This window comes from Anarhichas minor, unplaced genomic scaffold (assembly GCF_050575085.1).
Source record: "Anarhichas minor isolate MPS153535 unplaced genomic scaffold, ASM5057508v1 ptg000002l, whole genome shotgun sequence".
NCBI classification, from domain to species: domain Eukaryota; kingdom Metazoa; phylum Chordata; class Actinopteri; order Perciformes; family Anarhichadidae; genus Anarhichas; species Anarhichas minor.
This window is the reverse complement of record NW_027466448.1, coordinates 4,761,344-5,047,401: the sequence shown is the minus strand read 5'-3', so window position 1 is coordinate 5,047,401 and position 286,058 is coordinate 4,761,344. Positions and strand designations below refer to the sequence as shown.

Sequence of the window (286,058 nt, the reverse complement as noted above, 5' to 3'; positions counted from 1 at the left end):
TGCCTTCGTCATCGAGTTCATGCGTGTGTTTTTGATCATAACTGTGAGAGATAACGAGAAACTACGTGTACGTGTGTTAATTTTAGTTTTGCTGCCAAATGGGCTAATGTTCAAAGTAAAGTTAGGCAAATGCAACAGCTGACTAATCTATTAAAAACCCACCTTTATGTTTTCTCTTGGCATTGTTGTTATAGATATAAACTATCATTCATGAAAAAAAAATAGATTTAAAAGACAGCGAGCACATTGCAACAACTAGAAGTGTTAGGCAATCCTCTATGCCTGATCTCATTAGTCGGTTTTAGAGCCACATGGCGAGTATTAAAATGCCTTAGAGAAACATTATACTTTAAGAGACAACAAAGTTGTCTTTTTTCATTTAATATCAAAGTGTTTTAGTTGCACCCCCTGTTGCTTGATTGCAGCAACAGATAATAGGATTGCTTTTATTTGCATTTCAAATTCTTGAGCGCCAAAGCTGTTTACATGCTCGGCGTTGAAGCTTTGCAGCACAATATTTTGTTATGACTATATCTGTGAAAGCCTGTGTGAATAGAGGCATTGAAAACATACAGATTTATAGACTAAATCAAGTTGCACCGTTCATAAGCTAAGTGTCAGCGTGATTAGCGGTGCAACAATCCAACAACAACACGAAACCAACCTTGAGGACAGCGAAAGTAAAGCAGGTCACTTTAAATCACCATTTTCACGCATTTGTTCCACGACATTAATCCAGAACATGCAGCTGCAACAGGCTGGGGGAAAAAGTGTATCATCCTACATTTCCTCTCGTGTTTTTGTATGTATAGGCCTATCTTTATTTTGCTTTTGGTAGCCTAAATGTTGTGATGTTATAGTACACAGAAGTATATTGTTGTTGCTCACACTCATGCTTCTCCGTTTCTCCACAGGGCCTCGCCATGTCTCCGTTTGGCAGTTTGTTCCCCTATCCGTACACGTACATGGCCGCTGCAGCGGCAGCCTCCTCCGCTGCCTCCTCCGCGGTGCACCGGCACCCGTTCCTGAACGCAGTGCGCCCCCGACTCAGGTACAACCCTTACTCCATCCCCATGACGGTACCGGACAGCACCTTGCTCACCACCGCGATGCCCCCCATGGCCGGCAGCGGAATCGAGCTGAAGGGAGACGGCATTGTTCCGGCCAGCCCCGTGTCTGGTGTCACCCTGGATTCCACATCGGAGGTGACCAGTCACTCGTCCACCATGTCCCCAAAAACTTGCACGGAGAAAGACGCCGCCAACGAGCTGCAGAGCATCCAGCGGCTGGTCAGCGGGCTCGACTCGAATCAGGACAGGCCAAGGAGCGGGTCCCCCTAGGTTCTCTTTTTTTTCTTTTTTTTCTTTTTTTTTTTTAAACACACCACCTGCTTCTCGTCTCATTGTTGTCATGAAAGGTGAAAAAGTGTTGACGGTGATGAAGACATTAACAGTAGGAGGACACTCGTAGATTCATGCAGGTTTAAAAAAAAAAAAAAACGGGGAAAAAACACGAACTGTTGGACGTTTTAGTTTCTGAAATGCACTTTGGTTAATACGCATCTGATATGTATATTTTTTCTTCTTTTGTTTTTTGTTAAATTAAACAACACTTTTATCCTGTCATTTGAATACCGTACAAGTATTGAAACTGAAAAGTTGGCATGGGTGTGACTTGCAGATTTAGGAGAAGTTGCTGCTGTGTCCGGTCTCTGAACTTTATTGTACACGAGGAGAAATGTGTTTTAATATGCACTCTGAATTGATTACTTATTTGAATTCACTACCGTTTAACCTACCTTATAAAGACTGCTGTATTTTGTTGTACACTATTAATTGATTGATTGGCCAAATGTTGCATGCCCCCTAAAACCCCAATGAATGTTATTTTAACACTAAAAATGGAAAGGTTTTGAATAGAATTAACACTATAATTAACACACTCTTTTTGCTTCATTTTTATTCTTAATGAGGTAACCAATTTCAATACAATTTATTTTTCTTCATGCCTTTTTTAAAATCAGAACTGGCCTATTGACATGACTGGTGCTCCGGGATAAGCTATGGCCCAAGCATGCGGAATTTAGCCCAAATGTCCAACAGGCAAAGGGAAGCAGAAATTTAAATATAAAAAAATAAAAGGTAGCATTGATTAAAAAGGTGTACATAGGAATATATAAAATATTTATGTAATTATTTCATATTGTTATTGCGTGTAAATACAACGGAGTAGTTTGTTTCTAGGGATCTGTTCTTAATTTATTGTCGATATACCTGTGTAAAGATAGTTTGTGGGCTATTATCCCTTTGTTGCCATCTGCATTTATACCCCTCTTAAAATATGGACTTTACTCCTCCCCAAATATCCATTGAGGTAGTTATTCACACTAATGTGCCATTGTATTTTCATTTGTTGTCCCCGTGTGTGAAGTGCTACTGTTTTAAAACGGATTGAAAAGCGACAACGCACTGCACCAATGGCTTGGGAAAAAATATATCTATTATTTTCTTGAGAAGAGCAAAAGAAGCGCCGTTGAAGTGTGATAAACGTGGACTATTTTTTCTGTTATTAAAATACTTTGCGAACCTGATCGTACAAGTGCCGCATAATCGAAAATATGAAGGTTTCTTTTGTGTTTCTCAATGGGTTATGTTGTATTAGAGTTATGTCTAGTTTACAACATCGACATCGTGTTCTTGAAAGTTTCAATAAAATATTGAAATGCCCTTTATGTGTGTCCCTCGCTTTAACCCATCACAGATGAGAATTACACAAATGGTCACCTTTGCAAATCTAAAATCAGCTGATAAAGGCCGACACCGTACGAGACATCTTGTCCAACATTATTTTTTTCTGTCACCATGTTTCCACTCGGTTTTGGGAGGCCCGCTTACTCCACTTCAGCTTACTCCATGTTCAAAAAGTCCAGATGTTCAAAAAAGATAAGATAAGAAGCAAAGACCCTCTCAACTCCAGAGACCATACCTGGGATTCCTACCTGGACAAGGGGCCGCGCACTATAATTTAATGTATTTTAATGGTGTCCTTGCAGGGCATTTCAGTTACAGTACATGTATCGTGGTAATAGACAGGAATATATTTAAAAAAAATAAAGAAATACAGAAAGGTAGGCATATTTTGAATGTATTCCTAAAAAGAAATTACATACAAAAAGCAATTTGGCCAAGGTGAGTTGTATGGTGAATTGCAATTTGAGCTCAACCAAAAGCGCCCCTCAGTCCCTGCATGTGTCAGTCATGCGGGTTTAAATGTTTTGCAGTGTGACAGCACGAGAGGACTCAAATTAATCTGACAATTCTAATGCATCGACGTGTTGCTTTGGGCCGGAGTGAGAGACTATGAAATCCCTTGATGGCCCTCTCTATTGCACCTCGTGTCATGAGTTTATCAACACCATATCTTTATTTGTATATTGTCTGGTTAATGTGTAGCGAGCCTGGCGCTGTTGGATGGGTGCGAACGTGACACAAGCCGTCTCAATTGGTCTGTCTTATTGCTCACCTGGCGCCCCCGATGAGCATATCTTCCCTTTTATTGCAAGGAAGGCGACAATGCGTCTGTAATCAAACCAAGACACGACGCCCCCAAGCGGCTACAACGCTGGTTTATTTAACCGCACAGCACAACAAACCAAAGTCAGATCCTGGGTGAGAACTCGCTGAGAGTTCAGTGATAAAGACGATCTAACCTGGTCACACAGCAAATTGCAAATTCGTTTAATGTGAGGTGAAAAAAAATATATATATATAATCTGTTCCATACAACTTGAGTCTCTAAACGTATTAAGTAAAATGAGTGTGGCTGGTCAACATCCCTGTGCCTGATCACACAGATATTAGAAGTTATGGCATAAGGGAATTAAATTATTTGAAAGACGAGACTTATTCAGTCATTCAAAACCAAATAGCCTTCAGGCTAGTGTGTGCCAAACATGTCCATTGAATGTCGTTTAATTGTGGCAGCCATACACTGTTAAAAGGTCAACCTGAAGGCCTTTACATAGTTTGATCGCACCTTGTGTTTATTTGGCCTGCGCTTGTTGATTTCAGATATTTTGTTGAATATTTGCTGCTTCACAGTTTTGACCCTGTTCACCCTCCAGCTGTGTCCAACTAAATACGATATTAAACTTCAAAAAGTCCAGCGTCAAAAGCCTCGATTTATGGCAAGTGTGTCTGCTTGGTGCTAGAAGAAAGTGTCTCAGCGTCGGCCTTTACTGAAGAGGTTCGATTTTTAATGTTGGACCAACAGGTTGCTTTGACTCACATCACGGGCCCGTAGCGCCATCTAGCGGCAGTAAGCCATGGACGACTGGAAGAACTGCAACGTTTCTCTTCTAAACTTCACTGTCCTCAATGTGACTGGTTCAGTTATTGGCTGATGATATTTTTAAAGGGATCACTACATTTGTTTATCATGAAAATTGATAAACTCTGGTGATTTAATAAATCTATAATTTTGAAATTGTTGTGTGGAAATAAAGGGTATTTCACCCACCACAAATACTCGTGTCCAAATGCAGGGTCACTGGTTCTCCAAAAGGATGCAGTGTTTTGTATCAAAAATAGGAAGCTGCCGAATGCAGATATTCAAATCATTGGTTAAATCTATAAACCAATATAATCAAACACATGAGGAGGAAAGAAAAAATGGCAATATGACGCTTAAAAAAGGACCAAAAAAAAAAGATCTATACAACTTTGAGAATAAACCCCAAATTATAAACCCCTGTTTAAAATCTAAATCAAATTTTAAAAGCGTTTATACATTTTTTAACATGGACACAACTTGTATTGACTTTACCCAGCCCTGTAGTCAATAACCCTGATTAAGTTATTAACTCCATCTCTGACAACCTTTTTAGAAGAGAGCAGACGTGACGATCTTTTATAGGTCTATTCCTAAATAACTATTTCATGTACAAACAGGATGTTTGATTGAGTGAAGCCGACTAATGTCTCGTGGTAAAATGTGCATCTTGTTAATAGATGTTTTCTGCACCATCAAGTTGCATACCAAGAATGTGTTTCAACATGATCTCTGATTTCAGATGCTGCCGAGTGGATCATAAATTACATACGGGGTGGGGTCGTAGGTGTGTCTGTATACGTTGGAATGGGAGATGTTCGTAGCTCTTTGCTTTTGATATTGTAAAGGAACATATTGATTTTTGCCATAAGTTGATCAGTTTTTGTTCATATATCAGATCTGACATCAGATCTCTTCATTGTGTCTCAGCTTGAGGTTCTCCATTTACAGTAACTTTTACCAGACTGTTATTGTAACCATTTCTAATACTCAGTACGATGAATTTGTACCATAAAAGTTTTCAACTGCACCAACAGTAAACACCTATAAATAAAGAAAGGTGGTAAACTGAAGGTAAGTGCCTTAAGCAAAGGTTTTATTCAAAGCAGTTGAAGAGTGAGTGAATCTGTTATGAACCGACATAACAAAGGAGCAGTGTAACTGCTGGCTAAGACTCTGTACTGAGAACAATAACAGCTTAGCTTTTAAATCTTTCCATTGTTTAATGGCAATTACAGTATTAAGGTTTTTAGTATAATGCTCTGTAGGTGCAGTCAGTGTCGTGTTAAGAGCAACAGCAGTCTGTTAGCAACGTATTGTTCTCAACATAATCCGTCTGTTGGCCAGCAAGAAAGGGCATGTTTATGATATTGCCACTAGATTATTTATAACACAGTAAATACAACCTTGAACATGCATTTATGTGCTCATCATTGAAAGTGACTGAAAGCAGTTATTTGAATTTAGAAAAATGGCTGACAGAATTTGATGTTCTCTCATCCCACAGAATATTTTAATTGGTCCCAGTGAACATTTTCTGAGATGATTATGGTGTACTGTAAACAATCAGCATAGGATGCACTGAGGGATACTTTGACTGTGCTGTGGCAAAGAAACAGTCCAAAATCAGCAATCCAATGCCATGCCACAGGGGGGGAAGGAAATACGTTAGTTTTCCTGCGATATCATGATGAACAAAAATCTTGCAGGTGATAATCACCAGAAAAGTAAGAAGAAAAAAAGACAGAGTTTTCATTTATATGTAATCATCCATGGATTTTCTATTTCAGAGTGTCTCTGTTGGTTGAGGGTAATGTGAATTCCTTTTAGTGCCATAGCTGCTCACTGTTATCTGAAGTGACAGCGCACTCTAGTGTCCAAAGAACTTTACTACAGAAACAAGTTGTTGGTAGTGTTCCAATATGCAACTGATAGACGCTTAGTAAGAGTTGATGTTATAGAAAATAATAAAATTACTACATCAAACTCAATAATGACTATTGTATGCATGCATGCCAATCTCAAGATATTCTATAATAAACAGCAAAGGTGTTATTATTATGGAAAGAAAATCTCTATGCAAATGTGCAAACCCATTTACTGACATCAAATTAAGTTAACAATTCTGCTACTGTTCTAATGTAATCAATTTCTGTTAAATAGCTATTTTTGTAATAATCAGATTATTATTATGATGCTTATTATTGTGATTGTTGTCAATGTCTCTGAACTTTGATTTCACTGAATTTGAAAAGTATCATAGTTTAACTATCGCGTAACGATTATTTACAAATTTAGAGATGCGTTGTATTTCTGGAATGCGCAAAACATGAAAAAGTGGAAAATAACATCTAATATGCAAAAGTACAACTGAAGCATCTAAGATATACAGGATGTGTTCATGCCTATATGTTATGCAAGGTGCCGCCTGAAGAAGAAAAAAGAGAAGCCTGTGTGTCAGGACTAAAACATCAAACAGAAAGGTAACAATGAGGCTTAAGGGTTTCAAAGACGTTGTGGAATGAAACTGTGCTTTCTGCCTGTGTGATTGTTTGTTTTACAGCAACAAGCCCAGGAGGAGGAAACCATACCTTTGTGTAGTGAGAAGGTGCAGCTCAGGATATCACTTCCGAGGATAAAGTTACATTGTTCTGATGCATTTGCAGCTCACCGACATGCCTACCTGTCAGTCAATGAAATTCTCCATTTCTGGTGCTGTCAGCTCTAATTGGACTCAGTCATAAAGCCCAACCCCGGAGCTGTCGAGGTGTGTTATGGCTTGCTGAAGGACCTGATAGCGCAAGAATCTGTTGTTGAATCTGCTGTTCACATCACATTACAAAATGTAGTGGGAACATTGTCTTGTCTTTGTCGAAACCAGCAGCTGTGCCATGTCAAAAAACATCTAAATTGGAAAGATGCAGAATTATTTGTTTATAGTCTGTCCACTGATTCACTTCGGCTAAATGGCTTTGAGCCTTTCATGAGGGCACCTCATGGGTTTCGTGCAGCTCTCTTTGGCGGATTCACGCCATCTTTTCTTGGAATAATTATCCCTCAGTCTTCGATCCAAGTTAGTCTTACTTATTTACCGTCAGTGGTGGAGGAGGGAGTCAGATCCCTAAAGTACTCAAGTAAAAGTACTAATACACACTGTGAAAATTCAACTGAAGAAGTATAACTCCTCTATTCAAAACCTTAAAAAGGCTGTAGGCCTATGTATGATAAATATTATCGGTAAAATGTATTTTAAGTGTGAGAAGTAAAAGTACACATTGTGAAGTAAAACGATCCCCGTCAGTGTTTTACTATTATAAATTACATTTAGATTCACACTACTGGTGAATTAACGTACTTAGCTTTTTACTGCTGTAGTTCAGTCTACAGCAAAGCATCATATTCTATAAGATCAAACGTATGTAGCGCGCTATCCTGTGAGAACCACAAGCTTAGACATACAGCCCTGTTTTTAGTTTGCTGATGTTGCATTTTCCAGCAATCAAAGTTCATTTAGATTCTAAATTAAGAACACTTAAGCCTTCAGTTATCAGAAAAAATTAAATAAAAATAAAAACAAATCACCAAATTTGGATATGCATGTTTTTTGCAGGACATAGAATGTATGAAAAACTGTAATTAACAAGTAACTAAAGAAGTGAGAAAAAATGTAGAGTAAAAAGTACGCAACTTTGCCTCAAGGATCTAGCGGAGTAGATGTATAAAGTTGCATACAATGGAAATAGTGAAGTAACTCAAATTTGTACTTGAGTAGAGTACTTGAGTAAATGTACAACCACTGCTTAAATAGTGAAAAACTCTAAGGCCTCTCAAGAAGTACTGCTTCAGAATAAGACTTATAATTACATGAAATTAATGAATGTTTTAATTGTTGACGTCTTTTCTTCATTTACAGAGAGTGTGTGCAATAACAGCACTGAACCGATGGAGATCAAAGCACCTTAAACTACCAGAACAGCCAGTTATCATATTAAGAGGGTCTTTCCAGAATTCTTCCAATAAAATGACAAAATTAAAGAAATTGTTCAAAAATAATATTAAAAGGTTCACTATACCATCTTTAGAACATAAATATAGCAGCAAAAAAACGATTTGCTACGTAAAAACCGAGTGGAGTAATGTCCACCTGAGCAGAGAATAAAGTCACTCTCTGTGTGTTTTGTAATCTGAGCTTCTCTGTGGTTTCTTTCATTAGCCGGACCGGACATGCATGCAGATCAGCCCCTGTGCGTTTGTGTCCAACCGGCTAGCTAATTGCTGTCGCTCTGCACTGCGCTCACACGCTGTATACTGCTGACAACGCCCTCTTGACCCTTGCCCTCAGATTAACACTGTTAGCTCTGTCAGCACTGTTAGCACATTCGCTGCTAACCAACGGCTGAACCGTCTACATGCTGTGTGCAGGCAATTGCAGCTCAGACGCTGAATCAAAGACATGCTCTGAATGCCAAATTCTCCTTATTCATTTCAATAACCTTTTGAACAATGTAGTATATAGCGTACCTGACATTTGCAAACCCTAAAAGATAACCAGATGTATAAGAAAAGCAGGCCACATGTGTGGTATATCGTGTGAGTCATGATGCATTGTTTGCACATGCAAACCCACTGCTTCTCCGTTGTCTTCCACTAAATGGGTTCTTTACATGCTCTTCACTCATTCAAGTTTCTTAAATAGCAGCCCAAGTCTAGCCGCAGGATCCCTCCTTCTAAGAGAGGACGTTTAATCTCTACCATCAGCTGGAAGTTTAAATGAGCTGTGGGGAATAGGAGAAGACAGCCATCTTTCTCTTCACGGACCTAATAGTCTCCACCATCAGCAGCACTTCATACACAACCACTGGCTGGCAGATTAGAAGGAAGGCTCACCACAAACACAGACGGACTCACGCACCAGCACGCTAGTGAATTCAAGTCACATGCATGTGCTTTTATTTAAAGTATATTTGTGGAAATGCACAAATTGTAATATATACAAATGCATTCACACATGATGACCTTTCTTGGGCAATGCAGCAATCCACCCACACGCACGCAAACACATTTCTTTTGAGCTGGGATATATGACAGCAGCTTTGGTCGCACCACAGCCACCCTCTTTGTAACTCGACATCACTTTTCCAGGTTCCCCTTTTTCATCAAAGAGCTTTCTGGTTGCTTTATACACATCCGTCATCCACGAACAGCACAAAGTCGAGGGCATGGTAACAGTCCACATCCTCTTCAAGCAGCAAAATCAAAACTTATGCGGAGTAACACTTGTTAGAACACAGGTGGAGCCCTCTATAGGGACTCTTGAGAGACAATCCTGGACTCACACACTCACTGGTTATGTGTACGTGCAAAGCCCTGACAAACGGGGAGCCAAATCCAAACATCCATGGAGGCACAGTGGCCCATTAGTCATACAACCATGGGCTCCTCAAACATGATGGGCCAAACTTTTGCTAGGCATGACCAGGAAGAGGTTTCTGATCATCCCCCTGAAAGAAAAATCATCCTTACACGCACTATTACCGCTTGGTCTACAAATCTCTTCAACTATAATGGATGCGGAATGGAAAGAGCAGAACCGTAACACTCAGTAATCAAAGCCAGAGAGACATACAGTTGTCTACATAGATTACCATTTAAAAACGACTACAGTCAATATTTTTAATAATCAATCCCATGGCTGCTTGTAGGAATCGCTCACATTGATAATATATTCCTTAGGAGTTGTTAAAGACCAAAAACAGAGCGAAAAGATAGTGAATATTAAAGTTAAATTTACCAGGTGGCAACAAAAAACGACACCAAATAAAATGATAATATTTCTATGTTGCTGGATGTGTAGATAAGGACTCAAAACGACAACAAAGAGACGGAAATGACCACAAAGACTCTCAAAATGACCACAAAGAGATGCAAAATGACCACAAAGAGTTGCAAAATGACCACAAAGAGATGACAACAGACGCAATGAAATGACAACAGACGCAGTACGACCACAAAGACAGAAAAAAGGAGGCACAAAACAACAAAAAGAGGCTAACAACTCTAACATCTGTGTGTCTTGCTCCTATGCAGGAGAGGTAGTGGGGGCCTTTGCACGTCTGTACCCAGGGTCCCATTGTCTCATAATCTGCCCAGGAGTGCTTTGGTGGGTTTGAGAACCACCAGTCTCACCCCATGCCAGTAAGAGATGAAGTGTAAACTACTGTCACCTCACACTCTGTCTCAGTCTTCACAAGTATACACTCAAGTTCTGCTGACTAAAAGATGGCCCTTGTGAACACTTTAAGCCTCATTTGGTCGGAAGGACTCCGTTCTTCAAGAAATGCCCATTACCATTACCAACATGAAGTTAATGTTGGTTTCAAGTAAATACTGATTATGTTCTCTGTGTTCAACCTATGTGATATTTTCCAACAGATTACCTGCAGCAGTGTATGGTTGGTCAGGCGGTGAATTTACTGTAGTCTTTCAAAAAACAACAACTCTTGGCGTTACCCTTTTAAGTCTGTGTTCACTGCATGTGACAACTCCGGCTTGCCTCGATCAGCACGATACAGTCCATATACTCAAAAAAGGCTCCAAACTATTTTTCTGACCAATAGCTGCAGTTATTGTGTCTGAAAGTGGAGATGAGCTCGTACAAACTGAATAAATAAATATATTTAAGTCCAAACCTCTGTCATATTTTCTGAATAGGAAGCAAACTGTGTGTGTGATGTTTTGTTGACAATACCTGATCAACTCTACCTTGCCCCAAAGTATCAGTCAATGTGTATTACCACAGAAAAGACTCTGGAATGTTGCCTGGTGTGTATTTGTACATCTTACTTTAGTGTAGCGGGAACAGGGTTTTCCACTCCAGACCTCTGTTCAAGGAAGCAGGTTTCTTGGGAAGTTGTGGGTTTCCATCTTGTATACTGCATTTTGAATTTCTTCTTCTCTGAGGTTTAATGGCAGCTGCTTCCTTTCAGTTGCATTACTGCCTCTTGTGGTGACATTCCCCTTCAGCATTCTGCCCTGCCCACTACCTCCAACTACCTCTCATTCTTACAGTCACAATGAATCTGTCCAATTCATTGTGTCATCACGTTCTGTTTCACTGCTGACTTTTACCTGCAGGTTTAAGCACATGCACTATGGTTTCAATATCGTGACATTGTTCACGATAAATACTTGCTTCCCCAGTAGTGAAATGCACTCTTTATATTGGTTGTTGAATCAGATGCTTAACACATTCAGAAAGAGGAGAAGTTCCTTCCCGTCAAATGACATTTATTGTATATTACTGTTGGATTGTTTACTTGTATTTCAGAATGTCGTGTAGAAGAGACTGGGGTCATTCTTTTGTGTGTAAGGCAACGTCCGGCTCAACATCAGACTAAACAGTGGTTCTTAACAATGTAAAATAAAATGTACTAAATAAATACATACATATAAATGTACTGAATTGTTATTTATTAAAATAATGGTATCGACATACCAGATCCGATGCAGCTATTTCAGTCGGTATCAGACCAATATTCAATATCAGTATCAGTATCGGTGCATCTCTCTTAGGTTTTATGTGTCTTCAGTGTAACCTGGTTACAAACTAAATCACCTATAAGGGACATTAAAGACACATGAAACTATTACATGCATTTAATTATCATACAGTATCGTATTTGGGGGCCAGGTTAGTTCTCCACCCAGTTTCCCCCTCAGTGTAAGATTTCTGATTTTATTCTTCTCAAAGTTAAGCAGCACTTGGCTTTTATCTTCAGTGTGTTTCATCACCTTTATGAACCTGAAAGTAACTGTCTGGGATTCAGGGCTGTTCCTGGACATACCAAAGACTCAAATGAGGTAAAGGAAATACCTAATTCATAATTTCTGGATTTGACAGAGCCATAATTTGTGCATTTCGAACATGTCAGAGTTGAAGGAGCTTTGACCTCACTGAAGTGAGACATGATGGCCCGCAGGCCCCCGGGGTCTGTGAATGTGGCCATGGCTGGAGCGGACCACACCACATGATTCCCAAGCTTATTACCTCAGCTTGGTAGGTGGCTGGCTGTCTGCGTCTGTGCTGCAGTCAGTGTCAGCGTGTCTGTGTATGTTTTTGCTCCGAGGGATGGTGGTATTCTTTCGCTTTTATGGCTATACCATCAAACATGGTGGTGTCTTCTTTGATTGCATGATATGTTGGATTAATGCAGTAAATTACCCATCACGTTTGAGGATTTAGTTACACCTACAGCCACTTCACAAGATCTGCATGCCTTTGTACTTTTTTATTCATTTATTTGGATTGCCATTAGATATTAGCCAACATTCCTGGGGCACACATGGAAAAATATACAATACTAGTCTGTAATACAATCAGCACTTCTGCAGCATAAACATAGTACACAAATACAACACCATGTATCAGCATGTATCAACACTTCAAACCATTTTTGCAAGGAAGTCTCAAAATTCTAAACTCACTAAACAGCTGAAGTAAAATACGCATATGAAATATCAAGTCAACTTTAATTTATGCTCGTGCAAATCCATGCATTTGTTAATTGTTGTACTAATAGTGAACATCTTTGATGGGACCCATCGTGTCATTAGTGATTTAATTAAAAGTATCACTAGAGGGCAGCAGAGGACATGATATGCAGTACAATACACAGCCTCACATACATGAGCTTCATTTCACCAACTCACCAATATGTCAAGATGAACTAGATCCAGATGTGCTAGAAGTGTATTAATTATAACAGCTTTATTCCACAATATTCCAAAATATAAACTAGTGGTAGATCACTCCTGACCTAGTTAAGAGTTGACATATTTCTGTGATATTACTGTCATTTTGTATTTCTGTAAACATGAATAATGAATCATGAAACCGCTGTTCCGCTAAACCCAGTATACTGACCCATGCCTGCACAGTTCCACCAAGACCTGTTGGGGGAGGAGGAGGACTGTGAGGTAGGAAACAGGGGGGGGGGGGGGGGGGGGGGGTTCATCAGGAAGTTGGAATGTGGGTCCCTGTGTGATGTGATTGTTAGCAGAAACGTGTCAGACCCAAGCCCACCGCCACCAACCCACCACCACCACCACCACCACCAACCCTGAGCCCGCAGCCTTGCTCAGGTTGTGAAAGTAGAGCTCTGTACGTCTACATGCATGCGTGCGTGCGTGTGTGCGTGTGTGCGTGCGTGTGTGTGTGTGTGTGTGTGTGTGTGTGTGTGTGTACACACGATATAGCCCTGCACTGCTGTGGAGGCCCAGATACCTTATCATTGCCTTTTCTAGTGGAACAAGGGTAAACTCACTCACGAGGTCGAGGGTGAGGGAGGTGGGGAGTGAAAAGACTCAGGGGGCAGACCACAGGCCCATGTGTGGCCATGCAGGGTGAAACCATACTGGATTAGGAGCGAGTTTATAACTCTCCATCTTTTATGCTGGTGGTGTGGGAGTGTTCATGCTCCTCACCAACAAGTGACGCATCAATCAGGATACATCCCGTTCCAGTCATTACAATAATCTAACCTGCAGTTTTACCATTGTTTCTTTACTTTTTGTCACAATGCTCAGTTTTGTGTTAATTTGCTAGCGGTTTGGATACATTTTAGATCATGGGGTTGGACTTTCAAGATGCAATCCATAGAGCTGAGAATTCATAAGCAGCAGAACTTTATCCACACAGGACTGACTCACAATATTCCTTTGTTTATGTTTTAGAAATAAAATCAACTCTGTTTAACCCATTAATACTGTAAGGTGTGAATGAAAACACATTAGAAGCAGGAATGAATGTATTTATACATATTTTAAATGAAGGAATATCAAATTCATACTTATTCTGTCAAATTAGGGTACTCCTTAGTGCCACCTGGAAAAGATCTACCCTGAAAAATGCAATCTCTGCAACTTTTGTTTTCCTTCTCTCCCTCTTTCCTCTTCTCTGGCTCAGCTCCTGAGAGCCAAACTGTGGATGGGTTTTCAGCCACAAACCTCACAGCTGGTCTTTGGTGCAGAGCATCTGGGCAGGCTCCCTCTCCCTGATCCAGGATCCTGGCTGGACTGGTGGTTAGCCACACCAGCGCTTTCACCTGCCTGTCTGCTGAAGCCTCACCAGACTTTAAGCTGCTCTAAACAAGCGGTAACATCAGACCACACACTCAATAGTACTGGACAGCCAGGAGGTAGGGAGTATTATGTATTTAACCCCTGTGTGTGTGTGCTTGTGTTTGAGTGTTGCATATTGCAAACAATTTTTCCAGCATAAAATCCACAAGAAAACTGCTCCCATGGTTGTTTTCTTGTAATCCTGCGTTCAGCTTTTATTCACTCCTCACCTGATGCTTCAACCTAACACAACACCCCATTTCACACTATTTTCTGGCACCTTGTCATTTGCAACCTGGATGAGTGGGATTTGTAGTTCTTCAAGAGGAACTTTTTTGTGCCACACAGTGTGCTTTTAAGATATGACTTTTAATGGGCTTTAGACACTGTTTGCATCCAGTGGTTTGCTTTTTAATGCTGCAGAATTACAGCAAGAGTAGCGGTGAGACTTAGATGCCACCGGTCAGCAGACTGTTGCTTTCTGACTTCTGTGGTTGATGCATTGTATGTCTTCCAGGCTACAGTTAGATTTTATGATTCAGAGTAAATACTAATTAGCAAGCATGGTCACGCAACATTTTATTTTTTCTAAGTGAGGATAGGTTTTATGTACTTTACAGTGTACATAAACAGGTTATTTGAGAGGCTAACTATATTCTATAGAAATTATAGAGGTTTCCTCTGTCCGTCGTTTTCATCAGTTTCATAATTTTGCTGTCCAACGCAGTTAAAGTTCTTTTCACATAATATATATTTTTTATTTTTTGCTGAACTTAAGCTGCAATAGATTTTTGCCGCCACTCAGCTGCTCCGTCATGCAGACTAAGTGATAAAAACAGTACAATTACATTCTCAGTGAGTGTAATTTTTTTAAATTCTCACTGTTTGTGAGGGGGCTGCAAATGGGAAATTATTTGTCTTATTTGCCGTAAAAGAGGATATAATGCTGGGATGATTTAATATGTAGTGTGTATTTAAATGATGTATGTCGATAGCATTTTATTTCCCATATGACGCATAGACCTAGTGGAGCATTAGTGTTCATTTTGAATTGTATTTTACTTTGGTGTAATTCTATCGACACGTATTGTATTAGGTAGCGTTACAGCTCATTTGTTTAGTTATTTAAAAAGTCTAAAACTTTTTCACCTTTTATCAATTCATTTCGATTGTAACTGCATATACGGATAATCGATGTTTGTACGTGTTTTAAAGCGAATAATATCAAAAAGCTATTTAGTTTCAAACTATTTTTGTATTATTTTAACATTTTAGTTGCACAGCTTATTAAATAAATACATGTTTATTGTGTTAAATGTGCCTTTCTTTTGTAAGAAAGTGTGCATGTCGTGACTGAACAGAGCAGAACAGCTGAACTTAAACCCATTATAAAGAAGGCCGATTTTTTTCAGACCGATGGTGTAATTTAACATGCATATTTCTTGATCTTTCTATTTTATATTTTGTCGCTATAGAGGATGCAACAATGTGTTATTACACTTCCAAATGAAGCCATTTCACGTTTTTTTAAACGCAATACAATAATTGACACAATACAACATGTTTATGGCCAGAAATAGTTTTTACCAAACATTTCATAAATTGACCAAGACACTATTACACCTCTCTAAATGTGTCCCCTTGTTTTCTTTAGTAGACACAATTATGATATGAATTTCCTTTTTTGCTTATATTTTCTTTTGTCCAGCTGTTCTGTTTTTTTGTGTGTTTTATTTAGATTTTATTTGTGTGACGCACCGTGAACGTCTCCTGTTAGAGGCTGTAAGTTAATTATAGTGTGACGCTTTCATGCTGCACCTCTACGTCCACGTCATCTGTTTGTGAGGGTTGCCTTTAACTCTTTAAAATGATCAAAACGTTGCGTTTTGGGTTGTTGAACCTTTTACTTGCTCATTAGGCCTTCAATCAATTCCCGTAGTCCTTTTCTCTTCAATTATGAGTTTCTAATTGTATTATAATTATATTTTTTATTCTCCTCAGTTTCTTTTATGAAAGCCAGTGAGCAGGACTTTTTTGTATTTGGCACTTCCAACTAAACCTCGTGCAGTTTTCATGCCAATTAGAGTACATGGCTAAAACGGAACCATGAAAACATCTGTAGCTTTACAGCGTATCGATGTTCAACCTCTGTACTATATAGACTTATAATAAAAACGTATTATTGAAAATCAATTTGGATTCATCGTAAAATGTTATAAACTTTTTAGAAAATATTTCAACTTTTATATTGACTTTTCAGCGCCAGACAAAGGTTTTAGCTCGTGACACGTGAGCTTAATTTCTCGTTATAACTCTATTGACAAAAACTGTATGCCCTTTTTTAATTGATGGTGTGACAGCTAATTTTTTCTTTCGCTCCTTTTTTGTCTCTTTCATCTTTGCAGTTTTTCCATTGCTCTATCTGTACTGAATAAATTACCAAAACATGAGGTTTATCTTGGCAATTATCATACAATGACGCTGAAATGTAACATACATTGTTGGTCTAATCTTGGGTCAATTTGTTGGCTTATTCTCGTCACTCTCAAAACGTAGTTAGTGCAATAGGAGCAGTTTTGCAAAGCCCACGTTAATTGTGTTGATACAGTAATAGAGAAGCATGCCATTAGGAAGTCATTCAGTTGCTAGTGCGCAGCTGCGTGTGAGTGTGTGCATAAAAGAGAGAAAAGGAAAGTTTCCCTATACCTTACAAACTCAGCAAAACATTTAAAACTTTGTAAAACGTTACATGAGACTGATATCAGGGCCTCTAACTTCATTTTCATTCAGCCCCTTCAGTTAATGTGTTTTTGACAAGAGGTTTCAACATATGTCATAGATTAAAACTTCAGAGGGAATTGTCCAGATATCCAAATTTGAGAAACTGTATGCAGTATTTCTAATTGTTGTGTTAAAATGTTCTTATACCTTTTCCAAGAGCATGTTGTTGGACAAAAGCTACGACACATTCATAGGTTGCAGCCTCAGTATCTTAAAGATACTCAATAATACATTTAAATGTCTTCAAATAATATTTAAACAAAAAAATGCTTTACCCCTGCTTTCAACACCAGGCTCACTTATGCAACTGATCTATCATTAATCTGCGTTTCAGTCCTAAAAGTCTCAAGAAGTGTGTTGCTATTGACAGCCCGCTGATGGACAAACATCCACCTCATGCGGAGTCTCTACATCAGACGGAATCATTGGGAAATTGACTCTTTGGACGCGTGCGTAATGAGTTAACCTAAATGCAAATGACACATTTTACGCGCACACTGCAAGAAATGTCAACTTCAGCAAGTCGTATGTTGTCATACTGCTCCTGTCTTTCTCTAAAATCAAATATGCTGCTTATTGGCTGTGGTGTTGTTTCCAGAGAGACATAGGCTCCATACATTCAAATTACAGTTCAAGAACAACACAAATAAATTTGGGAAGGTAAAGTGTCTACCAAGGCTGATGTCCTGTTCTACTTTTTGTTGAAATGTGACTATTTTTTGCAGAGCATGGTTTAGTATCTCTTGGCACATGTCATCATAACGTCAGCTAAATACATATCTGATGGCGTGTCATGACTGTCAATGTAAACATGGCTCCATATGTTTTGTTGTGATCTTTGCATGTTGGAACTCCCGTGAAACGGTCTGCGGTGTGCAGACTAAACCTATGTGAAGCCACAGGCCTAAACATAACACCGACTACCCATGCGTGTGTGTATTTTTTCCTGTAGAGACAAATATATCCAATTCCAATCTGCGTCTTCACTTTCTCTCGTGGAGGCTTTTCTGTGCGGGGAAATGCCACAAGTGTTATTCATAACATTCAGAGACAAACTACTTGAGTTGATTGGTATTGTCAGTTACACACACCGATAGAATTACAGGGGAAACATATGGCTGATTAATTAATTAATCGTAATTATTAATTCGGCCATAAACGGCGACAACTTGTTGACCTACAATACCTAATGATGCATCTGTCAAATTTAGATATGCTTAATAAACCACATCGTCTGGAGGCATTGACTGAAGAAGAGGAGGTTGCGCGTAATGGCGCATGAGGAGCAAATACCAAATGGATTCCTATACCAGACTGGGATTATGTAGAGGTTTAGTAGAGAGACTGGGGTGAGGGCCCGGGAGGAATTATAATTTGGTGCATAAACCAATGCTATTCCTGCGCAGACGGCTCCCCCATCAGCGTCCACCCCCCTTGAACTACGTCTCGGACTCCGCTTCCGCTTCGCACGGTTGGTCAGTGATGCGAAGTGGAGGGTTGGAGAGGGAGCGCGCACGAGAGAGAAAGAGAGAGAGAGAGAGGGGGGGGGGGGGGGGGGGGGGGACGTAGAATTGACAAGGCAGAGACTGGGAGAGAGAGAGAAGGGGAGAAGGAGGTGACGGACCTGCTCCTCTGGGACTCGGCTACAGCTTTACTGCTAGGTGCTACCACCGGGCTCGACTCACTAAACGGTCCTCAGCTGTAAAATGAAAATGCACAATTAGGCGCCGAGCAGCCGCCTTGTTAGCTGTCACAGAGCGCCGCGAGGATCTCCACGGTCACGGCTCCACTTGTCGGAAATCTGGACTAACTGTGAGAGGAGGGGGAGAAAAAAAAGGATTCATGAAGATTCTGTGCAGCTTTATCGAGCAGAACGCCTGGATTATCTGATTTGGGACGGAGCGTTGAAACATTGCAAAGACGAAGACTGTTTCTCTGTTGTGCCACCACCGTGTCCAACCGTAGCCTGCGACGTGTTTTGTTTTTTAGGTAAGCTGATCCCGCTCCGATCCGGCTACGTGTGTGCACTGTTGTTGCGTAGAATATTCTGCTCTGCGTTGCAGGAATCGCGTCTCTCTGCATAAGTGACACCGTCTGAGTGTATAGAGGATTGTTTTTGGGGAGGCTCGGTTGTGTTCCGGACACCGCTATGTCGCGATACGACAATAACGCGCACGTCTTTCGTTTGAGGAACATGAATAAGAAATAGTGTTTCCTAAAAGAGAGGGGGGTCCTGGGGCTACTTCAATGTGCAGCCTTATTCTCCCAAAATAAGTCAGCCATCACACGTTTAATGTAAGGAATAATATTGATTGTGGACTTTCCTTTTATTCAAATTATATCTTTAATTGCCCAAATGATTTGTGACAAGCATCTTGACTTGAACTTCCGAACCTGAAGCTTATTTAAAAATGCAATAAAGGTTCAATTACCTTGCTTTTACTCTGAGTTATCTTCAGTTCAGCTTTAAGTCAAGTTGATATGTTAATGTGTTGTGTTGTCCTTTCTTTTAACTCTATGTTGGTTTTTAATGCTGTAGTTATTAGCTGTGTAGCACACGGCACTTTCGAAAATTACTAACTTTGTGGTCACATACAGAGAAAAAAAATCCAGTTTATAAGTGTCTGTCTGTGAATATAAACGTATTTATATCACTCTAACAATGTCAACAATGAGATCCAGTCCCACACACTGACAGCTCTGTTTGGGTCTTACAGCTGGGACAGCAGTTTTCGGAGGTCCGGTCATGGCGGACCAAGAAGAGACTTTTGCCCTTGAAAACTCTCCTAGTGGTTCGGATTCAAGGGAAGTACAGTCCGATAATAAATCTGAGAAACAGAACGGGACCTCAAGCAAAACCTCATCATCTCAGACTTACATTCAGCAGGTCAGTATCAGTCAGTCTGCAGGCCTCACTTCTCACCGCTTCCACTCACCTGTGGGGGTCACGTTCACTGTAAAGAAAAGATAAATAAATAAATGTATGTACATAGTCGTCCGAACTAGTACTATAAATGTAGTTTTGGATGTTAAAATATACGAAATGTTAAACAAACTGTCTGTCATTGGGATGGATTCATTTGACATATTCTATATAGAGAAATGTAACTTTTTTGGATCCTACATTTGGTCTGTCTTATACTTGTTGTCTCACTGTGTTGCTCAGAGAAACTGATTTTAGAACATTTATTTGAGGAGTGAAACATCAGAAAAATTTTAAAAACAATTTAGTTTGTATTTTAGACGACATTTTATGATTAAAATGAGACTATACTAATACATTCTGCAGGAAAATACGTTAATCGTCAGGCACTAACTCTGGCCTTATTATACTGTGTATTTTAAATGTGTATGCTAAAGTTCCACTAGGTTTAAGACTACAGAATGTCTGAATGTTAAACTACTAACAAGTTACACAAGGGTTATATTGTCACTACTACATTATGTATTGTATTATACTTAAATGCACAACAAATGCAGTTTGTGCACGTTTCTTGAAATGCAAAATGTGTATTTTACTGACATTAATCATTTCCTCGTTGGCAGCTGAAAACAGACGTTTTTGAAAACATGCTATTTGACCAACTCAGAAGGCCACAAACCATGTTAGACACCTCGGCGTGAAATTGAAGTAGGCCTGTTACAGCAATCCCGTGAGCACTTAGGACAGTAAAATGCTTTATTTTGAAGGGAATGGAGGGAATAAAAGTCTACCTGCACGAGAGGGAACTCTGGGTAAAGTTTGACGAGGTGGGGACGGAGATGATCATCACCAAAGCTGGAAGGTAAGACGACAATATAAAAAAAACATGTATCATTATTATGACACACTAACCATGGCAAGGGGGGTTATTGACTGTATCACTGTTTGCTGATAATTCTACCCACCGAAGTATTTTGTATGAATTGTATGTACGCCTGGAATTAACCTCCTATAGCCTATATAGGCCCGGCTGGAATTTTTTCTTGCGTGGGGAGATTGGAAATATACACTGTGAGGAACCACAGAGAAAACACAGAGCATCTGGTGGACGCTTTAGCGCTCTGCGACACCACCATATATTTTAGTCTGGGTGGCCCTGCTGGGGAATTGCAATACTATCGAAAATGGACGAAACTGTCCTCCAAATAAATTCCTGCCGAGTCTGATAAATCCAGTCAAATAAACTCATTCGGAGCACATTTTGCCGTTTGCAACACTTTCCCTGTAGTTGTGTGCGCGCGTGTGATTGTACGCACACACTTGTGCAGCAACATCTGTCTCGCTTTGAGCTTCGCAGTTGCCCTCAGACTGCATCCAGTCAAAATAGCGCTCGTCTGCGTGAGTGTGAACTTGCATATATGTATGATGCCCGCTGGTGTCTGCTCCTGTCAAAGTGCCCGCTGGCTCACATGGGTGTAGCTATTATAAATGATGAATATTTATAGTGAAACACAGCTACATTTCATTGTGCTCTCCGGGTCGGGCAGAAGAGAGTTGTTTTCACACAGCTGCATAAAGTCTCCATTATATTCCCGTCAGTCATTTCTCTCGTGTTTTTGGCGTGAAATGATATTACGCAGCAGCTCCCCTTCGTCGCCAGCCCTTCCCTTTGACTCTTGAGACTGCCCAGGCTTACTCACATTATGTGTTTTTCTACAATATGACAGCTACCAAATATCCAGATGATTTACTAAACGGATCTTGCAAAAAAATTGTGGCCCACAGTGAAAAAGTTTTTTATATCGGGCAGGTCCCTCTCAGACCCAACGCCCTGAAAAGAGTCGTTACCTCTCCAAACCAAATGTAGGCATTTCATTGACCTTTATAACCATCTCACGTGAGCTGACTGTTATTATAATTTAGTTTGCAAATTGTACTAATAAAAAAGTGAAAGTCATAACCTTTATTCTGAAAACACATTTGTTTTCCTTCACAATGTTTGAAAATGTCTGGAAATGTTTTCCTCTAGAGAGCAGAAATCGTGAAAACACAGCACTGTCTATTTTTGAATGCATGTCGCCTTCTTTTTCCACTGTTTGGCAGAAACAGCCTTCCATATACTGTAGCGCCATAAACCGTGTTTTGTCCTTTACAGGCGAATGTTCCCCAGCTTCAAAGTGAAGGTCGCAGGATTAAACCCCAAAACTAAATATATTCTCCTGATGGATGTTGTTCCTGCGGACGACCATCGATACAAATTCGCCGACAACAAATGGTAGGTAAAATGTAACAGAAATAAACGAATTTTTGACAACAATAATGGGGGTCGTTCTTTTGGGGGGGTCGCAGCTACTCTCTCTGCAGTTTATTCCAACAGGAAATGTTGTATTGTTGTCCTGATGGATGAGAATCGGAAGTGAACATATTCATTCCCTGACAATTATGAATTGTGTATTTTCGAATGCTTGCCAGAAAATGTTGTCAGCAGGGAGACATTTTTCTGCCGGAGCTGTTGAATGAATGTTGATTTTTTTTTTGTGCTGTACCTGCCTATATGTGCACTGCAGCACGGCTGTATTTCACAGTGGGGCATACACATTGTTATTTGTTTAGATTCATGTCGATCTCTCCAACCTTGGTCAGGAATGCCTTGTTTGGGTCAGCGCCTTTCAGTGAGGGGATCCTTATAATCACATGCCAATACTGCCGATAATGACCTGTCCAAACCGTGTCCTGGAACTAAATGCTCCTCTTGATCTAACGATGTTTTAAAACAATGTGTGCCAGCTCTAATGTGACCTCTGACCATCCAGAACTAACTCATCAAAGTATGATATTCCATTATAATTTAATTTATTTCACTTAAATAAGCCATATAGGCTGTAATGCAATGTTTTGACCAGGAGGAAAACATCCTGGTGCGTAAATGTCCTGGATGTGAAGCAAATGTCAACAGCCTTAGAGGTTATATATAGCAACAATGCCCGACTAATTAGTCTTTTTTTGTTTCGTATTTTTTGTTTTGATTCTATTAAAACTAAATTCGGATATCCTTCGGCATAATTTCAACATTTTGATAATGAAATAATGGCATGACAATGATGGGGAGATTAACATTTTACACTAAAGACCACTTCCACCTACTTTAGCACCTGCATAGTTGAAAGCTGGCATGTGGCTGCCAGTCCGAGGTGTTACAGTGTGACTGCGTTGCTTTGATTCAGGTCTGTGACCGGGAAGGCAGAGCCCGCCATGCCCGGCAGGCTCTACGTTCACCCGGACTCTCCTGCCACGGGGGCGCACTGGATGAGGCAGCTCGTCTCCTTCCAGAAGCTGAAACTGACCAACAACCACCTGGACCCATTCGGACACGTAGGTGCCTATCATACATACTATTTAACCACAGGTCTGTGAACGGTGTAATCTCTCGGTGCTGCGCTGATCAAAGTGCGGACATGTTTTGGTTTTTTTGCTTGTTGTGTTGCCCAGTGGCACTTCAGCAGGAAGGAGTGTCACTAAAACGTCCGAGTCGTCTTTTTCTACTCGTCTTTATCACCTTTTACTTTTACATCAGGTGCTGGTTTCCACAGCTGAACTTTGAGTTATTGTTGTTTTCCTTGTTTCATTTAAAAACTTCGCTCTGCGTTTATAAAGATCTGAAGAGTTGAATCTGAAAAAGGCAAAATGTTACTTTAATAATTCAATTATTATTATTATTAATATCAATACTATTACTATTATTACTATTATTACTATTACTACCATTACTATAACAATAGTAATAATAATAATATTATTATTGTTATTATTATAGATAATTATTTGAAGTTGAAAGTTTTACACTTTTAAGTTTAGTTTTTAGGTTTAAAGTGTTCAGGTGTTTTTGTTGAGACTCTTTGCCCATATATTTGAATTATATGTCCACATTAGATTAGATTGTAAAATTAGATTAAAGGTAATTCTCATTGCACATAGACTACAGCAGACAACAAAATAAAAATTAGAGTTTAAAGGTCATGATTTGAAGACAATGAAAGATACAACGGCCCCCCTCCCACTTGCTTGTAAAACAGTGATTTACAGGTGCCATTGCAAGGCTAAATGTTTTTAGATACACTTTAAAAATCTAACAGACCAAAATGTCAGTCACTCCAGCACCAGGCTACATAAAGTCACTGACGTGAAGTTTTGGTTTTCCCTACTTGGCTTTCTTTAACTTTCTTTCTTAATTTTTTGCTCGTCAAATGTTCATTTTTCAACCACAGAAGAATTTGCTTGTGGAGTTTCTTTGAAACCATATTTATTACTGTTGCAAAGTTTAAAAAAAATGACTGTCAGGCAAAGAGATCAATTTTTAAATGGCAGAAAAACTATTGACGGACAGTCTATATATTTCATAAATAATTCTTCATTGAAAACACTATTAAACCCGGGAGGTTGAGATAAAAGAACAAGACATTAGATTAGCTGCAAGAACAATGTACAACTGTTTGATTACATTTAAAAACTATAAATATATAATTGTATCCTTTTAAAGTAATGCACTGGCATAATGAAAACTATGAGTCTCTGTGATGTTAAGAAATAAACAGGATTTTCTGATTTTGATTCTCAACTTATGCTCCCAACACAGAAAATCATTTCACTTCAGACTCTTTGCTATTGTTGATAACATATTTGGTCCTCTTTAGTACTTTTCATTGCCCAGGTTTATTATAGCACCCCCTATATGCATTAAAGTTATAGACCTCCTGGCAGTCATCTTAGAAGGGAGCAGTTGGGCATTTTTTTAGGGAAAGGGAAAGAGGCAATGGCACCCCCACCCCCCGCCTCCCTCACCCCCTCCTGTTAGGAACTGTATGGTACCCATTTCCGAACTTAAACGCCTCATTATTCTGCACTCACTGTCTAGCCCCAGGCTTTTGAGATTCTGTCTTGAACAAACATCACTGACTTCTTCAACAAATGGGCATGTTGGCGTCAGGTTTTCATAAAATACTAGATGGGCACACTGAGGCCAAGTTAGATGTCTTGTTGTAGAAACGGAAAAGTTACACAATTATCTCTCTTGCTAATAGGCCCAGTCATTACGGGGGAAACGCACTTATGAGGTTGGCAAAAGGTACATCAATAGCTATTCTGGTTTTAAGGAGGTTGGTAAATTGTGTGGAAAAACACGAGAAATTGAATTAAGTTAGAAATTATTCGAAGTGTTAATCTTGATTAGAGTTGTTAAGCTGAACATGTTTCAAATCTGTAGGGAGGAGGCAAAGGTGCATTAATCAAGGCAATCAAGACATTAAGAGGCAATTCTAAAACATGCAGTCTTATGTTGGATTGACAACGTTTAATTTATTCCAATCACCAGTCCCGCTAAATGCAGATTGACACTTATTTACATATAGCTACAGGTACTATCATACTGCACATGTATTTCTACACACACAAGCTACTATCTATCCACATGGCACCTAAAGTGGTTGTTGCCTTGCCAAAGCCCAGCTGGTGAAATGAAATTGGAGCTCGGCTGGAATGTAAGCAGTGTTGTGCATTTTGGGTTAAAGTGCATTTTTGATTGGCTGCAGTGGTTCCTGGCTCACCCTCTTTCGTGGTGGGAGACAGCACCCTGGGATTCATAAATGAAACGCATGGTGGCTGGCCAGAAATATATTCCGTTGGCTTGTTGGTCCAGCTGGTTGAAATATCTTGCAGATGACTTATAATTACTAGCAGTGAGACATGGGACCAAAACATCGCTGAAGTAGAATTGACCAATTTAGGATGGCCAGAAGCAGTCGGGTTTTATTTCCCTCTGTCTGGTAATTAGACACACCTCAGCTGACTGAGCTCACTGTTGTGAAGGAGTCTCATAGGAAACAAGGGAAACCAGAGTGTTTGTATACAGTTCATGGTGTAGCTTTATTTCTTATTCAAATGTTACATATGTCAACTTGTCCCCGAATTTCTTTCAACTAACTTGCAACTGTAAATATATCTATTTCTAAGAAAGGATTACTTTTTTTTAAATGAGGTAATCATATAGTTTTGAGTAGGATGGTGTTTGTTTTTTGCAGCTTTGTATTTATTGACATGTTGAGGCAGAAACAGTGCTTGACGTGGGCATCACTGCAGTATCTCTTGTTTCGAGGACATATGTCATGGGTTACATTGACACAAGTTGACATTGATATGCGTGTACATTTTTGAAGTATTTTAGATATTGATCATATCTAAGTCTCAAGATAAAGGTCAATTTCTCTGTACAGTTTATTTCATTGACAATTGCAGTCGAAGATAATGCATTTTGAATATGGTGTGAAAAATAGTTTTATTTACCATTGAAACTGTTAATAAAACACTACTACAGTTTTGGAGAGTACAATTTAGAGCTATTGGTGTTTAGGGTTTAAGCCACTTTATTACACCATTACATAAGGAAATGTGTGTTTTTATGCACTACATTTATTTGACAGCTACAGCATATTAATAGTGACTTCAGCAGCGCAACAAGTAGTTAAAATGAGCTTCACCATGACCATCTGCAACAAAATAATCCATTGGTAATATACTGTATACAACAATACAACACCCTAAGGGGCCATTCTGCATAAGAAGTACATTTTCTGTTACTTATGTACTTTTACTTAAGTAAAACTTTAAATGCAGTACTTTTACTTGTAATAAAGTATCCTCATAAATGTTGTATATCGGTCTTAAAGCACTGTACTACAGTGCTATCATTTTTTCTATATTTGAATTCCTAAAAATCATTTATTTTTGTCTCAGGTTTCATACCAAGCTGCAGTTTTTGCTTTGATCTCCCTGTCGACTCCTGGAATATTTCTCAGTGTTATTCATCTCCCTCCTCAATTTGCTCCTGCACTCGTCTCCCTGTCTTCCCACACATGTTTTGGCCGGGAGGGTGGAGTGTGAGGATCGCACTGTTTATATTTGAATGGCAGTGTGCGTTGAGCAATAGATGATGGTGTACAAAGCCTGCTGATCCCAAGGCTCGGGGAAACTCTCTGATGTGGTGGAACTTGAAAGCAAAGGGCAGCGGCTCGAGACCCGAAGTGATCCCTCACTATCATTAAATACTATCATCCAGAGGCGGGGGGAACAGAGATACAGGGACCCAGGCAGGGCAGCGGCTGGGCCAAGGAGACGGGCGTGTGCTGGGGCCCCGGTGGGTGGTCCGCAGCTACCCCCCATACCACCACAACCCCCCGTACTAACACACATACTGGACTTTGGGAACCCACATTCAGCGGCCCATGCAATGTCCCAGGGTTAAATGTGCATTGAGATATTTCCATGCAACTTCTAATGTGTCACAGTGGCAGACATTTTAGCTCCTAAAACTGTGCAGTGTGGTGAATGGCATGTTTGCATTGATTGTTGTGGTTTTGTCCAATCTTGGACTCATCTCTGCAGACCTCAAGTAAGCACTTAATGAATGCATGCATGGGAAAATGTCTTGTTTAACATACTTTTTTTTTTTGAAAAGCTCTTTTCACGGAACGTTATGGCCTCATTTACAAATCCAATAGTGTGGCTTGATAGCCACACTATTGGCTATCAATAGTTATTTTTTATTGTTTTTATTGTTTTCATTTGCACAGTGCCATAACTTCACAATGCAGGAATCAATGCAATCCAACACTTGAATATGGAAACCAAAACAGAGCTACAAATACAGCAGGCAGATTTCGTTTCTCTCAGCCTGAGACTCAGTTCTGGTGAAACTATTCTCACCTCAGAGCAGAGTATGCGGCCCTCAAACCCCTTTCCTGCAAATAGTTTATTTATGGCAGATTGTAAAATTTGCAAACACTTAGTTTCCATCTGCAAGTCATCCATCCAGTCTTCAACAGCCTGCTTATCCAACCAAAGTGATACAATCAGCCAATATTGTCATGCAAAGGGTCAGTAACTTCCATTAAATCATCTTGCATCTGCATGGTGCATTGCAGGCAGTTTCTGCCCATTACAAAAACCTATTGCATCATGAAATGAGATCAAGTTCAGCTCGAAATTGATAATGGACTGTTGTAACGTCTATGTCAGTGTCTATGGTTCACTTGGCTCTGAGAAAGGACTTGGGACTTGTGTCTGTTTAATGCTATAGGATGCACCCACAGGTACTGGAGGTCAGGGCGATCCCTTGTTTCCTCTCATGTTGGCAGTGAAAGGCAGGTACAAAAACAACCTTTAAGATAGCAGATAGGAGAAAAGCCCCTTTTTTCAATCTTGAAATATAAAGTGGATCTGAAGAAAATATAAAAAAACATTAGATTTCCTCGAGGCTGAAGACCATGACTCCCTGGTCTGTCAAAACAATTAGACTTAAGTCCCACGGATGAGAGGGCCTCAAAAGAGAAGTTCAAGGCTCAAGTTCAGCTGTGCGGACTGCGTCTTAATGTCGCCAAGCTAGCCACGGGTAGTAGTCATCACTTAGCATAAACTAGGTTAGTCAGGTTAGAGGGCAACAGGAGAGAGGACATCACTGTCTATCGCTCTCCTGGAACCGGTCATCTACTGACAGTTACTAAATGAAATATAGTGAATATTATCCGTAAACATACAGTCATGAGTTTAGAGTTAGAACTTTTGGCTGGGATAGAACTTGTCAGAAGAAAAGTTCAAACAGGCCATCTACAAAAACAAAATAAGAGTGCACGTGGCCCAATTTCATTTGAAACATTTATGAAAGCAATAAAACTTGCATTAAAAAAGTTTGACCTTTTAGTCAAACAAGTAATTTGTCCAAAAAAGTTAAGTTGTGCAGTTTTTGACTGAGAAACTTCATCTTAATTGAATCTATTGGGCATCTGTGAGATTGATGTTGCCTTGACCGAAGTAGCTGCCAAGTCTTTTTCTTATTTTTTTCCCTCTAATGTCTGAATTCATGCACAAATTATGCCAATAAAAGTTCTCACTTTTCTGCATTGAATGACCCCTTCCCCCTCTTTTATCTTTGTTATTAAGCTCACCCATATCTGTTCATACCTGTATGTGTTTGCGTTTCCTTTACATGTTATAAAGTGCTGAAACTGAGCCCTGAAATGTATTGCAACACTGGTAGAATTTTTAGGCTTTGTACCAAATGTAGAAAAAGTGGGAACACATGCGCAGCAAAAACCTTAACCTCAAAAGTAACAAAAATAAAGTTGTAATGCCTGCAGCACAAAAAAAGGGGATGTAAGGGGAACTTTAAGTTGTTAAGCTTCACGAGCTGCTCCAAAACGTTGCCACTTCAAGCAGCCTCGAAGCAAGTCTAATGTTAGACTCCGTCTCTCCTGCGAGGTTTATTTTTAGAAAGGGCGTCTTGCTGTGATGACACGTAATCAATAATCTAACACTATAGGCTCCACTTTTTCTTTTTTATAGATCATCCTAAATTCGATGCACAAGTATCAGCCGAGGATCCACATAGTGAAGGCAGATGAAAATAACGGCTTTGGCTCCAAAAACACGGCCTTCTGCACGCACGTCTTCCCCGAGACAGCCTTCATCGCGGTTACGTCCTATCAGAACCATAAGGTAAGTCCTTCAAGGGCAACTATTGGATTTAGTTTTGTGTTTTTATTGCAGTCTGCGACAGAGTAACTAGCGACTTTAACCACGGTGTATTTCATGAGGTGATTTAATTGTAACAATGTTTTTAACATGAAAAACAAACGAACAGAACGATATATTGTTTATTACAAAATTGGACAAACTGCAGACTTATAAAGTCCAAATTTCCCTTTCACACTACTACTACTACTACTACTATTAATAATAATAATAATACATATTATTATAAATGTATTGATTTCAGACATACAAGTGTTCAATTTAGTTTTGCCCATTTTTACGGAATTTTGACGGCAAACTGGATCTGCTGATTGCAGGAGAGAAAATGAAAGGCGCTGTTAAAGTGAAGCCCTGTCACTGTCAGCTGAAAATCTCTGATATCACATCGAGTCACTGACAGACGAGAGAAAACTTCAGATACCCGACTAGACGACGTCTGACATCAAGAGACTTTTTCCCCCCGAACAGGCTTTGTAGAGCGAGACAAGCTGCAGATAAACAGCGTAAACCTCAAGAGAAACTGCACTGACGCAACAATAATAACAATAATAACAATAAGTTTAGCTCGTTATTTGTGATATATGATGAATAATTGTTCGAATTGCAACCAAGCATATTTGCGAACCTCTTTATGAACACTTTGAAATAGTTTGTGGAAGCTATTTGTTTAAAATTGGATTTGTTTGTTTTGAGTCCATTTTACAGTTACAGAAAAACACAGCGGGTATTAACTTGTTTACTAGATTATCTCTGGTTTATTATCTACATACTACATCTATTTATTCAAATACCCTTTGCGTGTTGGTGACATTTGGGCAACATAAAGTTTTCAAAAAAGTTTACGAAAAACGGATATGTTGGTTTGTAAATTCTTTAAAATAATATAATACATTATATTATAATATAATATATTGAATATAAGTAATATACTGTTTAAATGTCAATATATATATATATATATATTTATTTATTTAGTTTTGCTCTGCAGTGAGTTGACGGTGCAATAACGTTGATATAGAGTAAATTACAATACAGCACTAAGGCTACGTAAGCGCGTAAAAGCTGATCATCTGGAAGATTTCCTTTTAATACAGCCATTTAGAAAAAGGCTTTTAATAACGTTCAATTAAAGTTGGATGAATGTGTGACTTATTGAGGCCAGGCAACCGCACAGTTGTTTATTATTTAGACTTGCTGGAAAGAAGCAGAAATAAAACTCAATATTTACTCTGCAGACATTTCTTGGGGGAAATACTTGGGAACTCAGATATGTGTAAACAGCGTCTGTTTGACATCATTTAACCAGGTCGTCCTGTATGTTCTTAGTTTGGGGAATATGGGAGTGAGGGGCGAAAACTCCCCGCAGCCAATCAGACGTCTCCGTGCTTCTGGGAACAGGAAGCGCAAATTAATGACACGCTGTAGAAACCATTCGTTATTTTTCAAACATGTTATTGGGGGCTGAGATCGTAACCCCGGGCTAATTATTGGGGCTTTCCAGACCTGCAGAAAAACAAGCATTTGTGATTTGCAGGCACTTCACCACAACTGTCCAATCAAACAGTCTAACATCTGCCAAAGCAATAGGTGCTGCAGGCATGTGTCCACTTCACCTGTTAGACTCTCAGCTAATGAAACTGGCCAAAGTCTCTTGTGTCAAGTCTTTCCTGTCACTAATTAAAACATTTTTTCCAAACTGTGTTTTCTGAAATATGTTTTCTTGAGGAATAAAAGGTGAAAAACGAATGGCCAGCAACTCCATAGCTTATATTTAAGTTATATTTAACGCATTTTATTTTAAGTATTTAAAAGTTATTCTATAGGCTAAAATAGCCAAAAGCATCTGGAAATATGTTCATATGCCTCCATTATTTTAATGAGCATCTTTGGACTCTGTCTTTGAAGCTGTGAATGAATTGTGTCTGATTGTCTTGAGTACTCCCAAATTATTTTTTAACAGTAATCATATTCTTTGCTCTGAGTCTTTCCATGCTCTGAGTCCAGTCAGTAGGAGAACTCGCATGTGTTTTGCAAAATACATTATTTTCTTTTTCTGTAAACTGAACTCTGGCTATCACTTTGGAATGAGTAATTATTTGTCTAGCTGTATTTCTTCTTGGAACGCCCACAGAGGGTAAAAAGAGTGCAACAGGACTCTGAACTTTTTTTACTCCTAACTTAAAAAAAAAAAAAGATGAAACGAATGTAAATGCTCTGCCAGGCTGCGTGCATTAACAAGAAGCTAGCAAAGTGTCACACAAGAGATTTTACAAGGTTTGGTGAGAGTGTCAGCCAGCGTGCAGACAAACCTCCGGTCTTGTCAGAGAGCTGGAAGCGCACACACAGGCTGACAACTAATTACCTGCCAGAAACCACTGCTCATGAGAGGGATATCCCTGGATTGTGTTTAACCTCTCTGGGATTAACTTGCTATTTCGGGGTGTTTCTCTGCACATTTGATATTTACAAAGACATTTTTACAAAAACATAAAAGTAGTATGATGAATCGCAGTATTTGCATCTTTCAAGCATGCGCCAACTATCTGTTAAGGCAGAGATCGTTTCTGTGTAACATTATAAATTATGCAATGAAAATATATCTTATTGAGACGAGATTTATCCAATTGTTTAGTTTAGGATCCCTAAAAGCATCTTAGGTTTCTGGAAATGTGATCTATTATTTCATTCTCCTGGGTAACTTGTGAGTAGTTAAATGCATCCAAGAACACTTCAAAACTCAGCTCTACAAAATCACGTTATGATACTGTCATCATATGAGCCTCACGCTAAAGAGGACTTGTCTCTTGTGAGAGCATAGCAGATACGGAAATGTTGCATTTTCTTGGTTGAAATTGCTCCTTATTTATGCACAAAAATATTGATTCATGTGTTAGTTTTAATTTGGCCCTTTCAACTTGTAGAACAATACTTTAAGATCTTGTAAGTGACACGGACACAACAAATGGCTTTCATTGTCCAATAATATTTTACCAAGTGTTATTGCTTTTTTTTAGATAACCCAGTTGAAGATTGAGAACAATCCGTTTGCAAAAGGCTTTCGTGGAAGTGATGACATGGAGTTACACCGGATGTCCAGAATGCAAAGGTGACTATATAAAACGTTATAAAGTATGATATGTATAATCTATTTCTTTAATTGATCCTGGGCTCTGATACCTGGAAACTCTGACAAAAAAACTCCAAACGATGTTTAATGAGTATGTTTCAAGGATTACTGAAATCTTTGTCACACTGTCACTTAACAAGCCCAACTTGACAGTAATCCTTCAAACACCCAAATGTAAGCCAGTTATGAGTGTTATTTTCAGTGAGTGTTATTTTCAGTGACGTAAGTGTAGTTCTTGATCCTCGGCCAGTTTTGATGCTGAAGACTTTTATGGCTGATCTGGCAGAACCTCTGAAACACGACTGCAACATCTCCCTTCCAGACAGCTCTTTCTACCAGGATGTTCCAACTGCTTGTGTGTGTGTGTGTGTCTGTGTGTTGAACTGGTTCTATGGCTTGGTCCTGCAGCCAAGGCAATACACGACCACATTGCTCTCTCACTATGATTCAGTCCAGATGAGGGATGGAGCATGCGTCCGCACTGCGTGGAAAACACATTTTCAAAGGAGAATATCTGGTTTTGAAACTCACGGCCCTCGCCTCCCCCCTTTCGGGCAGCCGATACAAACGTGTGGATTCAAGAAATCCCAAATCATGGGGGCGGGGGGGGGGGGGGGGGACTGGAAAAGCTGTTTGGCTTTCCACAAGGTGCTAAAATCCAGCCTCTTTGCCATGACCTTTATTCTTAGCCACAGAATCAAGGTCTTTGTAAGCAAGTATTTCAGATTAATGTCACGGTTTATGCTGTGGAGAAAAATCCCTGGATATCCGGGAAGAGATTTCTGCCCTTTCAAGTGCTTTTTAAAAAATAACACGCTTGATTGTGTCAGACACACGTTAAGTTACTTTAAGTAGATGCATGCCATGATTTAATACGACGTTTTGAGTGAAATCCATTTCACCTATCAAAACTCTCAAATGTATCGAGCATGGTGAGAGTCCAAACCACGCTATCAATCTTACATGCCATTGTCCAATCCTGCCGGGTACAGTAAGCTGCGCACGTCTGCTCTTGGTTACAACGTTGAAGGGAGGGCTTATTGCAAAACCAGTTCACTGTTTCAACTGAGGAGATCCCTGGAATCAAAGAACCCAAAGCAGCAAAAATGATCTATTGACGGATCCTGTGGATTAATAGGAGTGAAATACATGCTGGCGCTTTCACTGGGAAGTGTTTCCCTCTCTCTCTGTGGGTGTCCTAAGTGGGTGTGATTCACTGATGAGGAATGTTGTTGGTCCTCTTTGAAGCACGATGTATCGAACTGTACAGAAATAAACTATTTATTTATTGTTGTTTTTTAACAAACTGTTTTACGACAATGTTTCAGAGTCAACAGAATTACTAACAAATGTATTTGTGTGGTTCTTCGTGTGTGTCTGCACATAGTACCAAGGAGTATCCAGTAGTGCCTCGCAGTACAGTGCGCCAGAGAGTGGGCTCCAGCCAGAGCCCGTTCAGTGGGGAGGTCCAGGGCATGGCCACCCCGAGCGCACTGAGCTCCCAGTACTCCCAGTGTGAGAACGGGGTCACAAGCACCTCACAGGACGTGCTGCCTCAGTCGGGCTCCTACCCCCTGCCACATGAGCAGGGCCAGGAGTACCACTGCATCAAGAGGAAAGGTAGGAGACACATATAGGAGACTCTAGTTCTATTGCAGTAGTAGCTGCCTTTGCAAGCTGAGCCTTATTAATTAATTGGGTAAATACTCTCAGGCCATAAACCACCAGCATATACAATAAAGGATGTAAAAGGGACAATAATCATCAAAAGATATCAAACATTGTGTGTTTATTTACAAAGCAAGTTTTACATGATTATCATTAAATTAATAGCAGAATAGTAATTATTTGTTTTAAAGAGTTAAAGACAATATTTCATCATTCCAAAAAAGTTTGTGAGCTGATGATGGAGTGACTGCACAATTGTATTTACTTCATACAACTTAAAGAAAACCCTTGAGTAACACTGTTCTGTAACTCTGTAATTCTACCTGTAGTGGAGGATGACTGCCACTCAGGTGAGCAGAGCTATAAGAAAGCCTATCTGGAGAGCTCGTCCAGTGAGGAGGACCATTACTACCGTCCGGTTGGCTATGCCCAGAGCCTCGGCCTGGCCGGCGGGCCCTACCGCAGTGAATCCAGCCAGCGGCAGGCCTGTATGTACGCCAGTGCCTCGCAGGGTGCTGAGCCAGTTCCTAGTTTGGAGGACATCAGCTGCAACACTTGGGCCAGCGTTTCACCCTATGGGAGTTGCTCCGTCACCACCATGCAGCCAATGGACCGGCTGCCCTACCAGCACTTCTCCGCTCACTTCACCTCAGGGTCTCTGGTGTCCAGACTTGGCGGGGTCGGGGGCCACGCCTCTCCGCAGCTGGGCGATGGCCACCACGCTGCCATGTACCAGAGCTCCATGACCCACCAGACTCTGGGCCGCCAGTGCAGTCCTGGGGCTGGGATCCAGTCGCCAGCAGCTGGCCTCCAGGGAAACGAGTACCTCTATACACACGGCATACCACGTACACTGTCGCCACACCAGTACCACACAGTACATAGCGTGAGCATCATGCCAGAGTGGAACGAGAACAGCTAGAGCTTCTTTTTTTTCACACTCAACAGATAAAAATATTAAAATGAAAAACAAAAAGGACCAAAACAAGGCAGGGTTTAGATGAATTTATATTTATATTTTTAGAGGATGTGTTGCTGATCATCTTATTGAGATCAGTGGATATTGGTAAGATTTTGTTAAATTAGGAAAGCAAGCATCTTATCACTTAATTTGTGACAGCATCTGCACTTATAAGCAAATAACACAAACATGAACAAAGAGGAGACGGACCAGAACATGTGCAAAGACTGCTCAAGTGCAGAGAAAGCGAACACAGTGGAAATTCAGACGCTGCACCGAAGAACACAAAAAAAGGTTCAGTTGCTTTGCCAGCGGTCCCCAAGTTCATGGTGTTCTTGTGCGATGGTGTTTTTTGGATGTCAAAGTAAAAAAATTCTTATTTTGTATTCATGTCCAGTGTTTGTGTAGAAAAAAGATTTTTGTCTTCTTTGTCACATTATCCAGAGTTCTCATTGTCTTTCCTTTTTTTGTAGTTAACCTACTTTATAGTCAAATTGCAATAAGTTCAGAATGAATGAGCAGATGGGAGCTTTTGTTGTGGCTCTTGGGAGAATTAGCTTGCTCTTAAATCAGTCCTGTAGCTGGGTACATTTAATCTTAATGCCATTATGAGAAACAAGACAGTAAAGCTCACAAGTAGGACAGAACTTAAAATGAATAGTTTATTCATGCACGGACATTTGGAGCACACACCCTCAGTGTTCAAACTGGAAACTGTTACAACAAAGCAGTGGTGAGCTAAGAGGAAGCACAACAATGTAGTAACAATGACATTTCGGTGACATTAAAGAATACAGTAACAACCTGGACCTTATTTCCCCTGTTTTTGCCATCACATCCAAAATTTAATCAATTGAAATGTAATCCACTCAATCTGTGAAAACATCACTCAAACCCTGAGGAACTGATTTTCTTTTCACACCGTTACTTGACCTGCCTACATCCAGCTCTCCTATTCACTGTCAGATATTCATACTAACACAATGACGCCCATTTACAGATTTTCGGTTGATTTGAGATTGATACAGATTCATAACAAGCAACAAAAGAATATATAATACAACACCAAACATATTGTCTTGATCTTCTAGTATGGAAGAATTTTAGACTTCAAGTCATCATATGTCCAGAAAAAACAAATAAATGTGAAGGTTTTCTCTGTGTCTGTAAGGCGATGGGTTGCTAACACATTACTACGTCATAAAGGTGATAATATGTCAGGGTTGAGTGGTTGTTGCCTTGTTGTGGTGTTCTTCTGACTTCAAGTGGCCAAAATAATAAATATGAATGCAGCTTTAAGGGGTTGCAATTATTGGATCACATCTACATAAAGACTAGTATTTGGAATGAGACTGTCATTAAGTTGAAAAAGCCATGTGTTGATCAGTGTTTAAGTTTGAGATAGTGTTGAGAAATTCAGATGAGAATACCAGATTTTTGAACATTGAACCCAGATTTAAAACATGTTTTTTGAAAAAATTAGCAAACACTTTAAACTGTTACTTTGATTTGGGTTAACATCATAAATACTGCAATTCCAAAAAATGCTCCGTTTTAACAAATTGCCACAGTTGCCGAAACACATTTCAGATTTTATTTACAGCTTTCGGTACATTGAGCAGTACAGTACCGCGAGAATGGAGGAACAACTGACATTAGTTATAATCCATCGTGTAGTGCAGAGGGCTCATGATGTGCCATCAAAAAACAACTTGCAAAACTGCTATTTTATTTTTTTGTTCCAAATTCTACAAAAAAAGCTTAACTACGCTAAACAAATCATAAGATAAGGCAATCATATGAAGTGGAACTATGGCACCATGCAAATATTTTAACATTTTCAAGAAAATCTGGTCTGAAAAAAAGTCAGTGTACAGCCATAAAGTGTTTAAAATGTTACCCCGCTGCCCATTCTGACCCCATCCCGCTTTGTGATGTTGACATACCGGTATATTGGTTGGCAAGAATACATTAATGGATGCTAACATGCTACCTGGCATTCAAAGATGGCACTTCCACCACAGTCTGTGTTGTGCATACATGTAGCTTGTTACATCGGAAGAAGTCTAAATCTAAATATTAGTAATTATTTGGATTGTTATTATTTGGACCATCCATTGGGGAAATAGGTGTGCCAAACTACAGCGGTGCAGTATTTACTGTAATTTCAGATAGTTCGACAGTAAATGTTTTTGCCCTCTTTTCTTGACATACGGTAACAACCCTGCAAAGTTTGAAGGAGATTTCTTATCTTTTTGTATAAGCTCTACTTGTGTGTTTCATGCAGTTTCATGCTTTACTCAGTGAACGTGTATGCTTCCAAATATTTTGTATTAATCCCCAAAATGGCACTTCTCTGACAATCAAGCTAAATCGACACGTACCACACAGATTGTAAATTTGAAAATGTCAACAAAATTTACTTGATACACATTGTGAAGCAGTTTCACCATACACATGAGTGTATGTTAGAGGTATGTTTTACATGTGGACAAAGGCAACTTTTTAAATGTGTATAGTTGATAGAATACTATTTGTCAATAGTATTTATTTTTCAACTATGTAACTTAGCTTGCTCCTGCATGTGTCAAAGATAGAATGTCTCATTTCTTTTTTCATAGCCTGTTTTTTTTTATGATTGTTTATAGGATTTTCTAATCATACGTATATAGAAATCAGGACATTACTATACAGCTGTCAAAAAGCTATCAAAATAAGATTGAAACACATGGATAACTTTGTAAATACACATGTACATAACAGAATACCTGCAATAAATTTAAAAAAAAATTAAGTGGTGTTCTTTTGTCTGTTCGTGCTAAATTTGGTTTTCTATTTTTTCCACAAGTGAAATTAACTACTTTGGCTGACTTCACCTCCTCTCTTATGTCGGCATGTATTGCTGAGTTTGACTGACTCTGCTGTTTGCCTTGCTGCATCTGTCAGGGTGGGACAAATCACATCTTTATCTTTGTTGTTCTTATCTGGAATCTGGGGATCTCACAACCTGAGCAGAGGTCTACTCAGAAAGTCTAAAAACACCTGAGTGGGTGTGCAGGGCATTTAAACTACTGGAATTTGTGTCTGTGAAGCAAACATTTTTCCTGGGACCCGTGCAGGACACGAGTTATAGCATCAGATAAATGCAGTAGTTGGCGGCAAGCAATTACGCTTCAATGTTCCGAGCATCCCTTAACCCTGTAGATAATCCAAGGGATTACATGTCTGCTGTCTGGACAAAGTTGGTTGCTAGTTCAAGCTTTTTCACTCAGTTGCATACAAAACTAGGCCTAAACAAGCACTGTTTATAAGGTTAATAGCTCTGTAGCCAACTATTTGTGACAGTTATCACATCATGACTGTGGCTTTCGTGGTCTTTTAATAAGCTTTTAACAAGAAAGTAACATACGGCTGAGTGGACAAGGGCGCTCTCCGTCACCAGTGAGGGGAACACTTCTGCTAAAAGCTACTGATTAGGTAAGTGACAATGATAATTCAGTAGAGTGAGTTTAGGTTAAAGACTCTGAATAAAGATTTGTTCATACATTTACTGAACACCTCCACTGGCCACAAGGGCAACACGCTAAAATAACCAAACCCACAAAGAGCAGCAGTTTTCTGCCTAAAGGTGCAGTCACACAAGATTTTGCCAGCTGAACTGTGGCGTGTGGCAAAAACCAAGCAGGACAGGAAATAGCATTGATAGTGCTGTATGCATAAAACAGCAGGGGCTACTATGACGGGCAAACAACTGCAGCCTACAAAATTAGAAATGTAACACTTTATCAAATTCTTAATGTTCATTTACCTCAATCAGTGTCCTGTCTCCCTGAAGCCAAGCTGTATCACTCTTTTTCTGCTGCTTGTGTTATTTTGATGTGCATTTATAAATGTTTTAGCAAGAGAAGCTTCTATTTACTCTGTACTGTGCCATTTACTCCCCCTGCCTATTTGTTCATGGTATTGTACACCATTTCATTCAGTGAACAGTATTATTGAAAAGGGAAAAAAAAAGCTCTGAGAGCTACAATCAAGCTAACTGGACAAAAAGTTCATTAAAAAGTATATTTGTACCATCAACTCGGGTCTCAAAGCCGTTTTAAACCATCCCTCTTTTGTAGAGCAGTTTAAAGACATTTTAAATCCTCGCGAAACATTTGTACATATTTAATTTACCCCAGCGAGAGAAAATCTAGCGATTCCATTGTGATTTTACGGTGCAAATTTACCACAAAGTTGACCAGGCCTGAACAATAGTATTCTGTACAACATCATAAATCAAAACTGCATGAAATGTTTCATAGTATCGTTTCTTGCAATTTCACTCACACACAATTGAAACGTTCACGGTAAATTAGAAAATGACAAACCTTGCACTGTCCATCCCCCCTCCCCCAACCCTTGACCCTCGCAGTCTCTTGGTTTCTCTCTTATTTATCTTTTACTGTCTCTACCCATCCCTCTACCTCTTCATCTCCTTTACTCCCTGTGATCCTGTTCCCAATCCTTCTAACCACCCCTCAACTCTCCCCACCACCCAATGGCCAAACACAGTGACCTAGACTCCCAGCCTCCTTTGATGTGAGTGATGTGACCCCTGCGCTCCAGATGCCCCAACACCGCCAGTCTTATCCTCTCCGAGAGCCGGCACAGCCCACAGAGAGGGCCAGTCATTAACCCTGCACAACCTGAGCCTCCCTTCCACTGCTTAAACACATGATGTATCACAACACCCCCCCCCCCCCCCCCCCCAGATTCACCCAAACATGCATGTGTGGGCGAGGACCGGTGATGCAATAGGCTCTTTAAACATTTAAAGAACGGGTCAGCTTTTCAAAGCGAGGAGCTGGAACCTTTGGCCACTGCTCCAGTTATCATGGTCAGCGGTTGAAAGTCTGGTGATATGTCAGAAGGACAACAAATGAATGTCTAATGAATGGAAAGCCTAGATGATGAATGAAACTTCACACTGGTACATTGCTAGTTTATTTGGATTATGAGTGTATATCTTTGACATACTTTTGCTGATAGGATGAAAAGAAACAACCCTTTTATCCACTAAAAAAAGTAGGAACAATATTAGGAGAAATGTGTATTATATTATGTTGATGCTTAAATAAGTACAAGCACATTGGAACAGCACTGAATTCCTTGTAACTACATCAAGTATCTTTCAGTAAACCCCACATATTTTTGTTACTTCAGCAGAGAGAAAATTAAAACAAGTCATTTCTGAGTAATGATGAGTCATGGCCTCAGTCAACCTTAAATCTGAAACCTAAACAAATCATAGTCTGGGTGCCCCGCATGACAAAGGAGAAGAGCGCAAGAACAAGAGCATTCCAAAGGGTAGAAAAACGAGGGAGGGGGATTACTTTATTAAGATGTACTGAAACACAGATCACCACAGATGGATGAGCGCCTCGCACAAAAAGGGTTTTCAGAGAGAATCAAATCCATCTCGTGCAGGAGTCGCAAACATCTGTTTGAAAAGTCAAACTGCTGCAACTCTAGGTCTTTCGTTTGAAACTTTTTTTAAACCGCTGGACAACATGCTAAGACATCAATGTCAGAGGGCTCTGTCTAAGCTTAAAAAGACAAAGAGAAAAGGACAAAGAAGTGAGATATGCTAATAACCAAAGGGTTGTGCTTCTCCATACAATTCTAACAAAGAGGCTCCAACCCGGGCCTCCATCAACAGAGCATCTGGGCCATCCACATAAGGAGGTAAATGCTAATATTGCTCTAACTGGCAGATAAAATAAAGTCTAGCACACTTTTCCTGGCGCATTTCCAGGGCAGATGTTTGGCCTTGAGGCTTCTGGTGAGATGGCAGTCGGGGTCAGTCTGGAATTAGGAGAGCCCTCCATCAGATAACACGTTTTCTGGTTCATGTAAAGACGTCCAGCATATCAACGGAGACATGCATCACTGTGATGTGAAATCTGCATCTGTGCACGGCGGCCGTTTTTTTGCCTCCGCAGCAAGTCCTGGGATGGGAGCAGTGAAATGAGAGCACGGACCCTTCCGTCTCCGACAATTCAGTCTTTCAGCACCACTCCTGGCCAGAGTCCTGGGGGCGAGAGTGGGAGGAGAAGGGGGAGGGCAGGGAGCATCCTCTGAGAAAGGCAGACCGAGATGGTGTAGTGTTGATAGGGTGACGACCAGAGAGTATCTCAGAGCTAGAAAGCAGTGTGAAAGCTGTTTAGCCATACCCATTCGGTAGCAGGGAACTTTAAACTGGAACTGCTGGCTGTGCGATTTTGCATACAAGTACACTTGTGACTCAAACAACCATTTACTTACATCTAAGATGGCAACATTGTGCTGCAATATTTTGTAGGTTGAGATGCTGTTGATTTTGGTAAATAAACTGCTGTCCATGGGTTCTGATAAGCTTACAGCTGGTTCATAAGGTGTTCAGACTGATTTTACCAATGGTTTCAAATCAAGTCCTCAGATGTGCGATAAAGGTGTCCCACAGGGATCAATATCAGGCCCCTGTTCCTTGCTAAAAATATTTTTTTAAATGTTGTATTTAGTACAAAAATGTATATGTAGTTATTATTTAAATATACGGTATTTACATTACTGTAAACCTGGCCTTATCCAGGTTATAGTCTGCTTTTGATAACCGCCCCACACCCCTCTTATAATTTAAAGCCTGTTATAACCATCAAATAGACTAAATATATCAAGTTCATAAGAGCAGAACCACTTATTTTCCTACTCTGATCCACGCTCTCATGGAGATCTAGTCGATACATTATAAATGTTATAAATCTTAAGTATCCTGTATGCTCATGCTGTTGTTATTACACTTAAACCACTGGAAACCATTTATTGTAATGCCATTTAATTAAATACACATGATAACTCAAGATAACCCTGTGAGTTATATGAAAAGGTTGGATGGTCAGCACTGAGGCATCAGCATTCCTGTGTTTCTATTGCCTAAATATATTACATCTTTAGTGATTAGCCATGATCTGGTGTCTCAAAATCATATAGCAAAGGCTGGCGTTCAAAGTTCCTCATATCAACTCTGACCTGGGAAGACTGGTGTCCGGTACTATGCACTTTAATAATAATAATAATAATAATAATAATACATTTTATTTATATAGCGCTTTAAAAGGCACTCAAAGACACTTTACATGTTAAAAACAGAAACAATAGAAGCATTTATAATAAGAACAAAATATACGACATAACAGTAAGAAAAAAATAAATAAAATAAAATAAACATGAAAAGAAAGAAAGAAAACATACATGACTGACTTTAGAGGTTAAAAGCAGATTTGAATAGGTGAGTTTTAAGTGCAGTTTTGAAAGTGGCAAGTGACGAAGAATGCCTGAGGTGTTGGGGCAGGGAGTTCCAGAGGGAGGGGGCAGCAACGGAGAAGGCCCTGTCCCCCCAGGTCCGATGCTTGGACAGAGTAGGGGGGGTAAGGAGGTTGGCGTCAGCAGATCTGAGGTTGCGGTTGGGAATGTGATGGTACAGGAGGTCCGAAAGGTATGAAGGGGCAAGGTTGTGGAGTGCTTTGTAGGTGATGAGGAGGAGCTTGAACTGGATTCTTTGCTGTATGGGGAGCCAGTGGAGGTTTTGAAGGACTGGGGTGATGTGGTCTCTGGTGCGGGAGTGGGTGAGCAGACGGGCAGCTGAGTTCTGGATGTATTGTAGTTTATTGATGATTTTGGTGGGTGAGCCATACAGGATGCTGTTGCAGTAGTCCAGTCGAGAGGTGATGAAGGCGTGGATGAGTGTTTCAGCGGCTGCGGAGGAGAGGGAGGGACGGAGACGGGCGATGTTTTTGAGATGAAAGAAGGCGGTTTTTGTGATGTGATTGACGTGGCGTTCATATGAGAGAGTTTGATCGAAGATGACCCCGAGGTTACGGACATGTGTGGAGGCAGGAACAGTGATGCCATCGATGCAGAGGGAGAAGTCGTGGTGGGAATTGTTTAATGATTTGGGGCCGATGATGAGGACTTCAGATTTGTCGGTGTTGAGTTTGAGGAAGTTTGCTTGCATCCAGGTTTTTATATCTGTGAGGCAGTTGGTGATGGTGGAGTGGATGGTGGGGGTGATGGATTTGGTGGAGATGTAGAGCTGGGTGTCGTTTACTACTGGATTGAACTGCAAAAGAAATAGAAATCAGATACATTCATTCCTCTGAGGTACAGTTCTTGGCTTCTTGGCCATTATCTATAATATTTGCATTGTTTTAATAAGTGAATAAATATAGCATAGTTAACAAAATACATGGCAGCGTTTTGAGACTAAGACAGAAAGGAAGAAGAGGGGAAAGAGTCTCAATGCACTTTCGCCTGACAAGAAACAGATCATGGTACTGGTGAGAAAAATTGTTTTTATCACGTTGAAGAATATTGAGAAGCCCTTTGTGATTCTGGGCCAAATCGATTTATAGTAACTGATGAGAGGTCTTTCTATGACAGGTAAATTATGACTGTGCAACATTTCTTAACCCAAAAGCCACTTTAGTTGGGTGAAAAATTGTGCTTTACCAACCATGCTATCCAGTTCAGTGCAAAGAACACAGATCTGCTCATCAATAACACAATGACATCTTGGTGGAGACTCTTTTTAATTACAGACCGCATTAATCAGGATTTAACTTTGTTGTCATCAAACAAGCAGGGTTCACTGTCCTGCAATGACAGACCATTTTTTAACCAAAGGCTGCTCTCAACTTCAGCTCTGGAAGATAACCAAGAGCGAGTGAAATTATAGCATTTGCTCAGTAAAGCCATCATATCAGATTTGAATGATTGGTTAACATTGCAGGAGTCTCATCCATCCTTGTCATGGGGAGACCGGGGCAGGGTAGACCATAAGTGTTTCAATGTCAAAGCTGGGCCCAACTGGAAAATGGCATCCAGCTGTCTCATCATTAGAGCTGATAAGGCACCGTGGCCAGACGTTCTCCATTCCTCACTCAGTCTGTGGGGATTACAGGTACAGGCGAGTAGAAAACAAGCCTCTCTCTCTCTCTCTCTCTCATCCACCTGGGTAGTAGTTTCAATCCTTCGAGATCTTCAGCATGCTTGTTTGTTTTAATCTAAGCAGCTCTATCTGCTTGGTTCTGTGAAGATTGTAATGTGCTGGATTTGTTTGCACATTTAACAGTAATGGGAAGAACCATAATGTGATGAAGTAATCGTCTGAGAGCTGTTATTCTTTTTAAATGACCAGATGAATTGCCTTAAAGTATCATTCTGGTTTATTACAACCTAGGGCATATCTTTCTAGGTTCCGCCTTCATTTCTTTTAATAATAACAACACTGTGCTGAAGTCAGGCTTTAAACAAACCTTCAAATTAGCCAAACGTTTTGTCAAAGAAAACAAAGGCAAAGGATACAATGATTGCCAAAACTACCCATTGTACACATCCATCACTGGTCTTCAAACCCTGCTGATTCAACCCAATGTCTTTGCCGTCATTTTGGACGTACAAATATTTTGTGTGCAATGAAGGATTATTATTATCTTTTGGTTTTACCTTGGAATAAAGTGGTTCCGATAATCCAACTAAACTCTTACTTTATTTAGAATCTGTCTGATGGGCCGATCGCTTGTGTTTCTTGCCTCATCAGAGTTAGTTTGCGGTGCAATATCGTTTTCTTCTCAGATCTCAGCAATTACTTTGGTGATTGCAATGTTGTGATAACCAAAACTGCAAAAAATAACATCCAAGGTTCAATAAAATGGAATTATCCTTAAGTTTAATTGACCTAAACCGATTGTCCGAATCCGCTCCAACTCATGTTCTGTTTGGAAATCTTGGTTAAACAAGGTCGCGTGAACACTGATCACACCTAATCCAATACCAGCATGACACAGAGGGCGTAAATAATATGGTCATGTAAAGCTGTTGATTGAGCGGCATTGTGACAAGAGCGTACCACGCCCTCGTGGAAAAAAACCCTGCTACATATTACGAACCAGCCATGGGATACTTCAGCTGTGACCACAGCCATGGCTCTGTAGGAACACTCAACAGGGAGCTCTGTAACTGCTGGGGGGATCAATACCATGCCTACAGAGTAACTGAACCCGAGAGAAGTGAGGCAACAACCATGCCTGACCCCTCTGTGCCTTTAGAGACAGTGTGCCAAACCAGCAAGTCAATATGTCTAGAAGCAACAGTATGGGGCCATCACATTTTGGGACAGTAAGTTGACTTATCATGCGTGTCACAGCCAGACTTGTGAACATGGTTAATTCAAATGATGTTGAATCTGTTAAAAGGTAAATGTTTTATCAACGTTTTCAAATTGCTGGATTTAATACATTAGTTGTCAAGACGTTTAATCTTTTGTTATAACTACATTTTCTAGAATTTTTACAAAAAAATTGATCTGAATGCATCAAGTCAATTATATTGTCTTTCATACTGTTAACAGTGTAACTATTACATTACAAGGTGACAGGAATGGGTGAGCCTCTTATGGGATTACTGCTTTGGAAACAAAAAGAGCAGACTTGAAGTGGAGATATCGGCTCCTTCTATTAACACCAGTTCCAGATCAATGAATGCTATGCTCCAGAGGCACTCTGAGTTGTTTGTGGCACGGTATTGATTTCCCTAAATGCAGGTGTCTGCATGTTGCTCTTGTAGAGACACTGTGGCCTCTCTGTGTGCCAGTTTACCCCCAAACCCCTCTCCCCCACCCCCTTTGCCCTTTGCTTCCATTCCCCATCTCTCTCTCCCGCCATCCGGACTAAGCAGCCAGTGTAGCACCTCCGCAGAGGCCGATGTGTGACTTGATGCCATCAATAAAACCCTCATCCGAGATGGACTTCCATCGCGCTCCGCACAGTTAGTCAAGCCCACCGCGATGAATCACCTTGATAGAGCCAGGCCCTCCAGGAGACAAACACTCAATATCTCACCAGTAGGTCTTCTCAAATCCATACCGGTTCATGTTTCTGCTTTTTCTGTTTTTCTTTCGGATATGTGCTCTAGGTCTTTAGGGTTGTGGGTTTGTCAGCAACAGTACTCAAGAGATCAAGGCGTAGTGGGTTTGAAAAGTGTATGCGTGACAATGAGTCAAGCAGAGGGGACAGCTAAGACTCCCTCTAAATTGGACGAAAACTGCACAGAAGAGCAGTTGTGAAATTAGTATTTAGAGACTGAAACAGCTGATCAAGGCTGTTGATTTTGTGTGTTGATGAGTTTCAAGGCAAGTTGTTGTAAAGCTGAGGGTAAAGGTGGATCGCAGGATAAACGAGGTCGGGGGATAACCACGTTTTTTGTGTCTGTGAATCAGCTGTTCTGGTTTTATCTTATCCCTGACAGGTTGTTTGGTTTTTGTAACAGCTTATTATCTCCGCATGTGAAAAAGGTCACACTTTTGTAAATGTGTGTGTGTGTGTGTGTGTGTGTGTGTGTGTGTGTGTGTGTGTGTGTGTGTGTGTGTGTGTGTGTGTGTGTGTGTGTGTGACAGAATCTGGGAGAGGCTGTGATATCATGCTGGTGGTCTTTTTCTTTCTCACACTTGAAAAAAAAACTGGCCATTTGGCAAGATAAATCTTTTATCTGTGGAAGACTAATTTCCTCCAAGATCAAGACTCCTCATAAGCAGATTCTGTAACCTATGTTCTTCTGTGAGAGGATGTAGTATTTGTTGCACGAGCCTGAAAAAGATGTATATGGCATGTGAGGCTGAAAGCATATACGTTAATGTAAGCTAACACTTGACAGCTGACAGTAACAGTATGGAAGACACCCCATGGTCCCATATCTTAACTGAGCGCCCTATCAGGATGGATGGGTCTGCAAGAGGACTAAATGGTTAAACTGACTGATAGGACAACAGACAGACACCAGTCATGATAGCCAAGTCTTTTAAATGCTGACACACAACGAAAATGTGTACTTTAGATTATACTAGTCTACTCTTGGTAGCCACTAGCCACTAGTTTTTGCATCGCAAGTGAAGTATTTTGGAGTCATTTTGAAAAATGAGACACTGCATATATAGAATCTTCTGATTTATGAAGTCAGTTACTGCCATTCAAGTGTGTACAAAAGGTATAAAGTTACAGAAATTCCCATCATAGTCACTGCTATGTCTATGTATACCTTTTCTGGTGTAGTTTATACAATCTTTTTTCTCTCTCTTTCAAAGATCCAGACGGTAGGTAACCTACTTCTGCAGAGTCTCAGGGAAAGAGACGCTTCGCCCGGCGTTGGTCCAGAATGTAGCTGAGATGGATGAGTGTATGACAGCACTCTCCCTTTGCTCTTTCTATGGGAGGCTCTGAGCCACGCACTGTGTGTGTGTGTGTGTGTGTGTGTGTGTGTGTGTGTGTGTGTGTGTGTGTGTGTGTGTGTGTGTGTGTGTGTGTGTGTATGTGTGTGTGTGTGTGTGTGTGTGTACTGGCTGTATAAACTCACCCAGAGGGACCCCAGGGCTGTGGGAGATAAAGACCTCCTCTAAAATGTAAACACTCTGTGAAGTGGCGAGCGGGGCAGCTGTAGTTGCACACACACACATTTAGAGAAATGCAATCCCAAGGTCAAGGTTAAGCGGTACACTCTTTCAAGGCTCACTTTCCCTCTTGACCCTCCGTTTTTGCTGTTGGATCTGCTCTTGAGTTTGGGTGCTGAAACATGGGCCGTTCTGACATAGAAAAAGAGGGCTAGTGCTACAGAATGGTGGTACTGCTGGTGCTTGTTTGACCCCAAAACAAGTTGTTTTAGTTAAGTTTCATTTTAAGATTAATGATATTAATTGACAGGACATCTTCAAGAGTAGGTATTGGAAAACAAACCATTTATGCACTTTATATACTGTAGTTAGCATTCGTACTGTAGACCATTAAGTGGGCAACAATGTCAGAGAACAGCAACCACAGATTTGGGCTTTAAGTCCAACTGGACAATTGAGCAGTTTTGGACATAATCATTCCTCTAAGCCTTTCTTAAACACCGCAAACCAAACATTTGTCCGTGCGCTCAAAGATTGAGGGGAGTAGTTCCTGAGAACATAAGAAAATAAACAGATCAGGATTTGACTAAATGACCGCAGATTAAAGGCAAATTCTAAAAGCATAGGCAGGAAAATAAATAACACTGGCTATCAGTAATAGCCATAATCTCTTTCCCTTACTCTCATGTGTGATCAAATCAGAAATGTTCACCTGAATGCATGTTTTGTTACCGTGGACACATCCAACATACTGTAACACTAATCCATCCTGTACTCCTACTGTGATCATGTTAGGCCCAACATTTGACATTCAAGTGCATGTATAATAGTACTAAACATGAATAAAAGACCAAATCATGGAAATGATTTAAATGTTATGAAAGCCCAAATTGGTTTAGTAAAATATATGAAAGTAAACCAAAGCATGGTGTTTTCCCTCAGCTTTCCTCTGAAATAACGTAGCATGGAAACATTTAGTACAATGTCTGAATACAAAAGCCAAGTACAAATATAAACAACAACTCACTCAAGTGCTGCGTATGCGCTATTACCAGGGTGATGTTTGTGTACAGCGAATAACACACTTAACAAGTACTTAACAAAGTACCTTCTGCTCAGTGAGAGTGCTGTGAAAATGAGAGGGGCTGGCAGGAATTGCTGGTAATCTGTGCTCGAGTCCATCTTTATTATCTTGGTCAATGGACAGAAGTGGATCCTGAGGTAAAAATACCCAAGCCTGCTTCCCATCAATGTGATGCTCTTATCTGACATTTGAAATATATTCAGCAGGATGAACGAGCACATGATGTATGGAGCCATGGCAGGGGGGTTTTCTTCCTCATTTATATACAACATTAATATGTCCTATGAAAGATACGATATCATCGCTTAAAGTTCACGTATACAATATATTTATGTTCTGCCTTGTACAGGAATTTCTGACTCTTAATAAGGAAATCCAATGATAAAAACACACAATTGGTTGACGTTTTTGACTACCATGTACAATAAGAACTATGACAGAAACAGATACGTACTTAAAGTTAAATTTTTGTGACAAAGAGATAAAGGGCTGATGAGGAAAACCATCTCCAACTTTGAAGCAACAGATATCAATCCAGGACTGGGAGGAGGGCAGGGGGAAACATTAGCTGTGTTTCAGAACAACAAGGTGAGAATGTGCAGTTCACGGTCTACAATAGTTCCACTCTAGTGAGCTATTGATTTGTCCCCAGTTTTTCTCTGGCTCTGGACACTCAGAAGCCTTTGGTGGCACTCTTTCATTCTCCTCTGGGATGTGGAATGAAAGGATGCCGCCACTGAACAAGTAACTCAAATGTGTTGCGAATCATTCAGGGAAACACCTCCAGAGACGCCTGCCCTTTTTTTAAACTGAGACAATAGTCCTCTTTGTTTGCTGCCGCATCCCTAAGCTGCTCAGGGATGCAAACACTTGCTCTGAGTCGGTTAAGTGCAAAGAGGAAGAGACAAGAACCAGAAAACAAATAGGATTGGGATGGGGAAGATTAAAAATGCAATAAGTGCACCTTGTACATCCACACACACACACCAAGAGGAGTGTGTCAGTGGCATGCAAAGAGAAGTAAGCATGGAGCACAGAGGACAAAGATCAGCTACCTCACACAGAGAAGCAACCAACATGTCACAACACACACAACAGCCAGGCACTTCAACTGCCTGAATGTTAAAGTACAAAGTTTTAGAAATGTATAGAAGTTAGCCGTCTATATACAGTACATGGTTGTAAAATTGTTTTGTCTTCAATTACATGCGCAGCAATGCAGTTGGTGCAGGTAATTGAAAGGGGCTGAGTTACCAGCAGTTACGAGGAATAAACTGGGAAAAGTTCCGGATGTTGCAGATAAAAATGTCAAAACTGACCTCGTATTAGAGATAGTGGGAATTTACTTTTTTCTATTAATTTTCTTATTTCATGTTATATTTCAGTAAAATTACAAACTGATATTCAGCACAGCAGTAGTACACCAGCAAATGTTTTAATCAAAATGAAATAAAAATTGACTTTTTTCACCTTTGCAACCACTTCCACCTAATTACAATAGATGTTAAGATGCAGGTCTTATTTAATATTTGAAACCAACAGAGAGATGTCAGTTAGACAGTTTGTGACCACTGTTCTCCAATTTGGGTTGTCTTTGTTTGGCATCATCATTTTAAAGTTCAATCCCTTTAAAATATCGTAAACTATCTGTTGGCTCCCTTATCTACCATGAAAACTCGCTTGATTACAGCTAAACCTGTTTTATGGCAGACACAATGAAATTCAATCAAGCTTGTAACTCTGATTTAGTTTCCTCGGAGCTAAATTAATTTCCCCCTGAGGTGTTTATTCTAATGAGTCTCTGTACGTTTAAGTTGTCAGGGATAGCTTACATGTAAATAAATCCCAAGTAACAGATCGGATCATCATGTTTTCAGTGCTACACAGACACAAGCAGCAGATTGTCAGCAGCGGTGAGGGCAATAAGGCAGCAGGCAGGCAGACGGGCGGGCGGCAGATAAAGAGGACTCTATTAGTCTTGGCTCATTGTGCCACTCTGATTTCTGTCTATTTCCTAATTGGCTGGCTTCTGTAAGCTTGGTGGCCATATTTCAGTTTAAAGGGGAAGGCTCCATGGGTCACGGGAATAAAGAGGCCCATTTGACAGGTCAGCAGGCTGATGTCTACAGCATAGTCTTGGGTCAAAGGTCAAACTAACATCAAGATAGGCTGTGGCAGTGTGGGTCAGCTCCTACACCGGAGAGCCCAATAAGTAAGTCGGCAGACTGACTGGAATGTTGCATCTTAGCAAGAATATCTTTGCAAAGACAATGAGGTGATTCATTTTTAATCTAATACATTATTTTTTGTTTTACTATTTGTAGCATTTGATTTTTGGAGAAAGATTGAGGCCATACCCAGTTTTAGAGGTGGTGCAGCTGCCAGATTAAAAACATTACGTAATTTAACTTTAACATTTTAGAAAAGTCAAGCTCATTTCAAATAATGTTCATTATATTCAATTATTGAATTAGTGGACTGCAACCTCACTATATAATATGAACTCTCCTGTTGGTCTTAAAAAATATGACACAAAACATGAAGTTTGACAAGTTAGCCTTCAGTCTTCCTTAGTTTTATGCATTTCAATTGATAAAAAACAATAGTGAGACTTCAGGGTCAACTCAGAGACGAAATAAATTGTTGATTTCACTCGTTATTTTATACATTACGGGAGCAAAGGAAGACACAAATAACTAAAGTAATCCAATTAGGAGTAATCCATGAATTGCAGTAGTCAGAGGGCTTAAGTAACTGACAACAGTCTTTAGGAGGGATTTGGTTTGTACAACAGATCACATTGGAATCAGCACCCTCCTAACTCGATTAGCATTAACGTTCACCTCTAGGAAATGAGTAGCCCGAAAACATGAAATTCACCATGCACATTTGCACACACACACATACACATGAATACGTGTGCACACACACACACAAACGCAGGACAGTCTGCCTGGCACCAGACAGCAGTGCACGGCCAAATGAGATGTGTGAGAGCCCCCTGCTGCAAAGAGGCGGACAGGAAGAAGGAACAAACCCTCTCTAATGGAGACATGACATGCTCGCTGGGGCGGAAACTCAAACAAACGATTAATGGGCCATGGAGCCTTCAGTACAGCAGCAAAATACCCACCACTGCTCCCCCTCGATGTACTCACTCACTCTCGTCCTGTCCCATGTTGGCCGAGGGGGTTCGACATTTCAAGACCCAGGCCTCTGCCCCGAGGCGACTTATTTCTGCCACCCCATCACCCCAATTCTACCAAGAGACCTGAATCGAATTAAGTGGACAACACAGCATCAATATTACCAATGTCTCAGAAGAACCCTAATGCCCTAAAAGGAGAGTGATTCAACAGTAGGAAAGACGGATGTTTATTAACTGTCCTTTACATATTGCTAGGTCTGTATTTAAACTTGACAAGAGGGTTTTTGAGTTTTTGTACACCTGTGTTACGCAAATATCCAACTTATCTGTGCTTGGATGCAAGGCTGTTTCAAGGAGCAAGAAGTTCTGTCACTATCTGACGAGACAAGAGCCCTGGGATCATGTCTTCTGGTAAAGAGCAGCTCAGCCTGTGGAGGCGGTGACCTACCAATCGTGACGCGGCACCAAATAAGACAACAGGGCCTGGGAAAAGATAGAGATTCACACGGAAGTATTCTCCGGCCACAAGCATGGTGAAAGGTATTGATAATGTGGTGAAGACTCTTGTTTAAACTTCAACTTTTAGAAACAATTTAGACAGAAATTCCAGCAGGGTTTTGTATCACGTTAGTTTGCGGCTGGTGATGGCTGCAGGAAGAGCTGAGGCGCCTGAATGAGTCCAGGAAGTGATGGGGTGGGGGTCTTCCATTCTCATGGGGCCATGGAGGTCCATCCAGTCCAGTAGCTGGTGCAGTCTCCTCCTTTGTCTTCCCTTCTTTCTCCTCCAAAGACTTGGCTTGGAGAAGAGTAGCGAAAGAGAGAGTGGAAGAAGGGAAGCCCCTTACGTTCATGTGTTTTGATTAGCAGGTAATGATCTTTGATCTAATGCGCTGACTGGGAAAGTGCGGCTCCCATTGAAATCCGGTGGATGCTTGGCCGACCTGGAGCCAGTGTCACTTCTCGTTAGGGCCTGCAGCTCCGTGACCTCCCCGTTGCCAGTCCCAGCCCCCTCCTCGCAGCATGTGCACCCCGCGTAATGATATCAATAGCAGCAGGGGTGCAATGAATACAAATCCGCGTGCAGAATGTTTGGACAAGAATCCGCTCCCAGCCCTCCCTCCTCCTGCTGCCCCACTCACCACCGCTCAACCTCTATCCCCCACACAAAGGGCTAGGTTAGGCTGTAATCTGGATGGTTGATTTCACACAAAATAGTTGGCTACTGCAAAGAACAAATGCCCCCTGCTGGTAAGCTATAACTGTATATGTTCCATAAAGTACTAGGCAGTCTGTTTGTAAATCCCCTCCATCACGGTGAGTCATACTGGGCTTAAAAAATCAGCGTGTGAAAATGTGTGTGATTGCACCGAATTGTTTAAATGTATTCATGCATGCAACTAAAATCATTCAAGCTGCAAAGTATATAATAATGCCTGTTACATGCTTAATTGAAAGGATACAAAACTCAGTTGTCCATTTGTATTATTAAATAGGGCAGCTCACAAAAATCTTCAATTAGACATATTGTTTGTTTCACATTGTCTCAAATAAGGCACATTTTCCCTATAATGTAGAGTGAAATATTTATTTTCTACACACCAGAGGACCTGCATGTTGTTCTTATGGCCTCACTGCAGCAAAACTGGCCGTTGGAAAAGGAAACTATACTCCACAGGTCCGTGACCAGGCACACAACCATCCCTATCGAACACTCTGTCTACTGTTGAACCCGACATGGCGGCAACCTGATTTCCGTCTCTGGTATTGACACAGCCGTTTAAAGCTGCCTGGCAGCCAGTGCCCATAACAAAGGTATGTTCATGGAACCAACCAAAAAAATACGGAAGGAAAGAACCAATGCATTTCTTTTCTGAATTAACAAGACTGGAAAAGCTATAAAACCCCAGCAATGAGACCTGTTTATTATCAATTACTGCAGCGCAATGCAGCCACACTGTGAACATACGTACATGTGCTGCAGCCATGCGCCTCTCTGCAAGGATTGCATGCCATGTGCACATGCCCGGCGCACACAAACTTCACTCTTCTTTACTCGCCCGGTTTATTGCTTTCGTTTTAATTATCAGTTTGGAAGAAGCCCCAAATGGCAAACTTCAGTGGCAGTCGAACAGCACAGAATTATAAAAGTGCTAAAAGGATTCAGTCAAATTTAGGTGGTTTTAAAATTTGGTGTAAATTATAAGTGAAGGGTGACTGTCTGAACCATTTAACTTACTTGATTTGTCAATACTTTCAATCTATTTTGGCACTTGTGAGTCCTATACCAAAAGAGTCTGCAATAAATACTGCAGCAGCATAACAACAGTGACTGTCATGAGCTAACTCGTTAGTTGACTAGCCTCAAAGAAGATTGTTGTCTGAGATGGGTCACTTTGATAAATGAGCATTGTACCTTCCGACCAGCCGGTAGGAATGGAGAGGAGAACACGTGTTCAGAGATGACACTGCTCACACTGGACGCTCCTTCACCACTCTCGAATCAAAGCGCGGTTTATATCATCTTGGGCATGGGCCATATCCGAGACGTGATCCTTCCCACAGACGGACGTTTCTGAGCATGTGGTCTTTCATCACCGAGGATGACATTGTTCAAATCTATTAATTGTAAACACCCAAGTGGTGCACACTGTCAATCTGTGGCCCGAAAGGCTAATTTATGACTTCTTGCAGGAAGTGTCTGTCTTCTTTAATGCCCTCTGTGAAAACACTGTACTCTTCATCTACATTTTTTATTAATTTTTCTCTTATTAACAGAAATGCATTCATTTTTGATGAGGTTTATCAGATGCATCAAAACGTTCGGATTTCAGATATATTAAAGGAAGGAGAAGCCCACAGATCAGTCAAATGTGGACTGTGTTGAATATTTTATTGTGTAATGTATAGTCACTTATTAAAAAACAGCATGACATTTACACCAGTGTGAGAAGTCCCATCTCCTGTGCCTCAACACTCAGGGAGTCTTTGTCTCTAAAGCTTTTTATTCCAGTACATCTCAAATGCATTAGCATTAATATGACGACAGGAAATTAAATCTTTATGTGTACATGAAGAAGCTTCCTCGGGTCTTCTTCATGTCATACATACTTGTCATACAGCTATTACAGCCCAAATTGTTCTATTATCTTTGTTATTTTATATATACGGTGGCGACAATATAGTCAACACATCCATATTATAAGATGTTCTTCTAAATGTTCAATAACTAAATGAAAAGTGAAATGGCCTCCAACTCCATCGAGACTAAATGAGAGGAAAGATTAAGATGAATAGCTACATCTGGCTCTCACTTGAAACTCTAAAGGAAGTCGAGATAACCAAGGAGGGTCTGGTTATTCATCACCATCCAGACATGTGCCCGTACACAACTGTAACGGCTTAGAAAAACAGACATGGACAGACGGAAACTAGGCAGCCATGCATACTCTAAAACAGCACCTGACTTAGGGCTAAAAAATATTCAGAGTTATACTGTGGAGGAGCAGAAAGGAAAACGATGGATTGACAGCTGGGCCAAGAGGGAACCTGGTTAATTTCACCTATCATCCAGACCCTTAGTGCCCCACACATCCCCTTGCATCTCGCTCTCTGTTTCTCTCCACTCTTTTTCTCCAGGGAGCAACTTTTCCTCCAGATCCTGACTGACATAAACCCCAGAGCCTCAGACCCCAAACTTGTCTTCGGCCTGCTTCATCTATCTCTTTCTTCCACGATTTCCATCCCCTTAACCATCGCTCCCTTTGTTCTCGCAGACGATCGATGCAACATAACTCAACTGGCCTCCCGTGTTTGATGTCTGAGCTCTGGATATCATTTCAACCCTTTTCGTTGAACCAGTGAACCACACTGATAATACCATGTCTCACGAACACAGGCGTGCAAATCAGGTGTACACACACACCCATACACACACAAAATATACTATATACGCTTAGTAATGAAAAGAAAAAGATACTGAGACAGGGGATAACATGAGGGGAAAAGGGACTGCCGTAAGTCTTTATACGCAAGCCTGAAATCATGCGATATGTCATAAGACTTACCATTCTGTACAGCTGAACAGTTAAGAAATATATATATTAAGTAGCCTAAGGGCTAAACCACTTGATGATAAAGTGCTAATAGCATAGAACATTCCCTCAACAACAAAGAAAGGAAGATGATCAATTGCTTATGGTTCAACTCAGTGAATTCCATATGAACATAATTTGCCAGTTATCCATGCCAAGTTTGAATCAGACCTGGTAAATGGATTAAGCCAAGTCTTTATTCTAACTTCAATCAAATTGCCTTTTTTGGATTTGAGCATGATCTCACAAAAAGGGGTTTTAGATTAGCATGAACCTACACGTCTTTAAACTTTATCCATATTAGGTTTGCTGTGTGATGAAGCAACATCTCGCTTCATTCTCATGCAGACACATACTGTACAATGCAGCTCAACCGTAAACTGTAGCTGTTAGTCAGTTGTGCGTTCATGTGCCTTGCTCAAGAGCACCTCAGCACTGCTGATTCACCTCCCCACAAGATTTAACTTTTGAGTTCTCAAACCAAAATCTCCTGTGGCCATTTCCCATTAATAGTTGCCTGCCTCACAGGACGAATAGGTAAAATGGCGAGTCTAATTCATGCTGATGGAGGACATACTCACAAATGGTCACAAGAACACAGCACAATTAACCTGCATTACTTTAATGCTAATCACTTTGGAAAATACTGACATTCTTGTCATTTAATTGGGAAGCAAAACTTTCAAGTTTCCCTCTGCCGCAGGTCAAATTTCATTAATTGTGTTCTTATTTTTGGGGTGTCAAAAAAAAAGGAAGTTTTTTTGCATTTTAAAACTTCACAGCCTTATGTGCCTGCTATGCATGTGCTGCTTACATTAAAATATAAAACTACTCTTAGATTTTTTTATATTAAAAACAATTTACAACACAGCGCACAACCAGCGGGTATGTTAGTTGGTACAACAGTTCACTTTGCTTGAATTAACAGTTACAATCACATTTGTTCTGTGTGGAAAACTATATAACCAAACACAGCAAAGAAAGAGATTTGAGTAGGCTAATACACAATTATATGTACAAGGTGTAATTTGATATAATAATCGACACAACTCCTACCTCTGCCCCCTTGAAACAGGCTGACTTACCAAACCGTATAGCCGTGAGAGATCTGATCTGACCTATCATGTCATGAGATAGAGGAGTGTGTTCAGGTGCAATGAGCTGGGAGGGAGTGCAGTTGTCATGTTCCCTAACGTGTAGCAGGATGTATTGTTGGCAGTAGCAGCAGGGGAGCTCCAGAGTCTCTCCTGAACACTCACAGCTTCATGAAAGAATGATGGTTGATTACCTGCAGGAGATGAACTACGCAGACCTTCCACAGTCACAGGATTGCACTTCAGCGCTGCAAAGCTCCACTGCTAAAGATGACTGAAAGAGAGAGAAAAATCATCTGAGTCCATAGATTGAAGGTTTTTTTTTTCTAAAATTGTCCAGAAAATAAGACCCCACACATGAAATGATTTAAAAGCACAATCTCACATTTTCTTATTCATCTGTGCACATTTGACCCCAAAAATGTTTTGTTATAGATGTGAGACTGAAAATAAAATGACACAAAAATGTAAAGTAGGTTCTGAAAAAATATTTTTTTAGTCAGCAAATTCTGGTGTTTTTTCATGAATCCATACACAAACATGCATGAAACTGTTAATGCCACCAAAATCTTTCCTTTACCAAACGTTATTACCCGTTTACCTCCGAGACCTGTCGACACTGTAACCCGACAATTGTTTTCTTGGTTTGAAAACAAAATCAGGTGACATTTTCTGAATATATTTGGCATACTTTACTGTCGATAGGCTTTTTGTGCCACAGCCCTGCTCTCTGGGAGAACAAGGTCCAGATGGCTTGGGGGCCTCATCAGTTTCCCTCCACCAGCCACTCGGCTTATCGGCAAGTTCACTTCACTTCAAGGAACCACTGACAGCTCTGTTAATTAGCACCTTTGGCACTTTTTTCCCCAGACACTGAGACGTTCATATGTCTATTAACTGCTGTCCTCTTCCCCAATATTTAGCCTGTTAGGCCAGTGAGCTTTTCACTGATATCCTCTTGTGCAAAAATACCAAATGAGTGTGGATGAAGAGTGTTTTTCATATATATATATATATATATATATATATATATATATATATATATATATATATATATATATATATATATATATATATATATATTTATGTATAACAGCCTATTTCTCTGTTTAAAGACAGAATTAAATGGGCAGGTAGTTAAAAGGAGGTCAGGATATAAATAAAAATCATATGTGCAACAAAAGTGTAATTACAATAAGTAAACTGGTTATTTGCTCTACTTTAGGGTACCATTTTTTTTCTTCCACAGCAACACGTGCAAATTAGTGTTGTAGCAAACTTGGAATGAACTTTCCATTACCTCCAGATGTTTGTTGTTATTGCCTCAATAGAGGAAAAACTGACCCACCCATGGCAACTTTTTGCAGCATAGTCTTGATTCTGACACCGTTATTGTCAACTTTATCAAAGATATGATTATCACAGCATTGGTTACTGACAATGCAGACAATAAACACTCGAGTCATTATAAGTCCATCGTCTCATCGTTATCACCAAAGCAACCACCTCTACACCGCCAAGGAACAAAAGATCTACTTTGTCTCAAACTGAAAGACACATAAGACACAGTTCACAGTGGCATCGGTGTCGGGTCAGTCCCGGGCCCTTGGCCTCTACCCTCAGCGGAACTGAGTTCCTGACCTGTCGGCTATTTGTCCGAAGTGCAGGTTCGACCCCGGACAGCATGCAGAGGAGGAGAATCAACCTGGAGCTTTGATCTGCTGTTACCATGGATTGGGAGTAATGAAAGTGGCCCTGCTAAATTACAGTGGGGTCCAAAAGACTAATAAATAATCACGTCCGGCAATTACAAGTGACTGGTACAGATCTAGGTCACATTCTGTAATTAAACAGCAACGGTAATTGCTGGTAGATCGATAGATTTCTGAATTTATCACAGCAACCCAGCAAAAATACTCATTTTCTGCAACAAATCAAACATATTTTATCCAACGTGAAAAACGAACTGTCACGGTTTTCTATCAGTGAAAGAATAATGAAAATACTGAGTTGCTTATCGGTACAATTCTTTGCTTCCGTTCATTCATACTCGATCGGTAGTGTTCTTGACCATGAGTGATGTGATTATAATTTGCTAATTTATATAAAAGATCAATAAAAAGAGCTGGCCATGGGTCTAATCCTCCTGTGCGTTTGAAGTGGTCGGTTGGGGGCGGGACAAAGGGTGTTGATTGATAGCTACTTGGCCTATAGGGCCTGCTGAGCTTCCTCCAGGAGGTCACATCCTGTCTGGCCCCTGTCCACTGCACACTTCCACAACATATCCGGGGTCTCGGCCCTCCAAAAAGGGGCTGACGCACACAACATGCACACACATACACACACACAAACTCTGTACCCCCTCGGCGCCATGCTGCGGCGGTGGTCAGGGCCTTGCGTGCCATCCAGGGTCTGGTGGGAGGGGGTGGGAGAGGAAGCATGAGGGAGAAAGAGAGATGGGAAAATAGTCGTCAACCAATCACAAACCCTCAATTCTCCTTATGGAAAAGGTTACAGCACTCCTCCTCCCCTTCCCAAGTCAATGTAACTATATATATATATATTATATATATATATTAGGCTTTAAGGGACTCCTCCACTCAACCCTACAATATTACTGAAATACTGCTGCATAGTGTTAACTTTGAGTGACCACTGATGAATGGCTCCCAACACAAACTTTTCCACACTGTCCAGTTTGACGACCCTGACACCACGATCACTTCAAGCCCGCTCACATACATCCAGAACTCAGACCTCGCTGAGAGGCCCAGGAAAGCCCACCGGTTTCCAGTCTTCTCGGTCTGACCTTGGACAATGGCTGTAGCGCCATCTTTTGGTAGGTAAGTTAAGTGCAGCGTTAAATGGCTTTTCTCTGGGTTGACGCTATAGTAAGATTTTCAAGAAAAGTAATTTAAAGAGAAATGATATAATATAAGAATATAGACAGAGCACACGTAAAACCTTACATGACTGTAAAGCAAAGCACAGCAATAGTTGTATTTAATATTAAACAGATAATATTGGATTGTGTGGCCACAGTTATGCATCAAACGCTTTTATCAGCTGGAGGAAATAAGATGATTAAAGCTATTTTCATATATAGGCTCGTATAATGGAATATATAGACTCCTTTTGTTTTAACTTTTTAGTACCTTTGACAAGTTGATTATAATATGCAATATCAAAGCAATGGAAATGTTCATGATTCAGGCATTTTACTTATGTTATTAAATTTTGTTTGTCACTGTCAATACAATAAAAATGAACCACATACAGCCAACAAATGAATAATTGAAACGTTCTAAAGCTTTACAATGTCAAAGAAAAATATTGATATGAAAGAAATATTAAAATGAGCTTCAGTTTTTAAAAGTATCCTGAAATATTGGTTAAATATGACTAATGGCGAATAAAATATTTCGTTAGAGTGGCCAGCTTCTCCAGAGCTCTGTCTTAACAAGTTTTGTCATGTTGTTATCCACGGTTTGTCTTAAGCGTTCTGCTACTTCAGTGTCCAGTGATTATTTAGATTTTTGGTGTTTCTCTGATCCTGGTGAAGACAAATGAAGTGTGTAACCACAGAGAGACAGAGCGCTCACAGAGGGTGAAAAGAAAGTCTGGGAAAACATTCCTTTGACAAGGAAAGGAGAGACGGGTAGAGAAGGAAGAACGGAAAAATGTGGTAATAACATTTTTCAATATGCTAGTCTTGTACAATATCAGACAAAATGTTACAAACCAGATTAGGACGCACTGGCATTGCTTAAATTAATCTAACTATGAAGGATAAATACATACAGGAGGTTGTTTTGGTATGACACTGTCCCTGCTGTATAGTGCAAATGTATGAACGAACACTGATTGCTGTTGTGTTTTATCAGACGTTTGACAGTCTACAAAATCACACTTGCACTGGATGTGCATATCTTTTTAAGTACAGTGATTTTAGCTCAGCTTTACACTGAAATCCCATTAACCCCAAGGTACTGTCACAACATGGTTAAAGCAGAACACACCTCTGCTCTTCCCGTTCATCAATAATGTAAAACAGATGAGAAAGGGGCGATAGATATAGGGCTTGGAAAGGGTTGAAAAGAGAGTATTGTGGATAAATAAAAGCATTTAGTGTGAAATAGAATTGATTGGTTTAAGAGGGGGTGGAGTGTAAGAGGAAATGTGGAGGAAGGAGATGTATTCAAAGTGCTCGGTAAGGCCACGGGGTCGCTTTAGGATCAGAGCCAGAGAGGGGCGGAAGGTGTTGACTAGATGCAAACGAGTCGGCCCCATCGAGGAGCGACACTGAAGCTGATAACCCACTTTCCACCCACCCGGAGAGGACCTCTTTATATGGGCTTTCTGACGGGGCCCCAGGCACCTGAGCATCCCCAAAAATAACCCTCTGCTGATCCAATGTGGCTCCATGCCAACATGTTTCCCCCCCCCCTAACAGCAAAACACACAGTCGTCTCTCTTGTAATGTCATTCAAAAACAAATCCTCACATTGAATGTTAGCTTTCTTAATTGTGCATTAATTGTATTGATTAGAGAAAGGTTGGCAATATTTTTGGTAGACCTGCAGAATCAAAACGTTAAACTTTCATGAGACTTATTTTAACTCTGCCCTTCGGTTGTACATTTAACCAACTTCACCACATATACGTTCATGTGCCATTTTTCCACTTTAGAATACACACAATAAACCCAGCAACCGTTATTTTCAGGGTTTGTGGTCCCAATGACAAAGTATGGAAAATGTGGGAAGATGCTGAGGGCAATAAAAAAAAGAAAAAGAGGTGCAAAACAGAAAAAAAGAGGCCTTTGCGTGCTGACTCTATTTCATTTTCATGGCACAAAGGCAAGCAGCGGAAACACCGTCTCGCAGCTTGCTTTAGACGTAATAGTCCCCGCTGAAAAGCCTTTCCTTTCTCGGAGGGTGCATCCAGATTTACAGCTTGACAGCAGCAACAGATCATAACAGAGACACAGCTCTCTGGCATTGAAAGATGTTCTTTACATTTAAAATTGGCAGGTGGTGGGGGTTTGGTTTTTTTTTCCGGCTTAATCAGAAAGATTGGATACTTGAAACATTTAGGAAGGGGGATTATAATGAGACAGCTGAATATTTATGTGGTACATCTGTACATCTTAAATGATCTTAAATTGTCCGTGACACAGGAAGTCACGGACATATTAAAAGTATTGTGACTTAACATCCCCAAATAATGATTACAAATGAGAAAGGTCACTAAAAGTCAAGCACATGTGGCTTGTTTGTTAACCGGGTTAGGTGAACGCTGCAGGTCGGGAGGTTCCCAGTTACCAGCAATCATTGAAAAGTACCAGGAAGGTTTTTAACAAGAGAGAGGTTTGGTAAATACACAGTTTGGTGTACTGCAAGAGTAACTAAATATTAGAAAAAAGATAACTAGTAGATCATGTCTCAAAAAGTGTATTTTTATTCACCGTGTTAACGGCTAGTGCCATTTCTGAACTTCAGCTTGTCACACTTCATCATAGAAATGTTTAGGGTTTTCAAAGGGATTCAGATCTGTGTGATCATTTTCCCAATGTGGTTCTGATTCAACGTACTGTAAATGGCCTGCAGCCAACGCAACCCCAACAGACGTTTCTATCTCTAATTAGGGACGTTTCTGGCCCCGAGAAAGAGTTCTAGTGACAACAGCTTTCCCCTTACGATCAAGCTAATTTAAGGTTCCCTTAAAGCGTCTGCATGTTAGGTTGTTCCAAACATCTTCATGAGCTGCCTGTTGTCCAAAACAAAGCCACAGCACTCTAATTATAATTTCACAATAAACCGAGCTAACCAGCAGTTGAGACTAACAACATCTCAGCTCCGCCCAGTCTGAGAGGGCAGCAATGGATGCCCTTCTTTGAAAAAAAAAAAAAAAAAAAAGAAAGTCCCATTAAAGACATTCGTTAATGAGTTGTCAGCCGTTTTCCACACAGGAGAATGAAATTGCAATTGAGGCGAGAGCGGCTAATGTCAGTCATGTTGGCCCTGTCATTCCTCAAGTGGCCTTTTGCCTCGTAAGCGATAGCCTGAGAAAAGGGCAGCAATCTTATCATTGGAGGAGAGAGCCAGACTGCAGGGACGGCCGCTCGGGACAGAAAAAAACAGACACAGCACACTCACATATCTGCAAACAGATAATTGCTTTGATGGTGGATTAAGATTAATGAGATAATTATGGGAAAAAAATTCTCAACACGCTGTTCATATATATCTAGAAGGCAACACAAAGTTACTGGGTAAGGAGGGTTTTTTGAGTCAGAGTAGATCACTACTACTAGAGTGATGATGATCTTTGTTAGAAACATTGTTCCGTTAAATTAAACTCACTGAAAGCTCTCAGTGCAGTGTGCAGATCTTTTGTCTGACATTTGCCTTTTTTTTTTCCAGGCAGCTACAAGTTATGATTAATTAAACATGCAGAGACCTGAATGTTATTGATGCAGTTGCAAGCAGAGGCCGTTTCTTGTTAGTGCACTTAAAGACAAGCAGCCAAGTTTTAAGAGTCGGCTCACGAGCCATGTTCAAACATGGACAATTAAGGAGCATAATAAAATCTGTTTTGTTTTTTTCCTTGTATTAAAAAGTCAGCTGAGCCATGTAAGAATACCAACAAGTAGAGAAGTGCTTTTCAATAAGACACGGAGATAAACTGAAACCAATGGGTCAATCATTGGGACATGGTATGAGTTGATTGACAAAACCATGACCAGCAGTCATGCAAAGTTGACACAGATAATTAATTAACTAAAAAGTGTGGTGTTCCCATATATAAAAAAAAAATTCTGTCCTGTCAAATTGTGGACAATGGTCAGACAATGTCAGCTACACACAGCTGTAACTACTGCCTAGCATTTATATCCCACTGTTCTGAGAGCAGCAGTACTCTAAAGCGCAGGCTCTTCAGCATATCTCAAGTGGATGCTGTGTCAGTCCTGGGAACCCTAAACAAAGATAAAGCTGCTGTTCCTGATGACTGGAGAGCTGCTGTAGCACCATACAGCGCTGGGCGGGGAGAGGGGCCATCAGATAGACGAGGAGGGGTAAAGGACTGGTTTCACAGAGGACAGGATATGAGGTAAAGGCAGGCTGGAGCTCAGTATCTCTGCGTGAGGATTAACTGATATCGTATAGGCAACATAATTTGTTCTGGTCCCAGATAGTTAGAGGACAGACAGTACAAATGCCCATTCTGGATGCTGCTCTCCACAAAGAACTTTTTATAGCCAGCCCATGGTTTGCTCAGGTGTGAGTTTCATCAGTCAGTTGAAACGAATGCCTGTTCAGAACGGGCCGAATGCTTGGCCTCTGTCGTTTTCTCAAGAACTGCTCATACAAACAGCTTTACACTGCGCTTCTTTGGGTCCTCAGCAATACAGCTGTCTTGATATATTTGTGTTACAAACCCAATCGCTGCTACTCATAAACACCAGTGAAATACACTCTGGCTCGCAGGGAAAAAAACAGCAGGGTCAGACTTCATAGTTTTACTATTTAATGAACTATAAACTGAATTCAGAGCATAGCTTTGAGTCAGTCTTAGGCCGGGATTGTCTCCACACACACAAGGTGCTCAACACAGCAAGCTGCCATTTGCAGTTATTTTGCCAGCCTCAACATTATTAGTATTATAAATGAATAAGGCAAAAACTTACATCATTTGGGTTGCAATGGCAGAGTGCCGCTGTTCCTGTAGGCCTCCTGCTCTTGACTCTGGGGAAGTGAAGAAGGTTGGGTTGCATCCATGTAGCTTGCAGGCTACATCCGACAAAAGTGAACTGCAGTCAACGAGCCTCGGTCTGCAGACGACATGCTCGACTGAGATTCAAACTGCTTTCCAAACTGCAAACCTTTTCTCTTTACTCATGTTACAAAGTGCATATTGTTGCATGCAGAATGCATTCAATTGGGACATACTACTTCCTCATAACATGGCATCTTGAACTTTAACCTTTTTGCTCATATATATATATATATCTGCTGACCAAAGGATTGTGGGTCAGAATAGGGAGGAAAGCATGCTGGCTTGCACACTGTAAAATGCGACCGGATAGACAGAACATCCTGGTATTTTTCGTAAACTGCATTTGACATACTATGTATTGGGACATTCTTTTTTTGTGGCATACTAAATAGTATGGTAGTGTGAGTATTGGAACGCAGTCTGCAGAGCCCTGAACCTCCGCCCCTCCAGCTGAGCAGAACCGTAGACTGTATGGAATATGGAACAGAACGCTTTCTGAGCCAGAATTCGTCACTACACGTCCTTGATTCCACAGCAACACACCCACCAAGTGTGAAGTAGATCGGATGAACGGTTCTCGAGTTATGCAAAGGACGTATGCACATACCCACAGACCGACATCTTCCTTGTTTTATAACATATTTTGACGATTGACTTGTTTGCATGTGTGAATGCTCTCTATTCCACATGAAATCTATTAATGTACAGTATGCTCATTAAATGTTTAGATGTCAAAATGTCAGCGAATGTGAATAATATATACTGAGAAGCTATTTCAAAAGTGAAGCAGGTACAACATCAAAAAACAATTCATCGATAATCTCTAGGAATAAGATTCTAGTGCAAAGTATTATATTAATATATTTTGCATGTAATATATTGACAATTCTATTGTTTTTTATAATATGTAGCTTTATTTCCTCTATATTTATGAATATAATGTATAACATTACTATTAGTCCCAGAAAGTTGTTTAAATATATGAATAATCTCACTTTATATTTCCTTCATACAATATTGATACAGTTGAGGCTTCATAAACTGCATAGCAACCTGAAACTTGCTTTTATCCCCGAGACAGAGCAACTGGTGTATTTTATTAACGTATTTTAAGATCACCCCGCTGTGAAACATGACGGTGTTCTGGTGTGTGTCCTGTGACAATCTCCATGACTACCCTGCTGTGTTGGGAACCAAATACATTATCCACCTACCACCCACTTTCCTCCATCTTTAGCAGCATTCACACAGATGACTGGAAGGCACAAATCTCAGCCGTTGATTCAGTGCAGCCATGAATAACCTATGATGGCATGTACGCATATCATCCAAAAACACAGCGAGCACTGTAACCACATCCAGATGGAGCGAGCTACTCGTCTCCCTCGCTTTCATTGGTACAGTGCTGCTCTTTAGTCCGAGGCTGCTGCGCATGTGGTCATGTTTTTCACCTTCCCAGCAGCTGAAGAAATGAGAGAATACTCCTTCGCCGGATGATCGACTGTTGCATCTTCTGCAGGAAATAAATTACATGATCATTTGACATGTGGCCAGAAAAAAAAAAACAGTCGGATGTGATGCTTATCAGATGTGAAGCTACCAGGCCAATATTAACAGATCAAACTCTAGTTTACTATATCGTTGAACACAATCCCAAAGATTATCATTTTAAATAAAGTTTAACTAGTACTCGTCTTAATGCAAATTAAATCAACAGTACAACTTGTTTCATTTGGTTTGGTGGAAATTTAAACACGTCAAGCCTTGATATTCAGGGAAAGATCCCTAAAAGACTAAAACGTAATAATGTCAAAAGCAAGATAAATCGGTGGTTATTTGTACTAGAAGTAATCCATTAGTCATTTTAGAACCGTAATACTTAATAAATACCACTATAATACAAGACATTAGATATTTATCCATCAATATTCCAGTTAAATATTGTTATAATTCTAATCGTCAGTTATAATCGACACCTGTGTTGTATTGATTAAGCATCCAAACTATCTTCTGGGACGCTCCGATACACTTGCAGTGCTAGTTTTCCACCAAAAGAGTGCAGCATCGTACCGTATGAAGATGCTGTGCTATTTCCAACTACTCATTAGCAAAAAACTAAAACGTAGAAAATAACAGAACCAGTGGTTTCAGCTCTTTCACTGAACACATCATTTGGTGGATAACAACATCAAAGGAGATGGATTATGAGAAGCTGAATTTTTTGGACCGTAGCGCTCAGTTTTAAAGGTTCGTACAAACCAGTGCCTCATTTTTCATTCACATCATCCACCGAGGCAGAAACTGGGAGCAATCCAGACTTTACACCAGCGGGAAGGAACGACACACCAACAAATACGAAGGCCGACGGCAGGGAACAAAGTCACATCAAACATCCTTTCACAGCCTGTGGTTTCCCCGACTGGGCTTTCATTTAAACGGCAACTAAACGCACAAAAGAACCGCAGATAGAGAAAGTCAGACCACGGTTCCCCTGGTACTAGAATCCTGTTTAATGGAGCCATATTGTCATACCATATGTAGCCAGAGCCACACTTCTTAAAGACATTCCCCGCTTTTTTTAAAAGTTATGGACCAGAACCAATATCTAATGCAGATATGCACATCAGGGACACTTACCAGTCCCTCAGCTTCAAGACTAAAAATGTATATATTTGGGTAATTCACATTAAAAAACACTTTTGTTTGTTGTATCAACATGCAACTGACTGCAATTGAAGAAGACACAGAATATTATCTTAATCACATCTATATTTTGCCAACAGTTCATTACGTGTATAGAAATATCTGAGTACTCAAAAACAATCTGCCGACACAGATAAAAGAGGAAACTCCAGTTCACTGGATCATTCTTATACATACTCTGTGTCAAATCTAGAGCTCAGCAGTTCATCTCTACAGTGTAGAAATGCTTTCCTCAACTCTTCTTTTATCCATAATCACTATTTATTGAAGGTGGTGTGGGAGGATAATGGTATCTATCATCCAGTCCCCTCACGGCGCCCTCCGTCCCGCCATCGTCCCGCCATCGTCCCGCTGCGATAGTTCTCCCTCTGTGTCCTCCTCAGAGTTTCTTCCTCATCTTGCCCTTCTTTGAATCACCCCGTCCAAAACCGGACTTCTTAACTTCTCCGAGCCACTTTTTGTTTTTGGTTCGGAGGTTCCTCATGCCTCCGCCCTGCAGGAACTGGTGCTTCTCCTCTTTCTTGCGCCCCTTCAGGATTTGCTCCCTCGACTTCAGCTCTGAGCGCACTTTGAGGCCACCGGGCGCCTGCTGCTGTCCTACAGGGCTCTGGAAGTTGGGATTACTGCCACGACCACGACCACGGCCCCGACCACGACCGCGACCTGGGAGACGGATAATACAGAGACATGGATTAAATATCATATTTCAGGGATGCATCAGATCATTTTACCTATGAGTAAACAATCATTACTTTTTTCGGTCCCTCAGATGTAAGGGATTCGTTCTAAACTGTTCAAGTTAAGACTACAGTTGCTCTCCTACCTCCTCCTGGCCTCCCCCCTCCTCGTACTCCTCGTCCTCTTCCTCCTCCTTCTCCATCAGAGCCAGATCCTCCATCATCGACCCTGTATTTTTTCTTCCACTCATCGTAACTGACGTGTGGTTAAGGGATACAACATCTCAACAACACAGATAAATACTGTCAGAGTGAGAGGGAACCGTAATAGTAAACAAGTACACAAAGAGGATACAAGTTCTTCTTGTTCTTCTTGTTATCGATGACCTGTCCACCATCTAGTCTGAGCCTCTTCTTCTGGTCCTCCTTTCCTGCATCTCTCACAAAGCGTTTCTTTTTACGATCCCTACAAATGACAGAGAGACACTGAATTATGCTCATAAATGGCAGAATCGGAGGCATGAGGTGTCGGAAAGAGGAGGAGAGAAGTAGATTTAGATTGAATTTTCACCATTTCATGATGCTCTTGTACTGGTTTAACTTGTTTCCCTCATCTCCCATCAGGTCCAGGACAGCTGAGGAGGCCTGCTGTTCAAAGGCACTGCCCTCTCCGCCGAGACTTAACCTAAAGCCACACGGACGTGTCGCAGGTTATCACACACAGGTAATACATTGTAAATCAAGGTTGATGTCTTTTTTTTTTTTCACCTTGAAAAAAATCTCAATGTTTAACGTCTTACCCTCTCTCAGAGTCAAAGTCTTTGGGTCTGTAGGGGATGTAAAACTCCTCATCTTTGCCTGACGGTCTGCTTCTCTTGTTCTGTTGTCCTTCTTCCCCATATTCCTGCAGGCTTCTCTTTTTTCCACCTCCTACGACAGTGAACACCCCCTGGTGGACACATGACGAATTACACGTTCAACATTGACATTTAGGCTGTCATTTTCAGTGCCGTATACAAAATGAGGATTTGCCACAATAATTAACACATAGTAGAGATGCTGCTCCATCATTAAAATGTTTAAAAATATATATATATTAGCGCTGTATTGATTACTCGATTTAATGAGGAGTTGATCAGCAGCAAATGGTTTTGAATGGTTAATGTGTTTGCTGCTTCTCTTTATGATAATAGACGATAATCTGAATATCATTGGGCTCAAGAGACGGGTTGTAGCTGCTTGGTTTCAAATCATAACACCGCAGAGGCACGAGTGTTTCTTGCCTTCATATCATCATCCTCGTTTTCGCCCGTGTTGTGTGTATAATCGTCAGCGGTGGTGGTGGGTTTGACGGGCTGGTGCAGCCGGCTTTCTGCAGCCAGGTTGGCTCTCTGTTTACTGAATTTGTCCACCAGCCGCTTGTCCTTGGAGCGCTTGGCCCGCATGACCTCACCGGCCTGCGTCTTACTGCTGGAGTTGATTTCAAAGATGGTCTACGTGAAGACAAAAAGGAGAACAATTTAATGTGCAGTCACGGGTCAGCAGGACATTTCTGCGCTATGAGATGTCTACATTATCATCTACTGGAACGCACCGCTTTGGATTTGTAGCCTTTGATGGCATCGACTATGTGAAGGCGCTCCAGTTCCAGTTTCTCCAAACCAGACCCTGAAACAAGATCAATCAAAAGGTTGTTACAAACTACTGCCTGAGCACCATCATCACCGTTCTCTTCATCAGACATCCTCCTCCAAAATCACCTAGTAGTGGATGGACGGCCATGCTGGACAGATCTGTGTTTTTGACCCGTCTGAAGGACTCGGGTGAGGGGCTTGGTCGAGACTTGAGATACTGCTTGTAGGCGTTCTCGGAGACGTGGTGCATGTTTTGCAGGTCCAGGGAGTTCTCGTGAACCGTGAACAAATGAGAACTTTCGTCATCCAGGATACTCTGAGGGACCCGACCGAACACACCCTCTAAATCTGGGAGGAGGGGACGAGCAGCAGAGAGCCAAAGATTATGACAACTAATCAATCCAAGAGTATACTCATCAGTTGAAGTCCTGGCAGGCGATTCCGCAAAGCCTACCTGGTGTGTGTTCAGGTGTGGCAAACTGAACCGGCCTTCCAAGGAAGAGGTGAAGGTCATAGACAAAAGGCATCTCATCTGGACAAATCAGACTGTAGGTTTTGCCACTGCGTCCAGCACGTCCCACACGGCCTGATGGGAAAAGACAGGTGATGACAATGGCCAAAATAAAATGGATCACATCATGCTCATCACTTCTTCCCCTGATCGAGATCACGATTCATCGTGCAAGCCGCTTACCAACTCTGTGCAAGAAGAGCTTGGGCTTGGAGGGGAAGTTGTAGTTGATGACGTTGTCCAGCATGGGGATGTCTATACCACGAGCAGCAACATCCGTCACAATTAGCACCATGGCTTTCCGATGCACAAATTTCCCTATGTTGATCTTTCTGGCAGTCTGATCGAGGGCGCTGTAGATGTAGGCACACTCGATTCCTTCTAAAGTCAGCAGCTGGACATGAAAACAAAAGAAATCAAAAAGGTGATATTTTCTTAAATATGAGGAAACCTTCACATGGGCTTAGTGAGAATGTGTGTGGGGTCACTGAGGTTTGTATCTTACCTCCTTGACGTACTCTACGTGGTGTTTAGTGGCTACAAACACCACCGTCTGCTCCTGAGGCTTCACTATGTTCCTCAGCAGATGAAGCAGCAGCGCCTGCTTGTCATCCATGCGCAGATGGAAAAATGACAGCTGAGGGAAGACGGGAGAAATTAAAATTTTGTACAGGATAGACAGATACAACATACACCTTTATCCGTCATATTTATTTAAATTATTTAATATTTTATCACACGGTCTGGGATGGAAGTTACATCCCATTTCAGCAGTAACATGTCCTATATAAATTATTGAGCACATCATTAATTTGTAAAACTTTGCATGTTTCCCCTCTTTAATCCGTGGTTTCAACGAGAGGACCAAGTCTACCAACCCTTTAGTATTTAATAAACTCTTTACCTTAATCTGGTCGCTGAGTTTAGAATCCACATCTAAACGAATCAACACTGGTTCAGTCAGCCCTGGAAACATAAAAAGATGGTTACGTGATGATCTTCAAAAGCATCTTCAATCTTGATGCATGCATGTAAAACAGAAGTGATTAGTGATCTCACCAGCTCTGGCAAACTCCACCAGCAGCTTGGGCAGAGTGGCAGAGAACAGCAGAGTCTGTCTGCTGTCTGGAAGCCTCCGGATGATCTCCTGAAGCTGCTCGGCGAAACCCATTTCAAACAACCTGAGAGGAGGAGGAAGAAAAAAAAAACAGACCCGTTCACACATTCATGCGTGCAAGTGTGAATCCAAGCTGCGAATTGAAAACATGACACCTTTAAACAATTCCACTTCTCACCTGTCGGCCTCATCAAACACCACGTATTCCACACCATGCAGCTTCAGGTTCATCTCCTTGATAACGTGCATGAGACGACCGGGCGTACCGATGATTCTAAGGGGGAAAGAGCAGAGATCAGGGTTAAAATGTACAGTACATGGATGGGGAGAGTCGACATTATGAGTTAGCGGTACAACAAGACACTCACATGTCGGGGTTTTCATGAAGAGCGGCAAACTGATCATCCATTCTGGAAAAAGAATTAGACATTTACATTCATTGCAGAGTTAAAAAGGACAATTGCACAGATCTGAGTACAACAGAAAACGAATATCGAGAGAACACCAACCTGTCTCCACCAAGGATCAAGGCAATCCTGAGGCCGGTGAATCTTCCCAACTACAATACCAAAATAAAGTGACAGAGAGAAGTCAGGGACACTACTAAATCACAGGGACTGTATAAACAACAGTAAACAATCAGTCTGTTCATCTGACCTCTTTTGTGAACTTCATGGTCTGCAGGGCCAACTCTCTGGTGGGGGTCAGGATTAGGGCCCTGGCTCCCGTTTGGGCTTGAGGCACTTTTAACTTCTCAAACATGGGCACCAGGAAGGCAGCCGTCTTGCCACTGCCAGTCCTGGCCATGGCTACCATATCCTTGCCATCCAAAATCACTGGGATAGTCTGAAGTGGTGAAGAGAAGAATTTTGAATGAAATATCGTGCTGTCCCAGATGTTTGATTAAGGGATTCTTTACTGGCACTGACTTACCCTTCTTTGGATCGGAGTAGGGACTTTGTAACCCTTCTTCATGACGCCTTTATACACAGGGTAACTGAGACCTGAAATCATACACATTGTAGATAAATATGATTGCCTCTGGGGAAACAAATCAAACGTTACTTAAAGTAGATATTCAACCAGTGGACAAGCAGGGGTATCTGTACACTCCTCACGAGGTCTTACCCATGGACTGAAAGCCGCCAGACTTCTTTTTCTTCTTGTTCTGGGCTCTGACCAGCAGCCGGGTGTCGGGCTCCACGTCTGACAGGCAGTCGGATGTGGCCGGGAACCGCATGAGTTTCTTCCCTGGCTGTGGAAACCAATAACAAAACACAGCAAAGGCGTCTTAACAACATGACAGAGGTACCCCAAAAAAATAGTTATTTTATCAAGGCATTTTGCTGAATTCTGCGATTGAAACATGTTTCTTCAAATAGAAGGAGTACACATGTTCCCCTGGATAATTCTGACAAGATAGGATAATTGAATTGTAAAACACAAACGTTGTTCACATAAAAAGTTTTAACTGCTGGCCACGTGATGTCTCCTTCACTGAACAGTTTATGCCCAAATGCATCATGGGGTAAGAAAACAATTAGTATGAAAATCAATGGTATGTTTACATAACATCAAAGTAGTGTTCAATACGTTTGATGACGTATGTGTGGATGGGTATATACACGCTATTTAGGTGTCACGAGCTGCTCAAAACAACATGTCATTTCATCAAATGCTTCAGCGGTCAACTGCTTCGCGAGTTATCTTAAAATATTGTTCCTTACGGATTCATCGTCCTTAATTTCAGCAGCCAGCTGAACGTCTCCGCTGTCAGAGTCGACCTCGTGGTCTCTGTTGCCCGTGTATCTCCTCTTCTTCGTCAGCTTCTTCTTCCTCTGCGCCATCCTGAGGCTTTAGTGCTCTCTTCGGTAACTTTTACTGTACGGTCTGCGGAACAAAGCGGCGTCAAAGTAGCAAATACTAGCCAACACAGCTCATAGCATCTCAACACGGTAGGCAGACATGTTGGATACACGTGCAAGCTTCTTCTTCGTCTTCTGTTTTTCTGCTCCTTCTTCCGTTCTGTGTGATGTCGTTTGAAACTCCACATCGCCATCTACTGCTCCGGAGCGTGTGAATCCAGATAGAGGTCCAATCAGTAGCCTGTATCACATCGATAATCATGCATATTTTACTCACTTACTTACTTTATCTCCACGCACTCTGCGGCCAATATATTGTAAGTTGTTTGAAATCTATAAGCGCTGGTGAACATGAAGCAGAGGAGCACTATCTCGATTCCTGATTTGCAGATATACTGGATTTTTAATCCGGTATATAGTCATTTTTCTTTTTTTCTTTTTTTTTTGCAAGAGTGGAGTGACCATCTCTAAATTTCCGAATCCATTGTTTATCTATTTATTGCACACATGCCAAAGAGAAGTGTTTTCATGACTATTCTAATTCTAGTTCATTCTAGTTCAGAGTTTGGGCTTTTCACTTGATTTATGAGAGGAAACAGAGCCAACATACAGCATCCTCGCCCTGTTTCCTCCTATAATGTGTTAGCAATTCTGTGCATGCACTTGAGGATGGCACAGATGTCTTGTAGTCTGAATCTCGATTACACCTTAATTTCCTCAGCAACATCCCTGCTGCTGAGATGTATTATACACAGTCCAATGCTGATATAATCACAGGGGGAGTTTTGTCTCTCCTTCTCAGTCAGTATACAAATATTCAAAATCTTTAAACCACGATCATTTTCTCTCTGTTTCCTGAACCAACTGAACACTCTGGAATTGTAGAACTGAAGAAAACACAATCAAGTCATCTAAGCTAAGACAATAAGCACAATGTGTAATTCACGTGCATGATTTGATAGAGGAGCTGGCACTTAGGTCTTGCAGTACCAGTGTAATACTATCCACTGTGCATTTTGCAAAAGTAATTATATTTAATTGTATCTGTCTGAGAAAAATGATCAAAGCTGTTTTTTGACCTGTAGTCAGATATATCTTATGTTTATTTTCCTTAGGTATATAGGCTACATAGAAAAGGAGAAAAAGTCAGAGCATTGCCCTAATATGGCTCTACTGTGACTATACATTTATAAAATTCATGGGGAATCAGACCTTTTCTTTTTGTTGCTTAACTTTTTATAAAGTGACTGTATAGGACATTTCGCCAGGCATACCCATCCATGCAACAACTCACATTTATGCTGCAGGAAACCTAAAATATGCTACAAGATTTCTACCAAAAAACTGATTTTATTCCACTGCACAAGCATAAGCTTCAAGACAGAATCTCTAGGCATTCACTTCTAAGCAGATTGATTATTCATGTACTGTAAATGTCAGTGACATTCCTGCATATGGTTGCATTCAAATGTGAGTCCAGCTGTTGCTCAAGAAAACAGCTGCCCAAGACATCAACAATCCAAATGAACTCAGAGATGTATGTTATTCATAAGGAGCCCAAATTAGAAAAAGATCCCAACTGTGTTTTTCATCCCATTTTTAATAAACATCATAACTGGTCTGATCTCATTGGAATTCTTATGCTTTTTTATTGGATGTGTTAATAATGAAACCCAATAAATATTTTATATTAGGTTTATTCTATTATAATAATGCACATTTTCTATTGGTCTCTTAAGCTTACAGGACTTTTTTGCATTTGCTCATAACTTCTTTGTTGTTTCTAAGCAGCCACAGTATACATTTTTAAATCACCCAGTGGAAATGTGTCCTTTGGATGACAACACTGACACTAATATGGCAGCCAAAACGTGTACTGTGCTGTTTGAAGTCAGTGGGCTGATGCACAGTAAATAAGTCAACACCATGGCAACAGCCCGGAGCTAATGCCATTCATATTCTCTCACAGAGCCTGAGTGCGGTGGCCCGGAGCCAAATCTGTGCAGGGAGCAGAGAGGGATGGCACGCAGGCAATAGGTGCAGCAAGCCACCTAAAGGATCCGCTTTTGTTCTCGAAGGTGATTTAGGTGATAAAGCCTGAGGAGGATTAAGATATGAAGCTGGCAAAGATGGGAAGGTTGTGGTGTTTTCAATTTGGCATTCAAATAAAGCGGGTGTTGGCATCAGTATACTCTCAGGTCAGCATCCAACGCTCCTGGCAGTCTTAACTCTCAGTTTTTCACTATGTCAAGCCCTCATGTTGAAACATGCTCCTGAATCACGCTTCATCTCCACATGAGTTTATTTCTCTGATTATTCATGAGGCGGTGCTTTTAATCTTTCTCTCTATGCGTATCATAGGCAATGAAAGAAAACATAGGGAAGCGTGTTTGGATTTGTCTCTTGGGAGCATGCTACATCACGCCCCACCTTTTACAAATCCCCTGACAGCCCTGCCATTGATCTCACAAAGTATAACGATCTATAAGATCTATAAATGACAAACATACATAGATTTATGAGGACTTAATGTGGGCCGAGCTAAGCTGAATCCTGAGCTATATGGGACTTATGGTGGAGTATCCGACCTTTCAGAAAACCTGTGGTGTAAATTGTGTCAGCGATAACACGGATTTGAATAGTGCACAAATAGGCTGGTTCACTATGCAGTCAGTGACTGAATGGGCACTGAATGAAAGTCATTAGGGAAACAGATGTCAACATGTCTCAGGTTGGATTTCAATAAAGATGTTCTCCAGCAGAGTGTGTATGCTGCCTCTAAGCCTTGGAGATTGGGTGGGGGGGGTTAAATTAAGAGATTATGAAGTTGATGGTTTGTAAAGCTAAGACTTTAAATGGGGGTAGCAGTTAAATATTCTTCAACTCTATCTGTGTCGATTTAATTATTTATCAACCGCTCTTTAAAAGGCTGGCCGTGGGTTCAGGGGACCTTTTAAAAATAGTCCAAACATCCAATTAGCATTGCGAGTGATGTGCTGCAGCATATCAGGCATGTCCCTCCAGCAAGCCTTCAAATGCTGGTTTGATTTTTCATGCCAGACGCCGTACATCCAAGGGGCAAATTAATCTCTGAAATCTGATAACAGCTCTTCAAAAAAGTTTGAATTGGCTGCATAAGAAGAATCATCAGCTTTGGAGTTTGGAGCATCCCATGAAATGATCGTATCCTAATTGTGAAATGTGAGATTTACTGAATGTTGAAACTGTGAAAACTGCTGTCGTAGTCTAAACTCAAACATTTTGTGGCCAATGCTAGCCGGTAAAGAACATGCTTCTGGATCAGCAACCAGTGTGCATCATGCAGATGTGATTAACCTTTGGGAGACAGCAGGTCTAAGGGCAGTTGAAGAGAGGGTGAAAGCCTGTTCCTGCGCTCATTGGGCTGGCATGGCACTGTAAACGTGATAGTGCCACCCCCAGTGACAGTAGCAGATGGTGAGTGGCCCCCGGGCTTCACCCTTAGGAGTGCTGGGCAGGCAGACAGAGCAGCCATGCACAAAATGCGAGGCCACTGATTGGACCGTGCGTCGATGCCACAGGCTGATAAGATGCTGAGAGGAGCAGCGCTTGCTTGAGAAGATGTATAATTATGTGAACCCGGTAGTTTCTCTGGACCCTCCACTCACCCATCCCAGGAGGTTGTAGCTTGTTAGGTCAGTAAATTGGCATTGGCTGGATTACAATCCTTATAAAAAACTGTAGGTGTCAGGGAGAATAATTTTAGGATTTCTGATGTAGAAGATAATATGCACAAAAGATATACTAGAGCATACTGGAATAATCTGAATTATAAAATATATTTAACTCGTATCAAAATGCTGGGGACCATCATTTAAAGGGTAATAAAGCAAAATTCAGAAGTGCTTACATTTCCACAACTGGAGCTTAGCCTTTTGCTGAGACGTCTCCTCTGCTTTATAAGGAGAATCCGGCTTTGCACTCTCTTTAGTGTAAAACTGCAGAGGCACATACATCCGGTCAAACTTCCAATAACTTGATATTCTGGGTGCAAAAAGGCAGTTTCCCTTCAAGGCTTCAGCAGTTAATCTTACTGAAAGTGCCAGCATTAAGGCTATAATCAGGGGACAAGTGACAAGAGCACAAGAACTCTCCAGAAAGGGCAGTGGAGGAGACCCTTGAGGATTTCTCCAGCCAAACTGGTGGGACATCAAAGTCCCTGAAAGTGAAGACTCAAACCTCGATGCAGTTTCCAAGCTTTTGTTTTGCTTTAGCTGCATATGGCCTGCAGAATATCTTTCCACGTTGTGGAGTATTGTGGCCAAACACTAGTGGATTACTGCTCATTAAAGCTGCAGAGAACCCGCTGGGCTGTGGTTAATACATGAGACTTAATGGGCATTTTCAGTTTCATCTCATCTACACTTTTAAGGGAGGGTTATATATGATGACAGACCACCAGAATTAAAGCCCACGGAGCAGAATTAACTTTTCATGTATTTCCTCCTCATCCTTGTTGTTTCTTTTTGGTCGTTGCTTGCACAGCCTCGGGCTCAGTTCTTCTTCTGGTGTCTTAATTGCAATTTCATCAAGAATTTAAAACCATGTAGCCTTCCCTATTCTTGTCACTGTCACTCCAAACTAGCCACCGCAGGGGACTTCAAGGGTATTTAAAGCAGCTATTGTGTGTCATAAGATAAGTCAGGAGCAGCTTGGGGAAGACTCACTTTCATCATTGGAGTACCGCCGGACCTCCTCTTCCCCCTCCGAATCCATCCTTCTCTCAGTCTCTCTTTCATGGCTTTATCACTCAAAGGCTCAAGCAGCTCAGCAGAATATAAATGAACAAGGGCTGTAAGAAGGGGAAAGAGGGAAAAGGTCGAGACAGAAGTTGCATGTGCACATCAGCATTGGAACTTTTACAAGGACGGCTCTTTTGCGCTTCACACCACTCAGTTCGGTTGTGTTGATGCAATATGAAAATTTCATATTATAGATTTATCACCCATGTCCATGACGAATGGGAATCTTGAGATGTTGAGCTGTGTGGGGGTGCGTGGGCGTGTGTTTTCGTGAGTGTGCATGCCAAATGTAATGTCACTTTTATAATTAGTACAAGATAAGGCTTTTATTTTGGAAAGAGTTCATGTTCAAGCAAAAGTTTGAAATCTTGGGAATTATGATAATTTTTCGCTTTCTGGCAGAGAGTTAGAAGAAAAGATTGATACCACGCTCAAACATGACAGTGGTATAAATTGTTTCCTTTAATTCAATCTTCTCATTTAACTCTCAGCAAGAAAGCAAATTAGCGTATTGGACAAAATGTAAAACTAGTCCTTTAAGGTTGTAGTTTACACACACACACACACACACACACACAGGAATATTGATTAAAGCTAAGCTTAACACAGCATCTTTTCCTCCCTCACCTCCTCATGCAGACATACATGTCCACATGACTACTTCTACCTACCATATGCTTCAGCCAGATTGTACACACTGCTGACATTTCTCTTCCCCCAGCCTGTTTTTCTTTACACACACTCACACACAAACAATGACTCATGAATAAAAGCACAGCGAGAAGAGACAGCTGCACACACTTACAAATAAAAGGAGGCACTGCATGCGTCTGCAGAAACAAAACAACTGCAGAACATGATTAGGCGCTGTTTGTTTTGTCAATGAGCGCTAATGAAAAAGAGCTTGTCTGCGTTCCACTGTGATCAAAATGTAGAAAAATCTGCTCTAAATATGTCTTAATATGAATGACAGCGATCATTGGCAGCCATCTATCAGGCAGGACCATATGTTGCTTTGGGTGGGGAGGGAAAGAGGGCTTACGGCAAAGCCTGCCTTATCCTCTGGCATTACATTCTCTAAGAAAGGATTTACTCTTTAATTCTTGATTAGATAGAATTTTCTCCCCAGTGTGCAAACACAGGGATACACCGACCAGAGATAACCTGTCCTATTGGGAAAGTGTGCGTGTATGTGAGTGTGTTTGTCCTTTGGCAACGCTCCTGAGACACACACATGCAAACACTCGAGCACACACCAACCTGGCCCCCTTGGTGCACCATCCCATTTAGCGCCTGGGCTTTTAACACATTGTGATAGGGCTATTATTAGAAGCGATGAATTATCAATCAGGAATTAATCCTGATTGATGTGGTTTCCACCTGGAAAACAGGGGAAAGGACCACGCTCACTTTCTACAATTGTTTATTTTCATCTCTGTGATGAGACGAGGTGGTTCTAATTTGTTTTTTGACATGAGAGAAGAGATGGATTCATTTTCCCTTGACTAATCAAACAACGAGTTCAACCAGCTTCTCCTGCTCAGGACACGAGGAGACCGCTGAGGAAGACATTCATTTATTTAGTTCCCTCACTCATTTATCTTCCTCCCCCACGTCTCTTTGCCTGACTGGCTGCTGAGCTGACTGACTGCCTGGATGGTTGGCTCCCCCTCTCACTGGACACAAACTGGCAGTTAACTCACGCAATGCGTGAGCTTCGCTGAGGCTGGGGTGGAGAGAGACACTCGGGCTGCTCAGGCTTTGGAAAGTGGGATCGCCGCTTGGTTTCTGTCTCTGTCTTTTTTGGTGGACTGTTAGATGAGACCAGAGGACATCTCTGCCTCTGTCTCCTCCAGCACTGACCACCGACCATCACTATTGTGCTGCATCCATGACTTTACATACCTGGCTGGTGTATGGGCTTGGATTTATCTTGGTCTGGGCACTCTTCTTGAAACAGGGTGAGCAGTATTTTGGTTTTCAAATTTGTAGTTCTGCAGAGACATGTGAGTTTGATTACTGTGTGTGTGTGCGTGTGTGTGAGTTTCATTACTGTGTGTGTGTGTGTGCGTGTGTGTGTGTGTGATTGTGTGTGCATGTGTGTGTGTGTGTGTGTGTGTGGGTGGGTGTGTTTGTGTGTGTGTACGATCTATGACACCACCAATACAATAATCCTCACTTAAAACAGCCTTTTACAGGCCAATTAATCAATAAGATAATGTACAGCCATATAGGGAATATGTTGTATATACTCAGGTATACAAACACAAATAATGATACAGAATAAATAATATATAAATACAGGGAAAGTACTGCAAACTTTTAACATTTGCAAAATATAAAAAAACAGAGCAGTGGAAATATAAAAATAAGCCGGTGAATGTTTCAGACCAAGACCACCTGAAACGACCACATAAATATAATGAACGACCATCATGCAATTGACCTGGGAGTTCAGATATATACCTCCAAACAATAGATAATATTCATAGGTGGCAAATTTCCCCATAGAGCTATAACGATTGACCTGATTCGGCTTCGCTGTAACCTTTGTTTTACTCGGGGGCCAAACAAGAGGAAACTGGGGTGATGTTGTGCGCTGAGATGTTGCTTTGCTTGATTCGTATCTCTGTGTTTCGTCTGAGTCAGATCACCTCTGATCCCAACTGCAGACCAGAGGGTGAAGTGAGGTCCTGGACAGACTAATGAGGAGGCAACAAATAGCCGAACTTAGGTATAATTGCAGTGCATTATAAATGGTATCCAATTTACAAATTAATTTCTGTTGAAAATCCAACAGAAATTCTAAAAAGGTGATAGTGATAGTATTAAGTGTTCATTAATTAAGTTAACTATCAAACAATATTGAGTTTAATACCATAAAAGCAGACAATTTGATAGTCTTAATACTTGATTATAGCAGTCATCTTGCATTCATAATTAGGTTCTAATATGTTTATGGTGCCCTGGAAGCTCATTTTAAGCACAACTTAATTTTAAGTCCTATTCAAAGAGCTAAACTAAATGTAATGAGACAGGCAAGCAGTATAACCTTTCCTGAATTAAATTCAAATGTTCTTATGGTAATCCGTAAAAATCCTTTTTGTTTGTCTGCTTATGCTGCCTACTTTTCTTTCCAGCTGTCTTCCTCTTAAAATGTTTCTGATAAAAAATGCATTATGCATAATATAATAGTGTAATGGATGCTCAGTGTTGAAATTCAAATGAGCTTTAGCACATTTGAATTTCAAATGCACAATGTACTCAATACCAATAATTGAGAAGATTAGATTTAGGTCACAATAGATTTGAGAGTTAATCAACATTTGCAATGCATATACTGGGAGAGGGAGAGGATGGGGTTACAATAAATTGCACTTTGCCATAAACGCTGAATGTCTTTCCAATATTCCCTCATTATGTTGACAAATGCTCATACCGGGCAGCTTTTCAATGTTTCATGTGGTGTGTAACAACAAAACATCACGGTGAATTGATTATTCAGGTTGTTTGCCAGATATAAATGGCCGTTCCATTGGTTTGTACTTCCACAACCATTACCCAGCTCTAATGACACACTCCAATATTTATATGAGCTCTGACTGCATGGTGTATCACCACCAGGGGAGTATGACACATCCCCTAAATGCTGGCATCTGCTCTCTGTCCCTGTGAGGCTTTACATTGATTCCAGCAGATTTCTAAAGTGATTTTTTTAAGAGCATTTGCCTGGGATTAGTTTGCTCCTGAAAGCTCCATCAGAGCTTTTGGTGGGCTATTTAACAGAGCAGAGACGGTGAGAGGCCTCGAATCCGCTCTCTGTCCACAGCGCTGCACAGATAAATAGGGAGGATTGGTTTCAGCCAAAGCTGATCTTCCATCTTGTGTGTGGGATTTTGGAGGTCAGGTACAGGTGTGTGAGGAGTCTGAGTCCACGGACAATCCATTTAAGCTCTGGTGGATTTGTTCTGTTCAGGCTTAGGGTTACTTTTCTTGAGGGAGTTATACTGTGAGACAATGACACGGTAGTAGAGGGGACTAAAGATGAAAGAAGACTTTAGGAGCATTTTATTTCTGAATATGTGCTTTAAATTCCCTATTCAACAATAATTCAGTGTCTGCTTGCTCCTCTTTTATAAATAGGGACCAAACCTATTTTGGCAAATGATCATGTTAACTGATGATTTTCAGGCATCAGTTGAGAGGGAAAAGTAAACAGCATTGCATGTTTATTTAGCTCCTCTCGCGTCCCTCTCCGTGCTGTAGTTTCCACCACAACACTTATGGGTGCTGCTGAGTGGTAGAGACACGGCTGTGAGATCACAAGCTGGAGCTGGCAGGCAGACAGCTTGGGATGGGGTGTACTACTGAGGGTGAGTCACCCCTAAGCACAGACTCGGAGAGGAGAGGAGAAAAGAAAAGAAAAGAGAGTCGAAGGGAAGGGAAGAGTAACGTCAGGATGAGAACAAATATCAACCTCATAAAAGCAATGGTCCTCGTTTGAACCGTGAAATGTTTCAGAGAAATGAACCGAGATGAACTTCTCTTGAAAGGCTCTGCAAGATACTGCTTTCAGTTGAACAGAAGGATGGCTTTGGAATTAGCTCATTTGCTCTGTTTATGTGCTGTTGTAGCTTCAGGAAATAAAAACACTACAATGCCGCAATTTCAGTCTGCATCCGCAGTTGTTATAAAGATCATTTGAATTTGAATCAGAGCCATTGCAGATGCTTCTGACATAGGTTTCATAGGAGTCATGGCTATATCAAAGTCAATTGGCTGTTTGGGTGCAACTTGGAAAACTTAAGCTCTGAAGCAACAATATCACTATTACATCGGTGGATTTAATTAGGTTGGATGTCTTACAGTCAGTTTTATTTAATGTGACGACAAATATTTTGATTCATAAGCCCCCCATCCAACAAGAAGACACCTTTGTTGCAGTTTTTGTGGTCTTTATGTTGTTTTTTCCACAACCCACATATCCAAATACCCTTTCCCCCATTGAGGGGGTTTTAACTGGATGTAGAATAAATCTGTGCCAGACAAGTCATAGGCTAATCTCTTCAATTTCTGAATGTTTCTTCTTGTTATGTGAAAATGAAATCTTATATTGATAATCATAATGGTGGCGTGAGGAGCTCCCAGGCATCACCATAGGCCCTGTGTGGATCTCCTGCCTGTAGTGCATAAAGTATCTGCGTATGCTATTTCTTCCATTGCCCAAAAGTAGCAGCAAAGGTTCCATTGCTTCTGCACCCCAGTGGCTTTACGCGAACAAGCTGGCTCATCATCTTAAACGGCACCCTAACAATGTACCGTTCTGTGTGTCCCCTGCAGTCCAGGGGCTGCAATGCTATGGCTGCAACATCCTCCAGGGCCAGAGGTACGTGGACGTGGGTTGCTCCAACCCAGAGGTCATCACCTGCACCCACTCACACAGAGGCTTCAAACATCGCTTCTGCATCAAGACAGAGAGCAGTGAGTAAACCTCCATGACCAATATGTAATGACTAATACAATGAAATCACAATTTTCTAGTCTATTCGTCCTCCAAGTCAGTGAGCCACTGCGTCTGATACTCATGCAAAGAATTTCTATGGTGGAGAGCACGATTATTAAATCATGATGAATTCACTCTGGCGTGCCACTGGACATTGGCAAAATCCTTTTTAATCATACTTTCATGTATGAAAAATGTTCTTTGTCTGCTGATGTGAATATATTGCTCCCTGCACTGAGCATTACATAACCCTACTTTGGTGTGCTTTGATAAGTCATTCCTTCTTTGATGTTAAGTCAAATGGTGGATGTGGACACCCAGGACAGGAGAGTGATGGTCAGATGAGTTCTGCTGTATCCATGGAAGCGTGGACAATCCAGCTGTTCCTTCGCTCGATGTCTAAAGGCTCCACTCATGTTGAAAGGGCTGATGATGCACCTTTTCCATGTGCTCAGAGAAAGAGCAAGCTCAGAAAAGGACTGACAACAGCCCATCAGAAACAGTATGACAAGCACTTGTCGGTCAAAATCTGAAAGCAGTGTCTTGGCAGTAATCTGTGGCCAGTCAGCCTGTTAATCTTCATGTGACCCCGCCAAACTCAACTCTAACAGATGCTGGTGAAGATCTATGAGAGTCTTAGTTATAGTCCCCTTTGTTCTCAGATACAAGACATCTGTCCTTAATCCATAACTACTCCAGTGCCCTTCTCTCCTGAGCAATATCCTCTCACTTCTCAGCTGCCTCTTACATTATAACCGTGTCGATAGATTCTTGACAGGATCTGCTGTGCACCTAGAAGACATGATCACTCTTGATTTTCATCACTAGGGGACTATAAATGGCAGAGCAGAGGTGTTGTTAGGTGCTAATTGAGTGCAATAAGGTGCACAGTAAAATCTCATTTTAGAAACTACTTTAACTGACAAACAGAGTGGAGAAGAAGAAGTATGGCTCCCTTTTATTTAGAATTTGCTCATGCCAAGTATTGCTGCTCAAAGATTCGAATTATGCATTTTAGTTTCATTGGTTGTAAGGTTAAAGGACTCAGACCAATGTAAATACCCCACAAATGATATTGCAGTAATGATTGGAGGTCAGTTTTTAGCCACATGCCTTTCTCCAAAACTATACGACAGCCAGAGTCTAGAGAGAATCTCCACAGAATGTGCAGCTTTCTCTATCCATGTACCATTTGTCAGAGAGAGAGAGCTTGTTTTGTCAGCCGTGAAGACACATCCTGAGTGTGCCTTTAAGATCTCATGTCTCATTACACACTTTGCGCTTACTTATGCTGTTTTTTTCTTGCTGAGCCAAACACCAGCTCGTCACTCTTCTCTGACTGACTGTCTCCCCCTTCTGTCCCTCCAGCGGCCCTGGGTATCGTCCTGACCAGTGGTTGTGCCACATCCAGACACTGCCAGCAACATGAGCTGCCGGGGGTGCGCATCCACTGCTGTGACTCAGACCTATGTAACAGCGCCCCCTCCTGGCACCCGGGCACGCTCCACTACGTCTGTGCACTGTTCAGCCTCTTGCTGATGAGGATGTGGTTGTGATATGGAGACAATCTGGAGAGGGACATAACACCAGTGGACTATGGGGGTGGGAAACAACAGCTGTCATCTCTTCTCTTAGCTGCTCATGTTTAGAGCTGAATGAGAGTTTTGCACCTTGAAATAGTAAGCTTTTGTCACATTGTTAGCTTGGATTTACAGTCAGAGTGATGGCAAAATAACCCTGTGAATATGTTTGATCAAAAATAACTATGAAGCAGCTTGCAGTCATCAGTGAATTTATTGTGCAGATCCACTCACTTACATAGCTTGAAGTACAGTACATGGGATATTATGGGCCATTTGTTGCCATGAAAGAAAGATCTTAGAGTCATAATGTAGGTTTATTTAGATTTTTTTAGTAAAGACACCTTGTATCAGCGATACAGATACACACAGACTTGAGACTTATAATGGCTTACGTCCAATTGTACTGTAAGACATGAATTCATTTTCCTCATCATCTTTCTCAAGATCAAATCTTTGTTGTGCAGTATTTTATTTTAAATACACAGGCTATTTACTTTGCTAAATTGAAGATATTTTTTCTAGTTTGCTGTCCAGTTCTCACGGTTAATCTTGGGAAAGCACACTGCATGTTGTATGTGGGACTGTAAGAAAAATTGTACAGTGAAAGCATGTAATGTTGTGAATTACTATATTAAAATGTTTCATATTTTTCAAAAGTGCTTGAAATGGAAATTTGTATCACACCAAGACACACCATGAATGTCACATACTACACGTAATCAGAGCAAATTAAAATGACTTGGGGTTCACATGATTTAATTTAAACCGTAGGCCAGCTGACCAGAAAGGGATTTTATGTGCATATGAAAATGTGTAACGCTGACATGAAATAAATAGAAATGAAAAAAATGTTGTACAGACATTTCATCGAGGGTTTTGTTAAGTACCATATACAGTATAGGCTTTGTATATCATAAAGCTGTCATATACAAAACTAGTCTGGGTATCAAACCTTACCAGCCTTTAAAATCTGAGTAAACGTTGCAGCACTGCTGGAGCTAAAAACTTTACACGGCGACATTTTGGCAGAATGGATAGTGTCCAAATATTAAATAAATAGCTCATAGTCCCACTTCCTTATGCTGATTGTTTGCATGTAACACATTTGTAATTCTCTCACATTTTGTTCCCAATTAACACATTAACAAATTTGAACCTGGCTTCAGTTGATTTGCACAAACACATGGGAAAGATACCGACTAAGGACCATTGCAATGAACATAACATTAACAGGGCCAATAGAGCTATATATCACTGGAACAGTTTTACATGTTTTATATCTCAAGAATCTCTGAAAAAATGTTTAAGAGACTGCTAAAGATGTTATTCTTGAATAAGACAGGCCTGCAAAATAGTTGTTCTAAATTATTAAACAGTATGGATGTTCACATAAATTTAGATAATTGTTTTTATTCAGGCTACAACTCATTTAAATTGTTCTCGTTGAATGTTTGGTAAAGCCCATGTCTTGAGGCATTTCTTAAGTTGCAATGGTGATGCTCATTAATTACTGTAACATATGTACGCAATGTAAACATTTGTTATTTTTTGCATTATATTTGAATGTGGACAACTGATGGGGATCCAAATAAACAATACAAATATACTTTTAGGCATACAATGGGTTCGATTGACCGGTCTAAACCTCACATATCTGAATCAGTCTGATATCTTCAAGGTCTTCTAAGTGCACATTATCTTCTGAACCCAGGTTCAGTCAGGTGCAATAAAATCTCTGAACACTCAATCTTGTTGGTTATCACATGGTTTCATAATCATCATCATTAAAACTGTATCCGTATTAAGAGGTGTGCCAGTACAGTATGCATGAATACACCTGTGCAGGTGAGGTTGCTCTCCACCAAACAGTGCACACACCTCAAATCGCCGCATATGATGCTCTTTGTCCCAGAAGCCCATTGTATACAGCGGAGGAAACCCTGTGCCGCGAGCAGCCATCTTGGATAGACAGATCATACTTGAGCCAGGATAACCTGCATTCCTCTTCTGGACAGCTCAAGAACACAAAGCTCAAAATACGTAATTTCTGGTAAGGACAGAGACGAGCACATACTTGGAACATGCTCACACGTACACCCCGATCAACGTGAAGACACTGGTGTTCCAATCACGAGACGGTCGGAACAGTTAAACTAGCTTGTGTTTGCCAGGAGTCAGCTAATTGGCAAGCTAACGAGGCTAGCTAACAGATGGCTAATGCTAGGTTGTTTTTTATCGTTAGCTTCAAAGAATAGTATATATTACACATTAAACTGCTAGAGATTACTATTGTAGGCGATAAATCTCTTGATCGGCAATGACTCTAAATGGGTTGACAAGCTAACCAAACAGCGTATTTACCATAATCCAACCCTCGCAGCTAACTAGCATGCTACAGATATAGCTGGCTTTCGTTAGTTTGGTTTTTGGTGGCTTTTGTGAAATTGTGCAGAGGCCAAGTTGATTTTCTAACGTAGTTACACTAATCAGGTGACACTGCCTCGATTGTCTTTGTGCTAATATTGGCAAACGTCTTACGCTATTTGTTGTCAAGACATATCCGTTGATCTCAGCGAGCAGGTAAACCAGCTAACGCATACTTGGCTGTCAAAACAGCTCATTTAGGGCCGTGATTGTTATCGGTCACGATCAAGTCGTTGGGTTTTAGCCAGTAAATATCAGGTTTCATTTCCTCTTTTGCTTAGTAACATTGTTAACTTTTTGTGAGCTGACTAACAGCATAAAATTAACCAAACCGATGCTGTCAAATTGCCGGTTGTTAAACTAAGCTAGGAACAGCTATGGCGTTACAGTGTCGAATAAAAGTGATAACATGGACTACAACAGTCGGGTCTGTTTGGATTTGTGTCTGCAGATTGTCCCTTTTTTTTAAAATTCTGGTTACTCGTATAGAAGTGATACTGTAGTCAGCTGTAGTGCACATAACATCAGGTCTGATAACTCCTTAGCCAACAGGGTGTTAGCCTCCTCGCTGGCTTTACTTTTCCTAACAACAGATGTGTGATTTGAAAAGAAGACCCCGAATGTCTTAAATGGGTAATAATGTGGATAGATCTGCCCTTATATGTGTATAAAATGTTTCATAATTTATATTTATTGTGCCAATGCACTCTGTGTATTAGTAGGCTTGATCTGAAACTTGAATAACATTACTTATTGTTTTGATTTTCTTTAATCATGTAAATATTGTAAAACATCAAATTTGATTTGTATGTATTGTAAAAGCCTGTGAACGATGGTGATGATGTCATAATATTGTTTTATGGCTTTTAAGACATGATTTGAATCAGCGGGCCTGAACATAATGAAAGCACTCTGACTATCTATCTATCTATATCTATCTATCTATCTATCTATCTATCTATCTATATATATATATATATATCTCATGATTTCCTAATAGAATTGAGTCACGCATCGTCCCCTTTATGTGGGAAGTGGCTGTTGAGAGAAGGAAAGTCAATGACAGTGTTTCTCTGGAGGAAGATTCAGTGGGTTGGGGAGTAATGGAGAAATGCTGAGGCTGCATTCTGGTCACATGATCGTGACTCCTTGACGGATACTCCATGGGGTTTATTTCTACTTAATGAGCACAAAAAGCTGGGGGGAAAAAGGTTTGGTATCGAAATTGAATTGCATCTTGTTTTTCCTCAGTTCTAACATACTGGGTAACCTACTGTAAATGCTTACTTTCCATCACACTGGAAACCATCACACTTGGGTGTAAATATGCCACATGAGGGTCATGTGACAGGAGGAAGACTGGAGAAAGGCCCTCAAATATATATATATATGATTTTAAAGAATTGCGATGGTGTGATTGCGTGATTTGTTCACAACATCTGTTTCCCTTCGAAACCCGCATGGTACAACTTCATTAACTGCCCTCACATTATGTAGAAGTTATGCTGTCACCCACACAGTTGATATAGAATTAATACATTAAGTGATAATCAGCAGATGTAGCATTGCAGCGTAAACAAGCTTGTGATAGCGAGTGTACTGTGGTCGTTAATGTAGCATTAAAGTTAGCCATGTTTTTTTAACAAAGTAGGAAAAGGGTAGATCCTACAATAATCACATGGGAAGTTCATAAAGACTACATTTTGCCTGAGTTAGCTAGTTGGTGTTAGCCTGAGTAATTATCCACATGTCAGGTCAAGTTGCAGAGTTTGTGGCGGACTGTCACTGTGAGCCAAGTCTTTTCTAAGGCCTCCAGTAAACAACACTGTCACAGCCTGCTTTTGTAAGTTGTTTACATAGATGGAAACACTAAGTAGCTTCTCCTGAAGTCCTATTCTTCTTCAGGAAATTAGAAATACGGAAACATGCTTTTGAGTCGTCTTAGATATCAAATGTTATTGTCTGTTGTTTTCACATATTTTATCTCTGAACATAAGTGTTCTCTACTTTTGATGTTTATAGATTTCCTCAGGCATAGGATTAGTATGACTGTCAGTATCATGAGGGTATCTGACCCTATACCATTTTTATTGAAGCAACATTTCGACCTGAATTAACCTTCCCTGTCTCTGATCCTCTGTGTTCACCCACTTCACTCCATTTGCGAATACTACTGAAAGTCTACACCTTTCATTTATCTTTTTAATCCCTGTAAAGTAATTTCATCTTTACTCGTTTTGCTTTATTTTTTTAATTTCTCCTCTCTTAGATTCTCAAATCCCAGCCGTCTACGTTTTGTCTGTTTGTGTCACTGTCAGCATTAATCTGGCCAGTCCCAACATGGCCACTGTGCTGCAGATACAGGAGTGTGAGCACTACACCAGCACTCGGCTGTGATGTGGCAGTGATTTCAGCACAGTTTTCACTGAGGTGCGGATCACAGAATGGCACTGGCAGACTTTATCTTTGCCAGGGACGTAGAAACCATCGCGCCGCTGCATGATTATGCACCTGATTGTTAAGCCTTGAATTATTTACCTCTCTACTGCAGTTACACCGTACGGCAGCACCTTGACAGAATTACAAAGCGGCCTTTATTCAGCACAAATACAACATGGCCTTGATGGCATCGCAAAGTGAATTTAATGGAGAAATTGTTCGTGAGAGAGACACGGCCAGCTTTCTGAAGCTGCTTTATGGATGCCATACATGACCCGATCATTTATTTATGAACAAATCTGTGCATGTTCAAAAAGGAGCATCTCCCATTGGCTGTTTTGTGAATGTGTTTTTTGATATAGTCATGGTGATATTGTGTGGTAATCCTGAAGGCTGTGTGCTGTGTATGGAGTGTGAACAATGAAGCGTCGCCGGGTCTCGGATAGGTGTCGGGGCTATTTTTAGCTTATGTGAAAAGGTTGCCCGAGCTTTGCGCTCTGAAATGTTTTTAATACTCTAATGTGATCCGTGCTAACTTCAGCTTTAGTGATAGTTCAAACAATGCGGCACAAAGACGTGTTTCATTCCTTTTGTGGTAGTAATATAAGTAAATAACATAAGGGGCACGGGATTGTTAAGGATCATTAGCTTAAGCAGTTCGTCGGTGGACACGAAGCTGTTAAAAGTAAATGGCTACGTCTGTTTGTTCTCTGGCTTTATTTCTGTAAGCTGAGCAGAAATATGAAGCGTGTGGGAAGTGCAGTCAGAGCTCCTCCGAGCTGACCAACCAAATGAAAAAGTGTCTGTTTTAGGTATTTGTACAGTCTCAGCTGTTGCATCTTGGGCATTTAAGAGAAAGTTATTTACGGCCTAATCAAGGGGCATACTTGCTGATATTGATGTGCACCATATTTATAATAATCGGGTAATTTAAAATTGCATAAGGGTCATTATTAAAATGGTTTAACTGGACTCTTCACACAATGTATATGTTTGGATGTGTAATTCCAACACAAGTCCAGGCTACTGTTTGTTTTGCTGTGCTTTAGCGTGCATCGATGAAGCATCTGGTCTTGCCTGGGCTCTGGACCTATTGCTCTGATTGGATTATAGCGTCGTTGAATAACACCGGCTCTTATGTGACCATTTTATATGCAGACGTGCACAGTACTTAATGTAATTATATTTGCACTCAGACATGCTCAAGTTTGACTTTTTTTAGCCTCTCTTCTAGGATAGTATGTTGTTGTTTTTTTGGCAATTGTATTTGAATTGATAATGCTTTTGTGTACAAACTCTGTGTCGCGTAAATGTACATTTGTTTGTTATTATAACATATGTTTTATTATCATTTATTCATGGGGCGAGAGAGCCTTTAATGAAACTAAAATAAGTCCTGCTGATAGTAAACCAGAGTGCAGAATTAATGTGGTCATTGTTGGTAAAACAATGAACTTACTACAATACAGTGAATTACTGCTCTTGCTAGAATCGGTTTACGGCCTAAACGTCCCCTTTTCTCTCTTTCAGAGCCACAATGGCCACCGCACCGTACAACTACTCCTACATTTTCAAATACATCATTATCGGTAAGTGAGCAATGCTTTACAGTGAGCCTTGTTAATGAGCCGTTCACAGTGCATTGCTGTATATACTGTATATCCCACTTCTATGTTTTGTATGCTTCATGCTACACCGTACACTGAGTGGGTCCAACATGTTTCAATATGTCTAGTATGTCAAATGTGTTTTTAAATGCCATTCCCCCGATTAGAATTATGTCCCACTTTTGCTGACAGGTTTGTAAATGTGAACATATTGCTGCTTTTCCTTGAACATACATTTACAGACAGACAAATAAACAAACTTAACCTCCGCTCTGGGCTATTTACCCTCCTCTCTCTCTCACCCCGGCTCAAAGCTAACAGTCGTCAGCTCGAACCTGAAAGAGGAGTGTACATGAAGTCTTGAAGCGCAGCCTTTGGCTTCCTACTTCACTTTTCTTGAACACACATTTTTCTAAGATTCTTTTGATGTTTATAGCCGAGTAGAATAAACAGCAAATGCCCCAACCTCCAGGCTGCTTGGTGTTTTTATGCTAAATACAGATGAAAGCATCAATAGCCATTCTTACAATATTGGCACACCTTGAGTAACAAGGTGGTCAGTGGAAAAAGTATTTATTTTGTCAATATCGCACACCCCACCACATTGTCAAACTCTGTATTGACAATGAATACACATTATTATATTTATGCCTTTCTCTGTCTCATATCGCTCCACATTAAATCTTAAGTACCGTCGCTGACTTCCTCAGAGGGGCTGCTACAACATGCATGTGGGCATCGCTGCAGGCTTGAATAAAGAATTGTTCTTCTTCTGCTATTTAGTCTCTCTCTCTCTCCACAGGGGACATGGGGGTAGGGAAGTCATGTTTGCTCCACCAGTTCACAGAAAAGAAATGTAAGTGCTGCCCTGATGTGTGTGTGTGTGTGTGTGTGTGTGTGAGAGAGAGGTTGCCAGGTTCAACTGGAGTGCCTCGATCGCTTTAGATTTCTTAATGCGCAAGCGGAAGTCGGCGGCATAGAAGAAGAGTGTGAGCTCAACAGTGAGAGACTCTTCTTCTTCTGTGTGCGAGTCAGCTGCAGCCTCCCATTACCATTCAGCTCTGTCTCGTTCAGCGCTACTATTAACGAGCCAGATGCTGTGGTCCTCATTCACCAGCCACCGTCACATCCTGCACGCGCGCGCACACACACACAATGGAGGTGTGTGACTGCACACGTATTCACAGAATGTATATTACAACATTATCACTGTAAGCGAACACACTAACTGTACATGTTTCTCAGTTTAAAACTTAAATACAAGGAAACCACTAATTCTCTTCTTATAATCACCAACTCTCTCAAAATGTTAACGTTGACACGTGGCAAATAATGACACAACACAAAAAAAATGCATGACCATTTAGGGTGTAAAATGGCATCAATAAACTGAACTAATTGGTGCAAATCATCACATTGGACTCGCAGTAACCTCCCTTCCTCTCCCCAGTCATGGCGGACTGCCCTCACACGATCGGCGTGGAGTTTGGCACGAGGATAATTGAGGTGAGCGGCCAGAAGATCAAGCTGCAGATTTGGGACACAGCGGGGCAAGAGCGCTTCAGGGCCGTCACCCGCTCCTACTACCGCGGAGCTGCAGGGGCGCTCATGGTCTACGACATCACCAGGTACAGGATGTAGTCTTATCACACGGTCTCGACTTTACTCCAAAGCTCAAGAAGAAGGTGAACGTGCATCATTTCACCGTCTACAGACTCCTGAACAAAACAAACGATTTGTTTCTGACAGCTTTGTGTCCGACCCTCTTGCCCAAAGTGTTAGATGGTATCAGAGGCGTGCCAAATAAACACAGTTCCACATGTGGAATGTCTTTCCACACACCACACCCAACTCCAGTAAGGGCCCCGAGGGCCCCAGAAACAGCACTTATGTGGAAGAAATAATATGAATTGTTTACATTGTTAATGTGACCGCCCTCAGCTTCTGCTGGGCTAAATGACAAAAAAATGGGAGACAAAGATGCGTATATATGGACCGGTCCAGTTAAGAGGGTACAGTGTGTCAGTGCAGTGAACTCACTCATTTGACCAAAGCTGCTGGATTTAACAGGAGTTTGTGTGTTTTTCCTGTTAGAAACTACACAAATACAAATATCTACAACCTCTAAATTCTGTAACCACTGTCCCATTTTTGTCGATGTCATGCAGGAGAAGCACGTACAACCATCTCAGCAGCTGGCTGACTGACGCCAGAAACCTCACCAACCCCAACACTGTAAGCACACACATAAACATCTTTTCATCTTTCGTGCTGGAATTACTCTTTGTTTGTCTTTTGCTCTTAAACTGTGTGTCCCTACACCCACTACACACCCTCTATACGTTATTCTACTGTGTAGTTTTCTTTTGCTCTCCCCCGTGTCGCTCTCCCTCTCTTCTTAGCCTGTTCAAAGCTGCAGAGCCTTGTCCGTTTCGTAAATTGGATTTCTTGGTAAATATGATTAGCTCCCATTTACTGAGCAGTGTTCCCTCAGAGTAATGTGTTCCTGTAATATGCAAAGGTCACTCCGGGTTTTTAATGCCAAGTGAAAGATGTTTTCCTGCTGTATAAACAGAGGTTTATTAACATCTAGATACACAGATGGGATGTCTTGTTCAACCATATTTTCTTTTGCTCATTTCACAACGCAAACCTTACTTTGCTTTTATGAATATTATTTTGTTCTTTCTGTCTCCTCTCGACTATGAAAACATCAACAGAAGCATATCAACCGTATCTGTTTTTCACAGAGGTGTCTCGTGTCGGCCATGCGGTGGCAGTGTTGTAGTCTAGTCATGACTTGTGATACAAGTGTAAACATGTGTTCCTGCTTTAAGGGAGTTTATTTGGCTGCTGGTGTTTGAACACATAATGACCACATTATGTGTTCACTCGACAGACACCGTAGTCGTCATCTGAATGAAAACAAGAGTTGTGTAAGACGTTCTTTGGATTTAGCAAGAGCTTCTAAAAAAAAAAAAAAAAAATCAGTCGTCCCTTTTCCCAATAACCAATAATTCAAAAAGTACGATTTTAATTTGACTTAAATTACAAGTTAATATCAGTATCAAATCAACGGTGCTTAGATTTGTGCCTATAGCTCTTAAACTCTCACAGCGAGTATCATTGTTAACAATTCTGGAATAAAGCAGAAGGTTTATGCCGAACATGCAGTTGTGAGTCTACAACAAAGAAGCCCGTTACAGGTCTAATTACATCACATCGCTAGGGGCACCGTCAACTGTGCTCATGTGGGTGGGGTGTCGGTTCCTCAGTGTGTCTCTCAGTCAACGTCTTCACAGACAACAACAGTATATCAACTGCCTTAGGAACCGTCAGTGCTATCTCTCAGGGGGGAAGTTATATTTTCAAGCACTAGTCGAGAGGATCGTCTCACTCGTTCCGGTTCTTGTCTCTCGTATTTCCAGGTGATCATTCTCATAGGAAACAAAGCGGACCTGGAGGCCCAGCGGGATGTCACGTATGAGGAAGCGAAGCAGTTTGCTGAAGAGAACGGTGAGCCGCACACAAGAACATCGCATGTTTGAAAGACAGGAAAGAGGGTTTAATGTCCTTTTCTATCTGTATTGCTGAGACAGAACTTAGGAGAAGTTGACTTGAGGAAAGCAGAGCTATTAATTGAAAGAGGGGGCGAATGAGAACTTGGTATTTGAGCTTGTAACAATGTTTTACTGACTCTGTCATTGCATCTGTTTTATGTTCTACAGGTCTGTTGTTTCTGGAAGCCAGCGCAAAAACGTAAGTCTGCACAACTTCAGCCACTTCAGTGACGGCGGAACATGAAACATCCCTTTGCTTACATTCTTACTCCCAACTGCCTTCCTTTTTTCACTTCCCTCTCATTCGTGTTCAGCGGTGAAAACGTCGAGGACGCCTTCCTGGAAGCCGCGAAGAAGATCTACCAGAACATCCAAGATGGTAGCCTAGACCTGAACGCCGCCGAGTCAGGGGTCCAGCACAAGCCCTCGGCCCCCCAGGGTGGTCGGCTAACCAGCGAACCACAGCCCCAGAGGGAAGGCTGCGGATGCTAATGACCAAGCAAACCCCCCCCTCCTCCTTTCATCCTTCCTTCCTGTCTCCGTCTGTCCCCTCCCCCTCCCCTCATCCATTCCTCCACCTCCGTACGGCCATTCACCCTCCTCCCTCACTGCACCAGGAGCTGCATGAGAGCAGGGCTGCGGAGGGAAGGAACGGGGGACGGGTATCGACTTGGGCCAGACTGAGCTGTGGGCTGTGTGGACTACATCTCCCCCCATCCTCCCTCCCTCTCTGCCTGTCTCCCCCTCCTCTCTAAACTCTGTCAGTGTGTTGTCGTCCCATAACTCCTCTTTCGCTCCCCTTGCACCATTCAATCTAGTCCCCCCCCCCCCCCCATATCATAGTATCGTAGACACCACCACGCATTACACGGGTTACTGACACTTTAGATAGATGTAACATTCATACGATAATGATAAACAGAGACTGTTTTTTTTAATGTTTGGTTTTATAGCTATATATGACATGTAAACACTGCATTAAATTTCATCCAAAACTATACTCCTGAAGTCTCATGCATGGTTTACCAATCCAGCATTTTGTGCTCTCCTGAAGTTAGAACTATTGCAGGATCGGACAGCGAAGGCGCTGGAGTAGTGCGTCATGCAGCCACACAGGTAGAGGCTCTCAAGTGTCAGAACGTGCAGCCGAGGGAGCTCCTTCAGCAGGATTCAAACATGCTTGTGGCTTTTTTTAAAACTCTTTCTGCCGCTCGGCACGAAGAGAGTTCCTTTGCCAGATGTGGCGGTGATGTTCTCAGGAGAGGGAGGAAAAAGAATTTAGAAAACCGGGAATTGTCGGCAAATTAAAGTAATTCCTCCGTCTCTCCTGTGAGATATCACAGGAAGGAATATTGGGTGTTTTCCAGCTAGTCTCTGTGTGTTTGTGGACGTCTGTGTGTTAAGAAGTTGGATGAGAGTTTCATCTTCTCTGTTTTTTGGTGTAAAGACTCATTCACATCACTTTCTTTGCACCAGCTCTCCCTCTCCTCACCCATCTGACCCCAACACGTCTCTCTCCCCCCCGGGTCATATCAACAAGGTTTCTGTCTTTACCAGCATTTTCTTTGTCATGGTCTGTTGCCTTATTATAATTCATGTTATTACTCTTTATTGTATTGCTGCACTTCCTCTTCACCCTGCTATTGGACTCACCCTAAATAAATAAACTTTTAGATTACTGATTGCATTTTACTGGAGAATAACGTAAAAATGCAAGTGGTGGCTCACAAGTATCGGCAGCATGGTCTTTAAACTGTCAACACTCCTTTTTTGTCTTTTTCAAGTGCTGCACTGAAGAGCTGATCTGTTTGTGGGCAGTTGTTTCTCTGCCTTGTATAATACAAACACCAAGCAGCATGCCCCCCTCAATACAGTGAAATTGTCAAAAATCCAATTGTTTTTTTGTTTTCAAATACAATTTCTGTACCAGTGATTCCCTGATTGGACAGCTGTATATATTGCTTAACTATTGGTGATGACCTCGCTACTTCACAATTTAGACATTTATTTGCCGGCTCTGCCAAGATCTGTACAGTTGATGTGCTAGTGGGTTGCCTGTAATTCATGCTTGGGAAATTCTGTAACATAGTTTCTATTAATAAATGTATGTAAAGGATAGACACCCAGACCACCCCCCATCCACACTACTGAACCTGTCAATTGGTTGAGGGGAGAGGAAGTGGATTGATATGATGTGCAAACTCTTGATTCCTCGTCACTATATGGAGTGGAGAATGGGGCACTTTTATGTTTTCTTTTGCCACCCAGTCGTCCCTCCTCCACAAGGGGAGGGGCCTGCATCGCGTCTTAACGTTTGGGGATTGGTTTGTTATTGTGGGAAGTTGGTGGGCTGGGTCTTCCTTTTTCCTGTGTCCCACTTCCTGCTTTTGTCTGTCCACAAGTACAACAAAAAAAAAAAGTACATATGTATAAATTTTTCAGGAGCTGTGCTAACATTTAAATGCGTTTCTTGAGTGTATATGATTTAAAAAATGTTGACATTTTGATTTTAATGACAAAATACTCTAGACAGAAAAAATAAATTATACATAACCTGTTGCCGTGTGTCTGTTTACTGAAGAAAAAGATCACACACGTGATGTATTTCAAGTAGCACAACTGCTTGTTATTTTATTGCAACAAAAATTGCACCAAGGCTAGAGAGAGAAACAAATAGGAAAAACAGAAAACGTATTTACAAAGGAAAGCAAAGTGTCTACAAAATTGTTGAGGAGGCTTAGACGTTAAAGATGGGTAGTGGTGGTGGTGAAGGAGCGGAATAAAAAAAAAAAAGAGAGCCAACACTGACAGTACCATGTTGAAGTCAAGGCAGCTTGCAGTTGACTTGTGCAGTCAGATCGGGCACATAGGGGTGAGGCGACTACAGCACGGATACTGAGGATGTCCAACAGTTACTGCCGAGCATGAAGGAACGTATGATGGTACAGTGGAATTTCATGGGCTCTTTTACTCTACAATGGTCAGCTTCTCACTTATTCATCATCTTGTAAGACAGCAAGTGACAGATCCATAAACATTTCAGTCCAGTGTTTCCCCCAGGATATATATATTTCGTTTTTTTCTGCTGGGGTGGAAAGGCCTCTGAAACAGCATTTGGGCCCCTCGTGACATTAGCCCTCCAACACTAATTCTCTCAAGGCAAAAAGAGTCTCTTCAGTGGCCAGAAGAAACACTGTTTCAGTCTGTGATCCCTCTTTGCAGATCAAACAGCATGCTGCTGTAAGGCTGAGCTGCTACTGGTGGCTTTTGTGACTGGCATGTATAGAAAGATGGATCAGTTTCATAAAAATAAGACAAAAAGGTCCAGTCTAAAGGACAACATAAAACAGTCGGATCCACTAAGTAGCAGATCGTGCACCCTGGTCCCTCTCCAGTACAGACTGGAGACAATAGATTTTTGGTATGGCAATCACACATCGAATACACAAATCAACACAACGATCCACAGTTCTGCACATGTGACGTGGCAAATGTAAAACAGCTCTGCCACTAGTGTTTAAGGCACTATGTGTTACCAAAGGTGAAGGCCACTAGCTTGTTCCGCCTCATTTGCTTGCTCCCATTATTATTTTATGGCACATGGTTGCAAATACTGCAAAAAAAAAAAAAAAAAGCATTCATACGGAACAATCACTGGCAAGTTTTCATCACTCCGCACACAACCAATCACTGATGAAATGGCACAAAGCAATGCAACATGTTGGGTTGTGTTGGACAGAGGCATCGGGTTATAACACTGCGATTCCAGAAGCCCCCTAATTCTTACAGGTGACAATGGGAACTATGACATCAGTCGTTTAAAGTCTTAGAAAGGCACCCGAGAACAAGGTGAGGTCAAGTGTTTTGTTTTTGCTCATTGTCGCATCACTAACAGTGATGGAAACAAATACCACAGGCCTCTTTTCTACTGGTGTCATCAATAAAGGGGAAGAAACAACTAGAATACATAAGACATTTCAAAAATGATTGGCTGAAAAGTCATGTCGGTAAAGAATTGGCCCCTCGCCTCCCATAAAGGCCAAAAGACACTGTTCGTTCGTGGTTAAGGCTTTTCAATATTGCAAACTCTGTCTGACGGTGCCGACAGAGAGGTTCCATCCACAATAACCACAGGCTTAAGAGTTTCAGAGCCAACTGTTAGTGTGAAACCTACACTCTGCTGCTGCTCTCCTGCAGGCTTTACCCTCAGATCTGCAACACGAGCTCGGCATCTGCCGCAGTTCATGCTCTCAGAAAGAAAAGGGTCGTCTTAGATACAGTTCATGTCAGTTTTTCATCTTGGTAGTTGAAGATTTTATGGCGCTACCTCTGAACAATGTCACTAATCTCTTTGACGGAGGACAGCAGCTTGCTGAAGTCCTGCTGGGCGTTGGCGCCCCCTGTGGCGGTTGGGCAGATCTGCAGCTCGCGCAGGCTGTTCTCCAGCTTGTTGATGGCCTCGCGGAAGGCGAACTTGTTCCTCATCTGCTGTATGGAGTCGACGTAGCTCACGCAGTACTTGGACAGGTTCTTGCCGGCCTCCAGCACGGCGCTGTGGCTGCCCGTCTGCTCCGAGTTGCGGCAAATGGCAGCGCGGAGCAGCTCGGTGCCTTCCAGCACCATCTTGCGCGTCACGGCCGAGTTCGGGGTGCGCTCGGCGGCCTGGCGGGGAGTCGTCTTGCGGAGGGAGCGTCGGGTGTTCACCAAGGGGATGAAAGCAGTGGGCGAGCTCAGGTCGCCCGGGGAGGTGAGGGAGGAAGAGAAGCCTCCGAGGCTCTGGCTGGAGAGGGAGGTGGTCACTGAAGGGGAGGAGGTGGAGGTCTTTAACGGTTGAGGTTTGGAGGTGGAGCCCAGGGGCAGCTTCTTGGAGCCCTCACTGAGGGGTGAGCGGGCTTGGTCACTGGCAGTGGTTGTGTGGTGGGGCTCTGAGAGACAGGGGAGGCCCTTAGCTTTGATCTCTGAGGTGGTGGATGAGGGGAGTTCTTGCGTGGGGCTGCGGGAAATCTTGCCCGTTTTGGCATTGGTGGGCGGTGGAGGAGGGGCTGGTTTGGGTTTCTGTAACTTTCCTCTTTCCCTGACAGATGACGAGTCCACACCGTGCCTGTGTCTGCGGGCCCTGCACTCGTCTGCAGCGGCCCCTAGAGCAGGGAACACATTGGGCTTGAGAAGCTCGGCGTGAAGAGCGCTGGTCTTGGAGTTTTCCAGTCCCGGCAACCCTGGTCTCCTGACCACCTTAGGTGTTAATGCCTGGGTACTGGAACCAGGACTAAGATCGGCGTCTCTGCCTAGGAATGCAGAGGACACGTCTGATAAGGTGTTCAGATGTGGCGGGGGAGTCAGGGTGCCCTTTCGAGGGGCTTGCTCGCCGGTTCTCTTGCGTGGCAGAGCTGGCTTGCCCCCAAAGGTGCCCGAGTCAAAGTGGCGCTGGCCGAGGTCTCGCGGCAGAGTGACCGACTTCCATTCAGTGCCATCTGAGCTAGATGGCATGCTGGAGGACCAAAGAAAACGCTTCGAGTTAGACATGGATTCCTCCTCACTGGGCGGTGTTGTAGCCGCTTTCCCTCCGGGGCCAGGCACCGCAGGAGCGCCCTTCTTCCTGGGAAACAAAGGTCCCGGGTAGGTAGGGGCCCCGTTGGTGATGCCCGCCGCGCCATTATTGTTACTCAGGAACTTCGCGGAGTCGAGGCCATGCGTGATGTCATTAATGGCCAAAGATGCACCGTTGTTGAAGCCGTCGCTGTCTCGGAGATCTGGAGTCGCGCCCCTCCTGTCAGGGTGGACGTCCATCTCTCTGAAGGAGGAACTGCGCTTGGGTGGAGCAGGAGCATTCTTTTTCTTTTTCTTTATGAGACTGAGAAAGCCACTGCCTCGTGTCTTGTCCTTGTCTTTGGGTATCAAGCGGTCGTCCTCATTCAGGTTACTGTCCAGTGGGGGGCGCTCTTTCCTGGGGAGCATGGGTGACGACACAGCTACCTCCGGCTCCAATGGGTCTGAGGAAGTGCCCAAAAAGAAACAGGAGATCATCAGTGATAAAGAAGAACACAATACTTTTACCAATTATCAAACTAAATTTACAAAACACTTGGTACTGGATACTTGAAAATGTATTTACTATTTTACAAGAAGTTGCAGCAACAAGGGCAAGAGGTGCAGTGGGTGTGATTGTGTCTCACCTGGACTGTCTCCATCCCGGTTATCCATGTTTTTGCGTAGACTTCTGGTTTTGGTGGGCAGCTGTGGAGCCTGCTGGATGGGACCTAATGTTGCCTTCTTCCCTTTCTTGCCGAGTTCCTTTTCCACCTCTGTCAGTAAAGACACAGTTGAGATTCAACCTACCTTTTCACATCTTAATAGCGAAGACAATACAACCATTACAAGAGGGTATTTGTGTGGATAGTAAAAAGTAACGGCCACAAGTAAAGGTGCTTTGGATATCAAAGAAAGCAGAACTGACCATCTGAGATGCTTGACTCCTGGAACATGGTCTCGAAGGCTTGGTGCGTTTCAGCAAAAGACGGACGCTCTGAGGGGTTCCACCTCCAACCTGACAGGAAGACAAAAAAAAGAAGGATTAAAAGGTCTAGAGTGCTAGAGTGCTTCTAATCGTATTCTGGATCGATCAGTTTTGCTACTCACAGTCCCTCATGAGCTCGTAGACCTTCTCGGGGCAGCCCTCCGGTCGGTCCATGCGGTAGTCTTTCTCCAGCAGCTCGTACACCTGGGACAGGTCGATGCCGGGGTAGGGAGACATGCCGTAGGTGGCGATCTCCCACAGCAGCACACCAAATGCTGGAGATGTAGGCACAAGACAGCTAGTTGTGCTATTCATACAACAATCAACAACAGAAACATGTCAAGAGCTAAATGACTGGAATGTAAAGCCACGGGAACAAGTGTTTTCCCTTGTTGAATAGGAACCTGAAGCAGGGACATTGGGAATACATTTTAGCATTTCGCGATGACATCAAACTTACCCCAGACATCAGATTTAATAGAGAACTTGTTGTAGGCCAGACTCTCTGGAGCGGTCCACTTGATGGGGAACTTGGCCCCAGCATGAGCCGTGTAGGTGTCTCCAGTCATCAGCCGGCTCAGGCCGAAGTCTGCGACCTTTACCAGGTGGTTCTCCCCGACCAGACAGTTACGGGCAGCCAAGTCCCTGCAAGAGGAGAATGAGTGAGGAACAGTAGGCCGGGGTGGAATCCGGACTTTATAAAACCCTTAACAGTAAACTTAACAAAATAAATGCATAAACTGACTTGAACATATAGCCATTAGTAGGACAAAACAACGACAAAGACGAAGTAAGAAAAATCAATAGTATGTCTTGTTACAACATCAACTGTAGTGTTTGATTCCTACAGATGTGTTTGTGTGGCTCAGAGTCACAAGCTGAGTCTTGTCAGGTTTAAAAATTAAAATGCAGTTTAGCAAATACAAAAGACATAAATCATTGCTTCTAAGGGACCTTGTTAAACGTGCCAGAACAAACGAGCTATCCATCAACATGGGCTTGAGTGTGATACAAGTCAAGAAAAAGAGTAATTGAGATTTAAGGACAAAGAAGATGTTTTCTTTAGTATTTGAGCAGCTCTGACTGAGACCACCAGACTGCCTGACAAACCTTTGACAACGAAACCTGAATTCAATTTACTCAGATTCACTACTGTGCGACCTCTTTTGATTTCATTTAGACTGGAAAAAGGAAGAGTAAGGTCCCCGACACCCACCTGTGTATGAAGTTTTTTTTCTCCAGGTACTCCATAGCAGAGGAGATCTGTGTGGCCATGTGGAGCAGCACCACTGCATTGACCTCCTCTCTGTTGCACTCCCTCAGGTAGTCCAGTAGGTTCCCGTGGGTCATGAACTCTGTGATGATGTAGAACGGTGGCTCCCGTGTGCATACACCTGCCAGGCAAACAAGTTAGCAAAACAAAACACATCACTATTTACTGCATGTAGCATGAAAATATACTGCTGCACTGAACTATAAACTATTTAACCTGCAAACATGAGTACATCTGCAAAAAAATCCTGGTTAATAGTTCTTCTGAGCCTAAAAATAAAATCCTCTCTTCAAACGCAGGTTATAGGATATAGATATAACTTAACATACCTAACAGTTGTACCAGGTTGGGGTGTTTGATCTCTTTCATGACAGCGGCCTCCTTAAGAAACTCCTCCACCTCCATTGTATCCTCCTGGACAGTTATTGGCAAAAACAAAGTGAGCAAAACCATAGGCTGGTTGCAGTTGCATCCATACAACACCAGGTGGTAGCGTTATTCAGCCAAATTACAGATTAACAGCCGACAAAGTGTTGATATGCGACTATCGTAGGTTGACTAGACATACGGCCTTTTCTCATAATGTCAAATGAGCTCGTAAATAAAACTAGATCTCGCCGTTACCTTGAGTGTCTTGACAGCCACGGTGAGGTTGTACTTCTTCCAAACGCCCTCGTACACCTCCCCGTACTGGCCCCCTCCCAGCTTGTGCTTCATGGTAATGTCGGTGCGCTCCATCTCCCACTTATCGTAGTTGGGAGAAACCCCGTAGATGGTGGGCTTGTTGCGCTTCGGCGCCGGGTAGTGCAGCGTGGTGATGAGGCCGTCTGACACCGTGGAGTGGTGGTGCACCAGCTCCGCCAGCGTGTTGAAGCGGCTCTCCGACGAGACGTACAGCTGGAGGAGAGAGAGATTCTACATTTGAGTAGATGTACACGAGAGGTCAGTTCAGTTTAGGATATTGACAGACTTTTTTTTTAGCAACTAACACTTATTTCCTAAACCAGATATCTGCCATAGTTTGGGATTTGGGATTAAGACAAGATCAATTATTTTCAACTGAGTAAAGTATTGATAAAACAACAAACATTTTCCTCATAAAGAACCGTCTTAAACCATTCAAAACTCACACGGCATTACTCAGGAAGCTGGTGGAGGGAAGGATATTGGTCAGGGCTCAGTGGACAGTCTTTTCCATTGTCCAAGTCTTACATAACCCTAAAAATTATTTGCTCTACAATCTGCACTGTGCATTTCTTTACTCGTGAACGGGCTCTTTGAGCGAGCTGAAGGCATGTGGAGGAAAAATGGAAAAGAGGATTTAATGGTCGGTTGGCTGCTCCACTGGCTTAAACATTGACCGCTTACTAAATTAAGGGGAAAAAATCAGCTTGGCTGACATGTAGACCGTAGTTATTCAGAGCAGTATTAATCACAGAGTCAGTGCGAAACAAAGCTGCAGCTCGGGGGAGTACTGAGGTAATCCTAAATTATTGGAGAAGTCTATCATACCAGACTCTTGAGTTGTAGCTCAGTGAGAGGATGGAAAACAATATGAGATGGGGAACCGGGTGTCTGTGCGTGCGTGTGTGTTCGTGCATACTTGGCTTCATCTGTCTGTGCTAATGCATGTCTTAGCATGGGCGTCAGTGTCTGGCTGGCCTTCGCGTCTGCTGGCCATGAGCAGCACAGCGGTGGTTAGAGGCATTCTTGTCATAGCTAGCGTTCCTCGAGCTAGCTCACCTCTCTGCCTCACCGACGGGAGGGTGACACGGCCAGAATGGCAGCAGCTTCTCCATCAACGCAGCAATTTGGGGGAATCCCACAGAAGAAATTCAGCTGTACATACAAATACGCCCGACACTTTCTTTTTTTTTTTACCATCAGGATAGGGTACCCTGCACCTTATTAAAAATACAATAACCGTGAGCACCAGACACCCTTCCCTCTTTCCTTCCCTAATCACACCTTCATCATTAAGTAGACAGAAGTTAATCTTGGTGTGTGTGTGTGTGTGTGTCTGTGTGTGTGTGTGTTTCCTGATAACTACCTTGCCGTCAGACGCAGTGTTAATCCTGTAATGGTAGACTCTCCCCTCGTACCGCAGAGAAATGGACCTCTGGCCGGGGCTGCTCTCGCTCTCCCGCACCAGAAAGCTCCCGTTGATGCCCGAGCTGAGCAGGTACTCTGCGGCGTTGCGTGACACGGGTCCATGGTACCAGCTGTGCTTCTCCAGGCTGTTGACCGGGGTGATGTAGTTGGATGGCACCCAACCCTGGCCATTCTTGGTCTGTGCCTCGCACCACTCGCCGTTGTGGTTGTAACCCAGCACACGTAGCTTCTCTCCTAGTCAACATGTGAGATTATACATTTCTTTTAATTATCAAGGAAGTAACTTGTTGGCTGCATACTCATACTTGTATAGTTACAGCTCACTCCTGTGATCTCAGAGAGAGAATTTGCAGGAATTCACTGCATCTAATCTTTTCCACCAGTCATTTGTGACCTTGACTAAAGAAATGCACTTCTCTACATTAGTTGAGATGGGATAGAACAAAAAACTTACTTTAAATTAGCTCAAATTAGTTATTTATCTGGCAAATGTTCCCGTAAAGTAAAATGAACCTTTTCTGAGCAGCTATTCATATTAGAGTGAAGTGGAAAGTATCGTTGAACATGACATTTTCTTGTTTATTCCGGTGCATGTGTTCTCTCCTTCCTTCCTCTGTTTGTCGGTGCGATCCATCTGCGGTATTGTTTTATTGTCGGTTCAGAAGAAAAATAACATGTGTGAGACCATCGTCAGGAAGTGAGAGTCAGACAGGGATGAAGACAGAGAGGGAAGGAGACAGGAAGTCAATAAGTAGATCCCCAGTAAGATTCATAACCTTATTGAAACTCTCATCCCTTTTTTTGTCATTTCCAACATCCACCAAGTGTGACAGTTGTCAAAAATGTAGAAATCCATAAAATGATTACCGATATATTGATTCAAAATGTCTGAATCGTTCCTAGTTGAGCACAAACTACTCCATATAAACTAACCTTTAGTAATGCTGAGTGTGTTGTCACCACTGGCCACGAAATCATAGAGTGCGACAAACAGGTTGGGGTCATTCTCGCTGGGTCCGGCCAACAGGTTCTCTTTGGAGTTCCAGCGGGCCGCTTCGGTCAGACCCTGACTCTCAAAGTCTGGTCTCTGGAGAGCTTCTGAAAAAACAAAAGAGAGAACACGTGCAGTCAGATAAACCTGTGAGGGAAAACATGAAACAGTGCAATGCTGAGGGGAGAGCTGTTGCCGTTTGTTTGGTCTGCAGAAGCACTGGGAGGAGGTTTTCCCATACAGTTCTACACATGTAGGATGATTCAGCAACAATGTCAACTGCCGCCTGACCATGTGTCATTTAAATTCCTCTATATGTCCATCAACCGGGCCTCGCTCCAACAAGCAGGGCATCAGCTGTGAGCCCAACACGGGATTAGAGTACAAAACCTGATCATGTGACCCACTCATGTTCACGCCGTCTTTTTAACTTTTCATTTCCTGGATTATCCCTGCTTAGTATTCACTTTCTTTAATACGGAGACAACTAGCACTCATCAGACTGTGAATCTTCACCGTAACTGTAAAATGGATGTGCTTGCACTCGCAGGTAATGAGCCTGGGTTAATTACAGACACATCTGGAATTATAGCAATTTTAGAGCAGTAACGCTGACGTCTAAAATGTGGAAAATGGAAAACAATGACGAGAACCGACGACAATTGTGTTTATGGGGAAGAGAGACTTCACAGAGGAGTGAAGTGAGGAGAGATCTTATAACTGCTGTTTGGCCTAAACGTGAGCTTTATTGTGTGGCTTGCTCAGCTGTTGTCACACATGTTTTAGAGGCATCTTATATTTCATCCCCCCAGCTCACAACACCCACATCACTCCAACAGAGACAACAGGCTACAGCTGCACGAGGTTTTCACCTTCCATTGAGAATTTCACACTGTGGAAGACATGAGGAGGAGGTGTTTCAAATCACTTTGTAAGAAAACAGCAACAGCACATAGTACACAGGGCCATTAGGAAACCAACCAAACGCATTGAAACTGAACTTGAGCTTCCAACTCTCCACAATAACAGTACGACTGGAAAATTGGATTCAACTGATGATGTCACAAAGACACGTCACTTTCAAGGCTGTTGTGAAAATGTGATATTTTGGAGATTCAAGCTTTTCATCATATGGTGGAAAGCACTGGAGAAAAGTCCCCCGGTTGCTAAATGTAGCACATTAGGACTTGCTCACCACTTTTATTGCAGAAGTGGACGTTAGTTGAGAAAAAAAAATAGACAGATCTGCATTGTGTTTCTGCAAAAAAATAAGGAGGTCACCCGATGTGTCTTATGCACAAACATTATGCATGTAGAAGGAGTGCTCATAAGGTCTGTCTGGTCTTAAAGACTCAGCTCAGCCAAAAATCATCCGAAACCCATTTACTGTACCACAGCACAACTGTGATGTATTCACAATTTAAGGATTATTACCTTGGCATGGGGATAAGGACGATGTGCTTGAAGTAAAGGCACAGCTGAATATGTGGGAAACACAGCAGCGGCTGAATAGAAGAGTAACATGTACCTCTCTGGTTGCTTTAGGCTGTAAGCAGCTACGGGTACACTCAGGGCAAGTCTATTTCTAAAGCTGTCGTCAACAAGGTAATTCAGGTTAAATTGAATTACATTGCAGCCACAGTGATGTTCAAGATAATAAGTAGTCCCAAGTTTAACTTAATAAAGTGCAGTGGCAAACAGAAAAAGGATAAAAACTGAGGTTTGGAGCAGATCTCAAGTTTGATCCAGATATGTGCTCGTCCACGTTTAGTTGTGACAGTCAGCAGACGTGTCCCAGACAATCTGACCAACCCCAGAGTTTGATCTGAGAAGTGATGGGATCGACTCCTCTGGTCTCGATGCTCCTGGACGATTAAGTCCACAGCGTGCACTGTTATTGTATGTGAGCTCATACAACAATCAATACAACATAGTTCTTTATTTCCGCATTGTCAAAATGAATGTTAAAAATCTCCAAATAAAACTACACAGTGAAACTCCAGCAGCCGCAGAACTCGACTGAAGAGCAACATATTCAAAAGAAAGTAATTTCCCACGAGACATCTGATTGCACTGGACAGAATTATTAAACTAAATGGAAACTCCTCCTCCTTCCTGGAACTAGTTGGGGGGGGTGAACTCATTGGGAATCGCTGCACCGTTATCTCAGTCGAGCCAAGCTTAAAAACAAAATCATAAAACCAGATTGTGATTGATGTTGAAATCATTTTAAATACATTTCCTGTCAAAGACTAGATGTTTAATGAAGATAAATTCAGTGTGTTATAAACATTCTTTGCCAATTCTGTGTGACAGTGCTGAACACAGACGGAATTGATATGAAATATGATTAATTAAGTTTCGTACATGAAGTCTAGAAGTGTGCTTCTGGGAGTTGGTGTGTAACCCCGAGTGTGTTCATGTTATTGTGTCCAACCCAGCTGGAGGAGCTTTGGACAGTTGGAGAAGATATGCGTTTGCGAGTTTCCTCAAAGAAAGAAGTAAACAAAGAATTTGTAGCACGCGAGACTAACTAGTATTAACCCCTACGGAGAGGTAAACAGAACATATGTGGCCCAAAGCCGGTCACATGACAGTGTTGACAACATGCAGGTATCAGTGTGTTTGGAGGCTAATGAAGGACTTTCACACAGCTTCATCTGCGAAAGTTAGACCCGCCAGCCTGAGCACGCTTAGACAATCAAGGCCAAATAGGGAACTACTTTAAGGTCACAAACCTGCCATTTTGGCTTTGAGAATGCGCCAAATTCAATTTCATCTGGAGCATACTGCCAAGCTCAGACTCTCACATTTAGGTGAGTTACAATGCTAAAAACAGGCCTGTTGCATTTGGAGCAACAAGCATGGGTATTCCCCTAAGCGGGCAGAGATACAGGTGAAGATGTGAGCAAATAAAAAGACAGACTGTACATCTAATAGTTCAGAAACAAAGATTGTAGGCTTAAGCTGAGGCCAGAGATCACGTAAGATAGAAAAAGCTCCACGAGGCAAGATGCAGAGCTGAGAGCCAGCAGGACATACCATGTGTCCAGAGTCTGGCCCGGCCATAAAGTGTGTGGGCAGCGCAGTCGAGCGGCCAATGCCACACATGTCCACTTCACAGGCCACACATACCACAGCTCTCTGTGAGAGGGCAACAGCACACTGACACATGGACCACGACAACACAGGCTCCAACCAGAGGAGAAAATAGAAGACGTCTGGAAGAGGAAACTACAAAGATGCATAACAGAAGCTTTTCTTTGGTTCCACTTGGTCCTGGTAAGCAGGAGAGTCTTGCTCGTTTTGATCCTAGTCATCTTAAATTTGTTCATTGACACCTTGGATGGAAAAACAAATGCAACTAACCAGCAGTAGTCTGGGTCCAAAACCATGAACTTATTTGTGGTCCTCAGTTGGCCTCAGTCCTTAACCTACATATTTATGAGTGATGAGATTCATATCTCTCATATTTCTCTTGCATCACCTGTCATCACCTGAGTGGGAGATGGTGGAGAAGAAGATGAACGGAGTCAGATCATAAATCTGATGAAGTTCTATCCGCCGTGGGAGATATTATGGTATTGACATGATGTTCAGACCAGAGCCCAGTGCAGGGAAATTGATTAGAAGGCAACTACAAATTGGAAGAACGACTGTTTTCATCATTTAGAATAACAACACGATGCCATACAATATTCATATTGCATTCCCCTGCTGTTATGCTAATAAACTATCTTCATTCTAATGATAATAATCAAAAAGAACATCTCAGCATGAGATTCGCTGTGCCTTGTACCATATGGTCTGGAAATTAGAGACTCTTTATCACTGTCATCCACTTCAGTGGGGAGCGTACCAGGACTATTAACTCTATTAAATCATTTGGTTGCACAATATCTGCACCGAGTCTTCCATTGCCAATCAATTACTATGTTGATCGTGTACAGACTCGATGTGCCCTGGATTTCTCCAAATTGCCTTGTGCAACTTTTATACATCACAGGCAAATCAATTACCCACTTCAACTGTGACCAGCGCTGTGTAATTAGAAGTAATGGAAAAGAGGTAATCGCTAGTCTGCTATACTACAAAGAGTGGGTGAAATATATAGATCCACGTTATCTAAATCTGTTACAGACGCGATGAACAAGATGTGCCGGGACATAGAGACGTGGAAAGGAGCGGAGACTGAGATTAGATCCCCTCAGCTCATAAACAAGAGTTAAGTGGGACACGACCAGGAGTCAGATTTCCTTGTATTCTTTTTCCACTTCTTTCCTCTTCAGCTAGCCAGTGTGTCTGGCTTCCCTCACCCTCCCCTGTGCTCACTCTCTGCTTCCCCCTCCCCATTCTTGTGTTTCCACACAACTGTGTTACACTGGGATATTTCATCTTTTATCCTTCCCAATGTGTCCCCTAAAGCCCCTGCTTTTTTCCCCACCTTTGTGACATCCGTACTTACATTTTTGTTTATATTTCTCCAAAGTAAACTTTTAAAATCACGGCTCGAGGCTAAAAGACGGGACGACAGCCACTCGCAAAGTATTCTTACCTTCCAAGTAACAGCTGGAGGAGGACGAGAGGCCTTTCTTAGATTTACACCCCACCAATTTCAGGCAAATCTCCAACATTTTCATTTGCTTTCTTTCCCTTCCCGCTTGAAAATGCTGTTTGCTTGTTCAAAATCAGACGTCCCTTCGAACGTTTCCCCCTCTACATGTGTCCAACGGGAGAAAAGTTCAAACGCAAGACAAAAACTGACAAAAGGAGAAGCGGCACCGAGCCAGAGTAGGTTTTGAAATGTACTGGTTCTCTTTTCCTCAGTCCTTCCAGCTGCTGTATATCCTCTTTTTCCTCCACACGAAACAGGAAAAAGCAGAGTCCGCTGTCCGGCAAAAGTCTATCAACTTTCTCTTCTGAGCGTCTCCATGTTTTTTTTCTTCTCCCCCCCCTTTTGCTCTTGGGGTTTTGGTTAGCTCCACTTCTGTAAGACACACCGACGATCCAAAAAGGCGCAGGTTTTGGTCCAAAGAGCTTGTTAGACCTGCAGATGTGTCAGAGGAGTGGGCAGTAGGGCGGTCTGAGCGGTGGCCATTCCTCTCTCCGGTCCTGAGCGAGTGTGTATCCGAGGCACTGGGACTACTCGTGCTGCAGCTGCCAACAAAGGGCCTCTTTCAGGCTCAGCCTGCTGCACTCAATGACATCAGCTGAGCCCTCCCACCTCCAGCAGCAAGCACACAATGAGAGGGAGAGACCGCTATCACACACAAGCACTCACCGAGAAGAGCACAAACACCATCACCCAAACATTCACGCCGACATATGAGAGAAAAGCTGCGTGTGAGACCGAAGCTTTGATTGAAGTTTGGCTTCAGTAGAGGCCTTAAACGGCTCTTCCTTCCTTCTGTTGGGAGTCATGAGATGATTACAAGAAGCTCCTCCTCCAACTTTTAAACCCCCCTCCCCCCCTCTCCTTCTGCCTCTCTCTCTTCTTTTTGACCATGCCCCCCCCCCCCCCTCCCCCCTCCTCCTCGCTCTATTCTGAAATGTTTACAGGTTGAGGAGTTAAAGACAAAGCTAAAGCTCTCAATGAAGAGCAGCTGACAAAGTTCAACCTTCAGCATTCTACTCTGGACTTCACACACACCACTCAAACGAGAAACAAAGTTAGCAACATATTTGGATTCATCAAGTTAAGAACATTAATGTTTTGATCTTTGGAGAAACATTGTCTGACCGTGTGACTTTAGACAGCGGCATTGGTTTCGCCATATCTGGAAGGAATCGTTGGCAGAAGCGAAGCTGTCTTGCGAAACACAACTTTAACAAAAACAAACTCTTTTCTGTCTTCTCTCAGATTTAGTCATAAAAATAAGATAAACAGCTGTTCTTAGAAATACGTCAAGAAATGTCAATGGCATCTTCCAATAAAAGCAATGTTTTGACTTCTGTGGCTTCTGCACGCTTCTCCCAATGCTTGATCCATCTCAACGTCTGAGCTCAATCAAGGTGCACCTATTGTTCTCTAATACTTCTCTGAAACTTCCTTATCTCTTCTGCTTCAGCTAGCCACAGCATATATCCCTCCTGCTTAAGTTGTGTTTAAATTCTACTAAAATGTTTCTTCTCCCTGCCTTTATTACAGGACAACACACGGACTAAATTACAGTAGGCCTTCTACAGAGACCGTCATTAACATCCATACAGTTTAATGCAATTACAAAACGAATGCTGCATTTGTCAGACAGACTATTGAACAGTTTAATCATCTATGAGGCGTAATCTATTTCATTGCAGGATATTGCTATGTGTTTCTGTTATTTTGTCCACTTGTGTTATATGTGCCCGAAGATCAAGATTGAAAACACAAAAGCTTTAATCTACTGACTATGTCTGGCAAATATTTTAACATCACTTCAGAGATAAGAAGCCCAGTGAAGAGGGTAATTACATAATGGTGGGAAGCCAGCTCCATGATGACACAATAACACAAACCAGTTAACTTGGCTGACCTGGTGACTGGTACCTCCAATGAGGGAGCAAAAGCGCTGACTAAAAAGATACAATGACGCTTTTTGTTTCTATCATTATGATCAAGTCTTTGTGTCTGTAGCTGACTTAAAGAAACTTTATGTCAACCGGTAGGAATACTTTGCAAATATTGTTGGAAGACAATTATCTGGTCATCTGGTTATCTGGTCTACTTGGCCAGTAATACAAAGAGAGGAAAAGAGGACAATAAACAGATGTTTCTGAAGACAAAAGTGATTCATGTGCAACATTTGAGACAAGGAGAAATGTGATAATAGAGAAGAAAGATACGGTCATGTCTGTCCTACAAGATGCAGGCAATCATTGCCTACATTTATGAGCAAGTTTGCTAATGACTGGGAATGCATCATCAAGGGTTCATATAATGTGTGTTATTATGACTTCTGACAGTTGGAAAAGACCTTCAACTGTGGGAAAGCATAGTTCAGAAAAAGGTGCTCTGGAGTCGTCAAACTATTCCCCGATCAACAGCTGGCGGTTAAGATTAAGATTTTCATTTTGAACTGGGAGGAATCCAAACTATACGCATTCTGAAGTACGTCTCAGTCGCTTCTCTAGTAGTGACCTCAATACCCTAAGCATCCAGTCACATGGCACCAGGCCCTGCATCAACGCTGCAGTGCTGGTATGGCAAACATTTGTTTCCTCTCATGCACCACCCCAAAACGCCAATTAAGAAGAAACGCAGGCTTCCTCAAAACTCTGAGAAAGGCCCATTAACTTACCGCAGGCACAGAGTGTTGGGGAGATGAGAGGATGAAGAGAAAAGGAGAGAGAGAGAGAGAGAGAGAGAGAGAGAGAGGCTATAAAAAAAAAAATGGTGGAGGAAAGAGGGGAAAAAAGGTTGCAGATGGAGAAACATGAAGCACATTGTTTGGAAGTGAGCTCATAGAAGAGTTGCTCGCTTGCGTTTTATAATCCGGGCCGTGTATGTTAACAGTTAGCTGACGTACATCCACCCATGGGATGGATTGTGGCCCTTTCCCTCTCATGTACACCTCTGCTGCTTTTCTGATTACGTTCTTGAAATCTGAGGCTGCAACTGTGTTACGATTCAAACTATACCGGCGTTATAGCCTTTAGATGATGTTGGACATGAATCCATATTTTACATGTCCCATAATCATGTGGTCTTGCACATTAATAAACAGCTAGATTTAGCCATGCAGGCTTATTTTCATCTGCAGTCCGTTGCAAGTCCTAACTATCAATTATGAACCGGGGCAATACTTTTACACTTAATACTTTTATTAAAACCAGAATTCACTGAGCAATAATTAAGCTCAATAATTCATACGATTACATGATTAACTGCTACCAACATCTGCTATGAACATTCTGACATGTGCCAGGCAAAAGTAAGCTATTAACGTATATCATTAATTAATACTTGGTACGAGGATATTGTCTTTAAATGTAACAATATTGGAATGATATTTAAGGACTGCTTGGTTTCTGTGCTACCAACTCCATGCATGAGGACACACACACACACACACACACACACACACACACACACACACACACACACACACACACACACACACACACACACACACACACACACACACACACACACACACACACACACACACACACACACACACACACACACACACACACACACACACACACACACACACACACACACACACACACACACACACACAATCTAATGACTCAATCCTGTACATCCAAGTCATGGAACAGAAGTCATTAAAGTTTAATTTAATGACTAAACAGAGCAAGCTTAATTACAGAGGAGGACAAGGGTGGGAGACAAACCCGCGAAGGTTCCCAATAGTCATTCCGCACATGGTTCATCATTCCACTACATTATCTAACCCAGCAGTCACAGCAATAGTAACAGCCAAGAGTACTTAAATATAAGACGCACACAAGAAGCAGGTATGTATGTGGCGTATGGATGAACGTGTGTGTGTGTGTGTGTGTGTGTGTGTGTGTGTGTGTGTGTGTTTACTCAGGGCCCGCTGGAGAATGCAGCCAGAGTGTCTGAGGCGTGCAGACCAGCACATGAGGTTAAGGGGTTTAGAGTTCCACATAATTCTCCACTTAGTATTGTCTACAGGGAGAGCGAACACTTCAGAACAAAACAGTGGCTGCTCTGGTTCAAGGTTAAGGCTCCAGCATCAGCCCGAGATGGTAATAAACTTACCAGTGTGGACAACGTGGGGAAACTGAATATTAGATAAGCAAACTTGCCTTAAGCGCATTCAAATATCTGCTAAAAGCTTCTGATGTGCAGAAATCAACAATGTTCTTTATGTTGATTCTCAGCCGGCGTGTTAGAAGCAAGGAAACAGAGAGACTGACCCGGAGGTCATGAAACACATTTGATGATGAAATACGCTATATGTGCACGCTCACACACAAGCTCTCTCTCTTTAGCCAAATACTCGACCCGTAAACAGTCGGCTGTCAGCTCAGCTGTGTAACCATCTTCAAGCCGGGCGGGCGGAGACTGAGGGAGTCAAACCCGGCCGACCTATTGGAGCGCGACTGCAGGAACCATTTTGCCATGATGACAGAAACAAAAATAGGGCAACACAAACCAGGTGACTAAGCAGAACTCATTTCTCCACACGATAGACCGCGATGTAGGCCCAGACAAAACTACGTGGTGCCAGAAATATGCAAACCTACAGAGAAGAGAAATGTATGGATGCCAGCCCAGAGTTAAAATTTCATACTTTGAGCAAACAAGAGAGCCGGGTCAAATGCACAGAACTATTCATCACTTGGTCGGGGGATAAAATACCCCCCCGCTAATCATCTGTGGAAATTAAGAAGGCAAAAGAAAGCCCAGACAAATGAGCTCTGCTCTGAAATAACAACCTGTGTGTGTGGAGAGGAGAGGGTGCTAATCCAGTCATCTTCAGAATTTGCCTAAACTAATCATTGTGACCTGGAGTGCTGGAATAAAAGCTCAACTGTTTTATGTCCATTGTTTTATGAGTGAGCAGACTTGGGGAGCCAAACTCTTTCAGGACGGGGGAGAGAAAGCAGAAAAGAAAAGGGTGTGTGTGTGTGTGTACGTATGAGTGGGAGGTTTGCACTTCTACAGTAATAGAAAGAGAAAGCCAGTATTCGGTTAATACTTTGGGTCTAATTTATAAGTTCAACCGCATAAACAGACAACACCTTAATAAGAGCAGGCAGAGAGGCTGTTTTTACTGACTATAAATGTTGTTGAGATGTTTTCTAGATGCCTGGGGAAAGAACCCATATGTCTGTATGCCCACTGGGGGGTAGAAACATAAACAGATAGTATAGAAGAGTGACTCGGGCTGCGACGCTCTGGGGCTGCAGCAGCAGAGCTGCTTCGGTTCTTCGTCGTGTCTAAGTGGATCCAGATGCAGCGAGCGAAGCGGGCCTCCTCTTATAGCGCTATGAAGAGGAGCTTAACACAACACAAAGGGACAGGACAAGCATAGCAGTACTGTACGGGCTGGACTGGTGAGGGGAACACAAACAAACCAGAACCCTTGTGTCAAATCATGAACTTTAATCCTGTAATCTGCACGGGGAGGCTCTCTGACCAAGAGCCATACATGGCTGACATTCTTACAAAAAAAGACAGAGCTGGCAAACTAGGTAGCAGGTTGTCTGCAGAGAAAACAACAGCTGTGTCTGGAGCTGGGGCTGCCTGCTCGGGCATGGGGTGGGGAACAGGGGGTGGTTTTTTCTCTGTGTGTGCGTGTGAGTGTGAGTGTGCGTGTGTGCTTGGACCCGGGTGGCAAAGAGCTGCCACTTTGCATTCCTAACCCAACTTGGAGCTTCTCGGTATGCATGTGAGTGTTGTATGTACTGTCTGTGTACGATGGACAGATGACCAGCAAAGAGAAGAAAAAGGACATTTTAAACAATTTAGAAGTATATCTAGAATTGCAACTGATACATGGGTGGTCAAAACAGAAAAAGATGGTTCTGTAGATAATTATTTTCTTGTCAGAAACTGGGCCTCTCAGGCCGAGGTTTCATAACATTGTTGCAGACGCTGAAGGGAATCGAAAAAACAAAAAGCAGGGTGAGAGTCAATGACTCAACAGGACTGTTTGTCCTAACTCTAACCTAACATATACCGACACGCTTACACTTTCAATTGTTCTGTGCAAAACACTTTGTACCTCATGAGTACGGAAAAGCTTTGGTTTAAGCATTTGGTATTTTTTTTCCCTTTTCAAATAAACTTCATTACAAGTGGAAGATCATTTCTCAATCTTAGCATTTAGATGTTTTTTTGCAGCAATTTAATTCATTATAAATGCTTCCAAATGTTTTATTTTTATACATCATCAAACCAGAAAACAGGTATGGTGCACGGCTTTAAATTTTACGGACTACAGAAGGATGGACATCCCTTCGTGAACATTATTTGTGTTTTTAACACAGTATATAAAGATATATAGGGCAAACAAAGGGAAGCTAAATATCAACCATCCATAACACACAGTGTCATGACTTTGTCTTACATGAAGACAATAGTGGGCGATTGCAGTTAACTATTAAAAATGCACAAGACAAACCCACGTTACCATTCTGCACAACAAATACACATATGATCTCAACTCCTGCACTCTGAAAGCTGACAGTAGTCTTGTATACTGTAATATTTTGATGGCTCCATTGTTGCGTGCTGATTTACTTTAGCCTCATTCTGTCTCTAGTCCTCGCCGTCTATGAAACTGTTCTGCGATACGTAAAATCCATATGAAATTTTTTTAAACTAGAATGATAGCAAGACAATTAAATAGAGAGACAATGTCAAAAAGGAGAAAAAGAGGAAAGAGAAGGGAGAAAAGAGGGAGGGGGGGGGGGGAGGGAATGGGATTGCACCAGTTATTTGAGGGAGGAATGCAAAAGAGGTCACATTCTTCACTCCACTGCTGTGGCTTGCCCTACGTTCAACTCTCTCGCTCTCTGTTTTCTCATAGTAAAAATATGCATTATTACTCAACACACCTCTGGTGCAACAGATCAAACACAAACACAAGCTCTTCACCAGAAAACAGAGTGGACCGGCTCAAGAGGCAAAGAGCACACGGAGAGAGGCTGTCGGCCGGTAATCTATTGATGTGGTCACGCTGACCTGGCGAGTTAATATGTTATATAATAGCTACTTTTCATTCAGGAATTTTGTCACAGGAGAAAGAAAAGAGGTGTGAATAATGACGTTACGATGGCTTCAGTTTCAGGGTCCTGGTGTTGTACATACACTGTCATGCTTTACTGGGACACTTGGATAAAACTGAAATGGTATAAGCAGAGGTCAAACACCATAATGATTGTGCCTCCTCTTTGTAAACCACTCCTATGCAGACAGGACTATAATCAGACAAAACACATTAATCTGGCTCTGGTTTTCTGTGGGATATGGATCATGTGTGTGTTTTGTACTACCTTGACTTAATCATTCAGAATATTTCAGATCTCGACATGAGAAAATACTGTGCATTTGTCATGCTTTGTCTGACCAGAATTTAGGTCCTTGTGGACTCTGATTACAGGAGTTAAAAACAAGGAATTTGTGAGACATGAACTACCTTGATTTATAAAAACAGCTGTTTTGACTGGCCATCAGCTAGGGTGGTAATAAAGAGGACTCTTTCCAGGTGGTCAAAACTTGATGAGAGGGGAAAAGACTTACTAATCAGCAAGGTGTCAGCCGGCAAAGGACAAATGTGTGTCTCTCACACACTCTCTCTCACACACACACACACACGCACACGCACACACACACACACACTTCTCAGAATGCCATCACAAAACACCATCAAACCACTATCAAGGTTAAAAAGTAAACAGATTAGATAAGGCAGAAGTCCTGTCACTTGAGAGTCACACAGGGTCTGTGTGAGCATGCGTGTGTGTGTGTGCCCATTAGTCTGGAGACATGGCCAGCCACGGCTAAGGACAAGCCACCAGGGACCTAACAGCTGGCCTGAATGAGCATTACTATGAGGCGCCTGCTGCATGGGTATGTAGGTGTGTGTGTGTGTATGCATGCACACACGAAACCCTTCCTGCCGTCTTCAGAATCCACAGGGATCATGGGAGGAGATTTAGTGTATAGACTGCATAGATTCCTCGAGTTCCAGCCAAGAAAGAGCCAGACAGACTAAAACTGAAATGGATTCACTTACTGCACAAACGCTGCTGCAGGACACACACACACACACACACACACACACACACACACACACACACACACACACACACACACACACACACACACACACACACACACACACACACACACACACACACACACACACACACACACACACACACACACACACACACACACACACACACACACACACACACACACACACACACGAGATGAGGGGTTTGACTGCCTAACATTGTCCCAAAATACAACTCTTAAAGTACATTAAACACTAAGGATGCACCAATCAGTGTTTAATTGATAAGCAGTGTGTGTCACTGTGTGGAAGTGGCTGGGATCATTCTTTTATGTGTAAGGCAACATCAGGCTCGACTTAAACACTGCTTTCCTAACTTTGTCAAATATGTAACTAATAAATAAATACATAGATATAAATGTCCTGAATTATCCGATACCAGATCGCCCCATTGTTGCAGAGAATCGGTATCAGACCGATATCCGTATCAGTCCGATATCCGTATCAGTGCATCTCTATTGTCCACCATCACTTAGAAACTGAAGCCTCTACATAGTGAAATGGATTAAAAAACTTGCAAGTCAAAAGGCTTCTTATTTAGTTGCTCATGGACTGTGAACTGGTGTGCTGTGTTTTCCTGTTTTCTGCCCTGTACATACTGCTCCAGCACCCGATGACCCTGAATAGAAATGAGCAAATAGAGACAATGAACAAGGGGGGTGTCGTCTTCCTTCATCCCCACATTATAATGTGCCTTGAACATACTTGAAGCTCTGCCAGTCTAGCCTCCAGGCGTCACACAGGGGGAAATTGAGGGGTGCAGCTTATGAGTAAGATAAGTCTTGTTGTGTCCGTACTGAAAGCGGTCCAAGCGAGAAGCAACATGCCAGAGGACCCGACATTTTCTGTAACCCAACTCATCTGGCTGATGACCATAGGTTGGCACTGTGCTCTTCTTGTCGTCTACAAATTAAAGCTGGCTGTAGTAACACGAGGGCAATCAGTGGCTCAATCACACGCCAAAACCGCTGTTTGTAAAAACCCTGACGCTGTTTCCAGCTGTTGTTGTTGTTTTCCAGTCGTTTTAAGGGATTTACAGCCTATTGTTTAAGCTTCATACAAAAGGCAGTTTCATCAACAAAATGAATAAACAGAGGACGACAAACTCTCTTGCATACCTGTATTGATGTGATGCATTCAGAGTTCAGAACCTCGTCGCATTGTTTGCATTAGAAGTTGAAGAACTGAAACTACATTTCCTGAAAGGCGATATAGTTGAATTAATGGACTCCTTGCATGTCCAATTTCCAAACGTTTAAAATACCTGTGACATATAAACGTGCAACCAGGATCAGAGCCTATGACGCTTTGCACCTAACCACTCATGAACTCAAATATGGCAGCCAATTAATTCCAATGAAAGATGCTCACGAGCAAATACGTCCAAAAATAATTACACTCGTCTACCACCATGACTGACAATCACACAATCACACATGCACATCAGTGTCTTTCTCTAGCTGAGCCCCAATGCACACACGGGACATCAGGACATGGACTCTTGGTGGCTTTTAAATCTGTATTGGATCTAACAGTTTATATTTGAATGATTTAATGACACATTTTGAATGTGTGTGCCTTCCTGTATAACAGGTAAAATATCGAGGATAGGTTTTTTAATAAGATGCATCAACAGTACTAGTAGTTGCATTAGTAATAATATTATTTTTGAATGGATATGGCATCTAGGTGACAATAGTCACCCTAATAAAACACATTAACCCCATAAATAAAAGCGACCACCAGGGGGCAAATGTCCTTCAAACCATCAAATGTAGGAACAGCAACGACTAGGATAACTCAAAATCAGACATATTACGATTCACTTTCCTTTGAACCCTCCAGGTCCCAAATCTGCTTTCCTCTTTCCTCAGTCAGCCTTCTTCAGGGCAGGGACACAAATGCAATGCATCGTTCCTTTGTTGCATACTTTTACCCAGCAATTCCACTTCCTGCATACTAAAATGAAGGGAGGAAGGAGGGAGGCGCATCCAAACGTCACCTTACCGAGTGTAATAACCACAGCAACCTCTGACTAAAGCAACGTTTATCCTGGTAGTAATCATGGTTACACAATGCTGCAATTATTATATTTCAGTTAAATTACTTTTAACTGAAAATGGCAGTGGTTTGGAAGAGGAAAGCTGCAGTATAAAGCATAGATATAATGGATATAATGGATGGCTACTAAACTGTAAAATTGATGTCAATCTTTATAAATAGGAGTGGCTGAATATCAGCAATCACCACAGCTGAACACATATATCGTCAATCCTGGGTGTGTTTTTGTATCTACAAGTGAACATAACACACAGGACCAAATTAGAGGAGAAAGAAGGGATCAAGTACACTCTTCTGTTGTGCTCAGACCTGTTTCTTAAACAGGCCTGGTAACCTACCGCAGCTTGTAATCTAGTCCGCGATTGATCTCGTTCCATAGTTAGTGAGATACTAACTTATCTGGAAATACAGTGTGCGAGTTATGGTCCCAGAAATGTACTACCCTGCTCGCTCATTATGAGCTGAGCCAGCGAGCCGGTGAGATCATACCTCGGTGTACAGTACACAGAGATGCCAAGAGCAGAGACAGGTCCTCGCTTGCCCTCCGCTGCCTCCGTCTCTCTCTCTCTCTCTCACAGGCAGCTGCATGCCGAGGTCTGAACCCGCCCGCTGAGAAGCAGCATGGCGCTGGCTAAGCCTCGTGTTAACTAGCGGGGGCTCAAAAAAAAACACATAAGATGTAGAATCATGCTGTTGATATTGCCCTCCTTGCTCTATGACTCACATCCCCCTCTCATAGTGTAACCTGCTCATCGCAGCAGGAAAGGGGAAAACAAGTACGTCCCGTGTCACTGACCCTTTGCCAAATCCGATCCATTTACCGGCAAATGCTTTCATCTGTTTTCCTGACCCTTCCTGTCCTGTCCCCCTCCGCGTTATGCAAGACTTATGAGTCAGTGGAAAGTAGTTGCAGGCATCAAGTTCCTCTACCTTGGTTGTATTGTGTGCGGCTATTCCGGGCAATAAATTAAGGTAAAAACCACCACGAAGGCACTTTCATGAGCCCAAACTAGTAAATATCAAACCATTGACGATGAAAACAAGAAGTGAAGTAACTGGCGATGTAACCACCGGTTTCATTGTGTTATGATTGAAGCTACTAAAGTCTGCTTTCTGGCATGCTTGCTTTAAATGTTGTCATTTGATTGGGAAAAGAACAGACACATTGCTTTATATGAACATGGATTAACAGATACACAACTCAAGGGAAAACCATCCCCCGGTAAGACATCTATCTAAGTGTAACATGGAGGATGTCAGTGCTTTGCAGAGCATGGTGAGGCTCGGTGCCAGCAGCATGCTAACCTTCCACAGAGGCAAAAGAGGCTCCTTGAGGAGGGCAGCGTGGGCGTGATGAGCTCAATCAGGCAGCGGCCATGTTTCAGGTGGATCTGTGGCTACTCTGGCCGTGTCCGATATCATTCACGAGCAATTCCAGGTATCCTTTTATCCGGCGGCTATCTAAACTTGCCTTGCATTTTGAACACAGCTGTTTGCTGCCACAGACACAATATCGCTTTGTAGTGCACACTACATACCACCCTGTGTACACACAGGAGGAGGCACTGCTGAGCTCTGCCACATCACAAAGCCTCCTTTACACCATAGATGGGGAGGTGTTCTTTCTGGTTTCAGACTTCTTCTTCATCGGTTCCTCCTTCAATGCAAGCTTAATAAGGGCAGGGCTAAGGACGGGGGCCGGCTCATCTTTTACTGTGTGCCCTATGCTTACAGCTGGAAGTGCATTACCATAATGTAACATTAATTTACAATGTTTCAATCTCTTAAGACCTCTCTCTATTATGAAACTCCTTTGTTTAACAGTATAATCAAATGTCAGAAATACAAAACAATGCTGGACCCTTGTTCATTTCTTCGTAACAAACAGATGGCTGTGAAATCTCCGACCACAGGATCAATAGACTAACCTAATATACGTGCATCAATACCAGTGCGTAACTCAAACCACTGTATGAGAAACTATCCATTTACATCCTTAAGGAATATCTCAAAACCCCACAATCTGCTTGTTATTTTATCACGACGTCTTAAATTTCATATTGACAAAAATATGTCTCAGCTCGCATTTATTCAAGGTAATGTCAACATTTTTTGTATTTCTTACATATAAAACAAAAAAAAATTAAATCACACTCAATTGGACAAGTGTCAGACAATCGAGACAACAACAAAGACCAAACAATGAACCAATCAAAAACAGTTCATTAAAAATACCATCTCTAGGGTCACCCTGTGTCAAAATGGATGGCAAAGAGTGGCTTTGTAAGATATTTGTAATATTGATGTGTGGTGATTTTGATTATAAACACTTAAAATGTATTATTACAGTCTTTTATTCAGGTGTGCAAGCCACAGTCTCTATGATGCTGTACATCTGTACAGTCCTGCGATTTCTAATTACATGCAACATCTTCTGCATGTTGGTTTCTTGCAGTGAATAAAAGGTACGATGGTCAAACCAGTCTACTTGTTTTTATTGTGTAATTGACTTTGTTGAAAAGTAATGTTGCAAACAGACTAAAGGAAGCACAAGACAGAAAGGTGTGTAAGTCTTATATGACAACATTTTCCATTAAACACATTTATAGCACTAAGTAAACTGATAACAGCTGGACAAAAGACATTTGACAACTGACCTTACAAGGGTCTTAACAGAAGTGTTTGTTCTTACCGTGCACAGCAAAAACGTTACAGGGCTGGGTCCCATGGCGTGACGACTCTCTCCATCCCCCCTTGATGAAGGCCGGCAGACTAGGTCTCCTCTGGTCCCCTACGAACTTCCCCGGCTGCTGCCCCATAAGGGCAGGGTGCCAGGCCGCAGCCGGGACTCTCCAAACCGGACTAAGTCGCTCACCGTCCAAAAGTTGGTCAGCAGGCGGGGACGGGATCGGGAGAAGACAGGGACCCCTTCTCCTGGCTCTGTCTGTCCTCTCCTGGAGTATGGGTGCTGCGGGTCAGCTGTGCAGATCCGGTTTACTCCAGTACGTATCAGTTTATCGGGCATTAATGGATCCTGAGTGCTTCAGACCTCAAAGAAGGGCATTTCAAAGTGATCTAGAGAAGTGGGGAAAAAATAATAATCAAGAATCATTGATGATTTCATTAAGTTTTCAATATGAAAACTGCATTAAAACACAAATTGTATAAATGACACTGGCTTAAATGTACACTGCAAACACGCTCCCAACAGTGTAATAAAGTGCATGCTAGGGTTGATTAAACTTTACAACTAATGCAGGAAAAATTCTCAAATAAGTGTGAGTAAACTTGTGAAAAGTATGCTCTTGTTTGGTTTCTAACTGTCCTTCAACTATGTTGTCAGTAACATTACGCCTACATCATGAACCCCTATTTCCCTCTGTTATAACTGGGATGTTCGCCCACTCATTTTCGCTCTTTAAATGACAAGCTAACACTGTTAAACATCAGTACACTGCACACATGACAAGCAGGGAACATAGTGTCTACAGGCAACAACAACAACAAGGTGTTGGATACAAAAATCAAACATCAAGAAAATGCAAAATCATCACTGAACTGCAGCAGTGCAATAACTGCTGTTATACTTAAACCTAGTGTCTCTGTGCAACTTTCTGCTTTCACAAGAGCAATGTCAAAAGCAACAAATCATCAGCAATAAGCATTAAAGTGACAATGACAGACTTGTAACACATATCCCAAAAACTTGCACCGTAGTCAGACATGGAGTATGGAGTGGAAACTTACACAGAAACATTTATATTGTTGGTTATCTGGCGACCACAAGCTAATGTTGAAGGTAGCCATGGAGGCTAACTGACGCTAGCTGGTGGTGGTGTGCAGCGCCAGACCATTAAATGCACATCGAGCACTCAACAGTTGGTTCTCGCATGGGTCGCTGCTAACACGTTGCTTATAACCGTCGGACAAGTGCACTGAAAAGTCTCAAAAACACATGTCCGGTGTTATTAAATTAGTATTCGGTTTGTTTCAAACTTCCGTGTCCACTCTTCCCGTCTTGTGGAGTTTCTCCCCCTGTGGTACCCGGACTGAAAGCACTTCAATCAAGACGGTGACGGGAGATCGAGGAGACTCCTCCGGCCAGAGACCGACGACTCTTTCCGGAAGTCCTTCCCACCGTTTCCACTCGCCGAGCTCTTCGTTGCCGTCCCCTCGGTTCGCGTACTTACTCATCACTCTCACGTGCAAACCGGAGCAATAAACTTTGGCCGTGGAGCAGTTGTGTCGCTGGTGCCGCCATACTTCCATACGCAAGGTGGTTTACAGAAATATGTGGGTGGGGCGACGCGTGACGTCGCGTGCGTGCGTGGGCTAGTACCGGGGAGCAGAGAGAAGGTTTTATTCTGCTCAGAAATAAATTGAAGAAAAACAAAACAAAACCACCCTTTTCTAACACTTTTGATTAAATATGCTGGCTTAGGAGGTATGTAGATTACAAGATGATAGTGTTTGCATAAGCCTCACTTTAATCACACCCATGGTGTTAAAAAGCCCTACTAAATGTGATGGACATCCTATGTGAGGATGACGCAGTAAAGTACCTTGAGAGTTATTTTCCTGAGCTTTGTACACTGATAACAAACCAATATAATTAAAATATAAATCCTGTGATAAGTCTGTTGTGCTATGATTGGCCTCACCACTTTCACTAGCCCAGTTCATGCACCATTTGATAGCAACAAATCAGTGCCAACAGTCTTAATTAACAAAAAAATAAAGATGTACTGTGATTTATATTGTTACGAGGAAAAGATTACATACATGCATTAACTAAAAAACCTTAATAAGATTTAAGTTTACAGACATTGTTTCCTTTGTTTCTTCATCATTCAACAAAACACACCACACTGAGAAGCACTGGAATTTATAGAAAATGTATTGCATACAACAGTTTTTTGTATAACACCACACATTATCAAAAGTGTTCCACTAAACCTCTGTAAGACAAAAGAACAGCTACTCTAGTGATTTCTGAATGCTGCAGAATTAAGAGAAATATCTTCCATTTCTCTCAGCAGTCAAGCAATAATCATCTGTTTGGTTACATAAAATACACTTGGAGCTGTTCAACTGTACAACAGGACTGTCACAATAACAATGGTTCTCTGAAAAAAAAGGACAATCGGTCCTCGAGTAGGTGGTCAGCAGCTGCTTGATCGGGTCAAAGCGTTGTGCTCTTTAACCTTCCTGTTCCAACAGCTTCTGTTGCGTCAACATTACGATCTCCTCCATCACTTCTGGTTTCAAGATGTCCTTGACCTGCCCAGAGAGCATAAAGCAAAGAATCATACATCAGTTACGCTGAAAATTGAAGCCCAAAAGAGCAGAGAAATCAGCCGTGTCTGCTCCAGACTTTTAGAACAGCAGTCAAAGTTGAGAACTGCAATCAATTGTTGCATTCCAGTAGGTTTCCAATATGGCCACCAGATGGCACAATAGGCTACATCACAGAAAAAGTCTACTTTTCATTGACATTGCTTTACATAGAAAAATGATTGCTTCCTACCTGATGTTGAACTGAAGATTCATAGCAATAGAGAACACTGGTGTCATACAAAAGGACCTTGTGTGCAGCCAAAGCCAGAAGGCAGTTTCTCAACCGCGAAATCACCTCTCGATCTGACAGACCAATAGGCTGGAGGGGCGAAGACAAGATATACATAAACAATATACACAAACAAATAAGTTACATTTATACATGGCAATACAATTTGGATGCAGTAGATTCAAATACATTTTTAAAAAGAGTCTCCTCTATGCAGATTATTCACTTATTGTACTGTAAGGGTATCTAAACAAGACCAGGTTAGCTGTTAACTTTAATTTAAATCCAGGTGTGTATTCATCAACACATTGACTTGTGAACCTATGAGATAAGTGTTCTGTTCCCACCTCCAGGCTGGTATAGAAGCCCCCAGCCTCCTCCTCCTGTTGTTCAGGTGTGGGATACAACCACACGAAGCCGTTATTCCCGAGGATGATGGATGCACCACATGGCAGGTTGTGGAAATGGGTTTTCTGCCTCTTGATCAGAGAAGGAGAAAGCTGTACCAGCACTCCTTGACCCAGCTGATGGTCAGAGAAATAGAAACAGGATATTAGGTCAAATTAGGTAAGAAGACAAAGTATTATCAGCTCATTTTAGTCTGTGATATACTGTGTCAGAATAATTAATTACACTGCTTTAAGCCTTGCGTTAAATGCACAGATTTCTATTTTTTATTATTCCCTGTATTTATTTGCACATATGCATTTGTTCTACTTCTTGACTTGTATTGTTGCAAGAGTACAGCAATGAAAAGCGGAAGATAACTAATTAGTTACCCATCTTGCACTGATGCAACATATCTAAACATCTCCAAATAAGTGGGACACTCACCACTGAGTGAATCATTTCCTGTTTATAGTAATGTGTTGTTTAATGTTTTTTTTATATTAGTTTGTACTCATTGATGTATTAGCCACTAGACTAGTGACATTGTTGAAAATGGGCTGTACACAGACATTGTTACAATTCCAAAGTGTGCAAGCGACATCTGTAACATCACTGTCCAGCCACAAGTGTATCCTGGCCCTATGTTTACATTCTGATATGTTTGATTGAGCCACAAACAGTGAATCATAGAGAAAACTGAACCACTATTTGGGGGTATCATCACAGTTGTACTCTGCACACGTCATTGTGTAAACTCGCTGAACTTACTTTTCCGTACTTTAAACTACGGGTGTGCATGGATAGGGCTCCATCTGAGAAGACAGACTGCACCTCTGCCTAAAAGCACAGGAAAAGAGCAACAACATCAACATAATGAGGGAAAATAATGACATGGAGAAGTCAAGGAAAGATTATTTTAAAAACTGAGTTACACTGATGAGATCGCCCTCCTGAAGGTATTCTCTCATGGTGAGCTCATCTTCTGCTGATCGTCTCCTCTAAAAGAGAAAATCAAAGATTTTAAGCAATAAATAAAACTTAAAAATCTTCCCTGCCCAAACCCATTTCCTTATCCTTTAGGATAATGCTAGCTCAGCTAACAGCGTAGCACATTGAACACTTCTTCCAGTGAATCACGTTTTCTAGCATCTCACCAGCTCTCCTCCAGGCAGATTTACAGAAGACAACAAGAGGACGGAGTCCAGCCGGGAGTTGGTCTCCACCTTCCACCTTTTCTGTTGTACCTGTACATATCACAAAGAAAACACCCATGTTGATAAAAATGTCAAGAGCTTAAGATACATTTAAAATGTGATGAAGAGATGTGGCGGCAGTGCTTTACCTCTGTGACTCTGCCAACCACCACATCTCCAACCTCACCGTTGAACCTGCAAATCAATAACACAACACAAAATTATATTTACACAACGTATCATAAGTACATAAAACATGCATGGGTTATTTCAGCTTGAATTTAAATCCCTTACCTGGTCTTAAGTGGTCTGACACAGATCAGCTTGTTTACTCTCTGCACCTCTCCAGCCACTGAAGCCGTCAGCTTGTCATCATCAACATAGGTACCATGACCCCTGAGGATAAATGGTGAGTACCAATGATGAGCTAAACAGGAATGTACCAAAGCAAACGCTGGGTGACCACCACCAAGCACAGACATCACGGACACCATTTTAAATGATTTAACTTATTATTTTGTTCTTGTTCAGTCCTCATCACATTTTAACTCGCATTATTTATTGTATGTGAGCTTTAAAAGGTGGGAGGATTTACACTTTATCACTGTTGATGGTAACTTACACCAGACATAACGTGTGGATCTCTCATAAATTAGTAAACAACTCCACCAAACGCCTACCTCATGAAGCCGGTGTCTGAAGTGATAACATCACCGGGGACGACCAGATCTTTTCGGTCAAAAGCAGAAACCGATAACGACACTGGTTTCTGAATAGTTGGTAATCTCATGTCAGCAGCCATGCTTCTTCTTTGCTTCTTCTTCTTCTTCTCTCCCTACCAGCTAGCAAACAACTCTACGTATTATACCGCCACCTACTTATCGAAGTATGGGGCTGAATGTTTTTCTAACTATTGTTACTAGATGTTTTAAACCCGCTTAATGAGTCCAGTAACATTGAAGAAAATGAAATGCGTGTATATATGTAGCATTCATCAGTCAGCTAGCTTGTTAAACTTATTTTTTCCGTTCTTCTTCTTCGTTCTTCTTCTTGTCCTCTAACAACGTTTAATACGCATTACCGCCCCCGCTGGTCAGAAATATGTAGTATCATATTATTATTCCGTTATTAATACATCTTTCAGGGCATCTAACCCCTTTTATTTCATAAAGTGGATGAGAGCATGGTTGAACATCATCTGCTGACTGTGTTCACACAATCCTTTAATATACTGCATCATTATCTGACTAGTTTATACAGCAATTACCTATTTATATCTGCTCCATGTCCTGGTTTTTAGCCAACTTGCTTTTCTCATTTCAGCTATTCGACTAGAACAGTGATTCTTAACCATGGGGCCGCGGCCCACGATGGGTCCGCGAACGCCACCTAGAGGGCCGCAAAAAACTTTCAGTTTTGCACCTGTGGGCCGCGAGGGCCGCGGGACCGCATAGGTTATCAATTGAAGACACTTTTTTACGCTTTTTTAGTTACTTTATTTTTAAAGTTACTTTTTTAGTTACTTTATATTTAAAGTTACTTTTTTAGTTACTTTATTTTTAAAGTTACTTTTTTAGTTACTTTATATTTAAAGTTACTTTTTTATTTAACCACTAGAGGGCAGCAGTGTTACATCATTTAATGAATCATAAACATTACAAGATGTAACCACTAGAGGGCAGCAGTGTTAAATCATTTAATGAATCATAAACATTACACGATTTAACCACTAGAGGGCAGCAGTGTTAAATAATTTAATGAATCATTAACATTACACGATTTAACCACTAGAGGGCAGCAGTGTTAAATCATTTAATGAGTAATAAACATTACACGATTTAACCACTAGAGGGCAGCAGTGTTAAATCATTTAATGAGTAATAAACATTACACGATTTAACCACTAGAGGGCAGCAGTGTTAAATCATTTAATGAATCATAAACATTACACGATTTAACCACTAGAGGGCAGCAGTGTTACATCATTTAATGAATCATAAACATTACACGATTTAACCACCAGAGGGCAGCAGTGTTACATCATTTAATGAATCATAAACATTACACAATTTAACCACTAGAGGGCAGCAGTGTTACATCATTTAATGAATCATAAACATTGCACAATTTAACCACTAGAGGGCAGCAGTGTTACATCATTTAATGAATCATAAACATTACACGATTTAACCACTAGAGGGCAGCAGTGTTACATCATTTAATGAATCATAAACATTACACGATTTAACCACTAGAGGGCAGCAGTGTTACATCATTTAATGTCTAAATGTGTGCGCAAGTACAATCCTGACTTTCTTAACACTTTCAGTGTGTGGAATGTGGGCTAATGCTATCAAACGAAGCACTGAAGCCTTCAAAAATAAAGCGACACCTAGCGACGAAACATCCAACGATCGTGGGAAAGCCTGTTGGGCTTCTTGTTGTGTATGCAGGTTTACATACACATGATAAATAAATGTCTTTGTGATCATCACATTGTATCATCTCATTTATTTGACAAGGGTTTTGCCTGTTTAACTCCGCGAGGACGCCGGCGTCCTCGATCCCCTCCCCTTCCGTTCCGTTCCTACGGCTTGCTTGCGCAAACTACGTCACAAAACATGGCCGTGTTTGGTATCCCAGCATGCCCAAAACCCTCATCTTTGCAAAGAAACATCGATTTTCTTTCATTTCTTGTGGATTTTTCACAAAAGGAGCCCAAACACACACTGTCCAAAGTCGCCATAACCGCTGCAAGTCGGATCTTGCAGCATTTCGACGGAAAAAGAGACATTACAGACCCAACAATGTGCTAGCTGATGTTACCATGGAGCTAGTAGCTTCAGAAAACGCTAGTACTTAAAGTACAAACCTTATTTTCCCCTTCTATAAGCCGTCAACCAATGTATAACCTTGCGTAACTGAGCTACCCTCCTACTCGATCGTGCGCTCAGTCGCAGCCATTACCCACAATAAGTCCGCTACTTACATACCACGTCTTCGACCATATATATATAGTTTTTGCAATTTGCAAAGGCTAAAAATAAAAGGAAAATAATATAATATCAAAATATAAAGGGAGAAACACCTTTACTGTGTCAGAATATCATTTGGATACCATGTGTCCATTTGGGTCTCCAAATATCCTTTTAGAGCTCCGCCTGGATCTCTTCATGGAAGAAACACTGTAGAATCGTCATACTTTGTCCAATCTTCTTCAAATGTGAGGCAGTTGTTCACTGATAGTGTAGTTACAGCCCTATACTATCATTTACCTGTACAGATACAGCCACAGGCAGTTATTTATACTGAAAGATACTTTTTTATTTTATGCGGACAAAAATCTTCAATTTTTACTGACTCCAAAGGCCCACTGCTCTGTTTCTATATGACCTACAGGTTTTCTGACACTTTTGATGCATATAGTCACAGTGGTTTAGAAGCTACAGCCATTTTAATTTGGGTATGTCATTTTAGGCGGTTTTGCTCCAAAATAGGGGTGGAGTTGAACAGGTAACAATATAGTTATTGAATACAAATCAAACCAAGAGTGAGATCAATTAGTTAAACTAATAGTGTTAATATTTGAATGGGCCCCGGGACACTTTGTACTTGAAAAGTTGGGCCCCGAGGTCAAAAAGGTTAAGAACCCCTGGACTAGAACATGATGATATTGCCACACCATTTTAATAGTTTTATTATGTGACAAGATAAAAAACGTCTTAACAAAGTTTTTAATTTTTTTGGGGGTGGATTTTTTTCTTCTTTTTTTTGCTTGCGTAAATGGGCTTCCATAGTTTAAAGATGCGAGAGACTAAACAAAAGTATACTGTAACATGACAGTGGATATACATTTGTATGTATTTTGTTTACACCACCAGATGTCAGCATCGAGCCACGGTCCCTTCACCACGGGGGTTCACACAGGCGGAAACCACCGGGTTCTGCTGAGTGAAGCCAATACGGAAGTGTCTTAAAACTTGCATTATCTCTACTGACCAGCAGGGGGCGACTCCTCCGCTACAAAAAGTAGTCCGATAGTATGGAAGTCTATGAGTAAATTACTCTACTTCTCACTTGATTTATTCCCTCAGTAAACATGAAACTTGAGTATATAGTATCAACCATTAGTTTAAAGTCTTCTTCAATACAGCATGAAGTTCATTTTGTAAATTATGGCCCCTTTTAGAGTAAAATACACCATAAAGCGAAGTATGCATTAGGGCGGGGCTACATTGTGATTGACAGGTCGCTGCCGCTACCAGAGCCGTATACGAAGTCCCTACGTCACTCCTCCACGTTACAACTGTGGTAACTTCTGTTCACTGGTTTCGAAAAAAACAATATGGCGAAGGGCCGTATTCCAAGATAGCGACGGCGATATCGCCGAACCCGAGGCTTCATAACGGCAGTCCACCAAATCAATGGGTGACGTCACGATGACTACGTCCACCTCTCACATACAAGTTTCGCTGAACGGAGTGCTGACGTCACGTGTCAACACCATGCAAAAAAAAGGCCTCCGTCCTGGCCAATCAGCGCAGAGTCCCACCGACTCTTGTAAAGATGGCGACGGTGAGCAACAGAGGAGTGAAAGCTGGACGCTTTACCGTTACTAAACACCGCTGGTTCCGACAACGTACGGATTGACACAGCAAGTGGGAGCGAGAGTGAATCGACCCGTTTGTCAGCAGCAGTGAGCTGATCGGTGCTGCGGGCTTGTCGCTGCGGGCCTGGTTGCTTTTGTTTTCGGGTTAGACTGTCGTTGCCTCGGATAGCTCATTAGCTTCAACTTGGAAAGCGAAGGCTAGCACAGTGGGGCTAGCTGTGTAGCTCCATCGGCTGCTGGGCACTCTGTACGGCATTCATGGATTTATAGCCCGACTCTTGAGAACACTGGACTGCATGTGCATATGTAGAGTTTCTTTTTTTACAAAAACAACGCCGATGACTCGTTTGGATTAAAAAACACTTACGGGGCACCGTCGATCTGGCACATTGCGACACTGCCTGTTGTGCGAAGTGACTTTGTGCCGTCATGTATTTTCTAACCGGCTGGCCCCGGCGGCTGCTTTGTCCGCTGAGGAGTGAAGAGGAGCCGTTCCACATCCAGCCCAGCTCCCAGAGGTTCTACTTCGGCGTGCTGTCAGAGACGCAGCTCAGCATCTGGTTTAGTCGGGTAAGTGTATTAGTCAACCAGCTGTGACTCGGAACCCAGCTGTCCCAACAAAAACAACTTTCATTTTAGCTAACTTCAGTATGGTGCGCAGCTTCTTCAGCTACAACCACCATCATTTTATAATCAAACAGTTACTGCTTGTCAATCTGTCTGTCTGCCCGTAATACATTTTTTATAGGATAGTAAATAAACATGGAGAATAGCATTGGTGTCAATAGTGATGAGCAACCTGGAGGTTCCAACCACACGCCTTTTAAATTACATAGTGACATTAATAAACATCTTAAGACTTTGTGTAACGTTATATCCGTATACGTGTGCCTTTCTCAAAGGCATAGTTGCATCTTCAATGGTGTCTCACGTGCGTTGTCCCTCCCTTTTACTCCCTCATTCATGACAAAGGCTCGGTGATGTTTCATCCTCTCACCTGATGAGCGCTTATCAGCCAGAGGGAACGTGTAAACTGGAGTTTCTCGGGTACATTCAGTACTTAAATTTCTATTTGTATCACCCTGCCTCAGAAGAATAGTTCAAAGTTTAAGCTATTATCACCAATAGTGAGGAAAACAAACACTGACTGAACACGTGTTGTGGTATGTTCTGTCTGGCAGCCAAGATATTTAAGGCTGCCAGAGTTATTAAATGATTATGTATGTCTTGATGGTGACAGCATGTGTACGGATGGGTTGTATTTTCTCTACACGGCCACAATGTGGACTCTCTCTTACTATGACAGTCTAAGATATCTATTTACAGCTAGTCTTCAGCCAGTGTTATTTAAATCATGACTTCAGCAAAAAGGCTCTTGTGGTGAAACTGCTTCTCTTAATAAATAAAGCACTCCTGTCCAAAATAGCTGGCTGAATTGAGTCCAATATTTGTCAAAAAGCTGCTGATCTAGAGACCTGTGTTGTCAGGTGCCGAGGTAATGTCATAGACCCGTCATCTGTGTAAGCTTATCAGAATCGTTGTCTGTCTTGGGAGGGAAAACTACAAAACCAATAACAATACTGTCAATCAGTGGTCTGTGAAAAACATGATTGCTCTACTGGCTATCTATTTCTAGAGAGAGAGAGGAAGAAATAATGAATATTTCTGCATTCTGGAAGGTCATAAGGGAGAAAACAATGATTTCCAGAACAAAAGAACAAATCATCGAGTTAACATAAACTTTAAAAAAGATAGCGCAGTGACTACAAACAATCAGAAAATGATTTTGACTTCTTGTACTCAGTCCGAGGATCTAGACTGTCAACTGACACAGCTTTAAAGCGATGTGTGAGACAGTGGCGGCTCCAACAGATATCTTTTTTTTTTTCCAGCATTTATTAATTTGCTCAAAAGCTATTTCAACTTCACAACAAATAATATTGTCTAACAACCGCATTAAATCAACATTTGACTTGACAACATGGAGTTCAGCACATTGTTTACAGTAGTCTGTGTCTCACGCAGCTTGTATATTATTGAAGGTGTAGCAACAATGGATCAGGGTTTATTTCCTGAGGCCCACACAGGATGTGACCATGTTTTCCTTCCCCTCTGTCTTAAGAACTTTGCCTGTTTGAGTATCAATGAGGCGTTCAGGAAAAAGGATGGTGTAAGGAATGTCCATTAGGGATAGACGGGCACCTTTCACATCTGTTCTTACCATTTCGCCATTTCAGTGCACGATCGAGGGTGTTGCGGAGGGTTTTTGTTTGAGTAATATATGTTATATTTCTTAAAGAAAACACACATATGACAAGCCTGACCGTGTATCAATACAATATTAAAAGTGTGATATGAAATGGATATAGTGTGAGTTATGGGTTATTGTAATCCAGATGTTTTAATCATTCTAAAAGTAAAGAAAATGATATTTCTGTCTGTCGTGCTTATCATAGCTTGCCTTAGTGTATTAGTATAGATATTTTTCTGCTTTTTTCATTGCATTCCCATGCTCGGATTCTTTAGTGAGTCTGCCATTTCCCCTCTCAGGTTTCTTGCCCCCTGTTGTTCTCCGCCATCATTTTGCCATTTTGTCTATTTCCTTTAATCTCATTTCTCCTCGACCTCGGCCAGCGCAGCCTGAGCCCCAGCTAGTTCAGTCGAGGCGCCGTCACTTAATCCGTGTAGTGCAGTAGCTTACAGCCTTGTAGTCGCTCTGTCGCCAGCCGTGTGGGAGCTCAGGATGTCTAGGAATAGAGGATTGTTATGCAATAGTAGCAACATAGTTGGCTCTGGGTGCCGGTGAAAATTAGCTGTGTGTGTGTACGTATGTACAGTTGCACATATTTGTCTGTGTGTAATTATTTACGCTCCCCTAGGATTTCTTCAATTGCACCAGCTGACTGCAGGGGAATGTCATCAAGCACAGGAAATGGCAATGCAGGAGAAATAAGTTAGTTTCAACCACTTCAACACAACTGCCTGCAGGGTTTGGGTGACGCAATGAGGGATTTTAACAAAGTGACACAGTGGAGGAATATTTAGGAATAGGGCAATGATCGAAGACGCTTGGGACAAATTTGATACAGTTAACTCTTCGGTGGCAGCTGCAGAGAAAGAGTTGAGTGGATTTGTAACATGTAATTATTGAATAAACGCATTATCTAAATAACCTACCTTATGTTATACCAACCAATAAAGGACATTTTATCAGATGATTTATGTAAGATTGGGATAACAGTTTCTACAGAGTTTATCAGATGTAGATGAAAACCTCAAATTCATTAATTTATCATAATTTGAACCTCATTGACATTGTTTCATTTCAAACCCAGTGCACTGTTACTTTGATAGGGTTGAACAATGTTCCCACTGTGTATGGTCGTTCCCAAATGTAATGCTACAGGCTACCTCAAGAGCGAACTTTCTTTAATTTACACCAAATGAGTTTGTTGTGATTGTTATTGTAATTTTAAAAAACGAGGAGAGAGATTTCTCTCTCTGTTTCCGACGGGGCAAGCTTCACCATAGCAGGCCTCATCGGCGTTATTAAGATTTCATGCTGCGAGAGGCCTGAAATACTTAAAACCTGCTCTCTCATTACGGCGACGGGGTTCGAGGGCTTATGTTGCACAGCTGGAATTACACAAGGTCTTTCCCTGCTTATGTTACCTGAGCATTCAGTGCGTGTGCTGTCCTGGTTTACCTGCAATGTCAAAGACCGGTACACGTCTGTAACATTACGTTTGAAGCGTGACTCAGTATTAATTCATCTTCCGTAATAATCTGTGCTTTTAGACCTGCTTTAAGTAAAACTATACAAGTTTATGAGCTGTAAATAATCTGCAGGGGGGTTTCCACTGGTTGTTGAATAATGCCGACGACTCAAGAAGAAGGCTTTGCCAGATGTTGAGGTTTCTGGTGTTCAGAAGCTGACTTTGTTACCAGCGCTCCTCTTTAACAGCTGTTTTAACACCTGCTGACATGTTTTGGTTAGAACTATTACAAAGGATTACACTACTGATGGATTGAGGTCAGTCCAATGACAATTGATTATAGTTGTAATTTTGGTTTTAGTTGAAATTACAGTTTAAGTCTAAAGAAAGCTGAAAAATGCCCGTCATAAAAGCTAATGTAAACCAACAGTTTCACATTTTAGAAGCTAGAACCATGAAGTCAATCTTAAGACATTTCTGGCAGTGACTGTACATATTCTGTGCATGTTTTTGTTTTTTGGTTAACATATGTGGCAGTCGGATGTCTGTGACCGTCAGTCAGTCTAAAGTGCTCATATCCCTGTTCCCCACCCACAGCCCAGTGTTTTGATAGTCAGCTATATCGAGTCTGCAAAGGCGGCGGCCCAGTTTGGCTTCTACCAGAAGGCCGAATGGAAACCAGACGACTCCATGATCGCTGTGGCGGTAAGTACAGCGCTCCACCACATCATCTCACATCTCATATTTGCATTATCATTGACGCCCTTTGCCCCCATGTCTTATATCATGTCCTCTTAGAGCAAAGCACATTAATAACTTGTATACTTACTGCAAAAACCTACTTTCTCTCTCAGTCTCTCATCTGTCTTTTTGGTTTTCTTTCTACTTTCTGTGACAGTGGTTCCCCCTCTTATCGCTTTGTTACCACTGGGGTTCATTGCATGTGGAGTTTCAGTCAGTGGGTAAAAGATGCTTCAGTAATCGATCCCTGAGGATTAGTAGATTTTACCAGGACCCCTCTGTTATAGGAAACCACAGAAGCAGCTTCCTTGTCACTGCAGTGCATCGCAGTAGAAGGGAGCATGACAAACGCTAGAAGGAGAGAAAATGAAAGTGTGTCTGCACTTCTCTAAACAGCAGTCAAGAGTTTGTCCTATTTTTGCTGTTGTGCTGAGCTCCAGATACGAGGAATGTATTCCTGTGGCGACGAGAGCGGACCTGAAACGCGCTCCCTGAGCTCTCTACGTCAAGTTCCAAACTTCACTTTCAATCACACAGTCTGTCCAACGCAGTGAGCAACGACGTGACATTAGTGTGTAAAGTTAGAAGCTTGAAGTGCGTACAAGAGGGAACGTATGTATGATTCTTGAAGCTAGACATGCTTTTAATTAATAACATAGCCATCACTTCAGGTGAGCATCTTGCAGAAGTCCGCATGTAGCTCCAGGCTTAATGCAGCTGGAGTAGAGCGGCCGCCAACAAAACAATTTAGGCGATTATTGCAGTATTCAGGAAGTGTAAATACAGTAAGAGTAAAGGGCTCAACAGTAACTTCCTGAAATCACCTGATGGCAGTATTCTGCCTGCAGGAGATACATCAACAATAAAGGTCACTGAACAAACTGACCGTAAACATTTTGAGATAATATTTGAAAGCTTCAGTTACACATTACTTCCTGTTTAAAGTCTTGTCATACTTTGTCCCGTGCTGACCAACCCAATCAAATGCTTGCACATATCAACTTAGATGTATTAACCTCTTTTGGTGTATGTATTGGTTATAATAAGGTGAGCATCAGTCTATATATTGGTTATAATAAGGTGAGCATCAGTCACCTTTGGCTTGTGGGCAAGCTCTATATTGGGAGACGGATTACAGCAGCCTGAAAGGATCTAGCTTACCTCAGCTCTTTTGGGAGATGAAGAGGGCCTCATTTTTTGTGTGTTTTTGCAGATCAATACAAATTTGCCCGAATGCTGAAACTGATGAGGGGAGAATGCACAGTCCTGTGTCAGTTTAAAGTAATGATGAAATATCTCACCCAGGATCTTCCTTCCTGTCATTATAGCCCTGAACTCTCGACAAGGACCCAAAAACAATATGCAAATTACCAGCCCACAAAGCTCAAAATATGTAATTATTTAATATTCGTGCTCATTTCCATGGAGATGAAATGTTCTCGCCTCCATGTTTCTTTACGTAAGCCCACACAAGCCTACTGATGTCGGTTCACTCCGACCTCTCCTCCGAGCTTCCATTCGGATCGTCAAATCGTTTGCGGTTCAATTCCCCGACCATATCTATGGCTCATGAAAATCTAGAGCATGAAGCTTTGATAGTGTTAATCATGATTATATTTACATATGCCTGCTGTAAAAAAAAAAAAAAAAAAAAAAAAAGGATTTTTAGCACCGCAGCAAATCAACATTTCCACGAAGCTTTGAAGCAAAAAGCACCGCTATCCAACATATATGTTGACAGCTGCACTGGCTTTGTTGTTTCCACGATTTACAGCACAGGTTCCACCGAGGTTGAGAGAAAAACTAAGTATAATTTGCACATAATGTGTCACAAAGAGTGGCCTTGTTCTGAGAGAGAGAGAGACGGTACGTTTTCACACCCTCGGGGAGCAGAGTGTCCCTGAAAGCAGCAGAGACTGGCTTTATTTAGCCGCTCCTATTTATTTTCAGGATTGAATGTAACTCGCTCGTATCAATTGTAATCCTTGATAACGAGCCCCGTCTGTGTTGAACTAATGTCTCAATGCACACTGTGAGCTCAGAGAGGGAGCAGACGGACGCCGCATCTGCTGTGTCGAACACATGGAAGAAGCCCGAGCAGTCGTAGCAGAATCACAGTGTTTACTGTTGGATGTTCATGTACATTAACAGAAAGCTTACAAGAATAAGTGTGTGTGTGTGTGTGTGTGTGTGATAGAGGCACCAGTTCAGCTGACCGGTGCAGCTTGTGGTTTCTCATAATGATCGTCATCTAGTCTCAGCTCAGCGTTCACGTAACACTCCAGCGTCACTGCCTCTATGAAGAGAAAAGGCACCACACTCCACCTCTTGCAAAATTAGGACAACTGACATTAAAGATGCACCAACCCCCTGACATTTTCTGTTCTTGCCACCATTTCTCATGATTGTTGTGCTCAGATAACTGTTCGAAGGAAGCGTCTTGTTGACTAATCTCACAAGTGCCCGAGTCAGCAGATGACTCAACCGGCTTCCAAAGGCCATGAGATCAGCAACACGTAGGACAACCGCCACGATACATTTGTATGAAACCTGCATAATTAATATAGTTCAGGTAATGTAATTAGGAATAGAAATCCGGCCGTGATTAATAAGATAACTGATGCTTTCATCTAATTAGTGGGGATTAGTGGGATAATCGAGCAATGCGTGGTGTTGTCTTACACATACTGCAGGACCAGGATATTTCCTCTACAAATGTTTATGTTTTGTGGTTTAGTAATTTCCCCATTAACGAGCCATAGCATTTGGTTTCTATTCATATTATTTCAATACTTGGAATGAGCTGGTTCAGAGTTTCCTATACGTGCAAATACCTTCGTCAAGCTAATCCTGCATCTTTCTGTAAACACTGCCAGGACATACCGTCAGGGACAAGTGAGGCTGTTTAGAAGTCAGTGTGGCAGAGAGCCATCAATGTTTCTCCCAAAACACCACCTCTTGTCCTTGAAGCCGTTCTGCTGAACAAACTGAATCAGGTGTTAAAGGGACGACAACAACACACACACAGACACATGTTTCAGAGCATTTGAAGCAGAAATGTAACCTTTTTCTTTTATACATATATAGTGGTACGTCCAGGTAATGCCCCGTTTATTAAGACGTCATGTCAATGCTTTAACTGCCACTTCATGTCAAAAAGAAATGGCATAGGTTTAAAATTGCGGCATATAGCTTAAACATGATGCATGATGACCTCTCTAGTTGTCCCCCCCCCCCCCCCCCTCTCTCTCAGTCCTTCCTCTAATCCCCACCTCTTACTGAAGCCAGAGTACACATGAATGAATGCTGTGAATGTGTCTGGGAAAGCATTAAGTCAGTCCCAGGCCCACCCGGCCAAACACAACAGGGAGCAGGTGGAGGAGTTAAAAATAACAGGGCACACTTGTTCACTCACTTCCTGGGCTCCACAAACACAGAGTTTGGTTCCGACTCACGAGTATTACATGTTAAATTAAATGTTTTGTCCTCGACGATAACTCAACTTTAATCAATTTATGTATTTAAATCTGAAATGTCCTTGTGGGAGGATGTTTTTGCTCTGTGTGGTGTTCTTTACTTTTGGGTTTTTTCTTTTTTTGACACTTGCACTTCCTCTCACACAGGAAATGTTCAGGACACGAGTTTGTAAACTTTGAAAGAACAGCTGTTGTGTCTGCGTTAGGTTCAGTCTCACAGCGCTCAGTGGAAGTCAAGTCATAGTGAGATCTACTGACTAGAAACGGTTTTTCCTACCCCAGTGACTAGTCGAAGCTTGCGTTGCATTTTCAAACTTTTTGAAAACACATCAGGGCAAACAAGTAATCTTTAAGTCTAAAATGTAATGTAATGTTCCCGGGTGGCTCACCTTGAAGAGCCGGTGCCCCATGAAACTAGGCTGAGTCCTAACCACAGCAGCTGGGGTTTGAGTCCGACCTTCCTTTCCAGTCTCAATCTGTCCCATCTAACAAAGGCAAAACACCCAAAAATAATGTATTGCTGTAGACCAAGCGTTCCCTTGTCATGTTGTTTGCAGTCCGTTTAGATTTCTCATCTATCTGTTAAGAAAACTGTAGAAAGAGAGCAGAAAGGCGCCTGGAGTGAAAACACGGTCATTGTATTCTGCCTAAATACGATCAAAACAACTTCTGATGGCTGTGCTTGAAATAGAGAAGCTGTTTTCTTTTGCAACCCACGAAATGACTGTGAATTCAGTGAGGCGGTCAAAGAGTATTGCCACGAACTTGGTCTCAGTCCACAGCATGGCCATAACCTCGACCCTTTCACACATCTAATCCATAAATGCTGTGGCAAGTTCAGATGTTTGTTACGATGACGTGTACGTCTTGCATTTTAAACTTTGCGATGTCTTGACTAGCCGTCTGTTTTTCCTTTTTTATCTCAAAGAAGCCATACCTTTTCTCACCCTCATTACTATTGTAGTTTAATTATAGGGTGAGCAGACTTGGAGAAGTCAAAGTCTGCAGAACAACAAAGACCAGCGTTGCCCAGGCAGGCAGTCGCTCTCGCTTCAGCAAACCAGCTGTTTCCCAGATGTTTGGCTGCCCACACACCCTGCAGACCTCGAGGCTAACGTAATCACCCGCATAAACCAGGACCCGGACTATCTTTAGCCGAGTTCGTAGCTTGTGTGTGTAAAGAGTGCAAGAGTAACGGCTAAAGCAGTCGAGAAAGTGTGTGTGTGTGTGTGTGTGTGTGTGTGTGTGTGTGTGTGTGTGTGTGTGTGTGTGTGTGTGTGTGTGTGTGTGTGTGTGTGTGTGTGTGTGTGTGTGTGTGTGTGTGTGTGTGTGTGTGTGTGTGTGTGTGTGTGTGTGTGTGTGTGTGTGTGTGCGCGCGCGCGGACCTCTGGAGCTTGTTTGAACACGCAGAAAAGAGGCCCTAGTACGCCAATACGTGGTGTACAGTTTTCTGCTGACTTGCATGTCTTTCATTCTACGTGCGAGCCCGAACTAGAGACTTTCGTCTCCGTTTCTATTTGCCTGCGTTTTTCACAGCGGCATTAAGTCCATCCTTTGATGTCCGTCTCTTTCAAATGCAGCATCCAAGTAGTGACAGTTAGTTTGAACAGCGTAGACGTGCCAACGGAGGAAGTGTTACGTGACGAGAGCTAATGTCCTGTAATTACAGTGTCGTCTATTATGTGCCGCGTACTGATTATTGAGGGTGCATAATCGCCCGCAAGACATCATAAAACACGTCTAATTGAGTGAACAAGGTTTCACCTAATCTCTCACGTAGACTTATGAAGGAATCCAGGTTTATTGATTAAATTTTGTGTAAAAACAATCACTGTAATTTTGATATTTGGCTCCAACTGTGCCCAGTATGAGGATGAGAGAGAGTAGGCCACATGTATATGTTTTGTCTCTTATTGGCCTTGTGGTCCTGTATCTGCAGTGGAGACTGAGCTGGTCCTGGCATCACTCATTTGTAGGCCCTATATTTGCAGCCTCATGAAAGACTCTCGACGACAGCTTTTTTGTTGCCACTCCCATTTTTCAGAGGCCGTAAGAGAGAAACCTATTTAAAGTTCTTCCCCTCATTAAGCCGCTGGGTGCATTTTTGCCTTTTGAATCTTTGTGCCTGCTTGTTTATTGAGCTTTTAGTTGACAAAGAACGGGCGTCTCCGCCTCTTCCTGTATCATAACCTCTGCATGTGTGAACGCACAGAGAGTCCTGGAGACATGGGGCGTATCTCACTGTGTCCTTCTCTTTATCTCCCGTCGCTTTCATCCGAGGCTCTTCAGGTGTCTGACGAGATGAGTCGAAGTAAACGTGATCATAGTCCCACGAGAAGATGAAGGGCTGTGCGAACGCTTTACTGTCTCTTGTGTGATCAAACTACGGATGAAAGGGAGGAGATGTTGAGAGTGGGAGACGCTGCTGAGGTTTGTCCTAGAGGTGGCTAACTAGTTTTCCCGCCCCTCCCCCTCCCATCTCTACTGAGATCCCTTCCTCCTGTTAATTGGCATGCTTTTGAAGTACAAAAGCCCCCCCCCCCCCCCGATGCTGGTTGTCAATAAAACACAGTTGGAGAGTAACTAGATGTAGATTCACTCTAGAACTGGACTGTCTTTACATTGTTGCATCCTATTTCTACTCAACTCACCGCTTTTTGTTGATATCATTGTTCCTCAGATGAAACTACTTAGCGCATCATGATTTAGTAAATAATCACCTGTCACAGGTGAGCTACATGTTTGCAGTGTTTTGTGATTAGCAGAGTTAACGATAACATGGAAATCTTTTTGTATTTCCTACTATTAATTACGTCAAGTCCGCCGTGTGTGTATGTACCATATATTTGAACATAACATGCAAGGTTTGCATGAAATGTACATTTTTATTCGTCAGAAAAGAAGCTTTCAGTATCGTGCCACAACTTTTCCATCATTTTTGGAAATGACCACAATCACAGTCAATTTTTGTTGTGATTAATATCATCAGCCCACAAAGTCACAGGATAACTGACACGATGCACCTGTTTGTAGAGTCAAAGTGTTTCTTTTCACATTGAGATGTGCATTATTTGAAGGATCAAAAAGCTATTTACTCTGCTTTATGTTGACAGTTTGCACTTTTCTTTATGTGTCTTAAGAAACAGAAGCATAGATATTTATTAGACATCTGATGTAGATTGGATGCATGCTGGAGCTTTGTTGTTTAGCAGTTGTTTGCCTTTGTAGCTCATCTGCAGCTTTGTGGAGCTCCGAGGCTGTTGATGGCTTTAGCAGGCCTCCGTTTGGCTCCGTCCTCTCTCTGGCTGCTCTTTTCTAGTCGAGCTTCATGTTGTTGCTGGTCTCTCTCTCTCTCTCTCTCTCTCTCTCCCTCCCTCTCTTTCTCTCCGTCTCTTTCTCTCGCTTTCTGTCACCACACTAGAAAAGTCTAGGGTTCCTTCAGTGTGCTTCCACCAACTATGAGCAAAACATCACCAGACAGAGAAGCACCACTGGATAAACGACTGGGAATAGTAGAATAGTGGTTCTAGGTGACTCTGCAGCATTAACAAAGTCGTTGCAAAGCATCCACATCACTGCTGACAGTGGAGTTAAGATCAGGTTTCGTGTCATGTTTCAGTCTACGGGCTCAATTTCTGCCGTTTTCCAGACAGGTGTGTGTGTGTGTGTGTGTGTGTGTGTGTGTGTGTGTGTGTGTGTGTGTGTGTGTGTGTGTGTGTGTGTGTGTGTGTGTGTGTGTGTGTGTGTGTGTGTGTGTGTGTGTGTGTGTGTGTGTGTGTGTGTGTGTGTGTGTGTGGGGAAAAAAGCAGCATTGTTCGCACATAGTACAAGCAACTGCTATTTTTACATCACAGATATTGTGAGCTCCTCCACAGAATGGAGCCCCGCAGCGTGCATTTCAACTTTTTTTAATCTTTTTTAAAATGCTGACAAATTAGTTTTTTGAGCATCATTATCAGTAACAGCTCGGCCTGTTCCAGGCTGTGCAGTGCAACGAAATGTCAACCATCATTTCCGGGGGGATACAAATATTTTCTAAACCACGAGAGTACTTGTGCTGCATAATATTATCCTTATTAGGAGGAATAGAAACACATGAAATACCGGTCAAGACTCTTGCCATCTCCTCCAACAGATGATGATGATATTTGTGTTTACTTTTTCTTCCCTCAGGTCCTCTCATTATTTCTCTCTCTTGCTTCCCACTTTGCAAATTTTTGATGTCCTTCAAATAATTATTTATATAACTTTGCCTCCCGATGCATGTTTACAGCTCCTCCTCACTTTCTCTCTCTGAAACATGTTATTTGTGTGTTCTCAGTGTTCCACACTCTCCATCTCTCTGTCTGATAATCAAATTGTAGTTGATCAACTACATATTGATGTTGTTTTTTTTATAATTCTGTTTTCAGACTGCCAAAGGCTACATCCTGTTGTTTGATGTGCTGGGTAGAGGGGATGACAAATCCCTCTATGAGCCGGTCTATCCAAAGTGAGTACAGCACACATTTAAACTCTCATACACGTTGATACACACACACACACACACACACACACACGTGCTGAGGTGAAGTGAGCAGAGGGGGCCGAGCTGTAGCGTGCTGGGAGGCTACACCATCAACATTATTTTAAATATATTTATTATTATGTTTTATGTTGTGTTTTATCAGTCTTGAATGTCAGCATGTATACAAAACACAGCACAACATTATTTCTTTGCAGTTTGAATTGGTCAGTTAAAACAGTCGATGCCGTGTTATTACTGCAAATGACGAATTATAATGACATTTTATAAAAATTATTATCAAATTACCAATTATCAAATTTACTTATATAAACACGCGTCAGCTGCTTTTTTTCCCTTTCGTGATCGTTTGCTTGCTGCAATCAGCCGGCAGCTGTCTATCAGTGTACAAGAGGGCTTAAGTACTAAATCCTGCTCATGTTGTGTTTGCTCTGGACTAAATATGTAATTAATAATCCGCTGGGGTTATGTGGTTGATAAAAACATGTTACTGCTAACTGCTGCAGCTATTCCTGTTTTTTTTTTTTTAAAGTGACCATTACACTGTTAATATGCTGCTGCAACACACTCCTCTGGTTATGCTTTCCAAACAGCCCTTGACCAAACGTACACAAAAGTATGTGCATAGGGGGTGTTTGCACACTTTTCTCTCTTCCTCTCCTAAAGCCTTCTGTTAGTGTGCTGTGTATCGAGTGTCTTTGTAATGTATATGTATGTGTGTGTGTGTGTGTGTGTGTATGCGTCTCTTTCACATTCCTCGACAGCATGCCAGCAGAGGTCAGACAAGTCGGGGCGTATTCAGTGATGTTTTTCAGCTCCGATTTGCACTTTGGGATTTCAACAGTTTTCCTGGTACATCAGTAAAAATGAATTAATGTATTTGTGTGTTTTCACAGAGGAAGTCCTCGTGTGAGGGTGACCCCGGGGTACAAGGAGGAGCAATGTGCCCCCGCTTTGTCTTTAGAGATGAAGAAGCCCGTAGACCTGGAGGCCCCTATAACCAGGTAGGCAGAAGTCTTATCGTCCTTTTTATCTCTTTCTGTCTCTCTCTCTCTCTCTCTCTCTCTCTCTTTGTGTTTCTCCCTGTTGAGTCTACCTCTCCCTCATATAGACGGCAGCTCACATTCACAAAGACCTACACACGCTGAAACCACCAAAATGAATGCTGCTCACTCTGTATCTTAATGCGAGCGCACTGGTAATCATGTTTTAACCTGGGTTCTCCGACTCCTGAGTCCAAAGACATGCAGCAGGTTGATTGATGACTCTAAATTGCCCGTAAATGGTCGTCTGTCTCCATCTGTCAGCCCTGCGATAGTCTGGCGACCTGTCCAGGGTGTTCCCTGCCTTCGCCCAATGTCAGCTCGCCCCCTAAGCGGTTAAAGATAGCGGATGGATGATGAAATGATGACGGAAGGAACAATTTTGATATCAGTGTTTGCTGGAGAGTAACTGGTTCAAATCAGCCTCATGCGTTTTCTGGACGGTGTTTATTCACATGATAAACAAGGAGATTTCATTTTAGTGAGATGGATCGCTTGTCAGCAACATAAAATGATATTTGGAGGAATTCGTTCCTTCACTGTCTCTGAAGAGGATTTCTACATTTTTAAATCTGCATTACCTGTGTGAAGACTGGTCGATTGTCAAGCCTCTGCCTGTTTTAACACACTGGGCTCAGGTCTGCAAGCTGTAAAAACAAACAAATAAATAAATAATAATGTTCTTGATGAGAAGAAATAACCAAAGCCAATGAACAACACTGGAGTCTGTCAGATAAGAGCCATTCTACCTTTCTCCTTGTTTTTCTCCTTTGTTGTTCAGTCTTTTGCTAATTTCAGTCCTTTTCTTTAGTTTATTTTTCCTTCTAGTTTTCCACCTTCCTTATTATCCTCCCCGCATCCTCCCAACTTGACATCTTTGTTTGCTGAGTGACAAGAAATTTTCTGCTCCACTTTCTTTTTGTGTGTATTTTTTATTTATATCGTCTGCATCTTTCATGTCCTCGTGTTCATCCGTCACATCTCCGATGTGTGCGCTTGACAGAGATTACAGGGCAGCCGTCTGAATGAAAGCGCTCACGTTGGCGTTTCAAAGGCACGGCTTGATTGTGCAGGAGATGAGTGGGGGCGCCTCCTGCTGTGAAACTACAGTAAAAGTTGTTGCCTCCTCCTCAGCTTAAGTCCACTGTGCTTGACACCCTCAACTTCCTTTCATTTCTTTCATTCTGACGCCCGCTTTTTCTCCTTTTCGGTTGTCCCATTGTGCCATCGTCAGTCTGAGCCCTGTCATACTTTTTGATAGACAATGAGGCGCTTCACACACACTCGCACAAACGCACTGTTATGTGGCCAGTAAAAGTTTCAGGCCCCACAGCTGGATGATGACTAGTCCACTGTTTTCTAACACTGCTGTTTATCTCGTTCCCCTCTCTTCCTATCTTCCCGTCCCTGCCTGTTTTATTTCCCCCGCCTCCGCCACAGTTTCCTTCCTGTCTGTTGGACCTCGATGCTCATTTCTGTGTCGTTTCTTCTCCCCTCCCACCAGTCTGCGGTCCCTTCAGGAGGACTTGTTGGTCTGCACCGAAGACGGCTATCTCCATGTGCTGCACTGGGACGGGCTCGGCAGCAACGGACGCAAGGCCATCTGCCTCACTACGATCCCCTTCTCGCTAGACCTGCAGTCTGCTCGAGGTTAGAGGAGACCCGTGCACACAGCAAACCACAGGGGAAGAGAGCAGACATGATTCTAGTTGACAGTGTAAACAGAATCACTCTCTAATACTGGGAAATAAATTATAAATATAAGGTTGCCTGTTCAACTATTCAAAGTTGAGTTCTTTCAAATAACATCCCTGATAGAAACACGTACATGTTTTGTCTGCAGCAGTCTTCTTTCTTGTTCAATGTTTTTGCTTAACTTCAGTTCCACATTCAGTTTTATTGTTGCATAGAGTACTTCAACGTGTGTGTGTGTGTGTGTGTGTGTGTGTGTGTGTGTGTGTGTGTGTGTGTGTGTGTGTGTGTGTGTGTGTGTGTGTGTGTGTGTGTGTGTGTGTGTGTGTGTGTGTGTGTGTGTGTGTGTGTGTGTGTGTGTGTGTGTGTGTGTGTGTGTGTGTGTGTGTGTGTGTGTGTGTGTGTGTAGGTGGTCCCTCTCTAGACCTGGAAGGAGTGTATATCCGCTGTATGGAGTATTGTGTCACCCTGGACGGCTTTGCTGTGGTGCTGAGTGACGGACGCCTGGGCTTTATCACACCACTCAGCAACACCATCACCGCAGATGTAAGAATACTCACTCTCTCTCACACACACACACAGCCGGCGTTACAACACACAAAGTGTACCGAAGATCAACACTCAGATATCCAAAAATGTGTAATAGTTATTGCATTGAAAGGCTGATGAAAGTCACTGATTCTGATGTCCCGGTCAACGAGTTTTTAGATTTTCTTTCCATGGCAGCGCAGTGATTTTAATTCATATCATGATCATATGATTTAATAAAGGACTCGCGGACATTGCTTTATCTTGGCAGCGTTTAAACAGTAATGACTGTCTCTGTAAGATATCTATCTCTGCATCTAAAGAGGAGCTCACAGTAATATTTTGGCGAGAAATGAATATGATGTTCTTGAAATTGGAAAGTGGGTGTTGTTGACTCTGAGATATAAATGTTGTATTAAAATCGTGACCAAGCTGATGATGTGTGTTTATTCTCAGCTGTCAGACGTATCAACACATTTAAAGTTACATTTAAGTGATGTGTTTAAAGGAAACCGCAGTTAAAACATGCTTTGCTGACCTGCAACTGCCATCATTACACACATTCAGTTATTTATAATTCATAAATGTTCCGTGTTTGTGTGTGTGTCCAGCAGCTGCAGGGCGTCTGGGCAGCAGATGTGAATGATGGCACCTGCGTGGCCGTCAACAACAAGTACAGACTGATGGCCTTTGGCTGTGCCAGGTACGTGTCTGTAACTGTCTCTCAGAGAGAGAGAGAGAGAGAGAGAGAGAGAGCCGAGGCCGACCTAGTGTGTGCTTGTCAGAATCTCCCAATGGATTGTGTAACCTGTCGGGTTGGATGGACTTTCTCTTCGTCACTGCTACCCCCCTCTCATTCATCGTTTTGTAATAAATAATATCCTATCACACACAACACACACATATTGTGTTACTACACAGCTTATATTCCCCTGGGCAACAAATGATGACAATTAAACTGTTTGTTTTCATTACAGCGGCTCAGTGCTGGTGTACATGATAGACACCACGACAGGATCCATGCAGCTCTCCCACAAACTGGAGCTCACCCCAAAACACTACCCAGGTATCCCAGCATATGCTCCCCATCTCTCTCTCCTCTGTTCTTCTGTCTCTCTGTATCACACCCCTGCACAGATTCCTCCCTGAGAAAACTTGCATTCCTTCAGCTGTGTCTCTTAGGTGCACATGCCTGTGTTTCCCCTTTTTGTTACATCTGTTTCAGTCAGACTGTAATGGGATTATCTAAAGCCAGAGCTCCCCCTAGTGGGGGAGCTGCTGTGAAGGCCCATTACTGTTCTAACAGTGAATGAGTTTCTAGACCTTTATAACTTCTGAACCTTTATAACTTCTCCGCATTATTTTCCTGTTCAGACATCTACAACAAGACGGGCCCAGTCAAGCTGATCTGCTGGTCACCTGACTACAGCGTGGTCATGGTTACATGGGAGTGTGGCGGCCTATCGCTGTGGAGTGTCTTTGGAGCTCACCTCATCTGCACTCTGGGAGAGGACTTTGCGTAGGTGGAAACACACACACACACAAATGCACGAGTACACACTCAACATTTTTCTTGTTTTCATGTATCTTTGCACGTTTTGTCCTCCCCTCAGGTATTGTTCTGATGGTACCAAGAAGGAACCTGTTAAAATCAGCTCTATGGCAAGTGGATTTATTTCATTCTGTCCCACCATCTACATTTAAACTTAAAAAGGACATTTGAATATAAAAAGAAATCTGTTGGCAATGTTAAAAGCACACATGTGGTCATGTTAAGATTCAGCACCCTCTTAATCCTGTTGTTTACAAGCACGTTGCTATTCATTGAAGTGGAACCGAGGCTGTGTCTTGCATATTCTCCACTCATTGGTAGTGTACCTGTTGCATGTAAAATGTATTTTTGTTACCATTGCGTGCATAATGACTGCCTTCCACTCCGCCATTTCCAGAGCTGGGGAGCAGAGGGCTACCACCTATGGGTGCTCCCTATCAAACAGGAGAGGAGGAGGCAGGAGCAGCAGCAGCAGCAGCAGCAGGAGGAGGAAGAAGAAGAAGAGGAGGAGATGGCCACACCTCCTCACCCCTCCCTGCAGGCCGGCATACTGCAGTTCCACTTCATCAAGAGTGCCCTGACCGTCAACCCCTGCACGGTGAGAGAAAACGTATTGTCAGGTGTTTTGAGTGAATACACACAAACACAAACGCACACAGTGAACACTCGCACTCCGTTTGTTCCTCTGTCGACTGTACAGAGTAACCAGGAGCAGGTGTTGCTCCACGGTGAAGACCGCCTCTACCTGACCTGTGGCGACCCCTCGCAGGTCCACAGCGCCTCCGACACGCACCCGCACACACACTTGCACCCACCCGACGGCAGCCCGCCGCACCAACCCCCCGACCCCGACTCCTCTCTCTCTCAGGGACTCAGCACTTTACTGGGACACAAGCACTGGCACGTGGTCCAGGTAAGCATGCACGCAGGATGTCGTCACACCTTGTTTGGGGGAATTTATGCAACAGTGATGAGAGTTTTGAAATATTACTTGGTAGCTCATTGTATTTCACTGCAGCCTCAGGCCATTGTGTAGCATCAGCAATCGAGGCATTTATGGCTGTGATTGTTTTTATTAATAATGAAAGTAATCTATCAAATATTCAATTTAATCTACAAATGATCTCATTTGAAAAGCAGGAGCCATCAAGTTTTACGATTAATCCATTATCAAAAAAAAAAAAAAAAAAAAAAAAGGTTTTCTGCAAACTTCCAGTGTGAGATGGAGCTCCAGCTGCAATGAATGTAAACCACTTTGGCACTGAGAGCAACTCCATCTGCTTGGTAATGTTTTCTGGATCATAAAAGAGAACCCTGTGATGACTCTGACAGATACAAAGAAGCAGTCGATACTGTTAACAGCTAATGATGCTCGATACCGCTCACATCACCAGGGAGCTTTATTCAACAAATGTCGCAGTCGAGAAAGGATCTTCAAACACGGGAAATACTTTATTTTTTAGCTCTTCTTGTGTGTGTTTTGGGATCCGTCTGAGGCCAAAATGTTCCCACTCACACACCAGTAGCACAGAGACGTAGTTCCACGTACATATTATTACCATATGTCAATATAACAATAAGCAAATTAAGTATATAAATATGTTAACGGTACTTTAACTTGTGATTAGAAGTTGTAAAGCAGGAGTCAACGGGGAGAAAGAATGTTTAAAAAAGAGCAGACTCCTTAAATTGCACAGTCGACATTTTCCGCAGCATTTTTCTGTTTTTGTAAGCAAATGCAACCCACATGTTCCTATCTTATCTCTCACACACACATTCCAGATGTGGAGGCAATAACAGGGTCACACATTAGCTCTGCAATGAACATCATTTTGCTGAGACTGCGTCAGAGAGTCTGCAGATATCGTGTGCGTGTGTGTGTATATATAGTTCAATGGATATGAACTATAGTGGATTATCTTGTATTTCTCATCAAATTTTTGAATTCTTCTAGATTCACAGCACATACCTAGAGAGCAACTGGCCTATACGGGTGAGTACGAGAACGCGCATCTTCGCTCAGACTCCAGGTGCTGCTATATTCCTGTGTTTACTAAGCAAACTAATTTGGCTGTGTTCACAAGTGTGTATACGTAAGCAGAATTATCATCATACAAGTGCGGGAGCTCGAGAAAATCTACATATAGTTTATCGTAAAAAAGTGTTTCCTTCTCTTCTTGGAGAGCTTGAGTTTGGTCCAAAAAAGTAGCCGCTGTGAGCCTTTGAAGCCCATTTCTTGTCTGATAGGTGGCTCTACGATCAACAAACAGGACAAGCGCTAGTCAATAAAAATGTCTATAAAACTGTTTAGTTTTGTGTGCGTGTGTTTGTTCTCTGTGTAAATAGTTGACATTCTATTGTTTTGTGTGTGTGCGTGTGCGTGCGTGTGCGTGTGTGTGTAGTTTGCAGCCATAGACACAGCAGGCCAGTGCATGGCTGTAGCAGGGAGGCGGGGCTTTGCACACTACTCCTTATTCACAAGGAAATGGAAGCTGTTTGGAAACATCACTCAGGTTTGTGACATTGTAGACTGGAGGATAACGAACAAAAACATTTTTTAGGGTTTTAAGTTTTGTTACTTTAGTGTTGTTGACGAGGTAGATATAGTTAACGTGTGTTTGTGTTTGCGTCTCTGTAGGAGCAGAACATGAGGGTGACGGGAGGTCTGGCTTGGTGGAAGGACTTTGTGGTGGTTGCCTGTTACAATTATATTGACCAGCAAGAGCAGGTAAGACGGAGGCCCCACCTCTCATGAATTCCACGATTTCTTTCTTTTTACCGTGATTCGAGTTGGTCTCGTTGCAACACTCCCCTCTGTTCTCTCTCCGTTGACACCAGCTGAGGCTCTATCAACGCTCATCTAACCTGGACAACGCCTTTGCATCCGTCACTAAGCTGCACTCAGACACTCTGTTGCTCAACGTCTTCAGAGATATGGTCATCGTGTTCAGAGCCGACTGCTCCATCTGCCTCTATAGCCTAGAGAGGAGGAACGACAGGTGGGCTCCCGTGTACACACATTACACATCCAGTCTTAACTTAACGCCATCATTCTCTGGTTAAACTTGATACTGTTCTGTCTGTTACATCGTCTAGTGTTAATAAACAGATTTAAGCCAGCTCCAGATGCTTTAAACTTTGTCAGTAATGTAAGGCTTTCTTACCAGTCAGGTACATTGAATATATTGAATTAAGGAATCTACCTAAATATTAAAGTAAACTGCATCGAGTTGTTTGTTGTTCAAAGAAAATGAGATTCTGCTTAACAGTAAAATACTGTTGCCTCTCACACTGAAAGCTTTTTTCAAATACCTTTAGAGTTTAAGTCTTAGTTCTAGTTTTTTTTTACAAGTCATGATGTATATGTTTACCTCTATTCAGTCCACACCCGACAGCCAGCGTGGAGTTGCTGCAGGAGGTGTCAATGTCTCGCTACATCCCTCACCCGGCCCTCGTGGTGTCCGTCACACTCACCTCTGTGCGCACAGAGACTGGCATCACATTGAAAGCCCCGCAACAGGTAACACACACACACACACTCTGACTGACCTATACTGTCTGTAGGTGCATGTGTGTTCATGCTTTATATGTGTGTGTGTGTGTGTCCATCTCAGGCCTGCACGGCAGAGAGCATCATGTTGAATCTGGCTGGCCAGCTGATCATGCTGCAGAGGGACCGTTCAGGGCCACAGGTACGGGAGAAGGAGACGCCTGCCAACAACAAGAAGCTGGTGAGTCCAAACAACACGCAATGCAGCAGTGACATGGTGTCGAGTTTCAAGTTGTGTTGTGCACTAGTTCTTCAAGTACCTATGACACTTTTTTTTCTCCCCCAGCTACCATTTTGTCCCCCAGTGGTGCTGGCCCAATGTGTGGAGAATGTGTGGACCACCTGTCGCTCGAACAGGAAGAAGCGCCACCTGCTGGAGGCCCTGTGGTTGTCCTGCGGTGAGGCCGGCATGAAAGTGTGGCTGCCGCTGTTTCCCCGAGACCATCGCAAGCCCCACTCCTTCCTCTCCAGGCGCATCATGCTGCCCTTCCACATCAATATCTACCCTCTGGCCGTGCTGTTCGAGGACGCCCTGGTGCTGGGGGCAACCAACGAGACTGTGCTCTATGACGGGCTGCAGGGAGCCTCTGAGCCCCTGGAGGCGCTGTTCCCCTACTGCACCGTGGAGAGGACCTCCCAAATCTACCTCCATCACATCCTGCGGCAGCTGCTGGTTCGCAACTTGGGTGAACAGGTGTGTGGAGCGTCCCGTCTCATCACCTCCGCTTAGTAAAAGAATGATGGTGATAGTAAGTACCTGGACTGAGTCCATTCTTTCCACTCCTTAATGTTCTTTCTCTCCCGCAGGCTTTGATGCTGGCTCAGTCATGTGCCTCCCTCCCTTACTTCCCTCATGTCATGGAGCTGATGGTGCACGTCGTGCTGGAAGAAGAGGCCACATCGCGGGAGCCCATCCCTGACCCTCTGCTGCCCACCGTGGCCAAGTTCATCACAGAGTTCCCCCTCTTCCTCCAGACCATCGTTCACTGCGCCAGGAAGACAGAGTACGCCCTGTGGAACTACCTGTTTGCCGCTGTGGGGAACCCCAAAGATCTGTTTGAGGAGTGTCTCATGGCTCAAGACCTGGACACAGCAGCCTCGTATCTGATTATACTGCAGGTAGCGACACACTGACGCTACATGCACATAGTCGGTTAGCTTTTCGTAGCATGATGCAGGCATTATTAGACGTAATCAGCCTAGGACGGAAGTATTAAAATCATTGTTCATACCTGACTAAATGTGATTAGGGTGTCATGATGTCATAAAATGCTCACATGGTCTCCACCATCTTTCTTCTCCTCCGTCCCTTCTCTGTAAAGAGCATGGAGGTCCCAGCAGTGAGCAGACAACACGCCACTCTACTCTTCAACACAGCGCTTGAGCAGGGCAAGTGGGACCTTTGCAGGCACATGATCCGATTCCTCAAAGCCATCGGCTCCGGGGAGATGGATACTCCGCCCCCAACGCCCACCACACAGGTAGAGAACTTAAGATAATTTCTACAAATATGCATTTCCTCTGCTTGCCACTTTTCTTCAACTTTGTCTCGGAAAAGTTACAAGCAACTTCCTGCTGAAACAAATGTATTCATTAAGGAGGCCTTCATCATATCAGTACTTGAAAGCACACAAGGAAAGTGTGTAAATGATGTTTCAGATTGATTTGTCGTAAAGAGATGACTCACAGAAACACAGCACAAGCACTTCTTAGCTGTGCTTGATCTAGGTCTGAAAGCCCAGCATGCTTTGTACTCACAACCAGGTGGTTGAGCTCTCGGTCTCAAAAAGGCCGGTAGCCCCGGCTGAAAACAGGAAATAGTGAGGTGTGTATCTCTGTCTTTAGGAACCCAGCTCAACTGGCGGTTTTGAGTTCTTCAGAAATCGCAGCATCAGTTTGTCACAGTCGGCAGACGCCATCGCTACGGGCAAGTTCAACTTGCAGAAGACCTTCAGTATGCCTTCTGGACCCTCTTCTAGAGGGTATGGACACACACACACACACACACACACACACACACACACGGTAACAAAGATTTTGTCTTCTTTAAAATGTCTTCACCTAAACATCTCTCCTTCATCCTGTGTTTGATTCCTGTCAGTCGGGACGGGGAGTGTCCGGAGAACATGTACATTGACATGATGCTCTGGCGCCACGCCCGCCACCTCCTGGAGCAGGTGCGCCTCCGCGACCTCGGTTGCTTCTCTGCACAGCTGGGCTTCGAACTCATTGGTTGGTTGTGTCGTGAGCGAAACCGGGTGGCCCGTGTTGAGGACTTTGTCTCTGCGTTGAAGAGACTCCATAAGGATTTCCTCTGGCCCTTCCCTGTCATTCCTGGGGGAAGCATCAGCTCGCCTCTGAAGAACGGACGCTGTCGCACAGGTGAGTGACGCAGGATTCATGCAATACAGGTTAAAAATGAACCCGTTCATACATAATTGACAGCATCAATAAGTACATTGTTAACATTAACATGTGAACTGGGGTTTCTGCTGACCACAACACTTTTGGCTCAATCTCAATATTTCATGGTGTTTTTGTTGCTCTTAAGTGCTGAGCACCCGGCTGTTGAAGTCGCAGTCAGCTGACAGCCTGTTGAACAGCGACATGGACACAGCGCCCCCTCAGGCAGCTTCCAGCAACAACACCTGGCTGGATGGGCTCGGGCAGCGGTCCAAAGACATGGACGCGGCCTCGTCCTCTCATTCCAACCAACACTCGCCACAGACGCACGATGCTTTCCTCTCTCTGCTCACCAACAAAGGTAATCAGGCTCGAACGGTTAACCCCTGCAGTCACCAGCCTTTAGTAACCCTCCTGAGGACATGCTGTTGTCTTTTTTTCTGTCTTATTTCCCCTCTGCCTTTTTCCTCACCCCTCCAGTGGAAGAGTACAGCGTCGGCTCTGCCACAGACTTGACAGAGACCAGCTCGGTGGTGGATGGCGACTGGACTATGGTCGATGAGAACTCGTCCACGCTGAGCCTGAGCCAGGCTGAGCTGGAGCACATCTCCATGGAGCTGGCCAACAAAGGCCCGCACAAGTCCCAGGTGCAGCTCAGGTGAGACAACATCCCTCCCCCAAACCTCACTTCCACGATCCCACTGCAGTGCTTTGATTCAATGTGAAACCAAAGCCAGTACTTGACAGCCGTGCCTCTCTTTGTTTCCTTCAGGTACCTCCTTCATGTGTTCATGGAGGCAGGCTGTCTGGAGTGGTGCGTCGTGATTGGTTTGATCCTACGGGACGCCAATGTCATAAAGCAGGTGATCGGCTTCCTGGACAGCCCAGAGGTTCCCCAAGACACCGTGCAGAGCGTCCAAAGCGGCTTATTGGCCGTCGACACGTGGGTCTCCACTGACTGGTGGGTGTGGCTTTAAAATGTTGTGTTTTTTATACTATGACTTTTATAACATTTGTAATGACATTTTGTATGACGCACTAAACTATGACTATTTTGTTAACATCATTGGTTGATCAGCTATCATCACAAACAGGACAAAGGCATTGTAACACAGGGAGTTTTTTTCGATGTGGTTTGCTGTTTTGTAAAAGTGAAGCGACATGTAAAGGTGAACAGCGCTGTACCGAGCTTAACCCTCCTCTCTCCTCCATCGCTCGTCTTTTTTTTTTCCAGCCTCGGGTACAAACCGTTTCTAAACCTGATCCAGCCCCAGCTTCAGGATCTGATGGATTCAGCAGCTGAGCAGGTGCAGCCCGAGGCCTTCCAGCCCAGCAGCCAGAGCTCCAAGCTTGGCGGCTCCGAAGGGCCGGGAGGTGCTGCGGCTCCTCGGCCGGAGGACGGTAGAGGAGCGACGGCTCCGCTGGGCCTGGCCCTGCCCTCCCTCGAACCCGCCGGAAGTTTCCCCCGCCCCCCTTCTGAGGACTGTCCTCCTGAACAGACGGAGGAGCTGGGAGAGGACGAGGGAGCCTACGACTGCACCTTGTCCTGAAGCCTAGAGCCTCCTCCGGACTCGAACCTGTGAACTCGAGGGAAGGAAAGGAGGAGGCAGCAGCAGTTGCTTGCCCAAAAGAGTGTGTGTGTGTGTGTGTGTGTGTGTGTGTGTGTGTGTGTGTGTGTGTGTGTGTGTGTGTGTGTGTGTGTGTGTGTGTGTGTGTGTGTGTGTGTGTGTGTGAGAGAGTGTGAGGAAAGTACCTCTCCTGCAGGCTCTTACATCGGTCAGTATTATCCACTCTTCAGATTTGCCTCTTGTTTTGACTGGAACTCCTGTGGAAGCCCAAAGACTCACACAACCAGTGACAGGCTCTTCTCTAACAGGCCACCTATGTCAGTTTGTGCGGTTACACATCGTGTTGTGGTGCTTGGAAGCTGTACACCAACACAGGAAAGGCTACCAGGCTTCTCTTTTTTTTTTTTTTTTTTTTTTTTTTTTTTTATTACAAGGCAGATGTTTTGTGTGCGTAACTTTTGTTTGGCACTCATTCAAGTGCAACTGGAGACTTTGGAATGTCCTCTCTTTGTCCAGACAAAAACCTCAATTGTTTCCTTTGGTTTAATGCAAACGGTGCAAGAATCAGTTCAAAGACAACGGAAAAACAAACCTGAGCGTATTGGCATCATGCTACATTGTAGAACAAAGTTTGAGTCGTGAACCATTGACGCTCTCCAGTGTGTCTGAGCCCACAGTGTGCACAAGAGGCGTTTCATACTTTCATACCTCATATGATTTCAAAATATTTTGTGATACCTTTTTCAATAATGTAACGGTGTACACGATAACATTATTTTTCTATCAATTGCACCGTGTCCCTGGAGTCTCCCTGTAAAAACTAAACTGGTATGAATTCTATGTAGTTCTTGAGAAGTGACGACCTTAAGATTTCTAAGAAAATTATCTCTGAGAATAATCCACTGTTGTGAGTGCAGACTAGTTTCTTACCTCTGAGCCAGAATCAGCTCGTCTGATCTTCTTCATGTGGTCCAGAGTTTAAGACAACAAGCAGATCAGTGTTAAGCCTTCCCGGGGTGAGCAGATTTACGGCCGTACTGTAGTGCAGTGAAGGCAATATAAAAACCAAATCATGAAACTTTATCCAGCTTTTTAAACACACGTTTGGGTTTCAGTCTCCATCCTATCTTCGGCTTTGCAAATTGTTATTAATGTGTTATTAAAGCCATCCTACTGTAGTCGGTTTTTACCGATCCCTCATCGAAAGAGCATCATCTGACCACCTCTGACACGTCGGCACCATTTTTAACGTGAGGGTGAGATTGATTTAGTCGTCGCTTTGGCTGCGTGTTGTGATCTTCTATTTAATCCGGCCCAATATGCACATCACACCCCTGAACTGCTTGCGTCAATGAGTACCGATTTGTGTGCTTTTCTTTGTGGGACTCTGAATATGTTTACCACATCGTGTCGACATGTTTGGTGACTTCCATCACATGCAAATTGATTTTATAGTATTAGTGCTCGTTATTATTACTATTATTTATTGGCATCATAGCGGAGTGGTAATTGCTGACTTGATTCTCAGTTGGTTTTTATGACTGATAAACCTTTCCCCCTTTCTTTAGTTAATGAAAGTCGTGTGTGTCGTGTCTCTACTGCGAGCACTAAAAGGTTCATCACAGATATGTCAGTATTATATTGTGCAATGTTCGAAATGATCGAAATGTTACTCAGCTTTATTTCTTATGTTCACTACTCCTCCTCCTCCCCCTCCTCCCGGCTGTTTGCTTATGCGTTCCACGATAGACCAAATCATATTTTATAGATCCATATTTGTTTTTGCTCTCTTGCCGGGTGTGGTATCTGTTGAAGTTTTCGATTCTTCGGTGGTTTCTGTTTTATGAAAATCTGTATTGTTGGAACTCTTTACTGTTCGGGCAAAAACGACGTGTCGTCATCACTCGGCATGCTGTCGGGCCAGTCTCCGCTCTGAACATGCCTACAGCCACACTACGCTGCTCCGCTGTAAGCTTAGACTTGAATAAAAAGGTAACGCGACGAACCAAAGACTTTAACGTCCAGAGGCCTTCTGTTTTAAACCGGTGGAGCGCTTGACTTATTATGCAGAGGGGGGGGGAGAACCATCTATCTCCCTTACCCCATCGGAAACATAACCATGGATGCATAAGAGACAATTTCCTACGGAAATGAATATTGCAGATGTTTTTTTTTGTTTTCCATCTCTCGGTCTCGTGGTACTCGGGTGTCGCGCTCTGGACGGCTCTCCCTCCCTCCCGTGCACAGTGGAGACGTTTTATTTCTGTGGGTGGCAGCAGCAAAACATCCTCAATGCAGTGTAAAGATACTCTCTTGTACATTTGCCTTTTCTACTCATGGTTGGTTTTCTACTTCATTTTTTCTTTTCTTTTCTTGTACATAAAGACCAATAAATTATTTTTTAAAATGTAAGTTTGCCTATATTTCTAATTAATCTGATCTGTTTGTGTGTACATGGAAGCGAAATGACACGTGTTGTAAATAGAACAATGGTAATGTAATAAACTGTTTTAAGTGCTGTACAAGTGCTAATTTAATTCAAGCTTTTTTGCATATGTTAAATCATCCCATCCATTCAAACAGATGGATACCCTGTTACCAGATCAATTAATTCATATTGACAAGACAAATATGCAATAAAAAGCAAAACAGCAGTTTCAGGACTTGTTGAGTGTCAAATTAATCAAAAAAACATTTAAATTTAACTTTCAGTACAAAATCTGAACAGTTCAGAAATAGGCATGGGTGAAAAGATGTTTGACAAAAAAAAAAACAGTTCAGGTAACTTTAACAAAACTGTTAAGTTAAACATCTTTAAAAAACAACAATGGACATCCTTCAACAACAGGCATTAAGACATTTCAATGTGTATCCCAGAACAGATTTCAGTTAAACGGCTTCTTTCTCAAGCCGATATGAACATTTGTGTGAATTTGTTTGCTTTGTGATGAAGATAAAGCTACGTCATAGTGTGTGTGTTTTTATACACAGAACAAAGACACACTGCGCAGTGTTTCATTAACACATTAGATTCTGTCTCAAACAATTCAAATGAACTTAATTGTAAAACAGGAGTTTGTTTTATTTACGCAGAGCTCTGTGCACGCTTGGATGAGACGTCTCTCTGTTCCGCCCCACGTCTACAGCAGTCCCTCCTGTGTTCGTGCTTCTTATAAAAACAAACGCACCTCGTGTTATTACTATAAACAAAACTCTAAACAATATGGTTGTGTCAGATCTCTGCCACGACTTGAAATGGTTAGTGAGGAACTGGAAATATGAAATCTCTTTTAAACTCCTAGTTTTTCATGCTTTCCTTCAGTCTAGAACAAAACTGAAACGCTGCCACTTTAACGACAGATTTTTTTTAGAAAAAATATCCATTTACACGTATTAATAAAGCTTTTTCTCCCATAAACACTGCATATCAATAAAACAGATTTAAATCAGTCTCTTGTCACTTTAAAGCAGCATTGGTGTCGTCGCCGCACAGCGCTGAGAGACATCTACATACACACCCCCCCCTCTCCTCCCCCCTGTTCTGAAGCTTTCAGTTGAATCCCACGGTCTTCCTCAGCAGATGGAGCGTAGGCTACTTTAAGGACTTCTCGTTGCACACTGTGCATAAAGAGAAGGAGCATAGTAGGGCGACATGTTGTCGAAGGCTGTGGTGGATTTTCAGTTGAAACTTTCCAACAGACAACTCGTGTACATAAAAACTGTGTACAGTGCAGCACCTGATAGCGTTAAGACCTCAGACAGTAAACATAGTGTGTGTGTGTGTGTGTGTGTGTCTTTGGACGCAAAGTGTTAAGGCCTCCGTGTCATTTCTTATGTTGTGAGACTGACGACATGGATCACGACGACACGACAACAAAGTCGCCAAAAAAGACAATTTTTGCTCAGTTGATCTCATCTTTACGACCTGATGATGTCACACATGGGAGGAGTCAAACTGCCAACAAGCAACCATGTGACAGTCGTTCACGTTTTCACAGATTTCGTCTGAGTGTGGGACTCAACGTGGGGACGGTCACTCAGATGCGATTCAGATATCAAGGGAACCGTTCTACTTAGTCAGCAGAAAACAAGACAAACATAAAGATGCTTTATAATGCATCAAAACTAATCTCCCTCTAACGTCAGTTAGCTGAATTATTGAAATGGTTCCAACAGTAACATTCAAACCAGTCTCACAGCTGTTCTCGCGGTGTAGGACAACGTTTTGATCACTGTGGAGGTAGTGGTGACCCTGAAGGGGTCAGAAGGGCCAAGGGGTGAAAGGAGCAAGGGGTTCAACTTTTCCATAGATCTCTTATTGGCACAACTGTTTCTGTCATCTCCCCCCCCCCCCCCAGTCCCCCTCCTCTATGACGGTCAGCTTTTTTACTCCCGACTCAGTGTTGCCAACATGTGGTACAATCTAGTGTAACTCAGTCCTAACTGATCCTCGGTGCGCTATGAGGTCGACTATGTGCAGTAGACACTTAAGAGGTCATATTCACTGGAATTGTAGTTGTGCTACTTGGGCTCCAGACACACACACACAAAAAAAAAAAAAAGATGCAGCTCCATATGAGAGAAATATAAGAAATATTAGCAACAGTCACCGGTTTGAGCTGTCCGCAGCAGCACCAATGCATGGTTACATGGTCCGTTATCTGCAGCTGAGATGTAGAGTCACATAACTGGATCACTCTTCTTTCAGTAGATTTAATCATTTGGTTATTGAAATACATTCACTGGTGCTGTTAAGGACAGCTCTTGGCACGCAGCAGAGGTCAAGTTGGAAAGTACAGATACTTTCTACAGTAGTTGCAAATGTTAAAAACACCAAACCCCCTCCACCAAGCGGACCGACGCTTGTGCTGTTAATGAGCGTGGAGTTGCATTGCTGGTTTTCTTCCCAGTCACCCACGAGGCTTGGGTAAGAATCTTAAAATCACAGGATATTCAGACGGCCACAAGTCCTCGTTTCCCTGCGAGTTCTCGTCTGATCGAGCCCAGAAATCAATACGCATTAGCTTGAACGCATCAGGCAGAAAAAGACTTCGAAATTGCCCTCTGCACAAAACGTTCATGACAGCTTAAGCCTTTTAAAAAAGGACACGTTGACATTTTGATTTTAGCCAGCTGTTTTCCTTTCCCCAAAGGAAAACAGCTGTTTCCCCAACAGTTTTCTGCCTCCGAGTGCCAGATTCTCTGACGATTTAAAGCACATGGGTACAACTTGCTGCAAGTCAGTGGTGTTATCGAGGAACGGTGAGCAATTTCAACCGTTTACACAAAAACTATCTGCTCAGATTAAAAAACGAGGGCGCGCTGATGATGAGCAACTTTCAAAGTGTTAAAGTCGGACGGTTCAAACTAGAAACGGTCCCCCCCCCCTTCCAAACAGATCCATCGCTACATTCCTACACCGACAGACAGCGGCGGCGTGTCATTTCTGCCGAGGAGGCCGGCGACACATCTGGCCCGAGTGGTTTGCCGATAAAGAGAGAGAGCAAGGGGAAGTAGAGACATGCGAGCGAGATTGAAAGTGAGGAAAGGGAGCAAGATGGGATTGAAGTAAAGCAAAAGGCACAACAGATAGAGTACAAAAAGAAAAAGAAACGTCGCCCCTTTTGTTTCACTTAACGCGGCAGTGAGGTTGCGGTGGCCGGTGCGTCGGTCAGTTGAGTTAGTCAGTTTATAAGCTCCGGCGTGTCTCGCCTCCTGCTCGGTTAGCTGCTAAGCCTACTCACACAGTGATGGGGGGGGTCTCTGAGGCAGGCTGGAAAGGGAGCGGGAATGTGTGTGTGTGTGTGTGTGTGTGTGTGTTGAAGCGTGTGTGTGTGTGTGTGTTCGTGTCAGAGAGAAAAGGCGTTGGGGCTCATCCTCGGCTGTTGTTCCTTGAAATATATTCTGTCAACCCTCAGCGCTTCTCGGGGCTCTCGGCCTCTGCGACGCGCGGCGTCCTCAGTATCGGTACATGTCGTAGGTGCTGACCCAAGATGAGGGGAAAGCCCACGTGGGAAACCTGCGGAGGATTTCCTCCAGCTGAGCAGTCCTACTGTCTTGCCCGAAGAAATAGTGGGTGGAGATGGCGACAGAGATCATCCCCTCGGGGCCTGATGGGTCCGGGTCCCTGGGAGGCTGGCAGAAGAAGGGGGGTGGGGGGGAGAACGCCATGAATGTCAGCACAGACAGTTAACATGTGGGGTGGGGGGGGAAATCAGCAGATCAGCAGTTTTTCCAGGCTCGAAGAAAAATGACAATTATGCCACATGTGTTTTAGATTATCCGATGGATTTTAAAAGGACTCTTTAAAAAGGTCGTGGAGTTGGAAACTCAACCCGTGCAGTTGTTAATACAGATTAAAAGAAATCAGAGTTTAAAGGTTTTCACATGATGCTCTGTGTCCTACAGGAGCTTATCTCAGACAGACATCACTGACCGAGGCCATAAAGGGAAATTCTGCTGAAATTCAGACGTGCGTGGAATAACAAGATTTAAGTCAAAGGAGCAGCAGAACATAATGATTTATAGAATATTGTGATCTGAAAATAATAGTTTGATGTGTTTGGAAACACACTCAGATTGATCTCATAGTATAGTATGTCAAAAATAAGGCGTTTAAAATCATAATATAGTAAGTGATAAAAAATGTCATAGTACATCATAAAGAATGTCATGGTAAAAAAGTCATTATAGTGTGTCTACTGTGTTCTATGTACGATGCTATGTTCACATTTTGTGCCGTTATTAATATTTTTCTCATTAATGATGTATTATTACATCCTGCCGCAACCCATCTGATCAATCACATTTTAAATTTTCATGACCCAACCCGCCTGATCCGCGGTCAATCCGGTGCCCGCTGAATTAACTGCAATCCACAAATCCATAATGCGCATCTTGAATGAGTTGATGGGATTGCATTTGCAAGTTCTACCTTCCACTGTGGAAAAGAAAATCATTGATTGATGTATAGCATTGTCATCTGTCATGGTGACCGTAGACCTCCAAACTCTAATCAGTTCATCCTTGAGATCAAGTGGATGTTACATCAAGTACAGAGCGAGCTGCAGACAGTACCTGGATTTCAAACCAGAAGATCCACGTGGGGGCGTTGAGGCCGTGGGAATAGAAGACGAAATATTCTCCGCTCAGGTCGAACTGAGGGGTCCCGTCCCCAAAGGACCAGGTGGAGAGGCTGGCTCCTCTGTGAGGCATCAGGTAAAGGGACATGTGGCTGGGACCTGCACACACACACACATCAGGATGAGATAAATGTATGCATCACATCATTGACACATCTGTGGCAGTGATTGTACTTTAATGGTTGAAGAACTGCTTGGCACCAGAAACCCCGAAACTGAATGTGCGGAAACTTCAACAGAAACTGAATGCACTTAACCTCAGACTCAATCTCAGTGCTGATGTGGTATATTTTCAGGCCTTGCACAGTACAGCGAAGACCCCAAGTGTAGTTGTCTTAGATGAAAACCAGATGTGCAGGAGACCAGGGGCAGAAGGGTAGATGTGTAGAATGAGGAGGCCACATACATTCTCTTATGTTCCGCCCAGATGTTGCATGACATGTACCCTATATAAAGATGAAGCGAGAGCCCTAGAAGCAGGGACTTTCGGATTCGACTTGAGACCTCCGGACGATCTAGACGTCCGTAATGGCATGTGTTGCTTGTTTGTAATAAACTTTATTATACCAGCAAGAACAGTGTCCTCGGAGCATCCTTCCTCATCACTTCAACAGAACTGTCGCATGCAAGACACGACACTGATGTAATCTCTCCATCCAGCTCTGCCTGGCCTGTCAGTAAATGTGCTTCTGTCATCAGCAAAGATTTGTCTGGACTGCAATTTGGTGTTGAGTTGCAAGACTTTTTTAAAATTGTTTTATCTCTGCCAGCAAATCCTAAAAAGAAGCAGTGTTGTTTCTTTTGGCCACATGAAGTGCTCCTGACCGTTCACACTGAATGTCATCTTGACCGTCCCCCAGCTGGTCTCCTCTCTGGACAGCAGGCTGAACTCCACCGGAGCGCTGGGAGACAATTCTGGAGCAGGGAGGTACCAGTTCTTCCTGCAAAGACACCGAAAATACTTGAGATGAGGAAGAATAATATAATACGTGAAAAAAAATGCTGTCGGCTCCAAGGGCCGTGTCACTGACTTGCTGAGGAACTTCACAGGCAGGAACCAGGGGTAGCCGCAGAAGGGCCGGTCCTCTCGGCAGCTGGTGCGAATGCTGTCGTTGATCTCGGGGATGTCGGGTGTGACGTGCTGCATGCCCGTGTAGTCGAAACTGTTGATCCACACACCCGAGTCCTGGCTCTCCACCTGGCCCTGGAGATTGTGGAAGGTCCGCGTTGTATGCTGCAGGAGGGCGGATAGAACATGTTTCTATTTACTACTTCCAAGCACTCGTTTTCCCCTCAACCTGCCTTGCTCTACAGACATTTTACAGAGAGAGTTTCTTAATCACTTCAGGGCGTTTTCTGTTATTTACATCAGCAGGTGGAGGATTGGAATCAGAGCACTTTCATCCAATCACAAAAACACATGGACAGACGTGAGAGTCGTGGTGTTCATCGTTCCAGTTACATATATAGGGGCTTTGTATTTCACCTGCTCCCTACAAGAGATGTTACTCATACAAGCAGGGGCTGCACTGCAGGATAGTCAGTTGAGGGGAAAGTAAAAACTCTAGCTACTTCTGCAGGAGCCGCATTAAAAGTGTTTATGTTGGGTCTTCCCCCACTATCAGTGTAACATTTTTTACAAACCTGCAGGAAGACTCGTTTTGGCCGCGGGCTGTCTGGACTGCCTGAATAAGGGAAGAGGAGGCCACAGGACATCAGCAGGAACGTGAAGATGAAGACTGAGCCCAGACCAGCCAGGACCCACTTAGTGCTCCGGGCCAAGTAGATGAAATGCAGCTGAGACAGCGAGAAGAGAGATATAATGTGTTACTAAGACACCGTCTACAAGGTTTACATCACATTTTACTGCCGCTCTGTCAGTCTACTTTCCACAGCTGTTGGTTTGCTTATCTGAAGTCAAACAATTCATGTCAATAAACGCCTCAAACAAAACAACAGTGTGGTCATGTGTATTCTGTCCTGTACACACTACCACCAATGTCACCAGTGTGACTTCAAGGTGAAAATGTAATAAATAAAGATACATACTCATTGTTGTGCATTGTGTTGGGAATACTCACGAAAAAGGAGGAGAGGAAGATGGTGGCCAGGGTGACCAGGGTGGCCATCACCACCTCGGGGGGTATCTCGGTACCGCTGCGCCCCATGATGGGCGTGAAAATCTCAAACACCACCCAGATGAGGAACATGAAGTGGACGTACGGCAACGCCAGGCCCAACAGATAGAGCACGCTGTACTTCAGTGATGCTCCTGCAGACAGATAGAGAGAGGTCAAGGGTCAGACCAGCAAGACAAGAAATGTTACATTCACTGTAAGTCGAGTGTTTACCTCTGTGTTTGAATTCTTTGGCCAGCAGCAGCCTGGTGGCCAGGGGGAAGGCCACCATGAGCATGGGCACATAGGCTGAACACAGGCCCTGCTGGGTGAGCCACACCAGGCTGCAGCACCACAGCAACAAGCTCACGTCAAAGTAGAGATCGCCCAGCTCCACCAAACGGACGCCCTGCGTGGAAAACACACATGCAGCAGCTCAACACATAGAATTTATGACTTAATAAAAAACGTTTTTTTTAAAAAAATCAACATATTGATTCAGCTATAACACCTGAACGATGATGCATTTCAGAGTTCTAAAAAAATGTCCAATATTATATCCACTTTTACCACAATTCATAGTTAAATTATATCCAGTTTAATTTATCATTATTTATCAATATAAATGACCACATTTGAAACAGAATGGATGGTGTTGATGAAGCGATATACAGTGTTCTTATAATAAAGATTCTGTTTCATTGCAGATTGAGGTCTTATGTGGTCTGGCACAGAGGTTAGTCTGAGTCCTTTCTGGCCATGGAAAGCTGGAGTTCATATCGTGGTTAGCTTCAGATAAAAATACACTTTCTGTGATGTTTTTAATCTTAAACAAACACTTATATTTACTACATGTCAGACATAAAATACGTCGCTGCAAGACATGTCAATAGGTTTTCAGCACGAGACACTATTTGGTGTTCTGAGAGACAACTGCGGGTCTGACATTTCTACGGTTGTTTAATCGAACACAAAGAGCTGCTGTTCTGACATCACCGTGAAGGAAGAGGAACTGTCTGGCTTTCCCCTCTCTGCACTTTAGTTCCCATTAAATGTGAGCTCAGCGAGTCCAGATGAGATATTAGGCTCCAGTAAATAGTGCCCTCAAACAATAAATAAAAAACAGTCTACACTGTGTTCAGAAGGAACTCTCAAATGTAAGAACATGTTTCATTCAACAACAAGAATCGTAACGTAAGTCAAGCTGGTAGACATTCTTTCAGACGCAAGATAGTAAACACTCACCTTTGGTCTAGACCTTTCCAGATATGCGCTTATTTGCTTTCTTGCCAAGAGTTAGATAAGAGGATTGACAACATGAATTCTCATCTCATATCTGTCCCTGTTTCATGAGGCTGGAACCAAGAGGTGGTTAGCTTAGCATAAACACTGGAGGAAGCAGTAGGTTGATTTTGTAGGGGGGGATACAGGCAAGCTGCATGAAAGCAAATTAAGCTTTTTCCCCAAAATGTGAAACTATACCTTCAAAGGAAGCCCTACAATAAAAACTCCACTTACTCCATAGTACAAGTTCTTGGCCAGCGTGTGAATGAGGATCATCTTGCCCGTGGCGGCGGCCCCGTACAGGCAGATTGCGGCGTAGAAGTGGTTGTACCAAAACATGGAGCGGCCCAGCAGAGTGACGAGCAGAGCGACGATCAGCACCGACATCAGTGTGACGAACCAGCTCAGCACCGCCACGCCTGTGGCGAAGGCCAGATCTCGAACATATCGGCCCCCTAAGAGAGATGGCGATGAACGGTAAATGAAGACCTGACACACAAGAAATACCTCATCAAACTCTTCTACAAAAATAATTTAAAAAGGTCAACTTGGATTTGGCCCCACGCGTTTGTTTTAGACTATTTTAATCCTACAGACAAAAAAACATTTAAATAAGACACACACACATCCAGTGCAGGAAATAACATCACATGCATCCAACACAGGAAAGGGAGACCTACCCCTGTTGCCTGGTAGCGAGGCTTTCTTGGCCAGATAGAGGAAGGTGGCTGCGGCTACCATGTAGTTCAGGATGGTGCCGACGCGGGCGGGGTACGCCACCACAACGACCCCCAGCAGGTCGAAAAATACCATGTTGCCATGTCGGTACTCTGAGGAATCTGCCAGCTTCTCTGACATCACCAGGTATCTTAGGACCGCCAGGATGTTGTCGCCTGCAAACAGGAAGTGAGTTTCAAGGTGAAAAAGACACAATAAATCCATTTCATTTTAGCTGCATTGATTTCAGCAAAAAAACGAAGGCAGGACATGATCCGGGACTGTATGGGAGAATGCATGACGTCATGGACAAACTAGGGAGTAAATACTGAGTTTAGTCTATTGTGGTTTCTGGTCTACAATCAGAGGAAGGAAATGGTTAATATGACTGAATGTGAAAGTGATAACTTCATATGACAAAGAGAGACTCGTCCTTTATAGAGCAGACACATCACATGCAGCAGACGGTTTATTGATGACTCAGACAACCTTCTGACTACACTGAGGTAATGGCCTTTGACACGCCTGCACGGCCACCCAGACAGTATTTTAAGCCGCAATAAAACCACTAAATACTAAACAAGATACGAGTACATTCAGGCGTTTTGCTGTGTATTGAGCCTAATCATCAGTTTGATTAAATGTAATTAAATTGGTAATTATAAGATTATAGAAAGACGTATGAAAGACAATTAATCTACTCCACTAGACACTACTACACTTACATGTACAATAATACTTGTATACTCCCTGTCATATTCTCCCACACAAACATTACAATTCTCTTTAAACAACTATACTCATGACAGGATATATAAAATAAGCTGCACAATCTCACTCCCAAAAATAATTGTCTTCCTTAGATCAGTACTACAGGGTGCTTGGTGTTTGTTAGAGAGAATGATCTGTGAGAGGAAATAAGATCTATGCCCAGAGCACTCATGTGCCCAAGGGTATAGTTGTGTGTGTGTGTGTGTGTAAATAAGATCAATGCCCGGAGCACTATTGTGGCTAAGGGTATAGTTGTGTGTGTATGTGTGTGTATGTGTGTGTGTGGGTGAGTGAGGGCAAATAAGATCAATGCCCCGAGCACTACTGTGGCCAAGGGTATAGTTGAGTATGTGTGTGTGTGTATGTGTGTGTGTGTGTGTGTGTGTGTGTGTGTGTGTGTGTGCGGGCAAGTCTGATTTATGGCTCAAATGGCCTGTCCTTGTTCTACAACAATTATACTGCAGTATATACAGGACGCACGGTGGACTTCAGGGCTACAATCATGACGTTGAATGTAGATCAACAATCTGGCGACTTGAAGGATCGGTAGGAGGTCGCTGTGTGGGTCACTGCCGCCCAAGGCCGAGCTTCTTTTATCTGAGCGGCTCTGTGTGCTGCTGCCTGCATGTCTGCACTGTTACAGGCACACACACACACACACTCAAGACAAAGCTCCATTGTTCTTCCGCCTGGTAGGCTCACTGTGGCCTAAAAGTGTAAACAAGTGAGAGTACAACATCTACGTGTTGGTGTTGTGTTCACTGCTTAGCCAAACGATTCCGCATTGTGTTTTACCCCTAACTCTGAATTTCACTACGACAAAACTATTTAAAACTCGCATTTAACCAGTTTATTCCAGGTTGGATTTGAACAAAAGTGAATCTATATTAGAGCCTTGCAGATCTCCCCCGCTTTGTTGAAAAGGAGAGCTGTGAAAAAAAGAGTTCACACAGAGTAAGAGTAGAGATTTCTAGCAGCTGAGGGAGAGAGGAAAAGATGCCAGCTGTCTCGGGTTTTTAGTGCTGACTTGACTGGATTCTCTGCTATGCAAAGCAAAAAAAAACAACAGCAACACAGATGCGCAGAGTGAACGAGGGCAGGTACAGTGAAAAGGCTGAGGCTGCGATGTATGTACGTATGCATTTCTTAGTTCTCGGCGAAATAACGAGATCAGCAGAGTGTTGACCAGTCTGAAACGAATGCACAAAAGTGCAGCGTGTTTGTGTCTGTGACAAAAAAAAAAAAAAAAAAAAAAAAAAGCATTGGCAGCCAGTCTACTGCTGCAGTGACCGCTCTCTCCTTGACAGTCAGACACACCCACCAGCTAACAGCAGCTATTTGCAATGAATGAAAAGCATGAGACGACAACCTATTTAAGTTTCTGTACGTACGCGTATATGTAGATGCATGCGCGTGTGCTGCTCACCAGCTCTCTGTATGGAGTCTGTCAGGATCCTGTCAGAAGTGTCGTACTTGGTGTGATAGATGAAACCGTTTTCGATGAAAGCCAGATCGATGCCTGTAAAAAATGAAATACACGCATACACAAGATAAGATACAAAAGGAAAGAGAAAAAAATATCTTATCTACAACTTTGACACAGAAAGGCTGCACACTTCTATTACTAACGTCTGTACTGTTATCCGAAGTTTGGTCTGCATTACCTGGGATGTTACCAAAGTCCCTGTAGATGCGGAAGTCGGTGTCAGAGGGGATGATGCCACTCTGAAAGACCTCCTGGCCGACCACAGAGGCAAAGGGGTGTTTGGCTGCATGAACGTAGGCCTGGACCAGCCACGGGTTCTCTGGACCTTTTTTGGGGAACAGGAGGAAAAGGCTTTTAGGATATTTTACATGTTGGACAGTTATCTCACTTAGCACAAAGAAGAATCTTTCTGTAGAAGACGATATATCACGAGGCTTCTAACACCCTGTTTCTTGCTGTCTTAACTTCTAGCCGTTTGTGGTTTTGGTGGCTTTTAAGCTTGTTAAATGTATAACACATGTATAACACATAGGAGTTGTGCCAAGTACTTGTATAAGATAGTCTTTTATATAAATACGATGTTACCGGCACCACAGGAACCATAATCAGGCAGCTAGTAATCAATAAAGATAAGGAATAGTGGCAGCTTGCCAGAAGGTAGATGGCTGAAGCAAGGACCTATACTGTAGGTACATTATGCAAAAAACTTTAGCAAAGATGAATGTCTTGGTTACTTGATTAGAACAGTTTGTTTGGTACCTGTCTGAAACACAACCTCCTTGCCCCCAACACCTGCAGCCTCCAAGTTAATAAAGGCTCGCACCTGCTTGGCCCATGGATGCTGAGTAATGAAACCGTGACTGGCCTAAAGGAGAGAAGGATTCAAAACAAAAGACAAAGAGTTAGTGAGAAAGTAAGAATGTAACAAAAGTAGATGAAACATTTTAAATAAAAGGACAATCCAAAGAGGTGAAGACAGGCTCGTACTGACATCCAAAGTGTAAAACAAGTCCTTGTCACTTCAGTTTACCTGAAGGATATTTTCCTCTGCCCCGTTAAAGAGGAAGATAACTCCGTGAAGAAGAGGAGTGGATTGGTTGGCCAGAGAATGGAGGACTTCCAGCATAACTGCACAGCTCACTGCATCATCACTGGCGCCTAAGACAAGAAAACCAGTGTGTGTTTGTTTGTGTGTCGAAAAGGCTAAAAGAAACTGCTCCTACTCGTCTTTTCACATTTGTATCAGGAAGCTTGGCCTGGTCTGGCAATTACACAAGAGACATGCAATTGTTCACCCAATTGTCCTGAGACTAAAAACGCACGCAGGTGATCCGAATACCAAAAAGCCTCACAAACACATGAGAATGAAGGGAGCAGGCTCGGAGTGCAAACATGCAAAGAATGCGACTCGCTGGTACCAACCCAGCTCCTGGACTGCTTGTACAATGTCGAGAGCACAAAAGGGAAAAAGGGAAATAATGAGAAGAAAAGAACCGAGCATGTGAACCGGACATGTGATGCAGAAAGATTAGACAGGTCAACACAATTTACAGAGTAGATGTGAAGAAAGGAGTCATGTGCTCCAGCTTTTTGGATTTAGGGGGGGGGGGGGGGGGGGGGTCGGGTGGTGGGAGTCTGTTCGCTGTCTGTCTGGGTACCATTTATGATCCCGGCGGTGCCACTTATGCCAGCTACATATTAATACCTGTCCCTAAAAAGTTCAGAAGAGGGCGAGGACAAATCAAAGCCTGAATACTTCCCCTTTGTGCTTCAAACTACAAAAAAAAAATTCATTGTTAGTACTTTGACTTGGATAATCAGTTTGGAATTCAAAAAGGCTAAAGGCTATTCAAAAATCAAAAACGGATTGCAAGCAGCGGTGGGCTTGAAAAATGTGTGTATCTTCCTGGTCCACACCTCTCGGATGAATTTTCTTTTGCTGGTGAAGCTGTGTGCGCACATCTGTGTGTGTGTGTGTGTTAAGTGGGAAAATATGTCTCCACAACAGGCTCCAGGGTATGGAGTGAAACAGGGAAAACTCCTGAATCAACACATGCCAGATAAATTACGACCACATGATATGCAATCTATCTTCAACAAACACCGTTATCGTGGTGCAGTCCAGCTGGGATCCTCCGATTGCTGCTTAAATCTACCGTTTCTGGATTTTTTTAAATTTCACACAGTGTGGTCCACATGACTACAGTGCACATTGGACCGAAAGCAGGAGATTCATCATCTTAAAACACCTGAGGGCTTGTGTGCACACACTGTGAAGAAAGGAGCTGCAGCCATGCTAGCAGCTCTGAGAGGCTGCACCGTGGCAGAGAGATGCTTAAAGCTACATGCTCACATCAGCATACAGGTCTATGGTTGTAAACCAAAGTGTTGGACAAATCTGACCTGAGGACACAATTTTTGGTACACAAGAGGGAACTTGAGGGGTTCCAACAGCAGATTTGAGAAGTTGCAATCAGTTGAAGAAGCTAGATGTGATGAAATACTCAGGTGTTATTGCTCCGATGTTTATTCTCTTTAATTTATTCAAAGCTTGACATTTGAAAGTTCTTTCTGGGAATTCAAGTTTCTCTTCTGCATGTACTTACACGCACACCGAGTGCAACATCTGTTCACCAAAACCTCAATCCCTTTCAGTGGCTTCAGTGGGCGCTCACATAGAAGTAAGCGGGCTTCTTCAGGAGAAGGAGGAAGGCTGTCGTACCTGGACTGTTGGCCACGGTGTCAAAGTGGCAGTTGGCCAGCATGAGGTGCTGCGCCCCGCCTTTGGGCTCCAGCCTGACGGCGATGTTGGTGACGCGGTCGTAGAAGCTGGTGAAGCCTCCGAGAAAGTCGATGGAGAAAGTGCCGGTGGGACGCTGCACGTCCACCGTGAGCTGATGGGGGCCCGCCGCCGTCTCCACCCGGATGTTCTCGATCTGCTCCAACAAATAGCGCACGGTCAGCACTTCATTCTCCGGGCTGCCCACCGGACGAGGGCCCACGCTGGTGATCTGCTCCAAGTGCCGTCTGGATCGTGAGGGAAGAGAGAATATTGTAACGCTGTTTAACTGTGAACAGACAGAAAAACCAAGCCCACATGTTCCATCATAACATTATAGCACATCTAATTAATAACCTGCAGTTAAATATTTCTGTCACAGACAGTGTGTGCATGTATGAGGTCACAGTCCATGGTTTTCTTTTTAAAACCACCTTGAGGTTTCAAAACTTAAACTAGGTTAAATATGTTTCCTGAAGACATCGGTGTGCTTGTTGACATGGTTGCAAACACACAGTGCGTGTGTGTGTGTGTGTGTGTTCACATATCTCTATGGAGTCTGGTGTTTATGTAGTCGTCTTGAATGTTAGCCCATTTAAACACTCTCCTATTTCTGGTTCATAAGCAGATAATTTACCTTTTTTTTTTAGCATTTTAAGGGGTCAGGCGAACAATTATGCGCCCCTCATTTTAATTTATGTAAGACAATGAAAGGAGAGCTGGATAGGATTACTGTAAAAATATCTGTGAGTCCTTTTGCCCAAATACTGGTGATTTAAATTAGGTTTTATACAGTTTGACAGTTTCATTGGTGGCTCCAAAAACACAGCGTCCCATAAATTGCATATTGGGGAACATCTACTTCAATCTTAATATGTCAACTCCCGTTATTGTAAACAGGTATTTTCTGATATTTTCTAGATCTAAAGATTAAGGTGACAAAGATGGCCACAGAAAAGACAAACACGATGGGATGTTTTTATTCAGTTTGGAGTTTGGACCACTGATCCTCTTTAACCTGATCCTCCTCGTCACTACCCAGACTCCCTCAGGAGACTGAAAACAGGAAATGAAGCCAAGCAGCAGCAACCCAATTGGCAAGAAAAAAAGATGCTTCTCATACTTCTCTGAGCAGAAGCAGCTGCTGGGTTGGTGGAGTTTGCTGGCAGCTCTGCACCAGCAGAATAGCTGGTGTGCTAGCTGATGCTCAAGGTGACGGAATAATAATGTCTGTCATCTAAACATGGTGGTGGATGAAGCTATGTGTTTACAGTCTGTTACAAGCATGGATCAAATACAGAAGATGTTGGTTTTCTCTTTGCTTTTGCTCTAGAAAGTCTTCTCTGACATATTGTTTTCTTGCAGTGACAAAGTGGTGCCAAATGATCTTGAAGATGTCTGAACCGCTGCTTTCATTTTGTTTTTACAGCAGCATAAAAAGGGCATCGCTTTATGCATCTGTATCGGTGTGGAACTCATGAAAGACACGATTGTGACCAAAGAAGCTCGGAGCTCTAATCACGCCGGGCTCATATTCATAGAGCAACCAACCGATGGATGGCAAATCCCTTAACACAGCACTTTGAAGAGCTCAACAGCAGTCAGGCAGACCTCACATTCACTTCCATAATCTGAAAATCTGCTAAAAACATGCTGCACGGTTAAGCTTTTTAATCTAAAATGTTACAGCTTCTTAAGGCCCAAAGATATGCAGATGGGATAAAGGAAAGCAGAAATGGTGTGAAGTCAAATGACTCAAATCACTGATTGCACACTTTCTTTCCTCTGATGTTTGTATATAATGCATCCTTTGTAAAGTCCTAATATGTGAGGCTCTTTGAACTGCCTTTGAGAATGATATGTTGCTCCAGATAAACTTTGCATGTGTTACCTTACTGGCCAAAAGGTCCACTTGTTTTGCTTTTTTACAGGTTTGGATTTCGAGTATACAGTTTTAGATTATAAATATCTCGAGGTCATCTGACACGCGAGATGTTGACTTTATGGAGGCGACACCATTTAAGGGATCAGTCATAGCGGCGACTGTAGCTCTTCTAACCGGTACACACCGTTACCACACCTGTGTGTCGCGCAGGTTACCTCGCAGGTAATAGGTGAAGGTGGTGGAGGCGGGGACACCCGATAGTGGTTTCTAGGCGGGTCTGTTGCCAAACTAGAGGAAAGGTTAGCTTGGGGCTCCGTTAGCCAACATATAAATGACCAAAAAAGAAGCGAGTGTTACCAGTACAAAAACTCACCTGGCTCTCAACGCGTTGAACTCGCCGGTTGGCTTCCCAATGACGAGCTGCTGTAAGGAGAAATGAACGAGTCCCCACAGCACCAAAATAAACACAGAGACCAGGGAAGCTGCCACCCCTTCCCGCAGCAGATATAGGCTCACTTCGGGCTTCCTCTTCGGGTCGCCGCTGTAGCCGTTATCGGCGCACCGGTCTCGGGAACCGTCGTTATCTTGCGCCGAATAGTTCTGTGTCCCGAAGGGTTTTATTCTCCTGACTGTGGTGTCGCTCTCCATTTTTGAGGTAGCGGTACATCAGCTGCAAGCGTCGCTCTCAGGCGTCGCTTTTTTTTTTCTTCTCTTCTCTGAACGAGCGACGGATCGCACTGAAGGACAAACTTGAATGAGAGGGCGGGCGGCCCGGCTGAGGCGCTTGAAAAATGGAGGTGGAGGAGAATTGTTTTTCACACTGGTGTTATCTCTCCCGTGCATTAGATAAAATACACTAGATATTAGGTTAGCAATTATAGGTTGACACCTTAAATGCATAGTTAATCATTCAGGGAAACATTTGTTTTATGCCTAGAGTTTGACCAAGCAGTCGCTTAAGCTTGCTCCTTTAAAATGAACTCAATGAACCCCCCCCCTCTACAATAACACAATCCAACGGAGAAGCCACGCAAATATCAGCAAATTGTTCAAAAACAAATATAAAAACTGAAAGAAAGACAAGGCTAGATTTTCTTGTGTATATATTTCAACAACAAGAAACTTCTATGCAAAGAAAATGGTCCCAAAATAGTCTACAAGCAACCAGGTGTCACACATATTTGTTAAAAAAAAGGTACATTTATTAAGAAATGTATTGAATTGATGTCCAATATGCACAATATAGAGTTTTGATTGAGCTACATTGGAAATGTAATATTGGAGAAATAAAAGCAATATTAAGCTTTATATGAAATAATTCCTAAGCAGATGAATAAATAGTTCTAAAGATAGACGTCAACATAATTTATTACAGTATTTATATGACATCGAGTGATATTGTTGCTGTCTGAATTGACGTCATGAATTGACATCATTGCTGCTGCTTTGTCGACACCGCGTGGACGAGATAAGGACGGCTGAAGAGATGTTTTTTACTGTACATCTTATATTTAGTATGTGTACAACACCTAGTTGGTCTTAAAGTCATTGCATACTGATTTTTCTCCTATTAACGCCTTTTTTAAAAGTTTTAAACTTCTGCGCAACAGTTTAAAGATGTTACATCTCATAATCTTCCAGTCATTTAAATGCAGTTTATGGAATTAAATAGTCTGAAACATAAATCTTATGGTCTGACAATTAAGTAAAAGTAGAAGAACACCGTGAATACTCCATTTCAAGTAAAACAATCAGAATGTTACTTAATTAATGTACAGAAGCATTTGGTAACAGAATGCACTGAATATATTAAAAGCAAAAGTCTTTGATGAAGACTAATCCGATGTTTTGTATGTAAAACCCTCAAAAATAATCTGCAATTAATTAGTTACTATAGCTGTCAGATAAATGTAGTAGGGTAATAAGTACAATATTTTCCTCATAAATATACTGTATAAGCATAAATAGCCTAAAATGGAAATATTCAAGTGTAATACAAATACCTGAACATTTTACTTTAGTACAATTGGTTACTTAATGTACTTCCACCAATTAACAAATTAACACATTTCTGTCAGAGTCTCAAAATGACCCGAGAGGTCCATAATCATGCGGCAATAATTCGCCTTTAGTGTCTTTGTTTTTCTCGGTACTTTTCCATTAGACGCCCTCATGTACATACATAGCCCCTAACGGCAGCTAACGTTACGCTATTTGTTTTTACGGTAGCATTGACTTGCTAACGGGAATAATCAGGAAGGAAGGACACGTAGTTAAGTTTTTACATTAAAATGAATTGCACCGAAGGTTTATACATAATAAATATAGATAAGTGACAGTACTCTAAATATTATCCGATGTTTTGGTGTTATTTTAACTGTGGTCATAGGTAACGCCAGTCACATTTCTGAAGTGAAGTTACAGTAGCATCTTCAGCGGTTAGCGTATCTGGTTAGCGTTAGCATGTTAGCAGGTAGTAAAGCTAAATAACAGTACATTTTAGGCTCAGCTTTCCTCTTTCAAAATAAAAGTCTATTTTTTATGTTAAAATGGAATATTTAACTATTTTTTAATGGTAAAAATAACGTCATAGTCCATTCGATTTTTGTGTTACATAATTTTTGGTAGAATAGAATACTGGCTGATAGGGCTGTTCACTTAAAATGCCACAAATGAAATGCAGAGGGACCAACTCTGAGAACAGCTATCAACCCATCTTATACTTTGACATCAATATCCATCTATATATTGCATGTTGTGTAAAGATGTGTATTTTAGCAGAAATCGAATTCACATTAATTGCGCTGTCAATAGAAATCAGGATGTAAGAAACCCCAAAGTATGCTTTAGCTTTTGCTGTAGGTTAATTGTTGGTAAGTTGTTGTTTAACAAAAAGGTGCACAAACTATCTTTTTATGTGTTTTTCAACCTCATCTCACGGTCTTCATCGGCAGAGCAAAATCAACCCAGTGATGAAGACCATGAAGTGCAGTTGAAAGCTTGAAAAAGGCTGGTGTAGCCTGTATGCTGTCTCCAAAGTGGCAACTGAGTACCACACACCACCTCACTGTGAATTGACTGTCATACAATTAATTTGATTCAGATCTATGAGTATTTCAAGAATTTAGAGGTTCTATCCACCTGGGGGAGGTTACATTCAGTTCAATTTAAATTCAGATTTAACTCAAATACATTTTTCACATGTGGCCCCAACCCTGTTCTCTAGATTTATGACCTCACTTGTTTTAGGAATCCCGGCTACAGTCCAGGGGAAGTTGCTATATAAATTAAATAGTAAATAAATAAATAAAACACAGTATATTAAAGTATGTTACCTGTAAGCTTTATTATTTCTCATACAAAGTAATATTAAATTCAACATAATTTGTCATATCTGCAATGAAAATGTTGCAGGTAAGTTATCGATATGACATGTTATTATATTCGAAATGTTCACTTTTAACTGCGATGACCAACGAAAAACATTTTAATATTAGTACTATTTTGAAGTCAACAAAACAATCTACCGGAAACACGTGACCTCCATTGCATGTGACTTTACTCCTGTTTTTGTAAGAGTCCCGACTCTCTGACCGATCATTAGCTTGCCGAGAATTGCAGAGAGCCCGTCGTGTCTCTATCCGAGGCCGGATGGTAAAATCCAACCTCCAGCGGATCCTAAACAGTCATTGCTTTGCTCGCGAGAAAGAAGGAAAACAACAGTCTTTAACTACCATGGATTTGAGTAATGGTATTTGTGACATGATTGGGAAGTAAGTAAACGATAAAAAAAAAAACATCTCACCTAGCTAACCGTGATGTGGGGGAGGGGTGGCTAAGCTAACATAGCTTGTAGCAACAGAAAAGCGGAAGTAAAACGTATTTACAATTAAATGTGTATTATGTATGTAAAACGCTGTATCAACAATATCCCAGTGTTACGTGTTAATGCGGCCATCGTTAACTTGTTATTTTAAAAACTGTCAAGTTGATAAAAGCTAGAGAGAATAATTTGCTGGTACGAGAGACGACATTAGCATTTGCTAACGTTAGCTATGTACCGTATGGAACCTCTGGTACGTCACTGTAGTTAGCTTCGTCAGCTAGTTAGCTAACCAGTTAGCACCAACCGTAGCAAGTATGATAACGTTAACAGATATATAGTTAAGTTAACCGTTTAATTTGTAAAGATACTGACAATGGATTTAAAGATAATAAGATTGTTTTAGTTCGTCTCACGTTTGACTTTTCCTAAAGACCAAACCGTTTTCCACGTTTAAGAAAAAAGACGCTAAAGGAGCGTAACGTCAAATATTTGACATAACTTTGTTGCCGTAAAGTGCCGGTGTGGATTCGTCACACAAGACAATTTAACCAAACCTCACGTTATTACTGTTACCATACGACCATCAAGTGAGCACGCGATGATCTCGTGAGCTGACAAGAGGCAGGTTGATTATTACGCAACTGACGCAACTGACAGTAATTTACAGAAGGCCTTAAAAGCGTGTAGGCCGTGTTATATAGTATAATAGTCACCAGCTACTTTAATGAAGCCAAACTTTCAGCTTAAAGGCAAGAAGGATTGAAGTGACAGCTGTTAAAACAGTACTGTATTATTATATTACTGTATTATTACGTTATGCAGCGAAAAATCGCTAAATTGATTTATTAATATGCAACAAAATGTGTAATAGTTTCGTCGTTTTTTTTCCAAATTCAGTCTGTTGTAAAAATGCCTAAAATGTCCTAGTTTAAGCCTCTTAGTTGTAAGCAGCATCAGTTGCTTTGTTGTCTTATTGAACAGCTAATGGAGAATCTTCAGGGTTTGCACAAAGCAAGCAGTTGGATGACATCACCCTGTGCATTAGGGAAATATAATGGGTATTTTTCACATTTAATAATAACTGTTAGTTGCAGTGTTATATATTAACCCTGCTGTGATCAGCTTATGTTCGTGTGAAAATGTGCCATGTGCTTGGCTTTGTCAGCACCTTTATTATGTGTACAAGACAAAGTATGTTTACCCAACAATTAGTTTAAATGTAGCACAACAAAGATGTTTGTGGACGTGTCGGTAGATTTTAGCAGCTCGGCTAACATCTTAAATTAGGCAGGCTGTTTTAACTGACAACACAAAGACATGATTTCGAGAATATGAGTCATGGTTTGTGGTAAACACAGCGCCATTGTTTTGAGGAACGTTAACTAAACGGTATAAAGAGCACCCAGGCCTGTTTGTAGATCGAGCACTTAAATGTTACTAGCAGTATACAACTTGAAAAAAACTTTACATCAGTATTGGAAAATCGTACATTTTGAAATTGAAATTAAATTGCTGCAATTCTTCTTTATTCACGATGGCAAACTTGGTCAAAGCCCATTTTTTTTGTCTGTGTTGAGTCCCATAACTCGTCTTTGAGGTTATAGTTATAAAAAAATTACTGAATTTGCATTTTTGACACATAGAAACACGCAGTACTTGTTGGAAGTGGATTGTGATTCTGTCCCCTCTCCTCCAGGCTGTCCCTGCACTGTAGTAGTACCCGCGGCCTGGGGCCTCTGTGGTGCTCCTGATGCCCCTCTCCCACCCCTGAAGATCCCAGGTGGGCGAGGGAATGGCACACGGGATCACACTCCTTCAGCTCGGCCACTCCACTCAGTAAGGCTTAAAACACACACTCTGTATTATTGCTGAAATGTAATCGGATGCAGAAACGGGTGACAGCTGTTTCTAGAGGAGGAAACGTGTCAAGAATAGGAGTTTCAACCATTTCCTGTCAGTTTGTTGACATGTCGGAGGAAGTCACACCAGGCTTTTACATGATTCAGTCATCTACGCTCAGCAATGACGCATCGTTCGATTTCTTTTCCCTTCAGAGTTCAGCGTATTTGTATTTTGGACAATCATAATTGGACTTGAGAGGGAAACGTATACATATCTACACGTCGCTGACACATCGTATGTCACCCACTGCTGTTTCTCAGATGCGTTACTGGTGTTTTGTGTTTCCAGGATCGAAAATTGAGTGTAACGGAGGAGCCAGCAGGGAACGGTCGCCCTGGAATACTCCACTTCCAAAGTCGTCCCACCGTTACCAGGACAATACAATGGGATGCTGTCCTGAGCAGCGGCGCACTCTACGTGGAGATACCTCTTGACCCGCTTCCTGAGGGCAGCAAGGAGAGGTGAGGCCAGATGGTTGGCAGCAGGAGAGAAAAAACAGAAACATTTGTACAGTTTATGTGGCTGTATGTTTAGAGGTTGTTTTCTAACCTGCGCTGCTCTCCCTCCAGCTTTGCCACGCTCCTGGAGTATGCTGAAGAACATCTGAAAGTAGTTAGCGTGTTTGTCTGCTTTTACAAGAACAGAGAGGATCGTGGTACGTGCACACCGCCCCTGTTTTTCCCACCATAATTCTTTTGGTTTCTGTGTTGTGACTAGTACTGCATCTTGATATGTTGTCCCTGTCTTGTTCTTGCAGCTAAACTGGTGCGTACATTCAGTTACCTGGGCTTTGAGATTGTGAAACCGGGCCATGCCCTCGTCCCGCCTCGACCTGATGTCTTCTTCATGGCCTACAATTTTGACAGGGACTCCTCAGATGAGGAGTAGCCCCCTTTGACAGCCCCTCCACCCCCTGCTTACTTCCCGTTGTATGTTTTTCCATCCAAGCTTACTCATATAAATCTGTCTGTGTTGAACCCTCAGCAGTAGCTCCCTGTATGCAAGTGTTCATCTCCCTCATGCTTTTTGTGTTCAAGGGAATATGTAAGATCTCCATTTTCCACCATCTATGTTTTATTCTACTGTTTTCATTGAAGATTAATTGGTGTTGTCACCTATAAAAGGAAGGAACCTTTCTTTTGTTTTGGACTTACAATCACATTACAGTTGTCACAGCTATTAATTAAGTTCCGGTGTAATTTCCACTTCTTGTCAAGTCATTGATTTTCTTAGTATTTCCTTCTCCTGATAGAATATGGTGGTGGATTCTTCATTTCTTGAATGTACAATAAAAAGGTTATCAGGTTTACACTCGGGTACTCCAGCTTTCCTTTATTTGGCTAAAGAATGACTTTAAATTTCTCTCATTTCAGTGGGACGAGTTGTATGTAGTAGCACTAATATCCTCTTAAAAGTATTTGGATTTTTTTTTTTTTGTTGAAAAATTACTTTGAATGATGGCCCCAATAATTGGTACTTCATAGCTGTATAGTGAAATCATTTAGACTAGAGGCGGAGTGAGAAGATGAATGCTGCTGCATGTCTGTCGGCGCTTCAGTTTCAAGTTAAAGATCCTGCAGTGAGTGTATTGGTACAACGTGAAAGGAAAGGAAATTATCCAAAGTGCTTTTGCTTCTTTCTGCCATGTATATCTGACTATTGTAGTATTTTTTTGTGTCGGAGGTTGAAAAAAAATGTGATATGATTGGATATTTTTTTTATTAGCATTCCTTTTAACTTTGTTTTCATGATAGTGTTAAGTTTGTTGTTCACCTGCATAGTGGTACCTGTTGTGCTTCTGTGATAATAAAACAAACAAAAACAATCCTGCATATACTTTCTGTATTTGTTCACAAATTAATTTGAAATCTGATGAACTCAATCAGACCCAGAGCAGATCTTGTCCTTTTTTTTTTTTTTTTTTCTATTTTAAAATGAAATTACTTCTTAAAGCCTGGGGTGCATCATGTTTCTGCCTTACATTAACTGCTAGAGGTGCACTGAAATGACACTGAGCACCAACATTCTTCACACAATCCTCTGTTGTACATGAGTTATTCATATACATCCTTATATAAAGCTCTTAAAATGTCCCCTAGTCATAGTGTAACTAGTACCCGACATATTCTGTGATGCTCAGTGTGCACAAACTGATGGAAATCAGGTCAGTTACAAAAGAGCAGCAGGCAGTCATCCAGAGCATGTCCTGTGTCTTTACACCACCAGGGGGCTCCACAGGACACTGAGCCACACGCGACCATTCAGCGTCAGTGTAGGTTGTACAAACAGTTATGCTGGTTAAGTCATGGCCTCAGGAAGCCTGAAAGTACATTAAGAACTAAGTGAACCAACGTTTTATAATTGAGGTTTCTATTAATCTGTGTAGACTGTGCATGACAGGTGGTGTGTTAGATTTGCTGCACCTTTTAGTGCAGGACCATATCAATCAGTATAAGCACAGTAGTCTGGTGACCTCCTGTTATTTACAACATGGCTGTGCCCACCTTCAGTGGTCCAATCAGGGAGGATAACTCAAAACACCTGTGTGGGTAAGCAGGGCCTTCAATCAAGACGGAAGCAACACCTGGTTCTCTTGATTGAGTCCTTTTTTTCCCACAGCAGCCATTTTGACTTGTAGGAAAAGCACAGGGCTTTGCTAATAACAGTAGCGATGGCTCTGTTGAATTCAAGCCTCCCAGTAAGTCCTGACACATTGAGTCAGCGTGCACAGTACCAGCACCCTGAAACTGAAGCAGAGAATTGGAATTCAGCCATCGTTGATTTTTTTTAATTTACACCTGTGCGTTTCCTACTGTCAAAATGTCTTCTGTAACAAAAGGGCTGTTGCTGTTCAGTTAGAAAATACTGGAGTGACTAGAATTTGTGATTATGATGCAATGCTGTATTAAGGCATAGTGTCGTCTGCTGTAGACCTGCTTCATTTTCCACAACTTTTTAGACTTAAGATAGTGATTAAGTGTTCATTTAAGGCCTAAAAGGCTTTAAAACTTTCTTTTCAATAAAAGCACAGTTTAATGTATCCATGGAAGGACAATAAGGGGAAAAAAAACACATTTACCATGTGTATAAAAAAAAAAAAAAATCATAGGTATCAAAACAAAACATCTGCCACCAGCAGTTTGGTGGAAAATATTATGTAAAGACAGCACCTTGCTGATTAAAAAACAAAAAAAAATACATTAAATTATGTCTCTGGTTTTTGGGGTCATTTTATTCTTCATCTTATATGAAAAAAACAATTAGTTGGCCTATGATCATCTGCTTGATTTCATTAACGTCACTCACTATAATCTACCGACTTCATATTTTATACTGGAAATAAAAGTCATGAAATCTGTAAAATACAAGACAAAAAGAGAAGTTTTTTTTTTTTTTGGAATCCAAATATTTAATAGGTACATATCAAGTATTATTATGACATGTAAAAAATTTCAGATCACAATATGAAGCAATGAAACTCCTCAGACCGGCATTATGCTGCAAATGTTTGAGGTCGCCACATAAAAATGACTAATGATTAAAATAGAAAGAGAAGCAACTAAAATGGTAGAAAAATGGCGCACAGACATAGATAATAGTAAGCATTCTAGGAAAATTAAATGCAACTTTTCAAACGTTTTTTTTTCTTCAATAGAGTGCAATAAAAATAAAAACAACACAGCACTGAAGCCAAGCGTCCACAAGACGTCTAAAAATTGTTAGTACTGTAGGTTCACGGAGGGCAGAGGACAGCGCAGAGAGGGGAGAGAGAGACGGGTCACAGCAGAGGAAGAAACGAGGACTATTAGGTCAACGCAGGGAGAAAATAATCTTGGAACAAGATTTGAGCAACAGTGGAAGTAATGCACATCACAGTTAGCTTTAAAAAGACCATAGAAGCATTTGTACTTGCATGTTGTTGATAAAAAGAGAACAAAATCCTGAATGACTGAACAGAAACAAGGACATCACCACAAAACGAAGAAACGGCCGGCCAATGAAAGGCAGCCTGAATGTCAACGGAGCAACTGATGTGTACAGCAGCGCGTCATCGGTCGTCGGCTCTACACTAAACACGGCTACGCCTCAGAGTTACAGGTGAACGAGATGATGTCGATGAACGAGGGCTACGTTTTCCCGCAAAAAAACAACTCGTGTCGAAAACCATTTCAGGTGCATTATCTGGAATTCACTCCGACCTCAGGCCAGATCACGGATCAGTGCGGAGACTGTGCTGCTATTTTTGCTTTAAGTGCTTATCAGACCTGCCAACCCTGGACATTTTAGTACCGTATCAGCACTATGAAAGATGTTAATCTGTGTCAGCTGCTCAAGATAAAAAAAAAAGAGGCCATTTTTAACTCTGGCTGTGTAATATATGTATAATGTATGCGATGGTGTGTCAGATAAAACATTTAAAACGGGAAGATAACAGAGTGTGTGTGGGTGCAGCATACATCCTTACAAGTGAACAATAAGCTTCTATATGTTCAGTTGTTACATGACATTATTACCATGTGGGACTACGGAGCAGCAACTAAAAAAATAGAACAAAAAATAAATTGTCAAACTATTTGGGAAATAATATATTCCGTAAGATTATAACTGACTGGTCTTCCTTGATATTCTTATGTTGTAATTTATGTGAAGCGTCCCAGTTCGTTTTCATAGATATGGAGGGGGCAGTTTCTCATTGGTGAGGCTGAATCTACTGGATGGGAACATATAAGAAAAGTTAAGCATAAAAAAAAGTAGTGTTTAAGGATAACTTTTTGTTTGTATCCAATTCACAGCTGTCATTCAATCCTTATTTGTATTATTATATTAGACCTGATGATGAATCCACACAGATCTTGCTCTCTCAAACTGGTTGAATGATGATTGACATGTGAAAACATTCACCTCTGTCCAACTATTGTGAGCAGAAAACTCATAAAACCATTAAAAAACAACATCACTATCCCAGGCCAGGACCCTACTTTTACATATAAACATGTACTGTGTTATGCAGCATTTTAAAAAATGACCTAAAAAAACTCCCAACTTTCTGCGTCAAGAATTCTGTTCCTGTATTTACGTATTTAAGATCTACGTATTCACACAAACAACAATCAGACCTGATCTACTCTAAAATGTTTGCTGACTTTCTGGCCTTTTAGATTTAAACTTCTGACTATAGGGTGCAGTGATGGACATAATTCAAACACCACATTAACATATTTTAACTCCGCCAAGTGTTTTCAGTTCAGTTTGTTGGTTTGTTTGTCTGTTTGTCAGCAGGATTACAGAAAAACTACTGGCCCGATTTTCATGACATGGGTTTAGCCTGGGCCAAGGAAGAACCCATTACATTTTGGAACAGATCCGAATATCGGGGCTGATACACGCATTCTTTTTCACTTATGGAAATGGCCTTGGCGGAGGTCTGCACTCTCGGAGTGTCCTTCTAGTTAATATATTCAATGTTATGTTGTATGCAAGTGTACTGAAACATTCAATAGTGTATTCACAAACCTACCGTGTCCTTCTCATATATACCAGTGAACTCTCTCAGATGCTCTATTGAAAACCTCTAAAAGAATTGAAAAGTGCCATGTTGGGATGAGTATTGTTTACATTTTTCAGTGCCAATAAAACCTTTATGATACTCAACTTTGAGGAATATCAACCTTTTTCCCCATTTTACAAAAGAAGTTCTCAACTATTAAACGTTATCTAAACACAAGCAACCGAACAATATTTTTGCCTAAAAGACTAAAATTACATAAATCAGTAGATTTCTAAAAGAATAATAAGTTAGCAACATTGGGGAAAGTGACCGGGCATCTGATGCAAACCTAACAGTTTTTGATAGTCTGCTACAAGGCACTCTTGTCCTACAGATGGACTGAATCTAATGTACGCGGACAGTTTAGTCAGAACATTTATAAATGTATTATTTATATAATTTTAAGTGTCAAGAGGTTTATGAGAGATTTCTAATAGAATGTGTTTGTTTATCTTGTACATGTATTTCTAGCTGCTTGTAAATGGAAATTAAAAGTGCCTTGCCAAAGAAAGATGATCATTTGTTATGGTCCTGTTCGATACTTCACAAGTGCATTTTATTTTTAGGCGCGATTACTCATCAGAAATGACTTTCTTTTAAGGAGATTTCTGAATGAGCTGCTCTACAGCCTCACGTCTTTGGTATGTTTATGAAGATTTGACTCCACATTAAATCTGAGAGAGTTGTGCCTGTTGATCATTGTTGCGTTCGCTAAGTATGTAAGAGTGCTGCTTTGTTGGACCCAGAAATCTCTTGCCAAAGTTGCTAATTTGTTCTCTGCGAATGAGCTGAAAGTACCTCTAGCAAGACATTTGCTATTCTAAGGTACGGCAATGCCATTATTCCACGTGACACGAGCAGCTCGCAGAATGCTAGCATGTGCACCAGATTAACCTGCAGAATGAGTCACATTATTGATGAAGTGCGTCAAAAACATTGTGCAATTTCCTAATTTTAGCTTGCCATAACCGGCCAACTCTCAGTCCCATGACCTACTTGCTCATTCTGAATGTTACGTCCTGCTGTGCCTAAATCACTGTATTAAACTAGCACCTTTATTCGCGAGCTGAGTACGATACTGCACATATATGAAGCAGCTAAGTTCTGTTTTTTTTTTTGGTGTAAATACATACATGGTAGACAAAAAATGCTTATAGGTTGGCAGGAGTCTGATGGCTGATTTCATGATATTCCCAGGGGAGTAATTTGCACTCAAACAAAGTGCTGTATGTCAATTCATAGAACCAGCGGAGAACACAGTGGAGGGGTAAGCAAAAAAGTAAGCTAACCTTGAGATGGCTAGTGGGTGAGAATCGGGGCTCCTTTTGTGCGTTCGTGTGCGTTTGTGGGGGCAGGAGTAGCGAGGACAACAAAAAGAAAATGTCCTTGGTTGAATTTCAGGCTGGTGATGTTAATGGAGACAGTCCAGGTTTAACAGATGAGGTCAGTCCCTACTGAGGTTGTTTGTGTATGAATGATTGTATACAGAAATGGCTGTATATGCAATATACATTTGCCCGTGGGTAAGTACAGTGTGTGTGCGCAATGCAGTTTTAAAGTGGAGCTCTAGGTACTTGACGGTATACACGGGTGCACAGAATGGATGCTCGTGTGCGCGTGGGTACGTGGTCTACTTATAAACGTGACTTTCGACCTCATCGGCCCTTGCTGTAGCCGGGATAGAACTGGTCAAGCAGCACCTGAAGCGTCACGTTTTGGGACATGACATAGTCTTTGCCCAAGTCGTGACGGCAGGCGGGGCAGGTGTACACCGTTGCTCGGAATGACCGCTGTAGACAAGTCTGAGGAGAGAGAGAGGACGGCGGGAGACGTTCACACACAAATGCAAGGAGACGAGATTTGAAGCACCGAGTGGTGACAAACGCATCCAGTTCTGTACGCACCTTGCAAACATTGTGTGAGCAGGCGGTGGTGATGGGTTGGAAGGCCAGCTCCTGGCAGCACACACACATGAAGATCTCCTCTATCTTCTGCAGAAAATTCTGCATATAGATACACACAGACAGACAGACACGCATGAAAGGAATGAAGACGTTGAAAAAGGCTAAAAAGGCTAAATAGATTACAATTGTAGAAAGAACTTTTAGAAATATCTTGGTGATACTGCCATTTTAACTACCATGCTTCCTGCTAATGTCAGTTTGCAGTTTCCTTTCAATAATCCAAAACTATTAACATTGAAAACAACACCTACAAAAAGAGCTGTCTACATATGATTTCAGTTGGACTTTAAGATCTGAAGACCTTCAATGACTTCTCCTTTAAGAGGCTCCTGTGGGAGATGCTTTGTGATCACTTGAGAAGCCTGAGATGTGTTTGCGTGTCAGATTGTACTACTGGGATTCATACCGCTCCCTCTTTAAGGTATCCCATGGCTTCATCCCAGAGTTTCTTGTTGGCTGTGTCCTCCCGGATCAACTGCTGCTGCTGCTCCGACAGCTGGAAAGTCTCTTCTATCTTCACCCTTTTAGAGGGAGGCTCTGCCGCTGGTGACGACTCTGCTGAAGGCACATAAATAAGACTGAAAAATGCCGCTTCTCTCGGAGAATAAAAGACAATAATGAAAACAAACTTTTACAATAGTGCATGCTGGTAGATATCAAATATTTACAAGCTATCTAAGAAGTTAACTGCTCACTATGTTCTCGGCTGTCCTCTTCTCACAACACTTTGTCTGACCTGCTTTGAGATTCATCTGTAAAATCACCCACCACTCTCTCTGGCTGTCTTCTCCTCTCCATTACTCTGTGGCTCCTCTTCTTCCACACTTGCCATTGGCAGCTCGTCTTCATCTTCCTCATCATTCTCTTCTTTCTTGATCTTGCGTCTCCGTGGCCTCCCCCTCCCGGGATAGTGCTTACCCCGGCCGCCGCGACCAGGTCGGGCACAGGCCTCCTTCTTTGTTTTGTTAGCCATGGCCGCCAAGTAGCCGGGCGGGTACTGCAGACAACGGCGTGCAGTAAAAAAACATATGAAAAACAACTAAATAGCATTGAGCATTGAGATGCATGAGATGATATCTGTAGGGTCTCTACAGATACACTCGCAGTCTAACCTGAACAGAAAGGCCCAGTTTTTTGATCCTCTCCAGTCCTTCAGGTGTCCAAGGTGCCGGTTCCAAATCGTCCCGTCTCAGTAGGTACCGCCACACCAGGTAACCACACTTTCCGATCTCTGGCCAGTACTTAACCACCTAAATTTACAGATAAACCAGAAGAAGATTAAATAGTGCCATTGTTTACGATAACACTGGTGCCAGTTAAGTGGCTTTACTTGAAGTAAGCAGGCTACAGAAAACAACAAGATTCTCGTCTGTACCTTGTAAATACCATCGTAGCGATTTCCCTCCTCAGGAGCGTATTTGCTGATGCGTCGACCTTTGGAGCTGCGCACCACTCTCACCGGCTTTCCTGCCCGCCAGTTCCTGGACTCAGCCCCATCTTTGTCATTCAGAGGTGCATCGCAGTTTGAGGCCAACGCCCTGTAGACAGTTATAGACAAGACATAATGATGTTCATCAAGTCTGACAAAAAAAAAAAAACTGTAGACAGATCTGTTAGCTTTCCATTCATCTTTAAGTGTTGTACCTGTTCATGTGTGTCAGGGTCTGGTCAAAAGAGTGCTCTCCGATCCGTTTGTTCCCTGAGAGGTCACGGCCCCCACTACCTGTGTAGGTGAACTCATCTCCCCGGTCCTACACAAAGGTCATGGTGACCAGAACAAAGTGATTACGTAAAAATCCACCTCCTTCTCACATAACGGAGATTAATAAAAACATTCGGTAAAACATACAAATAACCCACCACTTCGTCCTCAAAGCCCCCGGCCAACACCAGCGAATAGGAGCCATCGTTACTGCGCCCGTGGATACCACCAACATGCGGCCTGTGGACGCCTGCCTCGCTCACCTGAAGCGTTAGTCAGATAAAAGAAAACAGCCGAGCAGGCGGAAAGCCATTGATGATATGACCAGTGATGTATCAAATATCATACTACAGAATGATATGACAACACAATCAATCTTAATGTCTTAATACATGTATAGGATGACACATGGGGGACCAGTTTTTATATATTAATCTTTGACGCACTGTCCAAACAGCTAACCTGAACTCTGAATTTCCAGGTGGTTCCAACAGGAACCCCGGGTATGGGTCCATAGTGGTTTGATGGAACAATTGTGCACTCCTTGGTACGCCCCACACAGGCCATACCCTGCAATCACATCGAGAAAGACAACAAAGACTGTAAGCTACATGCACATTAATACATTTAAATGTCCATCAGTGCAAATGCCTTTGGATCACTTCTAAAGATCGGTTAAAAGCAGAGCGGCTGATGTGTTTTACTTTTCAGAAGTCATCAGAATCCCGTTTAGGAGGTACACAGGATTTCAAAAGTGAGAAGACAAAGAAAACTATTTCATTTTAAGGGTTCTAAAATTGCAATAAAGTGAAAGGCAAGAATAAATGCGGTGTGACTCACAGCACTTAAATGTGCGCAAACACACGAGCGGGGCTGTTTTCAATTAGTCCACAGAGAAAGGGAGCGTTCTGGTAAAGAAACAAGTTATTTTCCGTTGGCAGTTCCAGGAAAGTGGCTAAGTTATGCTTAATGGCATTGTTCACATTACACCATGGAGCGGAGCGTCAGGGAGACAGCCAGGCCAGGAGGGAAACGAGCCGCCCAATAATATCTTAATACGCTGCCATTAAACTCAAACGTTTAACAGTATGCTTAAAAAAGATGTTGTTAAATATGTGTCAGCTATCTTCCTCAGTAATTAGCATGAGATAATGTAAATGTAAATTTGACCACAATAGAAAAAAGGGGTGTAGAAAGTGTTCATTAGCCACGTTATGATTATTTGATAAAGAGCTTGATAATCAATAACCCATCAATATTCATACTAATGTAGGCATTTTCATGAAGTGCTGTGACCGAGGATCAAACCAACATAATTAATCAACTCCGGGAGCCTGGTCTAACATTATGCAGATATAAAGTATCAGTGACAGGACCAAAATCAGGATTGTTTGATTTGAGATAAAAAGCTATTTAACAGCGCTACAAAGAGGTACACACAAAAGCCTTCACATGAAACAAACCATTTACCTCAAGAACAACACAACACACTGAGCAGATTACTGACTGACACGAAATATTAAAACACATAAAAGATACATTGAAGCCAGTTTGGAGCAAGTAAATGGAGTAAAATGTGTGTGTGCGATGCATTAATAATGCACTGAATCGATGAATCAGTTATTGATTGGCTCGCCAAGACCTTTGCTGCTGCTGGTGTGCACTATAAGAACTATATGTTACAAACTGCTGCTAGTTTAATGTATTTTACGGCTCTGGAAGATATTTTTTTTGTATAAGTTTGATTTAAACATGATATACCACAAAAGCCATTGCATTTAAAACCCCAAGGGAGAGGTCTACTTCTTCTTCTGTTAAGTCACTGTCTGACTCTTTTGAATTCATGACGTGTAACACACTCAAACAGCCGTTTGATGAGTAAAATCATTTAGCTTTTCAAAAACTCTGGCTGTGATGCGTCGCGTTTGAAAATTGATTGCTTGCAGCAATTGTTACAGTGTAAATGTGATTGATGGAACATTTTTATCTTATGTTCGGAGCATTTTCAGGCTTTTGGAGCCGACATACAAGGGATTGGAGCCTTTCATTATTATTTTGGCATTTCAATTTTGGACAATTTCTTTTGTTGACAGAAACTGCTTTTTCATATTTGTTTACACATCCGTTGCGCCTTCAAGACAACTTGAGGCAGAAACACTGTCAGGCTTGCTGTTTTAATTCACTTACGTTCATATAGAGTCGCCGTCAGTCCACCTGCTGTGTGTGTGTGTGTGTGTGTGTGTGTGTGTGTGTGTGTGTGTGTGTGTACTTTCAGGTGCCCTTGGGTCTCACCTTTCCCCAGTCCCTTTGACTCTCAGTTGTTGCCGAAGGCATCTTGGCTTTCTTCTTGCTGGCTTTGAGCTTCTCTCCTGCCTTCACAACCTCACTGGTGTCGTTCTTACAGGTGGGACAGTACCTGAAAGAATGAGAGTAAATTATTTCTGTGGACGTAGACAGGTGTGTATGTGTACGTGTAGAGGTGTGTGTGTGTGTGTGTGAGAGAAAGAGAGTTGGATAAGAGCTGCAACAAAGCTCTTCCCCAAATTAGCCAGAATGCAAAGAAACTGAAATTTGGTAATCTGAAAGAAGATGTTGCACCAATTTAAATATTCAAGTTCAACAAATACCAGAAATTTGCAACAAAAGGTGGTTTTAAGGAATGTTGTCAGTCAATTTCATGTTCAGCTTTTTGTTGTTTTACTTCCATGTAAAAAAAACATGTAATGCAAGACACATAAATGGAAGGTGGGATCTTCCTCTTAGTAACTACCCACGCAGAGAAGCAGCTGAAGCCACTGCATTAGATAAAATCACACCTGCATTATGTCGTTATGTCGATTTGAACCTTAATCCCTAATTCATTACTGCACTTCAGCTCATACAGAAAACCATTTATCAACCTTTTTTAATAGATTGTGAAGCGCATGACGTTGCGGATAATTGCTCTCTCTCTCTCTCTCTCTCTCTCTCTCTCTCTCTCTCTCTCTCTCTCTCTCTCTCTCTCTCTCTCTCTCTCTCTCTCTCTCTCTCTCTCTCTCTCTCTCTCTCTCTCTCTCTCTCTCTCTCTCTCTCTCTCTCTCTCTCTCTCTCTCTCTCTCTCTCACCAGTCCTCATCGTCGGGGATGGTGGCCAGCGGCGGGTTGAGGCAGTAGATGTGGAACGCCATGTTACACTCGTCACACAGCAGCTGCATGTGGGCATCCTGCTTCCCGCCGCACACACAGCAGGAGCAGAAGCGACACTCCGCTTCAGGGTCAGCCTTGCAGTGCTTACACTCCGGCCCGCTCTTCCCTAGAAGAAGGAAACATTCACACACGCATGCACACTTGAAGATGGTCTTGTGGTTTTCTTAAGATATGTTGCACTAAAATATACCTTCAAAAACAAACTTGGACACGTTTTGCCACTATTTTCACTGCGTGTGTTTGAGTGTGTGCGGTCCGGTGCATACGTTTAAATTGTCCATCTGAAGCGGAGAGTGCACGAGCTCCGGGTGTCTCCACCTGGTAGATTTCATCCAGAAAATGAACTTTACAATCCCCGATTACATCTCCAGGACCCCTGGATGGAGGGCGAGAGACAAGAGAGAGAAAAGGAGAGAGAGAGAGACCAAATGATGGAGAGCACAAGAAAAAGAAAACCAGAGAGGAAGATGAAAAGATGTGTTATTGAGATGGAGAGGAAAGTCACACACAGAAACATTACACTTTATTTTGCTAAGCAACAAAAACAATAATTGGCCAAACAGCAATCATCCCCCCCCCCCCTATGCCCAACACATCACCCTCCCACCTAAGAAGGAAGATCCTCACCCCAGGAGGATCTTGACTCTGAGCTCCTTGTTGGTGCGGGAGGCTTGGTTGACGGTCTGAACCTCGGCGTCGAACCAGAAGCCCCTCTCATCCGGTGTCTCCATATTGTAGTTGACCATCACATGCATGCCCACCTGGAGCTCGTCCCACCGCAGAAGGGTCCTGGCGCGTGGCCTCACATGCACCGGCCGCATCTCCACCACACCGTTCTCTGGGTAGCTGGAGAAGAAATAAGAGGAGAGAGGGAAGGGGGGGGGGGGGGGGTTAAGGTGTATGATTGATTTTCACATTGCAGTCTTATCTACTAAGAATACAGTCCTTTGGAGGTTAATGGTTACAGACACGTGGTGAACTTCCTTTCATAGAAATTGAATGTGTGCACACACACATTTTTCACCTTGCCCACATGCTATTGGGAATTGAAAGGATTCACTTATTTATACATAAGCTACATGGGCCATGGGAAGGGTTGAGCTACCGCTGAGCACTTGACATCTATTATATTTTAAAGGTTGAAAAAAATAAAACCTTGAGAGCAAAATCCAACAGTGTAAAAAAAAAAAGAAGAAGTTTCTCAGCAAGAAGCAGCTATTCAGAACAGTGTGTCCTGTAAAAACAGATGGATGGGAATAGAAGCTATTTACCAGCCCAAAGCATTAATTCACTGTTCCAATGATAAGTGATATAAGCCTCTGTGCAGGAACATGCAAGTCCCCACAGGCACAGAGGGGCAAACACTGTCATACAATTGGATTTTGCACAGAAAGCCAAATGCTGATTTTAATAATATCATTACAAATCTATATCAGGTTACTCAAAAGTGAATGTAGCCCTCTGATCGGCCTTCATCTGTCCACAGTAGAATACATGAGACATTCACACACCACAGTTTTCTGACTGGGTTTTTGGAGCAAAGGATTGTGGGGGATTTTCCCTACTATGACCTCACTTCACCTCCCCATTAATCTACACGGAAAATAGATGTAAAACAGCAACCTCGCTTCCATTGGCAAAACACTATTCTTACAAGTTATTTTCCAAGTCAAATCAGTACAAGGACAGAGCACAGCGGCGTCATTTCTAATCACCAGTACCGTGTTAACAAATTCAAACCTTTACAAAAATGAGGAAACGCCAGTCTGGTTTGATCAGGCTCGAGTTATCTACCTGCTGAGCATAATTTCTGAGAACTGCAGCAGAGCGAGGCAAGGTGACTAAAGATCAGCCAGGATCAACAAATGTACGAATAAAAAAAGAATCCACATAGATTCACTGTTTTAGATATTTAATGTGGTCTGTTTTGAAGCTTTGGCTCAAATTTGGCTGATAAGACTACATACGTCATCATAGGATAAAAGCAACAGTATTTTGTAGGGATGTAACCCAAAAGGAACTGCAGAATCCCATTTGTTTGGGAAATTTGAGCTTATTAGCATCAGCAGATGAAGAAAGGAGGAAATCCTAATATGGCATTTTGTTTAAAAATCTAAATTAAACCTTTTACCTCACACAAATTGATTGACAGGTCTTCTAAAAGGAATATTTCAATGTTTTGCAAGTCCCGGTGTCTGGATGTCAGCCTGAGGTTGCCAGCAACCAACAGAGACTCCAGAGAGTTACTGCACTTGGCCAAGACATAGTCTGGCACATAACCCCCTGTCCTGTGAAACCCACAATGTGCTGTTTTCACACCTTGGTTTTTGGACAGATTAAACAAGCCAGTGAGCTTTATAGGTGTGAGAAGGCAGATTTTGTTACATTTGGACGGAGCCAAGCTAGCCTTTTCCCCCCTTGTTTCTCTGTGCTAAGCTAAGCTAGCTAGCTTCATACTTATCACCCAGACATTAGAGTGGACTGGACAACAAATATACATGTGTGTTGTATGTTTCTGATTGTGAAAACGTTTTTTTTTGCTTTTTAAAAACGTTGGATGTCCGTAAGGAAAACCGTAGCTCATTCTGTGCAACTCGAAAACGTTCCTGCCGAGCCTAAAGAAAATCTGAACAAGTGTGAAAAGTCTTCTTGTCTAGCAAACCTGGAGCGGAGGTATGAGCTTAATTGCGCAGGTTTCCTGCCTGCCAATCATCATTAACTGTAAGGATCAGGCCTGACTCACAGACATGAATTTACAGCTCGCATGCCAATAGCTGGAATTATGCTGACAGATGAACTATGTGTTAGCCCTGAAGTTTAACTACACAACAGCCTGCACGCTCCGGTCCACTCACACAGCTGGAAGTGACGAGGTAAGCAGAGAACAGTGTGCATGAGAGAGCAGTTTCTCTCTCTGTGTGTGTGTGTGTATGTGTGTGTGTGTGTTTGAGGGAAAGTTGAGGCTAAAATGGGTACTTTCTCAGACAGACTGCACTGAACCAATGATTTTATCCAGTCCAATTATGCACCACTTATGCTTTACTTTCTATGACTATGCTGCATATCTTAAGCCATTGTAAATCGGCAGGAGAGGCCCCACAGAGGCAAGACCGTAAAAGCAGCACACAACTAGCGTACTCCCAGGAAGACGAGGCTGGGGCACAGTGCAGGGATTTCCTTTTTTAGGCCCACGGGATTACTGAGGTTTTGGGTATAGGGTAGGGTATGGGTGTGGGGGGGGGGGGGGGGGGGGCAACACAAACACACACAGACACACACTAACATGCACGTATGTATAGGCACACACACGCGCACATACACAGCCAAGGAATATCAACTTTGGAGCACAATGGGACTCAGCATGAACAGAAGGGGAACACGGAGCAACACAAGTACCAGAGTTTAAGACCACACAAGCTCTCACTGTCTGTACTCTTGCACACTGGCCCTACGTCAGACCCGTGAGCATCCACCAACGGAGGCCCTTTGATAAATTAATAACAATATAAAATACAATACTGCAAGCTGAAACAGCTTCCAAAGCCTGATGAGATATAAAATAGATAACATTTCATTATGTCAGTGAGGACGTTTAGGGACAGACACTTTGACCTACACAACGTAGGATTTAATTCCTTTCATACACATGTAACAGGCAACAGAATCACATAATGGATGCATTACAATCATCTTAATGGGGAAACATGACTGTCCTCTCGCAGTCTCGGCTCAATTAATCGGAGGCCCTGCAATGCGATACGTGCTTTAGAAAGCCGGTGCCAGTTTTGGCTCGGTTGTTCTTTCGTGCATGACACAACATGCATGTACGTTGTAGTAATATATATATATAATTACTTGCAATTCTTTATATTTTAATATTACCCATCTGAAGACAAGACTCACTGACCCATACTGAACAATTAATAATTGATTCAAAACAATGACTCCAATTTCTGGCCAAAATACAACCATAAACTAAACTTACAGCTTAAACCGTGTCTGGATAATTCTACCATGCTAAGATGTTAAAGCAAAACATCTTTGCATCCATACAAAAGGATTTATTTTCAATAAATAGTTCACTCATACGTCTCAATAAAATTATATTCATGAAGAATAATTATGTCTGTGTAGTCGCAAACTCTCAAACCTCTGCTATACTCTTGACAAGGAAAAGACATCATCATCTGGTCCTTCTTAAGGCTTATTGTTACATATAAGGATGTACTGCTTTCTTTGGAAAATACCTCCAGAGTAAGAACCTGAGCTGCAAGTCTGAGTGAATAAAATTTAACATCGAAGCATCGGTGTTAAATCTCCACACAGTTAGCCGACTATCCGCCTACGCTGTCACAGCGGCTGAACCCAGCGCCTAGTATTAAGAGTAAAATGTTCCTGCCGGTGTGGGAAGAAGGGAGAAAGACTTTCAGCCGCAGAACAAGAACAACACGTCAACACTGTTATCGATGCCGAGTGTAACTACAAAGTAGAAACCCATTAAATCAGTGGTGAAATTGAGACCACACGACTTATCTACAGAGGAGCTCTCACAGTCCCCTCTGTTATGAAACCGTCATTAGCGAATTGTGCGCTTAGCCGAGGTTCCTGTAAAGAGGGAGGAAGGCAACAGAGAAAATTAGAAATCCTCAATTTGCTGATAAGCAGCCGAGTTAGAAATACTCTGACACTAAACAAGCTAAATATAATTGCTTCGACAGCAGTGAGGTAAAGGGACTGCAGTCTCTCTTAACATCGGTTTTGTTAGTAATTGAGGCCACAATGGGAAGCTGCAACTTTTTATAAATATGTATATAAATGACTTGAATCTTAGGATGAGAAAGTCCAGTCATGCGACAGACATCAGGAGACAATTTCAGGTAATGAGGGGCAGATATAATAATTTCATGGTAAAAACACTTTCTCCAAAAAAACGACTTTATTAGTACGTATTAAAAAGATTTTGGATGTAATTATGTCTCAAATTTGGTTTAAAAAAAACGGTATGTGTAGAACTTAAAATATGTTGTAATTGCATGGTGATCACACAACAAAGACATGTATGCAATGAGGCAGAGTCTTATACAGCAGACAGTGTGACTAACGAGGGCTAAGCCAGCAGACCATGCAACTGAAGCAGCTAAATTAATCACACCTGTGCTTTTCCATAGTGAAAGTACACTAAACTGTATATGATCAAATATTTGCATATCTTCATATACTAATACTAATTTAAGTTAAGGAAGCAAAAGCTATTCCTCTGGTAGTTTGGCACTACTCGACAATCATGCAATGCCTGCTCAGTGTAGGAATTAAGATGGAAAGTGGGCCAGACAGAAGAATGAACCAAACTGAATTTAACTTAATTTCATCCTCATTTCTTTGTTACTTCTTAAATTAGAAACTGCTGCTAATAAAACAATCTCAGCTTCATAGCAGCCGTGCTCGGATGAGGGCGGGCCGACAGCCACAGCTTTAGATGCTGGCGAGATCTCTTCCATTGTATATGTGTTGATCCCGGCTTATTAGAAGACAGAGCCCATTTAAGAAGCACTTAAGCCTCTCTTTTAAGCAAAACCTTCCCAAATCACCGGTTTTAGTTGACACAGCATCCTATCAAGAGTATTAAAAAACAATCTGGATTTTGAGGTGCAGAGATCCAGATGGCAAAAGGCCGTTTTCACCCACAGACATTCTAAATTGTAATGAAAGCACAGGTGTTACTAATAACACGATTGATGGCTACATTGTATCCAGGTGTCCGGTAAACCCTCACAGTGAGCCAAGCATGCACAATACCAGGACCCTGAAACTGAAGCAGCTAAATGGAATTAAATCAGCCATTACTATTTACACCTGTGCTTCTCCTACTGTGACACGCGAAATTGGCTTCCATGGGGCCAAAATCACCAACATAACCCAGCATGCAGATGCTGGAATAATCCTGTTGTCAAGTGCTTGCACGAGGATTGAGTGATAGGGCTAAATATATATATATATATATATATATATATATATATATATATATATATATATATATATATATATATATATATATATATATATATATATATATATATATATATACACACACACTGTATATAGCCTATTGCTTAACCCTCCACAAAAGGAAGTCTGCCTTTGCAAAATTATTTCATTTTTGGCCAAATTATGTTGCAAACTGATTTCTTTTACCAGACAGATTTTTTTCTATTCGGTTTGGCAAATGAATTGGCTTTGCGGCACCATTTAAAAAACAGGACGACCGTTTTCTATTTGCACGGTCTACTTGAAAGCTGCATGCACATAAATTATATTTGATGTCTATATTTGTAACTCTTTCCACAGGGAATCTTAAACATATGTTGAGCTCGCCGAAGATTTAACCATGAAACCATATCTAAGAGTCTTGTTATGGAGCGACACACATTATATATACACACACACACACACGCACGCACAAACACGCCATCTTAGTTCTTAGTAGCAGCAGAGAGGAGATTCTCTCAACATATCCAAGATTTTGTGGCTCTTTACATGCTGTAGAAATGCTGTCCAGCCTCATGCAAAAACACGGCAGTTCATTTTGTAGGGCATGTTTTCAATTCTCAGACTATGCAGGCAAGTGTTTAGTGTGTGTGTGTGTGTGTGTGTGTGTGTGTGTGTGTGTGTGTTTTCTCTGGCAAACAAAATGATGGAAGAAACCAGGAGAGGGATACTACGCATTTAGTAGAAACCAAAAGGAGTATATTAAGCAAGCCGCACTAAAAAACAGAAAGCTGACAATCTAGATCTTTTGCATTTTGTAGCAGCGGATTCTCAGAAGCATACAAAGCTGGGGTTGTATTTGGGGAAGATGCAAATCACATATTTCTGTGGCATCCTGTTTAAAACTCGCGTGGAACCTTTGGTGTCATTGGCATCTCCCTCTCGCTCCCTTCCCCTGCCTCTCTTGGCTGTCAGCTATCAAATAAAGCGAATGAGGAACATTTGCCGAAACCAACAATTTGAATAAGCAAACAAACCCATTAATAATTTAAACCACTGAATTCAAATTAAGAAAAAGAGGGGACACAGAATGGTGTATATTATTGGATTGTCCCTGCAGGAACACTACTGTCCTGTTGAATATGATGAAACAATCCCAACAACAGGGATTTGGAAAGAGTAAAATGGGAACGATGACTTCCGACAAGAAAACACACATCTACTGCTCAACAAGCCTTGATGCCGTTTCTCTGGCATAACATCCACGACACACACACACGTAAAAGGCACACACTACGGTAGACGCAGCGAGGAGGCTATGTCTCACCGGTGGGATGTTCACAGCAATTACAGACAAAGCTGAAGGAGGCAAGCGAAGAAGTAATGCTCCCGAGAACTCACGAGTTACCATGGAAACATCGGCTTCTGAATGAATTTGCTGGAAAAGGAGAGAGAGCAAGAGATGGAGTCCAAATTGTAGCACTAACTACAAAAAAAAAAAAAAAAACTCTCCATCCCCCCCTGAACCGCCAGGAGAAAGCAGAGACGGCAATTCCCAACGGGCCGAACCACCGTTAGTGATGCTTGCAGCCACTACCACACACACACACACACACACACACACACACACACACACACACACACACACACACACACACACACACACACACACACACACACACACACACACACACACACACACACACACACACACACACACACACACACACACACACACACACACATTTCTGCTTCATGCAAAGAAGGCACTCATTTGCACATTCCAATCCTAAACTGCATTTTATCATCTGGAATGACTTTTCTTTTTTTTTACCAGACCAAAAATGTTGCCGCACTGACACCGTGCAATTTCTTTTTTTTTTTTTTTTTAAACCTGTGATGATGTGTTTGTTATCACTGCAACCAAAATGGGCTCAGCTGCAGCAGGAACGCTCCTCAGCAAAATGAGGCATCACTTACTCGTCGTATTTAATGTGGTAAATTACATCCTCTTCTCTCTCCTTGGTCTCTGTAGCTGCTGGAGAGTCCGTCTGAGACGTGGAGGCTCCATTACTCTCAGAGCCTAACACAACATTATTCCTGTTACTGTCTGTGGTTTGGCCCTGGCTGTGGGCCTGTCCCTGATCGGCCTCCAGCTTTCCATTAGTCCTTTTTGGGGGCCGACCCACCTTGCCCTTGGTGGGCGTTATCTGTCCTTTGGGAGCACGTGTCACATTTTCGAGGCAGGCCTCAAACCAGGCACCGATGCTGACGTCTCTGCAGTCCACCAGCTCATTAATCTGAGGAGACACAAAGGCAAAAATAACACCAGGTCTCTTTCGGTTGATCAAAGGAACACGCCCATGTTTTAGGCTATTTGCTACACAACATATACTTCAAAGCATTGCAAAGAGTATTGACTCAGACTCTAACAGATCTAAATACTTCACAGTCACGGTTCTTTCACCTAACAGTCACATAACACATGTATTCGTGTAGTGTGTAGTCAAATTAATTCGTTAGAAGACTCACATAAACTATTACCAGAGATTATTAAGAGATGCATTCTTGAATTAAATGTCACCCACGGCACTATTTGGGCTCACGTGTTCCTTTGTGAAAACCACATAAAATATATCCGAGTCGTTAGTGAATGCGTAAAGCCTTTAGAGGCATGTGACCTTGATATCAAGTGAAGCTGCACAAGCTACAGTATTGATCTTCGTGCATGCTGGTCTTATGGCATAAAAAAAAGAATCCAGTCCCACTCATATAATTCTCAGACATGTGGGTCAGCCGGTCGGCAAAGCTCAGTAGAACACAGTAGAGTCATCAATGTTTGGGTTTTGACTGCAGTCTATTTATAACCTGTAAATTGGCTGCTGACAGGGTTGTAAATTCCTGTTTCTTATGTGTGGCCTGTGTGCCTGGTCTCCCTGGCAAGGATAGCCACGTGCTTATGTGCACGTCATTAGTCCTAATAAATTAAAAGGCATGTAGGGTATCCGAACCTAAACACGGAGCAGTTTAACAGTGAGAATGGAAGAATTGATTCGGCTGGAATACTAAACAGTAGAAAAAGCACCTCAAGACTCCCGTAAAAAAAATAAATAAATAAAAAAATAATCACCAAATGCACGAGGGAAAGCGTGGTTGGTCCTTTGACTTTTTTATGTTATGTTCAAAATAACACTATTGCAAACTGTTGTTTAGTATTAAATGCAGATCTATGAAGGCATAATAAGGTATACAACCTAGTATGCAAAAGCATGAACACTCATGTACTAAATTAAGCTAAACCAATAACGCATCACTTTTTCAACATCTAATACAGTTATTAAGTGGACTTCAGATTTACAGGGTGGTTTGGCGTTTTCTACAGTCGTGGAGCACAAGATAAGAATAAAGAATCTCTTGCAGTGACTCGGCCTGTAGGGCATTAAATGCTCCGTCAGACCAGTTTCATGCAAAACCTTCCAAATTCTTCCCAAATATGAACCCTCTCATCCTCACCTTGTACACACCAATTCCTGGGTTGACGAGTGTGTTTCTGCTGGATGTGGGCGGCTGGGTGTCCGACGCCGGACTGGAGGACTTGAACCCATTTTTGGTACTGGCCGAGTTACTGGTGGCGCCGGCGTCCGGCTTGGTTTCGTTAACGCTGCCGGTGGTGACGCTGCTACCGTCATTGTCTGTGTTGGTGGAGGTTTCCATAGCAACGGGGGAGGCGGGAGCTGGCGAGTTGCGGCTTTCTGACCTGGAGTCAGAGGGGGGGCCCGAACCGCAGGCCACGCCGGAGGAGTCCTTGGCGGCGGGGCTGTCCGGAGCGTCGGCCTGTGAGCGAATCAGCAGCTGGACGATGTCGTTGAGTCCCACGCTGTAGTCAAACAGCGTCTGGCCATCTTCCATCTGAAGAGGTACAAATACAGAAGAGCCACTGACGTGAATGGATCGACACAGCCTTACAGACGCAAAACGCTAGAATTGAACGCAGTGCTGCAACACATAATTATTTTACAATACTCTTAGTATTTAGTCTTCAAATGGCTTGTTCTCATTTCTAGTCATAACCCCCAAAATTATTCCGTTTATTTTGATATTTTAAGCAATTAAATACAACAATTAACCATCACATTTTCAGTCAACGAGTGATTGCATCAACAATTGTATTGTGCTTCACCATGGCATCAATTTGCCCAAAGATGGTGCATTTGGACAAGTGCACAAATATTTATCAAGGCATCCTTCATTAAGTTTTCTCCCAATTTTCTTTCCTAATAATAGACATCCATGTGATATGAACACCGCTGAGCCACGGACTGCCCTCAGACAAACACACCCGGCTGCTTGTCAAGGACAAACAAAGAACGCGGAAGACAGAGGACAACATTGAGCGCAGTGAGAGAAAACAATTATGTATTGCTACTCCACTCAACAGCATACAGAGGACATTAAAATACACACACATGCGGCACTTCAATAAATCCACGAGCCTTTGAATGCAACAGCGATGTTTCAGGACGCTGCATTGGGAGTCCACAGCAACAACATATGCTCCGTTCTCAAATGAGCCAATGCGATTAAATGCGAAGTGAACCTCTGAACTGATTTTTAAAAAATGATTATTAAGGGGGAAACAATGGAACAATTGGCACTCATGATTGGTAAGCTGTTACTACTGAACCAGCGCATTTGAATTGGTTTCACATTTCCAGTCCAACAGAAATGGGGGCTGAACTGCAGCTTCACTCGCGCATATCCCACACCAGGTTTTCTCCCAAGAAATAAAAGGAAAAAAGAAATAAAAGAAACGAATGCATGAATTTAAGTGATAGGAGACGTAGCTGGAGGAAAGAAATGACTGGGTTGCTATGACAACCAGAAGAGAGCACCCCCCCACCCCCGTGAACCTGAATCATGTACACAATCTCTGTCGACACCACCACCACCACCACCATCATCAGCGCGACCCTTTCAAGCAGCACGGCGGACGGCCATCAGAAAACTGTTCTCTCAAAAAGAAGCGATGAGGGCCCGTTAGAACCCCGTATTTTAATCTTCTACCACAACCGATCCTCTGCTAAGTACACAGTGCAGCTACCGCCTGAGGAACGGAGCTCATGGCGGGGCCCGCCAACTCATTACAGACATCAGCGATTCATTTTCAGCCATCAACCCCACAAGCCCCATTGTACTGGAGGGGCGAGCATGGCCGCCGCTCTCACTCGCGCTCCCTCCTCGTCTTCGTTGTTTGACAGCGAGGAGGAGGAGAGCGGTAGAGGGAGCGAGCGCAATTTCCCCCCCATCCCTCCTTGTTTTTAATAGTCTCATGAAATTTAGATCAGAGGAGCAGCGGTGCAAACACAGCCATACAGCGGTGGCTACACACTCACCTATCTGTGTTTCTGTGGTGGTCTATCTCAGCATTTCTTTGTCTGCGTCTCTGCCTAAACTAATCTTTGATTTAGTCTCGGTCTAGTCTGCTCTGTCTTTTGCTACTTGATCCTGCGTTAAGAAAAGCAAGGCGAACAAACACACTGACTAGACAACATCCCACATAGACTACACGATTGCTGGTAGGACCTGTAAGAAGAGAAGTACTGGGTAGATGGGACGGAGAATTATGCAGACAGACCCCCCCCCTCCGAGCATCACAACAACATACAGTAGAATTCTGTTCACCGCACCAAAACCACAGAAATGGTATCGAAGCGGTGCCCGCTTTCCACAGCGCCTTCTTTGTGTGATCAGCCTCTCGCTGCGAGGTGCGACAGCCCTGACATCAGTAATAACCGGCTGAATAATCCCCCCCAAACAAAGAACCGCCATCTAAAACAGGCAATGTCAGAAGGAATGCTCGATATATTGACGAAGGTCACGAGCTCTTTGGCAGAAATGTTGTCTTGTTGACTTTCCGTAGCGTGCAGAATGAATAACATCAAGGATATGACATTTTCTCCTTCGTCATAAATAATGCAGATCAGAAAAAAACAAACACATTCTGGTATCTTCATTGTGTGACTCGGTGAAATGCGTGTTTCAGAGAGACCCGAGCGCACATCTCAACAAAGCTCAAGACAAACCAGAGACTATTAACTCGAAGCTTTCTCAAAAGACTAAAACCAATCAGAGTCAAAAATCCTCGGCATGGCAATGATGTGTGTGTGTGCGCGTGTGTGTGTGTGTGTGTGGGGTTGTCACATCGTTGAGTGAAATAAAATGAACACCTCTCATTTCTCTGTTTGGACAGGGAGTCTTTCAAATACTAATTGCTTATTGTAACAGGAACCAAAGTTTAATGTCAGAAAGAACGTCAAAGACAAAGACCTGTGGCTGCTGAGATACTTTAAAAGCATAGAGATTTGGCTATAATAAGTGTTATTATTGTACCATGCTGTCACACAGGATCTAATTGTAAGGCTTTAAAAAGCACTGGATGCAGAAATCATTCTGAAATCAAACTAACTAAGCAACACCAAGGTATCTATGGCTGCATAGCACTGAGAGAATACATTTAGCCATTAAATGAAAAAATCAAAAGAGAAAGAAATCATGGCGGCCCATTTAATATATCAGTGCTTAGTTCTCACAAAAGGGCTTAACTGTGTGGAAACCCAAGCTGGACCCGCGCTGCTGGTGGAGAGGGGATTTCATACTTCAGGCAGGCCATCCGGACCTTTTACTCCTACACGATTTCTTCATCGCCCTCGTCTCCGCCCACAGGCAGTCTTAGCAAGGAGCTGAGCAAAATAGGTCAGATTTCCAAAAAAACAATGACATGGGGTGTGTCTGTGTGCCTCCCATCTACCAAGCTTCCATCTCTGTTCTTTTATCCCTCATTCATGCCCACAGTCGACCTTCCACCAAAAAAAAAGGCTCCACTGTTAATTAGCACAAATTACCTGGAAAGGTGACAAAGGCTGCTTTTTGCTTCTGTATGCAGCTCTTTTTATTATTTGACGCTGGTTTCGACATTTGAATTATAAACCCAGTCTTTTTTAACCATATAACTTATTGAGTTTGGCGTAAAGACAACAATCTTTTCTGTTGTTTTTGTATTTTGTTTCACAACTGATCATAGTTTTATTTTGTTTTTGGTTATGAAATGACCAAAATGTTATTGTTATATGTATATTACCTGGACACATGTGCCATTATTGACACAAGAAGCCCAAACTCAAGAAACGTGAGACAGTTGGGTTTATTAACCTGGACAGTCCTCCAGTAATCTGAGCTATAAAACTAGAAACCCTACTATTCACGATGCAAGATGTAAGAGCTGACAGTAGACAGGTTGGACATTTGACCACGACGCAGGCTAAAAGCTTCTATGAGAAGGTGTGGCGAAACTTTGAAAACATGCGGGAGTGTCAGAAAGCTTGCAGTCGTAGTCGAGGTTTAGAGCCTCCTCTCTTTGTCTTTGCTCTTTGTCCGGCCTATCTGTCAAAGGAGGGTGTGACTGTGCGCATGCATGGCTGCAGCCAACTCCACTTCCCCTAAAAATTCTCTGTGAAATTCTACAGCTTGGCAATGCCCGGAGAAAACCCCATCAATCGAGGAGCCACGACGTCAATGCATGTCTAATCAAATTGTGACGATATCTATCTAGGTCACAGCGACTGTCTGCGTGAAAGGAGGCGAGCCAATAAAGCTTTCCTACAGCCCCAACAATAGGCGACGGCTAACAGCGGAGGACAGCCCAACCATTTAAACATGTTGCTGCCCCAGCAGGGGGAAAAAAACACACACAAGTGAGCTGCAGCCTTGTATTTGAAGCACACGGACGCAATACAAGTGGAGCTCTAAACCATTTCATAAACAGGCCAAACCTTTTTTATTTTTTTTAAATGAGCAAATGAGAAGTCTACCACAAGTGATAGTGGGCGTTGAGCCGAAAGGCTGCAAGGACAGTAGAAGGTGTTTGTGTGTGTATGTGAGTGTGTGTGTGTGTGTGTGTGTGTGTGTGAGTGTGTCTGTGAGACGTTGCTCGAAGTGAAACAGAGACACAATGAGGAGGGCACGGGCAAATTGCAAAAAAACATTAAAAAAACAAACAAGCACTGAGGCAAAGTTGCGTGGCTGCTGGCTCGAGACCCTTCTGAGTCAAGGGCAAGCATGACTTTGAACCGGAGAGGCAGCGTGCGCAGTGAGCTGGAGGGAAAAACAAGACGCCATTTTGAAAAGGAATTAGACTGAGTTATTCTGCCACAAGTCTAAATCCTAACAGGCCGCGGTGTGTAAGCTAGTGTACGGTACGCTACGGGTCTCTGGCTGATTCCATGCGTTACTTAACATATGGAAATCCTTTAATTAACCCTACCCACTTATTTTCCAGTGAAATGAAGGAAGTACAGGATTTACTGCACAGGCCGAGCCTTCGCAACCACAGCTCCAACAGGACATGACAACTCCAGCCGGCATAACAGAGAATTCATGAACTAAGCAAACGTAAATGAACTACATTGTGATGGTTACTGTTGATGAGCAGTCTTGCTTTGTCAAATGGCGTTTTTAAGTTGCATGGTTCTGTTGATTTTGGAGGAATTGCTCATATTTTTCTACTAGTTTACAATTAAAAATATGGGGAAATGCATCCAAGGCCACTGGTGCAAAAAGGTGCAACACTATATCTCTTTTCAAATAATGCTTTGCCACTATTACGTTTGCCAAGTAAAACATTGTTTTTGACAAATGAAATTCATTAGCATTCTAGGAATTAAACTCATTCAAAACACTTGAAGTAGTTTCTTTCTCTCCATATGCAGCATACAAACCGAGAAGAACCTCGACCCATTGTGGACTGTGTGACTCAGAATGCTCTTGAATGTGACTTCATTATCTTTTACTTGCACAACAGGAAGTAGGTTAGACGGCGTCAACATGCAGAAGACCATTTAATAAGGAATTCCGTGGCCTATAGTACTGCCTGACACATGAATGAAGGAAAGTGTGACTAAATGTAAACAATGTCAGATCAACACAACATGTGGGCCGCTTGCTTCCTGCAGGCTTATGTGCCTGACTGAGTCACACTGCGTTAATATCAGCTTTGTGATGTTGTGCTTTAATGCTAAATAAACCATGGCACCAGTGTCCTGTCAGCAGTGCTTCTGCTTATTACTGAACAACAGCTGGTACAGTGAAGGCCTTCACTAACCCTTCACACATTTTACACTTTAGAATACGGTGGGCCTGTCTGCCTCTTCTATTTTAATTATTTGATATACTGTGTGTTTACATCTTTGAATTAACAGAACATGAATAGCGAATGAGACAGACTTCTATTCAGAATGAACTCTTGTCATATTACAGCGCTACATGTAAGGGTGCAGGAAAATAAACCACAGGCTTTGAGGCTGCAATGCACGCTGCATGCGACAATCCGCCATGACACACACAAACACGTGTGTGTGTGTGTGTGTGTGTCAGGATGGCAGATTACAGTTTTCATACCGTCGTCTTCCCCAGCTGCTGGCATTTAATAACATTAAACTTGCTTCAATCACTATGTGAAAGAGAGAGAGACAAAGTGCACTAACATCTGTTCACACTAGCATATGAATCATCATTCAGTAAGAAATGAATCCTCACATTTCTAACAAATGATTTAAAAGTATGGAATTTCCATCCCACCAGGACAGTGAATACTAATTCCAGCCTGGTTATAACATTAAGACCAAAGATGTTATTTTAGTCTTGAACAATAATTGTGGTTTTTTGCACTAGTTTCCTCCCAAAGAAAGTGACACTGTTACACCGTCCCAAACACATTTTCCCCAGAGCACTGTTGGTTTTTTAACAATTCGCTGCAATTCGAGTCATATTGTAAGATGTAGAATGACACTAGTGTTTTAACTGTAATGAACTTCCAGAGTCACACTGATGATGTGTGACTGAAAATAAAATCCTGATTGATACATTATAAGCAAAGAGAATATAATTCAGTATCATAGAAGGGATGGGCACTAAGGACAAAATCAATATTGTAAAGTATAATTATCATAACATTACAAGGATAACGATACTTTTCGAAAACTATTTAAAAATATTTCTTGAATTTTTCATGATACGATTATATGGAGAGACAAAGTGCTTATATGAGCTTAGGTACAAACTCTTGAGCATTTCTTCAGGCCGCACTACTGATGTAATCAGACAGGTGCAGTAAACCCAAACCACATTGAATTGTTGGTGGGGTCGTTCAGCAGAGATATCTTAAAAATAATACTAATACTATGGCCCTCATTTTGGTGGGGTTAAATGTAAACTAAAACAGAGAGATAAAAAATGTTTGCAAGATGTCATATTGTTGATATAAATATCCCATTGTTATGTTATTGTTATTTGCAAATCAAAATCATATGGTACTGAAGTACGACTTAATATCTGAAAAAGTCCTTTGTTGAATACAAAACACGCCCAGGACGCATGACACTCGTCCTTCTGAACCGGTGTGTTATACACAATGTGCACTACTGAATTGTCAGGATAATAAAAGACAGGTAGCCATCTTTATAGTCCGTCCTCACTGTACAGTGTGCGTACCGTAGTGACGCCAGTGTGTAAACACTACACTTGCTTTTTAGATGTCAGGGCACGTGGAGCCACGAGTCCCCTCCTCTCTCTCAAATTATCATTAACATCATCATCATCATCATCATAACACACCACACGCACGAGCCTGGTGGCTCACTAATGGGCTCAATGCAGTTTATTGCACGTTTCAAACACACAACAGAAAAGCGCAATTTGGTAAATATATATATGGACGATGGCCGTTGCACGTGTAAATCAAGCCGCCGTTAATTCGGTTTAACAAGTGCTCGTCGGTGAGTGATGCGCGTTGGTTATTGTGGAACAACGGAGGGTGATGTTCTCTTTTCTCTCTCGCGCGGCAATGTAAACAAACATGTCTACGTAGGTGAGACATGTGTTGCATGCAGGTTTCCCTCAGTGCAAACCCAAAACAATGCAATACGGTTCTATTACACGACCAACACATCCATGCGATACGGCTGTTTTTCTCTCGGGGGGCTGGCTCCACCGCGTACCCCGGGCTCTTGCGCAACAACTATTGGCGAATTCCTATCAAAACAGGAAGCTCGCATGGGTCCGAAACGGCTACAAAAACCGGACGACCACTCACTCTCTCCAGCAGCACCAAAAGCCTGCCAAAACATCCAAAAACAGACTGTTGCATGACGGGAGCGACACAAAAATCACGTTTACCTGCTTTCCACGATAGAATAGGCGCTGCTGTGGTGGGCTAACACTGAAGATCTCCTGTATTTTCAACCGTAAAGACTCAATTTTGGTCAATCTCGAAAGATCCTCAACGGTTCGCGTCTCCTTCCCGTCTATAGTGCGAATCTGGATCCACATTGTTGCACCGCCCTGTTAAGCCTCAAATAAATAGCAGATGAAGCCGTATTTTGGATACGAGTGCTGTTTTTCCTGGGGTCAAATGAGATGGAATTGCCAAATATTCAGGGCTCCATTGCGTTTTCCTCTGCAGAGGTAACGTCGGACTGGCTCGCGCAGGAGGTGTCTCACATGAGGTCGCGGCGCCAAGCAAATCTCGCGAAATAACGTTCAAGCGAGCACAGCTCGCAGTTAAAGGCACAGCTCTCCCTTTAATGTAGACAAATAAATACATAGCCTCGTCTAAAGGCCTTTGCAGCACAGTTGTAGGCAGCTATTATAGTGGTTCCACTTATCAGTCTTATAATATGTATGTGCAAGACACATGGACCAGAAGTTATTTATCTATGATGTGTTATTTCTGTCAATATAGTAGCCTGATAATATCATTTTGACACGGTCCATTCTGCTTCATAACAAGTACTTTTACTTTTGATACTTTCCTTTAGGTTCACTGTGTGGCAACTTGAAGAAACACAAATTCATCAATACATATTGTAGGCACAGTATCGACTGTGGTAATTAAGGTTTTAAAAGTAGACTTTGACACAGACGCTTCAAGTCAGGGCCTCTGTCGTCTGTCATTGATCTTTAGCAGTGCATATTACTATATTCTCAAACAAAATCACAATCAATCAAAAATGCAAAGCAATCATCACACAGTGACCCTGGGGACCACTTTGTTTGACTGGTAACCCACTGTTGGTTAAATGTAGTGTAGACCAAGTCCCATGTCTATTGTCCTCACATACAACATTCACAATGCTGCTGCCACAGTGCTAACAAGAAACAGAAATGCTTAGCCCATTTGCTCAGGTAGTTATATAATTGATTTTAAAGTGCTGCTGCCTGTTTACAAATCATTTAATGGCCTTGGGCCAAAATACATGCCTGATATTCCTGAAAATAAACCTAATAGGCCTCCGAGATCTATAGGAAGCAGTCAGCTTGTATAAGCTAATACCTTGTGTCAGAACCCAACAGGGTGAAGCTGCTTTTTGTAGCTATATACGTTTTTGTCTATCTTCAATGTCCAATGTGCCCGTCAATGTCTCCCGTTCCCCTGTGCCTTTGATTCGTTGCACTTTTATTTAGTGCAACTTACTATCGCACAGAAACGGTATGCTGAGAGGACGACTCTTTATTTTTGAATTGTCTTTTACGCTTTTAGGTTTTAGGTTGAAGAAAGTCCTTTTACAAATAAATGTTCTTTTGTTCTTTTGTATGAAGGGTTTGCAAAACCAAAGTAATGTCTTGTAGTTGGAGAACAAAACGCAGTCCAAGGATTCAACCACTGACAATAGAAAGGACAGAATGAGCCAAATGAGCAACAGTTGAATACAAATAGAAGAAATCACCAGACTTTAGTAACAGAAACTGGAAACTTAGCATCAAAATGTGTGCAGATTTAAATTGAAACTGCTTCTTGTTTCATAGTCAAGTGCACATTAATGCAGTCTATAACAATCTGGAATATGAACAGGTGTGTTGCTTAAGCTATTCTTAAAGCATCACAATAGGGTTAGCACTATTGGAATTGGATCACAGAATATCAGCTTACTATGGACAGACAAATCACAGTTTGAACCTATATTCAATGTATCCACTGAGTAGACTGCAGAGGGCCCAAAGAAATATGGCTAGTCAAAATGATTAGAGTGACCAAAAACCCAAAACTGACCCAAAACTATGGTTGAATTAATTGCATTTCCTTATGTAAAGCAAAATCTTTCATTGTAGGAATATTGATCTTAATTACTGAAATACAGTGTCTCAGTTGAGTATGTTTTCATGTCATATAATATTGTTACTATATGATGATAGGATGAATTATAATACACTAATCAAAAGACCAATACATTTTTTTGTAAACTGCCTCATAAATCTGCCTTTCCCAAATGATATAGAAGCCTAGAACTAAGCCACTGTAAGTCCCCCCCTAGAGCCCCCATCATGGGCTTGGCACTATCCATATCCCTCAAAGTATTTATGCACACTACTGCAATGCGCATGAGGGAATATCTCGTGGCATAACTGCTTAATTAACAACTGTCTCAGCTGGAGACATCCTTGAGGGGCCACCGGCAAGAATGTTCTTTCATAATTATATAGGCCTACATCTGCACGCTTTCCCGATGCTGTGTTTTCTGCATTTTGCTGATGTGACTTAAAAACAACAACATTGCAGTTGTATGAAAATAATGTGGGGTGGTATATATGTACAGGAACGCTGTAATAAAAGACCAATCTGATGATTATCAACTCTAATCCCCCGCCTCAACCTTCAGCAGTGGAGGTCTATATACAGCGGCCAAAACATAAATTTTTGGGACTTTCATACCGCGGTTATAGTCTGTCAGGTAGTCAACATTTCCAAGCAGTGTACAAATTCTGCCTCCAGCGATATGATTTACACACATTATAGTCTCAAAATAGCCATGACATGAATAAGCATGTGATGGAGGTTTTTCGAGTCGGTTAAAAAACAACCTGTATCCAAGAGCAACCTGCGAGGCTAAACAAGGGGCAGAAACAAAATTTCACTCATCATCTGTATGTGGTACATTAGCGACTAGCGACATCTAGCGGTTAAAAGCTAGTCATGCGTGCTGCTAAATAGACTCTTCTGTAACTAATTGAAATATGCTGTATCGCTCAAGTTATAAATAAGAGTTTACAATCGTATGCTGCTGACTCGTTGTGCGCAGTGTTTTTTTGTCGATGATGAGCATTTTTTCCGAATAAGAGCTGTCTCGAGAGGCTCCTCTTTCAGTGATAATGGGTGATACAATCACATTACGCTTAAGAATACAGTGTAAAGGTATACAAGTGAGTATGTGTCAGCTATAGACCAAAAAAAAACAAAATAACAATTTAGTGTGACACGCGACCAGCTCGCTACGTCAAGCTGCGCACATTTGCATCGGGCGCACGCAGGGTGGAAGTGAAGTGGACGGAACAGTAACGGTTTGTCTACAAGCCAGGCAGTAGTAGTCGGTTACTAGCTTCTTGTAAAGCCTACAGTGGTTCAGAAGATATCCGACACATGGCGCAAATTTGCCTCTAAAATTTACTTGTCATAAAGTGGCTGTCAACTTTGAAAACCTAGCTGGTTAGCCGGGATGGCTAGTGAAAATGAACTGTTATGCATTTGTCGGGGACAATCGGCTAGCTAGCGTTACCCGGCTAATGCTCCTTTAGCTGTCTTGCTGTCACTGACATCACTTCGTGCGCTGACGACATGAGGGGTCTGCATAACTTTTTACCTGCTCGACATTTAATTGCTACAATTCCTCCATTATGGACAGCGAACGCAGCAATTGCAGGCCCCAGAATGGAGACAATAGCAAGCTAACCTAGCTGGCAGGCTGCTAAGCTCGCTAAAAGCTGTCTTTGCCTGGTGCGTGTCTGGAGCTGCACTGAAAACATCGAGGTATGTGTTTTAACCTGCTCTGCCTCTAGTCACTTTTGGTCTTTATTTGCACGTGACAGGAGACGGGATGTGATAAGGCAGTGAGCTGCAGATCTCTCCATGAGCAAGCAGAACAAAGTTTGTTTACTTATTGTTGTTTTAACTACCGTTAGCTCGCTAATAGCTTTCAAGCTAGCTAGCCATTGATCCAGGGACAATTAAAAGTTTGCAAAGATCAGGCAGGTAGAGAAAGAGAGTTTAACTGCTAGTAGTTTGGACACAATCACATTGTTGTAAAAATGTTCAGATTATCATGTGGGTCCAATAATGTGAGCACCTGCCATGCCAGGAATTGTAATGTCAGCAAACTTAGGTATGAACGCATCATCTCCCTGCTATCACGTCTTGAGGACCTCGCAATAGAAATGCTCACTAAGCTCTGTTTATTTGTCTTGGTTTAGTTTTTTCCCTGTCATCAAAACTTTGTCCGGAGTGTTGTTTGCAGCATCAATGTTCACCATAGATGTGCCACTTGTTACCCACTTCAGGTGCCTGCAGCATGGATCAGTTGGATGTGACAGACCAAATCACTGCAGCTTGTAACCAACCATTGTTCCGCAACCAACACCTGACTGTGACTGACCAAGACTTTGCATCCCAGCAGCCCGGCTCCAACATAATGTCTTCACAATCCAAATGGGTGAACAGCGGCACTGAAGACACTGATTTGATTATAACGGAGGGTGGGCTCAGTAATGGCACCTGTGAAGTTGAGACTATGGTAGCGTTGTACTGTCCTGGCGACAGTGGCGATGTCGCTGCTGAGGGCGACCGGCTTGCACTTAGCAATGATGGCATGACTGAGTTTTCGAACAGTGACCTCTCTCTGCCCGAGGTGTGCATTTCCACCAACAGCAATAGTTTTGAGGACGATATGAACTATGAGGTCCAACAAGCGTACAGGATATTCACAGGCTTTCTCTCGGACAAGCACAAAGGGATCACCGGCCCGTTCCTCTATCCCATCGGCCACCAGGAGGCCCAGCACGGTATTGGAGGGGTCCGCGGCTGGGGTCAGGCACAGCTCAGGCAGTCGATGTGCTTGCGGAGGATGGAGGAGAAGTTCATCAACCGAGAGTATGAGACCATAACGGAGTTTGTTGCTGACTTCCGGCTGATGTTGGAGAACTGTTATCGCTACCGTGGAGTGGACCACTGGATCTCCAAACAGGCTCAAAAGCTGGAAATCATGCTGGAGCAGAAACTTACATTGCTGTCCAGGTAAACATGTATTGTTTTTCATTAATGAGAGAAGGGAAGTTTGTTCAGTAGCATACAACAATCTCAGTAACATGTTTTAAAATGGCCACAAGCTAATTATATATGCATTTAGAACAAATGTTTGTCTGTGTGGTTACATCAGTGGTGTCTGTTTACTTCCAACAGTTAATCAACTTTAATCATACGTCATATTTTCTCTGCGTCTGTCAAAACTCCAGGACGCTACGAGAGAAGACTACTTTGACGGTGACGTCTAAAGGACGTTTCGGTGCAGAGGAGGAGCGGGGTTCAGGGGGCACCTCGACGAGGAGGAGGCTGGCCCCTCGTAGCCTGGCTACCATCACTGTCGGGGGCCATGAGTCTGTCATGGTTCAGGCCCTACGGCTGGAAGAACAACAGAGGGCCAAGGAGGAGAAGAGGTGAGTGAATATTTGAGAGAGATTTCAAAATTGCTGTCGTAAACCAGCCAAGAATATGTCTTTATTTTCTGACTTTTCAGGCAGCGTGAGCTTGAGAAGAAAGAAGCGGAGGAAATGTCGGCCAAAGAGGTGGAAGAGTGGGAGCAGACTTTGCTGACACAGGCTTCCCCCCACACCGTGGACACACTTTGGGAACTCCCTGCTATAGGGCACTTCCTCTGTCTTGCTCAGACTGCACTTAACCTCCCTGAGATTGTATTTTTCGATGTTGAGCGTTGTTTGCTGATGCCCCGCTGCAGCCTCCTCCTGTCCAAAATCATGTCTTCCCTGCTGTCTCCACCCCAGCGGAGGGCCACTCTGCACCGCCGCCCCGTCCTGCCTTACCGCCGCTGGGAGTCAGAACTCAGGCAGCGGGTCATGGGCTGGTATCGAGCTGTCGGTGCCTCGCACGATCAGCCGGGTCGGGCTGAGCAGTTGGGACTCTCCCACCAGTTTTTCCGCACTCTCGGGGAGGTGAGTCCTTTGGAGGAGAAACCCTTTCACTCGCTGCCCTTCCACCAGCGAGTGTGGCTTCTGAAGGGGATGTGTGATCATGTGTATGAGACACATAAATATGTGCAGGAGGCCCTCCTAGCCCAGCCCATCCATGAATGTAGGGAGTCTATTTTGGGCTATGACGGCAAGGAGAATTGCTATATACATTTCCCACATTTCTGTGGGGCAGACCTGAGAATCTACTGCCAGAGCCCCGGCTCACCCCCGGTTTTCCCTTTCCCTTCTGTGTGGGTCAAACCAGCCGATATAGAGCCAGGGAGCGAGGGTGAGGAGTCGGATGGAACGAAGGAAGAAGGGGTTACAAGTGACAGAGGGTGTTATGGAGGCTCAGTGGACACAGGAGAGTCTGATGAGACACTCGGGGGTTTCAAAGGAGAAGTAGAGGAAGATAAAAAAATGTTTGAATCGTGGTCGCCGAAGAAGGAGGAGGGGTCTGAATCAGGGTCCTCTGATGGAGACTCCAAATTGGACTTAGAAATTCACACTAACTCCTTTTCACACGCTAGTCCTGTTGGAGGAAGTGATGTGGAAATGAATTTGAAAGAAGAGACTGTGGAGTCGGAGCGTCCATCCAAGCGACTCGCGTTGAAACGGGAGCGGGGCTTCTCATTGAGCTCAATGCGCACCATCAAAGCAGAGACACAGGAGCCCTGTCTGAGCGTAGGGGAGCACAGCTACACGGGCAGGTCACCTGCTCGCTTGGTGAACCTGGCCTCCCCTAACAAAGCAGTCAAAATGGAGGGAAGAAGTCCCAGTCAGCAATACCAAAGACCTCCCTGTTTGAATCGATGCAAAAGCAGTGATGTTAAATCTGAGGAGCAGGACTGCTGCTGTGGCACGTCAGGGCAAGCGACACAGTTGTCTTCTGAGAGTTCTCAGAATTCGAGTGAAGAGAGGGTGAATGACAAAATCTGGACCAAAAAAAAAAAGCGGAAGAAAAAGCGAGAGGAGGAGCAACTGCCGAGCGTGAAAGGAAAGCGCAATCAACAGCAGCATGTCGACGGGATGAGGCCATCCTCGGCGGAGACGACCGAGTCCGCCGTGCGGAGAGTTTCCAGAACGATCAAAAGAAAAGACAAGAAGAAAAAACATAAAACAGGTGAGAAAGAGCTCAGTGTTGACCGACGGTTTCTTTTGGTCTTGCATCAAACTCATTTGTAAGTGAGCAGTCAAAGCCACAATGGGATATTTTCATGATTTGCTTTAATGCAGTTTTCAATAATAACATGTTGGTTCAATGATCATAACTGTTATCTTGTTGACAGGAAAAAAGCTTGAACCTTTAAAGAAACTTAAAGATGAACCTCCAGTTGAGCCATCATTTAAGGTAGTCCCACTCATGCTGAAATATACACACTTATTCCTTTAGCAGTGTATCTTTAATGTATTAATTGAGTAATCATAAAAAACAAATGGTTGAAAAAAGGCAGTTTCCCTTTTTAAGCCTCACCATTCTTCTCCCCCTCTTTTTTCCTCTTTCTTTACTAAGAATGACTTACTCTGTTCGTTATTTCTCCTCTGTAGTTGGTGTGCACCAGTCTAGAGGACTTGCGAGAGCTGATCAGTAAGACGGAAGACGAGCTCGATGACCTGGAGAGCATCAAGAAGAGATTGGTAGGTGGCAATCCTAGTTCTGCCAAGAGGATTTACTCACATGCCCCCGAGAGCCTTCTTTATTTGGTAGAGAATACAATGTTGTCACACTTTTTAATGTTGGTGACTTGACTAAGGTTTCCTTTGCATGTTTAAATCGACAGGGTCGGTGGTATTATAGGAGAGAAGCCGTGAAAGACCTCCACAGCACTCTAATCAGACTACTGAATGAGCTTTCGCCCTGGGAACCCAAACTTGTTAAGGCCTACCAAAGGAACCGGTACAGCTCATTTGACATTTAAACGATGACCATCATGATTTGTTTTTAATTTTAAAAAATTATTTAATTTTCCATGTTATTATCAGGATATAGACTTTTGCAGTTTGAGCTCAGCTGACTAGCACAACGCATATGACTGACCGCATTTTTGATTAAATAGCTTTTTGCGACATAAAATCGTTGCTGGACTAGAGACAAACCCTCTATCTCTTCTTCTCTTGCTTCTGCATCAGGCTTCGTTTGAAGAAGGAATTTGAGGATTTCAAGAAGCACCCCGACCACAATAACTTTGTGCGCGAGGAGAGCGTTTCGTCGTCATCATCCTCTGATGATGATGACGACGACGATGATGATGAAGAGAGGGGTTTGGGGAAGGAGGCGTGTTCATTCTCGGATCATTACGGGCGATCAGAACAGGAGGACCTGGAACACATGGTTCCCAGAGGTCTTTGGAGTGGAGGTAAAGTCATTCACTTTAAATCCAGTGTTTGAATTTTGGTTGCTGTATTGTAGTGATAAAGAAATGTGTGTTGCTGGTTCTAAAGGCTGCATTTACACAGCTTGTTTAACGGTCCAAGAGGAATTGAAATCAATGTCACCACCTGTCTGTTAAACACTGTATAGATGGCTAATTGATCCCTAACGGACTTCTCTGTGGTGTTCTCAGGAAACACCAGGGAGTTTGTGGCTGAGTCTGCTGGAGAAAGAACGGTGAACTACAAACCTCCCAACCACATAAAACAACCTCTGGTCAGCGCAGAGAAACATGTCAGTCTGCTGCAAACCAGTCCGACTGACAGCACTAATGTTACGTCGACCCCTGACTCTGGGCCACAATCTAGATCTGAAGTGAGACGATCAAATCAATCCAGGGATTCCGACTCGGCACGGACATCGAGGGTGACAGCCCCGGCTTCACTGTCACCCAGAACCCCCATCCTCCATCCCACCACTGGACTACCTAAGGGCTACACGCCCATCCCCACCCTACTAGCTAAGAGTGTGGGAAACAAAGTGACCTTAATGAAACGGCCTGCTGATTTTACAGGGATCAACATCATAGATGGACAGCGCAAAGGGTCTTTGGTCTCCCTGCCTACCTCTACAGTGACTACTACAAAACTCTCAAAAGCACAAAGCTCTCCATCACGTTCCCAGCAGAACTCGCAACAAACGCAGGCACAAGGACGACAGCCAGGGATGGCTACCGGGATGGCAGCTCTTCCTAAATCACCACAGGCAAAAACTACCCAGACTGTGACAAAAAGTCCTGTCCAAGTGGTGTACAAAGTACCCGAGGGGCTGGGTCACCTTGTAAGGAAAGACGGCGGCAGCCCGGTCAAGATTTCGGTTCATCCGGTCGTGGACCAGAACACCGGGGAGAAGATTAGGCAGCAATTGGTGATTCTGCCTTCTAACTTTCTCATTCACAAAGCTGAAGAAGAGGCGCCTCCTTCACATCAACAGTCTAAGGTCACCCCGGCCCCAGTTTCTAAAGTGGCCAGCCCCTTCTGTATGTCCACCAATGTGCCTGGGTTCACCATTTCCGAAAACAGAATCCCTGTTCAGCAGGTGGCCCCCCTAAAAGATGCCCGGACGGCGAGGACACCCTCTCCTTCTGTTTCCCCTCGTCTGCAACAGGGGGCCCTAAACACAGCAGCGCTCAAGGGGCCCCACGCCTGCAGTCCCCGAGCTAGCACACCCCAAAGTGTCCCCCCCTCACACATCACTACTCCTTCTGGTGCAGTTTCTACTGAGCCTATCAAATCCACAGACCCTAAACAGGAGCTTAAGACTGTGTGTATCCGTGACTCGCAGTCCATCCTGGTAACAACTAGAGGAGGCAACACGGCCATCGTTAAAGTCCAGACGTCCTCGGACCTGAATGCCCTCGGTTCTTTGCCCACCAGTCCAGTTATCACCATCTCACCTCAGTTAAAAGCCTTCCTCGTCTCCAAGACGTCACAGACTCTCTCTCCTTCCGCTGCCTCTCAGACTTCCCCTTGCACGTTCCCAGCAGTGACGAGTATCTCGGTGGCCCAGCCTCAGAAGCAGGTTCCTTCACTATTAAAGTCCCCTTCCAGTCTCACAACTCCCATGCTCGCTGCTGTCACTGGTAGCGTTCCTGTTACAGGCCCAGGAAGCCAGACTACAAGGCAAGGCTCCAACCCCGCAGCGGGTTCTACAGCTGGTTCTCATTTTCAAGCTTCACTAGTAAAAAACACTGTTGTCATCCCATCACTGAGTAATTCTGGTGTTCTCAAACAAGCGGAGTTCATCAGCAAGACTGGTATGAAGCGGGCAAGTACCGACGAGAGATCCCAAGTCACTAAATTCATCCTCGTTACGCCCTCTTCTTCCTCCACCCCAAATGTAGCCTTATCAAAAGCTACGCCCTCTTACGCAAAATCACTTCCTACTTCAAGAGTCATGTTTATCAGCCAGCCAGCAGCAACATCGTCCACCACCACCTCTGTGGGAAGTACTCCAAAACAGGCAATAGCAACAGGGGCGAGTGGACAGCTGCTGACCACTTCATTATCTAGTCCGACTCTGAAGATGGGATTAAGCTCGGGACAACCTGTCGTCAGCTCAGAAGCATTGTCCAAGGTCAAGAACATCACTCTGCCCTCAGGTGGGTTTGTTTAATGCGATGTTTTTACGGTATTCTCATCATGTCTGCCGTATATGTTTGTCTGTACATTTTGCAGCAATGGGACATGAATGTTGAATTCATAATGTAGTTGGATGAATGTATGTGAAGCTATGTTTTTTTAGATGCTACAGTATTTAGTAGTCTAAATGTATTAAAGCGATAATACTAATAACCCTAAATTCCGGCCTGGGATCAACGTTGAGCTATTGAATGAAATATCTCTTATGTGTGTGTCTCCAGGTGTTCACATCCAGCTGTCAGGGAAGAGAACAACCATTGGACAGACGATAGGTGCCCTGTCACGTTATCCTCCCAAGAGCACCCCGGTGTCTGCCTCAGATACAGGCCGTCCGACAGCCGCCGCCACCACTGGACTGACCCCTCTTACGAGTTCTGCCCAGCTTGCCTCCAACTCTTCCCTGATCACCAGCTGTCAGCTCAAGGGTATCCCTTCCTTCTCCATGATCTCCCAACCAGGTTCTTCCACATCCACATCTGCTGCTGCCGTTCTGCAGGCAGGAAACGTGATCAAGAAGGACCTTTGTGCGCCTTCGAGTATACTGTCCAGCAACTGTCCTGCTCAGGTAACTACTAGCGGGCAGAGTAGCCCGGCCCAGACCTCCACACCCGCTCTTGTCCGTCATCCTTCAAATATCCAAAGTGGCGCTGGTGAGGAAACCACTTCCTTTTTATCACCCTCTCAACTAGCTCACAGTAAAACCAAAACACCCGTCTCTTCTGCAACAACCACCAATATCCCAATCACCACTTCTGCTGCTGGCACGATCCAGCAGAGGATAGTCATCAACACCTCTACGCCTCTTGCTGCCGGCACACAGATCGTCCTTAACAATGCACGTTTTGTAGTCCCTCCACAGGGTTTGGGTCCAGGCAGCCATGTCCTTATCATCTCCAGCCCCGCACCACAACAAGTGCCTACTGCCAGTGCTACCAGCGCTGGTGCATCAGTACCTCCCCAAGGGGCAAGTCATGTCACTGTATCTCCTCGAGCACCGGTTTTACCCGAGTCCCCAGCCAGGATGCCCGGTGTGCCAGTAATAAGTTCTCCTTTTGCAGCATGTACACCTGCTGTTGGTCCATCACTGCTTGCAACCTCTCCAAATGTCACGCCGGTCCGGCTAATGGGAACGCCGGGCTTGGGCTCAACGTGGTCACCCAGTAAAACAAATGTAGTGTCTGCTCTGCCTCGACTGCCAGCTGCACAGGCTGGTAACTTTCTATCCCCACCTGTAGGCACACCCACTCTGGTCTCATCCCCGCCACGGTTAGGCAGTGTACCAGCCCTAGTTTCCCCAGCAGCAACCCGTGCCCCTGCTCTCGGCTCAGCCTTGGCTACAATCAGGTTAGCTGCTGGTACACCCACGCCAGTTGAATGTTCATCCACCATTTCGCCTGTTTTATCCAGCCCTTTAGCTGTTGCCCTGCCCAGCCCCGTCATGCCACCCCTCTCCTCAGCTGCAGCTCCCGTGTTAGCGGGCACACCAGCTTTGCATTCTTCTGTTGCCCAGCAGGTGGTTTCAATGACAACCCCGGGCCCAGGCATGCAGCCCCAGCAGACGGCAGTTGGAATCGCATCCCCGTCCACCGCTCCATCGCGGGCTTCAGTGCACACGGTAACGCATCAAGACGGCACATTGGTCAGAAAAACGGTGCCTGCAGTCATGCAACCGGTGCTCGCTGGCGCACGGACACAGGTATTGCCAACAGTGGCTGTCCCACCTATCATAAGTGTAGCGTCTAGGATGCAGACGCTGCCCGTTGCTACAGTTCCACCGATCGGAAGCACTTTCAACACATTTGAAACGGCACCTGTGGTCACAGCACCTTCATCCAGCAGCAGTGTAACCATTGCTTCAGCTCAACCAATCGCATCACTGAAGACAAACGACACGACCCACCCGCCCGCCGTTACGCCCAATCAAGCTCTTGGAAAGCACCGTCTGCAGACCGCATCCTTAGGTATGCACACCAATGTGGCATCCAAGCTACTCATTAGTTCTAACGCCGCTGTTTTGAACACGGTTCAGTGCCAGGTCAACCCAGTCGCCTGCCCCAATCCGCTGGATGCACTAGTGGTTTCCCACAACAGTCCCACCGGAGCATTACACGAACATGATTCCTCTTTGCAGCCCTCGCAGGCAGACAGAAAGTGTACCAACTAACAAAGACTGTGCCAGCTATGTGAGGAGCTGCTTAGTGTTGCCCAGGCTCATATCCATTGCTTGTAGTAATCCTGGGGCTCGTTTAAAAACTGCTTTCCAGCTGTAGTTTGACTAGTAACATTTAGGATGCAGTAGGTTATACCCTTTGGTTATATCTTCTTATAGGTAAACCGTATGCTCAATCAGACAAACTGGAAATGTATACTGTGATGGTTTTCTCAAGTGACAACTGGTGAGGTTGCCCTCCGATGAATGTTATAGACTCTTTTTGTTTTTTTACTTCGTGGCCAGTAATGACTCGTTACAACACAGGAGTAGAATTCGATGGTAGATAAAAGGAAGTTGAACCTTAAATTGAACCTCGAATCTTTTAAAAATACTTTTCAATGCCATTAAATACTGCTTCAATAACTAGTAATTGGGATACTATTCATTGGTAGAACTTGCTCTACTTTGTCAGTTTGAACAATAGAACTGTCATGTTGTCCTTTTTTCAACTAGTAACTGTTTTTACAACTACATTTTACTTTTTAGATCTATAAGTAAACTAATAACTGAATTTGTACTACATGTTTGAGCTCATATAAAACGTTTTGAAGTCACATTTATTTATTTTGGCCATATAGATTTTTCAGAAATGTTTACTAGGTACATTTTCATTGAACAAAATGTGGACGTTACTGCATGGGAATAAACAATGCGACTGTCCCCAACCCTGTGTTTGAGCTGCTTCCTTATGCACACTTTTTAAATCATTTTTTTTTTTTATTGTTAACTGAAACAACTTTATAGTATATACATTGTGTTTTTGTTCATGTTAATAACTTTACAAAGTGAAGAATAGAATAGTTTCATCTACTGGTATATTTAGCTACGAAGCACAAGAAACCATCAGATTATCTATCATCAGACAACCGAGGAAGTTAACAGTTTGTTCTCTGGTATTTTCCTTCATCTGTCCGTCTTCTTCAGAAGTCCTTTAGGGGGAATAGGGAGGAGGCAGCGGCCCTGAGGAAATCTTCTCATAGGCGGGAGGAGCATTAGGAACCTGGAGTAGAGTGCAACAAATACATCCAAATGAAAACGGATAATACTGACTATTGATTTCCACACTCTGACATGTTCATATATTTCACTGAATCTCTATTATGTGTTTATGAGGTACTGAATATACAAATAGATGCCGATATCATTTACACACAAGAAATCAAGCATCATATCTGGAAACTTTAGGCACTCTAGGTTTAAACAATCAGGGTCTTTGTCTTGATGGACTCAGCAGTGTGTCCAGCGTGATTAAAATTCTCTGAGGGCTCTGGTAACTACTGCAGTATAAAAGGATAGGCATTGTTAAAGGACATGGTGCTTTACAGTTTATTCTCACATGTGAAGGTGCTGATCTGATCCTCCTCCCTCCACTGTTCCAGCACACATGGATACACATACCTCCCTCAGGAATGAAACATTTTTAACTTTCCCCTAGTCTGGTGACACAATAATCTCCCTTTCAGGCATCCATTACATCAGCTTCACATGTGCTATACTGTTGCACTTAACAACCCTCTGTCACAGACTGTACAGAGCTTAAGATTACCACCTAGTTAATTGTTTATTGGAGGTGCTAAGTACTTGTGTTTCTGGCTATTGATTATTGTTATCAATCCTACAAAGTAAAATAATTGATTTGGGGACAGGGAGATACAATGGAAGGCCAGTAAAGCGAGTCACGGGGTAACTTTCTGTCCCTCACCGTAGGTCGGAAACTGCCGAAGTCAGTTAGCGCCATCTTGTTATCAGCTGAAGGTCCTGCCTCTGAGTACTGGCCTCCTGTGTGACTTGGTGACCCCGATCTAGGACTCTGCTGGGGAGACAAAATCCCATGTGAGGAATTATGGGAAAACAGCAATAAATTAAGATAGGGTGATTTATTGGGGGTAAATAGAGAAAATCAGATTGAACAGATATACAAAGGGGAACATTGGAACACAGATACTTAAAAGAGTAAATCAGATAAAGGCCCATGAATATGCCACATTATATGAATTAGCAAATGAAGAGTGGAAATCACTTTATAGATTGTATGGAATTTTGCAGAATCAGCCAAAACCTGATTTTACTACAACAAAGATAAATCCTTACTTTAAGTATACACTGTGAAGGCTAAAGAAAGTATGATGGTCTCACCCTGATTATTTTGTAGCCACTCCTCTTCTTAAAGTACCAGCAGCCCAGGATGAAGACAGCTGCCAGGATTACCACCAGCAGAACTATGCCCACCGCCCTATGGTTAAAAATTCACATTTTTACATGATCAATTTTTTTGGCATATCAGTTTTATATTCAACACAATACAGCTATGTACAATACAATAATTTAAGGAACATCAGTGTACAAAAAGCTATGTGATACAATCAAGGTATCGAGCCCTGATTTCAAAATAAAATTGATCCACTTACTCCTCAGCTCGGACGTATCCCCCTCTGCTGCTAGCAAAATAAATGTTGAAATCTCCACGAGGCATCCCGTCTGTACGATTGCACCGCATCGAGCTGAAAGTCAACCGAAAATCCCTTTAGAAACGGACCAAGTTCATTGTACATTAGTAACATAGTGAACTCTTTTATAAAAACACATTTTCATTCAGTGCATCATTGTGCATCATTTGTTGCCTTTAGAATATAATCCCTTTTGTTAATTAATTTATTCCTCATTGGCTTTTTGTTTGTTTGTTTGTGACACAATAGTTTCTGCTGTCTGGATTTGAATTTTCTGCGTTTGAACCTTCAGACAGAGTTTAATTCGTCCTGCTTATCAAATTAAAATTGGATTGGCTACATCATGGATCACTGCCCTCACTACTCTGAGCCATCGCGTGTCCTGTTGCACTCTCGTCTGTCTCTCGCCTTGTGTTGGCTCTCTCTCCCAGTGCTAAGTGCTAGGTCTTAAGAGAAATATGTCAATACTTAGACATTAGTTTTTTTTGCAAATAACGAAAATGAGTAGCTATATTTATTTACGTTAAGTTTGAATTGATGCCAAGCAGTCTACTTCAGCATAGAACATAATCTTTTGTCCTGTCTGATCAGGTCATATTTACTAAAAGTAACGCTTTGCACAATACAACACATTCTACAGTAGGCCAGGCCTATATTTCTGCTAGAAAACAAAACAATCAGACCATCATCTTACCAAATTGGATAATTAGATTGCAGAGAGTCGCTCCTCTGGTGGGTCCTTGTAGCTCTGTGTTACTTCACTCCTCAAAGATCTTGCCTCAGTATGTGAGAGAGCAGAGAGGGGCACAGAACCCTCATGACCGTCACGGGTTAGAGGCTCATGGCTAAATCCATTGAAGCAGAGTAATTACCGTGAAACCCCGCGGTCTTAAACGCAACAATATTATTCATTCGTGAAACTACAGGCGTCAGCTGCTGGCTTTCCATATGAATGTGTGTGTGTGGTATTGTTATTCATAAATAAGAGCTACAGTAAATCTGTAGGCCTTGTTCAACCTAGTCAATAATAAAAGTGTGTGTGTGTAAAGCACGAAAAGGATCAGTTTTATTTCCTCAGTGTATTGCTGTAGAGCAGGTCCTGAAGGCATTCTTTTCGGTTTCAGGTGGATTCATTCTGCCTTTTCTCCTTAATAATAATGTCCATCCTCAGACTCATGTTGAGCTTCATGTGTTTTAAATAAATCACCCTGTTGATCTTTGATAATAGTCTTTAGATAGAATAAATGTCAGAGTAAAATACTTTTTTTTTACAGCAGCTCATTCTCAGTGTCATAAAATTGTTCTTGTGACATTTGTTTGCTTTCAACTTTCAAGCTGTGCAACACAAGAACAGTTGTGTTGCACACAATGCCACAGTCTTAAAAGGCTAAGCTGGACAAGGAGGCACCCAGACTGAAGGATAGGAAAACGTTGCTTTAGTCTGCAAAAAAAAAGTTGAATATGCTCCAATCAGCAAGTTAAATTCCTTGTACAAACATATATGGCAATAAACCATTTCCGATTCGGAAAAATATTCTTCTCCACAAGAGGGAGACCAAAACTTGTTTATGAGTCAGTATGGATTTGTCTCAAGCTGTAGCCTACTATGTGCTTCATCCAAGTAGACTACATGTTGGCCTAAAATACTATTAAATTAGTGATTGTTATCTATTGGCCTGCATGTTTCTACACCTCTACATCCCAGTTATTAAATGGCCCGCAGTGAATTGAAAAAAGAATAAACACTGGATATGGCTTGAGGGTTTTTCTAATAAATGACACTGTATGTACATTGCACATCCTAGTTTGAACACTAGAGGTCAAACTACATTTTGTGAAATCATCTCTGCCCTAACCGCTTGCCACAGAAACCAATACTTTAACATTGCTGCCTGTTCTGTTTGTTACATCTTAAAATTAGACTTACAGATTTGTATCTTCTAGATTTTCATCATAATATTTTAAGTGGGCACTTTGATCGTTATCAGAAATCAATATTTGGCTTGTTTTAACTTAACTTTTCTACATATTTACACACAACATCATACTAATTTAAGAGAAGACTTGGGGCCATGCACTGTATTAGAGTTTATTGACTATTGAATTGATTTAAATTAGATTTCAGAGCAGCAGGTACAGAAATACTTATTATAATATGTAGTCACACCAATAAATTACTGTAATGTTAAACTGTTTAGCTGTGTTGCATAGTTCATTTAATTGAATATGAATGTTCTAAGGCTCATGGAGTTTGCTGATCTAGAAACACAGATTTTCTTGCAGTGTAAGTGGTGGAAAATTACACATTCACTATTGTTTGGCCAGTGACTCCTTACATTTTTCAGGATATGGCCCACAATAAAAGAAGTTTGGCACCTCTGACTTGAGAGGAGGATACTTTTGCAGCTTTGGGTAATGGTGGGTATGTTTATTAATGGGAAATACATACATCATTTCTCAGTTGAATAGACAGACAAATAAAAAAAGTGAATGACAGATGATCAGAAAAAATAACGAAGGTAATGTTAAACATTATTAAATAGTAATATACATATAGATATGAATGCTCCAGATGTAAACATTACAGACCAATGGTTCTAAACCTGAAGACTATTTATCATTACTGGATTTCATTATTTTCCATAATTGTTTTTCTTTGAAAGAAGAAATACCATCGTTATAACACTGAATGATCCCGGTGCTTGCTGGCAGTTATCAATGGACATAGACGTTAATTATCCACGGCTCCTCACCGGTTGAGGGAGTTATTCCCTTTACCGGTTCTTCCGGTCGTCATTTTGAAAGAGACAGAGAGAGAGAGATAGAGGGGTTGGGGGATAGGCAATGTGGATCCCCCCTTTTCCTCTGTTCATCAATTGTTTTCACCAGCGAAAATTAACCGGTACCCTACAACGTAACCTCCAGCTTTCTGATTAATAGCAGCCTGATAAGGCCGGTTGGAGGGGATGCTCTCCCCATCCCAGCAGACATGTTCGCCGTGAGAGAGAAGAAAGCCCCCCCAGTCCTCCCGACGGGTGCCGTTGTGTAAGCTAGTACTCGGAGGAGCTGTTTGAACAGTGGGACGGAGAGGGAGCCAGAGACTCTTCTCCAGCTGCCATCCTGCTCCTCCCCCTCCTCCTTCACCACAACCACTTCTCTTTCTCATCACATCCAAAGGTAAATAAGCCAGATTCAACAATAACAACCTCTATTCAGAGAAATTGTTTCGCTTCCCCGGTGCTTCCGGTTTGTCGGACCCATTGGAGCAGCCGTTAGGAAACCGTTAACAGGATCGGCCAAGGCGATATTTGTGATTTGTGATGGGGTCTTCGCTTTGTACCCCTGCCTCCCTGGCGTCGGGTCGGGGTTACGCTTCCTAAGGCAAGTCCGAGGTCCACTTTGTGAGCTAGTGATGCGTGGATGGAGGCCATGGGAAGTGTGAGGTGAACATCTAAACCCACACACGAGCTATACGGTAGAAAGAGCGACGTAAAATAGGCTAACTCGGGTTGATGCACTCCCGGTGATGCTAGCTTAACGTTAAGTTACAGTAACGTTACCTTGTTAGCATACGTTAGCTAACTACCTCGCCAGTTGTTGCTAGCCGGCTATCCCTGAGTTGATTTTAGTCACTTTCACATACGTCGCTATGCTGCTAGTCGTCTTAGCGAGTCTGTAAAACGCCAAAGATAGTAATACATGAATAATAATAAAGTCACATCTGGTGCTAGGTTAAGCTAACGCTAATGTCCCTGTTAGTGGACAGCCCCGGAAACCTTAGCTGACATTGTAACAAAAGAAATAATTTGAGCTTTAACTAGAAGGTTTTCTGAATTGCATTTTGCTTGTGGGTTTCAGCTACCACAATTGTGATTAAAACAACTCTGCTGTCTTTAAGGTTAGAGATACATAGAGAGAGAGAGAGAGAGAGACAGAAATGTTGTAACTTTTATCATTAATTTGATCAAAGAAAAGCTAGCTAGGTTAGGCACTACTCGAGTATATTTGCATTGCACGACATACTTCATTCGTATGAGAGCCAATAGTAATTGTAACCTTACGTTTATGCAATAATTGCATGTTCGAGTTGTGCAGGTTGAAATAAACCAGCTAAAAATGCACACACTGAAGCTGTGCATGTATACTGTTAAAGGGACCAGGGAACAAGATGGTTTGGGCACCAGAAGCTGATATAAATCAATAACCTGTAAGGGCATGCCCAGGCTTGCTATAAGGCCGGTGTTATGAGAATAAAGTTTCCTCGTCGATATGTGTTTACCCCTACATAAACCTAAACCAACCCTTATCCCTAACCACAAAGGGTGACGCTATCTTTTTAACAAGAGATAAACACTAATTGACGAGGGAACAGACTTCGACTTAACACCGGTATAAACTGTCTGCGTCGGAGGTGCAGTTATGTTGGCAGTGTAATAATGCACACTCATGAGCTGACACTTTTATATCTCCATCCCAGAAGAAGCACAATGTAGTAACAACTGGCCTTTTCTTAATACTCGCAATCCTAACATAACCAATGCTGTATGTAATGACATCCATACTTTTTTGACAGTGAACAATCTCTAAAAGTGTCTTTTGCCACTTTTTTTTTTTTTTGTCTCTGCAGCATTTTGGAGATGTGAGGAGTAGGAAGAGATTGGTGGTATTGAGCAGCCTGTGCATTGACGCGACCTTTTGACTTCATCTTCAGCATGAATGGTGATATGCCTCATGTTCCCATCACTACTCTTGCTGGAATTGCTAGCCTGACAGACTGTAAGTGCAACATCATCTCTCTCTAATGCTGTTCACACAGCCTAAACACTCAAATTCAAGCCAAGATGTGGCACATTTAAAGAATACTCAGCTAGTGAAATGGGGTGTAGTGTTCTAGTGCTTCTAGTATAATGTGAAGTTCTACTAGTAGCTAAATACTTGTAATTGTGATGCTTCTCACAACTCAGCTTGTGTGTAAAGATATGATTTATTGCAGAACTATTGTCTTTGAAAAATACATTTTGAGCTATTGTATTTGAAAGATACAATAGTTCAAAATGTATCTTGTTAACTTGATGAACGTAGAGGTTGATGGACCTTTCTTCACTTTAGTGACACTGTATTCTTTTAAGTGGAAGATGAAAAGAAGCACCACACATTGATATGTTATTACCACATTTTTTTTATCATGAGTTTTGCATGTATTCTGAGGCCTTCAAATGTTTACCCAAAAACTATCAAGCTTCAGTGGACATATCCAAAATATACGTTGTCTAAAAAACTCAGATTGTTTCACTGACATTTGGCATTACTACCAAATAAAGTGGGCCAGTTGCACGTTTTCACATTTTTAATTATTACATACACAAATATTTGTGTACTAATCTTTTCCCCAAACAGTTTTCTTTTCCTATCTTACTTCCTTTCATTTCCCAGCCAACCTAACTTTTGTCCATCATCCTTTTTAGTGTTGAACCAGCTGCCCTTGCCGTCTCCTCTCCCTGCCACCACTGCTAAGAGTCTGCTCTACAATGGAAGGATCTCTGAAGAGGTCAGCAGCTTGCTGGTGTGTCGGGACGAAAATCTGGTGACTCAACTGGCACATAGCCTGAACCAAGTCTCCACTGAACACATGTAAGTACCGCTCACTGATCTTTCAAGGATTTTACATTCATGAGAGGAGCGCTTGCCAGAAGCTACAACAGTAGATTGGGGAAGAAATCAATGTTAAGCCGACTTTGTTGTCAACAGTGTTAGTGGAAATGCATTGCAAATGTGCTGTTTCAGTGTTTAATTTAACAGTGTGTGAAGGACCTGGCAGAGCAGGTAAAGGTGGAAAAAATTTAGATTTTAGTCCTTTAAAGTATGAACAACAATTTAAGATAGGTAACAAAATCAAGCAAAAGTGACAAATTCGAATAACGGAGCAGAACTGCTCTAGAGCCTAAGCACAACTTAACTAAACAGAACTTTAAAGCGACATAGTGGGTGCTCTTCTGACAAAGAGACACTGCCCCTTCATCTCCCAACTGCAGGATTATATTTTATATGTGGCAAGTCCATATTTAATTGCAGGGGTGACATTCCTCTTCTTAAAACGATGTGGTGTATAGGAAGTGGATCCTGAGAACACCCCTCTGGCTGTAGTAGAATGGCACGGTCCAATTATCCAGGCCCATCAACTAGACAGGTGTGATGCAGCAGCTCAGTCTTTTGCCAGGAGGATGGTGGACTATAGGACACTGTTATGAAAGTTATTAACACTTTATCTTAACTAAATTTTACATGATTGCAATGCACTCAATATAGAAACAATAAAGTGTGCCAAAAAAAAAACGCGTGTCATGCTGTTAAACAGTAGAAATGAAAAACATCACCTTCGATATGCCTGGTTGATGGTGCGGCTGGTAGTTGCAGCCGCCGCACAGTGAAGTCAGCCATTGATGTTTCAATTGCAATGATCACATTACAGTCACTGCGATACCAGAAAGGTCAGCTCATTTTCTAAGTTGTCAAAATCATGAAAGTCTAAACTGCACTGAAAACGGTAACTGAGACTGGAAGGAATCAGAATGCATTAGTCAAAACTGCATTCAGGCCCAGTGGGCAACTATTGCCTGCAATATGACTGTGGACTGTGCTTTTGTTTGCTTTTATAGAGAGTTGAAGGACAACTTGGGGAATGATGAACCCGAGGGTGACATGCCACTGCTTCTACAAACTTTGCTGTCCAGGAACCCCAAAATCTTCAGGGACAAAAGTATGCCAACCCAGTGCAAGGTTTGGGGTGATAGGGATGAGTGCACGATCCTTCCCTGGCTGTAGTCTTGTTTTTCACTTTAACTATTTATCCCCCTGAGCCTTTCCTGGGTCAGATGCACTACTTGTGCCTAGTTTAACTACACTGTTGGTTCCCAAACTGGGGGCAGAGCCATTGCGGAAAGATAAACAATAGAGTGAAACTTAAGTTGAGTAGAACTTTTCACAGCAGTTTATAGATTGTTGTATCCTTACCTCTCAGGTGTAATGCAGCAGCCAATGATGCAACAGTATAAGATGTCTCAGAATCAGGTGCATGGGAGTCCAGGATCAAACTATCAGCAAACCAGTGTCCCTCAAAGTCCCTCTGGGTAAGGCAGTGCCAGTTTACAGCCCGATGATGAAGACGCAGAAGTATTGCATATCGACTAAAACGACTCCTACCTCCTTCCGCAGATGCTTTGCGTCCCCACAGTCTGGATCAGGTGCTCGGTTCTTGCCCCAGCAGAACAGCCCTATACCCAGTCCCTATACCCCTCAGAGTCCTGCAGACTACATGCAGTACAATCCACCCAGTTACTCTCAACACCAACAGACACAGCAAGGTGAGTACATATTCAAGGAGTCGCTTGATGAGTTGACACTTTCTTACTGTAGCACGGTAAAATTACAGCTGTCTGTTCAGGTGGGAAAGAAGGCATCTATCTCTCAGGGAGACGCGAGGCACTGCACATCACAAATAATTTAACTGGATATTTTATTTCGCTCTCTGTTTTAGTTAGAAATATCCATGACGACAAGGTCTCTGGTCAGCTATCGAGTACTTCATCTAATCATAATGCCAGGCTAGGCTCGGATGAAGACTACATCAACATGGCTCACAGACTGGGAAATGAGGTAATGCACAGAGAATCAAGATATCCTGAGCTGGACCTCAGCAGATGCTGAGACTGTTTTCAAGGGATGATAAATGTCTCGTGTTCCAACAGGAGAATGACCCCTCCATGAGGGCCGCCACATTTCCAGTTAAATCACCAGAGTCTGTGTGTTCCCCCGCCGGGAGTGAAGAGACTGCAAAAAGTATGCTACCTTAGCAACAAGCCCGTTCTTCTTAATTTTGTGGAATCAAAATTAATTGTTCAGTTCATTCTTTGCAAAGACTAAAGAGATTTATTTTTGTTTAAGCAGGGTCCAGGCCTCCCCTTATCATGCAGTCCCCTCCACCTGATATGCCGCCAGTTGCAGCACCCGACTCGCTCCTTACCTCTGCCGACCGCAAAAAAAAGCAGAAAGAAAGGAGTAAAGAAGAAAATGACCCGACAGACAAAAATGCCTCGTATGACATTGTTAGTTCTCCAGCGAAAGAGTCCGCCAGGCTGACTATTAAACTGTCCCGAGTTAAGCTTTCAGAAATGGATCCATCTGGAGAGCTGCCTCTGAGGCCACGCGTTGATTCAGAACAGGAAACTGATTTGACGAATAATAATAATAATAACAATCAGTTCTCAAGGACTACCCAGGACCTGTCACACAAGTTCGGTGCCGAGGAGCAGGCAAACTGTAAGCAGGTTCCTGTTCGGCCAAATAGCAAGGAGTCCGGAGTCGTCGGTGGGGTCGTGTTTGACGACGCTGAGATAGACACGCTGGCAGAGATCGAGAGAATAGAACGCGAGTCGGCCAGTGAGAAAGAAAGATGGTCGAAAGAAGTCCAGGATAAAGGTATTGTGTGTCCGCCTTTGCCCCGTGCCTTTTTTGCATTTGTCATGACGTAGATTTGTTTGTGTTTCAAGACGATCTAAGATTTTTCTTTTTATCTTTATCGCAGATAAGCCACTGAAGAAACGGAAGCAAGACACGTATCCTCAGGAATCCGGAGCCGAGTCTAGTGACGGGCCTGCCGCTCAAGGGGGCAACATCGATGGCAAGTTGAAACCCAAGAAGACGAACACTGCAAGTAACGGTGCCAGTCGGCCGGCTTTGATGGTCAGCATTGATCTGCAGCAAGCTGGCAGGATGAAAGGACAGCCTGTGGTGGTCCTCGAAGCACAGACGTTCTGCGAGGAGCACCTACGGCACCTAAAGCCAAAGACTGATGGAAAGGTGGATAAAGTAGCTGAAAACAGACCGGGGATCATCAGACAGCATGCCGACAACCCCAAGAAGCCTTGCTCAGACGGGCAACCAGAAGCCCCCAAACAGAAGCCGGAAAGTCAACGCGAATCCAAACACAAGCACGACGGCAAAACTGTCGGCGGCAAGAAACACTCGGATGACAAACGGCCAGACACACCGCGGCAGAAGCACGACAAGCATTCGGACTTGCGCCACAAAGAGGAAAAAAACCACAACATCCACAGATCCCATGTCAGCAACCCTGAGACTCCAAAAACCTTGAGCAAAGGGGAGCGCATCTCCAAACATGGAGAAGGCAAAGCCAGGGACAGAGATAGAGAGAAAGTTGCAGATAAAGATAAGGATAAGAACAGAGACAGGGATAAGGATAAGGAGAAAGATAAAGACAAAGTTGGAGATAGAGATGATAGGGATAAGGATAAGAACAGAGAAAAAGATAGAGACAAGGAAAAGGAGAGAGATAAAGACAAAGTTGGAGATAGAGATGATAAGGATAAGAACAGAGAAAAAGATAGAGACAAGGATAAGGAGAGAGATAAAGACAAAGTTGGAGATAGAGATGATAAGGATAAGAACAGAGAAAAAGATAGAGACAAGGATAAGGAGAGAGATAAAGACAAAGTTGGAGATAGAGATGATAAGGATAAGGACAGAGACAAAGATAAAGATAGAGACAAGGTTAAGGACAAAGATAGAGATAATGATCGAGATAAGGATAAGAACAGAGAAAAAGTCAAAGATAAAGAGAGAGATGGGGATAAAGACAGAGATAAAAACAGAGCTAGGGATAAGGACAGAGATCGGAAGCACAAGACGTCAAGGGAAAACTGCAACAAGCACTCTCCTGACAGGCTTACTAAACCTGACAGCCCCAGAGTGAAGCAAGACGATAGCGGAAAATCCACCGACCTTAATGGGCGGCAGAAGACGGAGAGTTCCAGCCTTCAAAACGTACAAAATAAGAAAGACAGGAAAAGTAGGGATGGCAGCGTCAGCTGCCAAGCTGGAAACAAACAGCAGTCTTTAGAGACAAAACCTTGTGAGTTCCCCTCATACCTGCTGGGTGGCAAGTCAGGAAATCTGAAGAACTTTGTGATTCCTAAATTAAAACGGGATGCGAAAGAGTTCCAACTTCCAGCCAAACTGATCGAGGGCTGGAGTGAGCCCCTGGTCAGGCTGGAGAGGTTGTCGTTGATAAAGAACTTAAACAAAGGAGCTAAGCCTGTCGTTGTGCTCAACAAACTCAACATTGACGAGGTGAAGAGGATCATCAAGGAAAGCAGGAACGCGCACGGCTCCAGATCCTCTGACAAATCAGGGAGAGGTATGATTTACTTCGGTTATTGAGTATGCACGCAAGCCTGTAGGGGATGGATATGTGTAATGTGGCTGTGCTCAGTTTGGGGATTGTTTATATACTTTAAACCACTATTTCAGGAATCATCTTCTTGTGAAGTAGTAGTAGCATATAAGATGATTCTGTGCTGAAAACACCTCTTGTGCTTCCAGAGAACAAGCGAAAGCACAGTATGATCAGTAAGAAACCCAAGTACGCCGAGTTGGATGAAGATGACGAGGACTCTGACCACAATGATGACGATGACTCTGACAATGAGTGTCAGTATTAAATCATTACATGTTTGTACATACACATCAGAGTATTGCAAAATCTGTCAAAAGCACTATGCTGTCTATATATACCTCCAAATATTTACATTTGATTTCTTTATTATACCAATAATTGGTACTTAAAGAACTTGATATTTTCTGACTTATGCTTTCTTTGGGATTGTTTCAGCTCCAAAGAAAAGGTCCAAGAAAGATCACGACAAGTCGTGGAAGCAGGAAGAGAAGAAGGGTTCTGGGCAGCACCGGAGCGGAGGTCTGCATGGCGCTCGCCGAGGCTCCAGCAGCTGTCACCGTGAACGCAGTCCAAACGATTCGGATGAAGACTCTCCACCACCAAGCTTGCGTGATGGTGAGTCTTTTTTTTGCATAGGCAAAAGAAAACATGTAAATCAATGTTGTAGGTGAGAGAGAGAGAGTTTGTGTTTTGTGACGTGTCTCTAAGGTGGCAAAATGATTTGATCTAACTTATATAACCGTAGCCAATAAACCCCCAAAAATGCTAATTGTGAAATCTGATCCGTCTAAGTCTTCCTCTATTAAACATGTGGTGCTTGAGAGTGAGTTGCCGCTATGGAGGTTGTGACTAATGTCTTGTCTAATGACTTTTTGTTCAGTTGCCAGAAAATTGAAGAAAAAGGAGAAACAAAAAAACAAGAAAGCGTACGACTCCAAGCTGACACCAGAAGGTATTGCTTTACCACTTTGAATTATTTTATTATAATAAAAAGGCATTTTAAAAGTATATATTTGTATTAATCAACGTGTTTACATTTGTAAAACAGAAAAGATAGACTCCTCCACATTTAAGAGATTCACGGCCAACATGGAAAGCATTATTGAGAGCCTCGACGACGTGGACCTCGCCGCCGCAGGTAACCACCAAGAGCGGCACAGTTTCCAACGTTCATGACATTTGTCGGAACAACGTCAACATTGTAACTTTGTGACCTCAAACAGATGACGACGAGATACCCGAGGAGCTCTTGCTCGGAAAGCACCAGTTGAGCGAGCTAGGCAATGACTCTGCTAAGATCAAGGCCATGTGCATCTTTAACAAGGTAAGAGTGTGCGCGCGTGCACCGTCACGAGGTTACGCTTGAGGTTCAACAGTTAAGACCATCAATTCACAGCCGCATTGGTGTGAACCAATTATTATTTCTTATCCGTAGTGTTCGACTAAGAAACTGGTGAAACTCTTGAATATCCTGGAGAAGAACATTCAGGACAGCGTCAAGCTTTCCACACTCATGAATCATGTAAGTTGCCAGCTGGATATTAATTTCTAGCTGCGGAATTGATGCAATTTTTCATACCTGATTTCCTGTTTTTTCCCCCAAATTATTAGTCTTTGAAACATGCACTTTTTCCTACAATTTAGTAAACATATATTTTAGATACTATCTGCTTATTATCGGGATGTCTCATTTCACATATCTCCATTCCGTCTTATGGTTGTACTCGTATACTATATCTGAACTGTGTTTTAAAACGTTGAAGGAAAATGATTCCATGGACGAGGAGCGGTTGTGGCGTGACCTCATCATCGAGCGGGTTGCTAAGTCTGCTGATGCCTGTTTGACTGCACTCAACATCATGACATCTCCACACATGCCCAAGGCAGTTTATATAGAAGACGTGATCGAGAGGGTGTTGCAGTACACCAAGTTCCATCTGCAAAATTCTCTGTACCCTCAGTATGACCCAGTCTACAGAAGAGGTCAGCACACTTTTCTTCCGTTCTTCTAAGTTGTTGTAAAATGTTGCAGAAATCTCAAGAAGCTGTTTTTGTGCATTTGCATATTGGGAAGCTGATAAAGCCGATCCATGCTGGTCCAAATTATCTCAGTACTGCTCTAAATGGGGGAGCGCCATTGTTAAAAAAATTGGTATTTGTATATTGCAAGTGGTTTACTTATCTTTTATCCCTTCATCTTCCTCACCCAAGGTGGCATGCATACTTCAAAGTCCAAGCGAGCAAAGATTTCAACCCATAAACAGAAGGTGGTCGTCATGCTCTACGACAAAGTGTGTGATATTGTGAGCAGTATCTCAGAGCTTCTGGAGATCCAGCTGCTAACTGACACCACTATCCTCCAGGTGAGACTCTGACGACATTCAAATTCACGGCCCCGTTTAACCTTTGTCTCTCGAATTCTTACACACCTGACTGATGTTGTGCCCGACCTTTCAGGTGTCCACCCTGGGCATTACACCTTTTTTTGTGGAGAATGTCAGCGAACTGCAGTTATGTGCCATCACACTTGTGACAGCAGTAAGTTTTTATTTTGTTTTATTTTAGCAGTCAATTTTGCTGTTGTTGTTATGTTCTGATCTTTGCATTTTGCTCTTCCTCAGGTGTTCTGCCGTTACGAGAAGCACAGGCAGCTCATTCTTGAAGAGATCTTCACCTCCTTAGCGAGACTGCCTACGAGTAAACGCAGCCTCAGGAACTTTAGGTCACTACATCTTGCTCAATTCAATGCCATAAATGAAGAAATAAAAGTGTTTTTGTTCAGTAAACTTAACGATACTCATGTCTCCTACTCCCCCAGGCTAAACAGTGATTCGGATGACGAGCCCTTGTACATCCAGATGGTCTCAGCACTGGTTCTTCAGCTCATCCAGTGTGTGGTTCGCCTTCCCTCAGAGAGGGATGCAGAAGGTGATCATAATAAAAAGGTAACTACCCAGGATTTAACTTGATACTTAAATCATATTTATCTGTTTTTATTCAGAAGTAGTTTTACATATCGGGTACTTTCTTTTCTAGGTGGATAAAGATGTCTTCATCACAAACTCTTATGAAACTGCCATGAGGACGGCTCAGAACTTCCTGTCTGTGTTTCTCAAGAAGTAAGTAATTGGTCTGTTAAAGGGAGACTTTAGCACTCGGTGTCCCTGCGCAGTACAACTTCTTCTACTGTCGAACAGGTTGTAATATTAACTGACTTCATTTTCAAACACATATTATAATAATAATATTCTGTGTGTTTCAGGTGTGGCAGTAAGCAGGGAGAGGATGACTACAGGCCTCTGTTTGAGAACTTTGTTCATGACCTGCTGTCTACAGTCAACAGGCCTGAGTGGCCTGCAGCCGAACTGCTGCTCAGTTTACTGGGCCGGCTGCTGGTGAGTAGCGTCGCTCACTTCAAACGTGTCATCACCGAAACATCCGTCCGACAGACTGTCCGGCTTGTGTTGACATTTTTCCACCCCTTCTCGTGCTCCAGGTGCACCAGTTCAGTAACAAGCAGACAGAAATGGCGCTCAGGGTGGCATCGCTGGACTACCTCGGCACCGTCGCTTCTAGCCTGCGTAAAGACGCCGTCAACAGCAACATGGACCAAAAGGCTATCGACCGCATCCTCAGAGAGGTATACTTGATCGTGACGGAATGATTTTAACAGATATAAATGCACAGTGGTAGAACTTATTGATCTCCTTACAGACTCAAGGCAGTGACGAAATCCCCAAACTCCAGAAGGCCTTGCTGGACTACCTAAATGAGAACATTGAGACAGATCCATCTCTAGTGGTGAGCATTTCATCTTCATATACTAATGTATTTACAGAAATCAACATGGTCACATGTATGATACCCTAAGGACTGGATGCTCAGTGTTTACATGCAGGAGTATTTATAATAATAATGATATTCATATTGATCATAATAATAATTCTAAGTAGTATTATATTATTTAGTATGCCTTAAAATGTTTTTGCATTTGTTTCACACAGTTTGCCAGGAAGTTTTATATTGCTCAGTGGTTCAGGGACACTATAACTGAGGCAGAGAAAGCGGTGAAGTCTCAAAACGACGACGAGGACTTCAAAGGTCGACATCCCTCCATGGATGTCGACTCGACGGAGGAGATTTTGCAGAGGGGCGAGACACGAAAGAAATTCCTCCGCAAGATCATGAAGACATCACCGTCAGATCTGAGTTCCTCGAGGTAAATGCTGCGTCACTCTGGAGCGCTGCACTTTGGTTACACTGTTTGACTTGTTCACCTTTCCTGTTATTCAACCGTCCCTTTGATTTTTCTTTCAGTATAAACTCCGACACAGTGGACTATGGGGACTCATGCCTGATTGTCAGATATCTGGCCTCCATGAGGCCGTTTTCACAGAGCTTTGATATTTACTTATCACAGGTAGGAGGATTCCTTTCTAATAAACGTCAGTGAGAGATTATATTGTGTTGGCTGTGACTAACTTTGTTTCTCTTACTCTCTTTCGTATAGATTCTGAGAGTGCTGGGCGAGAGCGCCATCGCAGTCAGAACTAAAGCCATGAAGTGTCTGTCTGAAGTAGTAGCTGTGGATCCAAGTATTCTTGCACGGGTGAGTCTTCCTGTGTGGGTTGCTACACATCGCCTAGACCACTGGATTGATAGCGGTCTAACAGGAGATCCTGTTATAGAGTGTTAGGGTGGTGTTGTGGTATTGCCAGGCAATTACGCCGGTTTATGACAGTCACACTTGCAGCCATAACATTCAGTAATGTTTATCTGTGCTTGACTAATCTCTCGCATTCGCTCCGCAGTTGGATATGCAGCGTGGGGTTCACTGTCGCCTCATGGACAACTCCACCAGTGTGCGAGAGGCAGCCGTGGAGCTCCTTGGCCGTTTCGTGCTGAGTCGACCGCAGCTCATTGAGCAGTACTATGACATGCTCATTGAAAGGATACTGGTAATTTCTTAAGCTTCCCTCCTTACATTTCTTTTCAACACCTCACATGCCCTCTTAAGAGTTTGTGGAATAGGCAATGTCTGTCACTAACTTCCCTTGACTTAAACGAACTCTGACCAAAAACTACATTTACTACAAAGTCCAGGCGAGAGTCAATCGTCTTTTCCCACACTGCCACCTAAAGAACAGATTGCAACCATTTGGCAGTTGAAAGTGCCATTGAGAAATGTATTTCTTCTTGTCTATATTGAGCTCTCTTTGTACCCATTTTGTCTTTCCACAGGACACAGGTATAAGTGTGAGGAAGAGGGTCATTAAGATCCTGAGGGATATTTGCCTGGAGCTGCCGGACTTCCACAAGATCACCGAGATGTGTGTCAGGATGATCCGAAGGGTCAACGATGAAGAGGGGATCAAGGTTTGCGTTTACTTTTATGTGTGTGCTGTGGCCGTGTATAGATTAAAAAATACAGGTTATAGATATATATATATATATATATATATATGAATCTCTTTTCCCGTGTAGAAACTGGTGAATGAGACGTTCCAGAAAATCTGGTTCACTCCCACACCCGGACATGACAAAAACGCCATGACCCGGAAGATCCTGAACATCACAGATGTGGTGCGTACTAGCTAAGCTTGTGACAAAGGATTTGGCACCATCCTTCAAACCCGAGACATTTGAATGTTTGACATTGTCATACTCATACTTATGTCATGTTTTGATTTCGTCCCAGGTGTTGGCATGTAAAGATTCCGGCTATGATTGGTTTGAGCAGCTTCTCCAAAATGTGAGTTGTTTAACTTGTTTGATATCTCAACATCAGCGTGTGTGTGTCTTCATGATAACTTACTTTGTTGCATATTTTGTCGGGCATCTCGCCTGACTTCTGTATGAAATCCATTTTAGCTCCTGAAGTCAGAAGAGCAAGCTTCGTACAAACCTGCCAAGAAGGCCTGCGTTCAGTTGGTGGACAATCTAGTGGAGCACATACTGAAATACGAGGAGTCTATTGCAGGTAATAAAAATAAACTGAAAAGCACGTTTGATACACAATTGGTATTGCAGTCTTATTGTGTTAAACCATACTATGAACAAATATCAACGCTTTCTGTGTTTGCGTTTCAGACTGTGAGGACAAAGGGGTCAACTCAGGTCGTCTGGTGTCGTGCGTCACCACTCTCTACCTGTTCAGCAAGATCAGAGCACAGTTAATGGTCAAACATGCCATGACTATGCAGCCCTACTTGACCACCAAGTGCAGCGTAAGTACCATGTGATTCCCTTCAGTATTAGTCTATTCTTTTTTTAACTTGAGTGGAAGTATGAGAAATCATCATGAGAGGAGGGAAACAATTGATGAAGCGATTAGTCATTCAGCTCAGCTTTGGACCGTACAACTGTCTCCATGTTGACGTTTTTTTCAGACTCAGAATGACTTCATGGTGATATGTAACGTGGCGAAGATCTTGGAGCTGGTGGTGCCTCTGATGGAGCACCCGAGTGAGACTTTCCTCACTACCCTAGAAGAAGACCTGATGAAGCTCATTATCAAATACGGCATGACGGTCAGTGTCACCTGCAGCTTCCAGCTCTCACAGATGGCATGAACAGTGTGGATGTGAAGATACTGCTTTGAGCGGACAGATTTGATTTGAACATGACGTCATATGGTTGTGTCTGCTTCTCAGGTTGTACAGCACAGTGTAAGCTGTCTTGGTGCCGTTGTCAACAAGGTCACACACAACTACAAGTTTGTCTGGGCTTGTTTCAATCGCTACTATGGTAAGTCTCATGTACTGTACATGCATTCATTTGAACATGAGCAATCTCAATTACACCAACATTTTAATAACATCTACATAGGGCCTGTTCATTCACATTGAACACACACTTTGTTAGTTCACTGTATGAACGAGAAGAACTAAAGTTAGCTTTCACTGCCCACTTGTCTCATTCTATAGGAGCGCTGGCAAAGCTGAAGACACAGCACCAAGAGGACCCCAACAGCTCCACTCTGGCTGCTAACAAACCCACTCTGCTGCGCGCCTTGTTCACTGTGGGGGCTCTCTGTCGACACTTTGATTTTGACCAAGAGGAGTTTAAGGGCACTAGCAAGGTAAACGCCGGCAATCGGCTTGGACTGTGTGCGCAGGACTTTTATGGAGCCGGGTTTGATGACCGACTCCCCTTGTGTCTCTTAGATTGTCATCAAGGATAAGGTGCTGGAGCTTCTGTTGTACTTCACCACTCACGAAGATGAAGAGGTCCAGATCAAGGCCATCACGGGTCTAGGTATATTGCACCTCATCTCAGAACAACATAAGTACTTATACTCCATTTTCTTGTTTTTATTTGCGAATGTCTTTGAATTTAGTTTCCTCTGAATTAATTGGATTCAATTATTTTCCATTGTCTCAAGGCTTCCAGTTCATCATGTATCCAGAGCTCATGTTTGTGCAGGATGTGAAGGTTCTGTATAACAACACCCTGTCAGAGGAAAGCAGTTTGGTCACTCAGGTGAAGATCCAGGTGCTAAAAAACCTGCAGACATACCTGCAAGAGGAGGACTCTCGAATGCAGAAGGCCGATTGTGAATGTGAGTTTAAGAAATATTAATTGTTGTGTTGATCAAGTGCATTAGATTATAACTGCACGTTTAGCATATCAATGATGTAGAACATCTAAAGACTGATTAAACTGGTGTTTTCTGTATTCAGGGAAGAAGCAATCCAACCAGGAGGATCTGAAAGAAATGGGGGACATCTCATCGGGCATGAGCAGCTCCATCATGCAGATTTACTTGAAGCAGGTGCTGGAGTCCTTCTTCCACTCACAGTCCACTGTTCGCCACTTTGCCCTGAGTGTCATCACGCTGACGCTCAGCCAGGGCCTCGTCCACCCCGTTCAGGTATGTTCACACTCTCACTCCAGCAGACTCACCCGAGACTCAGACATTCGGTACCTCCGTCAAGCAAGATCTGTGTGAGATTTTCTTCTATCTCATCGTGACAGAATTCTCTGCTGTTTTTAATGTATCACCATCAGCTGTTCACAGAATTTGAACTGTTTGTTTTTTAGTGTGTGCCCTACTTGATTGCCATGGGAACAGACCCTGAGCCAACCATGAAGAACAAATCCGATCAACAGTTGGTGGAGATCGACAAGAAATATACGGGCTTCATCCATGTGAGTGGCGTACTGGTTTTTGATCGCCAGACGAGGTGAAAAAGTGTATAAAAGATGATTTGCTTTCAGTATCTGTGAGCAGTAGTTTTTATTTTGATTTGTTATAAATAAAAATAGAAAATCTATACTCTACACATATACTGCAGTTCAACGTTTGTTCTTTGATGGGGGGATTTCTTTTCATCTACATACATGATGAGTTGTGTCTCTTTGCAAATTCCCAGATGAAGGCCGTAGCAGGGTTGAAGATGTCTTATCAGGTGCAACAGGCCATAAATGGATCCAAAGGCGCAGTGATTCGAGGTTTCCGCCACGATGACACCGACACTTCTCTCTGCTCTCACCTCTACACTCTGGTCCGAGGGAACCGGCAATACAGACGGGCTTTCCTCATTTCCCTGCTCAACTTGTTTGACGACAGCTCCGTAAGTTCACCTTTTTGCTCCTCTTTGTGGAGCTCTATAGGCTTGATTGTCTCCCACTCACCTATTATCTAAGCTTCGCTACTGGTCATGGACAGTTTATTTAAGTAGTGCTGTTGTACACTTTGTCCCCTGCAGAAAACCGAGGTGAACAGGCTGTTGTTCATAGCAGACAACCTGGCCTACTTCCCCTACCAGACCCAGGAGGAGCCTCTCTTCATCATGCACCATGTAGATATTACTCTGTCTGTCTCTGGTAGCAACCTGCTCCAGTCTTTCAAGGAGGTGAGAAGCTGTGTTTAATGCTCTTTATTTGTTTGTGTGTTATGAGATGAAAATCAAAGCTTGTGTAATATATGCGCTGTATATTTGGTCTGTGTCTTAGCGGTTTTGTTCTCTTCGCAGTCTCTACAGAAAGGACCCTTACAGAAGGAAAAGAAGACGACGACAAAGAAGATGAAGACAAAGAAGAAGAAGAAGAAAAAGAAGAAGACGAAGAAGCCTCAGAGAAGAAAACACAGCTCTGATGACGACGACGATGAAGACGACGACGACGATGATGATAATGAAGAAGAGGACGGTGAGCAGAGCAGTAGCTCATCCAGCAGCAGTGATGAGGAGGATGAGGTGGTTCATAAGCAAAAGAAACCCGTGCTCTCTGATTCTGACGGCGACATGGAGGATGAGGACACAGTGATGGACCGTCTGCCTGAAAACCCAAACCCTCTGCTGGACTTCGCCAGCGCTTCACAGGGCATTCTAATGCTGCTGGTGCTAAAACAACATCTGAAGAACCTGTTTGGGTTCTCGGACAGGTAGGCCACATCAAATATGTCGACAACAGTCAACAAATCTTTCATCAACTCTCAGTAATGCCGCTGTTTACATGACACAAACGTTTTGTTTGCGTTACAGCAAAATCCAGAAATATTCCCCGACGGAGTCTGCCAAAGTGTACGACAAGGCGGTGAACAGGAAGTCGAAGGTGCACTTCAACCCTCGTCAGACACTGGATTACCTGAAGAGGGACCTTGCCAACTCAGATCTCAGCGACGAGATCAAGAGGAATATTGTGAAACAATATTTGGATGTAAGTATTCAGCACTGTTTTTTGAGTTATGTTAGGGTCAGGTGGACATGGAGAAAACCAAACCATTTCAACCAGACCATTGGTGCTTTCACAAAATATTTAAACAATGCGATTTTTTATAAACGATCATCAGTAATGTGGATGTAGACATCACTTTTGCCATAATACCCTATTACCATATCCAAACTGTAAGACGATAGCTGGTCTCATGTCATATTATTGATGTGATATCAATATATTGCATATACAGACCTAGTTTATGAATGTATTATTTCAGTCTCAGGAATATGAAGATGTCTGCTTTTGTCTCTTAGTTCAAGGTACTGATGGAGCACTTGGATCGCGACGAAGAGGATGAGGAGGGTGAAGCAAGTGCCAATGCCAGAAACAAAGCCATTACGTCACTGCTGAAGGTCCCAAAACCTTCGAACCAGAACCAGAACCACAGTAGAAATGACAGTAGAAATGACAGTAGAAATGACAGTAAAAATGACAGTAAAAATGACACCGCTCCAGTGGACACAGATGAGGAGGAGAGTGAGGATGAAGATCCACCTGTGGTAGGAATTTTAAAACCTTGTCATTACCCATAGGATTCCTATTTTAGTCGTGTAATCGGACTATTTCTGCATATAAACTCATATATATGGCAGATATGGTCATATCTGCCTCTCACATCCACAGACAAAACCATGTACAATCAAATGCTCATTCACTCTAGTCTCAACAGGATCCATCAGGTGCTCGAGAAATGATGGACAGCTGAGGCATATCCAGTACTATTGATACTTACATTTAATATAACTGGACCATTGGTTTGTTTTATGGATTTTAGATCAAATCTGCTGGTATTTGTTCTGCTGCAGCTGTTCACACGTTGTCCCAACATGGAAAATGTCTGTAAGATTTCTCTGTGACGCTTCGCACTCTGCTTCTTCTAGCCACAGCGGAAACCAAAAAAAGGCGGGGAGTCCGCAGAGGATACAGGCCACATGAACGAGAGAGTGAAGGCCATGGACATCATTGCCATCTGGTGTCCCAAATACAAAGACAGACCGCAGATTGCCAGGGTCATCCAGAGGATCAAAACTGGCTACAGTATACACTGGATGACTGGATCTTACTCTAGTTCCTGGGTTGAGGTAAGGAAACGGGAAGGTCGCAAAAAGGTTCCCTGGGTTGACACCATCAAGGAGTCAGACATCATTTACAAGAAGATACCTTTGACAAGTGGACACAAGCTGACGAACAAAGTGGCACAGACGTTACGGGCGGTATACGCTGCCAAGGACGGGGACTGAGAGTTAATCGACTGAAATAACTCACACAGAAACCCCTCACAGCCCAAATCTATGTGGATCAAATATGTTTCAGAGAGAAAATGAAACCTCTTTAGATTTACGGACCCGATGGAGGGAAAGTATTGTGAACAATGATCTGTTTGACTACAGACATGTTTAAGTTTAACACACGAAAAACACAAGAAGGAAATGTTTTGGAAAACATTGTGTGGGAGTTCCTTCGCTGTTGTGCAGCAACTTTGTTGTTTGATTTTTACTCCCACTGTATAATAGTTTAACTAAACACATGTTTATATCTGAACATAATTCTGTAAAAAAAAATAAACTGAATGTTGGAAGTTAGTTATTGATGATGTTCTTAATAAAGTGTTTTTGGAGTTTAAACTAGCATCAGATGGATTTATTCACTTGATCTGAGCTCCAACTACTTTTACATTTCTTTTCTTTCTTGTTTTGAACATTTTGTTGTTCACCCACGCTGTGTAATGGAGTATCTTTGATATAATTTATTTATGTTAAGAGCAGTGCAGTATCTGTGCCTATATGCAGGGGAAGTTATATTGTTTTTAATATAGATTTTGATGTTATAGAACACGGAGAAAGAAAAAAAGTGACCCCTCCCCTCCCGCTCTTCTTGTGGAACAAATACTGCAATAAATTTTTCTTATGTCTTTGTTACTTGTTTGCACTTTTTTTTTTCCCCACTTCCGAATATTTATTGGATCCTTTTTAAAGTCATCAGGTTCATCTTTTTTACCTGTACTGTGACTCCCTCAGAAGGAAGTCTCTTTCAGTTCTGATTGGACATCAAACAGGTTTTTCGTGCCCGTGAAGAAATATTACCAGAGCTTCTTAAGCGATTACTGAAGCCTCTACTCACTCTGCAAAAGTTTGCCGTAAAAGATAAACCCAAAAGCTCATCTTGCCATTGTGATTACGACTGTGGGGATGTGCAGCAGCTGGCACGTAACTTAATGAAATCTCTTGACTCTTATCCTTTACTACTGGTTGATGAAGTGTGCACACTTTAATTCTGCATTTTGGTAGAAAATGTTTGATTTAAAATACACACTAGTTGCAAGCAACGCATGTCCTGTACTAAACCGTTCCTGTGTGAAATCAAGCAGAACAGGATTCATTTTAACAAGAATATGCCTTCACTACTACTATGACCCTGTGTATCTTTTTGTCATAACTAGTCGATCGTATGTCACATCACGCTTTTTTAAAAGTATTAAAAAGATAACCGGGGATCTGAAAACATGCACATGTACAGTAATATTTCTAAATGTGACGAAATACCAAAAGTCAATACACAAACGTCACGTTAAGGGAATTGCACTTTTCTTCTTTCGGTGCTGAAATGATAAAACCAACTGGGTTTGTGTTATGAATTAAGAAAAAAGTGAAAAATAAAAGTATTTATGAAAAGTATTTTTATAAATGTAATGTATAATACCTCTTCACTGCATACTAAGGCAGTGTGTTGAGTTTAATCATCGTTGTTTCATTTTCTAATATCCTTTTACAAGTACATTATTACATATTTAGTGTGGTGAGTATAATATTTAAGATACAATGACATTGACCGGTGGATGGCAGCACAACTTTTCACTCGGCCCAGTCTGCCGAAATTGAGGAGACGAAGAAGAAGAACGATTCACCGGAAAGAAACCTTTCACCCCTGCCGCTGTGCATGAGGTTGGCGGGCTGCTAGTTGAATGTGTGTTTGATGTATTTGTTTAAATTCAGCTGCTCAACTGGTGAACAAAACCTCAGTGTCATATAACTCACTATCACGCGGAATCCTTCCAGTCGGGTAAAGCAACGAGTTTACTTTTAAAACACTTTATTTCACACTTATCTAGCATTTAGCTCGCATGCTAAATAATAAGGTTTCAAAGCTAGCAGTCAGGCTAACTAACCGGCGTTCTTCCACCAGCTTGCTAACATTAGCTGGCACTGGACAGCCGTACATCTCCCCCTTTGTTCACGTGTGATACCTCGCCTTACTTGGCTAACGCTGTTGTCTAACTCCGGATTTAAACGGTATCACCTGAAGGTACGTTCACGGTGGTAGCGCAGCCATGCCGTCCAGCGCTGGACCCAGCAGCCCCGCAGCTGCGCTCGCAGAAGCGCTGGAAAACTCCTCCCGGCTCATCGACAGACACCTGCAGGAAGACCGCTGCTTCCCGGACCTCTCGGAGCTGCTCAGCGTCCCCTCGCACAGTGAGTCATGTGGAGGGATGTGGCAGAAGAGAGACAGACCTAACAGTAGCTACCAAAGTCAAGGGTTTCTCTGTACACTAGGTATGCTGTGCTCAAGGGTACAAACGATGGGATAGAGTAGGCGGTGGGAAAGTAGTCCCTGTTGATGCTGTCAACGGTTGTTTACTCACAGATGTAAAAGAACAACACGAGACAGGTTTGAGGGAAAGTATTTTGATGAACACTGTTTGCTCTATGATGGGATATATGTTTATATACAAGATAACTGTATTATGATCGGGATACAACATTTGGTCTGTGGATAGTGCAGGGCATCGTCAGACTTTAACTCTGTTGTCGTTTATTGTGTTGATAGATATGCCGTCCCTCTCTGGAGTGTTGGACATGGACTACCCCCTCCAGGGACCAGGTCTACTCGGTGTGCCAAATGTCCCAGAGCTCAGTGCCGTCCGCCGAGTTCCTCTGCCTCCTGAGCTGGTGGAGCAGTTCAGCCGTATCCTTTCACTTATTCAGGAAAAACGAATTAAATTGACTACTTTTATTTGGACCCAGAGGTTTCCATCTCACACATAGCTAAAAATATCTATGGGTGATTGCTTTGTTTTGAGTTTCAACTTAACCATTTTCCAGATATGCAATGTAACTGCATGATGGGAGTTTTTCCAGAGATCTGTCGAGCATGGCTTACTATTGACAATGACATCTTCATGTGGAATTATGAAGATGGGTGAGTACCGTTACTTTATATGGGACTGACCTGATGTTAACGATGTGCATGAAACCAACTGAAGTGCCCACAAGGTGAACTTTAATGTATTGTTAGTATTCCCTGTTAATTGTGATCTTCCGCTGAAGATAAATCCAGAGTGAAGACAATTATTTCCTTTTTGTTTCTCTTATGTTCTTTGCAGAGGAGATGTGGCCTATTTTGATGGCCTCATTGAAACCATTCTGGCAGTGGGCCTCGTAAAACCAAAACAAGGTATGTTTAAACATTTAAACGCGGCATTGGTTAAACATTTTTATTTATCTGAGTAATGTTTTTGTGTTTTTCTTCTCAGGGATCTTACAGCCACACATTCACTACCTCTTAGTGTTGGCCACTTCTGTGGATGTCGTGATCCTTGGGCTGAGCTTCCCCAACAGCCAGGCTGGTGAGTCCTTCCTCTTATCACAGTGACGCTGCATTTGAGTCATTCCCTGTAGCATGCGATTGTGTAGATGCTACTGAGGAATATTCTAATGACGCTCTTCTGTTTTTCAAATTATTTGAAATTTTAGCCGCAAGAGTTTAACCTCTTATCTTAACTCCTTTGGGGAATCCTGTAACAAGATGATACGATCACGCTACAGTACAATAAAAGATGTCTAACTGCTTAAAAGCTGCAAAAGAACATGCATAACACGGCAGCTTGCAGCTTAACTTGTTGCCACTTACACTCGCATATGTACAAGCAAGTGCCAGATATTAATAAGCGAGGCAAATGTGCCAGATAAGGACAGCTGCTGTACCATAACACTATCATATTGTACACACAGTTAAGAAGCAGTACAAAGCCATTAATATCTTCATGAACCTGCGGTGGTTCATCTGTAATCTTTGTGTGTGTCTCTTTCTTTTGTTGTAGGGTTGAATGACAGCATGTCTGGTGGGATGCAGCTACTGCCAGACCCCCTCTTCTCGATCCCCACAGACAACACCTACATCCTGTCCATCACCTCCACAGACCTGGGACGCATCTTCATGGCGGGAAAGGACGGCTGCCTCTACGAGATCGCTTACCAGGCCGAGGCCGGATGGCTGAGCCAGCGCTGCCGGAAAATCAACCACTCCAAAAGCTCTCTGTCCTTCCTCGTCCCCTCTGTGCTCCAGTTCTCCTTCTCTGAAGACGGTGAGGAGAGGGACGCGGTTCTATGTGGAACGATGTCTTTAGTTTAATTAAACTTCATTTTTAAAGTTTGTGGTCCTTATGCTCCGCAGACCCCATTGTGCAGATTGCTATTGACAACTCCCGCAACACTCTATTCACACGCTCTGAGAAAGGTGTCCTGCAGGTATGACGTTTAGTGAATGTCAAGTCAATATTTCATGTGTGTGGTGATTGTCAGTGGGCTGAAGCGACTTGCAATGTGTCTGTTTATTTAGGTGTATGACCTGGGGGCTGATGGTCAAGGTATGAGTCGTGTGGCGACCATGTCGCAGAACACCATCGTTGCGGCTGCTGGAAACATAGCCAGGTATGTCACGGTTTGTTGACCCTCAGCCGTGTTTCTTTCACATCATTAATGAGATCTCTGAACCTCTCCTTCCTCTGCAGGACTATTGATCGTTCCGTCTTCAAACCTGTCATCCAGATCTCTGTGATCGACAGATCCGAGTCCTCAGATTGTCACCTGCTCGCTGTCACGCATGCAGGTAAACATTACCGAACACTAGTGAAGATGAGTAAGAATAGTAGGATACATGTGCAGTAATATGATATGTTTATACTTCATGTGTGCTTGCATATATTTTCTGTTTCTGTAGGTGTGCGTCTCTACTTCAGCACCACACCGTTTGCCCTTCTACACCAGAGGCATGTGGCAGTTCGACCTAGCCTGCTAGCTTTGGTCCATGTCCGTCTGCCACCGGGCTTTTCTGCATCCTCTACCCTGCAGAAACCTGCAAAGGTCCATAAGGCACTACACAGCAAAGGTGAACCTTTTGTGTCTGCTTTTCATCGGTTTATCAGAAAGACCCAATGGGAGTCAAAACTCAACATTGTTTCGTTTCTTTTACCATTTTGTCTCTTCTTTGTTTGAATCTTCAGGCATTCTGTTAATGGCTGCTTCTGAGACAGAGGACAGTGACATTCTGTGGTGCATCAATCATGATTCCTTCCCCTTCAAGAAACCCTTGATGGAGACTCAGGTTGGCACATAAGAAACTCTTACTACCATTTGTTGCTTCTCTGTATTGCTGATTACGTATACAAGTGCTTTTGTGCACTGCTTAAAAAAATATGCCTCTCTTTCTCCTGCCCTCTATTACAGATGATGTCTAATGTAGATGGACACTCTTGGGCTCTTTGTGCCATTAGTGAGGAGAGACCATCCAAGATATTTACTCTTCTGAACAAAGAACAGATCCCCATCACGGATTCCCCTGTGGTGGTCCAACAGCACAATATCCCTCCGCAGAAGTTTGTCCTTCTCTCTGCAAAGGTGAAAACTGCCGTCATGACTCACCATGCTGCACACATGCTCGATGTTGTCATATTGGAACCGAAACAATGTCTCAATCACGTATACTAAGAGTAGCCTCCTTGCCGTCCTGTAGGGGAGTCATATCTTCCAAAAGCTGCGGCCGGTGGACCAGCTCCGTCACCTCCTGGTGAGCTGTGCCGGAGGAGAAAATGAAGAGGTTGAACGTTTCTTCAAGCTGCACAGGGTACGAAGCTAAACTATTAAATGTGTGATGTTTAAAATCCTCTCGACGTGGCCTTTAGCCTGAAACCGGCACATGACACACAGTGTGTATTTGAGTTGTTGATCTGTTCCGTACAGGAGGAGCAGGCTTGTGCCACAGCACTGATCCTGGCTTGTTCCAGCGCGGCTTGTGACAGAGAGGTTTCACAGTGGGCCACCAGAGCCTTCTTCAGGTCAGATTACATTGTTCACACTCGCTCAGATTTACACTCGCTCATACTGCACACAAACTAAACGCAGCTCCTTTTGTTGTTGTGATCAGATACGGAGGAGAAGCACAGATGAGATTCCCGGCTGCCATGACTTCTCCCAGTACTGTTGGACCTGTGATGAGCTCTCCAGTACCAGGTGAATCAATAGTAAACATTGACCTGTGGAAAACATATAGATAAAGACCGAATATATCAGCTTAAAGTCTTGTGACATTGTGCAAAGCCTTTTCATTTGAATCATGAAAAAAATAGATATTTGAATAGTTAGAACCTCTGTTTTTTTTAAGAACAAATATTCTCAGTCAGAACTTGACAGCCGTAGTAAACGTTTTACTCTTCCCCAGGCATCATGCCCCCAGCTTTTGCCACACCTTTCGCACCAATGCACTCTGGCTCCGCCCCCATCACGCCCATGTCAGCTGGCCCAGAGGTTATTTTCTCAGGGAAACACAACGGCATCTGTGTCTACTTTGCTCGCATTCTTGGGTGAGTAAATCGTGTCATTAGCTGTCACGTTGTCTTCTTTTGAATATGTTTTCGATATGCGTCTCTTTAGTCGGAGGTGTGGATGCTGATGTGTGACGGTGGTGTTAATTCTGATCAACATGTCTTTCTCCCCTGCTCTCTGCCGACCACACACTAACAGAAACATTTGGGATGGCAGTCTTGCTGTTGAGACAACTATAAGCAAAGGAAATCAGACCGCCAGTATTGTAAGTATCAGTTCGATGGTGATTGTGTACGTTGTTAGAATGATTCGTTGAGACTATCCGTCGTCTCCACAGTTGGAAAGCAGCGTTGGTTCTTTTGAGCTGGAGTCGGTGCTCATGGAGCTCTGCGGTTTGCGGGAGTTTCTTGATAAAAACTCTCAGTTCAGTCCGTCTGCTCTAGGCGCTGCAAGGTGAGAGCTCCTTTGATGCCTTCACAGATTCTGTTAGTTCTCCAACATTTACCTTGCTTTAAGAGCCATTAAGTGCCATTTAGAAGTTAGTTCCTGTGATAACAGGTGGCTGCAAAAACGTCTGTCGCTAAGTCTTGTCCCCCCCCCCCCCCCGAATAACATCTGTTCTGCTCCCTGTTAGTTTCAGCTCCCCTGCCAACCTGCAGCAAAGGCTGCTTGGATTTATACGTCCTGACGGCACCAGCTCTCAGCAGGTCCAGCAGGAGCTCCAGAGGAAATATCACAGTGAGTTATGAGTACAGGTTTATATATTAAACCATTGTCAGGAGAATTGATACCCCAAATATCAACGGTATTACTAATCAAGTAAATGTGGAACTTTGTACCAACAGAAGAGGAGAAAGTGACGTCTTCATTCCTTCAAACTCCTGTATCTCTTTGTGTTTCCGTCTCTGTTAACAGCAAAGGCTCAGGTCTACGAGAAGGTGTCCCTGCAGGGCATCCAGCAGCTAGTGCATCGCTCCTATCAGACTCTGGCCCTCCTGAAGCTCCTCTGTGATCATCAGTTCAGCGTCATTATGTCTGAGCTGCCAAAGGTACACGTGTGCATAAACACCTGCTGTAGACACCTGCAGGTGCTCATACATTACCGCTGCAGTACTCCTCCACATGCCTTCCTAAATTGCAATAGCTTTTTGTTTTCAGCCATAAACCCGGTGAGCCATGTGAGCTCTCCAGTATTTAGCTCATTGCTCACTTTTTTCTGTGTTTTTAGGACTTTCAAGAGCAGATGAAGGGAGTGAGCTTTAAGGATGTAGTGATCCGGGGAAAGGAGCTGTCTGGAGCGCTCATCACAGCCCTCATTAACGTCTACATCAAAGATAACGCCTCCGTGGAAGCCATCAGCAATCACCTGCGTGACATCTGTCCCCTGCTGTACAGCAGCGATGACAGCATTTGCTCCAAGGTACAAACATATGGTGTTTTTCTGAATTATCTTAAGATCTTAAAAAGGCACTAGATATAGATAAATGTGTCGGCCTTTTAGCACAGCTTCGGGGCTCTGCGATTATCGTTTTATTGATGTCTCGGTGCTTTTCAAATTTCTTTTGCGATCTTCAGGATAATTTTAGCGGCATCAAAGTCATTAAAAGGTATCGATTTACCCGACATTGATCCACGTGTCGTGATACTGAATTTGTTGCTTTTGTCTCGCACTCAGGCTAATGAGCTGCTGCAGAGCTCTAAGCAGATTCAGAGCAAAGCGGACAAAGAGCGAACTCTGAGGGAGTCTCTGCGGCTCTACCAGCAGATCAGCCAACACACAGACCTGCCGCTGGTCTGCTCTCAGTACAGACAAGGTGGGGACAAACAAGACGTACTTTGTGTACGAGTGTACTTTGTGTGTTCTATAATACCTTTTATTTTTTGACACTAATGCTATTGCGTTGTCTCAGTGCGTTTCTACGAGGGAGTCCTGGAGCTGTGCCTCACAGCAGCAGACAAGAAGGATCCACAGAGACTGGGGCCCCACTTCTACAAGAACGGAGAGCCCGAGGAGGACGGAGTGGGCCAGCAAGCCTTCCATGAAAGGTAACGCGAAGGCAGAATTGGCACACGAATCGGCGTCATTGATTGGCCATTTCAGACGATTGTCACAACATTTCCCACCCCCTCCTCTGTCTGCTCCAGGCTTTCATGTTATAAGTGCATCACAGACACCATGCAGGAGCTGGTGAACCAGAGCAAAGCCGCCCCGCAGTCCCCCAGCGTCCCGAAGCAGCCCGGGCCTCCCGTCATGACCTCTGACCCCAACATGCTCAGCAACGAAGAAGCTACAGCTCATGTGAGTGAGAAGCTGACAGTCGATGCTTATTTCTTGCCAGAGCAGTGCAGATGATCTGGATTATTAATGAAAATATGTTGTTCCGTTGTAGTTTGAGCAGATTCTCGGTCTGGCTCAGAGGTCTCAGGACGAGCTGTTTCACATCGCTCTGTACAACTGGCTGATTCAGGCCGACCTCACTGACAAGTTACTGGAGGTACAGTATCTGTCCATGTGTGTTTGTCTTTTTTATGTGAAATTGCATCGTAAAGGAACAATATGTCACACTGATGGTTAGTGTATGAAATGGGTACTAAAGGCCAAATTCAAAATTTTGGAGAGATTTGAAGATCACACGGGTCTCCAGGTTGATGACACTGAACCAAAAAGAGCGAAAGCCACAAAATTGAATAAATGGTATTAAACAGCAGTGGGTCGTCGGTGACTCCAATGATAGCAGTTAGCATGACGCTGTTAGCCAGCACTAGTCGGGATCACTGCACCACCTGTGATTTTTAATGCAGTTCATGTTTGTGTATCCAGGCTTTTCTTTCACCCAGACCTTTTTAAATTAGCACATCATCCAGATGTCATTGCCCCACGAGTAGTTGTTGTCTTGATGATTTGAGACACTTCACAGGTGTTTGTATAATTACATGCCATATGTCTGATAGCTGTCCTTTTTATTTGTTGTCCAGGTGAATTCTCTGTACCTGGAGGAACACCTGATGCATATGATCAAGCAGGACCAGAGCAAGGTGCACAACATGGACCTGTTGTGGCGCTACTACGAGAAGAACCGCAACTTTGGCAAGGCGGCTCATGTACTGGCCCGTCTCGCTGACATGCACAGGTTTGGCCACGGAGACCCCGGTGACCACATATACAGCATATGCACTCCATGGACTCTTTTCAATTCTTATTTAAATGCTCTCTTGTTTCTGCAGCACTGAGATCTCATTGAAGCTGCGTTTGGAGTATATCGCGAGAGCCATCCTGTCTGCTAAGAGTTCCTCGTGCATCTCGGCTCAGGCCTCTGATGGAGAGTTCCTTCACGAGCTGGAAGAAAAGATGGAGGTACGTCTGCGTTTGTGATCACGGTTTGAGTAATCCACGAGGGATTCGGCGTTGTAACCACTCGGTTTCTGTGTTTGGTTCCTTTTCTTCAGCTGGTGCGTATCCAAGTACAGATCCAGGACACCCTGATCAGACAGTACTCCCATCATCCCTCCGTGAAAAATGTTATCGCTCAGTTGGATTCAGAGCTTATGGACATCACAAAGGTAACGCGCAGCAGAACAATAGGGAGTCGGGGATTATAAAGAATCTTTCATTAACGTTTCTAAATGCTGAACATGTGTTCTCTGGTGCAGCTCTACGGGGAGTTCGCCGACCATTTCAAATTGTCCGAGTGCAAGCTGGCCATCATTCACTGTGCGGGACACTCCGACCCAATCCTGGTGCACTCGCTGTGGCAAGAGATCATGGAAAAAGGCGAGTGGTCACCACCAAACCTTTTTTTAATAATGCGCTTCCTCTGCCATATATGATGTTTTAATGATTGTTTTTGTCTCGTCTAGAGCTGGGAGACAGCGTCGCTATGAGTCCAGCAGACAGGATGAGGTCTCTCAGTTTGAAGCTGGTGTCACTGGGAAAGAGTTACGCCGGAACACCGAGATATTTCCCTCTGGGTGAGCGTTCGTACCTTCCTGTAATGATGTTCAGTTTTCCTCTCGTCAGAACTTTCCACCTTGCAGTTTACTAATTTGTAATATAATTTGACTTCCCCGTTGCATCATTTATGTCGTCATGCCTCGGCGGTACAGGCCTGCAGGGTCACGCTGGTGCTCTTGGTGATTGCTTAATTATCCTCTCATTACAAGCAGCCTGTTCAAACCTGTTCTTCTCTGTGGAGACAATGATTCATTTCAAATGCATCCTCGGTACTTGCATGCGCAGAATCAATTATGTCAAACTCAAAAAAAATGTCTCTTCCCCCCCCAGTGATGTACAAAGTGCTGAGTATGCAATGCTAACAAGTGCCGATACGTCCTTTTTGGTTGTAGAGTTCCTCGTAAAGTTTCTGGAGCAGGAGGTGTGTCGACTCCACTGGGACGTGGGCTTCGTCACCTCCACCATGCAGGAGATCGGAGTGCAGCTGCCACGTCTTCTGGAGGTTTATGACCAACTCTTCAAAACTCGGGTACGTGCTTCAGATTCATCATATTTCAATGCATCACTTTTTTGCCCTCGGATTGAGGATTAAATTGCCTCCTTGCTTAATCCACCGCTCTGCCTCATCCCCTCTTGCCTGTAGGACCCCTGTTGGCAGCGACTGAAGAAGCCGCTCCACCTGGTGGAGTGCATCCACGTGCTTCTGTCCGGATACGTGGACGATCCCAGCAGAGTACCAACCTATGACAGGTGAGCACAGTCTGAGGAGCTGCTCCACTTCTGGCCTGTAGTGGGTGCTGTGGTGTTTACAGGGACGTTAGCATGAGGCCTTCTACACAGGAAGACAAATGCTTCACAAACGGTTAGTTTGATGAACGCAGAACATTTTGGATAACGGTGTCTCCAGTGAGAGCAGCTAAATTATTACCATTGGGGGGGGGGGGGGGAATGGCTCTCATCTTGATCACACACGGGTGTTTTTTTGCAGTTTCTAAGCAACACATCATGTCTGTCAATCACTTGTGTGCTACCAGCAGCAGACGAGCGGATATAAAACCTTACTGTGAACTCCAGATGCCCACTGTCTAAGATTGATGCTTATTGTTTGCGTCAGAACTACTTTTCAAAGGGTTTTATGCAAAGGAAAGCTTCACATTTTACTTTAAGTCTTTCTTAAAACAATGCTCACATGGCCATTGGTTCATTTAACTGTTAATTGGTCGCTGTAATTCCTCCTGTCAATACTGTCAATGTAACAGTAACGGATGGATAGTGGATTCCTCCCAAAGTGTCTTTCAGTTCAACACTGTCTGGGGAAATAATAGAACTTCACTGCTTGATTTGACTAACTCAGACTCCGGACTTCCTCATATTAGCTTCAGCAAGGTGCATGTTGTCTTACTGAACCTGTCAACATCTGCAACAAACCCACAGTGGACTTGGTCTAACCTCTTGTTTTCCCTCCCGTCTCAGACGCCGGTTCACCAACGTGTGTCTAGACGACATCTGTGGATACCTCGTGGAGCTGCAGTCCCTGAGCCCAAACGTGGCCCTTCAACAAACCATCGGCAACTTCAAGTCGCTGCAGGCGAAGCTGGAGAAGCTCCACTGAACTCTCCTCATGACGTTTATTCACAGGACGAGCAACAGCTGACGTCTGGATCTGGCACTTGTTGGCCTGAATCAAGCAGCTGATTTAAAAGTGATTACACGACAACACGATGTTTGTGGTCCACAGTCGAGTTTGCCTCTTTCTCTCTTCAGTCTGATGTGTTGCAGCGAGCAGACGACGGTAATGTAAGACAGAAGAGACAAGTTTTATAACTTATTTAATACATTTTGTTATGAATCTAAACATGATGCTGAAATACAACGTAGGAAAGCAAGGCTGTTGGTTATTTGCATTGTGTGCAAATAGCTTTGTCTGAAAGATAGATATCTAAAAATGACAAAATATTTTCAGTTCCTTGTGTTGATAAAAACATGAAATCTCTGAATTTTAAAGGTGAGTTTTCATATATTGAAAATGCACTCATGGACGATTGATTTTGGATATTTTCGTTTGGATCCGCTTGCTAAATATATCCGACTAAAGCCTTTTGAATAATTTTGACTGTTCCGCGTTAGCCTCCAAACAAACAGTTGGGGTTTGGATGTTGTAATTATGTACATAACTTGGCCACAATGTTGTCTCTTCTGCCAAAGGTCATGCACACACACCGAAACATTTTTGTTTTTCATGTTTATTATTTAGAGTGAGCATTTTTTGTCTTCTCGGCCGATACGTTTAACAGTGATTTTGTGATTGTTTTGAATGCAGAACACATTTCTAACACGGTGCGGTTCACAGTGCTATGCTGCAAAAAATCACAAAACATTTTTATGAAGAAATAAAACTTGTTATTGATCTTGTGTATGAGGATGTTTTTGAAAACTTTATACAGAAACTAGTTGCCTGTAAACCAACAAACTCGTGTATTAACTTGCCTTGGGTTCTGATGTTACACTGCAGAGGGAGTGCAGTGATGGACTTAATGTCTTCACTGTTTGTGTTTACATAATTATCTTTAATTGAAACACACATAGGGTTTCTAACTGTCATCACCAACAGGAATTGCTGCAGTAATTGCTTGTTTTTTTTCCTCCAATTTGCCGTGCACTCTAGTGCACAATTATGCTAAATTTATAGCCTTATGAAAAATTAAATATTTTTTACTTTATGCTGGATTGATTTCTCTCTTAATGACAGTGAGTCAGTGCATTTATACCATACATAACGTTTAGCAGATAAGACTAATAACACAATACAGTCCCACCGCTTCACTCTATTGTAGCTCACTTTAAATGTTTAAAGTCTTTAGTTTAGTTTTGTAATCTGCAGTGTGAGCAGCAATATTATATTTTTACCTTCTATGACAACTTGTTTACATTTGTTTTATTTAGAAATATGATTATTTTACATAGCTTTTCAAAATAAAGGTACAAGGTGTTCCATTGTTGCGAGGTAAAAAGACTGAACAAGTGACAAACAAAAAAGATTCTATTTATATATTTTACGAGGATGTATGATGTAGTCCCGCTGATTGGAGCCCATCAAAATGTCCTCAACGTTATGTTTTAAAATATCTAACGAACAGTCCAAACCCCTAAAAGTTAATCACTTAAGCTCTAAAGTAATTCTAAAGACCAGTTTGTCGCCATCTCTTCTACAGTTTCTTCTTCAAGTAATGGATGCTTTTATTTATTCAGCCAGTTCTGACAGATCTTGGCTGTGATGCGCACATTTCTACCTTTTGCACGAGCAAGAAAGCTTCTTCACTCCGTACAAGAATATGTAGGGGATGATGCAGGTGTAGGAGGCTGCGACGTAGCTGGCCACCTCCACCAATATAGACGAGGTGTGGATGTTGTTGGAGATGCGCAGGAGCAGATGAGTCAGCCAGCAGACCAGGAACACGGCGGCTACGGCCACCACGCTCTTGGCCGCCCTCACCTGAGTGCCCGAGCTGGGACCTGGCTTCGCTCGCATCTGGCTGGGCCTGGAAGGATTTGGTGGAGGTGGAGGGGAGCTGCAACCTGACGGCCCTCCATTCGGACATGAAGAAGAAGCGGGCACGCCCGTATAAATGTGGGTTGGGGATGAAAGAGCTGTTGCATCTTTTGAGGGGCCGGGACCAGATACAGTGCTGACTAATCTGTCATTTCTGCTTTCGGCGCTCTTGTTTTCATCCTTAACCGTCTCCTTGGTAGGGTCAGAGTTATGACCCTGTACGCGTTGCTTGTTTCGGAGCAGAGTGATGACAATCTGGACGCTGGCGAATACCAACCCAGTGACGGGGAGAGCGTTAGCCAGGGTTAAATACAAGATTTCATAGGTTTGCCTCGCTATCTCATTGGGGAAGATGTCCACACAGTCTTCTTTGCTCTCGTTTCTGCCCTCCACTGCTACGAAGAACAAATGCGGGATGCTGAAGACCACCGCCACCGTCCAGCTCCCGGCCAGCAAACAGCCCACCAAGCACAGGCTGTCCAGCTGCACCGGAGCGCCGCCGCGCTTCAGAGAGCCCACGAGCTTCTGGTGCCAGAAGGTGCTGATGAAGAAGGTCGAGTAGATGCTGCTAGTTTCCGAGAGGTCGGCGCAAAAACGAAACACGCTGCAAAAGGTCTCCCCCAGGAGCCAACGGCCGGCGAAGTCCGCCACGGTGTCGGGCAGGTCCACCAGGTAGTTGGTGATGAGGTTGGAGACGGCCAGATTGATGAAGAGCACCTCGTTGGTGCGGAGGCCAGATCTGTGCCCGGGCAGGGAGCGTATAGCCAGCCAGTTGTTTCCCAGGATCCCTGCCAGAAACATGAGTCCTCTGATGATGGACTCAACCAACTCTTCTGCGTCCATCGTTTCACAAGATCAGGGGACGACTTCCAGTTGTTTGTCACTATACTGGTCTCGCAGTTTCCAGAGCTTGTTTTGTGGGATGTCTTTGGGCGTAGAGGAGGGTGAGAGGCCGGACCCAATCACACTGTAGAGTATTAATAGTCTCACTATTTTCTTTTTCCTCAGGGAGCCTTCATCATGCAGTCGCGCTGAGTTGGAGGTGTATCTTTCCAATGAGGGGCCCTCCCATGGAGCTTCCCCTGACTTCAAATAGACTATCGTGTGTTATCTGACGGAGCAACTCTTGAGAGTCCCTGGAGAGCCACCGGTTAAAGCTCAGAGTCCTCTGATGATTTTCAAACAAAATGTTACTTCAGTTCATAAAGACTCATTGGTTTCCACTCAGGATATCTTGAAGGAGATTACGCCCAATTTCATCATTGCACCATTGTTATTCATGCGCTCCTGTGCAGTTAAGTTTATCCCTCTTTGCAAAATATGACAAAACGGAGTGGACTTTCTGCATGCAGATGGGATTTTAATTTTAACTCAATTTTTTTATTTTTTTGTGTGTGAAAAATGAACTCATCGCCCCATTATTTCTCCACACAGCAGCACTTGATTTAACGCCCTGGTGGCGACATACATTTGTGCTTTTCTCATCTGATTGACTCCTTTTTCTTGGGCAGTAGTGCTGCACACAGCTACATTCAGCTGAAAACAATTCATAGCCAACATGGTAATTGCAGTGATACACCAAAGGCGCAGTAGTAAAACATGTCAAATATTGCCCATGCCATGAGAGAATAGCTATATATATATAAATACATAGGCATTATAAAAAAAGACAATCGTATATGTCATTAAGACATTATACAGAATTATAAACATTGGGAGGAAAGAAAGCGTTCCATTTACTGGCTCTGTAACATCTGCCTGCATGTAATAACAGACAACATATATGGTGTGAAGGGACGGAGAGTCTATATGTCCCATCACTGTCATTGCTGCTTTCACCATGTTGTTGATTCTCAATTTTAACTAGACTGTGAGGATGCCGTACCATAAATAATGATGCTTTTTTTAATCAACTTGGGCACTCCAATTTAATTTATTGTCCATTCGTATACTCCCAATACTTATACTGCTCAATTGCAGCATTGTCAGCAATTGAGCATTGTCAGCAATGACTAGTGTCACGGGGTTCTCACTAACCTGGGGTCAAATATAGTTTTTTCTCTAATTAATGTTAAAATGCGATATACAAAGAGGCAGTCGTCACCATGCAGCAGACTAAATATATCTTCAAATTTGATGTTGTGGCTTTCTGCTTTCATATGTGTTTAATGCGAATACGATAGATGAGCTTATGCAGGTGAAATAATAAGAAAAAAATCATGCAGGTGTGGTTTAATTAACCTAATATTTTATGTCACCCATTAACCACTAATAAAGCCATGAGTTACAACATTTTAAAGGAAATTGTACCTGAAATTAAAAACCAATATGTGGAGATTTGAGATGAAAATACGAGAGTTTTTTCTTTTAAAATAGGTGATCTGATACTGATAATCAGATTATTTTTGGATTACCATATGTATTAATGTCTTGCTATAATGGACAACAATGGACATGGCTGACCATTTTAATTCTTTAGAAGGAGAGATAAGCTGTGTGTGTGGGGGGGGGGGTCTCAGTTTAGTGTAGTAGTGCTCCACGTGATTCAAGAGTAAAAGCTCCACCTTTTAGGATAAACCAGAGAGGCATCTGTGCGCTGCTGCTGCTGCTGCTGCGGGACAGACGGACAGGACGGGGGTGTGCGGGACTGAGCTCTGCCGCTGCGGGCTTTGGCTTTCAGGATTTTTTATTTTTTTTCCGCCTCCCTTTTGACTATGATTTTCATTTTCCAGCGCTCTGAGGTTGATGCGGGGCTTAGTCCGAAAAGAGGGGACACGCACACAGACAGGTAGCTACTCGCGCGCGGTGTCTTTGCGGTCGCTTTCGTTATGAGACTCTGATGCGCGCGGAGAGAACAGGATGCCCGTCAGCGGCGCCGACTCACTGAAAGCCGGCGCCTTCATCCCGGTGTGCACGGCCGCCTTCCTTCTGGTCGGCTCCACCTCCCTGTTCTTCGTCTTCACGTAAGTGCCAACCCTTCAAAAAAAAAAAAAAAAGGGAAAAAGTTGGTGACATGCCCTGTTGGTTTTGCTCCAGAAAAAAATCAAAATCATCCAGACCCCCATCCCTCATCTCATCCGCCATGCATCAGGTAGCCTGTTCTTTCCTCTGAATGTTTGCATGAGCAAAATGAATAATTTTGGCCCCCTCTCCCTCTCTTGGTTGTCATTAACATGAATATTGTAATATAACTTCTGTTTTTTTTCACTTTTAGTTGATTTTTCAATTTCTAAAAAGCTGCTTAAACCGTTATTTGAAGGACAAATGTACAAAAAGAGCACCGTGTAGTCTTCTTTTCCACTGACTTCACCCTGCTGGCTGACCCACCCGGGGTGGCTAACATCTGACCTGGTTGGCTCTCAGTGTGGACTAGCCTGGGTGCCTGCCCAGGGCACCCTAAGGACTAAGAGTAAGCACAGTTTAGGGGATAAGCCACCCACAATCAACGTGTCAAAGTGTCATTATGACCCACGTGTGTCTTAATTTATAGCTGGAAGAAATCAAATACACACTCTTTGTGTCGAGATCAGACAACCTGTTGGTGAAAAGTGTTGAAATGGTTAATTTTAGCCTCCTTGTTTTGACCTATTTGTGAGGAACTAGTGGGAGGCTGAAATGACTGCACTCAAGCCAACGCTGGTATGCAGGAAAAAAATGAAATATAATATCCCATAATACGCTGGAATCCAATTTGAATGACGACTGTAGGCATGTCAGATTTATCAACATATCTTAAAGGCTTTACATTAAGAAGCACAAAGAAAACAAACAAACAAACAAGCAGACCAGTGTCAGATATTAAAAACCACTCTGATATGCAGTGTTGACTTACAGTTTCAAGGCTCCCACCTAATCAGCTCTATGTCTGTCAGCTGACCCATGACCTCCGTAGCCATATCTGTCCTAGTTTCTCCTGAATTCTCCAGCAGCGCACCGTTTCCACTGGAATTCTGACACCAGATTGGGCGTAGGGGATTAGGGTCCTCTTGCGAATGCCATGTGATCCCCCCCCCCTCCCCCCATCTGGGAAAATGGAGTCTGTGATCTTTGATATGTGATATTTACTTCACTGACTTTCATTATAAATACACATTCATTCAGCAGTTTCAATTGTTTCTATTACATTTACCTTATTTCCTCTTTCATTTCTTTAGTGACAAAAAAAAGCTGAGAGTTATAAATAAAAGCAGAAATATGAGCCCTAGTTTATTGAAACATGTTTTAAGTGAAATTGTATCTAGTCTTTAGTTTATAAGGTATGATTATACCATACCATGGGAGAAGTATATCTAAAATGTTTCTCTACGTTGAGGTGTTTTGTAAAGAAGTGGTTGTAGGTTAGGTATTGATCTACATCATTATTTCTAAAATGTGAAATGACTTTAATCCATTTGGAGCTCTCTCCATAGTATACAAACACATTAACTCTTAATTCACAGCTGTCTAAATGCTGAAGTCATCATGAGGCCTTTGGGATGAAAAGACGGGCTCACGGGCCAGAAAAGGGAGAGAAACCCCCGATGAACCCCGTCTACTCTGTGAAAGAAAAGGAAAAATCAATGACCTGTTGACGTGAGAGATTGAGAAGAGACTGCTTAATTGGGACCGCATTGCTAAACCAGCAAAACCAGGACGCTGCGAATGATTGAACGAACAACTGATGAATCTGCTGCTTCTCATGAGACCAGGGTTGCATTTTAGCTGAAATGACCTGATAACCTAAAACTCTTTCATTAACAGCCCAGTAGAATAGAGCTCATGGCTGAAAAGAATCACCATTTCCAGTGCTTGTGTGCATACATTTGGGTACCCGGAGCGCCTACCAACCCACAAACTATGAGTAAGACAACCCAGTCAGTTCTTTTGTGGGCTGCCTATCAGAAACATGTGATTCAACAAGACATTCCGATTAGCCTCCCCCCCGTCCTATGTCACATGCTGACACCTAAGAATAAACCGCCCCCTAATCCGAATACCTCCAAACTGCGGCTTGAGAACTACCTTTAGATAAGTGCGCCATCATTTCCCATAGACTGGGCTTGGCGCTAAAACACAGAGTTTCAGACAGAGGGTAGAAACAGGTATATTTAGACAAACAGTATGAGACATTAAAGCATGTAAACATGTTCTAGTTGAAACCCCATCAACGTATAAGTAAAGAAAACCTCACTGTCTGACTGACCAGTGAGTCCCTACAAGCATCTTTTGCCCTTATAATCTAGAAGTACGTACAGTAGACCTAAAGGCCGTTCATATCAGCATCTAGCTGAAAATGGGCAGAAGCGCCGTCGACTGCCATGTTTGACCAATAACTCGTTTGATGTCCTTGGCGTCTGCTAAGTCAGCAGCTGCAGCTGGAGTGACTCCCTTCCTCACTATAAAAGCAGAGATGGACAGGTGCCACACTCTGTTCAGCCCCGCCTGGGTAACACTGAGTCAAAGGGACAACGCTTGTCATCTGCCATAACATCACCTTGGCCTTTTCTCTGGTTACTGTGAATCATGGAAACACAAGTGAATGCCATCCAGTCAGGCCTTGTGGGCTTTTGTTTTGTCACTTTTTATATTGATGATACAACTTTCACCCTCAGATTTAAGCATAAACCGTGTGTGTGTGTGTGTGTGTGTGTGTGTGTGTGTGTGTGTGTGTGTGTGTGTGTGTGCATTACTAATGCATGCTTCCATTTCTGTTTCCACTCCGACCTTTATTCTGGAGGCTGTTTTGTTTCCCTTCGTCTGATAAAACTCATCAGTTACCGGTTTCCTGCTTTTGTTCCTCTGACCATGAACTGTTGTTTGGGTTAGTGCTTTAATGTTTTGTGCATTGTTAAACTCAAGCTGGTCGCCTACGCCCCACAAAGGCTGCAGAAAAACGTCCCTTGATAATTAAGCTATGGTTCACTCTGCCCGGATTTGAAAATCTTGCTTATCTACCGAGTAAAACCGTTCAGAATACTGACGTGTTGAAACTAGAAAAGGCAACATCTTCTGAAGAGAAGTATGAAAACTGCCGACAGGTTAGAATGTCGTTCTTTGCATGTGAAATATTGTACCACAGTTGCAGTTTAAGTTAAAACGCTTGAAGCGAGACTATGTAGCCTTTACTGAACACCGGCCGCTGTGGCTTCAAATTGCAATTACAAATTGCTAAATGCTAATACTGCATATACCATAGACTGTATATAAGAAAGTATATATACACACATTAACAGCACAGATAGAGAAGAGTCATTGAATCAATGGACTGACTAATGCTAGCAACACCGCGTTATCTGTCTAAAGTTTTGCTAACATTTGCTAACAGATCATACTAGATGAAGTAAGGCTTCGGCGGCAAAACCCTTGAGTGCATTCAATTCAGTTAGCTTATGAATTCAACTCTTCATTTGCAAGAAGGCAAAAGTGTTCGTATAGTAACCAAATGAGCAGATACTTTATCGTTGTACTCATTTTCTGTACAGTAACGCTGCTAAAGTCGATATGATGGTGCACAGTGAGAACGTTGATAATAATGAAACGCGGATGACAAACACAAGTCACGGATCACGTGAGAAAGGTTGAACCGATGACACTTGAGTGCACGCTAGGAGGAGATTTATTGCACAGTCTGTGGGAATTGATTCAACCCAACTGCTTCCTGTACTGTCGTGTCGTCTACACATCTGACTGATCACACGGCGGTGACGTAACCTATGTAACCTGTGATATTATTTCACTAAAGGAGCGCTGGCTAACGGCGGTAGGGAACTTGTCACTTGACCAACTGTGCAGGTCGTCTGCTGTGCCACTGACCCACTATGAGGATGAGGGCGGCGTGCAGATTGCGAGAGCAGCTTACTGTTCTGTGTGATTTAATACAGCTCTGCCGGGGCTGTTTTCATTAGGTGGGGCTTGTCTTTGCCGCGCTGCAGTGTAATGAACTGTCCCTCCCTGCGGTCCAGATGGCCTCAGGCCGATGATGGAGGCCCACCGTCCACACAGAGGCGTCCATGCTGTAATCCGGTCCACAAAAAAATCAATCAGATGAATTTTTACAGGCTCCCAGTTCACCTTCAGTGTTTCATTTTGCAGCCCTGTCATTTATTTGTAGCAGATTGCATTTGTTATAATACCGTTTTTCTTTCAGTCCCTTGTTCAACCTCCACATCACGTGCAGCGCATTTTCATTCTTTTGAACAAATTGCAAAGGCCTTGGCACATTCGCACAAATGATTATGTACGATTGTCTGCCGGTTCCTACAATGTCAATTGCTTATGTCATGCTGATAAAAATGTATTACACCGGTTCTCTGTTGAATAGTCTAACCCTCCAAATCATCGAGGCATTCGCTCATTGCGTAAGTCGTTTCATGCAAAATGGTTGAACCAGCTGTCATAATATTTTATATGTGACCTAAATTGATGAGTTGTTCTCAGGTGAACCAATGATTAACCATCTCTAACTGTACGGTTACATCTACAGTTTTGTCTAAGTGGCGTTTCCAATGTTTACATTTCTCTTTTTTTCCTGTTTTTCCTTTGTGCCAAGCAGTGGTTTAAAACAGTCTGTAAAGGTGAATCCTGTCAATCTCTTGCAATCAATCTCCCGCATACAGCAGTGTGTGACTTTGTACTATTGGAATTCATACAAGCAACAGAAAAAGGGCAGCCATGTGTATTATCAGTCCTTGTCATTTATTGACAACACGGCTAAGCATTTTGACTATCTTCTTATTCTCAGGGCACTGGCATGTTTATTGACATAAATATTTACTTTTGAGAGACTGATTCGAGAAATGTACCAAAGCTGTAAACTAATTTGGTGAATGCATTGACTTTTGTAATCTATCCGTCTTATCTGGAGAGGAGAAAGAGGAATAACAATCTTATTTCATAGACTCGGGGTGATGATTTATTATTTAGATCTTTTGTAGAATAATGAGAGGAGTGTTTTAACGAACCAGCTCGAGTTACACAGATTAATGATTCTGATCAGCTACGATAGTTTAATCACATGTCAAACACGACCATGTCAAGTGAGAACAACTTTGACACACATCCTCGGGAGAGGGGGGAGGGCTCCTTAATCTTTTTCTCATATATTCACGGCCTCCTCATCATTTCCTTATGCTAAATTTGTTCCAAGTCTACAAAGAAATTCTTGTCCTATTTCCATTTTTTATTCTCATTATCTGTTCTCAGAGGGAGTCATCTGAAGGTATGGGCTACCAGTAGTGAATGGTTTGGATTTCTGTCATGATATCCAGTGTATAGTAATGTAAAGTGTGATATATGGTGACTGCACAGTCTGTATGTTTAGCATCTAATGTGAGGAATCCACAATGCACTGGTCGGACAGAAATGGTCTATAATCCAGAGATCATAATCCAGGGATTACTGGGTTTGCAGCTGGCATGGCATCAGCAGGCGTTCCTCTCGAGGGGGTGGACCCCTCCCCCACAGCCTGAAACCAGCCGGGGGGGGGGTTTGGGGATTGGAGCCTCACTGGGATGAAGTGCATAATTGAGGCAGATGACTCTTAATTTTCGCAGTCTTTTCACTTTCGATAATACTTTTTGTTTCATCACTCATTTGTGTTCACGGTTTACTTTGCCACGGAGTCATAGCTGCATGAAATAAGGCATGAAAAATAGAAGCAGACCCTGGTTATACTGGTGCCATATGGTACATGATTATTGTTTTTCTTTACCTATATTGAGACCGTACCGAAACTGTAAAATGTGATCATTCAAATAGAACATTCCCATACAGTATCTATGTAGGTTAAACATGTGATGTTCAATCAAACACTGTTAATATAATCCAGTGACTCTTTTCCTTTGTAACCTGATTACACTGTCCCTCCCTCTAATCTCACACAGAAGAGATATAATCATACTCGCAGTATTCAGTTCACTATAATTTAGCACGTCCACACACACCGAGTCTGAGGAAGAGTTACACGATTGTTCTCTCGGATTTTAGGCCAATTAGAAAGACGGAACACTCTCGATACTGTGGGAAAAAAACAATAGTTTCACATATATAGTTTATTAGTTTAGAATCATCTAAATTTAATTTGACACCAATTCCACAGTTTTGAATTAATCATCTTTCTTTCGTCTTCTTGCTCATTCAGATTAACGTTTGCTTTTGCTGGACATCTTTAATTATGACTATCTGACTGCTTTTTATTGTCAGTGCAGTGATGATGTGCAAACTTTATTCAAACTGATTCTTTTTTGCAATTCTTGTGAACCTAGGGCTACAAGAATTAACGATTATTTTCATTATTGATTAATCTGCTTATTACTTTCTCAATTAATCAATTAGTTATCTTGTCTATAAATGTCCCAAAATCCACAGATATTCCGTTAACATGTTAACAAACAGAGAAAAGCAGCAAATTCTAACATTTTTCAAGCTGCTACAGGTAAATGTTGTTTTTGCTTTGACTAATCAATTGATTCAGCTCTACACAAACAGAATTTTGAAAGGCTTTTCACAACACAACAGTAATACAACAAGACTGTAATCCTAAACCACCACCAGACAGTCCCTGTCTTTTGTCAGCTTTTTGAATGATATATGAAGATGAAAATACATTTACAGCATTTTAATTGAGTAGTTCGAGTCATTTATGAGGGAAAATTCCAGATATTTGCTGATTCAAGCTTCTTAAATGTGAAGATTTGCATCTTTCGTCTGTTTTACGTATCATTTGTAAACTGAATATATTTGGGTTTGGGACAGTTTGTTGGATAAAACAAGCAATTTGACAACACCACATTGGGAATGAGGAGCATATGATGGGCATCTTTTACTATTATCTGACATTTTACAGATTAAATAATTAATTGATAGTTAGTTGCAGCCCTGAAGTGTCCAGATCTGCCTCATTGTGTGACACGGATCAGAAAGGTGCGTGCCTGCAGGTTGTGGGAGAAACCCCATCATTGAATCCCTGGTTGTGGGCACTGTTTGGACACACACACACACACACACACATGCTTATCTTCCACTGTGAACAATTACTTTTGGGATCCAGTGCTCCCAACAGAATAAATGGGATGAAGATTATCCCTTCAAATCTTTGTTGGAGCCTTGATTTGTGTGTTAACTCAACACAAGGGATGGATACTTAAGTATAAAACCTCTGATTTTACAACGTGAATTCTGCTTCTCATAAACACTCATGTACAGGAAATGTGTTATCATTTTCTTCCTTTTCTTCCTGTGTTTGTATATTTAGATGCCCGTGGCTGGCTGTAAACATCTGCCCTGCTGTGCCGCCATGCTGTGCCATCTTCTTCCTTTTTGTGCTGGCCAACTTCACCATGGCAACCTTCATGGATGCTGGTGTTCTCCCAATGGGTTAGTAATCAAAGTGATGTTATGCGAACAGCGGAAGACTCGTCTTTGTTAATTCGTGGGAGTGTTATTTTTTTACCAGTTTCATTATTCATTTTTGTTTCCCCAGCCAACGAGGACGAGGACAAGGATGATGAGTTCCGTGCTCCGCTGTATAAGAATGTGGATGTGAAGGGCGTCCAGGTGCGGATGAAGTGGTGTGCGTCGTGTCATTTTTACAGGCCTCCGCGCTGCTCCCACTGCAGCGTTTGTGATCACTGTGTGGAGGTTAGTGCATGCACAAAATCTAAAGAGAAGAGACGTGTCATTAGCAGTTTTAAGTAAGAAAACACTACATTCAGGGGAGAAAACTAAACACTTTAAATGGGGATAATGAGTGATAAGAGCGTGGATGGACATATCGGGGGATACAAGTGAGTATAGCGCTGTGAATGAGTGTAGCACTGCGTGTGGGGAAAGTCAATAAAGGGGATTTCTGCAGCGTGAATGATGGACAGAGTGTGATGGAGAGAGATCTCATTAATCAGGTTAATCCTTTTCTCAGATCCCTGGTAGCCTCAGTAGAAATACAATTTGAAAAAGGGTTCAGACTGCATTAAACTAAATGTATTAAGAAAGCAGTTTTCAACAAATGCTTGATTTTCAATGCTGCAAATGAGTTGTTATCTCAGTGTGTCATGCACTTTTTTTTTTTCTGGCTCTTTAATTTGAGTTCTCTTTTCCCACAATTACCCCTCAGGATTTTGACCATCACTGTCCCTGGGTGAACAACTGCATCGGGAGGCGAAACTACCGCTACTTCTTCCTGTTTCTGTTGTCGCTGACGGTTCACATGATCGGCGTCTTCACCTTCGGACTCATATATGTCCTGCACCACAAGGACGAATTATGGAAGCTGCACTGCACTGTCACGTATCCTTATACACACGTGTGTATCTGTGCGTTTCTTCGTGTGAACATATTAAACCGTTATAGTTGAGACTAATTGGAAGCAGTTTTCCTTAACAGTGTGTGCAGTTTGGTAGTGATCAGTATATCAGGGCTGTTTCTTCTCCCGGTCCTGGGTCTCACTGGTTTCCACTTTTACCTGGTGTCCAGAGGACGCACCACCAATGAACAGGTCAGTTTGATTTGATTGAAATCAATAAAGTAGATCTTTAAGACTTAACAATTATGTTATTTTGATATATTGTCTATTATTATCTCCCTAACACATGCTTTTTTAAAATTTGGTATTCTTTTTTTCTACATCTGTACAATAATGAGTTATATCCTGGTGTACTTTAATCTCTTCATGATCCCACAGGTAACTGGGAAGTTCCATGGAGGTGTAAATCCTTTCACGCGAGGTTGTTGCAACAACCTGGAGTATCTGGTTTGCAGCCCAATCTCTCCAAAGTAAGAGACATTTTCTCTTCCTAATCCACCATTTTTTTTTGGAAGCCTTATATCTCACTGGCTGACACCCTGTTTGTCATGTGACACCAGGTACACAGCGAGGCCCCGTAAGAAAACAGTGATCCACGTTCAGCCTCCGTTCCTTAGACCAGAGATTGACAGGCAGAGGCAAATGAAAGTCAGGGACAATGGGATACAGTGTCAGGATCTCCAAAATAAAGTACGCAAAAACAAATTACATGCCAAATTCTAAGGATTGTTACCTCAGTTGTCAAGGGATCAGATCCCTCATGCGTCTCTGTTTTTTTTCTCCTTCCAGCGAACGTCAGCCGGAGCTGTCGAGCTGTCGGACATCAAACAAATGAAAACTCCCCCACCACTGCCACCAAAACCAGATCACGGCCAGCTGAAAAGCCAACTGGCTGTCATGGATGGTAAGATGACACATATACAGTATATATAACCAACCACATATTCATACAGTATACATCCTTGTATAGTGACAAAGATACAGCAACATCAAGGATACATCTAATTCTATAAGATAGCAGAATCAATTAAAGGATATGGATGGTGAGATTTTTGTGGTTGTTGACAATGATCCTACAGACAAGTGTTGTCTGTATAGCCAAAACCGGATAGCACTTATTGCTCTGTGCCTTATCAAGGAGCCACACAGTTGCACTGGGTGACATGTTCCTTCATTATCAATGAGGGCACTGCAGTTTATTTTGAGTCGATCCCACATAGACATGTCGTGGTGCTGTAATTACATACTGACTAGTGCACCAAATGAGTGTTGAACTGCAGCTGAAAGTAGTCCCCAACAAATGCAATATTTCCTCCATTTGAGTAATGTCTCTTTTAAAAAATGTCAATTTATATTTGTGACTTGCCTTTTAAAGATTTACATTTTCAGTCGGGACCAATGGAACGAAATAATTCAACATTGGTTTTGGTCTCCTCATGGAATTTGTTCACAGTAAGAAAAATATAGAATGTCTGTAATCCGTACCTTAACCACAAAGTGTTTTCTTTTCCAGAGATGGGACAGCACACCAAAACTATCATTCCTGTATCCATTCCCACTGTGCCACAGCTCCGGCCTGTCCTGGATGCCATATCAAGACGATCGTCACCTATTCCTCCAGAGCAGGTGCTTTTCAGTCTGATATTAATTTGTTTTATTGTTGGGGCATGAGCCTCATTATCCAAGTCCTGGTTTTGATCCTTGTCTGACGGACATTTCTGTCTGGTTTTTATTGTGTTGTTTAGTTGCTGAAGACATCAGAGCAGCAAGGGAACAACAAAGGCCCTGACGTCCGCTCTGACCCTAAACAAAGCCCTGGGAGAGGCAGCCTGCAGGCCAGCCTTCCTGTCCAGGCCAACACCATCTCCAGCTCGCTGCAGCTCAACTCTCTGACACTCAACACCCGATCTCTCACCCTCAAACACAGCAATCGCCACGGTAGCAAATCCCAGCTACCTGCCATGCATGGTGACGGTTTGGGGTCCAATCCCTCACCGGGGACCATCAGCTCTTCCTGCCTGCTGGCCAACCCCAGCAGCAGCAGCCTCACTTATGATAACCTCATTAACCCTGCAGAGCCTCAGTTCCTGGCTCAGAGAGGGGCTCCTCCAGTCGGCTACCACTCTCACTTTTTGGCTATGGGCATAGATGGGTCTGTGGTGCAGCGGCCCCCTTCTCACGGCTACAGTCCCGTGTTTATGGGCGTCACCAGACAGTCTCCTCAGCATCGGGACCCCTCACCTTCTCTGCAGGGCCGCACCTCAAGGGAGCCCTCACCTTCCTTCCAAGGTTTCACTCAAAGAGACCCTTGTCCGGGTTTTCAAGGGCTGATGGCAAGAGACCTCACATCCCAAAGCGTAACATCACGAGACCTCAGCCCTCCAGGTCTGACGATGCGGGATAAGACCTCTCAAAGTCTACGAGACAGCCTTCGCGATCTTGGCCCACAGGGTTTGACACCTCAGAAGTCTGCAGCTGTACGCTATGACTTTTCAAAAACCATCATGGCATCAATCCACGAGAGACGAGAGGTGGAGGAGAGGGATAGGATGCTGCGTCTCCAAGCCAGATCCCAGGCCCTGTATGGCCCAGATGTGGGGATCTATGACATCCCCAGCAGGAGGAGTCTACCACCAGACAGCATCCGACCTCCGGGCTCCCGTGGACCAACTCCTCCAGCCTACGGCTCCAGGGAGTTCCTGATGAGTACAGGCATCCTCGGTTATGGCATGAGGACCTCACCTCTCTCCAGCTCCTCCACGTCGTCTCTGACTCGAGGCCCGAAAACCTCCAGCTCTCCTCTGCAGAGCAGCAGCAGCAGCAGCCTGCAAAGCAAAGGCAGGTCTTCTTCTCCGGCTTACTGCCATCCTGACAGACAGACTCAACCCCTCCCTTCCTCTACAGCCACTCTGCCTCGCTTACCCTCCTCCTCCACCTCCTCCGCCCTCTCGTACGCCTCCTATGCCACCGCGAAACGATCCTCGCTCCCATACTCCTCTGAGGGGAAGGACTCAGTCACCCTGGGAGCCCTGAAATAATAAAAAAATACTCAATGTCTCTGATGGTGTGAATGAATCATCTATGCAGTGTTAGTCTCAGTCTTCACAGCTCCAAAATACTTTGTAAATACGAGGCCATATGGGACTTTACTGTGTGGGAGGGAGAATACACAGTAATGGATGAACTTAGAAATATTCTTGAAAATGTCATGCAAGTTTGACAAATCCGAAAAACGGTGAATCTCAGGATAGTCGTGCCTCCTCTTACAGACATAGCGAGCTCTATAAACTCAGTCAAAGCAGAAGAGCTATGTGAAGAATACATTTTAACTTATTATCTGTTTGTATGTGTTTTGATATTGCTTTTGTGACACGATGTAATACCATATCATTTAATATTTCTCCCGCTGCAAAATACCCATTTTAATAGAATTTTGTAGTTGTTTATATGAATAAACTTATTTTGTAATTTTCATTTCCGTTTTTTCCGTTATTTTCTTGTGTGAATGGCTACCAATGAAGGCCCCTGTGCAGGGCTACAATGGAGTTTGATGAAATTGTGACTGAGGCTTTACATATTGAAAACACCAGCTGTTCGAAGCAGCCAAAGAAAAAAAGCATTTTATTGTCGGTTATTAATCTTGCTTCAAAGATACTATACTTACGCTACATTTTCTTTCCCGAATCCAAGATCATTTCAGCTCATAACTCAAAAGATGACATGCTTTATGGAGATAGTCTAAATGCACTTTCTGTCACTTCCATTTAAAACTGTTGCAGTGCATACATTTGTAGAGCAGTGATGATAGTACTGCTGGTGAAATTATGACTTGTAATGGGAATGATAATGACATATAACACTGGTGCATTGATTCACTAGTTCTGCAATGACAGTTTTTACATTGATTTTGTGTATGGCACCCTCTAGTGAACCGTTTGAGAAGGTGGTTGGTTTGTTTTTGTTTAAAATGTCAGAAAACAGCGTGTTGCAAGTAATGGAAAAGACCAGAGAGGCACTATAGTGAGACCTATATTCCAAAAGGTTCATTTCACACAAATGTTTATTATCACTGCAGGCAGTTCACATTAAAATAATAAGAAAAATCAAGAATAATATAAAAACCGCATAAGGCATACATCTTCGTTCTACCTTTTTTAAATTTAATCAAGAGAAGAAAAGCATCTGTATGAAGTATTTTTTCATGGTCAGATGAGGAATGCAGGGTTGCATTTTGTGTTTTTCTTTTTCAAACCGCTTCAAACGTCTCCTCTTCTGGCTGGCCTTCAGTCTAACGACAGGCTCGTGAGTCATTCAGGGGCTTTGTGACAGAAATATTTCTAATTACCTTGAGCCGTGATCGACAATCACACATTTTTGTTTTGGCAATAAATGACGAGGCTTGACACTTTGAGGTTGGAGCTTTTTCATGCGAGTTATTGTTGCACTTAACCTAGCAGGTGGGAAGTGAAGATTTGACAACAGGAAAGCATGAAAGGATTGAGTAATTTCAACTTTTTGGCAGAAATTTACAACGCAGCTGAATAACTGACAGATCTCACACCAGAATGGTAAATTGGGATGTAAAAACAACTCACTTGTACAGGCTTAGTTAAGACCTGACAACAACAAAAGATGTGGCGCATGAACAAAAAAAAAAGCCTCACAGTTAGAGTGCCAGAGAGCAACAAGTGAAGTGTAAACAACATTGTTCAGGACTCATCGGAGCAGCTGTTCTTGCCAAAAATGTTTCACAAGATTGCAGATTACACGACACATTCTTTTCACTCAAAAGATTGTGCAAACGAGTAATTCAGAGAAGTGAGATGAGGACAATACCAGGGCCTTTAAAGCATCATTAGATACCAAGAGGGACGGAAACAAGCTGCAATTCATACGAGTCGTTGACGTCCTCTACTCGAGTATGTGAGCCAGAGCTCAATGGATTTTTTTAAGTGTTGTTTTATTTCTAATCTATCATTTTCTTTTTGCAGGGAAAGTATGCAGCATCGACCACAAACCACTGCGATCATTGACTACAGCAATTTGCAACACCTGTCTTTATTTTAAAAAAGACCTCGTGAGAAGCACCTGATCTCTCATTACTACATGTGGGATCCAACTTCAATTTGGAATTAAAAGTATCCTGTTTGTTAAAGGGACAGCTTCCCAGTTTTTCACATGCTCACATGTATAGGCCTACACTGAAACAGTTTTTGGGCCTTGCAAATGTTCCTCGTTCCTCGACCTGAATGTGAGAGAAGTTTTTCTCCTCCCAAAAAAGGGGCTTCCAAGCGTTCTCCATGAGTGGATGAATGTATGTCTACATTAAGCCAAAAAACATATTTTTCTCCTGGTTTCAGTCCTCCAAAACAATGTTTTCCTCCCAAAATGTTACTTTTCCAAAACGGTCCTCACAGTGCATGCATCTTAAAACAGGAAATAGATTGGCAAACTGTGAATGAGAGCATGATTATAATGTGTTTTCTTAACTCGTAGACTGTTATGTCTCTTGCTCTGGAGTCTCTTATTATTCTCTTGTAATGTTGAAGTTATTGTTGTTTGTCTCAGGGAGGTATTGGTGCTGAACTGTTGAAATTACTCTCTTATTTCAAATCCAACACAATCCAACATTTTACAATTCAGTGTTCACATCCATATATAATCACTGCTTGACTTTTTCCTGTTCTTGCACAAGCTAGTGCTGTAGAAATGATTGTATGTCGGGATAGACATTTGGGATGTTCTTCTGTTGTTTTTCTTCCTTGCACTCTTTCTTGTTGTTTTCTTGCTGCTCTCCTTCCTCCCCCTCATCCATCTTAGTTCCTGGAGCCAGAGGTAAAATGGTAATGACGGTAATGATAAGGCTGCTGTGCAATGAGGGAATTGCAGGTCGTTGGATCAAAAGTATTCTGTGCAAAAGTGTCTGAGAAGCCCTCCGTCTTACATGCTATTTTTAACAATTTGCCACCATATCAAATTCGTTTTAGAAGAGACTGTTTGCCTCATACTCTACATTTGTCTCAAATATGTCTCAAGCTGGAAGTATGCTACTTTAGCAATGCCCGATATATAAATCACAACATCTGGTAGTTTTGCATTATAAACATTAGACATTTCTTAATGTAATTATTTTTTAAAGTCAAAACTGATGCCAACATTATTTACATAAATAAATGAAAATACAATAAAAAAGGCTATACATATACATCCTATAGTTTTGTGCAATAAAAATGAAGAAAAAAAAACTTTTTATGGAAATGGTGGTCAGTGTCTGTGGTTGATTGGAGACAACTGGTTAACCCTGAAGGTTACCTGAACAAGAGATACATATTTAACTTTTATTTCCAGACACATGAATACAACAAAAACAAATACAACAAAAACTAAACTGAACTAAAGTCAACCTTCTTGGCCACAGCGTATATGTCTTGTGGACCAAAACTACATTTGCAGGTACGTTTTTCAGGTGTTTAATGAGTTGTAGCTGAGCAGCCAACTAGCTAGCTAACTAGTCTTTAAACTGACGTTAGCCGTGCATGTTTCCCCTGTGAATGTGTGTTTGGTGGCTCATTTAACAAGCTTGGTTCGATTAAATTTAGTGTGTCATAGTCATTCCAGTGGGCCAGCATGCACAATACCAGGGCCCTGTTATATACTGTGCTTAAACTAAACAGGGTCATAATTAATGTAATTAGTTACACCTGTATGTAACTCTTCAAGTGGTAAAATCAGGCGGAAACCTCCGGTTCGGCCGAGTGAAACCAATGCGGAAGTGTCTTAAAAACCTGCATCCCCTCTACTGAACAGCAGGGGGCGACTCCTCCGGTACAAAATGAAGTCAGATTGTATGGAAGTCTATGAGTAAATTACCCTCACTTCATTTATTACCTCAGTAAACATTGTAAACTGTATCTTTTAATGTAAGATAATATGATTTCGTATTAGAAAGAAAGAAAACCACTTGAACACAGACGAGGACTGTGATTTTGTCCACCATGGACAAACTACGGATCTCTTCATGGCCATGTGGACAGGAAGAAATAAATACTGCAACTTGAAAAAATGTGAAGTTACGCTTTAAAAAACGTTCAAGACAGATATCTGAAAATCAGTATCACTTGATACCAAAGGTTGTAAACTGAGATTTTTTTAAACTTTTAGTAATTTGGGTTAACTGACCCTTTAAAGCCTTTAAAAACATTACACTGAAGCAAATACTTTATCCTTTTACCTAAAGCTAATGTGTGGCTACAAACCTCTGATCACCTTTGGTCTTCAGTTCAGACATAGGGATCACCAAAAGGTTTGTGTTGTCTCAAATTAAACCTAACAATGGTAATAATATTCATTTATCAACATAGCAATCAATGATTACTGTCCAATAGTTCAATCGTATTTCAGTTCTGCCTCTGGATCACAGATTATTCCGCGTTGCCATGGTTCTTCTTGCATAGCTGCATGATATTATGGTAAACAGAGCAATAAAAAAAGAGGATTCATCTGAGGAATATGTACTCATAATAACCTCTTGACTCGAGTTGATTTCATTCGGATCAATCTCCAAGTCACCTAAATATTTCATGATACTTCTAAAGATGCTGGAGATTGACCTACATTTGTGCCACTGACTCTCTCTGTAGCAGCGTGTGTGTCTCTTTCTCTCAGCTCATTGATATGCCTGATCATCAGAGGCATTGCTGAACTGGCTGATTGTCATTTCAGCTGCAGTGCCACTGATGCATTTCACTCCCTCCCTGGGCTCCCTGTTGGTGTGATTAAGCACTTGCTGCAGTCACACTTGACAAAGAGGAGTTGGATTAATAGCACCCTGGTTTTCCCCCTCAGAGGCTGCTTATTTTATACTATTTACATTATTTATCAAATCACAGAGAAGGGATGCATTGTAGTGCCGCTTCAGGAGAACTTGTTCCTCTATATGGACAGTCCTGACTTGTAGCTATTGCTGTTCATATAGCTCACCAAGGGGGTGCAGCAGTAAGTCGATGAAAGTCAGGACGTCAGGTGCTTTGTCATTTATAGTCTGAGGGCAAACTCTCAATCTGACTGGATCCTTTCATTCAATCTAATCAAGCAAATTGGTATTACATATATGTCCTCTGTCTATTTGAATATGGAAATTAAACTTGCCCTTTCTCTTCTGAAGTGGAATTTGGTGACCTTTTCTGGTATTTCCACTGCTATTTTGCACTCTGTGTGATGGCGCCATTTGGAATATATGCAGCATTCAACTCACTGCTGGCACCGATTTCTTATTTTTCTTTTTGTTTTGTAAACTCATGATAGATGTTTTGTCTCCGCGTTAAACTGAATTAGCCTCAGCTCCGCATGCCATCCTGAACAGAGCAGAGGTGGGCAGCGTTGGGGTTTGATTAGGACACAAATCTGCACTGACTGTGCCTCTGTGTGGCAGAGTCCACAGAAAAAAAGGATGTGAAATGCCCCCGCTGAGCACCAAAGGCCGTGGGTATTTAATTGCGATTCAGCAACATACACGCTGTAATGTAATATGTCCTTTTCTATGTGGGTGTTTGTTGACAGATCCTGTGTATTGCACTTTACCGTTCCCCCTCTGTTCATCTCAGTGTGTTTGGATAATGGGCAGCAGTAATTGCATTCATCTCTGTCACATGGTAGTGCCATGTTACTATCCAGTCATTGTGGTGATGACAGCTGCAGCAAAACAGCATTTACACATGAAGCTGAGGTGTGTGTGGTTGCGGATATATGCGCTTGTTTTGCTCTTTCAAATGTGTCAATACACTGAGTAGAACAGGATTTATTCGTGCTTGCTGTTTACATGGAGAAAATTGTTTGTGTGTGTGTGTGTGAAGGGTATCAGGTCAGGCAATAGGAGCAGAGAATAAATCACAGACTGTAGGAAAGCAACTAAATGAAAACATTTTCTGGTATAATAGGTGTCCAGGTAGACTGTAAGTGAACATGTCCTTCGGTAAAAAAAACAACCCCCCCAAAACGTGGTCTGAGTTATAACATTTTAATCCCAACACAGAGTTTCCTTGGTGGCATCAACACAGTATGCAGGGTAGTCGCTACAGTGGATGCCTTTAAGGATTTTGTCCTGTATTTTTTATTAGTTAATAAAGAGATAGTAAACACCAGAGAGTGCTATGAAATATAGTGGAGAGAGAGAGGGTGATAACATTCAAAAATGGCCTACAGCCCAGGATGTTGAACGCGCATGAATACAAAATATTTAGCTGGCTTATGCATGTCAGTCTATGCAGCTTCCCGACTTGGTGATTTTACAAAGGACATCTTTTTTTCCCCAATTTATCTGTTTATGCAGAATTAAATGAACACATACGTTGAATTTTCTTCATACACTGCACTGAATAGCTCTTTAAATCCCTGGAAGGGTTTAACTGTTTCAGGCTTTTGCTTCCTCCTACAAAGGGGTCCTTGCTGGTTGTTTAGATTTTAGCCTGTAAAGCAACATAGAATGTGGAATGTGTAGAATTGATCTGACCCGTATACACAGAACAATGAGCTGTCTCCTCTCCAGCACTGATTAGGCACAGGTTGATAACACATGAGCTTCTCATACTGGACTTTAAACAGGGCTCTTAACCTGGCTGACATTGTCACTCTCACTACAGTATCTGTGTTTGGACACAAACAAGGCAATAGCCTACTATTTCTTTAAGAATTGTCTGTGCAGTGGTTTTGGAGCAACACTGCACAAGTTGCAGAAACGATAACGGGGAAATGGAGGAAGAGAGAGCAACACCATGGGTGCCGAAGGTTACATGAAGTAACTTCCAAGTTTTTTTTACATTTACAGTCGGTGTGCAGAGGCTGTCTGCTTGATATCTTCCATGTGTGTCACACGTGCATACAGTATAAAAACAAAAAAGTCAGCAGGTTCTGGAGACTCTGTTATGGTGTGAGATGTGTTCCTGGTAGGGTTTAAGACTGCTGAATAAATATAATTCCCGTACTGTAGGCCCATGCAAATGCCTTGAAGCTAAAAGCAATACAGTGAAAATGACAAAGCCTGCAGGCAAGACACGCCGACACGCTGGAAGATGAGTGCGTATAAGGTGAATACAGACTCTTTGTGACACAGCATCAAAGATCTATACAGCTGACATTTTGTAGAATTAAGTGCCATAAACTCCAAGGTAATTTCCGAAAATGTACACCCTGTGGAAATGTCAATAAATTCAGAATAATTCATTTTAAGTACAAAAGGTTTCATCCATCATCAGTGACATTTTCAGTTCTCGCACTAAGGTTTTATTCCCCGCTATCTCACACTGACCCTCAATCACATGTGTGGGTTTCTTTTTAGTTTTTACTTTACTTCTTGCTTGTTTTGATGCACTCCTGCCAAGCTATTGGGAGAGGACGATCGGATATTTAAAATCTGATTATGTAAATTTATTTCGGACGGAGTTGCTTGATCAACCTTGATCTTAAAAGCAGTTGTCACAGTGGCTGTTGAGAGTTTACAGTGTTAAAAAACACTACATATGTCACCTTACATTGTCATTTAAAAGTTCCTTCATCACTATATATTCATCACTATATATACTGTACATATATATATATATATATGTACAGTATATATATGTATATATATGTATATATACAATTTTTATGACCTAATGATTGAAATAAGCCATTACAATGTCGCACAGGAATGTTGATGTACCACGAAAATGTTCCCCTTATTCACAGACATCTTTCCCAATGTAAGTCCATGGGGAGAAGTCCTTTTGGGCCTAATGGTGTCACGTGACCTGGGAGTTGTCATTCCACGGTTGGCCACTATGTCTAATTGCCTTCAAAGCCTGGCGCTCTTCCTGGGGGCTTGGTTGGGAACTGCTGCGGTCTACTACTGCGGCTTCTCTCTGGCTCTGCAGGTTGATGATATTTGAGGACACCTGACGATTGAGTCGACTTTTTCAATTCACTCCTTTTGTTAACCGTCACAGTGGCTGGTAAGTTGATTAAATGTACCCACCACAGGGGCTAATTTCTAACCCTGTTGTAGGGAGCAATGGAGAATATTATTAAACCAGGAAGAAAGGGTGGGACACAGAGAAAAAGTTGCAATTACAAATCTGTCTGTTACTTCAGCACCACGGACAGTGACATGGATTGTTCAATACACTGCACAGTTAGGCTACTAATATTTCAGAGCCATTGTCAGCGCCATACTTTTAAGTTACACAAACCTCAGTCAGAGCGTTTCTTTCTTTTTTCAATTGTTCCCAATAAGAGGTCGTATGCGGCCTAGAGACAAAGCGCTTTCTGACTTTTTTGGGCGGCCACTCCGATCGTTCTAATTGGAAATCTCTGAACTTTCCAGAAAGGCACTGGTGATGTCACTATCCCGCCCTTCCTTATCTTAGATGTAACACTGGTAGCCAAAAATCGCTTGGAGCGCATTTTTGATGAAGCGCTGGGATAAGCGCTCCCCAGTATACTAAACGGACAAACACGCACCCTAAAGCATCAATGAGTCAGGCATAACATATTCAACTAAACAACCCCAATGCCCCCGCAAGCTCTGCTACTAGAGGATGGCGAGGGGGGATGACCGGTTAACATGGGGCATTTTAGTCATTTAGTCACTAGACATGCATACACATACATACATGCACACATATACATACATACAGACTGACTCCTTGCGTTTTAGTTAGATGTCATAGATTATATCGTATTTCTTTATGTCGGCATTGGATAGCTTTGTTCATGTTCCCCTTGTATTTCTGTTGGATATTCACTTTTCTAAATTAAATTTAGTGAAAAAAAAGTAAAAATATCAAGCAGTTAAAATATACCTAGTGTGATAAAAATGCTCTGGTGTCTGTCAGTGACCCAAAACCATTAAGACACTTAATGTCCGTATTTTCCATTTAATGGAACTTGGAGTGTGGAGATGAAACGGTGGGAGAGCCGTGAACAGCAGTAATCATTTTTGGAACAAATGGATCCGTGTTTGCATGTCAGTAAATCTTTCTAACGTGAAAAAATGCCTTTTCATGGACGTTGCATTGATTTCACTAAGCTCTTCACTTTGAGGGAGCTTTTTAACTGATTCAATAATGAATAATTTAATCACTTATTTCAAGAAATTCAAGGTTCTTTTTGAAGTGCTTCTTCACCGGTTTCTGTTGCTACTGTACTGATGTGAACAATATCACCAACAAGGGATTTCATCAAATGAAAATGAGAAAAGGCTGACTGCAGTTTTTTTTTTAAAGCGAACACCTTTTATATTTTAAAGGTCTGTTTCATTAAACCACTTGGCTCAGTCTATTAGCAAAGTTTAGACAAATCGAGATGATACAACTACTGCAGAGGCCAATGAGGATTTCTAAATGCGCCAGGATCAATGACATTGAGGGGTGCTCTGAAATCTATAAACTAGACAGTCGATAGAGAGCACTGGTCTGGGGATGATAGCAGATCATGATCTAGTACTTCTTAGTCGAGTGGAGCAGTGGATTTTGTCTCAGCTCATGTTATTATTTCAGACTCATTTAAAAAAAAAGATGTATTACCTGCCACAGCGAATAAGAGCCAGGAGCTCACAAAAAACAACCACAGTGAGTGATTCTACATTTTATGGTGACGACATCCCAAAACAACCGGTGGAGCACTCGCCTATCAAACCCTTGTTTACATGAATCCTTCTTTGGTTTTATTGCTACGCTTGTTCCATACAACAATGCTGTGAAGAGGTGCTGGGAGAAGATTCGTGGGCAGACAGTGATGGGTGGTGAAAAGGGTTTCATTTGTTCGGTACATTTTGCGGAACAAAGCTGCTTCAGTATGGAGTTTGTCTCTCTGTCTGGTGCTGCATAGTGTTCATGCAGCTTCCCATCCCTCGCCCTTTATTATGCTGCACATGGGTGACATAGGACCGAACTAGTGCGGGCTGCTCCAGCTGCATCTACTTGTGAGCCCACAGGGAATGGTGTGTGTGTGTGTGTGTGTGTGTGTGTGTGTGTGTATGTGTGCATGTGTGTACCTGCGCAGCAAGGCTGCCAGAAAATATGGGTAGAGCACATGATTGCAGGGCTCTGCACTTACCTCAGCTATTCACAGGCTCAGCATCACACAGTTGATTCAGCACCTTGCTAATAGCGCACACATTAACTGCAGCACAGATCAGAGGAGGAGTGCAATAATGAGAGAGAGCCCGGCATTTATTGCTTCTCTGTGCGTGTGTGTGTGTGTGTGTGTGTGTGTGTGTGTGTGTGTGGACGTGTTGAGAGCAAATGTGTGC

The 286,058-nt window shown here is 42.5% G+C and overlaps 16 protein-coding genes across 26 annotated transcripts in view; 9 read left to right on the top strand and 7 right to left on the bottom strand.

Moving 5' to 3' along the window:
• Positions 1-1,803, top strand: part of tbx3a (T-box transcription factor 3a) — a 7,189-nt gene extending 5,386 nt beyond the window's left edge. For both annotated transcript variants that reach the window (XM_076099745.1, XM_076099707.1), the window contains exon 7: positions 915-1,803. In XM_076099745.1, coding sequence (XP_075955860.1) covers positions 915-1,340 — 426 coding nt within the window. In that variant the 3' untranslated portion in view covers positions 1,341-1,803. The remainder of the gene's footprint in view (positions 1-914) is intronic.
• Positions 1,804-19,975: 18,172 nt separating this feature from the next.
• On the top strand, positions 19,976-35,448 carry tbx5a (T-box transcription factor 5a). The gene is made up of 8 exons (XM_076099602.1): positions 19,976-20,116; positions 20,920-21,014; positions 22,308-22,427; positions 23,377-23,524; positions 29,543-29,695; positions 32,746-32,837; positions 34,246-34,478; positions 34,856-35,448. The coding sequence occupies exons 1-8, from the start codon at positions 19,976-19,978 to the stop codon at positions 35,446-35,448; spliced, it is 1,575 nt and encodes a 524-aa protein (XP_075955717.1).
• A 32,446-nt stretch (positions 35,449-67,894) lies between these two features.
• ddx54 (DEAD (Asp-Glu-Ala-Asp) box polypeptide 54) lies at positions 67,895-73,786 on the bottom strand. The gene is made up of 20 exons (XM_076086592.1): positions 73,513-73,786; positions 72,914-73,040; positions 72,719-72,789; positions 72,443-72,631; positions 72,295-72,344; positions 72,154-72,195; positions 71,964-72,059; positions 71,728-71,849; positions 71,573-71,634; positions 71,174-71,305; positions 70,852-71,062; positions 70,612-70,743; positions 70,284-70,505; positions 70,118-70,191; positions 69,807-70,016; positions 69,324-69,472; positions 69,095-69,208; positions 68,879-68,989; positions 68,670-68,779; positions 67,895-68,509 (listed from the first exon to the last, which is right to left on the bottom strand). The coding sequence occupies exons 1-20, from the start codon at positions 73,630-73,632 to the stop codon at positions 68,226-68,228; spliced, it is 2,628 nt and encodes an 875-aa protein (XP_075942707.1). The 5' UTR covers positions 73,633-73,786; the 3' UTR covers positions 67,895-68,225.
• Positions 73,787-87,421: 13,635 nt separating this feature from the next.
• rab14l (RAB14, member RAS oncogene family, like) lies at positions 87,422-98,106 on the top strand. The gene is made up of 8 exons (XM_076086580.1): positions 87,422-87,567; positions 91,911-91,969; positions 92,790-92,843; positions 93,438-93,615; positions 94,156-94,222; positions 95,416-95,503; positions 95,716-95,746; positions 95,862-98,106. The coding sequence occupies exons 2-8, from the start codon at positions 91,918-91,920 to the stop codon at positions 96,037-96,039; spliced, it is 648 nt and encodes a 215-aa protein (XP_075942695.1). The 5' UTR covers positions 87,422-87,567; positions 91,911-91,917; the 3' UTR covers positions 96,040-98,106.
• Positions 98,107-98,147: 41 nt separating this feature from the next.
• Positions 98,148-124,283, bottom strand: abl1 (c-abl oncogene 1, non-receptor tyrosine kinase). 2 transcript variants are annotated; one of them, XM_076086560.1, is made up of 11 exons: positions 123,973-124,283; positions 106,380-106,544; positions 105,385-105,680; positions 103,959-104,249; positions 103,664-103,748; positions 103,278-103,455; positions 102,522-102,706; positions 102,184-102,336; positions 102,002-102,091; positions 101,721-101,849; positions 98,148-101,537 (listed from the first exon to the last, which is right to left on the bottom strand). In XM_076086560.1, the coding sequence occupies exons 1-11, from the start codon at positions 124,097-124,099 to the stop codon at positions 99,871-99,873; spliced, it is 3,366 nt and encodes a 1,121-aa protein (XP_075942675.1). In that variant the 5' UTR covers positions 124,100-124,283; the 3' UTR covers positions 98,148-99,870. The 2 variants fall into 2 exon arrangements, with proteins under 2 accessions (XP_075942675.1, XP_075942684.1); XM_076086569.1 differs by having other exon boundaries at positions 103,959-104,231.
• A 1,866-nt stretch (positions 124,284-126,149) lies between these two features.
• Positions 126,150-129,585, bottom strand: exosc2 (exosome component 2). The gene is made up of 9 exons (XM_076099481.1): positions 129,110-129,585; positions 128,724-128,825; positions 128,579-128,624; positions 128,391-128,480; positions 128,169-128,234; positions 128,005-128,073; positions 127,194-127,370; positions 126,808-126,936; positions 126,150-126,560 (listed from the first exon to the last, which is right to left on the bottom strand). The coding sequence occupies exons 1-9, from the start codon at positions 129,229-129,231 to the stop codon at positions 126,480-126,482; spliced, it is 882 nt and encodes a 293-aa protein (XP_075955596.1). The 5' UTR covers positions 129,232-129,585; the 3' UTR covers positions 126,150-126,479.
• Positions 129,586-132,846: 3,261 nt separating this feature from the next.
• Positions 132,847-160,492, top strand: ric1 (RIC1 homolog, RAB6A GEF complex partner 1). 3 transcript variants are annotated; one of them, XM_076086538.1, is made up of 27 exons: positions 132,851-133,608; positions 137,352-137,459; positions 145,384-145,463; positions 146,393-146,500; positions 148,044-148,189; positions 148,641-148,777; positions 149,371-149,462; positions 149,737-149,825; positions 150,134-150,278; positions 150,373-150,421; positions 150,709-150,909; positions 151,012-151,224; positions 152,266-152,304; positions 152,714-152,824; positions 152,950-153,039; positions 153,150-153,310; positions 153,693-153,831; positions 153,926-154,042; positions 154,148-154,555; positions 154,669-154,980; positions 155,184-155,342; positions 155,707-155,843; positions 155,963-156,243; positions 156,413-156,625; positions 156,745-156,922; positions 157,037-157,225; positions 157,499-160,492. In XM_076086538.1, exons 1-27 carry the CDS (start codon positions 133,468-133,470, stop codon positions 157,812-157,814), a joined length of 4,359 nt encoding a protein of 1,452 aa, XP_075942653.1. In that variant the 5' UTR covers positions 132,851-133,467; the 3' UTR covers positions 157,815-160,492. The 3 variants fall into 3 exon arrangements, with proteins under 3 accessions (XP_075942644.1, XP_075942634.1, XP_075942653.1); XM_076086529.1 differs by having other exon boundaries at positions 132,847-133,608; positions 149,374-149,462; positions 150,709-151,224; XM_076086519.1 differs by having other exon boundaries at positions 132,849-133,608; positions 150,709-151,224.
• Positions 160,348-176,953, bottom strand: ermp1 (endoplasmic reticulum metallopeptidase 1). The gene is made up of 15 exons (XM_076086549.1): positions 176,387-176,953; positions 174,072-174,376; positions 172,380-172,507; positions 172,109-172,214; positions 171,528-171,674; positions 171,290-171,382; positions 169,056-169,268; positions 168,610-168,830; positions 167,326-167,500; positions 167,056-167,246; positions 166,619-166,771; positions 166,006-166,208; positions 165,800-165,915; positions 164,910-165,073; positions 160,348-163,967 (listed from the first exon to the last, which is right to left on the bottom strand). Exons 1-15 carry the CDS (start codon positions 176,659-176,661, stop codon positions 163,791-163,793), a joined length of 2,667 nt encoding a protein of 888 aa, XP_075942664.1. The 5' UTR covers positions 176,662-176,953; the 3' UTR covers positions 160,348-163,790.
• A 2,639-nt stretch (positions 176,954-179,592) lies between these two features.
• Positions 179,593-183,566, top strand: oaz1b (ornithine decarboxylase antizyme 1b). The gene is given in 6 exon segments (XM_076086490.1): positions 179,593-179,786; positions 181,536-181,587; positions 181,589-181,675; positions 182,030-182,202; positions 182,311-182,396; positions 182,499-183,566. Coding segments are annotated over 6 exon segments (651 nt in total). The 5' UTR covers positions 179,593-179,664; the 3' UTR covers positions 182,630-183,566.
• Positions 182,875-214,952, bottom strand: uhrf2 (ubiquitin like with PHD and ring finger domains 2). 3 transcript variants are annotated; one of them, XM_076086477.1, is made up of 16 exons: positions 214,813-214,952; positions 203,639-204,034; positions 202,106-202,425; positions 194,768-194,986; positions 194,407-194,516; positions 194,060-194,246; positions 193,248-193,371; positions 191,418-191,525; positions 191,114-191,218; positions 190,898-191,004; positions 190,629-190,791; positions 190,366-190,503; positions 190,022-190,250; positions 189,660-189,811; positions 189,194-189,292; positions 182,875-189,091 (listed from the first exon to the last, which is right to left on the bottom strand). In XM_076086477.1, exons 2-16 carry the CDS (start codon positions 204,032-204,034, stop codon positions 188,945-188,947), a joined length of 2,604 nt encoding a protein of 867 aa, XP_075942592.1. In that variant the 5' UTR covers positions 214,813-214,952; the 3' UTR covers positions 182,875-188,944. The 3 variants fall into 3 exon arrangements, with proteins under 3 accessions (XP_075942592.1, XP_075942573.1, XP_075942582.1); XM_076086458.1 differs by lacking the exon at positions 214,813-214,952 and adding an exon at positions 211,355-211,689; XM_076086467.1 differs by lacking the exon at positions 214,813-214,952 and adding an exon at positions 211,355-211,688 and having other exon boundaries at positions 189,660-189,808.
• brd10 (bromodomain containing 10) lies at positions 214,469-224,638 on the top strand. Of its 2 annotated transcripts, none has more exons than XM_076086437.1 (10): positions 214,469-214,979; positions 215,507-216,239; positions 216,458-216,658; positions 216,739-218,312; positions 218,479-218,540; positions 218,738-218,827; positions 218,971-219,086; positions 219,320-219,546; positions 219,754-221,721; positions 221,983-224,638. In XM_076086437.1, exons 2-10 carry the CDS (start codon positions 215,518-215,520, stop codon positions 223,923-223,925), a joined length of 6,903 nt encoding a protein of 2,300 aa, XP_075942552.1. In that variant the 5' UTR covers positions 214,469-214,979; positions 215,507-215,517; the 3' UTR covers positions 223,926-224,638. The 2 variants fall into 2 exon arrangements, with proteins under 2 accessions (XP_075942552.1, XP_075942562.1); XM_076086447.1 differs by having other exon boundaries at positions 214,969-215,096.
• Positions 224,639-224,904: 266 nt separating this feature from the next.
• On the bottom strand, positions 224,905-226,470 carry mlana (melan-A). Its single transcript, XM_076086505.1, has 4 exons — positions 226,382-226,470; positions 226,110-226,206; positions 225,676-225,786; positions 224,905-224,973 (listed from the first exon to the last, which is right to left on the bottom strand). The coding sequence occupies exons 1-4, from the start codon at positions 226,468-226,470 to the stop codon at positions 224,905-224,907; spliced, it is 366 nt and encodes a 121-aa protein (XP_075942620.1).
• A 2,969-nt stretch (positions 226,471-229,439) lies between these two features.
• Positions 229,440-248,314, top strand: LOC142945081 (nipped-B-like protein B). Of its 3 annotated transcripts, none has more exons than XM_076086424.1 (47): positions 229,440-229,597; positions 231,048-231,196; positions 231,886-232,051; positions 233,077-233,177; positions 233,439-233,547; positions 233,633-233,781; positions 233,955-234,073; positions 234,166-234,256; positions 234,365-234,895; positions 235,002-236,633; positions 236,819-236,926; positions 237,108-237,287; positions 237,553-237,624; positions 237,721-237,810; positions 237,896-237,996; positions 238,108-238,194; positions 238,436-238,655; positions 238,884-239,035; positions 239,130-239,210; positions 239,294-239,394; positions 239,491-239,617; positions 239,709-239,791; positions 239,935-240,067; positions 240,169-240,312; positions 240,387-240,473; positions 240,677-240,891; positions 240,990-241,092; positions 241,183-241,281; positions 241,484-241,630; positions 241,914-242,048; positions 242,157-242,255; positions 242,371-242,424; positions 242,544-242,652; positions 242,763-242,899; positions 243,062-243,202; positions 243,326-243,419; positions 243,599-243,753; positions 243,839-243,929; positions 244,057-244,233; positions 244,355-244,545; positions 244,716-244,823; positions 245,048-245,248; positions 245,384-245,530; positions 245,651-246,060; positions 246,161-246,335; positions 246,650-246,895; positions 247,277-248,314. In XM_076086424.1, the coding sequence occupies exons 2-47, from the start codon at positions 231,133-231,135 to the stop codon at positions 247,634-247,636; spliced, it is 8,322 nt and encodes a 2,773-aa protein (XP_075942539.1). In that variant the 5' UTR covers positions 229,440-229,597; positions 231,048-231,132; the 3' UTR covers positions 247,637-248,314. The 3 variants fall into 3 exon arrangements, with proteins under 3 accessions (XP_075942539.1, XP_075942521.1, XP_075942530.1); XM_076086406.1 differs by having other exon boundaries at positions 234,362-234,895; XM_076086415.1 differs by lacking the exon at positions 229,440-229,597 and adding an exon at positions 229,627-229,801 and having other exon boundaries at positions 234,362-234,895.
• A 981-nt stretch (positions 248,315-249,295) lies between these two features.
• Positions 249,296-260,359, top strand: nup155 (nucleoporin 155). 2 transcript variants are annotated; one of them, XM_076086386.1, is made up of 34 exons: positions 249,296-249,337; positions 249,699-249,865; positions 250,221-250,358; positions 250,496-250,592; positions 250,777-250,847; positions 250,927-251,019; positions 251,494-251,757; positions 251,847-251,920; positions 252,012-252,103; positions 252,184-252,281; positions 252,393-252,560; positions 252,676-252,776; positions 252,899-253,069; positions 253,185-253,295; positions 253,412-253,506; positions 253,596-253,681; positions 253,890-254,031; positions 254,192-254,258; positions 254,331-254,446; positions 254,628-254,731; positions 254,909-255,042; positions 255,222-255,413; positions 255,669-255,807; positions 255,904-256,039; positions 256,139-256,292; positions 256,384-256,488; positions 256,970-257,124; positions 257,219-257,348; positions 257,441-257,554; positions 257,645-257,765; positions 257,852-257,962; positions 258,338-258,474; positions 258,589-258,695; positions 259,419-260,359. In XM_076086386.1, exons 1-34 carry the CDS (start codon positions 249,333-249,335, stop codon positions 259,555-259,557), a joined length of 4,134 nt encoding a protein of 1,377 aa, XP_075942501.1. In that variant the 5' UTR covers positions 249,296-249,332; the 3' UTR covers positions 259,558-260,359. The 2 variants fall into 2 exon arrangements, with proteins under 2 accessions (XP_075942501.1, XP_075942511.1); XM_076086396.1 differs by having other exon boundaries at positions 249,313-249,455.
• Positions 260,360-261,231: 872 nt separating this feature from the next.
• On the bottom strand, positions 261,232-262,338 carry ora5 (olfactory receptor class A related 5). The gene has a single exon (XM_076099363.1). It carries the CDS (start codon positions 262,336-262,338, stop codon positions 261,232-261,234), a length of 1,107 nt encoding a protein of 368 aa, XP_075955478.1.
• A 1,668-nt stretch (positions 262,339-264,006) lies between these two features.
• Positions 264,007-275,811, top strand: zdhhc8a (zDHHC palmitoyltransferase 8a). Its single transcript, XM_076099239.1, has 10 exons — positions 264,007-264,458; positions 271,727-271,848; positions 271,955-272,112; positions 272,585-272,757; positions 272,863-272,965; positions 273,152-273,243; positions 273,334-273,463; positions 273,563-273,677; positions 274,287-274,399; positions 274,519-275,811. Exons 1-10 carry the CDS (start codon positions 264,355-264,357, stop codon positions 275,809-275,811), a joined length of 2,403 nt encoding a protein of 800 aa, XP_075955354.1. The 5' UTR covers positions 264,007-264,354.
• The last annotated feature ends 10,247 nt before the right edge of the window (positions 275,812-286,058 follow it).

What these genes read in the sequence shown, in the direction of transcription:
- tbx5a (XM_076099602.1), top strand. Translation starts at nt 19,976, where the DNA reads ATGGCGGACCAAGAAGAGACTTTTGCCCTTGAAAACTCTCCTAGTGGT. An exon ending in ACCTGGACCCATTCGGACAC is followed by an intron (nt 23,525 to 29,542) that starts GTAGGTGCCTAT and finishes TCTTTTTTATAG; the next exon opens with ATCATCCTAAATTCGATGCA. An exon ending in CGTCCTATCAGAACCATAAG is followed by an intron (nt 29,696 to 32,745) that starts GTAAGTCCTTCA and finishes GCTTTTTTTTAG; the next exon opens with ATAACCCAGTTGAAGATTGA.
- ddx54 (XM_076086592.1), bottom strand. Translation starts at nt 73,632, where the DNA reads ATGGCGCAGAGGAAGAAGAAGCTGACGAAGAAGAGGAGATACACGGGC. An exon ending in TTGATCCTTGGTGGAGACAG is followed by an intron (nt 72,196 to 72,294) that starts GTTGGTGTTCTC and finishes TTCTTTTTCCAG; the next exon opens with AATGGATGATCAGTTTGCCG. An exon ending in AACTCAGCGACCAGATTAAG is followed by an intron (nt 71,306 to 71,572) that starts GTAAAGAGTTTA and finishes GTCTTCCCTCAG; the next exon opens with CTGTCATTTTTCCATCTGCG.
- rab14l (XM_076086580.1), top strand. Translation starts at nt 91,918, where the DNA reads ATGGCCACCGCACCGTACAACTACTCCTACATTTTCAAATACATCATT. An exon ending in TTTCAAATACATCATTATCG is followed by an intron (nt 91,970 to 92,789) that starts GTAAGTGAGCAA and finishes CTCTCTCCACAG; the next exon opens with GGGACATGGGGGTAGGGAAG. An exon ending in ATGGTCTACGACATCACCAG is followed by an intron (nt 93,616 to 94,155) that starts GTACAGGATGTA and finishes GATGTCATGCAG; the next exon opens with GAGAAGCACGTACAACCATC.
- abl1 (XM_076086560.1), bottom strand. Translation starts at nt 124,099, where the DNA reads ATGGGGCAGCAGCCGGGGAAGTTCGTAGGGGACCAGAGGAGACCTAGT. An exon ending in ACACTGCGTCTGACGGCAAG is followed by an intron (nt 104,250 to 105,384) that starts GTAGTTATCAGG and finishes ACTCAAATGTAG; the next exon opens with AATCTCTCTCTCCTCCAGCT. An exon ending in GGAGTCAAGCATCTCAGATG is followed by an intron (nt 101,850 to 102,001) that starts GTCAGTTCTGCT and finishes CTTTACTGACAG; the next exon opens with AGGTGGAAAAGGAACTCGGC.
- exosc2 (XM_076099481.1), bottom strand. Translation starts at nt 129,231, where the DNA reads ATGGCTGCTGACATGAGATTACCAACTATTCAGAAACCAGTGTCGTTA. An exon ending in GTCAGACCACTTAAGACCAG is followed by an intron (nt 128,625 to 128,723) that starts GTAAGGGATTTA and finishes ATTGATTTGCAG; the next exon opens with GTTCAACGGTGAGGTTGGAG. An exon ending in GCTTCTATACCAGCCTGGAG is followed by an intron (nt 126,937 to 127,193) that starts GTGGGAACAGAA and finishes TCGCCCCTCCAG; the next exon opens with CCTATTGGTCTGTCAGATCG.
- ric1 (XM_076086519.1), top strand. Translation starts at nt 133,468, where the DNA reads ATGTATTTTCTAACCGGCTGGCCCCGGCGGCTGCTTTGTCCGCTGAGG. An exon ending in CTGTTAAAATCAGCTCTATG is followed by an intron (nt 150,422 to 150,708) that starts GCAAGTGGATTT and finishes CGCCATTTCCAG; the next exon opens with AGCTGGGGAGCAGAGGGCTA. An exon ending in CTGCCAACAACAAGAAGCTG is followed by an intron (nt 154,043 to 154,147) that starts GTGAGTCCAAAC and finishes TTTCTCCCCCAG; the next exon opens with CTACCATTTTGTCCCCCAGT.
- ermp1 (XM_076086549.1), bottom strand. Translation starts at nt 176,661, where the DNA reads ATGGAGAGCGACACCACAGTCAGGAGAATAAAACCCTTCGGGACACAG. An exon ending in GGAGGTTGTGTTTCAGACAG is followed by an intron (nt 171,675 to 172,108) that starts GTACCAAACAAA and finishes TCCCCAAAAAAG; the next exon opens with GTCCAGAGAACCCGTGGCTG. An exon ending in GGACTTTGGTAACATCCCAG is followed by an intron (nt 171,383 to 171,527) that starts GTAATGCAGACC and finishes CATTTTTTACAG; the next exon opens with GCATCGATCTGGCTTTCATC.
- uhrf2 (XM_076086458.1), bottom strand. Translation starts at nt 211,507, where the DNA reads ATGTGGATCCAGATTCGCACTATAGACGGGAAGGAGACGCGAACCGTT. An exon ending in GTCAAAGGGACTGGGGAAAG is followed by an intron (nt 191,526 to 193,247) that starts GTGAGACCCAAG and finishes ATGTGATTGCAG; the next exon opens with GGTATGGCCTGTGTGGGGCG. An exon ending in GCTCACACAATGTTTGCAAG is followed by an intron (nt 189,092 to 189,193) that starts GTGCGTACAGAA and finishes CTCTCTCCTCAG; the next exon opens with ACTTGTCTACAGCGGTCATT.
- brd10 (XM_076086437.1), top strand. Translation starts at nt 215,518, where the DNA reads ATGGATCAGTTGGATGTGACAGACCAAATCACTGCAGCTTGTAACCAA. An exon ending in AGGGCCAAGGAGGAGAAGAG is followed by an intron (nt 216,659 to 216,738) that starts GTGAGTGAATAT and finishes CTGACTTTTCAG; the next exon opens with GCAGCGTGAGCTTGAGAAGA. An exon ending in CAGAGGTCTTTGGAGTGGAG is followed by an intron (nt 219,547 to 219,753) that starts GTAAAGTCATTC and finishes TGGTGTTCTCAG; the next exon opens with GAAACACCAGGGAGTTTGTG.
- mlana (XM_076086505.1), bottom strand. Translation starts at nt 226,470, where the DNA reads ATGCGGTGCAATCGTACAGACGGGATGCCTCGTGGAGATTTCAACATT. An exon ending in GTGGCTACAAAATAATCAGG is followed by an intron (nt 225,787 to 226,109) that starts GTGAGACCATCA and finishes TTGTCTCCCCAG; the next exon opens with CAGAGTCCTAGATCGGGGTC. An exon ending in TCGGCAGTTTCCGACCTACG is followed by an intron (nt 224,974 to 225,675) that starts GTGAGGGACAGA and finishes ACTCTACTCCAG; the next exon opens with GTTCCTAATGCTCCTCCCGC.
- LOC142945081 (XM_076086406.1), top strand. Translation starts at nt 231,133, where the DNA reads ATGAATGGTGATATGCCTCATGTTCCCATCACTACTCTTGCTGGAATT. An exon ending in TGACCCAGTCTACAGAAGAG is followed by an intron (nt 238,656 to 238,883) that starts GTCAGCACACTT and finishes TCCTCACCCAAG; the next exon opens with GTGGCATGCATACTTCAAAG. An exon ending in GCAGAAGGCCGATTGTGAAT is followed by an intron (nt 244,234 to 244,354) that starts GTGAGTTTAAGA and finishes TTCTGTATTCAG; the next exon opens with GGAAGAAGCAATCCAACCAG.
- nup155 (XM_076086386.1), top strand. An exon ending in ATGACAGCATTTGCTCCAAG is followed by an intron (nt 255,414 to 255,668) that starts GTACAAACATAT and finishes TCTCGCACTCAG; the next exon opens with GCTAATGAGCTGCTGCAGAG. An exon ending in AGAGTACCAACCTATGACAG is followed by an intron (nt 258,696 to 259,418) that starts GTGAGCACAGTC and finishes CTCCCGTCTCAG; the next exon opens with ACGCCGGTTCACCAACGTGT.
- ora5 (XM_076099363.1), bottom strand. Translation starts at nt 262,338, where the DNA reads ATGGACGCAGAAGAGTTGGTTGAGTCCATCATCAGAGGACTCATGTTT.
- zdhhc8a (XM_076099239.1), top strand. Translation starts at nt 264,355, where the DNA reads ATGCCCGTCAGCGGCGCCGACTCACTGAAAGCCGGCGCCTTCATCCCG. An exon ending in TCCCTGTTCTTCGTCTTCAC is followed by an intron (nt 264,459 to 271,726) that starts GTAAGTGCCAAC and finishes TTGTATATTTAG; the next exon opens with ATGCCCGTGGCTGGCTGTAA. An exon ending in TGCTGGTGTTCTCCCAATGG is followed by an intron (nt 271,849 to 271,954) that starts GTTAGTAATCAA and finishes TTGTTTCCCCAG; the next exon opens with CCAACGAGGACGAGGACAAG.